This window comes from Panthera pardus, unplaced genomic scaffold (genome assembly GCF_024362965.1).
Source record: "Panthera pardus isolate Hobbes unplaced genomic scaffold, ASM2436296v1 HiC_scaffold_23, whole genome shotgun sequence".
NCBI lineage: Eukaryota > Metazoa > Chordata > Mammalia > Carnivora > Felidae > Panthera > Panthera pardus.
The window spans coordinates 3,715,003-3,928,431 of record NW_026526799.1 but is presented as its reverse complement, the minus strand read 5'-3'; the positions used below and the strand labels follow the sequence as shown (position 1 = coordinate 3,928,431).

At 44.1% G+C, this 213,429-nt stretch overlaps 5 protein-coding genes and 5 long non-coding RNA genes across 20 annotated transcripts; 5 read left to right on the top strand and 5 right to left on the bottom strand.

Annotated features, from left to right (window-relative positions):
- Positions 1-213: 213 nt before the first annotated feature.
- On the top strand, positions 214-5,512 carry RAMAC (RNA guanine-7 methyltransferase activating subunit). The gene is made up of 4 exons (XM_019460394.2): positions 214-328; positions 904-952; positions 3,297-3,467; positions 4,177-5,512. Exons 3-4 carry the CDS (start codon positions 3,298-3,300, stop codon positions 4,361-4,363), a joined length of 357 nt encoding a protein of 118 aa, XP_019315939.1. The 5' UTR covers positions 214-328; positions 904-952; position 3,297; the 3' UTR covers positions 4,364-5,512.
- CUNH15orf40 (chromosome unknown C15orf40 homolog) lies at positions 4,474-17,031 on the bottom strand. Of its 3 annotated transcripts, none has more exons than XM_019460390.2 (4): positions 16,870-17,031; positions 16,013-16,139; positions 13,884-14,011; positions 4,474-7,389 (listed from the first exon to the last, which is right to left on the bottom strand). In XM_019460390.2, exons 1-4 carry the CDS (start codon positions 16,981-16,983, stop codon positions 7,348-7,350), a joined length of 411 nt encoding a protein of 136 aa, XP_019315935.2. In that variant the 5' UTR covers positions 16,984-17,031; the 3' UTR covers positions 4,474-7,347. The 3 variants fall into 3 exon arrangements, with proteins under 3 accessions (XP_019315935.2, XP_019315936.1, XP_019315934.1); XM_019460391.2 differs by lacking the exon at positions 4,474-7,389 and adding an exon at positions 9,823-10,600; XM_019460389.2 differs by lacking the exon at positions 4,474-7,389 and adding an exon at positions 11,696-12,595.
- Positions 17,032-18,140: 1,109 nt separating this feature from the next.
- Positions 18,141-59,776, bottom strand: BTBD1 (BTB domain containing 1). The gene is made up of 8 exons (XM_019460396.2): positions 59,263-59,776; positions 48,141-48,297; positions 43,419-43,524; positions 36,491-36,688; positions 28,680-28,872; positions 22,888-22,975; positions 20,473-20,619; positions 18,141-19,979 (listed from the first exon to the last, which is right to left on the bottom strand). Exons 1-8 carry the CDS (start codon positions 59,676-59,678, stop codon positions 19,821-19,823), a joined length of 1,464 nt encoding a protein of 487 aa, XP_019315941.2. The 5' UTR covers positions 59,679-59,776; the 3' UTR covers positions 18,141-19,820.
- Positions 25,396-27,695, top strand: LOC128772700 (uncharacterized). Its single transcript, XR_008416858.1, has 2 exons — positions 25,396-25,848; positions 27,005-27,695. It is a non-coding gene; the product is annotated as an uncharacterized LOC128772700 (long non-coding RNA).
- Positions 59,777-65,350: 5,574 nt separating the features above from the next.
- Positions 65,351-85,276, bottom strand: LOC109273521 (uncharacterized). The gene is made up of 3 exons (XR_002083100.2): positions 84,220-85,276; positions 81,614-81,789; positions 65,351-66,356 (listed from the first exon to the last, which is right to left on the bottom strand). It is a non-coding gene; the product is annotated as an uncharacterized LOC109273521 (long non-coding RNA).
- On the top strand, positions 73,817-75,517 carry LOC109273523 (uncharacterized). 2 transcript variants are annotated; one of them, XR_002083104.2, is made up of 3 exons: positions 73,817-74,073; positions 74,484-74,695; positions 75,372-75,517. It is a non-coding gene; the product is annotated as an uncharacterized LOC109273523 (long non-coding RNA). The 2 variants fall into 2 exon arrangements; XR_002083103.2 differs by lacking the exon at positions 74,484-74,695.
- Positions 85,277-90,655: 5,379 nt separating the features above from the next.
- LOC109273522 (uncharacterized) lies at positions 90,656-107,564 on the bottom strand. The gene is made up of 5 exons (XR_008416855.1): positions 105,366-107,564; positions 103,169-103,285; positions 99,187-99,372; positions 96,890-96,999; positions 90,656-91,467 (listed from the first exon to the last, which is right to left on the bottom strand). It is a non-coding gene; the product is annotated as an uncharacterized LOC109273522 (long non-coding RNA).
- Positions 93,172-94,267, top strand: LOC128772698 (uncharacterized). The gene is made up of 3 exons (XR_008416856.1): positions 93,172-93,384; positions 93,456-93,534; positions 93,998-94,267. It is a non-coding gene; the product is annotated as an uncharacterized LOC128772698 (long non-coding RNA).
- On the top strand, positions 94,485-151,506 carry TM6SF1 (transmembrane 6 superfamily member 1). 8 transcript variants are annotated; one of them, XM_053888627.1, is made up of 10 exons: positions 94,502-94,794; positions 99,729-99,832; positions 103,884-103,981; positions 108,825-108,928; positions 110,636-110,718; positions 111,363-111,484; positions 113,250-113,354; positions 115,206-115,298; positions 115,943-116,062; positions 150,801-151,506. In XM_053888627.1, exons 1-10 carry the CDS (start codon positions 94,703-94,705, stop codon positions 150,906-150,908), a joined length of 1,029 nt encoding a protein of 342 aa, XP_053744602.1. In that variant the 5' UTR covers positions 94,502-94,702; the 3' UTR covers positions 150,909-151,506. The 8 variants fall into 8 exon arrangements, with proteins under 8 accessions (XP_053744607.1, XP_053744603.1, XP_053744602.1 ...); XM_053888626.1 differs by lacking the exon at positions 150,801-151,506 and adding an exon at positions 123,420-124,306 and having other exon boundaries at positions 94,505-94,794; XM_019460397.2 differs by lacking the exons at positions 94,502-94,794; positions 150,801-151,506 and adding exons at positions 100,933-101,521; positions 123,420-124,306.
- HDGFL3 (HDGF like 3) lies at positions 124,540-197,429 on the bottom strand. The gene is made up of 6 exons (XM_053888633.1): positions 197,022-197,429; positions 149,610-149,686; positions 144,018-144,156; positions 143,534-143,692; positions 139,683-139,829; positions 124,540-126,235 (listed from the first exon to the last, which is right to left on the bottom strand). The coding sequence occupies exons 1-6, from the start codon at positions 197,103-197,105 to the stop codon at positions 126,230-126,232; spliced, it is 612 nt and encodes a 203-aa protein (XP_053744608.1). The 5' UTR covers positions 197,106-197,429; the 3' UTR covers positions 124,540-126,229.
- Positions 197,430-213,429: the final 16,000 nt, after the last annotated feature.

Here is a 213,429-nt window from a genome sequence, read left to right as displayed (position 1 = left end):
CAGCGTCCGTCCCCGCCCGCCACCGGCCCCTCGCTAAGGAGGCCTCACGCACAGCGGTGTCCTGTCCAGGGAGAGCGGGCCGAAAGCGCACGCGGGACACCGCCACCTCCGGCGCGACACCCGCCGCCCTCACCGCGGGGCTCGGGAGATCGAGGAACCAGGACAAACCTGCACGACGGGCCCAAGATCTCGCGAGACTTGGCAGGCCGCCCCCCCCCCCCCCCGCGCTGGCCTGCCGGAAGCGGAAGTCGGCTCGTGGCCCGAGTGGCTCCGTTACCTTGGAGAGCTGAAGTAGTGGGAGATTCCGTGGCCGCGCTGTGGGCCGGAGGTGGGTGCTCCTGCGCGTGTGGCCGGCGGGGTGCGGCCCGAGCTGGGCAGACGCAGCCCTCGGCGGGCGATCGTGGCCGCGGGGAGCAAGGAGCCGGGCGGGCCGCGCCGAGTGGCCTCCCCTCGCCCTCGCGTCTGGGGAGGGAGCAGGCCTGCCAGGGCCGCGGGAGACCAGCCCAGTGCGCTCCGACAGCGGACTGGGAAGCCGGTGCGCGTCCCCCCCGGGCAGCAGAAGCCCCCAGTGGTCATTCGTCCCCAAGGCCGGTCGCCTGCAGCCACTGCGCCGCGCGGTTTTACCTGTGTTCGAGACCGGTCCGAAAGGCTGAGCCCCTGCCTTCCACCGAGGGGCACGTACCTTGTGCCGGCCGTGCCTGAACCGGCTTCTGGGTCCTGAAGGCCCCGCGCTCTCCGCCGCCACTTGGGCGCTCGCGCTGGCTTTCCAGCCAGCGTGGCAAGTCTCCGCAGCGCTTTTAGGACAGCCCCTTCACTCACTGAGGCCCTTGTGTTCCTCGCCCTCCCCACCACCTTTTGCGGGTTTCCTTCCAGGGAATCAAGCGTTTTTCTCCCTTCCCCCAGATCGAAACAACATAAACATTAAACAGTACAACTGCCTCAAAGTGCTGGGGTAAGTAAAGCTCAGATCGATTAAAATTATATTTAAATTTCATCGTCGTAACAATAGAGATTTTTGTTTACTTGTGAGAAGGGGACCGTAGGAGAACATAGAAATAGAGTGGCATTTTTGCCTTGTCTTGTAGTTTCTACTCCCCATCTGGTTGGGTATGGGTCGTCCTTCTGGTGGTTTCTGTGATTCCTATAGAAACCCAGGCATGATGGTCATTGGCTGAACTTATTATTACAAATCATACCTTGGGTTTGAGAATTTGACATCTGAGAAAGTGGAAAGTCTGAGAGCAGCAGCCTAAGAAAGATTAAAACGTCTAGGTATTGCTCCTTGCATCCACACAGTAGTCTTGGTTTAATGTTGCTGGGATGAGGGTAGAATTATAAATATTTGCATATGTTTTGGGGGATTTGGATGAGAAACAAACTAATGAAGAAATTGTCTTCCACTGTCACGTCTTTGTCAAAAAGTTTTATTGTAAGTTGAAGTAATACAGTAAGAAAAATAATTGCAGGATGTCCGATTTGAAAGTTTTCGTATGATGTCACATATATCCCAAGTCAGAAAACAGGTGTTAGGAGTCTTGAGGCAAAGAGTAGAAAGATGAAGTCTGGGTTAGGAAAGACAGCGACGGGAGTCCTGACCGGTATGTGGTCAAGGAAGACTGGGAAGGGGGGAGCTCCCTACAGCACGCTGATTGGCTGGCTTCCAGGTCTTGGATCAAGTTTAAAAGAAGCGAAGTCTTTGTCCCATGGCGTCTGGAGGATGAGGCCTTTTGTCACCTAAGCCAAATCTTTTCTTAGAGGTAGAGGGCTCCCGGAGAATGTGGGTAAGGAAATACTACTTGAACGAATCCAGAATGGGCCTGGGAAACCCAACTAATACAGATTTGTTAGGCAGTGTCTATAGTAGTTTTCATTTTGTCACAGTACAGGAGCGCATTGGATGCCATTATAAAGTACCCTAAACTTGAGTAGCTGTTCATTTAAATGCCTATTTGCCTTTCCATTTTTGTGTCTCTCCTGTATTTTCAGTCTTTCACTTTTTTACTGGTTCTTTTTTCTTTTCCTATAAACCTAACCTCAGGTACTTTGTCCTGGGAAAAATAGGAGATAATTTTCCAGTAACCCTTTAGCTACTGCCTTTTTCTTGTTTTCAGCAAAGCTTCTTGAAAACTTAGTCCGTAGTCAGTGTAGATTTCTACTTCCTTACCTTCCAGTTACTTTTCAATTAACTGCAGTCCTGTTTCAATCCCTAGTACTCTAAAATAATCACCTCCTAATGGCTAAACCCAATTAGTTTTCTCTTCTTGGTTCTATCATTGTAGTGTTCAACATTGAGGACCATTCGCTCTTTATTCTCTTGCCTTCTATGGTAAGCTCACTTTGCTGGTTCTTATCAGTTTTCTTCTTTATCTTCAACTTCCTTATACGTCGGTGTTCTCCAGGATTCTGTTCCTTGATACTCTTCTTATTCCACAATCTTCCTGAGGAATCTCCTCCATTCTGACAGCATTAACCACCATCAAAATTGCTGATGTCTCTCATATTTATCATCAACTTGCTTCTCAGTCCCAAATAGGTAACTGTGAGCTGACTCTCCGTGTGGATGGGCATAACGTAACTAACTTCAAACTCTTGTGTACCCTTGCCCACCCTTCTTCCTGGGGTTCCCATGGCACCATAGGCCATGCGCTCATTTGGCTAGAAGCCTGGAAGTTATCCTTTGTCTCCCCTGCCACCCCACAACATCTAGTGAGTGATTAACTTCTCCTGGAATCTTACCTGTCCTCACGGTTGCTTCCTCAGACTGAGCCCTACAGCAGTGCAGTAAGCTGCCTTTGGTCTGTCCTCGCTAATCTGTGCTCTGCCCGGTTAGAAAAGTGATCCTTCTAAATAGTCGGCTTGCTCTGGAGGCTTCTCTGCTTAAACCACCTAGGACTCCCCATTTCCTACCAGAATAAGTGCACAGTTGTTTGTGTGGAATACACAGTTTTTCATAATTCGATCCCTGCCTGTTTTTCCAGCTTCATTTCTTGACATTCACTGTTCCTCCCTTTATAACACGTCTGTCTTACGCTATAGACCAAGAGTTCTTTGGCGGTAGAGACCACGATATATTGTTCATCTTTGTATCCTGGGTGCCAGTTAGTACATCTATATTACAGAAGTCAAGAAATACTGAATTGAATGTTTAAAACTATCTGAAGTTTAAAAGTACACAAAGACGTTTATGAATACCCTGCCTAAAATTGTTCATCTCTTGGTTTTTCACTATCTGGTAAGATAATGTGACTTTTAAAAAAAATTCTCAGAGAACTGTATTAAAAACAACAGAATTTCAGGATGACAGACGCTTCTGAAGCTGTTCCAAATTTTGAAGAGATGTTCGCCAGTAGATTCACAGAAGATGACCAAGAATACCAGGAATACCTGAAGCGCCCTCCTGAGTCCCCTCCGATCGTCGAGGAGTGGACTAGCAGAGCCGCTGGGAACCAGAGAAATAGAGGCAATCGGTATGTATCATGGGAGGACACCCGCGGATGGCTGACGGGGGAGAGGACGGCTTTAATCCGTTAGCCCCCGAGGCCAGCGAGGGCAGGGACCGATGTTTTTGTTTGGTACTCCTGGTGCCGACCGCCTGCCTGCACAGAGCAAGCGGCCAGTAAACGTGTGCCTTAGTATTTTGTCGGCACCATGTATTTTTCCCTTGCTGTTCAGTTGTGTGTGTCTTAATGTTCTTTTTTAAAACGTTCTTCCTGTGGACTGACATTTGATTTTCTTTGCAAATATACTTGAAAATCCCAGAGTCTTCTATAAAACTCTGTTAGATTCCATAGAGAAGGTACTGTCTTTGGCTTATACTTGAGAAAGAAATTTATACAATAGAAATTATGTCTATGTAATAATTCAAAATAGATGAATAGATTACCATACTGCTTTTGTACAATCGAATAGAATTCAGTTTGAGAACTATTCTGTTGTTTTGGGTTTTGTGTTGTGGTCTGCCTATTTCTCTGCAAAGCGTATCCAGTGTGATACTGGAAGAATGACTTAAATTTGGGGAATGTTTTGACTAACTGGTGCTATAACATTCTGCGGAGAAAAATGTTTTTACCCCCTTGCGGACGGAAGAGTAGACTGAAATAAAATGCACTGGGATAGAGTTGTCATTTGTGTTTTTTAAAAGAGAAGTATAAAAATCTTTTTGTTTTGCTGTTGTAGGTTGCAAGATAACAGACAGTTTAGAGGTAGGGATAGCAGACGGGGGTGGCCCAGTGACAATCGATCAAATCAGTGGCATGGACGATCCTGGGGTAACAATTACCCGCAGCACAGACAAGAACCTTACTACCCCCACCAGTACGGACACTATGGTTACAACCAACGGCCTCCCTATGGTTACTACTGATGGAAACGGCAGCAGCTTTTAGTAAAACCATTACTCTGTTAACATGACAAAAGTTTGTATCTTCTGTTGGTCATAGTTTTATGTTTGATTTCAGAGAGTGGATTATTAACTTTTTGGCACTTCTGACTTTATTTTTTTTTAAATGAGATCTTACCAGAGACATTATGGTTGCTGGGAATAAGTATGCCTCTAAAAAGGTTGTGGATTTATTACCTGACTTCTACCTCAGATTTCTTCTTTGTTTCATGACTTAACAGTCTTTGAACTTGCTGTGTGTTTTCTTTGTTTGACCTCTAGGAGTTCTGTCTTTGTTTTACACAGAAATAAAAATTTTAAAGTAGAAAATGCCTGATTTTACTTTTTTTTTTTTTTTTAATGTTTATGAGAGAGAGACAGAACAGGAGTGGGGGAGGGGCAGAGAAAGAGGGAGAGACAGAATCCGAAGCAGGCTCCAGGCTCTGAGCTGTCAGCACAGAGCCCAATGCGGGGCTTGAACTGACGAACCACGAGATCATGACCTGAGCCAAAGTCGGATGCTTAACCAACTGAGCCACCCACGCACTCCTGCTTGATTTTATTTTGTAAGATAAGGAAGTATCCATTTACTCGGATATGCTCATTCCGAAGTTTTTGCAGAGGTTAGTACAGTCAACTCGTGAATGCACAATTATGCCTACTTGTACTGTGTTGTATGTGACCTCAGCAGTTGAAAGGTAAAACAATTGCAGATACTTCTTTTGGCTTTTGTTATGACCGTGGTACTTTATAATTACTCCAGGTATGAGTCAGCTCCACAATCATTTTGGTCTCTTTTTAGAGGGATGTCAAGAATAAAGCTGTAAAATAAGGAAGGAACTCTTCTCAGTTTCAGTGTCTTGATCTAGTGGTGGGTGAGATTAGGGTACACGATCATTTCATACAAACTCTAAGGCTTTTTGCCAACTTGAACACAGCAGATGAAAACTCATGTTATACAAAAGTTGAACTCTGTAAACCCTTTCTTTTCCAATGGTATGTATATAACGCTGCATCCTGACTACTTTCATGGTATTTAACGTGGGCTGATTGAACAGTGTTCTGTCCACTTCCAAATGTGCACCTTTGCTGCTTCCTCTTGTATAAATAAAGTGACGCTGTAACTTGCTTTTACACTGATCGTTTTGTTTCAGATCATTTTAATGGCCACTACAATGGTGTTATTCAACTAATAAAATACTTAAGATGAAACAATTTCTTCCTCAAGTTTTGGCAGTTGATGTGACGAACCTTCTGGGTTTTTTTTTGCTCTTTCCTTCATATCTGTTGAAAAGTTTATTTGGCTTAAGAGTAATGTTAAGAGGAGAAGTTTCATCATGGGGAAAAGGAATTTAAAGGCAACTTCTTAAATCTGCCTTCTGCTGCCTCCTCTCTTAACACTCCACTCTAGGCCCTTGAGGTTGACTTCTCCATGCTCTGGAGCGAACTCTCCTCTCCCCCCTTCCTGAAGAGCCATCCTTTCAGGTAACTTTTATTGGAAAGGATCTAATAAAACCGGATCTTCACATTCAGATGTGAATGAAATTTTAGCAAGAAGGGTTTTCCCTGTACCCCTCTAATTACATCAACAGGCACAGTGCTGTTACAGCTTTAACTGGATACCACAGATACTTAGCCTAGAGAGTTAAGGATAGCCTCACAGCATCCCAAGATCCTGTCTGAAGGCAGATGGGTTATTAAAAATATCTGTCAACTGATAAAGCACAGGCACTGACTCACCCGGATAGTAACTGGCCACAGCTTTACAACAGGATCTCTGCCGTACCGGCTCCTGGCTCTAATTAGGGAGACCGATGGGCCCACGGGGCAGGGCTGGAGTGAGGGATGGGTCTCAGGAAGCTCAAAGGAAAGGTTATTTTCTAATAGTATTTAAATCTCTTAATCCTAGTACGGCAAGATCACAGATGGCCTGAGACTCAGCCCTGCTTGAAAACAGGAGTCCCTTTAACGCGAGTTATTTCTGCACTCTGCTAGAGTAGCCTATATGGTGGTGGGTTTTTTTCTTTTTTTTAAACAGCAAGTCACCATTAGCCTGTCCCCTATATGCTTAAAACTGAGAGGAAATAATAGACACGGTTTCTGCTTCATGTGGGAGAGACTGAAAGTAACATTTAAAAAAGGATAATTTAAGAGTGAGAAGAATTAAAATCGTGTCAAATGGAATTAATCTCGAATAGACCGTCTGTTGACAGCATCTAGCATTAGCATAAGGAGTCCTGGCTTCCAGTCCTGTTCTCACGAGGTGTGTGACCTTGAGAAAATCACTTACACTTGGAGCTTATTTGCTTCCCTGTCGGGGTAAGGAGAACACTCACCCTGCTACTCTTCACAGGGTGATCGTGAAAAGAAGTGAGCAAACATACAAGGGCTTAAGGTAGAAATGAGAGCTTGTGACCATTACACCCCCAGCGGTACGTGACCGGTGCCGCATAAACGTTCGTTCCGTCAACGGGAGGGAAGGACGCGGTGAGTGGTGAATCAGCACGGCTGTGAAGCATGTGAAGTAACTGACAGAAGATGGGGGAGAGCAGGAGACACTGCGAGTGAAGACTTGTGATTCTTAAGTGAACTAATACACGAACTAGCAAAAGAAGAAATTATATGCTTCAGAAAATAACAAATTTCAAATACCAAATGTATATAAACATTAAGCTAAAAATTAGTAGCATTTGCTATTTGGAAATCCCTGATTTTAAAATGTCGAATGCTGATGATGGAAGCACATCAGGTTAATACTGACTGAGACCAGCTTGCTGGAGACTTGAGATGGAGGGGTTGTTTTTATTTTCTTTCTTGAGTGCTAGAGGGATTTGAGGTTATCCAGAGTACTAATAACCATCGGTCACAGCTCCGAGTACAGTTTGAGTTCTTGAAACCAGAGAGGAAAAAGAGATCTGGTGAGACTTCTAGCATGGTTTTGGATTTCAAAGCTGCCTTCCTTATAATGTTCAACAGACAGGATGTAATTTTTCCCTTTGTAATTGATTCGCCTAAAGGAAAACATAGAACTCCGTGACAGAATTAAGAGTAAGGAAATGTCAGTTTTAAGTTTAGAATACTAAAATGGAAGGAAATGATTTTTGGCCCTGAAGATTATTGATATCATAATTCTGAACTCTAATAAAAGCCCTACACTTTGTTTCTAAAACAAATACAGTTATTTTAACACCTTTAAAATTTTCCCAGACCTATTCCGTTTGATTCATTTAACCCAAACAAGATTTGGCTGTGTATGGAAATCTGTACCCCTGGCCTTTGACTTCTTTTAATTAACACTGTTTATAGTGAAAGGGAATTTTTTTTTTTTTTATTAGGAAATGTGGGAAATATACTCCCAGCTTGAGGCAACTTGTACCACTTAATAACTTCAATCAGTTGGGGAGATTACTTGTGAAAGTGCTTCCTTTGGTAATGTTAGACAAATTGAGTTATCACAAACCATTCACTGAAAACCTTACTTGGGATTTCTTTCAGTATCTTGTATTTTGACCAAAGAAGCATATTTGAGATAGATAAGGATTTTGAAATACTAAATAGGCGTTGGCTAATTCTGTGTGAAAAACCTAATTATATGGGTCCCTCAGTGTCTTTCCTCTATTTATGAATTTAGAAATGTGTGCTTTTACAGTCCTCTGGCTTTTAATTTAGAATGAATTAAGGCCAACAGGAGTAAATACTCTTGACATTGGTAGGAGTTCGTGACGTTAGTTTTTAGATTACTACTTCAGAATTCACATATATTCTCTGTATTCTGAATTACCTAAACCAAGATTTCTCCTGGCTCCTAATTACAGAGCCAAATAAACAACTAGATTCAAATAGATTATACCACTGGACTCCACGGCAGACTTGAGCAAGTACTTCCTCCTTTCCAGAAGTCTAGACCTCTACTAGGACCAGCTTTTGAGGGAAATAGGGACAGTGACAGAGATCCTTGAGCCCGTGGACGTTCTGGGAGAGAACGGCCCCGGGTCAAGCTGGCCGCATGGGTCTCATCAATAAGGCTACATGGTATCAGGAATGTGCCAGAGATGAAGAGGAATTAGCTTCAGCCCCTGGAACACTGTCGAAGCCACAAGGCGCAGTGATCTGGGGAGCTGGTTATCAGTGCCCTCAGTGCAGAAAAGTGGAAAAGAGATGTGGGTAATACCACCCCGGATCTTTAGATTTACGGGACAGTATGGGAGAAGCAGGTTAGTGATGAGGACGTCTTCCATCAAAACGGGTAACATGTCATCGGACTGCCCCCTCGCAGGACTAAGTGAAAGCTATGCATCACGGGGCTGGGCACGTTACAGGTTGTGAGTCCGTGTCGGCCGTGTGCCTCCAGAAGTAGTAGTGGGGTGTGGGGCACCTCTGGGCCGACGTGGGTGCAAGAGGTGTAGCTCGCAGGTCCTTCGCCAACGTCTCCATGGGCTGGCAGGCTAATTCGGTTGGTGTTTTCATTCCCGTCCCTAAGGGCCCACAGAGCCCTATGTATCGATTACCAGCTAGATTTTCTCCGAGTTTCAGCAGCTTCTCTTGAGACAGCTTCAGGGCTGATGTGATGATGATCTCATGGTTTTTTCCACCACCCGTGCCTTGAGCTCCCTAAGGCCCTCCCGCCTTGCTCTGAATTACATAAATGAAGCTGCTCTCATTGCTAAAGGCCGGAGCTTTTTCATTTGAGTCTGTTTTTCTCATTTTAAAATTTCTTTCATTATATATGTTCGGTGTGTATACAAAATAATAAACGTTACAAAAAAGTGAAACACTACACCTAGGAAGGATCTGCGCTCACCCAGCGGTCATGGCCTGTTGTGTACACTTCTCTTTTATCATGCCCACCCAAATATATATAAATTAGATATGTATTTTTCCTTTATTACAGATTATATATGTGTCTGGCATTTTTATGTGTTCTATGAGGCATTCTCAAAAAGTAGGATAATTAGATTAAAACACCTGTATTTTTACTAAGTGCCACATTTTCTAAAACACTGTAGCAATTCACATTCCCATGAGCAATGGGAGTGTACATGTGTGTGTCTCCCCCCTCCCTCCCTAGGCCTTCAACTTTTTGCCTAGATGGCCGTAGGCTTTTTTGTTTTTGAAGTCAGACAACTTTACTAGGTTGTATCTCTTTGTCAACCATTTGTCCGTATTTCCCCTGGGACACTGCACCTTTTATTCCTTAAATTCATATTTTATTTTTTCAATATTTTCTTCATTTTATCTTGAAATCTTTGTTCTGCTCCATTTTGGGGGGGGGGTTCTTTTTCAGGACCCCAGTTATGTCTGTTGACTGCCCCTTCCTGACTTCTAGATCTGACATTTTCCTTTCTTTGCTCACCTCCTTCTATCCTGCCCCCCAAATTCTATGCCGTATTTTCAACCTTTTTTGTGTTTCCAACGTGGCCTTTATTTCCGTGATGCTTTCATTAAAAAAAAAAACAAAACTGATCAGCCACATTTCAAGTGCTCAGTAACCACATGTGCCTAGCAGCCGCCACACTGACAGCACAGCTTTGGAAGAGGGCTAAAGGCTTGGAGTCCCGTTGACGTGACTCCCTCCCTTATTCTCCATGGCTCTCCAACCCACCCAGGTATCTCTAGAGAAACATAAGGCTCTGAAACCATGTGAAAGCCACTGTGACAGTAAAGCCACATCGTGGAGAAGTTTCATGTAGAAATGACCACAGAGTCTATACAAACTGCTGCCAAGTTTGGGGGTTCTCCCCCGCTGACTCTAACAGCAAGGGGGCTAGCTGGATCCTGTGGCACACACCTAGAAAAGGATTAGAAAATGCTGAGAACCGGATCAGTTGAATTCTGAGGATTGTCTGAGGACAGCCCACGTGGGCAGAAGTAGGTAGTCTTCTCAGAGCCTGGAAAAAGGGAGCATCAGTGTCCAGAGTTGTCCCAGGAGAGGGGCTGAGGAGACAGAATGGGTCTATCGCAGATGGTCAGAGCTCCCTGCTCCGCCCTCCTCCCTCCCCTGGTTCTGATCCCAGGCTCTCCAAGCACTCTTCAGATGCTGACCGGCTTCGTCAAGAGACTTCCCAAAGTGACAGAATGTTCTCGCTGGAGAATCCCACTATACAGTCTGTTTGGCAGGTGTGTTCTTCACTCAAATTAATAAATTGGCATCTTGTTTCGAAATGAATTCCTTGCTAATTTTCCAGCCCAATTCCATTTTCAATCACCAACGAAATGGGATTTCTGAAAGCGGCAGAATTAAGGGAGACACTGAAGACCATGCTGACTCCACTAAAGCACTGAGCCAGACTCCTGAGTACCCAGCCGAGTAGAGGGCAGTTCACACACCCTGGCCTGAACTGAACTCAGGGAATGAGGGTATAAGCCTAAGAAATGTCTCCCAGACCAGACAGAAGAGTGTGGGACACTGGCGGGCACTACGGAGACTTCCTACTAGCACTGCTCACTTCAGATTAACGAAGCGGCTTTCTGCCGCTGCATTATGGTGCCACCTCTTGGACGTAAACTGAAAATCCAGCTTCTTAAAATTTTTAGGCCCTAGTCACATGCATTTGAAAATTCTGTAGTGGGGGCCCCGGTGGGTTTTTACATTTATATTCTGCACTACAGTTAAGGAACCACCTATGTGTTTGGAACCTGAAACACCACGAGGGTGCCAACCCATCCTCTGGTTCTCCCCCACCCCAACCACCAAGGAGTGGGGGGAAGCCGAGCGGGAGCCCGCTCTTCCGAGTGGCATTGGCGTCTTTTCCTGCCGGGGGGGGGGGGGGGGGGGGCGGTACGTGCACGTGAGGCCTAGGGCTGCTGCCTTTTTGCCTCCAAGTGGGCACGAGGCTGAAGCGGGCGCTGTCAGCTGCAGTGGGTCCTTTATGATGACACTGAGCTGCCTCTGGACTTGCCAGGTATCAGGCCAGTGAATCTTTATCGCGTAAGCCAGATGGAGTTGGGTTTCTGCTACTTGTTCTTAAGCCAAGACCAGGTCCAAGGGAGAAACATCTGGAGGCAGTATGACATAATGGCTTAGAAAAGAAGGCCGTGGAGTGGGACCCATGCTCTGCCATTAATAGTGACCGTGACCTTCTCCTTGGTTCCTATCCACAGAGTAAGAGTTGACCAGATGACTGTTTCCCAGCCCTTTCACCTTCAACAATTTTTATTATTGTTCCTTCTTTGTGGAATTTGTATTTTTAAAGATTTTTGTTTCCCCGTACATTTTCTCAGGTACTTGGACAAAAGCACACAACTGCTTTGGTTCTGATCGGCAAAGGTAATGAAATTATGTACCTTTACCAAATCACTATAATTTGCATTGGAGACTTAAAAACAAGATCTTTATTACTCGCTTTTGAAGCTTGAATATACATATGATTTCTGACAGGCCTTTACCAATACTGAGAATAGCTGCCAGGTCCTCTCTCTTAAGGCTCTCTGGAGAGTCTTCAGAAATACCAGATTTGAAGACTGCAGCTAGCATCCAAGGAGGACGAAAAGTCAGTGACTTCCCCGAAATCACAAGTCTTAATTGTTCTTGTTTACTTTTTCACAAAATGCTCCACAGAGTTTTAAAAAGACACAGAAAGCATTTTCGTATTTAGATACGCCTTTTAAAATACAAACTAAGAGCACAAAGCAGTGTGACAGGTTTTCTTCTGTCACCTGTGAGCTGGACCTGAAGGCGATCCTCGGAACCCTGAGGTGGCTGCAGAAATGGCACTTTCATTCACAATCACGATGAACTGCATCCAACCAGGAGTCCAGGGATCGGGTTCCAGCTGCCACCCTGTGCCATGAGATCCCGAAGAACTCTCTCAACTTCGGGACATCAGAAGCCCCATCACAGAACGAAACGGACTGAGTGAGGTCATCTTAAGCAACTTTTCCCGCTCTCTTATTTTGTGAGGCCATGAAATCAGAGTAACATACTCCAAGCTGGGGTCAGGGATTTTAGAACCTATATTGAACGTAGAGTACTTTTAAATTCCTATTTCTTGCGTTCTGTTGTTAAACATGTATTTTTTCCATGTTCTTTTGTGCACTGAAATATATTTTCTTATTTAACAGCCTCTCCATTAATAGCAATAAAAAAGCTTTCCAAGGATGTGTTTTTCTCAAAACTGGCTTTTATTTCTTTTCCACTTGCTGCTTTAATTTCTCCAAGATCTCTTCTGGAGTTGTGGAGGCCAAAAGCTTCACCACTTTCTCACGAGATTTACCACCCTGGACCAAAAGGAGAAAATGGTGTCAGGATAACCCCGAGACAGCAGACCTCAGAGGCACCCATCGTGGCAGTGTCCTCATGGGGCCAGCGTGGTGGCCTGGGGCTGTCCTGACAGCTTAGCCATCGCTTTCTCCCGGTCATTTCTGATTTCAACACAGATGAGCTCAGATTCCACTTTCCTACCAATTTTTGCACTCTAGATCTAGGGATTTTACATTCATGTATCAATTTCTGTAATAATAAGAATTGGCATTACAATTTCAAAATGAATAGAGTCCAGATGTAGAATGCTCTGTTTTTAAATAACTTCTATGTCGAAATTAAAAGTTAAAATTATTTTTTAAATTACCAAAACGAATATTGCAATTTTATATATAAACTTTTGTAAAAATAATTCCAAACAAATTGCTGTTCTCTCTGTTCCACATTTCTGAAAACTCCAAACGAAAAGCAAATGCTGTAATACTCGTTTTGAAACATCCTTTAAAGAAGGTAAAATGTGAGCAGGGATTATCTCTAGGGGTAGAAGCTGGACTAGCAGAGGAGTGGGAAGTCCCCTTCAGGCAGATGTCAGGGCACTGGCAGAGAGTCAGGAGTTTCCTGTAACACAAGGGGGATGTATCGAGGGTAGTGGCCTGATGGGAGAATTTTCAGATGCAGCCTATTAACCAAGGACTCTGAATGCCAGCTGGGACCTAGATCTAGAGAGTGTATCACGAGAAAACAAACTGAGCTTTAAGAAACATAAACATGCTTGGGTCTTACTCCTGCCAAGTCTATTTTTAAGTAAGTCTAGAGATGTCCAGGAACCTGTGTTTTAGAAATCAATGCCAGGTGATTTTGGTATCTACCCCTAGAGCAGACCCGTCATGTGAATAACTTCATCTGGCCTCTCTTCCTAATCAGCTTTTCCGGGGAGCAAGGATAACGTGGGGAGACCAGAAATACCTGACAGACTCACTAATGGAGACGATAAGCAACAGGAACCCTTTCAGATTTTTAGAATGATGACGAAAGAAGAGACAAAACCAATCTGCCAGCAGATACAGGAAAACATGTGGGAAGAGGAAAATGCTCGAGATGGTGGCAACTAAGGACTAGACATATAGAGCGTGGTCACTCTGAGTAAGGGCTGAGGCAGCAGGAATGGAGGAAACTAAACAGAATTCACATAGTTTCGTGATGAAATGAATGAGAGTTTTTTCAATGATTTGGAAAAGAAAAATCAGCATTAACATAATAATATCTGACATGTAATAATCAAACTGTTTTGAGGGAGAGACCTACCTTCTCCAGAACCACATCGCTCTTGCGGAGTTCTAAGACCTTGGAAAGATAGCGACAGAGCTCGGCATTAGCCTCTCCTTCCGACGGAGGCGCAGCAATGGCCACACTCACAGCTTCAGGTGTCAAGTCTGGAATGAGATCAGTGTGGACTCGACCCTTAAGGAGTTGTTTTTCTTCAAGAGGTGAAGCTATTTTGTAAAAGAGTTTGCATTCACCTGGCACATAGTAGGTTTCCAATGAATAACTATTGCACAAAGAAATGAACGAGCAAACTACTCAAGCTTTAGGGTACACAAACATGATAAATAAGCCCTCACCACTTCAGGAAAGAAATCCACAGAACGTCTACATCTACCCCCATCCTGCTGATCAAGAGAAGCTCAGAACCCTGGGCAGTGTCCTGGATGTAGGCTACTGGAAACTGCGTGGGGTGGCAGGACGAACCCCAAGGCAAGGTCAGGCTGGGTCAGCAGTGTCACAAAGGAAGCGGGACGGAGGCAGCTCACTGCACTGGACAAGGGTTGTTCGGGGCTCAGGAAAGGAGAGGACTGGCCTGGTTCGGCTCGCGTGAAATGCCTGTTTCATGTCTTTAAGGTGCAACATTTAAACATTTACACAGCACTTGCGCGCGGTAACTTGAGGGCACACGCGTTTTAGGGACTTCACAGATATTAACTTGTTTAATCCTCATAAGAACCTCACGAAGAAGATATTCATACCATTATTATCTCCAGTTTACAAACGAGGAAACCGAAGTCAAGATGTGCCCAAGGTCACCCGGTGATAAAGTGATGCTGTAACTCAAAGTCGTTCGGCTACATGCTTTGAACTCCAGGACCAGTCTGCACAGTGGCCGTGACCCCCATCAGTACAGCCTCTATAAAGAGCGGCCCGCCTGCAGCCCACTCCACTGTCCTTCCGAGAGCGGAGTTCTCACAGTAGTTCTCAAGTGGGCTGAACCTGGTCCCCCACGTAGGGACTCTCAGGCGTTTTCACATGCTTACGCCTTGCCTGTGTCAACCACACAGCCACAGCATCTCGTACAACAGCCCGCCTCCTGGCCTGTCACCAATTCTAATTCCACCGTGCGCTGCGTTAGTACCTTTCAAATCCAGACACGTCTCACAACGGACGGAAAAGAAAGTGTTCGTACGGATTTTGTCTTGCTGGTACACAAAATACCTGTGCACCTTCTAGCTGACGGCATCTCGGACGCGATGAAACATGGTATGCTGACACGAGACAGGGTCCACAACAACTACTCAGAAAAGGCAGACTAACACGGCCACCGGCACAAACCACAGCCTAGTACCCCAATTCTGAGGTCTTGTTTTCAAAGTGTAAAAACAAAACAAAACAAAACAAAAAAACAAAAAAGAAGGAGCTTTAGAGGTAAAAAAGACCTTCAAAATGATTCAGATCAACAGTTTTCAGACTTCTCATTCGGAATACAGCCCTTCCCCGCCTCCCCAGCTCTGCACCCACAGAAGTTCCCCTGGGCTCCCAGCATTTAAAATAAATGTAAACATAGCTGCCTGCTGGCCTCCCCTTGTCCACCTAAAACACCCCCGAGGCACCTTTTGGGCTCCAGGGAATAGCCTGAAAGCTTCCTAGTCCAGTATCGTCTCCCATAGATGAAAAGAACTGGGCCCAGAAAAATTCTTTATTGTTTTAAAACAAGTCCACACAGGAGCTGCTGATCAGGACTCTCAGACACCAGGTTTTCTCTTCCTCCTTGGGCCAATGGTCATTAAACTCGACCAAAATGTCTCTTCTTTCTTTCTCTGGCTAATGTCTCCAGTTTTGAAATAGGACAAACGCAGTAATTCTAGGCTGCACGTGTTTCCGCGTGTCCTTTTCAAAATACCGTATTTAAAAAAAAGAAAATACACGATAGTTCATCTCACTTGGTATGCTGTAATATCATATATTCACTTTTGACACTGGATTTACTTACACTTTTACATTAGAATCTAGAATCTTAAAACGGAGAAGCCTCCAAACACGAATATGAAAACCCTGACTGTACAGACCAACTTTCCGCTCGCTAACCAAGGCAAAGGGAGGATGGAGGAGAACCCCCCCAGCCCCAGCCCCTTCGTGACCCCCACCCCCGGGGCCAGATGTACCTGTTACAGCGTTTTGTTTGGAACCAGGTTTGGCATGGATGGCTACGGTGACACAACCTTTAGGATCAACTGCCACAGGACCTAAGGGAGGAAGTGGTGTCTCTGGCTCCTTGGTCTGGCTTTTACCCTAAAACGACAACAACCACACTGCAACTTTACAAGCTATAAAATACGTTTGCGCACATCTGATCCTTCCTCTGCTCCCTTTCACCCTTAACCAAGACGAATGAGTCGTGCCCAGGGATTTCTGGCCACCCGGAAAGGTTTTCCAAGCATTCCAAATCAATTCTTCCACGAAGCCCTCCAATCAGCCCAGCGGAGTGTTTTGTTGCTGCCTTGGGGGGCCGGGACTCTGGCTTCCACACCTGAGCGCTGGTTCCTACCGTCTCCGCTGTATCCCCCGTTCTTCAGGCGCAGACACCACTTACTACTCATCTCTGCGTCCCCTGCAGCCCGAGGTGAGGACCGTCCGCGAGCAACTAGGCCGGAAGTGTGCGTGTATCGGGGAGAGAAGAAGGGACGACGGAGGTAGCTCTCTAGCAGAGCCTCCCATGCCTGGACCGGGGCAGCAGGTGCGCAGCCGGCGTGCCCGCCAGGAGCTCAGCCCCCGCCGCCCGGGACCCAGAGCGGAGGGCGGTCGGGCCCGGGGCGCCGCCGCGAGCCTCCCACGCCGGGTGGCGCAGGCCGTGCGGGGACCGCGGGGGCGCCTAGCCTGCGTGAGGGGCGGGCCCCCTGGGAGCGCGGGGACCCGGCCTCAGAGCCGGCAGACGGGTCTCGGGGAGCCCTCGCCCACCCGCGGGGCCCGCCTCTCTCCCGCGCGCCGCCCACCCTCCCCTGCCACGGGGCTTGCCACTGGCCTTGTTCGTCGCACCAGCTTTCTTGGGCATCTCCGCACTTAAAGGGAGCCGGCCGGAGTCTCCAGCCCCGCGTCCCGACCCGAGCCGCCTCAGCCCGCGGCCCAGCCGCAGCATCCCCGCGGGGAAGCCGGGCGGAGGCGGAGCGGCGCCGGAAGAGCGCTCCGCGCCTGCGCGCGCGGCCGGCGGGAGCGACCCCACAGGCCCGCGCCTCTGCTCCGGCCCGAGGGCGACCCCTCCCGGCCGGCGGGAGCACGACCCCTCATCCTGGAAAGTAGCCCTGGAGACGGAGACGAGGATCCCGGCCCCCCCACTCCTCCCTGGCTCCGCACACGCAGCACGTGGGTAGGCTGTGTTACCTCTGCTCTTCTCTTTCCTCCTAAGAACAAAGGATCGCGGTGAGAGGCAAGGAGTGCACCGGGGCGGGTGTCTCGTGGCTCCCGCTGCCACCACCATGCGGACGCTGCTTCCCGTGGCCCACAGGTGGACGTGGAGCCTCGTGCGGCCTCAGCCCTGGGGTGTATCCCACGTGCCGATGGAGCACCTGCCTTGTGCCAGGCGCTGAGGATTCCACCGTGTCAGAGGCGAGGAAATCACATTCTGGTGTGGGATGTGCGAGACGAGACTGCAGAAGTGGGCAGAGGCAGGACTGGCGCAGTCCAAGCCGTGGTGTTTGAGAAAGACCGCGGGCTGCAGCGCGGCCCGTGGACGAGGCGCGGGACCTGCCGCTGACATGCCGGACGGCAGTGGGACAGCGAGCTCACGGCGGGTCAGGGCACGGATATTCGGGAGGGAGAGACCTGGCTTTTCATCCTGCCTCCCCCCTTACCGACCTTGTTAAACGTGACATTTCCCCGCCTGTGAAGCGGGTGTTAGTACTTACCGCAGCCTGACGCGAGACGCGAGTGAGAACGTGTGGCAGGTACTCAGCGCAGAGCCTGGCACACGGGCATCACTCTGGTAGCTGCTAGTGGTACTACCCAGTGGGGACTCAGTCCTCACACGACAAGTCTTCCTTCTCCCCCTCCCGAGATTAGAACAGGTGAGAAAACCCTGAGGCCAGTAAAAAAGGTCCAAGAAGCACAGAGGCAACAGCGGTCATCGCTGCGGTTCCGACGCGTTGCTTTAAGGCAGCAGCAAGGCGCCCATATTTTGTGCTGCAATAAATACCTCCATTCCTTACAAATAACGTTAAAACCTCAATCAACTAGAAACCTTGTTCCAGAACGCGGTTACACTCAACTTTCGGAAGAAAAAGACAAATGACCAAAAAATAAATACAAGGATAATATTTATTTTTTAAAAATTCCAGGGGATGTCCCAGATCCGTAAACAGTTCCGTTTCTTGTACGTTCTGTAGCACCTTCAGTTACAATCCTTGTTCAGTGCAACGTACTTGAAAAGCCCTTGAAACGCCTCTAATGTCAAAAACCATGAACTTACTTACCTATTCCACACTTTAAGGTGGAAGTACTTTCCATAACGGTTACTACAGCTGGTTAATCTGCGCCTGCCAGTTAATCTGTAATTAACCAGAACGACACATTCCATAGATATTCCAGTTAACTGACGTTTATGTCCATATGATGTTACCAGAGAAAAATTTCCCTTCTTCAGCGATTTTGAGACCTCTGCCACCGACACACATCACTACCTCCTTGAAAATATAAAATGAAGTACTATTTTAAATGAAATTTTTTGTCCTAGTTACTATTATTTAGAAAAAATTCTTTTTAAGCTGTTACTTAAAGAATTGTGATTTTTTTAACCATCTTCCCAAACTATGTGATAGATCTTAATTACACATAGGGTTTTTTTTTTTTTTACAAGATAATCGTTTTCAAGGGAAAAAGATGATGTTATTTATATAAAAATGTTGCTTTATAAAAAAGTATATAAATGTTATTCTGCCAGGTATACTTCCTATCCCCTCCCAAAACGGCTATAACCTGTGACATGAAGGAGGTACAAACATGAAACATAGCTTACTTCCTGGGTAGAACTGTGGCGGTGACAGAAAGTACACTTTTCAGCAGGAGTGATGCTGTTGGAGATCTTTAAAATTTCAAAGTAGTTGCCAGAAAGGTTAGTATTTTATTCAGTTTCCTGTTGTGTTAGATTATCGCCACAATGTGGAACTGATGCCCGTGTAGCCAGTCACCATCTCAGTCTCGGGCATCCTCAGGACCATCCCCCGGACAGCTACCAGCAAGTGCAGTGGTGCACCTTGGTGATGAAGAATCCAGTCCTAGACTATACCTTTAGATCCTCTGTTTATATCACATTATTGTGAATTTGTACCAACTGCATTTATAGTTTAAAGCTGTACTATGTAACACATGACTATACTATTATAAAATATCCTTTTTTGTAAATGCACTGAAAATGTTCTTGGGCATTTATTAGGCCTGCTTCTGGAAATATTATGAATGCTAACAACCAGGTATCTCAAAACTCCAAATATAAGGTCAGTTTTCTTAATTTTCTGAAATCAGTTATTTGAATTAATAGGAATTCTGTAGGAATACTGACCCGTCTCATCTCATGTAATCTTCAAAACAGATAAGCCTAGAAGTCCATCTCATCTAACCCTCACAACAGTTAAAACAACAACACAACCATCTGTCTAAAACAAGAATCTTTCAATTATAAAACTGTGGAAAGACCATGAGTCAGCTCATCTACGAAATTATACAAGATAAAGCTGAAACAGCTTTTTTAAGGTTACACCCAGTTCTCTTTTTCCCTAAGGTTATAAGAAAAAGGAAAATCTGCTTTTAAACCATGCAGAGATTTAAATCAATATTGTTCATCTCTTCTAAGAAACCAAAATGTTTCTTATCTCACAATTATAAATATTCATGACATTCAGACTATTTTTTGTGGCCAGTTTTATAGGCCTTTGAGACTAGACTGTATGGTACTCTTTAGCCAAGATGTATCAGAATGCTGGATTATGTATAAAATATGATTTCTGGTATCTGTCCATCTTCTATCGAAGTGCCGTTATTATTGCCCGGGGAACTAAAAAAGAAAAAAACAGTCTTGCCAGCAGCAGGTGCCTCATGCACGACTTTCTTCAATCCTTTTGTGCCATAGTGGGAATCTGGGCCCTAAATGAGAACAAAAGGTTCGTTAGTAATTTTCATTTAATAAGCACTCAATTTAATGTGGTGTTTTAATTAGGTTAATGATCTGTTGTATTTCATTACTGTTCTTGTATGAAATTTTATGCTATGTCACTTCATGAAAAATGGAATTTTTGCTACAAAACTAGTTAATGATTAAAAATAATGTAGAACTCTGCTTTTAGAGAACAGGGAAATGGTTTTAAGAAAATAGTTATTTTATCTTCTGTCAAACATTCAATCTCCTACTCAAGCAAAGGGCTACTGCTTATAAAGAACCATGTCAGAGCAGAGCTATGCTGACAGGCACTTCTTTTCTCCAAGCAGTGGAATATTTCAGCTCCCAGCTTCCTTCTTTCCCTTCTTCCTGAAGGCTTTATTGTCTGTGACTCTCCGTTTCTATGGAGAACACACTCTCTGTAACATGGGAGAGGAAACCCACCAGTTCACCATCGAGAACATTCCGGAAGGCTCTTACTTTGAGTGTGGCGCATGCTGTGTAGCACACATTGGGCAGGATCTCTATAGGTTCTTTGAACATGACCCTGAATGTGTTAGCAGTCCCATCACAACTGAATCCAGTATCATTCTGTCCCAGGGTTTGTTTTTTTTCATATTCAATGATCTGTAATTTTTCAAAGACAAGTTACACTTAAGCAAAATCAACTGAAGCAAAGTTTCACAGAAAAGCCCACGGAGCCCTTAGGAACAGGAGAGTGTAAGTCTTGTCTACTTCTCTCTAACCACCAGAGACGGCTGGAACACGGGGGGGGGGGGGTGGAATGCCAGCTAACCTCGACTCGGCTGCAGGACACAGGGGCTTGCCCAGGAGACACCAACCCGGGGAACTGGTCTTTAGAACACCTGGATTTTAGATACCGAGGAAAACAGGCCTCTCCTCCTTGCTAGCCTGTGTCTTGCTGCTAGGAAATTCCCATAGCGTTTCCTATGTCTAAATGTTATTTACTGAAATTAAAATGACCTGAAATGCAGTATTCAGGTATGTAGATATTAAAAATGTGAAAACCCCATTTTTTCAATTTAGTTCCATAATCTGTGCCACGCCCTCAAGGAGCTTCCAGTCACTAGACACGTGTCCAGCGACAGTGCAGTGCAGAACTGGCAGTAAAAGAGCAATGCAGAAGAGGAGAATTTTATTTTGCCAGGAAGGAGTGAGAGTTGGAAGAGCTCCAGCCAGGGCCTCCCGGGTTACAAAGGTACAAAGGTACAAAGGTCCATGCGAGGGAACATCACGTGCAGAGGCAGAGGCTCACAGACCTGCCTGTTCACATACATTAGGTAAAAACAGTAACAGTAAAATAGGCCAAAACAATCAATGCTGTGCCAGGTCCGGGCAGAGATCACCTCCGCAGGGACAGTGACTGGAGAAGACCACAAGGGGGCTCCCGGGGCGCTCTACCGGCCTGTTCCTTGATCTGGCTGCTGGCTACACAATGCACTCCACTTGTGAGAAGCGAGCCTTACGCACCATGTACAAATATCTGCACTTTTCTACATGTATATCACAGTTCAATAAAAAAACTTCAATAAAAAATACAGCACAATGGTGTCCTGGGATAAAGTGGGGAGACCCAGGATTTGGCAAACCGCTACACTTCTGAGCTGCAGTTTTATTGTTTACTTTGGGGGAAACCTTGCTTTTTGCCTTCTTCCTCAGGCTGTTGGAAAAATCAAATTAGAAAATTCCAGCAATGGGGCGCCTGGGGGGCTTAGTCGGTTAAGTGTCCAACTCTTGGTTGTGGCTCAGGTCATGATCTCACGATTGTGAGTTCGAGCTCCGCGCCAGGCACTTATGGTATGGAGCCTGCCTGGGATTTTCTCTCTCCCCCTCTGAGCTGTCAGCACAGAGCCTGATGCGGGGCTTCAACTCAGGAACTGTGAGATCATGACCTAAGCCGAAGTCGGCCACTTAACCGACTGAGCCACCCAGGCACCCCACTAATGATGAAATCTGAACACAAAGTTCACCAAGGTTTTTGCTATTAAAAATAATATGTTAGGGGCGCCTGGGTGGCTCAGTCGGTTGAGCGTCCGACTTCAGCTCAGGTCATGATCTCACAGTCTGTGAGTTCGAGCCCCGTGTCAGGCTCTGCACTGACAGCTCAGAGCCTGGAGCCTGCTTCAGATTCTGTGTCTCCCTCTCTCTCTGCCCCTTCCCCGTTCATGCTCTGTCTCTCTCTGTCTCAAAAATAAATAAAAACATTAAAATAAATAAAATATTAATGTTTTAGAGAAGGCAGTGTTTTTCTATGGATAAAAGTTTGAAACAGTGTTTACTTCCTTTTCTATTCTTTGTGTTTTACTATAGAAGCACAGTATTGTATACGTACAGCTTGTAAATACAAGTCCAGCACAGACATGTTTCAAAAACAATTTTACTAACTGGGGTGGACTGTCAAAATAGTGGGAGAATACTGGTCTACTGAAGGGAATGAGAAAGGTATTTAACGTTCTTCCCGATTAAGAGCTGAGGTGGAACAGATCTAAAGACTAAGGCAGGGTATAGTCAGACAACTGGAAATCAGAAGGTGTTCACAGTAGTTTTGAAAAATTAGACAGCTTCAAGCCCTAGAGTTCAAAGTGCCAGGAAAAACAGCCTGCAGATGTTTTTAGACAGTCAGTGCGCAGCAGAAGGGAGTGACAGAAGGGGTTTCCTGGAGAAGGGAGGCTCCTTGTGTGCTAATGCTTCTGTGAAGGACCCCAGGAGTCCCAATTCTCTGAAAGTGCTTTTCATCGGTTGTAAGACAGAACTCTCTAGGCCTTCTGATGCCTTTGATAACTATATTGAAATCTGACTTTGTCAAAATGAGATCTTACTATAAAATTACATTTGTTGTATTTCAAGACGATAAACAGTGAGGAAGAACTGTACCTGTATATTCACTTGATAATCCGTGGGTCCGTGGATAGATCCATACAAACCAAATCCGACTATAGAGATTCTTCTATTAACTGTGAACCTGAGAGAATGAAGCCAAATATAAAATAATATACATAATTTATTCAATATTCATAGTCTAAAGGCCTATAAAATTTTTAAGTGCTACCTGGAATAAATTTTGCTCATAAAAAGGAAAACTGTCATAAATTTGATATCCTTGGAAGTGTCATCTGCTTACCAAAAAACTCTTTCTAGAAAAAATTTTAACTTAATGGGAACTTAAGTAGAAGTTGTCTTCTGTACTGTACATTTTTGAGAGTCAAAGGAAATTATCTAACCTAAATGCCCACTTTTGTTGTAATGACCATCTTAATGATGTCTTAGTCCAAATGTCTGCACGTCTTCATGATACAAAGGCCCAGAGCCCAGCAAGTCCAATCTGTAACAACTTACCAGTTCTATGAATACTTCCTAGGGGCCTGTCAGAGTTAAATACTGGGCACCACACTGCGCTTAGAGCCCAAAGGAGGACATGAATAATAAAAAAGTAAACAAAGGGATCAGTCAACAACCGGAGGTTGGGGTAAGAGTTGTGAGGGAAGCTGCTGTAACAGAACACTGGTGGTGCAGGGCTGGGGCCAGGCCCTAACTTACACAGATGGATCAGAATGAGGGTTCATACTAGAACAATCAGCAAGACCAGTTTGGTCATAGGAGCTAAGAAACAGACCCATCTTGCTCCACTTTACCAATGTAGGAAAACTGACCGAGAGTACAAACAGCATGAAAGATGTAATCAGAGACAATCCGTCACATCAAGCAGTCACCCTCCACATGTTCAGCAGCAACTTCGATGATCAATATTGTTACCGCCACGCCAAGTACTTCCTGTGCTGGGCGCTGCCCGGCCATCTTTTTACATGAATTATTTCCTTGAATCATTGTAATGGCTGGATAGACTAACACAGTGTTGTTCGTACCCCCGGTCTTTACAGTGGAGGCAACTGAGGTTTAGAGAAATTAACTTGCCTGGGGCAAGAAGTGTGGCGGGCCAAAGGGCCCGCACTCCCCCACCGCGCTATGCTAAAACTCCCAGCACAGGGCGAAGACCACCTTAACATTTTTTAAATATGTCATTTATAATATAGTTTTTCCTTATTTTAAAAAAGCAATATATTCTCTGTGGGGGTAAAAAAAGTAGAAATGCAGCTAATCAAATAAGGAACATTTAAAGCATCTCTAAATCCCACGTAGTAGCTTTTGGTGCTCTTTTTAGACTTAGTTCTATTTTTTAGCGATGGGAAAATAGACTTGTTTTCTATGAACATGTTATTTACAAATCATCTCAGTTGTATGTATGTGTATAAATACTTCTTTTTCATTTAAAAAGGTAAAAGATTACTACTGCTCCACTAGATCAGATTTCTCATTATTGGATAATCCAGGTTATTTGCAGTTTTTATTATGTGACAGTGCCATGAGGAACAATCTTGCAGCTAAATCACTTTGCAGAGCCTTAATTATGTCCTGAGAATAAATTCTTAGAATTGCTGAGGAAAATGAAAGGCGTGTTCTTAAGGCTTTAGATAAACATTATCAAACTGCTTTCCGGTGGAAGTGTTCACCCCACAGGGAACGAAGATCGTTTCTATCTGATGCTCAGCAATTGTGAGTATTTCTATGTCTTTGTGCCACTGACAAACTGATGACTGACAAATTCTATTTTTTTTTCTTGGATTATTAAGGAGTTAAAACATTTGAATATTTACCGTCTACTGGATTTTCTCTTTAATAAAATACTCATGTTCTTTCCCCATTTTTCTCTGCTGCTGAGTGTCTCTTTCATGTGGATTAAGACCACGTTATATAGCTATGCTCTGTCAGTAACTATCCATTATTGCAAGTGTCCTGTTTGTCATTTACTTATTAACTTCATGGTGGCTGTGGACACAAAAACTTTGGATTACCTGTAGTTGTATTATGACCCCTGCCAAGTGGAGAGAGGCCTATCTCCTCTGCATCACAGTCACGTGTTCTTTAATATTAAATAAATGGATACAAATATTGGCAGATGATATCAACAGGGAATCAAACTGTATTTTCCCAGTGGTTGATCCTTTCCTCATCTTCTAAGTTTCTCCCCTCATATTCTATGCTCATTTAGGTCAGTCTGCTTCCTGGACTCTGTAGAGTGTTCCATACGGCACGAACTTACTTTAACTTTACAGTAGTCTTACATTTGATCCATACTGCTCTTTTAAAAAGAGAAAATTTACTCTTCCAGCTTAATTTTAGAGTAACTGGGCCAAGCCAATGCTTCCTGCGAAGAGCACGTCACTCCTGCAGGGAGCCGCAGTCCACGCACTTAGCTTGGCAAGACAATGGCTACAGGCAAGGTTCTCCGGTTCTCCATGAAGGTGCTGTTCTGTCTGTTTCCTACGGAATCTATTCCTGTTCCTTTCTTTATGTTGTCACGATTGTAAGTGAGATCTTTTTTTTTTTACTTAATATTGTAACTGAAAACCTAAACGTGTTTAAATTGGATCTTTTTGTTGTGGCAAAATATGTAACAAAATGTAACATCTTAACCATTTTTAAGTGTGCAATTTAGTGGCACTGAGAACATTCACATCGCTATACAACCCTCACCACCATCCATCCGTCTCTGTAACTGAATTCTGAGGACATACAGGACCGTCACTGGGATTTGTATATACATTTCACAAATGGCCACTATTCTCTTTTTATTGGCTCTAATAGATTTTTACTGATCCTGAGGTCATCGGGATGGATCAACTGTTCTCAAAAAGAGTCCTAGCCCCACGGAGACCATGCTCTGTTTCCCACAAAGGCTCAGGGGTTCCAGTGGCAGCAAGATTTACTGCAATGATCAGGACGGTCTCTGAAAACAAAGAATCCCAGCCAATTTTCAAGTGTCCTGTCGGAATTCATGTAGGTGAAAAACTTGTTTATAACTACAAGAGCTCAACCTAAGTCCACTTTATTGACAAACTACAGCTTTCGGCATTGTTAGAAAGCAAGATTGCTCCTGCAGACAGGGTGTGCCTTCCGTCTGAGCACAGGAAGGAATTAAGGGATTACACTCAACCCCCAGTTCTCCTTGCAGAGCAAGGGTCCCAGGGTCTTCAGCATCGCACAGTGTTTCAGCACAAACCAATAATTTTTATGGCAATTTTAATATTCAGTGACTTTTACAAGATGTTACTACCATATAAATAAAGGAAATATTATACAGCCAATCCTCACTATTTGTAGTAATTATATTCTATAAAGTTGCCACAGATACTAAACCATTGCTCCTACGGGGAACATGTGTACACACGTACCCACACCCCCCTCCCCCCCGACATGGGTTGTAACCTTAAATCCCCCAAACAACTCATCCTCGGAGGTTCCATCTTATTTTACAAAAGAGAAAACAGGAGTTCAGAAGTGTTAAGTGACTTAACAGGTGCAGGGTTAGGGGCCAGCTGCCCAAACGGCCCCGGGGCCAGTGTCTGGCTCTACACTGCGCTGCCCCCTGCTGTCTCCGTTTCCTCAGGAGGGGGTCACCTGTGCGACCTCAAATAGGAACATACCTCCGGGCAACTCAGGTCTGTGGTAAGGAAGCGCTGCAAATATTGATTTGGGAGTACAGAGAAGTTTTAGTGAGCAGGCGAGCTGCAAATCTGGAAACTAAACAAACAGGACTGACCGTACTGTTTTATTTGAAACCTTTAAAAAAAAATGACATCATTGGCAGCAACGCTGCTCACGCTTTTTGACACGTTAACATAATACACCTGCCCCGGCAGCCTGTGTGGCACGCACACGGGTGCTTCCGGCTGCCTCCTGGTGTCCTGCTCAAGCATCTACGTACTGAAGGACGGGTTTTATTTCATCTCCGTTACGTTTACTGCTCCGTTACATTGGAGCTAGGTCATTATGTTGACCAAAAACAATGCGTGAGGTATACAGTCTATGAATTTCACCAGGTTACTAAAGAGGGAGTACAAAATGTTTTATTATAAAAAAGGGAAAAGTGGTACTAATGTAGATAATGTCATCAGCAAATTCTGAAAAAGACTTCTTCCCTTCCAATACTCAGGGTTCTAATTTCTTTATCCTTCGTGACGGCGTCACCCAGAATTCTAAGAATGCTGCTGAAGTACAACGGTGCTGGCCAGCATCCCTATCCTGAGGTTTCAACGGTGAATCGTGTTCAAGATCTTCTAGACCTAGTCTATTAGTAGTTACATCTGGAATGAAGGTGAAATTTTATCAAGTCTTTCTGATATCCACTGCAACAATCAAATCGCTTTTCTTCTTTCATCTGCTGCTGTGGTGAATATATATTAATACATTTTTCAATCTTCAAATAAACCCTGTTTGCTCAGTTATTATTTTTCTGAGGTATTGCTAGATTTAAGACACTGATACCTTACGTAGAAGTTGTTCTTCTCTGTAAATGAGATTGATCTAGAAACTTTCTTGTTTTATCAAACTCCTGTATAAGGGTTATGCTTCTTTCAATAATGAACCAAGAAGTATTTTCTTCTTTTAATGCTCAAGGACCTGTTCCTTGAAGGTTTGATAAAACTCACCTGTAAAAACCACCTTGTGAAGGGACAGTTCTTTGATAACTTTTAATTCCTTCCATTGGTAACTGGTCTATTCAGGCTTTCCTCTTCAGTCAATTTTGATAATTTATATTTGCCTATAAAATGATCCATTCCATCAAGATGTTCAATTTATTAGCACAGAGTAAACTCAGAATTAAAATAAAAACTGCCTTAGTATATGATTATATTCCCATTATTATTTCCAAATGTATGTTTTCTTTCTTTACTATCTCTGCCAGAAGTTTATTTATTTTATTGATCTTTTTAAAGAACCAACTTATGGATTTCTTAATTCTATTTTTAATTCATTAATTACGAGATTTATTTCTCTTCTCTTTTCTATTGTTCTTTTGGCTATTCGTTTTTTAGCTACTTGAGTTGAATGCTTAAATCATTTATTTCTACTCTAGTTTATTTAGTAAAAGTAGATCATTGTTACTGTTTCTTTGTGTGACACTTTGGCCTCATCTCATAAATTTTCATATAGGATATTCTCATTGTGAGTAATTATTAAATAGCCCACAAATGCATTTTAAATTTCCATTTTAACCCAACGTTTCTGAGTTCTCGCCCTCAGAGTTGTTTTTTAACAAGCTTGTTATTAGCTCCTAGCTTTATACTAAAGTGCTATTATAAATAAGTAAAAATCCAAAACGTATTATTTTATGGAAACTGAAACATTCTATTTTGACATCTGGCCTAAAGAAAACAAGGCAGGGCAAAGATAAATTCCTCAACAGGATTATATACACACGTCTCAAGATTCTAGATTTTTCACTCTTTTATAACCGTACATAGAACTATCTCCCGTGCAATATCTTTGCAAACAAAAAGCTCACATTAAACACAGTAGAAGCAAGTGTTTGATTAATGAAGGTGTAGACCCTGCTCTCCAGCAGTAGAGATCCAAACAGAATCCGTGCTGTGGAAAACCCCAGCCGGCCCTCTCTAAGTTCACTTGTTTCCTGAGAGATCCCCTCAGTCCCAGTGCAGCAAAGACACTGCTGTATCTTCCTGACTCTGGACTCCTGTAGTAACTCAGAGATATACTAAACAAAGCAGAAAATAAAACGTGGTCAACTGTCTCCCACGACATGAGGACAAAAGAAAAATGCTAGGTGCGGCCCCACGTCACCCCCGCGCCTGCAACGCGACAGACACCTGATTCGGTCGCTCGTGCCGCTGTAGCCCCAGCGGCTCTCCACTTGCTGGAACCTACGGATACAGCACTCCTTTCCTCGCAGGCAGCACCTTGGCCGGTCGATGTATTCCACTCGGGGCTTAGGATTGACCGTAAAATGGAGAAAGAGATTTACCACCTCCCGATCTGACAAAATTCCGGACTGGGCAGGACCTGCAGAAATAAAAATCTGACCTTAGTAAAACCGACTGGATTTCAATCCCTAACTTTGTAACACTCCAAACGAAGTGAATTCAAATCCGGAAGAGGTAAAGTAACGATGAGGCAGAAAATTTTGAGCATGTATTTAATTGTAAGGATTTCAAAATCCATTTGAAGTTAACCTAATAGGTCCTAAGTGTGAAAACCGTTAGTAAATAAATCAAAGCTTAGATGAAACTCTGAAATCGCAGAAGGATCTCTGGATTTTTCTATCCATCCACCCCCTCTGTGCACCACGGACACCTGTTCACCAGGAAGAAGAGTCATTCCCTACGGGGGCAATGCTCACGTGGTAGCCAGAGCTCTCGCTACCTCTCTACACCCCACCTAGAGGGGGAAACACATGGGATGGTGCTTGCTTCCGGCGTTCAGAAATCAGCAGAGGGCAGAAGCTAAGACTGGATGAGCTGTGCAAGCAGCACGTCACGTATGTTACAGTGTTCCCATTCACTGCTTCTGAAAAAGCCCGTTCAGTTCAAATTTATCCAGGAATAAATGCCACTCCTAATAAAAAGATGCCAGATCCCTTACAAGACTGGTAAAAGCAATCTAAATAAGAGACTGCACAACACCAGAAATTTGGTTTAGAAGTCCTAAATTCAGACAGTACTGTAAAACCCCCTGATTTTAAACATTAGATTAATCTATCAACCTGCCAGACCTGGCCCCAACAGTGATTTGCAGCCTCTGGATGAGGAAAGAGTGTAAAAAAGGAAGAAAAAAAACAAACAAAAAACAACAACTAAAAACTTAAAACCTGCATTTTAGTAAAAAGAACAGAACTGGGAGTGCTAATATCAACAGAGATGGGGATGAACCCATGTGACTTTCTCAGAATGACAAGGACTAACATAACACAAAAGAATTAAAATGTTCCAGGTGAGAAAAAACGATAAAAAGCAGGGACACACATACAGGTCACAAGTGTTCCTGAAGAACTAATAATAAGAAATAGGACGCAGGGGCGCCTGGGTGGCTCACTCGGTTAAACGTCCAACTTGGGCTCGGGTCATGATCTTGTGGTCCGTGGGTTTGAGCCCCGCGTCGGGCTCTGCACTGACAGCTCGGAGCCTGGAGCCTGTTTTGGATTCTGTGTCTCCCTCTCTCTGCCCCTCCCCCACTCACGCTCACTCAAGAATAAACAAACATTAAAAAGAAAATTAAAATTAAAAGATGATGTAATAATTCAAAACTATAATAAAACTTCCTTAGTTGAAAAAAGAAGTCTTCGGATCAGGAAACTGTTCTCAGATATGAGCCATATACCTACTGCAAGAAAGTAATCACATACGACCTAGTATGACCTAGAACCAGGCCCACCACAGTTGTGTCACCGTAACGTGTTGTGTGTGTGTGTGACCAGTCACCAAGTGGTCTGCAAAGGTTGAAAGGAATAACACACCACTGTAACCTTCTTATCTCCAATAGGGGTGAGCAGTAAGTATTGTTTTATTGTGAAATGGAGAATTAAGAAAACTGAGGGGGGAAAAATAAACACAGAATTTCTAATTTCCAAATCTAGACAGGGAAAAAAAAAAGCAAACATACTCAACAGCAAAATAGATAAAGGGAATTCTCCATAAAAACATTTTTAAAAGCACAATACAGAGGCAATATAGGGAAAAGAATATGCCTAACAGCAAAAGAAACATTATTTGACTACATAAAAATACTAAGGAGTGTGGTCTGTAGGATGGAATCATCTACATCACAGAACAACTATGGATGAAATACATAAAATAGCTATTTTTAAGTTGACAACAGCTGAGGCAGTCAGTGTTTGAGAAGGGAAATGTGTTGAGATGAAGCCATATATTTGTCACTATTTCTCCCCCTTGGGATATTTGCTGATCTGCTTCACAGGGCATAAATGCCAAACAGAAACAGGCAACCTAGAAATCATGTAATCCTCACTGGACTGAGGAGACAAACACTGGAATTTAAAGCTACCAAAGCAGCCAGACAACAATGCTGCAGAAAGGGGGTAAGAGAGGTAAGACCAACATTTTCTGCACAATTTCTCCAGGAAGTGTTTGCTGATTCCTAAGCTATGATAAGCAAGGGAAAATTATGAGACCAAGAAACCAAGCAGAAAGAAACTGCTAAGAAACTAAAGATTTAACAGAAATTTCAGGGGTCTTAAAATGCTGGGGGGAGAAGTCCCCAAATATTTGAAAATTTGGCTGATATCATGGGTCATAAAGAAAAATCACCATGAAAACGAGAGAGTATTTTTTATCGAATGATAATGAAAATACATATCAAAACTTGTGAAGTGAAGGGCACCTGGGTGGCCCAGTCGGTAAGCGTCTGATGTCGGCTCAGGTCATGATCTCGCGGTCCGCGATTCGAGCCCTGCACTGGGCTCTGTGCTGACAGCTCAGCTTTGGATTCTGTGTCTCTCTCTCTCTGCCCCTCCCTTGCTTGCACTCTGTCCATCTTTCTCTCTCAAAGATAAAAATAAACATTCAATAAAAAAAAAAAGAAAGAAAGGAAAAAAAACCCCACAAAGACTGACAAAATAATCCCCAGCAAACTAAAATCAAATGAAGGAGATAACAAAAAAGCAGAAGTTAATGGAATGGAAAACATACATACAATAGAAAATATTAATAAAGCCAGAAGTCGGTTCTTAGAAAAAATTAATAAAATGTATAAACCACTAGGCAAGGCTGATCAAAGAAGATACAATCTACCGATATCAGAAATGAGTATGGGAGGGGCGGGTAAGGGCTCAGTCTGTTAAGCATCCAACTCTTGATTTCGCCTCAGGTCATGATCTCACTGTTCCTGAGTTTGAGCCCACTTGGGCTCCAGGCTGCCAGTGTGGAGCCTGCTTGGGATTCTCTCTCTCCCTCTGCCCCTCTGCTGCTTGCTCTTGTGCTTGCTCTAAAATAAATAAACTTAAAAAAAAAAAAAAAAAGGAAAGAAATGAATATAGGGACACAGTTTAGACTCCACAGATGTAGAGACAATAAAAGGATATTGTAACATTCATGTTAAAAAAAATTAAAAGGCTAGAGCCAACGGTTACAAAAAGAAATAGTGCTATGCTATTCTATCTAAGAAATTGAATCTCTAATTAAAAACCTTCCACAGGGGCACCTGGCTCACTCAGTAGTGTGCAACTCTTGGTCTTGGGGTTGTGAGTTTGAGCCCCATGCTGGATGTAGAGATTACTTTAAAAAATTAAAAAACAAAAAAAGATCTATTAAAAATGTTCCATAAAGTAAACTCTGGATCCAGATAACTTCACTGGCAAATTTTCCTAAACATTTAAGAAAAAAAACAACACCAATCTTACACAATCTCTTGAACACTGAAAAAAACAAGCATTTGTTAAGTTTTGGATGAGACCAGCATAAATTTGGTAATCCACATCTGACAATTACAAGAAAGGAAAATTATAGACTAATTTCTCTCATTAAATAGTCATAAAAATATTTTAAAATTTAGCAAATTGGATCTGGTAACATAGGATAAAGCGTGACAACTAAGTCTACCTTACATAAGAAATCCAAAATAGGTTTAATTTGGGAAATCAGTCTAGTTCACCAAGTTAAGAAAATAAAGCAAGGAGCATCTCTCTACTTGCGAGATGGGATGCTGCCCAATTATGAACCGCGTAGTAAGGCCAATTACAAATAAGAAAGAAAAAGAAAATAAAGGGGAAAACTACTGTATCATGACAAGATGAAGAGAAGTATTTGATAAAATTCATCATAAAACTCTTAGCAGACTAGTAACAGAGGGAAACTTGCTTAATCCAATACGAGGCACCTACAAAACATTTACAGCAAGCCTACTCTGGGGAAATAGTAAAGCTTTGTGTGTAACACTGGAATGAGACGAGATGTTCGCTACCAGCACTGCTATTCACTAATATGCCAGAGGTCCTAGACCACATAATAAAGCAAGAAAAAGAAATAAAATGTCTAAGGATTAGACAGGAAGAAGTAGAATTATTACTGTTTGCAGTGGCATGATTGTACATGTAGACTATGTACAGTGACCTACAAATAAATTAGAATCAGTGAATTTATTAGCAAGTTCACTAGATACAAGGTCAATATAGAAAAATCAACTGTATTTCTATCAGTGAACAATTGATTATAACATGGAAATTTTAAAGACAATCATTTACAATAGCATTTAAAAAATGAAATATCGGGGCGCCTGGGTGGCGCAGTCGGTTAAGCGTCCGACTTCGGCTCAGGTCACGATCTCACGGTCCATGAGTTCGAGCCCCGCGTCAGGCTCTGGGCTGATGGCTCGGAGCCTGGAGCCTGCTTCCGATTCTGTGTCTCCCTCTCTCTCTGCCCCTCCCCCGTTCATGCTCTGTCTCAAAAATAAATAAATGTTAAAAAAAAAAAAAAAAAAAAAAGAAATATCTAGGGGCGCCTGGGTGGCTCAGTCGGTTAAATGTCCAACTTCAGCTCAGGTCACAGTCTCACAGTCTGTGAGTTCGAGCTCTGCATTGGGTTCTGTGCTAACAGCTCAGAGCCTGTAGCCTGCTTCGGATTCTGTGTCTCCCTCTCTCTCTGCCCCTGCCCTGCTCATGCTCTGTCTCTCTCTGTAAAAACAAAAAAAAAAAAACAAAACAAAAAAATGAAATATCTAGGGGCGCCTGGCTGGCTCAGTTGGTTAAACGTCTGACTTCAGCTCAGGTCATGATGTCACGGCTTGTGGGTTCGAGCCCCGCATTGGGCTCTGTGCTGACAGCTTGGAGCCTGGAGCCTGCTTCGAATTCTGTGTCTCCCTCTCTCTCTGACCCTCCCCAACTCGTGCTCTCTCTCTCTCAAAAACATTAAAAAAAATAATTAAAAAAAAAAAGTATCTAGGTTAGAATAAACCTCCCAAAAAGCATACAAGACCTCTACCAGAAAACTCAAAATATTACTAAAAGAGATTTTAAAAGACTTAGATAAATGTTGATGGAAAGACTCAATATTACAAAAATGTCATTTATCCCCACACCAATCTAAGTTCCAATCAAAATATGATAATTTGCGGGGTGGGGGGTGCGGGGGAGAGGTAGAAATTGACAAGGTGATTAAAAAATTTACTTATATGTGGGGCACCTGGGTAGCTCAGTCTGTTAAGCATCCGATTCTTGGTTTCAGCTCAGGTCATGATCTCATGGTTTGTGAGTTTGAGCCCCGCGTCAGGCAGGCTCTGTGCTGCCAGTGTGGAGCCTGCCTGGGATTCTCTTTCCTTCTCTCTCAAAAAATAAATAAACTTTAAAAAATACATTAATATGAAAACGCAAAAGACCAAAAATAGCCAAGATAATCTTGAAGAAGAACAAAGCTGGGGAGTTTTCGCTATCAGATTTCAAGATTTGGTGTAAAACTATAGAACTAAAACTATGCAGGATTGGTACAAGAATAAACAAATGTAACAGTGGAACAGAATATAGAAACTCCAGAAACAGATTCATTCACACAAAGTCACCTGATTTACAACAAAGTTGGCCCTGCAATGTATGCGAGGCAAAGATAGTTTTTTAATATATGGCTTGATAGGGAAAAAAATGAACTTTAACCTTAACTTTTTTTTTTTATTTTATTTTTTATTTCTTAAAATTTACATCCAAATTAGTGAGCATATAGTGAAACAATGATTTCAGTAGATTCCTTAGTGCCCCTTCCCCATTTAGCCCATCCCCCCTCCCACATGCCCCCCCTTCAGTAACCTTCAGTTTGTTCTCCATATTTATGAGTCTCTTCTGTTTTGTCCCCCTCCCTGTTTTTATATATATTATTTTTGTTTCCCTTCCCTTATATGTTCATCTATTTTGTCTCTTAAAGTCCTCATATGAGTGCAGTCATATGATATTTGTCTTTTTCTGACTAATTTCACTTAGCATAATACCCTCCAGTTCCATCCACGTAGGTGCAAATGGCAAGATTTGGCATGCAACGGAAATGTTTACATATGTCTCCTAAGTGACATGTACAAGAATGTTCTTAATGGCCACCAAAGAGAAACAACCCAGATGTTCAACAACAGTAAAATGCATAAATAAATCATGGCACATTCCTATGACAGATTATACAACAGTGAAAACACTACCTCAAGGATGAATCTAACAGACATAACGTTAAGAGAAAAAAGCCAGGGGTGCCTGGGTGGCTCAGTCGGTTAAGCATCCAACTCTTGATTTCGGCTCAATTCACGATCTCACAGTGGGTGAGCTGGAGCTCCACATCAGTCAGCACAGAGCCTGCTTGGAATTCTCTCTCCCTCCCTCTCTCTCTGCCCCTCCCCCACTCACTTACACACTCTCTCTTAAAGATAAACTTTAAAAAAAGAAAAAGCCATATACAAAAGAGCACATACTGTATGTATGATTTCCTTTATATTAAGTTTAAAATACAGAAGACATGAACAGACATTTCTCGAAAGAAGACACAGAGATGGCCAAGAGACACATGAAGAGGCTCAACATCACTCATCATCAGGGAAATGCAAATCAAAACCACGAGATATCACCAGAATGGCTAAAATCAACAACACAAGAAATAACAGGTGTTGGCAAAAATGTGGAGAAAAAGGAATCCTCTTGCACTGCTGGTGGGAGTGCAAACTGGGGCGGCCACTATGGAAAACAGTATGGAGGATCCTCAAAAAGTTAAAAATAGAACTACCCTACGATCCAGCAATCACACTATTAGGTATTCACCCAAAGAATACAAAGACACTAAAAAAAAAGAATACAAAGACCCTAATTCAAAGGGATTCATGCACCCCTATGTGTATAGCAGCATTACCTACAATAGCCAAGATATGGAAACAGCCCAAGTGTCCATCAATTGATGAATGGATAAAGAAGATGTGGTGCGTCTGTATGTACGTACGTACGTACGTACGTACGTACACACACACACACCCAATGGAATATTAGTCATAAAAATGAATGCAATCTTACCATTTGCAATAACATGGGTGGAGCGAAAGCGTATAATGCTAAGTGAAGTTTGTCAGTCAGAGAAAGATAAATATATCATTTCACTCCTATGTGGAATTTAGGAAACCAGATGACCATAAGGGTGAGAAGAGAGAGGCAAACCAAGAAACTACAGAGAACACACTGATGGTTACCAGGGGGAAAGGGGTGGGAGGATGGGGTAAACGGCTGAAGGAGAGTTGGAGGCCCAGGCCATCAGTTATGGGATGAACAAATCATGGGAATAAAAAGTAACAGCACAGGGAATATAGTCCATGACACCGTAGTAGTCTTAGGTGGTGACGGGCGGCTACATTTGCGGTGAGCATACAGCCCCGTAGAACAGAATCACCACCTGTACCCCAGAGACTAACGTAACACTTGTGCACACTATAGCCCCCACCCAAAAAAGAAGAACCTAGTGCACATATCAAAATAAATAACTAACTTACAATGTTATCTTGAAGGGCTACCAGAAGTAAAGGAAATTACACACACCTCCATGTGTCATGTGACTAGAGCTCAGTAAGTACCAGCTTCTTTCCCTCTTTTGCACAGGGAGGCTGGCTGACTGCCTGTTGGCATAGTTTCACACAGATTTTGGTCAAGTTATAGCCCTACCTGCTGCAAACTCTTCAATGGTCATCAGTGGAAACCGGATCAAGGACAGTGCTTTTCCTAGAACTTTCTGTTTGTTTCCAAAAGTCACAGGCAATTGTTGTCTTTGACATTCCGCTTCTGCCCATCGTACAACGGCTCCAAAAAGTCGACTCTCTCTAATACTAAGTGTGTCTCTTTCCAGAACGGCACAGAGTGTGTCTACAGGGAAAATACAAGAATAAATCAAATTAGGAATATTTTGATCTTTAACAAAACACCAACAAACAGACTTACATTAAGTTTCAAATCTCAATTAAAAAAGGAGATTAGATACTTAAAACTACAGCCCCTATACTTAAAAATATTAAAGAATGAAAACAATTAAACAGCCAAGTTTTCTTTAAAACAGTGCTATAAAGTGTGGTGCCTGGGTGGCTCATTTGGTTAAGTTTCCGACTCTTGATATCGGCTCAGGTCGTGACCTCACGGTTCATGAGATCAAGTCCCATGTCAGGCTCTGCACTGACAGCACAGAGCCTGCTTGGGATTCTCTTTTTCCCTCCCTCTGCCTCTCCCCTGCTCACACACTTGTCTTTCTCTCTCTCTCTCAAAATAAACATTAAAAAACAAAACAAAACAGAGTTTAGGGGACGTCTGGGTGGCTCAGTCAGGTAAGCATCCGACCTCAGCTCAGGTCATGATCTCACAGTTCGTGAGTTCAAGCCCCACGTTGTGCTCTATGTTGACAGCTCAGAGCCTGGAGCCTGCTTCAGATTCTGTGTCTCCCTCTCTCTTTGGCCCTCCCTCGCTCATGTGCTCTCGCTTCCTCTCAAAAATAAACGTTAAAAATTTTATTAAAAAAAAGAGTTTAAATAATTGCTATGAAGTTAATATTCAACTTTTTCTTTACCATACGTGGAAGCTTAGGTACAGTATCTCCTTGTATATTTGTGCCATTTATTAAGCAAACTCAAATACCCAGAGTAAGATTAATTGTAAGTCTGAGAAAAGGGCTTCAAATTAGTGACATACATAAATCTATAAAGACTACAGATAACCATTCATTCGTTCCCCAAATATTCCTTATTAAGCACTCACTGTGTGTCAGGCACTGTTCTAGACGCTAAGGATACATCACTGAATAAAAAGTTAAAAATAAGTCCCTTGCCTTTATGGAGCTTACATTCTAGTGGGGGTTAACATTAAACATAAATAGATTTAACAAGTTAGATGCTAAGTGTAGGACAGACCGTAGGGTGAGAGGAATCCCAAGTGCAGTTTAAAACAGGATGGCTTTGGGGCACCTGGATGGCTCAGTCGGTTGAGCGTCCAACTTCAGCTCAGGTCATGATCTCACGGCTCATGAGTTCAAGCCCCACGTCAGAATCTGTGCTGACAGCTCAGAGCCTGGAGCCTGCTTCTGCTTCTGTGTCTCCCTCTCTCTCTGCCCCTAACCCACTTGCATTCTGTCTCTGTCCCTCTCAAAAATAAACATTTAAGAAAAAAAAATGTTTTTAAATAAATAAATAAATAAATAAATAAATAAATAAATAAATAAATAAAACAGGGCGGCTTGGGCAGCTCATCTGAGCCAAGACTTGACGGGGGGTATGGGGGAGTCAGCCAGAGGCCTAGCCAGAAGTGTTTGGCATGTCCAGTGTGACGGCTCTCCCATCGAAGTGTGCCTGGCATGTGTGAGGACCAAGCCAGGAGGCCAGTGTGGCTAGACTGCAGTGGGCAAGAGGGAAAAGTGGTAGGCGAGGAGGCCAGAAATGGAGGGAAATGGGGTACAATCTTATAGCACCCTGTCAATCATCTGGCTTTTACTCTGAGTACAAAGGAGAACGAACCCCTGGAGGATTCTGAGCTGTGACATTTTATGTTCTAGAAGGATCACGCTGGCAGCCATGTTGAGAGGAGACTCTAGTGGAGGTCAGAGTGGAAAGGAGATCAGTTAGAAGGCTCCTGCTCTGATCCACATCAGAGGTGATGACGGCCTGGACCAGGAGGAAGTGGTGAAAAACCATCAGATTCAGGATATACCCTGAAGGAGGACTCAGTGTGATGTCCTAACAGACTGAATACTGGGGGTGATAGGAGTCAAGGGCAATTCCCGGGTTTATAGTCTAAGCAACGGACCGACGACAGTGGCATCAACTGAGATGGGAAAGCCTACAGAGGCGGCCTTGGGGGATGGTGAGAAGGGGATCTGGAGTTTCGTTTGGGACATGTGAAGTGTGAAATCCCTATCTGACGTCCAAGCATAAACGTCCTGCCCAGAACTCAGGCCCTCACTCAGAACCTTTCTCCTTTAATCAGAGGCAAAACTCGAATCCGCTCAGCTTTTCTATAGTAGACCAAAAGCAGGAAGTCCAGAGACAGGCCATAGAGGCCAACAGACCAGAACAAAACGACAGGCTGCACCCAAACAGAGACAGAGGAGAGAGGGAATGTGTGACAAGTAGATGGAAGTGCTTGAAAAGCATCACAGTCCAAAGAGTCTTTCTGAAGAGGAAGACTGAAAACCCAAGACAAACAAAAAACACGTCAGAGGCCTGAGGGCTTCGCTAATACAATAACGATACTCATAATAACGACGCTTAATAATCACAGGATTCAAATAAAAATGAGGATGCCGTACTTACATACATTCACTGTGCTTAAATTACCCAGTAATACACATCTAAGAAAAATTTATTTAAAAAAAATTCGATTCGGTAATGATCTACACATTCATACTACATCCAAACATTTGGTCAGTATTGAACCACAGCTATCATTCGAGCCATGTCAGCACAGGGGCTCAACATTATGTTAAAAATGAGTAGGTTATACATAATTTTTTTTTAAATCAAGTTTTTCCTTCTCTGGTAGCTGAGCAGATGAATACAGAGTACAGTTCCATAAAGCTTTTCCACAGGTAAATGAATGTAAACCAATATACCTCAATATTCTGTAGGATTAGGAATATACACTGACCAAAATTAATCATTCAGTGGGAAAACAGACAACTTTGGATCCACATATCTCTACTTTGTATGCTAATAACCTTCAGTAAAGATAAACAAAGAACCTTAACATATCAGCAGGGGAAAAAACACATTATACTGACCTTGGCATAATGTAAATTTGCTTTTTTCTATCAATGTGACACAGAACCTTCTTCCATTAGCAAAAAGCTCTAAGAGAGAAACAGCATCTCTCTGGAGGAAGCACATCACTCCAGAACGTATATTCGAATCCCACAGGAGAAAAAGCTTCTCTAGAATCTAAAACTATAAAAAGAGCTCCTGGGGTGTCTGGGTGGCTCAGTCATTTGAGCATCTGACTCTTGATTTCAGTTCAGGTCATGATCTCATGATTTGTGAGCGCAAGCCCTGTGTCAGGCTCTGTGCTAACAATGTGGAACCTGCTTGGGATTCTCTCTCCCTCTCTCTGACCCTACTGTGAGCTCTCTCTTTAAATAAGCAAACAAACACACATTTTAAAAAAAAAAAAAAAAAAAAAAAAAAGCTCCTGAAGCATGGCCCAACCTTCTTTCTCTCAGCTCCTAGACTTCTCTTTCATCCCAATTTTTCACAAGTACACTTGAAGCAAACTGGACTATGGTGTGGAAACACACAGGTCTTCTATTGGCAGATGTTATAGTAAGAAATTACAGCTGAGAGCCCAGTAAAGATCATAAAAACAGCTAAGATTATGTTTTGTACACGTAATGCAAGACTAGATTTTAATATAAGCAATGGTGAATCAAATCAAATCAACAAATATTTTGAGTATTTACACTGCACAAGGCACCTACTTCAAGACCCCCAGGCTCCAATGGCACGCCTAACATAGGAGCTATTTACAAAACAACTCCCAGGACAAGTCGCTCAGATGCAAGCAATGCTATTTCAAACATAAACTGAATTACAAATGGAGTGACAACCCCCTAGGGGAAGAAAATTAGGATTAAGCAATGTGTCCCAGCAATGTGGGCAGTGCCTGGGGCTCTCAAACATCCAGTCAGTGGATATTATGTATAGTGGGGAGGACCCAATCTAGCCCCTGCCCTTCAGGATAATTAATGCAAGATGATTGTACATCCTTCCCGAGGTACAGTGCAATAGACAGACAAACTCACAATGGGATGTGGTTATAACAGAATATACTAAATGTCATGGAGGAGGGCAGGGTGTCAATTCTTAAGAAAGAAGTCACTGCAGAAGTATAATTTTAGCCAAGACATTAAAAATGAGTGAGAGGTAGGGGCGCCTGGGTGGCTCAATCGGTTAAGTGTCCGGCTCTTGATTTCAGCTCAGGTCATAATCTCACGGTTAGTGAGTTCGAGCCCCATTCGGCTCTGCACTGACAACGCGGAGCCTGCTTAGGATTCTCTCTTCCTGTCTCTCGGTCCCTCCCCTGCTCATGCTCTGTCTCTCTCTCTCTCAAAATAAATAAACATGAAAAAGAAAAAAAAAAAAAAAAAAGGATGAGTGAGAACTAGCCAAGGTGGGAAGGAAAGGAAACATTCTAGACACAGTCCAGTTGGTCAACAAATACTAACTGAACAGGTACTATGTTCTATTGTCTTTAGTGTTACAAATACAGTGGTAACGCAACAAAGTCCCTGCCTTCAAAGAGTTTACAATCAGGGTGCCTGGCTGGTTCAGTCGGTAAAGCACGTGATTCTTGATCTCAGGGTTTTAAATTCAAGCCCCATGCTGGGTGTAGAGATTACTGAGAAATAAAATCTTAAAAGAAAAAAAAAAGCTTACAATCTAGGTGGGGAAGGTAGGTAACCATCATAAACATACACAGACAAATACACAGACACATACAAAAATACCTACTTAAGAATTTCAGATAGTGAAACCTACTGTGAGTAAAATAAATCAGAGTAACAGAAAAGGATTGTTTAGGGGAACATGGTATCTACTTTGACTAAGTAGACAGCCTCTCTCTACAGCCTCTCTCAGGTCTCATCTAACTTGGTATCAGAATGATTAAAAGGAGGAAGCCACATACAGATTCAAGGCAAAAGGATTCCAATTCGTGGGAATAGTAAACACAAAGGCTTAAAATAGAAATAACCCTGGCTAGTGTTTATGAAACACAGTGAATAATGGGGAGAGTGAGAGAAGACAAGGTCAGGTACAGACAGAGACAGGCAGTGAGTACTGGCTGTTTACAAAACATCTGTTTTCTCTTCTTCTTGAGATGTGACTTGTATCTCCTAGCTTCCTCTGAATTTAAGTGGGATAATGTTGCTGAATCCCAGACAATGAAGTAAGAGCCAAAATGAGGGTGCCATACCGAGGCCAAAGCTTTTAAAACGTGGGTGTTTTCCCTGCCCATACTTTTTCCTGTCTACTGGCAAGACAGATAATAACATAATAATACACAACAGATAACTCATATATATTTTATGTTCATCATGATGAAGAGAATATTTAAAGCCATAGGCCTAGATTAGCTGTCTCCTGTCCTGCAATAACAACATTCAGACTCCCCAGCCTCATCAGATGGGATGTGGTTATAACAGGATACACCAAATGTATTTAATGTACAACCTGGTTTACCCTGCCTCGATCTCACACACGCTTCCTCATGGGGCTCCACCTGCTTCGAATGTCGCCCTCTCTTCACTCTCCAAATACTACCCATTCTTTAGGGCCCATGGCAGAATCTCCTGTCAAGACTTTCGTAACACTACTCAATTTGAGGTAATCCCTCCATATTTTGGATTTGAAGAGTAATTACTTTCTGTATGTGTAGCTTAGAAAAGGCAAAAATCACATCTTACTGTATGTTATCCAGATTTTTCTATTAAATCTTAATTTTTACGTGCTTGTTCCTTGATTCTCCAATTAGATCATACTTTCCTTAAGAAAAATCACATCTTACTCCTCTTCGTATTTTTTTTAAATAATTTTTAAAAATGCTTGTTGGTTGGGGCTCTTGGGTGGCTTAGTCGGTTAAATGTCCAATTTCAGCTCAGGTCATGATCTTACAGTTGGTGAGTTCAAGCCCCGCGATGGGCTCTGTGCTCACAGCTCAGAGCCTGGAGCCTGTTTCGGTTTCTGTTGTCTCCCTCTCTCTCTGCCCTCCCCCACTCGTACTCTGTCTCTCTCCCTCTCAAAAATAAATAAACATTTAAAACAATGTTCGTTTACTGATTGACTGACTGACTGACTGACTGATTGGGCGGGGAGCTGGGGGGGAGCAGAGAGAGGGAAAGAGAGGATCCCAAGCAGGCTCCACCGACAGTGTGGAGCCCAAAGTGGGGCTTGAACCACAAACCATGAGAGCATGACCTGAGCTGAAATCAAGAGTCAGATGCTCAACTGACTGAGCCACCCAGGCGCCCCTCTTGTTTTTCTGAAATGATCCTACTATAATGCTGTGCACATGGTGCATTCAGTGAATATTTATTTATTTTTGAATGTTTATTTTTGTTGAGGGGGGAAGGGTCAGAGAGAGAGGGGGACAGAGGATCAGAAGTAGGCTCTGCACCAACAACAGACAGTCCCACTCAACCACTGAGCCAGCCACACAGGCACCCCAGTGAATATTTATTTGATTTGACATTTTGTAAAAGGTGATAACGTAGAATTTATCACCAAAATAAAGAAAGCAAAAATTTTTAAATGTCGACTTATTTAATTTGGAAAAACCACTATTTTAAAAACAGCCCGTTCACCAGAAAGGGTGACTGTTAAGGTGTTACTGTATTTAAACCGTATGATCTGGGGGCACCTGGGGGGGCTCGGTCGGTTGAACATATGCCTTCAGGTCAGGTCATGATCTCACGGTTTGCAAGTTCGAGCCCCACATCAGGCTATCTGCTTCAGATCCTCTGTCCCCACCTCTCTCTCCTCTCCCCTGCTAGCTCTCTCTCTCTCAAAAATAAACATTACAAAAGTAAATTAAATAAACGGCACAGTTGGAATCCTGGAGGACTCACCTATATCGATATCAGTAAAGCCCTCTGCACTTATCGCATCCATCGTGCTTTTGTCTATCGTGTCCAGGCAGAGACTAGCCAGCTGAGGTTCATCAAATAATCGGGCCTAAACATACAGAGAGACAGTTATTTTATTCTCATAGTTATCTTACTTTTAGACAGTACATATTCAGTTAATGCTGTAAAGTTACAATTGGTAATTATGTGAAAACACCAACTTAAAATACCATTATAATGTGTATATATTCTTAAAAGTTTCCCTTCCACAATCAGAAATGAAAAGCTAAGAGCACAAATGCTCTGCTTAGATAACAAATACACACTGATGACCTGTTATTTTCCTTTCCATCTACTCATATACACACACTGCCTGGTTTCTTATACGTTACTTATTTTGATCCTTAACAAACGCTCTAGGTTAGATAAGGCAGACGTGATTATCCCATTTTCCAGATGTGGAAACAGGCTTAGAAAGGTGTGCTGACTTGCCTAATATGATCTGGCTAGTCATGCTGCAGAGTCATTATTAAATCCGAGTTGTAGGATACTGTCACTAAGTTATATCAATTGTCAAGCATACAGTACAAACAGATCAGATTTATTTTCTTCCATTTTCTGTCTTGATGTGGGGAGAGAATGAAGTACAGGAATTTCAGAGCACGAAAGCTCTGGGAACCTAAGCAAACAGCAGGCCAACAACTGAAAGGCAAATAATAGACACACGACAATCTTATACGACAGTGAGGATGATCTACAACTACATACAATAATATGAGTGAAACGCACAAACACAATGACAAACAAAAGAAGCCATAGTATAAACTGAGCAAAAAAATACATACTATATGATTCCAATAAAGCTAATCTCGGCTTTAAGAATTCAGAAGCCAAGCTTATAATACGTGATTAATCAGGATACGTATTATAATTAAAAAAAAAAAACAACCCAAGTTTAAAAGCCAGGCATCGGGGAAGGGGTGGGAGTATCCAAACGCAAATGAGACTTAAAAAATTGTAACACTGAAAACAGATGTGATGATAGGTGTGCCAGTGACCAAGCTTTCATTCTGGCCTAGTATCAGGTCCATTTACATTTAACAGTATGGACAAACACAAGACGCACACAGATATTCATGCTGGCAATAATGCAATTAATTAACCATTATTTGGCATGGCTGATGACTCTTATTTGTAAAGTAAAATTCATTTTCAAAGGATTCAATAACTCAGGTGCTACTGACCTATTACGTTAACAAATATCCCTAAACTAAAGAGTTATCTTGTGTTTTATGGGGGAGAAAAGACAGCAATAAACACATTGGAATGAATTTAAAATAGATACACACATTACAGATGATATGTAACTGTACTTACACGTATAAAATATGCATATATTTTTAAGTCAGTAGAACGTTTCTTAAAATTATGCAATACTCAAACATGTCTGAAAATGCTCTTCTTGAGGCCCTTGGGTGGCTCAAGTCAGTTAAGCATCTGATTCTTGATTTTGGCACCGGTCATAATCTCGTAGTTCATGGGTTCGAGCCCCGTGTTGGGCTCTGCACTGACAGTGCAGAGCCTGCTTGGGATTCTCTCTCTCTTTCTCTCTGTCCCTCCCCCACTCTCTCTCTCTTTCCCAAAATAAACAAATAAACTTAAAAAAAAATGTTTTTAATGTTCTTCTTAGATTATACATTGGGCTTATATTAATTTGCTTAGTCAAAATTTTCCAAAAAAATAATATAAAATCTGTATTTAGTAGAATAAAATTAACTCTATTCCTTGTTATTTTCCCTTAAAATGTTTTTAATTTAGAAATAATTTCAAATTTGCAGAAAAGATGCAAGTAAAAAGAACACCATATACCCTTTACCCAGATGTACCTATCTAAATGTTATTTATCTAATATTTCACCTCTTTATCATTTGTGCTCTCTATACACACACAGGCGTGCGCACACACACACATTATATATGTATATACACATATGTGTATGCATATATATGTATATATAAATGGGAAAATAATGTATAAGAAAACAGACAACGTATAGTGAGTGTGTGTATATTTGAGGTGAACTATTCAAGAATAAATTACAGCACCACAGCCCTTACCCTTAAATACTTGACTATTTCTTATATAACCATAGTAATTGACTTTGATAAATAACCATACAATATTTTTATCTCATCTACTGTATTTCAGTTTTGCCAACTGACCCAATTTTTTATAACACTTTTCCTCCTACAATAGGATCCGGTCTAGGATCACAGTCTGATGAATTTTTAAAATATGAAAAACACATTTTTATCAAATGAAATTCTAGACATTTTAACTGGCAGGTATTTTAACTGGCCAACTCAACTATATTTCCAGTGTTCGTGCAAAAATTGATCTTTCACTCTAAGAAAAACAATTTTTATAAAAATTATTTTATTCAGAACAGCAATGTTTCAGTGACTCTTCAGTTACACAGGCAGTATCAAGTTTCCTAGGGAATCTATTGTTGCTACTTAGAGTAAAATACATCCTTCTCAAAATTTAGTTTGAGTCTGGCATCATCTCTGAAAAAAATATCACTTCCTAACAAGCGTCTCTTCCCGGTCTCACTCATGCTGGTACAGCACACTGGCCTCCTGTTTCAGCGTGAAGCTGGCAAAGGTCCTCTCAAGTAATTGACATGCTCAGTGCAAATGACTCACTTGGCAGGAAGAAGAACTTCACATGACAATTCGTGGGCTAATTCACATGACCCCGCCAGTGAAAAATGTGCAGTAAAATTGGGTTCTCAGACCAACCACACGCTGAAAAGCTCCTTTTCTTTCTCGTAGTGACAGCTGTTAACCCTTACTACTCAAAGTGTGGTCCAGAAGCACTGGCATCATCTGAAAGCTCATGAGAAATGCAGACTCTTAGGTCTCACCTTGGACCTGCGGAACTAGAAACCGTATTTTAATTGTCAGAGTTTAATTCATTGGTTTCTGAATTTTTCCATAAGCTTTTAAAATAAAAGTAATTAAGTGATCCCCTCCACATACCTTAAAACCCTTGGACGATAAAGAATCTTAGGAATATCAACTTCCATAATCGATTTTCATCACAAACTCAAAAGAGGGGGAAATGCAAGGATATGTTGCTTAACAGGTCTATGACCTTGGTCAAATTGATTCATATTTCTGCCTCTGTCTCCTTATCTGTTAAGTGGGGACAATAAGAAAACCTAGAACACCTACCCCTCCCAAAGTTACTGTAGAAGATTAAATGAATTAATGCAGACAAAGTCCTGACACACAATCACCACTCAAGACATTCTGCTATCATCCTTACTCAGGATCACCACACCTTAAGAACGACTGGTTGAAGGTTGGGATCTTAGGTTTACCACCTGCTGTCTAATGTGAAGTAAGATATTTAGCCCTTTACACTTCCATTGCTTCATCTTTAAAATGGGGACAACAGTAAGTAGCACCACAGAGCTGCAACGCGGGCTAACTGTGATACTACACGCAAAGTGACTAGCTTAGTGTCTGGCGCACCATGTCCAGAATGGAGTTCGGCGATTATGTCCACGAGGTGACCTCGGTGTGCTCTTTCTTCCCTAGCCTCAAATATTTGTTGACAGATGACTGAACAAACAACAGCAACAAAAGGTGCCATCATACAACTTCCATATGACAGAACAGACGCAGAGCCGGGCAACCCGAGCTCTGGGCCCCAGCCCCAGCCAGCCTGCTGGGAGCCTTTGGGCAGGTAGTCCATTGGCCCAGGTTTGAGTTTTCCAGCTGGAAAATGAAAGAGGTGAACTAGGGGACATCTGTGACCGGTTCCAGTACTAACAGTCAACAGGATTATGTATTATCAGCTTACAATTGTTTTCTCCTCATTTTAACTTGCTTCCCTCTGTAAAGACCCTATCTCCAAATAAGATCACATTCTGAGGTTCTGGGAACTGGGATTTCAACACATAAATTTTGGAGAAACAATTCAACCCTTAGCACAAGGTATAGGCTGGCTTGGAACTTTTTAAACAATTCATACAAGGGTATTATAACTTGGTCTAAAAAGAAAAACAAGTGATTTATTTATATCTGAAGTAAAGCTCAGATTACAGGCGTTTAACAAATGCTAAATAGTACGATATAGACTGGCTAATAGTTCCACAGATGTGTTCAGTTTGTAAAAATTCATCAGACTGAGTGCTTAAGATAATGTGTACTTTTCTGCATGTATACTATATTTAGTGGAAACTTTTAAATATCAGAGAAAGAACATTTCACATAAACCTGAAATTCTAATTCCTCCAAGCTTTCAGATTAAGTACAAAGACAGTAAACCTTGAAACTTATCTGGACTTAAAAAGTCCAGATCCAACAAAAATCTTTATTCCAGATCCAACAAAAATTGAGACAAAAGACGTCCAGAAAACCCTATGCTATCACATGCTCACTCGCAGCAGGAACAAACTGGATCCCAATTCCAATTCCAATCCTAAACATCCGTGTGACTTTGAGTCACAGTAGCCTGCTTACATAAAGCCTCAGTTTCTTACACGATACTGTATTGACTCTAATTTGCTTTTCTAAAATCATATGAATCTGATATACTTCCCTGAATGGTACCATAAAAATAATTACATATACTTTAAGTTAATCTAGAATTCTCCAGGAAATACTTAATACTCATGTAGTTATGAGGATACCGACCTTCGCTACATTCACTTACCTGAGTAAGTAACATAAAGGCATTATCTGCCCTAAGATGTTTGGTGAGAAATTCCACACAGTGTGCTTCCAAGGCTGGGACTGCATATTTCTTAGCAGTATAAAGAGTGGTCATAACCGTCTCTGGGCCAATTTGAACTTCATCTGAATACAGAAATCTGGAAAGCAAATGGGAAATTACAGAGATGGCCATTAGTATTTTAGAGAAGCAATCCACCAGTGTGAAACCTCTGAGGAATATTTTCAAAGATAATGAGCACACTGAAAAACCACCTGAAATTTACACCCAACTTAGCAGGGCTACAGGGCCTTTGCACGTACATCATCTCATTTTATTCTTACTCAGTCCTCAGTAAGGCAGTGTCTCCATTTTACAGACAAAACTGAAGTGAAGATCACAAGACAGACTCCTCCCTCTTAAGCCAAATTTTCAGAGGTCTTTTAGCAGCTCAGGACAGGAATCGTTCACTTATCTTTCCGTCATCAAAGGACGTTCATTTAAACAAATCTACGGATAGCTGAGGTTCATACCTCTAGAGGTCAAACATTCATGTATTTGCTGATAATGGTGTCTTGTTATTCTGGGCATCTTTTAACCTTTTATTATTATTTCCAAATTAGCAAAATGCCCACAGATGATCACTGGGGCTTTGGAGGAATAAACAATTTAATAATATCTTAAATGACCCCTGTAATGTGCTTTTGGGTATTTAGGTCCAATGTTCTCTCAAAACACTATCAGTCCAATACTGCCTCCTCCCAGTTTGCTGCTGCTAACTGCCAGATTGCTAGATAGATCAGCTTCATAGAACTGCGAATAAAGCATACGATTCTCAGTGAGGGCCTGCGCAGTTCTTGTTGAACTATCCGGGAGCGTCTACACATCAACTCTAGGCCCCTGTTGTGGCTCCTCAGAGACCCTCCACGGACTGTCCAGTTCCCAACCACATGCAGGAAAACCGAGGGGAGAAGTATGGCATTAAGAACAACTGCATTTGAGAGATACTAAAGACGTTACAATGCTTATTACACGTATATTCCTGGGCCCCAAGTCCTAAAACAGGAAAACCTGTTAACATTTTTCAGAACCTTCTATGCCCCGGGAGGCCGCAAAGAAGGGAGGCTCTATTTCATGTCCCTACCCTCTGGCTTTCCAGTTCCTCTCCTTTCGTTCCCATGTCCGTAGTCACCACCCAAGGTGAACCGCTAGCCCCTCACCTCCCCGCAGCCTCTAGCCACAACCAAACACCGGCGCTCCCCTCACAGCATCACCGAGCTTACAACTATCCCAGGTGGAGGCTGCTCGTGCTCATCCTCCTCCATAGCTCAACCTTGACAGTGAAGGCTGCTGTGTTTCAGGATTACACCGTTCCAAAATACCATATTTTTTTTTTCTGGGGCGCCTGGGGGGCTCAGTTGGTTAAGTGTCTGACTCTTGATTTCGGCTCAGGTGGTGATCTCACAGCTCCATGAGTTCGAGCCCCATTGGACTCTGCACTGACAGCACGGAGCCTGCTTGGGATTCTGTTTCTCCCTCTCTCTCCCTGCCCCTCCCCTCCTCTTTCTCTCCCCAAAATAAATAAACTTAAAAAAATATATATATATATATATATTTTTTTCCAAAAACCTCCTTTTAGAGACTCAAGTCAACATTCTGTATTACCCTTATACTATTTAGCTTAAAGTTACATGCCACACTTTGTGAAGAGCACAGGAATTAAAAACCAAGTAAGGCACGATCACTTACAGTCGGGGGGAAAGGGATGAACAAAAGGAAGAGAGAAAATGAACATTTGTTGAGTGCCTGCCATGGGACAGGTGCCAGTTCATGTAATCCTCCCACAAGGAAGGCAGGTGCTGTTACCTGCATTTAGAAGACGAGGAAACACAAAAGCTGTCTAACATCAACACCCCCTTTCTGCACTGTCTGCCTCCAGTGCTAGACTGTCATGCCCACCAGGTGAGCGCCGTTTTATCTGTGTGGCCTCAGGAAGAGATGGCTTGGGTCTGGGCCTGTGCCACCACCTGCCAGCCATGTGACTTTAAACAAACTACCATCAGTGGTGCTCCCTTCTGAAAAGAGAGGAGAGTGACAGTCTCCCCTTCATTACGTGCACATGAGGATTAGTAGAAATCACAATACGTGAAGTGTTTTACATAGTGTCTGACAAATACTTAGCCTCAGCAAACGTTCGCTATTTATTTTTACGTTGCTTCATTATTTTATGTCCGCTATTTTCCTCTGTTTTAGAAGATCTCCTTGCTGTTGTCTTCCGGCCCTTCTGTTTTTCTTCCCAGCAATCACATGCTCACATTTCTAAGAATTCTTGCTTCCTAGTTGTCCTTTTTCACCTCCACAGCATCATGTCTGTTTTATGGATGCAAAAATGTTAAATCTCCAAGATGCTATTAACCAATGTTTTTAAGGTTCCTTTCCATTTCCTGAATGATCTACTTCCTCCAGGATCATCTGTTTCGGTCTTTGTCGTTCATGTTCTCATTTTCCTCACATGTCAAATGCCCAGTGGTTGTCTCCAGTTTGGAATTCTAGAAGCAGGCTTTCTCTGCGTCTGTAGATGGGCCTGTTTTCCAGCTAAAACCATCCCCCAAATGAACAGGCCAGCTGAGAGCTCTGTACGTGGGGGCTTGCCGACCGGCACCTTGCATGGGAGTGGGAAAGGAGCTGGGGCAGGGGCCGCCTCACGCCATCATTCTAGGGTCCCTGAGCTGTCCCAGGCAGTTTGCTCCGTTCATTTAAAGAGGAACCTGTCCCGAGGTCGTCACCGGCAGTTAGTCTGCAAGAGCTGGCCAAGGATGTAGTCTGTAAGCCAGTTTTAAATTTGACTCCCATGTTATAGCTCACCTTCTCATTTCCCCCCATCCTCACTACCCATCCGGGCCTCGAGGGCCTCGAACTGAGCGGGGGCTGAGCCAGGGAAGGCAGCGCCCACCCCCGCAGTCCCCAGGCTCTGGAATCTGGGCTCCAGTCATCTGCTTGCTTTCATTACCAGCACACTTTCAACTGCTCTGTCCCTTTTCCACACTGTTGGCTTCCAATCCATTTCCCTTCCTCTCTTTCCATGAAGGGATTTATTCTCTTTTGTATTTTCTTACAGTCACTTGAACTGGGAGAGAGATAGAAGGCTGACTGCAAGCTCAGTTCCCCTCTTGAATTAGAAACCTATGACGTTTTAATTTTAAGGGCAAGGTAGGAAGAATCTTTACGTCTATCTGCTTTAATTTTTTTTTTCAGGCAAAAATTACTAGAGTTACAAAATAAAGAACTGAAATGTGGGGCCTTTATTACCATTTGCCTCTGTATGTGAGTAGATTCAAACTTCAGGACACAAGCACATGGCTCTGTAAGCATCTACAAGTGGGGGCTTTGACATCTGCAAAAGCCCCCTAGAGAAATTTCTACTTGAGGGACGATCTAAAAGATGACCAGAGGGTAGGAAGAACACGCCAGCAACGAGAGAGAATTGCGGTTTTAGACTATTCTATTTGAGACACACACACACCCCGTTCAATTTGCTTTTATTAAGTTACAATTTGGTATTACACCTTCAGCTTACATCAAGGAATATTTTAAAGAAACATCTATGTCCAAAACCGCGGATTAAGGACACTGTTCATTTCAGTAAAGCCTCCTTTATAAGGAAACCTCGCCAGGAATTCTTTCACTCGTCTGATTATCAGACAGAGCTGTGCATCCCTAAGCAGGTGGTTTGTTTTTAACCTGACAAATAATATGTATGAATTATAACTGACCAGCTAGGTTTCTTGTTTTGCATTAGCTGCTAAAACAATTAAGGTGAAATCTATAGTTTCCCGATAGCATGCATTTTTGTGTTAGCTTCATCTTGGCTTTATTTATCTTTGTGTTTTTTGGTAAGATGTTCTAAATTCTTTCTGTTGTATGTAAACAACAAGAAAAGGAACTCTATGCTTCTTGTATTTTCCCCCAGCATCTTTCCTACAATACCAGGCACAGTGTAGGCACACGGCTAACCCTTAATATTTACCTATTACCTGACTAGACAATTCCATACAAGCTTCTATGTAACAAGCAAAGGAATCATTTTCATTTCTAATGAGGAAATAGGCTATTTAAAAATCCAGGAACTATCTTGGTTCATATTTTACTTACATGTTTTCTTACATTCTATTTAATTATTAAAATTGCTAGAATATGAAAATAAGCCAAGCCTTACAAAATATAATTACAAATTAATGATATTACCACAATTCTTTTTATTTTAAAATGAACATTTCAGCCCTCATTTACTACCTTTAAGGACAAAGCCCTCCCAAAGACTAAAGGTTTTCCCAAAAGATAAAACTCAGTATTTAAGCAAAAATTTTTAAAAGCGATGGGGAAAATAGGATTTTAAATGAGAAAAATTATAAGATTTTTATTATTTGATTATAAATAAGAAAAATTATAAGATCGCGGATACGAAACTTTGTATCACCACCGACTCATTCATTTTACTCAAAAACATTTACTGAGGGACTATAATACCAAGCACTGGGATAGGTCTGAGAAATACAAACCTGGGTAAGACAGCCCTGCCCGCAGAAAGCTTACGGTTTGGTAATGAAATGATTAAAGAGTAGCGTCACAATTACAACAGAATTATTTATCAGGCACAGTGTGATAACTAATCTCTAAAGATAGCCCGAATCAATCATGCCTTCTATTATCCATGGCCTTATATAGATCTGTCCCATAATAAACCTGGGCTGGCCCTGTGTGATTCCCTTTAACCAACAGAATGTGGCAGAAGGGACACCGTCCCCGTCCGCGGCCTCCCCTCGGAGGATGTCTGGCGGCTTCTGCTTCTGTATTCTCAGAAGCCTGGAGCTGCTATCCAAGAAGTCGAGATCCCCGGCTGGAAAGATCAGCTGGAGAAGCCACGCAGGGAGGAGAAAGGCTCAGTCACCCCAGACTCTGCCTCACACCTCCAGGGGACTCCAGCTCCACTGCCATAGGACTATGACTGCAGGGGGACCCAAAGGAGACGTCACAGAACCACACAGCTGACCTCAGTCAACCTGCACAACTGTGAAAGATAATAAAACTAGACTTAAGCCGCTAAATGCTGGAGTGTTTTGCTCTACAGCAACAGATACTAAACTTGCTATGAGAGACATTAGATGAGGCAGTGCTCAATTCTGCCTTCGGGTGGGATTATGTTTTACAGAAGAGGTAAAGCCTATGTGAAGTCCATCTGAAGTGCAGTGATTGTGGAGACCTTCTAGCAGACAGACTGAGAAGTACAAAGGCCTCAGAAGGTAGGCATTAAAGGGGCGCCTGGGGGGCTCAGTCGGCTGAGTGTCCGACTCTCGATCTCGGCTCCGTCATGATCTCACGGTTCATGAGATCGAGCCCTGCGCTGAACTCCGAGATGACAGTGTGGAGCCTGCTTGGGATTCTCTTTCTCTCCCTCTCTCTGTCTCTCTCTCCTTCCCTCCCTCCCTCTCTCTCTTTCCCCCTTGTACTTCCCCTCCCACCCCAAAATAAATGAATAAACATTTAAAAAAGAAAAAAAAGAGGGGCGCCTGGGTGGCTGAGTTGGTTGGGCGTCCAACTTCGGCTTATGTCATGATCTCACTGCTTGTGGGTTCGAGCCCCGCATTGGGTTCTGTGCTGACGGCTCGGAGCCTGGAGCCTGCTTCAGATTCTGTGTCTCCCTCTCTCTCTTCCCTTCCCCCACTCACTCTCTCTCTGTGTCAAAAATAAACATAAAAAAAAAAAAAAAAGAAGGCAGGCATTAAAATAAGAAATGAGAGGCAATTAGAGTCGGGGCACTGAGCAGTGGAAAGAGGAAAGGGAAGATACAGAGACCAAGTCACAAAGGTCTTGTGTGTCCCCTAAGGTGCTGACACTTCATCCTGCAGGCAGAAAGTCAAAGACTCAGGAGAATTACATGAGACTATATGGACATTACAGAGATAACCCTGTTAACAATGTAGAAAGTGAAGCCAGCTTAGGCTAAAGGCATGGTCTGGTTGAAGCAATGCAGGAAAAAAAAATTAGGAGGAGGAAGTGGAACCCTCAGGAATGGTCCAAAAAGGATGAGAAACAGGTGGGGCAGACTGGAACCAAACCACAGCTTGGAGCCAAGCCCATTGAAGTCACTTCCCAACTGACCCACAGAGTGAGAATATTCATGGGCAGGGATGTTTTTCAAGTCCCCCAACACCCTAGGGTGCGTTATAGCATTACTGTGGCAAAAGCTGACTGATAAAAGAGTGCAATAATAGGAGTGTCTGCTCTGGGAGCCTGGCTGGCTCTGTCGGCAGAGCACGTGACTCTCGATCTCGGGGCTGTCAGTTCAAGACCCACTTTGGGTGCAGAGATTACTTAAAAATAAAATCTAAAAAAAATAAAGAGTACCCGCTCAAAGACTGTGGGAATTTAAGTGCACATAAGGTACTCAGCAACAGTAAGTGGCACGGTAAACACTCACTAAATGTCACACTATTCTTATCATTTCCATGTTCACCTGCATGGGTACTAGACATTCATTTGTGAATGTGCGGCTGGAAGTGGGATTCTAAGACCGAGTGGAAGTCTGGCCACATAGCTGGGAGAGTATATAACGCCAGGAGTTAACACAAAGGACAGACAGAATCCGGTCACCACTCCGTTTCTGTTCCTTTCTGCCACACAACTCCTTGAGAGAGCTGTTGAGAGCAGCCATCTCCAGTTCCTCACCTCCTATTTTCTCCCCAACCTATTCTAATCCAGCTGCTAAAACCACTCTTGCCAGGGTTATCAACGGCCTCCGTTTCATCAAAACCAATAATCGATTCAATATCCTCATTTCACCCACATCTCAGCAGCATTTAACATGGCTGACCACTCTCTTTATCGAAAGGCTTTCTGCAACTTGAGTTTCAAGATATCCCGCTCCTTGCTTTCCAGTCTAACTCCACTGGCAGCGGTCCCTTGGCCTCATTTTACTCTCCCCCCGGCTACGTCTCTCTAGGTTGGAGGCTCCCCGGGCTCATCTTCATACCTGTCTTCACAACCCGCATTCCCTCCCTACGTAACCTCATTTGGTTTCATGGTTTAAAGACCAGTCATTCACTCTTAGCTTTCAGATTTATGTTCACCAAGAAGCTCTTCCCCAAACTCCGGGTTCGTATTTCTGGCTGTACTCTTGCCCTCCTTGGATGTCTTAGAAATCTTCCTGGTTCTACCTTCAAAATACAGTTGACCCTTGAACAACACAGGAATCAGGGGCGTGGCCTCCACTCCCCATTCCCCTCCCTCCCTGTAGTCAAAAACCTCCATATAACTTTTGACTCCCCCCAAAACTTTACTAATAGCCTACTGTTGACCTGAAAACTTACTGATAACATATAAACAATTAACACATATTTAGTATATGCATTATATACTATATTCTTACAATTGAGGAAGCTAGAGGAGAGAAAATATTATCAAGGAAACCGTAAGAGAAGAGAAAACACATTTACAGTACCATACTTTACTTGTTTAAAAAAAAAAAAAAATCTGGGGCGCCTGGGTGGCTCAGTCTGTTAAGTGTCTGACTTCGGCTCAGGTCATGATCTCACGGTTGGTGGGTTCAAGCCCCGCATCGGGCTCTGTGCTGAACGCTTACTCAGAGCCTGAAGCCTGCTTTGGATTCTGTGTCTCCTTCTCTCTCTGCCCCTCCTCCACTTGTGCCCTGTTTCGCTGTCTCAAAAATTAATAAACGTAAAAAAAAAAAAAATCTGTGTACAAGTGGGCCCACGTAGTTTAAACTCATATTGTTCAAAAGTCAATCATGTATCTGCAGCCTGACCACTTCTCCCACCTATCCCCACCACCCTGGTATAACCCTCCACCATATGTCTTGCCTGGACTACTGCAAAAGCCTCTTAGTTTAACTCTCTGCTGCCCATTTTACTCCCTCTGCAGTCTAATCCCCGAACAACTGCCAGAATGAGTTTTTAAAAACGTAAATCAGATCACATCACTTCCTACTGAAAACTCTCCAAAGGCTTCCTTCCTAGCACATACCCACGTCCTTCCCTGGCTATACAGCCCTGCACGACCTTGTCCAGCCTATCCTCCTGACCTCATCTTCCACCACTTTCCCCCTTATTCACTCCGTTCAAACAGCACCGGTTGACCTTTGCAGTTCCTGCAACAGGAAAAATCTAGGGCCTTGAACACGCTCTGCCTTGCTTAGAATGCTCCTTCCCTCACGGCTTGATCATTTTTCCTCAGCACACTTATCAGTACTTGACATTACATCTTTGTTTCTCCTTACTAGATTATAAAGTACTTGAGGGCAGAGACTTTTTCTTCTTCACTGCTGCACCCAACATCTAAAACACCAACTGGTGCAGGGAGGCACACAGCATTTCTCAAATGAACAACTGAAGAACATCACTTAAAGGTCAGGCAGATCAAAACAAGTAGTTTCTTATAATGTTAACTGATTCAATTTGTAAACATAATAAAAATAGGCCAAGCTAACCTGTTGTCCCCACTCAGCAAGTACTATGGGACACCTGTTTGTCACACAATAGCAAGCAAGGACGGCATCTATGTTTCACAGGTGGCCAATACCTTCCGGTCCAGATATCATTTCACAATAGAACAAGACTGGAATCGGGGCACCTGGGTGGCTCAGTCGGCTAAGCGTCTGACTTCAGCTCAAGTCATGATCTCACAGTTCGCGGGTCCCAGCCCCATGTCGGGCTCCCGTGCTGACAGCTCGGAGCCTGGAACCTGCTTCAGATTCTATGTCTCCCTCTCTCTCTGACCCTCCCCAGCTCGTGCTCTGTCTCTCTCTCTCTCTCTCAAAAATGAATAAACATTGAAAAAAAAAAAACAAGACTGGAATCTGAAGGACAAATACCATAACCACACTGAAAAGAGGAAAATTTCAAAGACTTCACAGTTAATTCACTTATTTTCTGTTGATAGGAAAGGACTAACGGCTTCAGTAAAAATACGAGCTAAGCATTTTTCCCTCTACATTCTTATTTACCGATCGCTATTTTTTTTAAAGGAAAAAACTCCTCGGCAATATTTTTAGAGCAGGGGCTCTCAGATTTAGCTGGTGTTAGTATGTCGGAGAGTATTAAAAGGGCTCTCAAGGTCCCACCTCCAAACATTACAATATTTTAGAGAGGGAGGAAGGGATCTCGAATTCACAAGTACTCAAGGAGATTATAATGAGGTGGACCAACAAATCACTCTAAGATACTTATAAACGAGCTACAACAATCCTCTCATCAAGTTCAAACCAAAATCCAAAGTGACCCAGATCCTAGGTTTTTAGCTAATTTTTCTCTCTTCGTAACTGTAATTTGCAGAAAACATGGGAAACAAAGGAAAAAAGAAGAAAAAAAAGCATTATCATTTTACCGGTCCAATACAACTTTGGTTAGCATTTTGTTATGCTTCCTTCCATCCATGTCACTAGGTATATGTTTGTTGTTACGTTTCAGTTTTATTCACCGTGCGCGGTTTTCAGGGCTGTTTATTACACATGTTTTTCGTGTTCATATAACCTAGTCTTCATCAGTACCATGCTCAGTGGCATTAATTCCATCTAATGCACCCAACGTTGTTTATCTCACCATTTCCTCCAGCTGACTACTTCCATACTACTATAAATAATCCAGCTGTAAATATTTTTGTACACATTTTTCAGTACTTCAATACTTCCGAGGGGGGGAGAGAATCTGTAGTGCCAAACTGTTTTACCATCTTCGTCACAGAGGGCTTCTCCAATATATATATATATTTAATGTATTTTTGAGAGAGGGGGAGACTCAGAATCCGAAGCAGGTTCCAGCCTCTGAGCGCCCAGCATGGAGCCTCACACGGGGCTCGAACTCACAAATGTGAGAACATCACCTGAGCTGAAGTCAGACGCTTAACAGATTGGGCCACCCAGGCGCCCCTAATATTATCTTTAAAATACTAGCAATTTAGTATTCGCTTTGCATTTAATTTTCACTGCTTTAATTACTGAGGTTAAACATTCTTTGTCAATTAGGTGTTATCTTTTTTTCCCAATATATGAAATTTATTGTCAAATTGGTTTCCATACAACACCCAGTGAGTTGTTATCTTTTCTTTACCTAAGTTATCTATCCTGCCCTTTACCATTTGTTTATGGGATCTTGCTATTTCTTTTCTACTCGTTTTAACTTTGTACTCAGTTTCCTACTGATCTTCCCGGTTGAGCTGTGAGCCTTTTGTGGGCTATTTATCCATTCAATGACCTCTTTTTTTTTTTTTTTTTGCCTCAGTACCACCCAAGACTCTGCTCCTTTCCGAAGAACCCACTGTGGTCAGGCAGCTAAAACCATCCCCACATAATAAAACACACATGGTCTTCCCCTAGGAGTTTGCTGTTACCTCCGCCAGTCACTGGACTTTTCTGGGCCCCGGTCCCATTTGTAAAAGTGTGGAAAACAACACCTCCTTAACTGGACTTCTGCGAATAAAGGCTATTAACGTCAAACGATAACGTTATCCAATATTAACGTTATCCAATATTAATATCCAAAATTAACCAGAAGTCGATGTATTATCGACTGAAATAGGCAAAAAAGTAAACTCCAACACCCGCGGCTGGATTTGGGTTTTGAGCAAATGTGACGTTGTCTGCAGAAACGCCGAGCCAGGTAAAGCCACACCTACTTGTTTTGGCATTCCCTTTCCTGGGTCCCGACAACTAATACACACACAAACGAAAAAGGAGTCAGAATTTAAAACAAAACAACCAACAGGGGGGGGGGGGGAAAAAGCCGTCGGTCCGCCAAGTCTTCTCACCTCTTCCCCTCTCCCCCAACAACAAAAAAAACCCCTAAAACTTTGCAAACGGGCCATCAAGACAACCCGGTCCACACCCGTTCCACGGCCGTTCTCTAGTCCCGAAGGTCGGGTGACAATGCCGGACTGGAAAGGAAAAGCGCTCGCTGAGCGGACGCAGACTGAGACCGTGACCCCGACGACCGGCGGTCGGCCGTGCGGCCGGCAGAGGGGGACGGGGACCCGCCGCGCGTCCCTGACCGGGGGGGGAAACTGAGGCCGCGGGGGAGGCTCGCGCGCAGGGGCAGGCCGGGCGCCCGCCGCTCACCTCAGCAGCGCCAGGAAGGCGGCGGGCTCCACGTCGGGCAGCTCGATCTCGGCCGACGTGGTGGCCATGCCGCCGTTGAACATGGCGTCGAAGACGGCGCTGCCGGCCGCCAGCACGAAGCGGTGCGCGGGGATGCGCTGCGGGCCCCCGGCGGCCGCGCCGCCGCGGCCCTTGCCCAGCACGAAGCGCACATCGCTCAGCAGCTCCGAGTTGAAGAGGAAGGCGAAGCGCTCCTTCAGCGACGCCTTAGTCGCCTGCCAGTTGTACAGTGGCTCCCGCTGCAGCGGGAGCAGGGGCCCCAGAGAGGACGGCGGCGGCGGCGGCGGCGGCGGAGGAGGCGGAGGCCCCGCGGCGCCCGGCTCCGCCTCGGCTCCAGAGACCTGCTCGCCCGCAGCGGCCGGCCCGAGAGAGGCCATCCTCCAGCGGCGCGGCTCCTCGGGCTAGGCAGAGAGCTCCCGCCGCCCAGCCGCCATCGCCGAGGCCGCCCCCGGAGGCCGGCGCCGCCTCGGTGCCTTCCGGGAAAGGCGCTTCCGGCGTCCGGGCGCCTCCCCGGCCCCGCCCCCGCCCTCGCCCTCGCCCCGCTCCGCCCCGCCCGCAGCGGCCCGGAGCGCGTGCCCGCCACGCGGGGTTGCGGGGGCGCGCACGGCCGCCCGAGCGGGGCCGCGCGGATCCGCGTCCTGCGCTGCGGGGTGGGCACCCTGCGCACCTTGTGCGAGCCCCGCGCTTGCAAGCTCCCGCGCCTCCTCCGGCCCGCGGCCGGTCCTTCTCTCGGACCCCTCCTCACCAGCCGCGGCGCTTCCCACGTGTACTAGGGGCAGGTCCCTAGGCTGTCCCTCCTGGAGTTTCCTGCCTGCGTGGTGGGGGACGGGGGCAAGGCCCGGGACAAGGCCAGGGAGCACGTTGGAGGGGACGACAAGATTCCCCAGGGCTGCCTTTCCCCAACAGTGTCCTAGTCACCACTCCGGAGGGGAGCGGAGCTTTCGACCCCTTCTGTGTCCAGCAGCCCACATGCGTCCTGTCTTCTGTCTCTGTTTTTTCCAGTATCACTGTGGACTCATGGAATTCTTTTTGAATATGTTACAATCCGTTGCTAAAAATTAACAATATTTTAAATCTCCAGGGGTGCCTGGGTGGCTCAGTTGGTTAAGCCTCTGACTCTTGGTTGGGGGTCAGGTAATAATCTCACTATTCATAGGATCAAAGCCCTAAGTAGGACTTCACATGGGGGGGGGGGGCTGCTTGGGATTCTCTCTCCCTCTGTCTGTCTGTCTCTCTGCCCCTTCCCCCCCAAAATAAAGAAATAAACCTAGAAAAAAATAGATCTCAAAAAAAACTCTCAAATGTATCAGAGCAAAACTAATAGAGACCACATTATCTGCTACCGAGCAATGATCATAATTTAATAGAAAATATGAGGACGCTGCAGATCAAGACTTATGGAATGCAATCAAACCTGAGTTCAAGGCTAAAGTATAGCCAAAAACACTCCCTTTGCCAAACCGGAAATGATAAAATTAAATGAAGCAGGGGACTCTGGGAAGGTGGCAGAGAAGGAAGCAGGAATCTGTCTCCCCTCCTAGACAGCAGCAGCTGGCAGGATCTGTCTGATGTGGCTATTTTGGAGCTCTGGAGCCTGTTGAAGGCCTGCGACGTCTAGGGAAGACTTGGACAAGAAAACTTGCTGTTAATTTCCACCAATGTCAGCTCTTTGCACGGAAGGAGCTATACCATCCCTCATCCTCAGCCACATGGAAGGCAGATGTACACACGTTCATGGAGCATGTGGGCACCATGGTGGGCCAAAGGAAACTGTCCTCCAAATATCTGGGCCCTAGGCACAGATTCCTGCTAGTAACCAGTGTCCAAAGAGGCGGGTGGCATTGTTGTTGCACTTACCCCTTTGTTGCAAGCATCTCCACCCTCCAGCTGAAATGACTTCCCAGGTATTTAAAGGGCCGGCACCCAATTCACCCTCCTTCATTTTTCTTTTTTTTTTTTTTTTTTTTTTACCTTTTCCCTTTTGGCAGCCAGACGTTAGAGACTAGTACAATTGAAACAAAAACAAACAAAAGTGTGCAATGGGGCAAATTAGAAAATGACCATCCATACCCAAGGAAAGGCTGAGAGATGACCTGGGAAGACATTAAGTTTACACCCCAGGCTGATCCTGGCACAGAGACAATAATCCTACAGCAACCAAAAAACAAAACAACAAAAAACAGCAAACGCTGGGGAAGCGGGAGAATCTGATTTCCAGAGTTATCACATTACTAGATTCAAATATCCAAGTGTTCAACAAAAAGTCACAAGGCATACAAAGAAATAGGAAAGTATGGTCCATTCAAAGGGAAAAAATAAACAGAAACAGTCCTTGAAAAAGACCTAATGGCAGATATACTAGATGAACTTTAAAACAACTGCCTTAACGTTGTTCAGGGAACTTAAGGAAGATGTGGAAGAGACCAAGAAAACTATGTGTGAACATAGTTGGACATGTAAATAGAGAGAAACACAATGGACATGTAAATAAAGAGATAGAAAACTTAAAAAGAAAGAAAGAAACAAACAAGCAAAATTCTGGAGCTGAAAAAAGCATAACAATCAAAGTGAAACATGCACTAGAGGGATTCAAAGGCAGAATTGAGCAGACAGAAGAAAGAGTCTGCAAACTTGAAGATCAGACAATAGAAATTATTGAGGCAGAGAACAGAAAGAAGAAACTTAGAGGAAAAACAAACAGAGTCTAAGGGAGCTACGGGACATCATAAAATAGATCAACCTACACATCATGGGGGGCCTGGAAGACAAGAGGCCGGGGGGAGAGAGAAAGGGCCAGAGAGAATATTTGGAGAAATAACAGTTGAAAACTTAACAAAGCAAAAACTAATAGGATTGAAGGGAGAAACAGATCTACAAATAACAGTTGAAGATTTATTGAAGATCCCACTCACAATAATGGATAGAACAACCAGACAGAAGATAAATAAGGAACTAGAGGGCTTCATACAATAAACCGTCACATTCTTGCCACACATTCTTGCCAAGGGCACATGGGACATTTTCCAGGATAGACCACAGATTAAGTGCCAGTAGATTTAAATAGATGGCATACAAAAGATCTTCATGGGCCACAAAGGGATGAAATTAGGAATCATTAACAAAAGGAGAACTGAAGGGGTGCCTGGGTGGCTCAGTTGGTTAAGGATCTGACTCTTGATCTCAGGTCAGGTCTCCATCTCAGGGTCATGAGTTCAAGGCCCACATTGGGCTTCACGCTGGGTATGGAGCCTACAAAAAAAAAAAAAAAAAAAAAAAAAAAGGAGGGGCGCCTGGGTGGCTCAGTCAGTTGAGTGACCGACTTCGGCTCAGGTCATGATCTCGTGGTTTGTGAGTTGGAGCCCCACGTCGGGCTCTGTGCTGACAGCTCAGAGCCTGGAGCCTGGTTCTGATTCTGTGTCTCCCTTGCTCTCTACCCCTCCCCCACCATGTTCTGTCTCTCTCTGTCTCAGAAATAAATAAACATTAAAAAAAGGAAAACTGGAAAATTCACAAAACTGTGGAAATTAAACAACACCCTTTTAAACAACCAATGGGTCAAAGAAGAAATCACCAGGGAAATTAGAAAATACTCACAGACAAATGAAAATGGAAACACAACATACCAAAACTTATGGGACACAGTAAAAACAGTGCTAAGGGGAAAATTTAAATGTTTACATTAAAAAAAACATGACAGATCCCAAATCAACAACCTAACTTTACAACTTAAGGAACTAGAAGAGGAAGAACAAACCCTAAAGCTAGCAGAAGGAAGGAAGTACTAAATGTTAGAGCACTGATAAATGAAATAGAGAACAAGAAAACAGTACAGAAAACCAGTAAAACCAAAGGTTGGCTCTTTGAAAGATCAACAAAATTGATAAACCTTTAGCTAGATGGACTGGAGACAGAGACAGAGACAGAGACAGAGAGAGAGAGAGAGAGAGAGAGAAGACTCAAATTACTAAAATCAGAAAGGAAAGAATGTTACTACATATGTTACAGAAATAAAAAAGTGTTATAAGAGAGAACTATGAGCAATTGTGTGCCCTTGAAATTGGATTACCTAGAGGAAATGTTCCTAGAAATAGAGAACAAAAACCTTTTTTCAGTACTTGTTAAAGTGGTCAGAAAGACTTTATTCAAGACTGTTGCAGTAGGGGAGAATAATCAGGCTTCACTCTGAGGGTGGCAATAATATCTGGGGATTTGCAGCCAACCAGCAAAGTTGGGGACGGGGGTGTGGGTTTCAGTGGATGGAAAATTATCAAGAGGAAGCATCAAGGGTAGGGGCATTCTTGGTAAACGAATTCAGAATTCTTGCTGAAGGCAAGTCAAGATGATCAGATATCAAGGGTGGGGAATAAGGAACTTGATCAGATACAGAGAATAACCAGATAAAGGGTGAGGGTATTCTCACTAAACTAACTTAGTGGGATTCTTGCCAAGACTGAGTTCGGCAGACCAAAGATAGGCCTGGGGCCAAGGTTGAGGTCCACTTGAGAAAAAAGACCCAGAAGAAAGCTCTGGCTAAAGTTTGGTCAGATGCAGTCTCTGTCAGTGTCAAAGAATAAATAATACAGACAAGACGTGAGGGACTGGGGTCCTTAAGGGAAGAACTGACCTTTACTGCTGCTTTTTCCCTGAGGACATTTTCTGATCCCTCGCTTGTTTCTCAATCAGTAACAACTCAGTTGACAGTTTGAAACTGCCGAAGGAGTTGGGGCAAAGTCCTGGCAAGAAGGGAACTACCGAGAAGTGAAACCCCCAAATCTTCCTACAAGTTCACTTCATGCTCTTGGATAGCTTCTTCTTTTTTTTTTTTTATGTTTATTTATTTTTGTGAGAGAGGGAAAGAGAAATGGATAGAGGGTCTGAAGCAGGGCTCTGCACTGACAGCAGAGAGCCTGATGCGGGGCTGGGACTCACAAACCATGAGATCATGATCTGAGCCCAAGTCAGATGCTTAACCGACTGAGCCGCTCAGGTGTCCCACCTTGAATAGCTTCTAAGTGGCACATGCACAAAGAGAAACAATAGCAGTGGGAGGCTAAGAGCTAACTAGAGACGTCACCCCAGCTGCACAATGCCGGGGAGACCAAGCTTGTAGTTCACGCCCCACCAAGGTGGGTAAACACGAGGTGGGTACAGTAAACACGAGGGACTTTTGGTTGAGATCCCAAAGGGATGTGCCCTAGAAGTAAGGGTTACAAACCAGTAGTAAGAGAAAAATTAATTGGCTAAAACCAATCTTTGAGAGATTTAAGGTGCTCTATATAAGCCACCACAAGGAGACTAAATCATATTAATCAAGATATACCAACCAGAGACTCAACATTTTTTTCTTCTACAATGTTGTCAGGAAAATTTAAAATCATGAGGCATGCTAAAAAGGAGAGAGAGACTGAGAAGGACAGAGAATAGACAACAGAACAGATCTATGGATGGTTCCGTTACCGAATTTATCAGACAAGGACTTTAAAATATCTATGATTCATATGATGAGGAAAATAGAAGAAATATGGAGAATTTCACCAGAGAATTAGAATCCATGAAAAGGGGTCAAATGGAGGCTCTCGATCTGGAAAAATGCTATGACAAATGAATACCTAAATAATTTGTGTTTAGTAGCAAATTAGACGGAGCAGAGTAGATGATTAGGACAACTAGGACACAAGTCAGTAGGCGTCCAAACTGTAACACAGTTAGGAAAAAGGACAGAAAATATGGAAAAGAATAGATGTCTGTTAATCACACAGGAAAGGACCAACAGATGTATAAGGTAGTACTAGAAGGGGAACAGAGAATGAGGTGGAACAGTATTTGAGTAAACCCCAGCTGGATATTTCCCAGAGCAAGTGTCCCGAGAAAACCGGGTAAAGCTGCATAACTTTTTGGGGCATCGCCTAGAAGTCATGCAAGGTCATATCCACTGCGTTTCATTAGTTATAAATAAGTCACTAAGGCCTGTCTGGATTTGAGGGGAGGACGATACCCTACCTCTTAATAGAGGAGTATCAAAGAATTGGTAGACATGTTTTAAAACCCCACACTACTAAAGCTCCAGCCATTAAACTCCTGGGTTATATATCCAACAAAACCCGAGGCTTATGCCCACCAAAAGCAAGTATGTGAATGTGCACAGCAGCTTTACTCATGATAAATGGCCAAACGGGGGCACCTGGGTAGCTCGGTCGCTTAAACATTGGACTCTTGATTTTGGCTCAGGTCATGGTTATGAGTTGGAGCCCTGACAGTGCAGAGCCTGCATGGGATTCTCTCTCTCTGCCCCTCCCCCACCTGTGCTTTTTTCTCTCTCTCTCTCTCTCAAAGTAAGTAAACAAAAAACTTTAAAAATATACAGTATATATAAAATAATAAAAAAATAAATGGCCAAATGATTACCAATAGTAGAAGGGATAAATGGTGGTATATTCGTATAATGGATGAAAAAGAATAAACCCCACTCCTGAAACAACCTGAATTAATTTCATAAACCTATTGAGCTAAAGAAGCTCAATACATAAAACATAAAAACACATCACATTTCCATTTATATGAAGCTTCACAATAGGCAACAGTCGTATGTGTTGCTAGAGGTCAAAGGAGCAATTACCTTTTGCTGGTTGGGGTGGTTGACTGGAAGGGTGCCTGAGGGAAACTTCTGGGCTAACAGAAATTTTCTTTATCTAGAGGTGGTGATAGTTACATGGGTGTTGCTCATGGATAGTTACACAGTAATATACAGCGTAAGAAACCAGCCCCAAACCCAGCTGCTTGAACAATTACTTGTTTTTCTCATGAATCTGGAATGTGGGCAGGACTTGGCAGGAAATGGTCGTGTCTGCTCCTCCCAGAATCATCTGGGGTGGCTTGACTAGGGCTAGAGGATCTCTTTCCAAGAAGGCTCACTCACGTGGCTGGCAAGTTGATGCTGGCTGTTGGCTGGGAGCTCGTTGGACTTGAGGGCCTAGAACCTTGTTTTCTTTCCACGTGAGCCTCTCCATGTGATTGGGCTTCCTCGCAGCATGGTGGCCCCAAGGACACATGGTGGCCTGAGAGAGAGAGAGAGGGAGAGAGAGAAAATCGCAAGCAGACTCCGTGCTGTCAGCACAGAACCCAACGTGGGGCTCGATCTAACCGTGAGACCATGACCTGAGCTGAAATCAAGTCAGATGCTTCACTGACTGAGCCACCAAGGAGCCCCTGTTGCCATCTATTTTTAATCTTGTTTCCTCCACTACCCATATACTTCTAGGGATGGGTCCCAGAGGATCCAATTTCTATTGTAACAGCCCCATGTTGCGTATAGAGATTACTTAAAAATAAAATCTTAAAAAAGAAAGAGTCTGGCCCTGTACTCTTGTGTCGTGATGCTGGGTAGGTTGGCACAATAGGGCAGGGGGAGTATTCCTGGAAGCTATTTCTACAGTGGGCATTGAGCAAAATTGACTGGTAACTATATGAGGAAATCCTTCTAAACCTAACTGAATGTATCCCTGACTCAGCTTCTCCTTAATGCCAGAGGCCACTCCAGTACCCCCCAGTGACATAAGGGGATTGTGATGCAAGACTCATCAGGAACAGCAGTCTTAACCAATTGTGACTGCAATATCTTATTCTCCAAACTTTACAAAAATATAACACTGTGTGAATAGCTTGCTAGAGCCCCTCCCAGGATCTTGGAGGAGGTTTGTGCTATGGAAGGGGTCCTGAAGCTCAAGCTTCCTTAGTTTCAGGATTAAATCTGCCTCCGCATAGACTTGATGTGACCTTTAACTGAATTAATATATGGAAAGCATTTGGAACAGCCTGACAAGGAAGTAAGTGCTCACTATATATTATCTATTGCATACTACTGATATAGAAATAAACAGATAAATACAGAAGGCTCCAGAAGCAGGCTCCAGGCTCTGAGCTGTCAGCATAGGTGGACACTTAGCCAACTGAGTTACCCAGGTGCCCCTAAAGCATAGTACTCCTAAAAGTAAAAAGACGTGGGGCACCTGGGTGGCTCAGTCAGTTGAGCGTCCTACTTCAGCTCAGGTCATGATCTCGCAGTTTGTGGGTTCAGACCCTGCATCTGGTTCTCTGCTGTCAGTGTGGAGCCCGCTTCAGAGCCTCTGTCCCCCCTCTCTGTGCCTCTCCCCCACTATCTCTCTCAAAAATAAATAAAGCATTTTTTTAAGTTAAAAAAAACTAAAAAGACAAAGTAGGAAGAATGTATAATTTATGATTTTATGAAAAGGGAAGTATCCTTTACATATAAAGAGCCCTTATGGATCAAGAAGACAAATAACCACCCATCTCCTTTTTTAACGGACAAAGGACATGAACAGGGAATGCATAGAAATAGAATCTTTCTTTTCTTTCTTTCTTTTTTTTTTGAAGTACAGCCTTTCTAAAGAATAATTTAGAAATGAGTTTCCACAGTTTAAAATCTATGTGTCTTTTGTGCCAGCAATTCTACCTATGGTAATGTATCCGGAGGAAATAAGAGCTGGGTACAAAATTAAAAAACAACAACAACAAGGATATCAAAACATTATACTTTTTAAAAATGAAAGCAACCTAGACAGATGATTGGTTAGGCAAATTATTGAACAATCAACCATATAATGGGGCAATAAATGCCTGTTGAAGAGTGTTTACTGATGTGAGAAGATGTTCTTGACCCATTATGCTGAGTGGAAAAACAGGAACAAGGCCTGGAGCATCCCATTTTGTGCTATGGGCTCACGGGAACACCATCTTGTTTAAATGCCTATATTATATACATAAAAGACCATAAGTTTATAACCACTGCTATAAATGCAGTATATCACAGTGTGATGAGATTCTGAGCGATTTCTCCTTATTTTTTTTTTTTTTTGACAGTAAGGAAGGTTTTTTGTTTTTTGTTTTTTTTTTAAGAAAAAATATTTGAGATTGACTACATATGATTTTTTAGTTAACTAACCGGTAAGCTGTTGCAAGGACAGTAGCGTGCCCACGGCCATAAGATACAATTTCTTTCTTTGACCTTCTCTCAACTGTTAGGTATCGCTTCTCATTTGACTAAGTGCAACTTAATTCAGTTCAAAACACGCACTGCATCACTAGACCTGAGGTTACATGGATGACTAGAACATATTACTTGCCCCAAAGACTCTAATAATTTAGTGGGAGGGGGAACCCCACTGGGACCTGCTCAACTGGAAATAAAACTTCTTTTTTGGATTTAAAAAAAAAAAAAAGGCAGCAGCAAAGGCAATTTGCCATGCCCCAGACTAAATTCAGCTTCTTGCTTATGGAGCTCTTTTTCCTTTGCTTGTCACTGTTTTCTGGAATTCAGCCTAGCAAAGTAATATATGTCACCATGTGTGCTAGTCTATAATTAGAACAAATGCGAGGACTTATGAGAAGAAGACCTATTGGCAAAAAGCGTTTAGTAAAGCTCTAGAAAGGCAGGCGAGGGAAAGAAGGAGGAAGAGATCTATTTTGGAAGTTAATTGAATGCCAAAGGAAGAGAAGACATTTAAAAAATATAAAAGGCAATTATATGTCCTTAGGATTTTTACATTCCAGGAGAGCATGAAAATGTAGCCGCTATTGGATTACCCTCTGATGAGCATTGTAGGTATAAATAGAAGCTAAGGTCAAGAAGCTAAAGGCAGAAAAAGACTCACGTGTCCAGCAGGGCCTGATAAGCATGTGAAATAATACCCTCAGCTCATAAGGCTGCACCTGTGCCCGTGACCCGGGCTTGAGCTCCAGGGAAGGAGGGGAGGGTAAAAATCAGAAGGACCCGAGATTGCCCTTCTCATAAATCTTTTTATTTTGTTTTAGAGAGAGTGTGTGTGAGCAGGGGAGGGGCAGGGAGGGAGAGAAAGAGAGAGAGAGAGAGAGAGAGAGAGAGAGAGAGAGAGAGAGAGAGAGAGAGAGAATCCCAAGCAGGCTCCCCACCCAACACGGACCCCGACATGGGGCTCAGTCTCACAACCGTGAGATCATGACCGGAGCCAAAATCAAGAATCGAAGGCTTCACCGACTGAGCCACAGGCGCCCCAGCCCTTCTCATAAATGTTAAACCAGTCCCAGCCGTCTCCAAACCTCACTGTAGCACGAACACACAGTGGAGAATCAGTTCTAAGATGACAGTAATCTTCTCCCCACGCTTTACCTTTTTCTAGTCGAGCATCAACACATGTCAGAAACGTGTGGTTGGCCTGAGCCCCAAACACCTACTCGAGGCTGCCCTCCCTTTTCAGGATCCATGGTTCCTGAGGGGACTCGGCATCCCCAAGAAGACTTTCCTGGCATGCCCCCAGGAATGAAGAGGCAGACAGGCAGAGGGTCACCCCTAGGCGGGGGCTGCTGGCTTCTCTACCAACTTTCACACCCTGGCCCCTCACCACGCTGACCTCCCCCCTCCCAGGTTTCCCACGTCCCGTTTCCCCCCACGGACAGAACAGGGACGTTCAGCTTTCGTCCGTCCCCACTGTCCTGTCAGCTTTCGTGGATTGACTGTCTCTTCTGGACATCTGACCCCCATCCCTACATGTCCGGCCTTTCTTCAAGAAGAGGAGAGACAGGAGTCTGGTCTCCGAGTCTTTCTTCTGGATTTCAATGAGAATTGAACGACTACTACACATTTTTAGTCTGGGACCCACCTGGGAGAGAGGAGACTTGTCTACCCATCCCCGACAGGTGCCTGGCACCAAGGTACTTGACTCATGGGTGAGAACAGGAGAGAGTGCCTGCCCTTTACCTTTTGGATCTATCCTACCTCGTAGGTCCCCTCAGGCAGTAACACTCCTTTGATCCAGCTTCCTGGGTGATGACCAGGGAAAAGCGAGGTTGTAACTTCAAAGAACCTTGGTTTCTTAACTCAGACACATGTCATATTGGCCGGACCCAAGACACATGGTCCATCTTTACTGCTTCCCCACCATTTTTCTTACGAACCCCAGACCCTACGAAACTCTTGTGGACTCCCTGAATTCTTCGTCTTACGTCAAAACTTCACTTCCTTCGTCTGACCCCGTTGGAGTATGCCATTATCCTGGGCCAGTAGAACAGAACCTAATGTTAGGTTTTTAATTGACTCATGTACAGGGGCTTGCTAAAGAAAGAGGAGTGCACAGGGAAAGCTAGATTTGTTAATCAAGTAGAAATCAAAGTCCAGGCATCTGAGGACTCTTTATTTAGATGCTGCGACAATAGTTCTAATGATGACTTAAAATATGTATTATGAACTAAATTTTTATAACTTTTTTTTTTTTAAACACTGGCCTATTGTTCTTAGATACGTGTCGTCTTTTACCTTTTACACATGTGGACCTCACAGGACACAAAATACTTTCCAGATCTAAATGTGAAAGGCCCCCTCCCAAAAAATCTGAGAGCAAAAAACATACAAGAGCATACTGGAACAGACAAACATGTCACAAAAAGGAAATAAAAAGCATTTCACCCACCAAAGAAAAATTAGTAAATTGGATTATATTAAAATTAAGAACTTCTGGGGGGCGCCTAGGTGGCTCAATCGGTTAAGTGTCCGACTTCGGCTCAGGTCATGATCTCGCAGTCAGTGGGTTCGAGCCCCACGTCGGGCTCTGCGCTGACAGCTTGGAGCCTGAAGCCTGCTTTGGATTCTGTGTGTGTCTCTCTCTCTGCCCCTCCCCCGCTCATGCTCTGTCTCTCTCTGTCTCAGAAATAAACAAACATTAAAAAAAATCTAAAAAAATAAACATGAAAAAATAAACGAAATTAATAACCTCTGTTTATCAAAAGATGCCAAGAAAGAGAATGAAAAGGGGAGCCAAGGTTTAGGAAAAGATATTTGCAGCACGTATATCTGACAAAGGACTAGCATCCTAAGCGTGTACGTGGATAAGAGAAAGGAAGCTAACTGTATAGAAAGTGGGCAAGAGGTTTGGATGGGTACTTTATTGACGAGGTTATGCAAAAGGTCAAAAACACACGAAAAGCTTTTCCACATCACCATGATCATGGAAATGTAAGCTAAAATTACAGTAAGATACCACGACACCAGGACCACAATGGCTACCAATTAAGTGACTGATGACAAGTGTTGACAATCAGAATGCTCCTACTGTCCTGATGGGAATTGCAATCAATTTGGATTTTTTAAATATTTATTTATTTTTGAGAGAGAGAGAGAGACAAAGTGAGAGCGGAGGAGGGGCAGAGAGAGAGGGAGACACAGAATCCGAAGCAGGCTCCAGGCTCTGAGCTGTCCGCACAGAGCCCGACGCGCAGCTCAAACTCACAAGCCACGAGATCATGTCTTGAGCCATAGTCCGACACTCAACTGACTGAGCCAGCCAGGCACCCCTAGATGCAACCATTTAGGAAAACAATCTGGCATTATTTCCCGAAGATGAAAAGACCTATAATCTATGACCTAGACATTCGACTCCTAGGCATAACCCCGACAGAAATACGTACACACGCGTTCACTAAAAGCCATGCCCGAGAATTTCACAGGAGCGCTTTTTGTAGTAAATAAAAATATAGGCTATGCAAGTGTTCCTCGTCAGTAGAACAGAGATATAATTCGTGGCACGTTCACACAATGAAAATCTACACCAAATGAATTAATACATGTAATGGTACGGATGAATTGCACAAACATAACACTGAGTAAAAGGAGCCAGACCCCAAAGAGAATGTGATGTATAATCCTACACATGTAAAGAGCAGAACCAAAAAAAAAAAAAAAAAAAAATTGGTGTGAGAAGCCAAGTGATGGAAATGGCATGAGGTGGGCTTCTGGTGCTGTTGGTGTTCCATTTCCAGACCTGGGCGTTACTAAAGGGGTGTAGACTCACTTTTGAAAATTCACTGAACGGTATACCCTTAAGATTTGTGCAGGTTTCAGTGAAGACTAGACCTCAGAAGAGTTTTCCAAAACACGTTGGAGACTTTTTCTCCAAATTCTTGTATTTCTTTGGGATTTCTTTAGTCAAGACGTTTTCCTTAGGCGCTTGCTTTTACTGTCATTTTCCTTAGATTGGTTTTTGCTTGCCTGAGTACTGGTGACAATGCTCTGAACTCAAGAAATGGTTGTGTTTTATTTCCCTCTTACATAACGTTCCCTCGTAGCTTTCTCTTTCTCACACAGGAGACTTATCTTCCCAGAGCAGGGAAGGGTGAATGTTTGGCCTCTTTATCAAGGTGAATGTTTAAAATTAGGGTGGCTGGGGCACCTGGGGGGCTCAGTCGTTTGAGCATCCGACTTCAGCTCAGGTCATGATCTCAAGGTTCGTGGGTTCGAGCCCCGCGTCTGGCTCTGTGCTGACCGCTCAGAGCCTGGAGCCTGTTTCCGATTCTGTGTCTCCCTCTCTCTCTGTCCTTCCCTTGCCTGAGCTCTCTCTCTCTCTCTCTCAACAATAAACATTAAAAAAAAAAAAAAAAGAAAATTAGGGTGGCTAGGGAGAAGATGTATAGTTTCCTCCTGAACTTCTTTCAGTTCCCAGGAATGCAGGGTCAAGAGCCAGCAGCCCCGCCATGGATCTACTGGGTGGGGGAAAGGTGACCCCACCACCTGGACCTCCTGGTTAGGGGCCAGATGGACAGTGTGGTAGCGATTCAGTGGAGCCCATAGGTCAGTAAAAGCCAAGGTGAGGTGGGGCCAGCTGGACAGCAATGCCCAGGCTCCAACCAAGAAACAACAGAACTGGACTACGGGTTACAGTGACCTCAGGGGTCAGCTGTGGACACCGGAAGCCAGGGCCCAGGCCAGCTGCCCTGCAGTGGTCACCAGCCCACACATACCGAAGGGCCAGCACGAGGCAGCAACAGCTCGAGGTCAGATGTGGCCCCTTCCCTGCACCCAAATGCTACGGTAGAGATAAGCTGCAAAGGGGAGTGGCCGAGTCATTTTGTCTCTGAGGCGGCCTGATGGAGACGGATCGGTCACATTCCTGGCTTGGACTAATTGTACTGGAACAGACTGGAATGTATTTGTTTCCACATCACCTGACCAGTGGGACCTGGTAGGACCAGATCACTTAAAAATAAATAGAGGAGCTATATTTCTTCAGCACTTCTGACAGTAACGTCACTAAATTTGCAGCTTTCTCTTTCTCTTTTAGTTTTCTTTGATTTTTCTTCTCAACGTGTTAAACCTTCATGGCTGCTGAAAATAGCTCGCGTTCGGAATTTTTCTAGGTATTTGAATAGAAGGTGGGAAGAAATCTCCTGGCATGGCAACTCCCCCACAATCATCCTTTTATTGATTAGTAAAGCGATTTAATAGTTTCTCTCACTTTTCCAAGTGACTCGTGATCCGACCCTCTATGTAACCCTCCCAAATAATAAGCCCCTGCCAGGTTTTGAGCTAAGAGATGATCGGCAGTCCTCGCCATCAAGTTTAAGTGCAGAAGATGTGCAAACAGCAGACACTGTTCCACGGTCATCTTTCCAGGCGCCCACGTGGGCTCGTTTCCACTTTTGGCGTCTTGGCATTTACACAGGCAGGCATCGTTCAAAGCCCTGGGCTCCTGGACCGTAGGACACGATGACAGTAGTCTTTGAGAGTGTCCTTGTTTCATAGGATGTCACGATATACATCCGCTGCCCCAGACCTGGAATCAGCCATTTCTCTAAGGAACCTCAGTTCCCTTTACTGAAAAATATATTTAGAAACCAGAATCTGGCCTCAAAGGAAACAGCTCACTTCTTCAGGGCTGGTTGCTATTTCTAGTTCCCTTCCGTGGACAGAGATGAGAGAAAGAACACCAGGAGAGGAACAGATCTTGGAAGGTAAAGGAAAAACTAATTTTTTCTCAGTTAGTTTTCCCTTATCAATCATTGAGTATTTTTTATTATACTGAGAAATACATCTAGGTACTTTCATTTGTAGTTTTTTCCCCCCTTTAAATTCATTTGCTTGGGATAATTTCTTTCTGTAGGTTTATTAGGACAAAGGGCAGGAGTTCTCAGGTGCCTTAATTATCTCTTCAGAGGCTAGTCCTCTTTGCAGGACCAGCTGTACGATTTGTGGCCCCTGCAAAATGAAAATTCAGGCCCTGGTCCAAAAAGCAGGAAAGAAGTACCTTGAAGGTACTCAACTTGAAAACTTTAAAAAAATTTTTCCGCCGTCTCTGCCTCTTATCCCCCCTCCACTTGTGCTGGTGGTGTTTTATTTGCTATTTGATGTCAGGTTCCCCTAGGCACAGGGATACTGGCAGGCTGAGTGCCCACCTCACAGGTGCCCACCGGGCTGTCCCCTGGCACCACATGAGGACCATGCCAGCTGCTGACTTCCTCCCTCCAGCCAGCCACCTGAATGATGCCAGGGATGTTGGCCTCCTGTAGACCTGCTCCCTCAGCCACGGGGATGGGCACCCGAGGGCTCTGCAATCTTCGTGCCAGGACTTGGCAGGTGTCTAGATCTGGGGATGGGTGAGGGATTCACCCTGTGAATTGTCCACTGGACTCCTGGGTCAGCTTCTGCCAGGCCTTCCCCTGAGTGCCCACGGGGTGTATGTGCCCGACTGGGATCCTTCCCGTGCTAAGCCAAGGCCCCCGCCAGGGATGAAGGGGACAGTGGTTTCCGGGCAGGAGCAGGGAGGGGAGGCCATGTAAGGTCCAGGGCACCAGGGGATGAGGAACAGGTGACTTGAGTTGGTCCCAGGGAGACAGGGAGGCAGCAGAAGCGGGGACAGTTCATGGGACAGTGATCTGAGCCTCGGTGCATGCCCCATTGTCCCATCGAACTTCATCTACAGAACACAAATTCAAAGATAAAATTCTTTGGGATTTAAAGACGGCAACTGCGGAGCATAAAACCCCAAACTCAGGGCTCTTGCAAGCACACGGTCCCGTGTGATGGCACTGGTCCTATGCCCATGAAGTTGTCCCTTCCTATACAGTAAACAGCAGCAGGTTTTAAAATATGATCAGGGCCCCTGGGGTTCTTGGACACCCATCCAGGGGTTCTGTGAGACCACAACTATTGTCATGGTAACACAAAGACATAACACCTTCACACTCATTGTCTCAGGAGCACATGTTGAGGTTCTCCTAAAGCGGCCTGACAGTGGGGTATATTTGAACAGGTTGAATGGAGAAGAAAGAATCCAGATGTCTTTCATGAAGCCAGTCATTCAAGAGGTTTTTAAAAACATAAAGCAATACTACTCTTTTCACTAATCTCTGCAGTGGAAAAAACAGTTATTTTTTCATAAAAAGTATTTTGCTCTTATTTGGAGATTTTACATATTTATTTCTATGTGTTTGTTTTTGTTGTTATTTTAAAATGAATGACCGGGGCGCCTGGGTGGCTCAGTTGGTTGAGCGTCCGACTTCAGCTTAGGTCACAATCTCGCGATCTCGCGGTCCGTGAGTTCGAGCCCCGTGTCGGGCTCTGGGCTGATGGCTCAGAGCCTGGAGCCTGCTTCCGATTCTGTGTCTCCCTCTCTCTCTGCTCCTCCCCCGTTCATGCTCTGTCTCTCTCTCTGTCTCAAAAATAAATAAACGTTAAAAAAAAAAAAATTAAAAAAAAAAAAGAATGACCAAAGACATTTTACATTTCCCTGTTTTGATTCCTAACACAACAAAATGGGTAGATATTACCCGCTTAAACAAAAGCCTGTGCGCATCCTTAGAACTTTTTTTAAAAAGTTTATTTATTTTGAGTGAGACAGGAAGCATACACAAGTGGAGCAGGGGCAGAAAGAGAGGGAGAGAGAGAATCCCAAGCAGGCTCCACACGGCCAGCACAGAGCCCAAAGCAGGGCGTAAACCCATGAACCGTGAGATCATGGCCTGAGACAAAACCACAAGTTGGATGCTTAACCGATTGAGCTACCCAGGCACTCCTTATCCTTGGTACTTTTCAAGGTGAATACATTTCAAAAATTGAGGTTAAATTCACATAGCATAAAATTAACCATTCTAAAATGCATAATTTGGGGGCGCCTGGCTGGCTCAGTTGGCGAAGCACGCAACTCTTAATCTCAGGGTCTTGAGGTCAAGCGCCATGTTGGGCACGGAGCCTGGTTAAAAAACAAAGCAATGAAGTGCACAATCCTGTGGCGTTTAGCACAATCACTGTGTTGTGTGACGACCTCTCTCTGTAGTTTCGACATTTTCATCACCGCAAATGGAAACTCCACCGCCACTAAGCAGTCACTCCCCATTCCTCCCTCCCCTGAGCCCCAGTGAACCCACTGTCGTCCTTCTGTCTCCATGGATCTGCCTGTGTTGGATGTTCCGTATCAAGGGAATCACCCAACCCGTGACTCTTCTCTCACTGAGCCCAATGTTTTTGAGGTTCATCCACACGATAGCATGTATCACTATTTCATTTCTGTGTATATTCCATTGTAGGGTACGCCATACTGGTTTACCCATTCATCGGACCATGGATATTTGGGCTGTTCCCACCCGTTAGCTATAGTGAATAGTGCGGCCGTGAACATTCGTGTATAAGCGTTTGTGAGGAAATGTGTTTTCAGTTCTTTGGAGTATGATACCTAGAAGTGAATCATTGGATCATACGATAATTCTACATTACATTTCTTGAGGAACCGACAAACTGTTTTCCAGAGCAGTTGCCTCACCTTACATTCCCACCAGTGATGTAGGAGGGCCCAATTTCTCCATATCCTCCACACTCGTTTTTTTCCTTTAAAAAAAAATTTTTTTTTTATTGTAGCCATCCTAGTGGGTGTGAAGTGGCAGCTCACTTGTGGTTTTGATTTGCATTTCCCTAATGATTAGTGATGAGCATCGTTTCATGTGCTTACTGGCCATTTGTACACCTTCTTTGCAGAAAGGTTTGTTCAAATCCTTCACTCATTTTTAAATTGGGTTGCCTTGTTTTGTTGTAGAATTGGATTGTCTTTTGTAGGGTTGTGACAGTTTTCTAGATTTTAGATATTAAACCTTTATCAGATATACGATTTACAAATATTTTCTCCAATCTTGTAGGTTGTCTTCTTACTTTCTTGGTAGTGTTTTTTGATGCACAAAAGTTTTTCATTTTGACTAACTCCATTTGTTTGGTTTTTCCTTTGTCATTTGTGTTTTTGGTGCCATTTCTGTATCATGCCAAATCCAAATTTATGAAGATTTACCCCTATGTTTTCTCCTAAGAGTTTCGTGGTTTTAGCTTTCACATTTAGGTCTATGATCCATTTGGAGTGACTTCTTTGTTGTTGTTGATGCTTATTTATTTTTGAGAGAGAGACACAGCACAAGTGGGGGAGACACAGGGAGAGAGGGAGACACAGAATCCGAAGCAGACTCCAGGCTCTGAGCTGTCAGCACAGAGCCCAATGCAGGGCTTGAACCCATAAACCTTGAGATCATGACCAGAGCTGAAGTCGGACGCTTAACTGACTGAGCCCACCCAGGTGCCCCAGAGTTACTTTTTGTTTTTTTTTTTTTATTTTTTTTTTTCAACGTTTTTTATTTATTTTTGGGACAGAGAGAGACAGAGCATGAACGGGGGAGGGGCAGAGAGAGAGGGAGACACAGAATCAGAAACAGGCTCCAGGCTCCGAGCCATCAGCCCAGAGCCTGACGCGGGGCTCGAACTCACAGACCGCGAGATCGTGACCTGGCTGAAGTCGGACGCTTAACCGACTGCGCCACCCAGGCGCCCCCAGAGTTACTTTTTGTACAGTGTATGAAGTGGAGGTCTAACTTCATTCTTTTGCATGTGGATATCCAGTTGTCCCAGCATCCTCTATTAAAGAAACAATTCTTTTCTCCATTGACTGGTCTTGGCACTTTTGTTGAAAATCAATTGACCAAAGATTTTTGAACTTATTTCTGGACTCTCAATACTATTCCAGTGGTCTAGTCTATATACCTGTGCTTATCCCAGTACCATAGTGCCTTGGTTCCTGTAGCTTTGTAGTAAGCTTTGAAATTGGGAAATGTGAGTCCTCCAGCTTCGTTTTTCCTTTTCAATTATTTTGGCTATCCAGGGCCCCTTGTAATTCCTTATCAATTTTACCATCACCTTGTCAATTTCTGCAAAAAAAGATCATTGTAATTTTCTTAGAGACTTCATCGAATCTATGGATTATTGCCATCTTAACAGTATTAAGTCTTGAAATCCATGAACACAGAATATCCTGCCATGTATTTAGGTCTTTATTTTCTTTCAGCAACGTTTTGTGGTTTTCAGTGCACAAGTCATATACCAACATAGCTAAATTTATTCCTAAGTATTTTATTCTTTCTGATGCTATTATAACTGGAATTTTTTTAAAATTTTATTTTCCTAATGTTCATCACTAGTATATAGAAATACAACTGATTTCTGAGTCTTGATCTTGTGTCTGCTGACTTTGCTGAATTCATTAACTTGCTCTAACAGTTGTGTGTGTGTGTGTGTGTGTGTGTGTGTGTGTGTGTCTTCTTTGGGATAGTCTACATATGATGTTATCAGCAAAGATACTTTTACTTCCTCTTTTCCAATTTGGATGCCTTGATTTCTTTTTGTTGCATTATTGCTCTGGCTAGTACTTCCTGTCCAGTGTTGTTGACTAGCAGCGGTGAAAGTAGGCATCCTTGTCCTGTTCCTGATCTTACGGGTAGTGTACTTAGTCTGTTATTATTGAGTATATTAGCTTTGTGTTTGTTGAGTGTTTTTACCATGAAAGGCTCAATAATCTTTAAGAATGTAGTGGGGTCCTGCTGGTTAAGAACAAGGGAGTTGAAATCCATCTGCTTGGTTTGAACCACGGCTCGGTCACTTCCTTGCTTCATGACCTTGGACAATTTGTTTAACCATTCTGTGCCCCAGTTTCCTTATTTGGAAAATGGAGATGACAATAGGGACATAATCTACCTCGGAGAGTTAGGCGAAGGTTAGATGGAGGAATACACATTAAAGCAGTGCCTGATGTGGAGTCAGCACTCAGTAAATGTTAGCAATTATTCAAAGAAATGAACCAATTGCAATGTTCACTGGCAATTTCTGTATTACTATTTACCTCAAGTCTACCCCCCACGGATTTGACAATTTGACTTTTGGTTTTGCTTATTTAATAGATGGTAGGTAGCTCATTTTTCAAATGGTATTTACACTCCTGTAATTACTGTGGAGGCTAAACAGCTTTCAAATTTTTGTCACAGTTGTGACTTCTTTCCCTTTTTAATCTGTTTTGACCGTCCTGTTGTACCCTCCTCGTCGGCTGTCTCATATACTATTTTGATGCAATCAAGAACAAGATACGTAGCCAAAATTAGTCCAGTTTATGCCCCATTATCAAAGCTGTTGTCATGTTCATAAAAATAGTATTAGGGCTCCAAGGACATTCAGGAGCTGGAATTATCTGCCCCACTTGTTCTGAGGCTTTGAAAGAAGCCACGGAGACCGAGCAGTTGCTGAGACTGCCACGGCGATCTAAATGTGACCTTCCACAAAAAAGCATGTGAGGGCCAGAAATGAAATTCAAAACAGCAGGCTGGGTTTCAGAGTCCACATCGCTAGAACACACTGCCCCTCTGGTTCCAGGGAGGTAAATATAGAGCAGGCTGATTATGTGAACACATTTCCTTTAACTTTGCCCATCGCTACTCAAGTCCCAGCGACTAGATGAAGCCCGTTACAAGTAGGCTGCCTGTTATCCCCCCATCGGCCTCGGAAGCTGCCCTCCTTTACAGGGCTGATTTCTCCGCCTTTGCTCTCCAGTTCATTCCCTTACTACCTGGCTGTACTCTTTCTCTCTTTCCTTTCTGCTGACTTGAATGTCTCCATTTCTACGGGCTCCATTTCTTCCTGGTAACCACAAATACATAAGTATGCCCCCTAACAGAAAAAAAAATGTCCTCAGCCCTGTGTCAGCCTGGAAGTATCCCCCCTTCTTCCTCCTTTCTATCACAGAATCTTCACTTCTTTATCTCCGGCCACTCCCTAAGCAACAGTGTGGCTTTGGCCAGTGCTCCACTGAGCACCTCGAGGCTATTGACTGGTCATCTCCTCACCGCCAAGCCCAGTGAGTCCTTCCTGTCGTCTCATCTGACCTTGTGGACGTGACAGGTGACCACCCCCTTTGCCTGCGTTTTGTGATGCACTTGCATGTTTTTTTTTTCATACCTTTCCTTTCCAGTTTCTTGCATGATGAGCTCCTTGTCTGTCCTCAGCCGTAAGCGTTGGTTCTACTCAGGGCTTCATCCTTGGTGCTCCCTTCTTTTCTCCCCTCTGAACACACTGTCTTCATGGCCTCATCCGGTCCCATGATTTCTGGGAACCACCGCGCTGGTGATCCCCCCGTCTCTGTCTTCATCCCTGATCGTTCTTCTTAGGGTAACATTTGTTTTGGATATTCAAACGTCTACTAGAAATTGCCTCCCGGACTCCCCCAAGCACATTTAACTGAGCTAAGGACATCTTCCCTGGAACCTCCTTCAAGACCTTATAAGATAAATTGCTGCTACTATCAACAATAGCCAAAGTATGGAAAGAGCCCAAATGTCCATCGATGGATGGATGGATGGATGGATGGATAAAGAAGATATAGTGTGTGTGTGTGTGTGTGTGTGTGTGTGCGTGTGTGTGTGTGTGTATATAATGGAGTATTACGAGGCAATCAAAAAGAATGAAATCTTGCCATTTGCAACTACATGGATGGAACTGGAGGGTATGATGCTAAGTGAAATTAGTCAGAGAAAGACAAAAATCATATGACTTCACTCATATGAGGACTTTACGAGACAAAACAGATGAACATAAGGGAAGGAAAACAGAAATAATATAAAAACAGGGAGGGGGACAAAACAGAAGAGACTCATAAATCTAGAGAACAAACTGAGGGTTACTGGAGGGGTTGTGGGAGGGGGGGATGGGCTAAATGGGGAAGGGGCACTAAGGAATTTACTCCTGAAATCACTGTTGCCCTACAGGCTATCTAATTTGGATGTAAATCTAAAAAAATAAAATTAAAAAAAAAATAAATAAATTGCCGCTACCTGGCTAAAAAAAGAAAAGAAAAAAGAAATCAGCTGCAACCCTGGCATTTGTCAAAGTGGAAAGAATGTCTGGCTGTTGGACTTTAGCCTTTGGCCTCAATAGATCAACTGATATCAGAAAGCAACAGAATTGTGTTCTGTATGTCGTAAAACCGTGTTCGGGAACGAGGGAAGCCGAGGGTTCACACCTGTCTCAGGGAATGGCTCTACCAACCAGTCAGCAGCCTGCTCTGGCAGGAAGTCCCCGAGCCGGGGTCCCTGTCCTGGTCTGCTCATGCCTCACTGGGTGAGTGTGGGCAGCATTTCAGCCGCGCTAAGCTGTCACTTCTTCATCTGTCAAATAAGGATAATAACATAGCAGTTTACCCACCTCAGATAACCCCAAATGCGAGATCCTTCCATCAGGCTCACAAGAAATCAGAGATGTTATCCCGTATTGGCCTTTTCTCGTAACTCAAGAGATATTCGAGGATTTGAGATGGGAGACCTGAAGTCTGGGACGTCCAGCGTAGCTCCAGATCCTTCCTCGTCACGTACGGGTGCACCCTGGCCCAGAACGAACATAAGAGGTCCCTGAGTGCTGCACGTGGGACACCGCTTCCAAAAAGGAGGCAGGAAACAGATTCATTTTATACTCAGGTAATTACACAGCTGATGCTCATGTTTTCCCAGAGTGGGGGGTGGGGGGCGGGTAGGCCCCACGGAATCCTACATTCCAGGAGTGTCTTCCACAAGGAACTTAAACAGACCGGTTAGATCCTGGCAAGTGCCTCGCAGAGATAAGGCCTTTGTGTTTTCTTTCTCATGGTAAATGCCAGCAAGAGGGATTTAGGAGGGAGCTGACCTGGGTCATTTCTTTTTGTCTTTTTGTCCCCCTCCTCCAGGGTCTTGAAGGCAGGAAACTTGACTTAAGGCCACTACCTACCTCTTATCTCCTCTTTCTAGTCTGTAAGAGCTGATTTTATTTGGGCAGCAACACCTGTAGGGGCTGCCCAAATAAAATAGCTCCTTGGAAGGAAGGAGGACTGGTCCCCAGGCCTCAGAGGAAAACTACAACTGGTTCGAGTCTTGCCATTTGCCCTGGTAGCCTGCTTCTGAAGTGAGCGTGCAACCAGTTTGGCCAATGAGATGGGAGAAGCCTGGGAGCGGGCCTTCGGGGAGGATTTTGCCGTCCAGTTCACGATAAAAGCCCAGGGGCGCCTGGGTGACTCAGTCGGTTGAGTGTCCGACTCTTGATTTCAGCTCAGGTCATGATCTCACCGTTTGTGAGTTTGAGCCCCGCATTAGGCTCTGTGCTGACAGTGCAGAGCCTGTGTGGGAATCTCTCTCTCTTTCTCTGCCCCTACCCTGCTTGTGCTGTCTCTCTCTCTCTCTCTCTCTCTCTCTGAAAATAAATAAATAAACTTAAAAAAAAAAAGCCAAGAAAGGGCTGTGTGTCGACCCGCTTAAGGCTGAAAAGCCACTGTGCTCAGGATGGGGATTAGAAAGACAGGGGGTGCCTGGGTGGCTCAATCAGTTAAGTGTCTGACTCTTGGTTTCGGCTCAAGTCATCGATCATGAGCTCAAGCCCCGCATCAGGCTCTGTGCTGACAGCTCGGAGCCTGGGGCCTGCTTCGGATTCTGTGTCTCCCTCTCTCTCTGCCCCTCCCCCGCTTGTGTTCTGTCTCTCTCTCAAAAAGAAATAAATATTTAACAATTTTTTAAAAATTAATTCAACTCAACACAAATATTTACTCATGCGTAATGAGGATGTCAGGTGCCTGGCTTCACTGACCAATGAACAAATCAGGCAAAGACTCCTGTCCTCCTGGAGCTTATAATTTAGCAAGGAGAGACAGGTCATAAATAATAAGCGTAATGGGGTCACCTGGGTGGCTCAGTCGGTTGAGGGTCCGACTCTTGATTTCGGGTCATGATCTTGTGGTTCGTGGGTTGAGCTCCATGTTGGGCTCTGCTCTGACAGCATGGAGCCTGCTTGGGATTCTCTCCCCCACCCCGCCCCACCCCTTCCCTATGCATTCAGTCTCTCTCTCTCTCTCAAAATAAATAAATAAACTTAAAAATAATATGTGTAATGACTAAGAAAGCTGTATAGTAGGGTAGCAGATGGAAAGTGTTCTGGGAAAAGGAAGCAAGCAAATCAAGGTAAGGGAGGTTGGGAGAGTTTGGTGGGGGGAGGTTAGTCTTTTTTCTTTAATTTTGCTCAGTGGGCCTTCTCGGTCTGGAATAGTCATGTATTTCTTGAACTTAAGAAAATATTGTTGTTACTTCTCTGGTTATTTTCTCTCTCTACTTTCTCTAGTCTTTCCTAATTGGACAGACACTGGACCTCTTGGGTCCTTCTCCACGATCTTATATTTTCTGCCTCTTTTTTTTTTTTTCCTTGCTCTACATTCTTTAAGATTCCATGATTCTATATTCACTGACCGGTTTTTACCTGTGTCCAAATTATTACTCAGCCCATTAATTGAATTTTTCCTATTGCAATCCCATTTGTAATTTCCAAGAATATTTTCAGGTCCTTTGTATTTTTCTGATAGCCCCTTCCTCCCTTTTCTCAGCTGCCCCATCTCTAAGGACATTAACTGCACTTTTTATAAAGTTCTCTGTTCCTTCCTAAACCGTCTCTGTTTCCTCCAAGATCATCTTTTCTCTTGGTTCAACTTGAGCCGTCTCTTTCAGGCTATTGGTTTTCCTAACATACCTACAACTTTGCTTTCCTGCTTAGAGATGTGAACGAGAGCTATGTTCCTTACGTGGGAAGCTTTCATGAGCATCTTTGCGTGTTGGTGGGTCCCCGTCCGGCCTCTCCCTTGGCTGACAGAGCCGTCTGAGGCCGATCCAGAACAGAGAAACCTTTTCAGGTATCAGGACAGGAAGCAAGTAGTCAAGTTACGGACCCTCACAGTGGTCCCAGTGGGTTCGGCTTCATTGTCAACCTGCCTCAGACATTCTCTGTGCAGATCGCCCACCTACCTGGGAGAGCAGGCTTCCTGGTTAATGCTGCACAGGGACACCCTTGCTCCTGGCCCTTCCGTGTTCGTGTCCGACTCTCTGCATGGTTCTCGGTGCTGTCCCTGAATGCCCATCCGATGTCTCCTCCGGTTCGCATTTACTTGCTGTGAACTCGGGCCTGCACCTTGTCTCCCTCAGGAGGAATCTGGTGTGTGAGGCTTACATTTCCTCCGTCTCCTTCCCAGGTTTCCATTTTTTGGGTATCTGCTGCTACATGACAAAACACCTCAAACTCCAGTGGCTTAAAACACCAAAAATGTGTTATTATTATTTTTTTAATGTTTATTTATTTCTTTTGAGAGAGAGAGAGAGAGAGAGAGAGAGAGAGAGAGAGAGAGAGAATGCGTGCATGTGTGTGTGCAGGGGAGGGGCAGAGAGAGACAGAGAATCCCAAGCAGGCTCCACACTGTCAGCGCAGAGCTCGTTGTGGGGCTCAGTCTCACGAGCCATGAGATCATGACCTGAGCTGACATCAAGGGCTGGACACTTAACTGACTGAGATGCCCAGGCGCCCCCCCAAAATGTGTTGTTTTTTTTATGATTCTGTGGGTTGACCATGCAGTTGTTTTTTTTTTTGTTTGTTTTTTTGTTGTTTTCTTTTTGTTTTTTTGCTTTGCAGGGTGTTGATGTTGGGATGTCAGGGAAGTCCAAACCAACCTTCTTCCCTGTTGGTGTTGGCTAGAGCCTGGGATCTCAGCTCAGGCTGTCTTCCAGGGCCCTTGGTTCTTTTCCGTGTCAGCCTGTCCATGTGGCTGCTTGGGCCTCCTCACTGCATGGTGGCTGGCTTCCAAGAAAGCATCTCAAGAGCACAAGCTCTAACGTGCAAGCTCTTATAAGGTTCTGTTTCAATGATGCTACCTAAGGTCCCATTGGCCAAAGCAAGCCAGCCACATGCCAGGTCCAGAGTCAGTGTGGCAGGGGTCTACAAAAGGGCCTGAATAAGGGGAAGTGTGGTTCAAGGGGCCCCCAACGTAAAAGCCACCACAATCTTCTTCTCTTTTTTTTTTTTTAACATTTTTTTTTTTAACGTTTATTTATTTTTGAGACAGAGAGAGACAGAGCATGAATGGGGGAGGGTCAGAGAGAGAAGGAGACACAGAATCCGAAACAGGCTCCAGGCTCTGAGCGGTCAGCACAGAGCCCGACGCGGGGCTCGAACTCACGGACCGGACCGCGAGATCGTGACCTGAGCCGAAGTCGGACACTTAACCGACTGAGCCACCCAGGCACCCCAGCATTTTTTAACATTTATTTATTTTTGAGAGACAGAGAGAGAGCATGAGTGGGGAAGGAAGAGAGTGAGAGGGAGACACAGAGGCTCCAAAGCAAGCTCCAGGCTCTGAGCCATCAGCACAGAGCCCGACGTGGGGCTCGAACCCATGAACAGTGAGATCATGACCTGAGCTGAAGCTGAGGCTTAACCAACTAAGCCACCCAGGCACCCCAGCCACCACAATCTTCTATGTTTCTTTCAAATTTCTGGTCAACTAGGAGTACCCTTTCCTGTTTCAGGCACTGTATTATTTATTCTTAAAAAAATTTTTTTAATGTCTATTAATTTCTGAGAGAGAGAGAGAGAGAGAGAGAAGGGAGAGAGTCTGTGAGTGGGGGAGGGGCAGAAAGAGAGAGGGAGACACAGAATCCGAAGCGGGCTCCAGGCTCTGAGCTGTAAGCACAGAGCCTGATGTGGGGCTTGAAGCCACGAACCATAAGATTATGACCTGAGCTGAAGTCGGACGCTCAGTCGACCAAGCAACCCAGGTGCCTCTATTTCTCCTTTTTTAGAAATATAAGTGTGCACTGTTTGGGGTGCCTGGGGGGGCTCAGTCGGTTGAGTATCTGGCTGTTGATTTTGGCTCAGGTCATGACCCCAGGGTTGTGGGATCGGGCCCAGCATTGGGCTCCATGATGAGTGTGGAGCCTGCTTCAGATTCTCTCTCTCTCGGTCACTCTGTCTCTCTCTCTCTGCCCCTTCCCCACCTGTACATACATGTGGTTCCTCATATATATACGACAATTAATTATATTAACTATTCTTACGTTGCCTGTTATGTTGCCTCTTGAATTAGAGGTTCAAGAGGCACCTAGGGGCGCCTGGGTGGCTCAGTCTGTTAAGCGTCTGACCTCGGCTCAGGTCATGATATCACAATTAATGGGTTCAAGCCCTGCGTCAGGCTCTGTGCTGACAGCTGGGAGCCTGGCGCCTGCTTCGGATTCTGTGTCTCCCTCTCTCTCTACCCCTCCCTGGCTCATGTTCTCTATCTCTCTATCTCAAAAATAAATCATAAACATTAAAAAATTTTTTTAAAAAGTAAGAAATCCTTTAAAGAACAAAAGGCATCTAGAGGGAAAGTCAAAAAGTCACTGTTATGGAAATCCCCCAATCTCCCCTCCGGTCAGTTCTCTCTAACCCAAACCCTAACACAAGAGTGAGGTCTGTTTGGTGTCCCTCAGGAACAGTGTGAATACTGCAGCAACCTTGGGTTAGGATTGAGTCTTTGCCCAAGTGCTCAGCCCTTTCATGCAAGAATGTCAAGCCGACCTCCGTTTGTTTGCCCGTCAAACCACAATGTTCTGTCCTTACCAACAGAGAATATGTCTTCTTTCCTGCTAGCCCCTGCAATTTCAAACTCCCTACTGCCTCATTGGACCGAAACATTATTATACGAATTACCATTCCTAGAGCATTGCCTGAAGGATATGCCTGAATACCCTCTGATCAGAGCTGGCGGACAGAGTCAGGCTGGCAGGTGACAAGATCCCTCCGGGGGTGCCCCGTTGAGAAGGGCTGTGAGGCTCATTCCCTCCGGAAGAGAGTTTAGTGACCACTGCTGACCTCTGCCCCGGCCTTGGACTGGAAGCAATGGTGTGCCTGTCGGGAAGGTACTTTCCCTCCTGCCCCCCAATATTGTAGAATTTATCGCTGAACCAAGCCAAAGCTTGGTTGCTGATCTGTGTGAAATTCTTGTGGCTCCTGGAGTGTATTGAGTGGGTCTGGTGCCACGCCAATCACCCGCACCCAGGGTGAGCTGAGACGTAACTGTTCAGGATTTGATTCTATATTTATTGTAGGAGTGTCACCAAGGGCACACCGTGTGACACGGTGTTCCCTTTAGGAGGGGCCATGGGAGCCATTCTTTTTTTTTTTTTTTAATTTTTTTTTTTTAACGTTTATTTATTCTTGAGACAGAGAGAGACAGAGCATGAATGGGGGAGGGCCAGAGAGAGGGAGACACAGAATCTGAAACAGGCTTCAGGCTCTGAGCTGTCAGCACAGAGCCCGACGCAGGGCTCGAACTCACGGACCGCGAGATCATGACCTGAGCCGAAGTCGGCCGCTCCACCGACTGAGCCACCCAGGCGCCCCCAGGGGAGCCATTCTGAACAACGATCTGTTGTTATCCTATGGATCCTGTGAATGTTGTAATAGTATGTTTCCTTCCTTGCTTTGGTTGCTAGGAAACCCAGGGCAATAGTACAGACCTCATCTGGCGACTGCTAGACTTCTGGACCAACGTTTTACACCTTACTTTCTCTCTCCTTTCGTCTTATTTTCTTGCCATTTTCCTACAGATTTCCATCCTACCCTGTCCCTTTACTCTCTCTTCATCTTTTCTTTTTTAAGCCCCACCTTCCCTTCTTCCTCTCCCCATTTTTCTCTTCGGTTAACATTTATCGGGCATCTGCTCCATGGCTGGCACCCTGTTAGGGGCTGGACAGACAGCAATTGTCACCCCAAAATATCTGTGTTACTAACTGCAGCCCTTAACAGGGCGCTCATGGTTACCGAAGAGAAACCTGGTGCTTAATGTAACTTAGTGTTTCTCTGAGTGGACTCATCACTCTCTGGTCCCTGCTCCGGACAGGATTCTAATGATCTACCCACTAAGGCACACCAGTCTTACCCTGGTCACTGTCCGGTCACTGTCCCTATTCACCCCACAGATAGGTCTGTTTGATTACCCCTGGCACATTCGTCTCGAGTGTGCAACTGTGCATAAAAACACAAACACAACTTTTATCGGAAGGATTTAGAAGGGGGGAAACTGCAGCATGTGACAAGGGAAAGCTCTGGGGCTGGGGTTCGAGTGGTCTGCGGGCTGACGTCTACATTGCCCTTGTAGGAGAGTGTTACTCTGTGTCCCCCCAGCCCCTGCCCGCACATTCTCAGTTCCTACCTGCCCAAGTCCCCCCTGTTCTGCTTTCACTTCCCCTCCATGGCAGACACCGGATTGGGGAGGGGGGGCTTCGATTTAATTCCTCATTAGTCAATTATTTTGAATCAATGTGACAAAAACCTGTGTCTTTCTCATCAGAGGACGGTCAGTGGGCTCACCTCCATGTGTCTGTTTTTGCTTGCAGGAAGCTTGGGGTCGGATTTCACAGCTACAGTATTATCTTCATGGCTTGCAAGATGGATGTTCCTAAAACACACACACACACACACACACACACACACACCCCACCACCACCAAATAAAAAACCAAACAACTTTACTGTCTGAATACCTTTTAAGTCATGTCCAACCCTCTTTCAAGATAGGAATTTAATACTTACTGATCGGCATGGAGTAGAACTCCAGACCTCAGCTTCCTGCGCGAGTCAAGTGGCTAAATCATCCGCCATTTCTAAGGCGCCCAACGTGGTGCGTGGTCAGCCGTGGCATCCCGGGTATAGTGACTGAGAGAAAATCTGAATTCAGGTTCACCCTCTCTTTTGACTTTGGGCACGTCATCTCTCCTCTCTGAGCCTCAGTTTCCCCATCCATAAAGGGCTCTATGTTCTTCAGACAGCTGCTGTGAAGATAAGAGAGTTAATGTCCATGCAAATGCACGTGAGCCCTTGAAAAACATGGGTTTGGACTGCATGGGTCCACTTATACGTGGATTTGTTTTTTGATAAATACAGTCCAGTCCTGTGACTGTATTTTCTCTTCCTTATGATTTTCTTAATGTTTTCTTTTCTCTTAGTTTCTTGTAAGCTTTATGGTATAATATATGTAACGTACAAAATACATATTAATCAACCATTTATGTATTAGTCTGCCAGTCAACAGTAGGCTATCAGTATTATGTTTCTAGGGAGTGAAAAGTTACATGCAGAGTTTTTTTTTTTAATGTATTTTTGAGAGAGACAGAGACAGGATGGGGAAGGGGCAGAGAGAGAGGGAAAGAGAGAATCCCAAGCAGGCTCTGCACTGCCAGTGCAGGGCTCAAACACACCAAACGGTGAGATCATGACCTGAGCCAAAACCAAGAGTCAGACGCTTAACCAACTGAGCCACCCAGGCACCCCGACATGCAGAATTTTGACTGCACGGGGGGTCGGCGCCCCTAACCCCTGCCTTGTTCAAGGGTCAACGGCACTTTGGAGTCTACAGAATACTGTAGTGTTGTGGGATGAGATTATATTCCTGGGGGAACCTGTTCACCACTCGTAATTTCGGCATTAAGAGAAATTGTTGTCAACAAAATCCTAATCCCCAATATGGTTATCACAGTGTCCAAAGCTTTGTTGTGGCCCTTGAGTCTCTTACAGATTCTGAGGGAAGAGCTCTCAGGGTTGGGATGATGGATGCTTCTGCCATGGTGTTCAGATGCCCTTGGGCTGCCCTGCTGGTGGCAGGTGCTCACCAACCCCTCTCTGATGGCATCTGTTAGTGTTCTCTTAGACCCTCCCCTCCTCCTGGACAGTGAATTCATTTCCTTGATATTCAGCTACACCTCTAGGCTCAGGTTCCCCAAATCTGAATCTGTGCTTTTGCCTCTCTGGCTGCCATAGACCAGTATCCCCAGTTGCCTATGGGACAGCTCCTCCTGGGAACCCCACGGGCCATGGGCACTGGCAACCCAGCGTGTCCCAAACCAAACCCGTGCTCAGCCCCTGCCTCCCGACTTTCTCCCTTTAGAATTCCTATCCAGATCTTTCTCATCTGCCTTTTCTTCCCTCACATTGGATTGGTTCTGGTCCTTGTCATCTCTTGCTGGGACAATTGTCATTATTCCTAATTAGCCTTCCTGCCTCCTGTCTCTCCTCCTAAACCATGGTCCACACCAGCTGCCAGGCAGGGCTTTAAAGATGCTACTCTTGGGGCGCCCGGGCGGCTCAGTCGATTAAAAGTCCGATTTCAGCTCTGGTCACGATCTCATGGTTTGTGGGTTCGATCCCAGCGTCAGGCTCTGCACTGACAATTTAGAGCCTGGAGCCTGCTTCCGATTCTGTGTCTCCCTCTCTCCGTGCCCCTCTCCAGCTTGCGCTGTCTCTCTCTCCCTCAAACATAAATAAAAACTTTATTTAAAAAAAAGATGCTACTCTTTCTCACTCACAAATCTTTAAAAAAAATTTTTTTTAACGTTTATTTATTTTTGAGAAAAAGAGAGCAAGTGCAAGCGGGGGAGGGCAGAGGGAGAGGGAGACACTGAATCGGAAGCAGGCTGCAGGCTCTGAGCTGTCAGCACAGAGCCTGATTCAGGGCCCGAAACCCCATGAGATCGTGACCTGAGCTGAAGTTGGACCTGAGCCAAAGTCAGACGCTTAACCCACTGAGCCACCCAGGCTCCCCTCCCACTCAAATCTTAAATGCTCCCTGCACTTGAGGTCTTCTGAGATCGAGGCCCTGGTCACCTGTCTTCACTTCCTGCCAGCCCCCTCGTGCATGATATCCCAGTATCTTCAACCAGAGCAAATGGCTTGGAGTTCACCAAGATGCTCCCACACATTTCTGCCTTGAACACGTGCTGTCCTCATTGCCTGGGAAGCCCCACCTATTCCTTGTCTGCTTGGCCAGCTTCTACTGGTTCGTCAAGTCTGGTCTAAAGCCTCATCTCCTCTCTGAAGCTATTCTTGGTTCCTCCAGACGGAACTGTTGGTCCCTACGGCAATCTGTACATAGATCTTTTACGCCTTGTACGGTAACTGTTTACATATCTCGTTCTCATGCCAGACGGTGGTCTTCTCGGGCAAGATGTACTTGTAATTCATCTTCGTGTGACCACGTCTTAGGACGACGCTGGAAACACAGCAGAGTCCCTCAGGACATTTGAACAAGCTTATTAGTGATGTAACTGCCACACCCATTCTTAACAGCAGCCAGCAGAGAGCGCAACTGAATCCGGGTCAGCATGACAGGAGGGGTAAGTCCAATACAGATGCCACTTGTGCTCGTGGCTGCTGAGTCCTTGAAAGGTGGCTGGTCTGAAACGGAATATACTGTAAGCGAAACACATACAATTTCAAAGTATACAAAAAGGTCAAATATTTCGATATCTTTGGACGCCTGTGACCTATTGAAACAATCACCTTCGGACATGGTAGCTTAAATCAAATATATCATTCCACGATGAATTTCACGTATGTCTTTTTACTTTTTAAAAAAATGTTTCTTTATTTCGAGAGAGAGAGAGGCAGGCACAGAGAGCGTGCCCATGCAGGGAGGAGCAGAGACAGAAAGAAGGAATCCCAAGCAGGCTCTGTGCCATCAGTGCAGAGCCCGATATGGGGCTCAAACCCATGAACCACGAGATCACGACCTGAGCCAAATCAAGAGTTGGATGCTCAACCAACTGAGCCACCCAGGCGCCCCTCTATTTGCTTTTGTAATGTGACTACTGGAAGGTTTAAGGTTACAGGGGCCCCTGGCTGGGTCGGTTGGGAGAGGATGCCACTCTTAATCCTGGGGCCACAAACACAAGCCCCATGCTTGGTAGAGTTTACCTAAAAAAAAAAACACCTCCAAAATTAGGTTATACATGTGGCTCACATTCTATTTCCATCAGACAATGATGATCTGAACATTCATCCCCTGAGCAAAGATTTCTTGAGTACCCACCCTGTACCTCCTCTGTTCATCTGAATGATGGGAATAGAACTGTAAGCAAGACAGATAATTTCCTGATTTATCTTTAAGGAGCGTACATCACACTGGAGAGAGGGACACAGAACAGAAGGCAGACATGTAAGCAAGATAATTTTGGAGAGTAAGAGTGCCGTGAAGGAAGCAAAGCTTGACGGAGAGGGTAAGGGAAGCAGGAGGGTGGTCAGATGAGGCCTTCTAGAGCCGGTGGGATCAGAGGCAGAGAGACGAGGGGGTGGGGGGGACATGGGAGACAGAACAGACCTGAACAGACAGTAGGGAGTAGGGGTGCAGATGTGGAGGGGCAAGACAGACCTGACAGGCGTTTGCTGCAACCAGAGGGATTTGGGATTGGCCGGAACTCAGGTGGACTCCCAGGGGTCCGGCTTGGACGACCAGGTTTGTGGCGATGCCACCAGATGAGAGAGAGCTGTGAGGTGCCTGTGGGACGCCTCTGTGGCAGCACTGAGGGGAGGAGTCAGTGTTGGGGATGGTAATTCGGGATCTCTCAGCATAGACAAAGGTATTAAAACCAAGCACGGAGGGGCGCCTGTGTGGCTTAGTCCGTGAAGCCACTGACTTTGGCTCAGGTCGTGATCTTGCAGTTTGTGAGTTTGAGCCCCGCGTCAGGTTCTCTACCCTCAGCGAGGAGCCTGCTTGGGATTCTGTGTCCCCGTCTCTCTGCCCCTCCCCCACTCTCTCTCAAAAATGAGTAAACATTAAAAAAACACAAGTGTAGATGAGAAAGGAGAGAGAGTAGGTGGCAAAGGGGAGGAACCTCTGGCCCAGGGAGCATCCTTGTACATTGGGACATAGTTGTGTATGTGCCTTGGTTGAGGGGAAGGAGCCAGGGCAGCCGGAGGGGTTCAGGGTGTGACAGAGAAGGCAAAACGGACCCAGTCAGGTTTGGGCAGTGATCGAGGGGCTGGACTGGCCTCAGGGGTTGGGTGGGAGGACAGAAGGGGGCTTTAGAGGAGCTATCTGTTGTCCGGAGGAAGTCAGAGGTATTTTGTTTGTTTTTTAATGTTTATTTATTTTTGAGAGAGAGAGAGAAAGAGAGAGCATGAGCATGGGAGGGGCAGAGAGAGAGAGGGAGACACAGAATCCGAAGCAGGCTCCAAGCTCCGAACTGTCAGCACAGAGCCTGACGTGAGGCTCAAACCCACGAACAGTGAGATCATGACCTGAGCTGAAGTCAGACACTCAACCCACTGAGCCACCCGGGCATCCCTGGAGGAAGACAGAGTTTAAGGGGAGTGACATCCAGGTCACAGGTGAGGACATCTCTTGGGAGAACTTTGGGTGCGTCACAATTTGGGCCAAGGTTTTCTCATTCTGTCCTCAGAGTTGGAGAAGCCTCCAGGAAGCGCCAGGATAGGGGATTAGGAGAGCCAGCTTGGGAAAAGTTGAGTGGCCCAGAGCAGGTAGGTCACAGCCTCTCTGTGGCTCATTTTCCTCGTCTCTAAACTGAGCTGAGTGATGTCATCAGGTCGCTGGCAGTGGTACCCTTCCTACACTAAGTACATGCCACCTCTCTAGGTTGTTTGAGCTGCACTCTGTTTGAACCTACTTTCCTTCCCTTTCCGGGACAGTAGACTAATCCAGGCTCAGTCCCGGGGTGGGGGGGCTTTCTGAGACCTGGTCACCAACATGGTCAAGCAGCCAGGGCAATACTCGGCTCCCTTCTCTGTAACCAATGGGCATCTGACAGCCGTCTGAGCAGCTCTGAGCAGCGTCCTTGTCTCCCAGTCCTTGTACCCCATGCAGGGCCCAGCGCAGGCTGTCCGGGGTAACCTGGCCTCCAGGAACGCTACCGGGGATAGAAACGAATGGTGCTCTCGTGTCTTAAATCATAGCATTTCTCCCTGTGTCCGTTTCAACCCCCAGAACGGGAACGGCGGGAGCCGGCCGTGGCCGACGCACACCAGCTCAGTTGCTCCCACAACCACACCGCCCCAGGTTACCCCCATTGTCAGGGAAGGGAAAAGACACAGGACTTGAGTAACTTGGCCAAGGTCAACAGCAAGCTGAGGGAGCAGCCAGGGCTTGAAAGGGATATTCGCATTCTGCCCCCTGTCCGCTGCCGGCCCAGAAGATCCAAGCCTTCGGGATCATCCGTCCCGCCGGTCCCCGGCCCTAGGGCTCCCCACGTGGACACCCCCCACCCCCCACCCCGGGTCTGGCTCCACCCCCCTCCGCTCCGCCGGAGCCTCTCCAGGTCGTCGACGACCAGCCCCCGGCCGTGCCCCCACCCCCCACCCCTCCCGGGCCGCCGCCCTCCCGCAGATCCCCGCCCCCCCCCCCCCCCCCCAGCCACCTGTCCCGGCAGGGGGCTGTCTCCGCCCCCCCCTCGGCGCCGCCCCCCGCCGGCGGCTGAGCCCCCGCGGCCCTCAGCAGCGCCCCCTCCCGGGACTGCAGGGCGGCGCTGCGCTGCGCTCCGGGGCGGCTGCGGGCCGGCTCGCCGAGGGGGCGCTGCTGAGGGCGCGGCGCGGGACGCCCCGAAGGGCACGGACTGGGGGCGCGGGCGCTGCCGGAAGCTGGGGCGGGGCGCCGCGCGGGATGCGCTGAAGGGCGAGCGGCGCGGCGGCGGCGATGAGTGCCTCTGCGGCCACCGGGGTCTTCGTGCTGTCCCTCTCGGCCATCCCGGTCACCTACGTCTTCAACCACCTGGCGGCCCAGCACGAGTGAGTGGGCGCGCGCGGCGGGGGTCGGCGCCGGGGGACGGGGGAGGGGGGCGTCCGAGCGGCAACTTTTCCGAGGGGGCCCGAGCCGCACCCGGCGGGGGCCGGGCAGGGGAGGCGAGGCGCGGGGTGGGGGTGGGGGCGCGCGGCCCTGGGGGGGCTGGTGGGGGTGCGGCTCCGGCGGGCGGGCGTCCGGGACCTGCGGCGCAGCCCTGGAGCCAAGTGCCGGGCGCCCGCGCGGTGCGGGCACCGGGGAGACAGAGGTCAACGAGGCAATGCCCCTGCCCTTGGGGAGCCCAGGGGCAGGGGTCCCGGGCGGTGCAGCAGCGACAACCACGAGCGCGGCCGTGTTCCCCCGGCTCGTGCGGTGAGCGTTTCCACGTACGGACACACACATGCTTCTCATTTCTTATTAATTTTAGAAACTGTTGTGAATGACTAGCAGAAATAGCCCAGGACGAGCGGGCAAAGACCTGGGTTCTAGGCGTGGCTTTGGCACTGTCCCGGGGCGGGGGGGGGGGGGGGGTGGCGGCCTCAGTTTTCCGGTCTGTCAAATGGCCTCTCTTTGTATCCCTGTTGTCAGGATCCGAAGAGACCTGTTCGAGAAGAGGCGCTGTGCAGGACAGACAGCTCAGGGGCGAGAGGCAGGGCCGTCAGAGGCTAAGGAAATGGGTGGAGCCCAAAGCCGGCCTCGGGCTTGTGCGAGGGGTCCCTGGCTGAGCAACTGTGCACCAGGCAGCTGCGGGCCCGGCCGGGCAGTGGGACCGGTGCCAGGCCTCTGTGCCTGCTGATGTCCCCCCCCCGCTGTGTGTGGGGACGAGGAAGTTAACCTGTTATGTTTCCCACAGCAGTTGGTGCTAAGGAAATTGCATCAGTCTGTAGCTGCAACCCCCCTCCAGACCTTCAGGCTGCGGATAAGTGTCTGCCCACAGGGCGGTGACTTCCTTCTCCCCTTCTGTGTCTCCGTCTCTGCCTCTGCCTCTCTCCTGGGGCCACCACTTGCTGACAGCCTCCCCCATCCATACTGAGCACTCCCCAGGCACTGGCATCCACTGCCCTTGGTCTGACCCAGTCTTGGGGTGCAACTCCTGCAAGCAGCAGCTCTGGGCAGCGAATGTCACGAGTCTGTGAATACAGCGCACGGGGGACCCTGCGTTCCTCCAATGGCATTATGCGCAGTTCAGCAAACATTTATTGAGTCCATAGGCTGCGCGTGACTCTGTTCCAAGAACTGGGGATATGGCTATAGACAAGCCAGGAAAGGTGGGGGACACGAGTGTTGAGACAGACATCAGCAAGTAAAATGGGGCAACCCGAGTGCCTGGGAAGGGGACTGGTGGTCAGGGAAGGTTTCCTGGAGGAGGAGACTTGAGGTGCAGGAGGTGGCCACCGGGGGATGTGGGGACAGAGCCTTTCAGGGCGGGGTGGGGGGACGTGGCTGGGTGTGGGGGTATTCTGGAGGGAGGCGGGGCAGCTTACTGAGAGACTGCATGTCCTGGAGAGGATTTGAGGATGACTCTGAGATTTTGGCCTCAGCCACGGGCAGGATGGCGATGGCATTTACTGAGCACACACTGAATTATGTATTGCTGTGTATTATTGAGCACATTGCTAAGCCCTGCAGAGTTCTGAATAATTGCTTCCAGGCATTCTTCCCTTCCCCCTGTAGGTTAAAATTCCAGTGGCCTCTGACTCCTCTCTCTTCTTTCTCTACCACCCACCCCGCCACCGTCCCCTTCCATAGCCACAGTGACCCCAGGGCTGGGTTAACATCTGTTTCCTCCCTGCAGTTCCCCGGGCACTGGCCTGCTGGAGCTCCCCTGGCCCAGCCTTTGCATGATCCTTAACTTCCTGCTTCCTTGCCCTTCCTCATGTAGTTCCCTCTGACTGGAGGCCTTCCTCCCTGACCTGACTTTTGAAGCTGCACCAGGACTCTATGGCCTGGGGTAAAATGCCAAATGCCTCCTCTAACTTTTCCAAACCCTCCCTCCCAGTAGATGTGATCTTTCCCTCCACCCGGCCCCCTTGGATTGCACTTTTCCCACCAGAGTTACTTTCCTGTGGCCAAACTCACCTTCCCAGATCATACATAGCTCACCTGAGTATTGTCTTGCCCAGCACAGGGCCTTGTGCATAGCAGACATTCAGTTAGGTTTGAAATAGTTGGATTAGTTGAAGCTTCCTTCCCACCAAACCTTTTACGAAAGCCTGAAAAACAGAAAAAGCAAGTCAGGTTAAGGAGTCAGGGAAGAGTTGGGATGTCTCTCTCTCTCTGTCTCTCTCTGTCACACACACACACACACACACACACACACACACACACACACGCATGCACACTTTCTCTCTCTGCTCATACTCACCCATACATGTCCCCTTTGAGTAGGTGTCCTTTCGTGGACACCTTGTAATGCCCCCCATTCCAAGACCCATGACTAGCAACTTTTTCTCCTTGGGGTGAGTCTCAGCCCTTACCCCATCTCCCTCTCCCCCTAAGTCCCTGCTGGGTTCTGCACTGGGCTGCGACCGGGATGCACACAGGATCTGCTGCCTCAGTTTCTCTTCATGCTTTGCTCCTCCCCCAGGTGGCGAGTGTGAGGGGACACGTGAACCAGTTTACACAGCTCTCTCATACTGTAGAAGAGCACCAGCTGCGTGATCTTGCCGGCTGTAGGCATAGGTCCTTGGTAGGAGCAGGAATGGGGGTTACTTTCTGGCCACCACCTGACTCAGGCTGTGATGAAAATGCCTGTCAGCTTTTATAGCACATCTAACCTCTTCCCTCTTCATGGGATGCTTCAGTTCAGTATCATGTTCCTGACCCACATCAGCTTCCTCTTCTGTCCTCTCTTCCTTTTGCTCATCCCTACAGGAGGAGCCTGGAACAGCCACTGATGGGCACCCCTAGAAGCTTCCTATTTCAATTTCTTGCCTGGACATTGACAGTCGTCCTCCTTCTTATCATAGAAGTGTGCCATCCATGCATCCATCCACCACCTGTAATCCATCCATCTGACCATCCACCCATCCACCCATCCATACACCATCCACCATCCATTCATCCATCATCCGTTCATCCATCCATGCATTCATTCACCATCCATCATCCACCATCCATCATTCATTCATCCATCCACCCATTCATTCACCATCCACCATCCACCATCCATCCATCCATCCATCCATCCATCATGTCATCTGTCCATTCATTCACTATCTTCCTTCTATCCATCCATCCATCCATCCATCCATCCCTCATGTCATCTGTCCATTCATTCACTATCTTCCTTCTATCCATCCATCCATCCATCCATCCATCCATCATGTCATCTGTCCATTCATTCACTATCTTCCTTCTGTCCATCCATCCATCCATCCATCCATCCATTTATTTCTCTTTCCTGGCTTACTCTCCCCCTCTTTCCCTCCCTCATCTATCTATCAATTCTTGTATACCCTAGCAGAAGTCCCCAGGCAGACTTTGTGTCATATTCTCATGCCCCACTCCAAAGTATTCAGATTCTGCAGGTCAAGGTTGGCCTATGCTGATGCCCAGTGTCCATTCCCTGACTCTTTGTGGGGTCTGGGGCCAGGTGCTGAGGATACCGCTCTCCTGCCCCTGCAACCAGTCTCCTTGGGGCCCATCTACCTGAAGGTTGGATGGATCACTTCCCACTTCCCGACTGACCTCTCTTACATTGGGGGCAGATTTCTGACTGGTGCCTAACACCCATTCCAGCTACAGGAGTGTGGAGTGAACTTCAGCATGAGTTTGTCCTTCAGTTACTGGTAGGTCTTATTGGGTTGTGGAGCCTGTGACTGAGAAAGGTACTTTCCAGAAGTCTCAGGGGCAATGGCAAAGGTTACCCAGCAGTTCTCCTGTTGGGCTGGAGTGGTGTGGACGGATTTCAGCTGAGGAGTGGTGCCTGTGGGAGCTCTCGAGGGCTGTTGAGGGGGCGCTGGTGTAGCAGGCTGTAAGAGAGGGCCAGGCAATACTTTGTCTATAACTGCAAGCCCAGTTGGTGCTGGAGGTGAGAGAGAGCATCTGTGTGTAGGACTAGAGGTGACCTCCTGGGCGAGAGAGCTCAGAGCTCATTCAGACGGGACCCTCCGTGGAGACAGGGACCTCCTCCATGCATCCACCGTGCCTGGTACATAGGGGTGCATAATACATTTTATCCTTAATAGGTTTAAAATTAGTTAATGAACAGGTGATGACACAGCATGGCTTTGGCACAGCTGCACAGTTGGGCAGTGGCCGCGTAGGGGCCAGAGTGCAGGGGCCTTGACCGGTGACTGGGCCCAGCCTCACGCCCTAGTGCTGCCCCATGGGGAAGGCGGCTTGGCTTCTGGCATCCTCGGCGCCGTGCCCTTTCCCTGTGCCCAGCCTCGCCTCACCTTAGCTCCCGGGTGTGGGGTGGACGCCGGCTTGCTGGCCTTGGGTGTGGGGAGCTGGCTTCGCTCTGGCCGCAGGTCGGGCCCCAGCTCTTCCACCCGGCCCTCCTTCCTTGTCCTCCTGAAACGTCCGTGCGGTTGTGACTCCCGTGGCTCCCTGGAGCTCAGTCTGAGGGTTTCCGGCCGGCCCTGAGGGAGGTGGTGGGATTTGGTGGTTAGGCACGTCCGTCCCCGGGGAGCAGGGTTTGGGGAAGCGGGTAGGCAGAGGCCATCTGCAGGGGGGGGGGGGGGGATGGGATAGGATAGGGGGGAGGGTGCTATGCAGGTGGGCAGGATGGGACGAGTGAGAACCTGGTGGCTCTAGTCCCTGAAAGTCACACGGGTGGCCGGGGAGGGGCCAACGTGCTGCAGAAAGACAAAGCCCACGGCACTAGAGCTGTAGGCAGAGGCAGAGGTGGGAGCAAACGCGATCAACAGCCAGGAAATTCCACGCACTCATGTATTTATTTCGATAAGTGACCACCTCCCTGCTCCGGTTGTTGCAGTTCCTGGACAATCGTAGGGGTTGCTGCCCTCATCCTGCTCCTGGTAGCCCTGCTGGCTCGTGTCCTCGTCAAAAGAAAACCACCCCGGGACCCGCTGTTCTATGGTACGTGTCCACGGGCCCGTGGGACAGAAACTGTTGGGGTCCACTCAACAGCACAACACTTGACTTTTGCCTACATTATGTTTCTTCTATGAACAAGAAGTCTGCCTCCAATGCCCTGAGCCCGCTGGTAATGTGGTAGGAAGCGTAGGAGTATTTCAGGGCCACACAGTCCTCCCTCCTCCCCTCCAAACTAACGCCTCCTCCGGGTTGTGGACCCCACCCTTTCCCAGCTGAGATCAGGGTGGAAGGTCACTGCCAGGGCCAGCCAGGCAGGATGCCCCTCTGTTCCTCGCCCCCAACCCCAGCCGTGCTCTGACCTCTGATCTCCACTCTCCTTCCTGCACCTCTGGCCCTCTGGCAAACAGCCTTACCTGGTGTGGAACTTAGCTGTACAAGTACAGTGGCTCGGTCTGCACGTTTGTACAATGAGGAAACTAACAGCCCTTACCACGGAGGGCTGGTGCAAACATTAAACAATATTTGTAAAATACTTATAACAGTGCCTGAAAAATACACACGTGCATTAAATAAATAAAAACACCACTGATTAAGCACTTAAGAGTGTGCCTGGAGGCGCCTGGGTGGCTCAGTCGGTTAAGTGTCCGACTTCGGCTCAGGTCGTGATCTGGTGGTCCGTGAGTTCGAGCCCCGCGTTGGGCTCTGTGCTGACGGCTCAGAGCCTGGAGCCTGTTTCAGATTCTGTGTCTCCCTCTCTCTGACCTTCCCCTGTTCATGCTCTGTCTCTCTCTGTCTCAAAAATAAATAAACATTAAAAAAAAAAAAAAAAGAAAAGAGTGTGCCTGGTCGTGGCCACTGCAGCAGGAGTGTTTTATTTATTTATTAAAAAAAAAAAATTTTTAACATTTATTCATTTTTGAGACAGAGAGAGACAGAGCATGAACGGGGGAGGGTCAGAGAGAGGGAGACACAGAATCTGAAACAGGCTCCAGGCTCGGAGCCATCAGCCCAGAGCCTGACGCGGGGCTCGAACCCACGGACCGTGAGATCATGACCTGAGCTGAAGTCGGACGTCCAACCGACTGAGCCACCCAGGTGCCCCAGGAGTGTTTTATTTAATCCTTACAACAAATACCCTCCAGTTACAGATTAAGAAGCTGAGAAACGAGGTCACGGTCGCATCCTGAGACCGGCATTGACCCCAAAGCTTGTGACCTTTGTGGTCCGAGCCGTTACCGCCTTCAAGCGCTTCCCCTGCCGGGAACTTTGCTGGGCGTTTACTCATTCAGTGTCTGCTGTAGCCAGGCTGCGTGTCAGACACCCCCCAGGCCCGACCTCCCTGTAGCAGCGGCAGGCGCTTTCCATACTACCCGCCCCCTCCTTCGCTGAGATGCAACTGACAGGTAACCTTGTGCGAGTGTGAGACGGAGGCTGCGGTGACGCGATGCGCGCATACGCTGGGAGATGGTGACCACGACCAGGTCGCTTGCCTTCAGTAAGGTCCTTCACCTCCCGTAATCACCCGTCTCTGGTGCGCGGTGGGAACACGAAGTATGCAGCGCGGTGTCGTCGACCACGGTCACCACGCGGCAAATCAGATACCGCAACTCACTCGTCTTACACCCGGAAGTTTGTTTGGCCGACATCTCCCCGTTTCCCCCACTCACCGGCCCCTGGCAACCACCGTTCCAAGCTCTGTTTCTGTGAACTCAGCTTTTCTAGATTCCGCATGTAAGTGAGATCCTACGGTATTTGTCTTTCTCCGGATAACTTATTTCACTTAGGACAATGCCCTTGAAATCCATTTATGTTGTTGCCAATGGCAGGATTTCCTTCTTTTTTTTATGGCCAAGATTCCATTGTGTCTGTGTATCTTCTTTATCCATTCATCCATCAATGGACACGTAGGGTGTTTCCATGTCTTGGCTATAAACATCTATTTCCTTGCTCACAGGTTGGCCAGAATGCTGTGCTTCAGGCTGTGGGTCAGATTCAGGGCTGTGTCATGTGTCTCCTTGCTCTTGGACCAGTAGCTCCCCAAGGCGTGCCCTCCTCCTGGCAGAGGAGACTTGGAGTTGGCCATTGTCAATTCCACTGGCCACACGTTCCACTGGCCACAGCAAGTCATGTGGCTGAGTCTATCACCAATGGCATGGGGCATATTCTCTGCCCGCAGTGGATCTTGGCAAAGGTGGGGAGGCAAAGAAGAATTGGGAGTAAATAATTTCTCCCAGCTTGTGTATAAAAAACCCTAAAGTTGAGGGGCACCTGGGTGGCTCAGTCGGTTAAGCGTCCGACTTCGGCTCGGGTCATGATCTCATGGTTTGTGAGTTCGAGCCCCATGTTGGGCTCTGCACTGACAGCTCGGAGCCTGGAGCCTGCTTTGGATTCTGTGTCTTCCCCACTCGCACTTTGTCTCTCTCTCTTTCTCTCTCCCTAAAATAAACGTTAAATTTTTTTTTGAAAAACTGTGAAGTTTAGGTAAATGATGCAACTTGCCTAAGATTGGATAGCCAGTCAGTAGATTAGCTGGACCTGTCCCAGTTCAAGGCCCACATCTTCTCCTGCCCCACACTACCTGCCTTTGCTCTGGCCCTGGTCCACCTTTCTAGACAGGTCTCCTGCTGCCATCTTCCCCCCGCCGGCCCCCCGCCACTCTGTGGTGCCCATACTTAGCTGACTTGTGTCTGTCCTGACTCCCCAGGGTTGAGCACCCTTGCTCCCACACCCTCGGCCCTCTCTCCTTGTCTCTGTCACAGCCTTGAGCACACGGAAGCCTCAGGGCGGGTGCTTACCCCCTGTGACCCAGCATCTGATGCTCCTGTCAGCTTCAACGAGGGTGGAACTGTCCAGTGATCAGACGCTAAATGCTTCCTTTCCTGGGAGACATATGGTGACTGATCACTGATGGCCGATCCCAGACTACCAGGCCTGGACCACAGGCCTGGGAGGCACAGGGAGGCAGGGTGTGCACGGCAGGGCAGCCGTGGGCCTTCCGCTCCCAGTGAGAACGTGAACCCCGCGGCCCCGGCTGCAGACTCGGCAAGGCCAACTTCCCTTCTCTGTGAATTAACCTCTGCCGCTCTCCTCCCCACTTACTTTTTCATGGCTTTTGTTTTATTTTTTTAATTTTTCAATGTTTGTTTATTTTTGAGAGAGAAAGAGACAGAAGACAAGCAGCAGAAGGGCAGAGAGAGAGAGAGAGAGAGAGAGAGAGAGAGACAGAATCTGAAGCAGGCTCCAGGCTCTGAGCTGTCAGCAAAGCCCGATGTGGGGCTCGAACCCATGAACCATGAGATCATGACCTGAGCTGGAGTCGGACACTTAACTGACTGAGCCACCCAGGCGCCCCTGAGTCATTATTGTAAATATACCCACCTCGTGGTCGCCTCTATTCTTGGCCACTGGTTACTGGTTTTGTTCCCTCTGTGCAGGTGGAGTCCTGGGCAGCCACTTGTAGGGAGCGGAGGACGGATGGGGGGGCCTGGTAGAATCCTGTGGGACAGTTAGCGGGTGAGTTTGTCATTCTGTCCCCCTGGCGGGTGTCTCCTTGGACAGGGCACTTGGGCAGTGACACAGGCAAAGGTACCAATGTGTGTGCAGGAGGGACCTTCTGTTAGCCCATGATGAGTGTCCACAGTCACATTAAAAACAAGTCACTGTTACTGGTGAATGCCAAGCTCTTAGTCATTGTCTCCTGACCTACTGCTTTTTGTTTTTTTAATTTAATGTTTGTTTATTTATTTTTTAGGGGCCGGGGACGGTCAGAGAGCGAGGGAGAGACAGAACCCCAAGCAGGCTCTGCACTGTCAGCAGAGAGCCCGGATGCAGGGCTCGAACCCACAACCATGAGATCATGACCTGAGCCAAGATCAAGAGTCAGATGCTTAACTGACTGAGCCACCCAGGCGCCCCCTCCTGACCTACTGCTTTTTAAACTACTGCTTCCTTGGGGCGCCTGGCCGGCTCAGTCAGTGGAGCGTGCGACTCTTGATCTCAGGGTTGTGGGTTTGAGCCCCAGGTTGGGGTGGAGGTTACTTACAAAAAAACGTTTTCTTCATTAAAAAGGAAACTCTCGCTTTCTTTGCTCTAGTGTATGCAGTGTTCGGATTTACCAGCGTGGTGAACCTCATCATAGCCCTGGAACAGGACGGAATCATTGACGGGTTCGTGACACACTACTTGAGAGAGGTACGGCATCGCTTAGCAACCGTAAGCCTTACGCCAAACGGTCAGCAGCCTCAGCCATGTGGCTCAGAGACGAAATCCCTCCGTTTGGTGTAAGCAGGCACGGTCCGTGGCATCGCTCACTGCCACGGACGCAGCGGGTTTACTCGCGTGCAAAGCGGGGGGCACCTCTCTCCAGAGTTCGGCCGTACACCTGTTCCCTCACACCCGCTCCACTCCCCTTCGCCAGGAATGAGATCCTTCAAGTGAATTCGGTGTTTGGTGTCTGTCACTGTGAAACCATTACTACGGCCAAAAGCTCAAGCTGGTCTTACACGTGGAGAGTGGCGACCCCCACGGCACTTACGGAAGCCGCTTGATTGCGATGACCATCCTTCCCTCCCCGTCGTCATGTGCCAGTGCTGCCCGGCACTTGAGACACCTAATCCTCCTCCCTGTGTTAGGGTGGATGAATCCGGCCCCAGAGAGCTTAGGTCACTTGCTCAAGGTCACACAGGAAATAAGGAAGGAGCAGAGCTGAAAGTTTCGCCTTCGTCTGTGTTTCAAATAATGGAGAGCTTCGTCTGCAAGCTAAGGGAGTTTGGACTTTATCTCACACTCGAGGGAAGATTTTGAGCCAGGGAGCGATGCAGTCAGCTCTAGGAAGGATGGGCTCGAAGGGGAGGCTTTCGCAGGGCCAGTGAGGGCAGGCGGGTGGCCAAGCACAGGAGGTAGGGAGGAGGGACGAACTTCGGAGAACTGGAGTCTTTGGAGTGAGCGGGACCCAAGGATGAGTTGGGGGTGATGGGAAAGTAAGACATCCTGCCTCCTGCTTTTGGAAGTATGCAGGTGTTATTAAGCCCGGAGGGGCGAACCGGAGGAATTTACTTCTAAAGACAGTAGCCGGAGTAGACTGTGGGGTCACGAGACCTGCTTTCTCCCGCCAGGAGCTGTCTCAAGTGGAGACAAGTGCTAGCTGTCCTAGGAGCAGTGATGGAGGCACACAGGGGGCACACCGTATGGGCACACCTCTGAGATATCACGGGTTCGGTCCCAGACTGTTGCGTTAAAGCGAATATCATGACAGAGCACCTCACGTGAATGTTTTGGTTTCCCAGTGCATGTGAAAGTTATGTTTATGGGGCGCCCGGTGGCTCAGTCAGATAAGCATCCGACCTCGGCTCGGGTCACGACCTCACAGCTCGTGGGTCAAGCCCCGCGTCGGGCTCTGTGCTGACGGCTCGGAGCCCGGAGCCTGCTTCGGATTCTATGTTTCCCTCTCTGCCCCTCCCCTGCTTGCGCTCTGTCTCCCAAAAGTAAATAAATAAACATCAGAAAAAAGTTATGTTTACACTACACTGTAGTCTGTTAAGTGTGCAATAGCATTAGGTCCAAAAAGCATACGTACCTTAATATTAAAATGCTTTATTGCAAAAACTGCCTACCACTGTCGAAGGTCTCGGTGAGTCATCTTCTGCTGGTGGAGGGTCTTTGCCTCCATGTTGGTGGCTGCTGACTGATCAGGGCGGTAGTCGCTGAAGGCGGGGGTGGCCGTGGCCGTGGCCGTTTCCTAGGATACGACGACAGTGACGTCTGCCGAGGACAGGAAGATGCTGTGCAGGGAGGTGCAGCGGTCAAACACACCCAGCAGTTGCTAAGTTCACCGTCTTGTGTGGGTGCGGTTCGTGGGGCCCCAGAACAGTCACAATAGTAACAGCAAAGATCACGGGTCACAGATCACCGTAGCAACTCTGCCAGGAATGACAAAGTTTGACATATTGCCGGAATTACTAAAATGTGACACAGACACAAAGCGAGCAACTGCGGTTGGAAAAACGGCCCCAAGAGACTTGCCTGATGGAGGGTGGCCACAGAGCTTTAATTCGTAAAAAAACAAAAAACACAAAACACAACACAAACAACTCAGTGTCTGCGATGCACAATGAAGCAAAAGGCAGTAAAACACGGTGTTACCTGTGCACAGAGGAAGAACTAAGTCCGGAAGCAGTCAGGGGAGTCCCCATCGAATTTGTGATATTGCTCTAGCATTTTTTAAAAAAATTTTAATGTTTATTTTTGAGAGACCAAGCATGAGCGGCGGGAGGGGCAGAGAGAGAGGGAGACACAGGATCCAAAGCAGGCTCCGGGCTCTGATCTCAGCACAGAGCCCGATGGGGGGCCCGAACCCATGGACTGTGAGATCATGACCTGAGCCTAAGTCAGATGCTTAACCGACTGAGCCACCCAGGAGCCCCTAGCATTTTTTTAAATTGCAATGACAGTGGATGACAAACATTTTCCAGATGGACTGGGGTGGGGGTGGGGGTGGAGGGCATTCCGAGGGGAAGGGACAGCTTGAGCGAAAGCTTGGAGGTGAGAAACAGCAGGTGTCTCCCCACGGTCAGCCTGGGGTGCAGGTTTGCAGGGATGATGCTGAGTTCATCTGGGGACGTGTGGAGTTTCGGGTGGTTGAGGGACATCCTGGCAGATGTTCTGGTTGGCAGGGCTTGAGCGCTGAGGAACATTCCTGGCGGAGAGATTTGGGGGCCATCTCAGTAGGAGCCTGCTCGGGGGAAGTGGGGAGAGAGGAGACACCGGAGGGTGGAATGTGGGAGGCCGTAGCCAGAAGAGCCCCCTGAAGCAAACTGCGAAGGGACAGGCCGAGACGCCGAAGGGAAGCCTGGGGAGCCTGGGGCCACTGGGTCCAGAGGGGGCAGGTTTTGGGGAGAAAGTGGCTGCTGAGAGGGCCGGGAGGTCGAGCTGCTGAGGTTGGCCAGCCCTGAGGCAGACGGGGTGTGAGGAGGTGGGCTGGTGTCACTGTGGGAAGGACGGCAGGGCCAGGTTCTGGGCACCCGGCTGCCAGATACAGGAGGCTGGCCTGGTTCCGCAGGCAGAAGCTTGCTCTGGAAGGCTTTGGAACAGAAGAGCAATGTGTCAAGAGCTAATGACTCTTCATTTGGCAGGTGGATCGGAAGGAGAGCAGGCAGCTAGAGGGACCGTTTGGGAATGGCTCAGTGAGGGGCAGGGAGGGTTTGAACCGGAGGGAGGGTGGCCCGCGGTGACCTCATAAACAGAAATGAAAGGACGTGCCCACACACTGCATAGGAGAGAGAGGGGTGGAAACAGGACCCTGCAGCTTTGAGCTGGGCAGGCAGGGTGGTGTCATCCTTAAGATAGAGGCCTCGGGGGCACAGGGACAGGGGTGGGGGCAGGGAGGGGGAGGGGGTGGGCGCTCAATTGAGCATCAGCCTCTTGATCTCCTCTCAGGTCATACCTCACAGTTTGTGAGATCAAGCCCTGCGTCGGGCTTTGTGCCGACAGTGAGGAGCCTGCTTGGGATTCTCACTCTCTCTGCCCCACCCCCTGCTGGCTCGCTCTCTCTGTGTCTCTCAAAATAAACTTAAAAAAAGAAAGAGAAGCCAGCTGAGGCTCAATTGAGGGCAGAAGCTGATGCGTGAAAACTTAGGAGTTCTGAAGGGCCCGTGGGGCATCTAGTTACAAATGTCCTGGGGCGCCTGGGGGCTCAGTCTGTTAAGCGTCTGACCTCGGCTCAGGTCATGATCTCACGGTTTGTGGGTTCGAGACCGCATCAGGCTCTGTGCTGACAGCTGGGAGCCTGGAGCCTGCTTCGGATTCTGTGTCTCCCTCTCTCTCTGCTCCTCCTCCCCTCATGTTCTGTCTCTGTAAAATGAATAAACCTTAAAAAAAATTTTTTTTAATTAAGAAAAAAAAGTGTCCATGAAGCCACCAGGGGAGCCAGCACCGGCTCCGAGAGTCCGATGTGTAGGCATGAACAATTAAAGTCATGAAATCGGATTGGATTGTTCAGTCGAAGCATGTCAGGGAGAAAAGATGTGCGTCAGGCGTGGGCACAGAAGTCCAGCTGCTGTGTTATTTCTGCCTCCTTGCTAGTTCTCATTGCATCTCACTTGTGGGGAGAGAGGACCAGGCAGGCCCTGCCCCGGGCACACCATGCTTCAGAGGGGCCCCTCCTGGCTGGCTGATCTGACTGTTCTGGCCGCAGAAAGGACTGAGGGCATCTTAGGAAGACAGGCCAGAAACAAGGCGGGATGGCATGGACGTGGGAGAGAGAAGAAAGGAACACGAGACTCAGAAGGAAACGAAAAGCCCGTGCAAATCGGACAGTGATCTTGTGGTAGCCTTCCGGAAGCACGACATGTCGCTCGTCATGGGATCTCATGGCTGTAAAATGAAAAAATCCTCAGAAGTATGGCTTTTCTTGACAGTATGCTCTGTGCTAGATGTCAACTGTGTGACCTTAGGCCGGTCTCACAACCCCTTGGCGCTCTGTTTCATCTGTAAAATGGAGTCAATCGTTGTCTGTCCCATAGGGCGGTTGGGTGCCTGTCTGTGTGTGTGTGGGGGGGGGGGGGGGCAGAAGTGCCTTCCTCGTCCTCACTCGTGCAAGCCTGGGGATGAGCACGTAGGTGAATCGGGAAGGTCGGCCGGTGGCTCTGGTGAGCAGGGTCTCCTCTGGCCACCGTCCTCTGGCCAGAGCTAAGCGCCCTGAGTCTCATTTTTGACTTGGCCTCAGTGCGTTAGCAGATTGCCCATGAGGCTGTCTGTCTTGTATCGCCATCCATGGGCATTGGCCCAGCCGGTCAGATGCTGGCTGGGCATTCTTCAGGGCCATCCTGCGGCAGGCTCCAGTTTTGGGGGCTCCAGGGTAAAGCTGTGTTTTCATGTGCCTACTAATTTGTAATCGTACAGGATTCTGCATAGTTTCAAGTTAGCAGACAGACACAAGCTGGTTCTGTTTCATTTGACTTGAAACACAGGTCTGGAGTTCTGTGTGGAGATGTCCGAGTCGTATGTAAAGTAGACTCATTTCTTAATCTCTCCGTAGGGTGAACCGTATCTGAACACGGCGTACGGGCACATGATCTGCTACTGGGATGGCTCTGCTCATTATTTGATGTATCTGGTGATGGTGGCAGCCATAGCATGGGAGTAAGTCGGTCCGTCTGCTGTGTGTGCCTTTGCCTTAGCAACCGGTACGCGGGTACGGAAGGAAAACACAGATGTGGGGGCAAATACACAGACAGGCATACACGGACATGAACATACGCTCCTTGGACACAGGTTAGACGTGGCTTTGTTTTCTTGGCATCGCTGCCTTTTGAACGTGGCCCTCTGGATCGTCCCCTGCCATGGTGACAAGCTTGGGCAGACCGCTCAAGTTACTGTGTTCTAAGGACCGTCTCATTTGCTGGAGTGAAAGCCCAGTCCGTTCTGGTTTTAAACTTCCATCTCATTCCGGTTCGAAGCTCTGTCTTTCCTCCACCTCCGGTTCCCGTGTGGCCCTGAGGCGTGGGGGTCTGCACTGAGGTCAGGGCGTATGGCCTCTCGTTTTGTTCTTTCTCGAGTCGCCGTGCAGCTGGCCTCTCCGGGAATGTGTGTGTACGTACACGTGGAGATAAAGGAAGAGGGGCAGGGTCTTACGTGACACTTAGTCTTCTGGGGATCGATGCCCTCTGTTAGGATACGCTAGGTCTGTCACGTGGAGCACACGTGTGGGCTCTCGGGAGACCCTTCCACAGGAACGTGGGCGTTGCAAATCCAAGCGAGCAGAGCTCTCTCTGGCTGAATGCGTGGGACTCCTCTGCCATTGCTGGTACACCCGCAGCTTCTTTCCGTTGGGGTCCCTGTAACCTAGATTGCATACCCTTTGGGGTAGGATCTCTTCAAGCCCAGCTAGGTTCCTGGGCCTCCCCTTGGCTCCAGGTTAGAGAAAATGGTGCATTCTTGCCCCATGCCCCTGCTGCCTCAGCTGCCTCAGTCATGAACTCAGGGACAGCTCCCGCTAAGTTTTGGACTTTTCTGGGCACTGACTTCTCTCATCATGAAAGGTACCCAAGTTCCAGGGACCACGTCACGTATTTCAGAGAATGCCTGGGCTCTGCTCGGAGGCTGCCGGGAGTGGGCGAGTTTCTGTGGCTCAGTTAGCATCCTGCTGGGGAAGAAGATTCTCCTGCTGACAATCCCAGTCATCGTGAATCTGCTGCACTTGGCTTGGGAGGTGGGGCAGGCGGAAAACACAGTATCGGCCACCTGTTTCCCTTCAGATAATCTCCTTTTGATTCCTCATAGCCCCTTGTGGAGGTGGGCTGTCAGGGTTATCGGCTGAAAGAGCTTTTTGTCCACACTGCCTGGTAAGGTCAGGGGTGTCTGGTGGCTCCTTTTGAACACGGGGGAGGGGTTACATATTATCTTTGTCTCTAGAGCTTTGGCCAAAATTCTGACACCATGAAAAGTCCACTTACCATCCTATTACTCATACTTACAGTGATTTAAAATATGGGTCCAATTTCCTTTCTTTTTGTGAACTTTCTTTTTTCCTTTCCTGCTGGGAACTTCTTACAAAACCGTCAAAAATGAGGCACTTCCTTTGACAGTGATTGTGCTGTAGATTAACAGACGACCAGTGTTGCAAGCGAAATTCCTATTCAAAAGGACACAAAGAGGGTTCTATGGTATAGATCACAGGTGGAAATGAAGTTTGATCACCAGGGTCCCCGAGGGTTGATTTTTAACTATCGATTCAGTAAGTTTTGGTTCATAGACTTTACTAGTTAGGATACCGCTAATAATATGGATCATCTTTTGCTAATGGGTGTTCTAAGACAAGTGCACTAAGCCAAGATTTTTTCATTACAGGGAAAGCTATAGAACCATTGGCCTCTACTGGGTTGGATCTATTATCATGAGCATTGTTGTTTTTGTGCCAGGAAACATTGTGGGTAAGAAACTTTATCTTAAAATTCACTTTCCTTTTTCTGAAACAATGGGGAGTGTTCTTAAATAGAGGAGGTATCTTGGTTGTAACAGAATCAAGAAATTCCAAGCTTATCACAACGCTGTTTGGCAGAATTCTTCCTTTTCCCCTCCTTAATCTCACTTTTTAAGAAATGGCTTTTGAGCAATTTTTGGAAGTAGACACTGAACAATTAGACAATGGTGTATCAGGGCTTCCTGACATACAGGATCTAGAGGGGGTGAGTATTGTGTTTGCGGCTATAGGCAGTGTGCAAATGTTTCCTACAGCTTTGTGTATTATATGTAACTCGATACATTTGATAAATACATTTAAAAATGAAGACTCTCAAAAGCTAATGTAAAAGGTAATTTACATGTGCAAGAAATCAGGGCATTATATTAAATATACTTTAAAAATACAGTGGATAGAATGTGCCTGTTAAAAAGCACCTGATAGTTTTAATTTGACCTGTTTTTTTGTTTTTTTTGTGTGTGTCTCATTTAAGAATATTACCTGGTCCCCAGCACAATTTTAGACGGCTTGAGGTGGGGCGGTATCCTAAATGTTGCTTGTGTTTACACGTGCTTGTGGCAAACTTTTGACTTTTTCTTTCTTTCTTTTAAATAGGGAAGTATGGAACACGCATTTGCCCTGCTTTCTTCTTAAGCATACCATACACTTGTCTTCCTGTCTGGGCTGGTTTCAGAATCTATAATCAGCCGTCAGAAAATTATAATTATCCCTCAAAGGTGATTTTATTACGTTAACTGTAACCTGTTCCCAAGCGCACAGGGCTCTCACATCTCCTGGTGATCGCACTGAACCACGCCTCCGTGGACGGGAGCATCTGGGGCAGCTGGTTTGACTGTGTCGATTCTGTGCATTGGTCACGCCTTAGTTACAGTGGCAGGGAGGGTGTTTCTGTCTGCTTCAGACATCTGCTTCAGTGGGCCAGGCCGTGCTGTTGGTCCGTACTGGCTGTTCCCATCAGATTCTGCATTAGTGCATGGCGTGCGTGGTTTGTCTGAGGCTGTTTATGGCCTGGCATTTGAGCATCCGGGCCCCTCTTTCAGAGATGCCAGTGCATATACTGTCCCAAGGGGAGGCTGGAGAGATGCTGCTATTCAAGGTAGCACACACAGCCACAGGGTGTGATTTACCAAGAGATCCAGGCACATGGAGACTGGCTCCAGGACGTCTTCTGAGACCCCTCCCTTCCATTCACAGCCAAGGTCGTCGGAGTGAAACAGTACTGGCTGGGGGGGGGGGGGGGGTACTCTGTTAAGGTCTTCATTTCTAAGGTAGTAACGTCTTTCTAAGTTTCTCTTCCTTTTTATAGGTATTAGATCCTCAGGCAAGATTCTTTAAGCAAAATGATATATGAAAATATGAATTACCAGAGATAATCAGACCGTGATTACTCATACTCATTTTACTGTAAGATTTCCATAGAATTCATTAACATCCGTTGTAATTTGCAAACACTTCATTTGTAAAAAAGTAGACACCTGCTGAGTAAACTCAGGTTGGGGCACTGCTGGCTTCTGCTCCCTTACATCCTTTTGAGGAACCAGGGGGTAGCCAAAAAGAAAAAGCAAGCAGTAACCATAGCCTTGGGCTCTGCTGCTTTTAAAGTCTCCATGTCAGTGCCTCAATGGAGTGTTCATGTCGTAAGACACATACAACTGTTCATGATCATTTTTTAAATGTTAAAACGCAGTGGTGGCCAGGGAGAAATGGACACGGTCACACAGTGCTGAGAGGAATAAATTCAGAATCGCTCTGCAGAGCAATTTGGCAGTGTTTATCAGCCTTGAAATAGTTAACCCCTTAAATTCCGCGTCTAAGGCCCTACCCTCAGAAAATCATCAGAGAGATGCTAAGACTTATGTACAGAATTGTTCAACATCACATTAACGGTGAAAATGCATAAATATCCACTCGTGAGAGAATGGCTACAGTATGTTGTTTCCACATGATTTTAAAAGCTTTAGGAGAGTTTTTAATAATGTGGCAAAGTGCTTATAATATAGGTAGATGTTGAGTGTCAAAACACTCAAATTTATACGTAAAGTCATAATTTTGTAAAATATAAATGTGGTGTATGTATGTATATCTGTATATATATATGTGTATATTTACATAAATTTACATATATGTATACGTATATAGGGAAAAATATAGTGACTCTATAGTGTGATGGGTTTATGGTTTACCTTACTTTTAAAATGAGCGTATCTCATATAATGATAATCACAAAACTGCTATCTCAAGAAAACTTTAAGGACTCCTAGAGTTCGAAGGAAACTTCAGGGTGACCTGGCCCAATCTCCTCATTTCACAGATGAGTAATCTGGAAGCTGAGAGGAGGAACGTGATTTTCCTAACTTACGTGCCTAGTGGTTTAGGACATGAATCCCTCCCTGTCCAGCATCTCAGCCCTCCTGCTTCAGTAGACCTCAGACTCTTTCTTGGCGCTTTGGGCCTGCTCATGGGTTACAAACTCTATTTTAGGTCGTTCAAGAAGTGCAAGCAAAGGACCTGCTGAGAAGACCATTTGATTTAATGTTGGTCGTGGGTCTCCTCCTGGCAACTGGATTCTGTCTGTTTAGAGGCTTGGTAAGTGTAACAGATCAAAGTAACATTAAAAAAAAAAGAGAGAAATACATATTTAACCAGACTTTCTAGAGCCTGGAGGCCTGGCCCTGCTTGCTGCCACTCCCACCTGTGGGGGTCACCCCCAGGCCTTCCTCCCTCCAGGGTGGCCCCTGCCTCATCCCTGGACACCACCTCCTTCGGGTCCCTGGATTAAGCCCCACCCAGGGGTCTCTTCCTTCCCCCCGTTTTAGGGTGCCTGAAAAATTAGCCATTAGAGTTTCATTCTTTTGGTTTCTTTGAATGTTTCTGATTCTGATGTAAATGTCTTTGGGAAGGGTGATACCTGAAGAGTCCGGTAAGGCTGTGTTCTCAGGGATTGAGGAAGGTCCCTAGAAGAAGGAGTTAGAATCTTGGCTATTTACCTGCTGTATGGCCTTCGGAAAATGACTTAGGGTCTTTGACCTCAGTTCCTTTCGCTATAAAATAACAGTACCTACCTAATGGTATTGGGTTGAAGATTAAGATAATAGACATCAAAACACGTACAGAGGGCCCTATACGTAGTAAGTGTTCAGGAAACGGTTGGCGTTACTCTTTTTATCAATAGATGATCCTTGGCGATGCCCCAGTTTCGTGATTTGTTTTTAGCAGAAAGAAAGAAAAGTGGCCGGAATGATACGGATAATTATACGCATCGTCAATGGCAGTTACTGTCCTAAGGCTGCTGGCATTGCACAACAGTTGGGGAGCCGAGTGTGAGCTGCTGTAGCTGATTCACTGTCTTGGGGTCCTGTGCCGCTGGCTGGGATCAGCGCGAGAGGCTGTCTTAAGAGCTGTCTATCAGGAGAGCAGAAATTTCCTGCAGTAGCGTCGGCTGACGGGAGGAGTGGCCCAGGGAAGAAATGCAAAGAAGCAAGGCTTTACTCAGACCACAGAGCAGTTAAACTTTTGTTTTTTTTCCGCAGTAATCTCCATGCCCAATGTGGGGCGTGAACTCACGACCCCAAGATCAACAGTCGCAAACTCTACCGACTGAGCCAGCCAGGCACCCCCAAAACTGTTCTTTAGTTAGTTTGCTGTCGTTCCCAAAGTTAAAAGAAACACAGGAACAACAAAATGAGCCCCAGCTGTTCTCACACAGGAGAAAAATGTGTGCATGTGGGTGTTTGCACACTCGGTGGGCGGGGCTTAGGCAGACGGGCTTTTAAATTGGGGTCCATTTTTACCAACTCTGCCACTGGTCTGTGTCCATGGATGTGATCTAGGTGGGACGACATTTATGGCTGTGGACGGGAGGGGTGATGCATGAGGGCAGTGACTCAGAGGGGACCCCGTAATGTGCCAGAGACACTTTGTTCTGTGTTTCCTTTCAAAGCGGACACACGATGTGGCTTCACACAGGACTCTGCTTTCAAATCCTTATCCTTTACTGCCCCTAAAGGCCATATACTCTGAGGCACTCGCTGCAGAGAGGAGGATGCTATTTTTGGAATATTGCAAAGCACAGTAAGATGAATTTGGTGTGAACACGAACGGGCTTTTCTTAAGAGTGGGCTAGTGATTTCCAGGAAGTGAAACTGGTAATCCAGCATGAGCTGTGCTTTGGCTGCTGAAGTCTAGATCCTTAAGCCGAGTCCTCAGAAGGTAGCAAGAACAGAGCATTAGCCATTTCCTGCTCCTCTCCTAACTCTCCTTCACGTCCTTAGAGTAGATCTGTAGACTTTCTTTTCTTTCCCTTTTACTGATGACCTTCTACAACACACAGTTTTTGTTGAACAGCTTGTGGCTGTACTTGGAACGTTTAGCCTTATCAGCAAACCATAAGAATCAGATGTGAGTATGACTTTATAATTAATTCGTTTTTCTTCTCAGATTGCTTTGGATTGCCCGGCTGAGCTCTGCCGATTTTATACACAATTTCAAGAGCCCTATCTAAAGGATCCTGCTGCTTATCCTAAAATCCAGGTCAAGTAGTTATGAAGCCTCAGATTTTTCTTTTTCTTTTTAAAATAAAATTTTTTTTTAAGTTTTTATTTATTTTTGAGACAGGGAGAGACAGAGCACGAGCAGGGGAGGGGCAGAGAGAGAGGGAGACACAGAATCGGAAGCAGGCTCCAGGCTCTGAGCTGTCAGCACAGAGCCCGACGTGGGGCTCAAACTCACGGACTGTGAGATCATGACCTGAGCTGAAGCTGGATGCTTTAACCGACTGAGCCACCCAGGCGCCCCAAGCCTCAGATTTTTCTAATGTTAATTTTCTTTCTTGAAGAATGGGGACATGTGGGGGCACCTGAGTGGCTCAGTTGGTTAAATATCCGACTTGGGTTCAGGTCATGATCTCACAGTTCATGGGTTCAAGCCCCGCACTGGGCTCTGTGCTGACAGCTCAGAGCCTGGAGCCTGCTTCGGACTCTGTGTCTCCTCTCTCTGCCCCTCCTCCGCTCTCTCTCTTCCTCTCAAAAATGAACAAACATTAAAAAAAAAAAAAGAATGGGAGCGTGTGGATCCACGTAGGAGATGGGAATTAGAAATGTTCAATCTTTTGTGCTTTTCGTCGTGTGCGGTTAACTGTTACTTTGCTGACGGTGTTCTTTCTCTGTTCAATACAGATGCTGGCATACCTGTTCTATTCTGTCCCTTACTTTGTGATTGCGCTTTACGGCTTAGTGGTTCCTGGATGCTCCTGGATGCCTGACGTGACACTGATACATGCTGGAGGTCTAGCCCAGGTACCCAAAATATGCTCTGTTAAGAAAGTTCGCTGGGGATTTGGCTGTCATTGTTGAGTATCTGCAAAACATCTCTGCTTGGTGTTTAAGGAGTAGGAAATAGTTACTAGACACATCCCCTTTCGTTTTACGGTTCTTTGGAAGACGTTTCTGCACATGCATTTTATTTAAATCTCACAGTAACTAGATATGTGATGGTTGCTGTGCCATCCAGTTATACAGATGAGGAAACTGAGGCCCAGTGAGGTTACATGATTTGTCCAAGGTCACATACCCAGCAGGTGCCACCACAGCCTTCCAGGACCCTTCCCCAGGCTCTGAACAAAAATACTTGAGAGCTGTTATCTTTAAGATGCCTATCTAAAGTTAAGATTTCAGAATTCTGTTACGTGACAGTACCCCGAGCCAGGGAAGTGGGTTTGGAGAAAGTTCCATTCTTTCCTCTTGCAACTTAGCCAAGTCCCTGCCCTAGAGTGAATGCTTATTTCATTGAACTGGAATAAATTTATCTAGGAAATTGTATTATTATACAAAGCACATTTTTACAAGATAACTAGCAAAACAAACCGATCTTAGGAACAAGGAAGAAAATTATTAAATGATTTTATCTTTTCCCCCCCTCTTACTATAAATAAAAACAATAACAAATGAATTCATCTTTTTAAAATCATTCTCTGCATCTTGCTCTTTTCAAGCCGGCCTAAGAATGAGGTTCATCTGGAAACTGTCAGCATGTATGGTTAATTATGCTCCTGGTTATAGTAACTGGGATGGCAAAAAAACACTTTAGAATTTACAGGGTGGAAAAACAGCTACAGTATTTATGGGTTAATCCTTTGGCCTAAATCCTTCCAGTCTGAGGTCTTTAAAAAAATTTTCTTAAAACCCACGAATCAACTGCGAGATCATGACCTGAGCTGAAGTTGGACACTTAACTGACTGAGCCACCCAGACACCCCTGAGGTAATTCTTAATTACAGAATTAGAATATTAGTATCAAAAAAGCTGATGCAGCATCCAGAGCAAGGGTTCCTGTTCTTTCCTGGGAGGACTGAAGGGGAAGAGAACCAAGATTTACCCTCTTAGCAGACCTCTGAAGAGGTCTTCATTTCCGTATCTTTCATACTAACTATAAGCTGACTTCCAATTTTCTGTCTGTAGCTCCAGCTGTCCCCAGACTCCTATCCCTAATCCCAAACTCCGTGTTTTCACGCGGCTATCTCCGAGTTAGTGTCTAAATAAAACAGGACTCCTGACCCTCCTACACCCTCTCTCTCCCCACCGCGGCCTGCAAACAGATCCTCCCCCGCTTTCAGCAGCTCCTTCCCATTCCCTCACCCCTACCATCTAGCCCATCACTAGGTCATTAGTCCTGTCTCCAGAGTAACCCTCAAACCCCAGTGAGTTCCAGCCCACTGCCCTGCACTGGTCTGAGCTCTCCTCTAACTTGGGTGAGGCAAAGCAGGCTGTGCTCTACTTACCTACTTGGGTAGGGACAGGCTGTGCGCTCTGCCGGGGTAGCAAATACTCAGTGGCTTAACACACTAAAGTTTTATTTCTTGCTTGTGCAAAGATGATCATGTGGGAGAGTTTCCACAGCCAGGTCTGGCACCACCTCGGCTGCAATGGAAGCAGACAGAGGTGGTCTTCCTGTGTGCCCGTGCCCTGGAACCGTGCAGTGAACCCACAGCACTCCCGTGTGCCCGTGCCCTGGAACAGTGCAGTGAACACACAGCATCCTCCCTGCAGATTTCTTAAAAGCTAAGAGAGCGGAGGCTGAGGACAGCTTGTTACTCGCCTGGGTCACAGTTACTAAACGGCAGGCAGAATAGGGGAATAGGGGCACGGAATCCTGCCTGACCCCAAAGCCCATCTTCTTCTGTACTGTTCTCTCTCTTCTCCTGTAAGCAGCGAGCCATGGTAGTGGCATGGCTCAAGCAGTGAGCACAAGGCAAGACTTCATATGGGCACGGAGGAGCCGGAGAGCCTCGGGGGGGGGGGGGGGGGGGTGGGAGGCGGTCACACGTGAGCGGGCTCTGTGGGCTGTCAGGCTGGGGAAGGGTGCAGCAGGCTAGAGGGCAGAGTGAGCCCTGGCCTGGATTTTCTTGGCTGCGTTCTCCTGAGCTCTCCCGGAGAGGGCTCCCGCTCAGCTCACTCTTACCGGCCCCCTCTCTTCGAGGATCATCAGCTTGCTCAGGGTTGGACACGATCGGATTTCCTCTGTGTGTCCTGTGCCTTGCTTGGTCTGCCCCCCGCCGCAGGAACACAGGGTGTCATCATCTAGGAGGCTGACAAGAGGGAGGCCAGGTGTAGGACCCAGTCAAGTCTCGGGAGACAAGTGGAGGAAGAGGCAGGAAAAGTAGGTCAAGGCCCAGTCACGTGGGCAGTCAGCAGTCAAGAGGCTTGGGAAGGTCATACCTTGGGGGCAAGTGGGTGCTTGAACCTGGGGCACTAGGGCTAACCCTGGGTTGTACCTGCTGGGGAGGGCTAAGCTTGCAGACAGGCACCCACGACTCCAGCCAGGTGGTTCTGGGAAGGGCAGTGTGGATGGCAGAGCCCCGGGCCGCAGTCAGCAGCTTCAGCCAGACCCCCAGGCCTCGCAGGAGCCCTTGGGCTCATCTGTCACTGCCCACTTGGACAAGGCAGCTGGAAGCTACAGACTAGATCCTGTCAATGTCAGAAGGATGTTTCTCCCGACCCAGTAGAATGCTGTCATCCGAGAACTGTTGTGTCTGACATTTCCATGACTCTTGGCTTGGCTTTAGTATTTACATATTCAGAGAGCTCAGCCTAAGGAAAAGTTACAAATCATAACACAACAGCGCACGCAATGAGAACGCTGAATTTGTTACGTGATTTGTTTCCTACCTAGCCAGTACTTGCTCATGAAATGAATTCTCACTTTGGGAGGGTGACACATTCATCACAGAAAACACCCTCCATAACCCCGACTAACATCCCTAGCTTGCTAAAACGGCCATTCCTCATTTAGGGGTTTTGTGCATTCCCAACCCCCTAACTTGATCAAAACCTGCATTTCTTGAAAGGCCTAGTGAACTCCCAGGAGTCAATGTGATTTAATAAGGAAAACAAATTTTTGAAAAATTCCTAGGTCAGTACAAGTCAGTGGAAATGTTAGTTATTGAGCCCCTGCCTTCAGATCATGGAGGAATCTGCCAAATCTCCTGCCTTCAGAAATTGAAATTTCAATCAGAAAGTAAAAGAAAACAAAATCAAATCAAACCACAACACATTTTTTACACCAAAGAGTTCCAGTGGGGACTTATTCAGAACCCAAGTGTCTCTTCATATAAAATTCTTACGTAGGATTAAAGTTGCAAATCTAGTTTGAAATAGGCTGCTCAGACCCACTTATATATCAGTACTTTCTAGCAACTGAACAATTGTTCTCTGCTAAAATATCACTGGAAATTAAAAGAAAACAACCAGAGCCAATATAGTCAAGATGGTTAAGAGCATGAGCTCTGGAGACAGACTGGCTATTGCTCAGCCTGTCACTGATGGGCTCGTGACCTTGGCTACCTCGGTTTCCTCTTCTGTAAAGTTAGGATCATACAGGACCTTTGTCATAGAGCTGCTGAGGATCACGTGAGGTAATAATACATGTAAGAGGCTCAGAACGGTGCCTGGCACGGAATGAGCTGCAGATTTTTGGTGCTCCTCCTCTTATTGGTAGAAGATTCCCAGTGGGAGTCTAGAAATGCCTTGTGCTGCTCAGAAGATTCATTCATTAATCTGTGGCCACGTGTGGATGTTAGTACCTAAACGGTAATGTGCGGACATTATTACCTAAGCATCAAGGATGCTGGGAGGAAGCCCTGGGACAGACTCACGGCAGGCCTGGCAGGGAGCCTGTCACGCACCCAGCAACACCCATGGAAACACAACAGCCCTGCTTCGGTCAGCCAGGCCCTTCCCGCTTGTTGCGCAGACTCCCTGGCCGTGCGGGTGCCACGGACCTCCTCACACGAGGGTCTGGAAGCTTATCTGTGGATAATGTGGTTGTAGAGTTGACTCTGCTGGAGGCGAATTTTGTCCCCCCCCCCCCCCCCCCCCCCGCCTTTATGGAAACCTTTAGGAAATATCTAAAAGATTTAGGAAGCATGTGGATAGCTGGGATACTAATGCAAGTCCTATTTAATAATTTGCTTCCAGTGTAATTCATCACGATACACCTTTAATTAGTATCGAGGTTAGACTTTGGGTTTAAAGTCTTCACATGATTATCCTTTGGTGGAGACAGTCTTAAAATTGTCAGAAGGTCAGCAAGGGGATCTGAAAACGAAGAGCCCACCTGAGTTCTCAGCCAAGCAGAATCCCAGGTCATGGGCAGGGAATTCACCTGCCACTCTCCTAAGCACTTCACAAAGATCAACTCATTGCACCGGCACAGCAATGTGCCCTTATTATCCTACTTTTACAGATGAGGAAGCCAGAGAGTTACATACCTAACCCAGGGTCATACTGCTGGCTTGTGGTACAGCTGGGACTGGGCACTCTGTATGGTTCCAGATTCAGAATTCTTAACCACTGGACTGTGCTGCTCAGAAAACCCTAAAAAATAACATAGTTCTGGATTAGCTACTTCTGCTGTATCGGCCAAACAGCCTGGCTGTTGCCCCAATGTTCACATTAGTTTTGGCCTGTGATACTCATGTGGACACATAATACTTTCAGCTCTTCCTTCTGGAACCGAGATTGTGATTTTTTTAGTCATCCTTTCCAGGCTGTCTCTATAAATATAAGAAAAGAGAGCTATTAAAATGTAACCGTTCTTTGCCTTTATTGCCTCATTTTCCATCCCAATCATCCAGTTCTTTAAAAAAAAAAAAAAAGTCAAAGCAGACCTTTTAAATTCGTTCAAGGTGAAAACAGATTTAGAATAAGAAAGATGATGAGAGACTCCACCTCACAGCACTGAATTCTGCAGACATTTCTGGGCTCTACAGGTTGTACCTGTCACCCTGGGTGACAGTCGGTTCAGCAGCCCCAGGCCAACTGAGCCACCGACCCAGCACCAGGTGCCCGGCTGGGCTCTGAGCCCTGCCGTCAGGAGGCCTTGTGTGCCGGCGGGAACAGGACCCACGAGACACCGTGCAGGCCCTTAGCAGCCCCGTGCTTAGGCAGGAAACTGTCCTCAGGGGAGGCTGAGGTTTCTCTGAAACTTCAGAAGCCGGGCACTGGACACCGCGTGCGTAGGGAGGAAGCTGTGGCTGGGTGCTCACTCAGCAGGAAGGCGTGGCCACCAGCAACACACCCATTAGAAACTGCACGACGCTGGGCTCTGGGCTCAGGCCCTCGTTAGAGGATTCTGGAGAAAGGAGGCCTACGGAAATAGGTATAAAAATAGAGAAATGCTTTGCGGAAGCTGTTTGTATTTTGACAGTCACAAGACCATTATTGATTAACGTTTATTGAGCTCTAACAATGCGAGAGGCGCCACACAAAACATTAGACACAGTACCTGCCCGGTGGGCTTACAGTCTACTCTAAGGACATGACCATTTTGGAATGCTGCCAATGATTTTTGCTGATTTTGAAAATGAGGTATTAACTGCACTGGTCAGTGCAGGAAGAGAGCCTACGGAATCACTGACTTGGTGCAGGTTCCCCTGTGCAAGTAGGCACGACTGCTCGTATCACTCAGTCTCTCAAAGAACGGTCGGCATTTCCCCGAACGTGGTGACTTTTGTGACGTAGTACGTGTGTCTATAGAGACAGCAAACCCACATTTTTGAAAATCAAGGTTCAAACCTGGCCCCTAGTCCAGAAGTTTGGTTATATTAATTCAGAAAATCACTGCTGTTCAGAAGAGGCTCTAGGGAAAAATAGGGTTAACGACAGGGGCCACGCTCCTGCTCCGTGTTCCCAGGACTGTACAAGAGCAGCCCCCCAGGGCAGCCTCTCGAAGGCCCCGGACTCTCCGGGTCTTGTCTTCAGAGCCCAGCAGATGGGACGCTTCCCATCTGCTGGGCTCTGCTCGGCACCTGCTCTGGGGGACGCGTGCTTGAGGGCAGAGCCCTTGCCGAGCCTCGTGGAGCACGAGGCGGAGGGCGTCCACAGGCCATTTCTGTGGTCCTCGCGACACATCACACTGACCGCTTATCTCCAGAGAGTAGCGAGACTGTACCAGAGGTCCCAGGACGTAGCAGCAATCTGTTAAAATACCTGCGATGGACACAAATCCATACCAGTGCCACTTGTGAAAGCTCATCCTTTATTTGTCATGGAAAAGCCGAATTTTGTCTGTTAACCACTTCGCAGAATAAACTGATTTCATACGGAAGGAAATGTAAGATAGCTTGTATGTATTTAAAGCGAATTATTTAGTTTTTCATTCTTGTGATTCTGTGACTTCTTTCCACTTTGATCCTGATGAACTAATAATTCATCACTTCTTATATTTAGACTTCCAGTCCTTTATTCACGTACAGCGTGGATTTCAGTAAGATATGAAAACACACACTGCAGGGCTGTGTTCTGTAAGGACATGAGAATGCTGAGGAAATCCTCACACAGAAGCCTTTTCTAATAGTTTTTCCCTGTGCTTATGAAAAGTATCAAACAAGATACATTCTGAATGTATGTTATGAACAAGTACTTAAGTACAAATGGGAAACTGGTCTCAGGTTATGGTGACAAGCTGTACTAAATAAAGGAGAACTTGATATGAAGAGGTCGCCTGCATGTACACATGCCATTTTATAAAGAGCAACCATAATCCTACCCTCACCCACGTTGGTAACAACCTTACCGACGAAACAACCCTTAGTAGTTTTTAAAGTCGCATAAGCAACAAAAACGTGAAGAAGTAAACAAAAAACATGTAATGAAGGGCTTTGGGCTCTTGTTCCAAGGAATAGGTGAAAAGACTGATTAGTGAAGCTGAGGTCCCCATTGCTTCTCTTTAAACGGCTATATAAAAATATTTTTGCTTTCTAAGCTCTGTACTTCCTTCATTTTTGCCGAACACACTTAGTAAGCCACAACTGAGTGCCTGAGTGTTTAGGATCTCCAGAATGCAAATCAGGGGGAAAAAAACCAAAAACCAAAACGGAGATTTTGTTCAGTTTTTCTTTTAAATTGAGCCACTAGTGTTTGGGAAGGGGCACTGCATGGCATGATAAAGCCAAGCGAAGGAAGGTATACTTTCCTTGAGTCGTTACATTAAGACTGGTCCTGAATTCAGTGAAGTCCTGAAGGTTGTGGATTGTTTGAAAGTACTGGTTTTGAGGGCACAGGAAACATGGTCTGAATGAATCGTCCAGAACACGTTGTGAACCCGACTGAACACAGAGCTCATGCTGACCTCCCCCCTTTTCTTTAAATGCAACAGGCTCAGTTTTCTCACATCGGTGCTTCTCTTCATGCTAGAACCGCTTATGTCTACAGAGTCCCTGAAGAAGCGAAAAGCCTCTTTCTAGCATTAAACATAGCATATGGAGTTCTTCCTCAGCTCTTGGCCTATCGTTGTATCTACAAACCAGAGTTCTTTATAAAAACAAAGGCAGATGAAAAAGTTGAATAAAAGTATTATTTCTTCCTCTCTAGATGACTGGCTTTTATTCCTGGTACTGATCTTCTGTCCCATTTTACTCCCTTCCCAAACAGCGATACTTAAAAATATGTAAATTCGGGCTCCGCACTGTATGTGTGAGCTCTCACATGGTATTGTGTGGGTAAATTTTCTTCTCTTGAAGGATAAGTGAAGTTGAGAAACAGTTTAAAGAAATCTATTCAAAATTATTTGTGAGTAACCTGACCATCTATTTCAATATTCTGTCTGCACATATTAAATATAACTGTAAACATATACAATTTAGCTCCTACAATAGTGAGCACGAAAATGAAACTATTCAGAAGTGAATATGGCCTGTGCATATTAAGGAATTTAGAACAGCAGATACATACAGGAGAAATACTTTTTGCATATAAGATATATATGCATCATTATCAACCTCAATATAAAAAGCAAATTATCACATTATTTTAAAATGTTATTTGACAAATGTTTTCCCAAGGAAAGTATATTATTCACTGCTGTTATAAACACTGCTTTTAATAAAAAAATTTTTGTGAGTCTAAATGGCTAAGGAGGGATCGGTGACTTTATCAGTACCCTTAATGAATACCTGTTTTATTGGTGACTGGAAATATTTCTATTGTATTTCTGTGTATATTTTTAATAAATTATTTTTGGCCTTTTATGAAAACAAATCTTAATGAATTGGAACCATTTTGTACTTTTTTTCCAAAAGCAGTTTTGTAGTCTTTAGGATTTTTATTCTAAAAATCTGTCAGTTACACGTTCCAATTCAAAATGTCAGCTACATTCTCTTTATGCTTCAGTGTGAGCAATGGACAGGACTTTCGAGGAACCGATTAAATTTCACTAATTTACAATTAAAGTAAAATATTCAAAGTTAAAAAGTACTCTTCGAGGAAACAGAACTGGATTGGCATCCCTAGTGTCTTTTAATGAACTTTTCATATGTGGAATGATGAGTATAGAGAAAAATTACAATTTGCTACACGAGAGAAACAAACCAGAAATACTAGCCGCCTTCTCAGAGCCTTAGAGGGGTAGGTAGACTGGTGCTTTCATACCCTTGGCTGCCATAATCGTAATCCCATCACCACCACCATCGTCAATGGCCCTGGGCTCTTAGAACTTCTCGCATTTTCTCTTCATGTTATTTATTTAGCTCTTCACCAAAATAAGAAAACAAAAAGAAAACAGAGTCCAAGTCAACGCATGGATAATGTCAAGTGTGCGCATTTAGGGTCCACTGAGCTGGTAAATAGTATCTGAGACGTGCAAGCCATCATGTAGCCATTCCTCTCCCTCCCCCATGATTACAAAAAACCTAAAACCCCGAGTGTTCAAAAAAAAGAAAAAAAAAAGGAAAAAAAGAAAAAGAAAACCCTCACCTGCACTTGATTCTCTTGTCAACTTGCTGTTAACAATTTTTGCTTTAATATACGAATTACATTAATACCTCACATTACATATAGAAAGCCAAATTACACTAACTTAGTTGTTTACAACCTCAAATCTTACTCCCAGTACACATTCCAATAAATTTATTCTGTAAAAACAATACATTTTTTTGTTTTTGATTTTTTTTTTTTACAGTAAACTTTTCAACTACAAACCTCGAATACGCGAAAGATGGTCCAAGGACAAGCATAACAGGATTGATAAAACCCAAATTGACTAAATGAGCTCTCACAATATAAGCTGGCATAAAAATAAATAAAATTCTCTATTATCACAATAGCAACAATAATGTACACATAATAATGGTTTGTGGATGAGTATCAACTATTCTAATTCTAGCTCCAAAAGAAAACAATGGTTCATTTAAAAGTCAATGCTTTGTCTGGTTTCCCATAGGGCTACTGCTGATTCCAGCTTTAAAATGTAAAGTATCCACCTTGAGTGATTAGCTCAAATTGTATTGGCATTGGGAAAAAATAAATCATTGCCTTTATTTTGGAATAACACAAAAGGACTCACTAACTTCACATATAAAAACTGAGTTTGTGTACATAACAGGATGAGTTTTGAGAAGTATAAGCTGTTGACTAGCTATTTCTAATACGGAATAGATATTTTACAATATGGTTAAACTTTACACATGGCCTCAAAACTGAAGGACAATTTCAATTTTATCTTCAATATGCCAACGTTATGTGTTTAGGAACTGGTTCCTGGGTTCTGTCACAGAGAAGAAATCCCTTAAGCATTATGTGGAGTGGTCATTTTAAGAAAATGCTAATTTATCTTTAACTGAGCCTCTGGTGATAGTGGAGTCAAGGCAGGAGAATGATGAACACAGCCGCCTTGAGAAAAGGATCCTAGACATGTAGAAGTTTGTGCAAAAATCTTGATAATCCTTAGTGGTTAAGGGCAACTTCATGCAACCAAATAACATGAAATTAAATAACCTTAAAAAAGGCTAAAATGTCTTTTTTTTCCCCCAAACACAACAGAGAGGAGTGTGAATAATGTACATACAAACTGGGGTTCTGTCAATGACAACAAGGAGTATGTGTTGGTTCATATCAAATCCAAGATTATTAGACAACCAAATGTATAACCTTCTTGTGGTTTCTCTTAATATGCAGCATTCATTATGGTAGTTAGGTCTGTAAAAAAAAAAAAAGAAAGAAAACAAGCCTTTAGATGACTTAGGATATTAACAATAAAAGCGATCCATACCTATAAAGTATATAGCTGGGATTTTCTGAGATTTTAATCTGTACTGCAGTGGAAATAATACTTAGCAAGAATAGCCCGTGAGGCTTTGCTTCCTACTACCTGTCAGTTCAATAACCTGGAGGAAGTGCTGGGGCATGTTTAGTGTCCCGCTAAAAAAAAACAAAAAAACCCAAAAAAACCAAAAGGAAACAATACACGTTGTCTACTGTTTGGCAGGGCCCAGAGTAGTGTGCACTCTATACAAGTCAGGACAATGTGTATTGCTGGGGTAAAGTCCATGGAGAAATTGAGATAACCCATCTTTGTGAGGACTGGAGTGTTAGAAAGGTAAGCTGCTTAAAATTTAAAAAGCACTTGGAATGTATGCAAATTATCATGTATTATAACTTAATTACTTGGGACACGCGGCTGGAAGAAATAACGAGTGTTAACAAAATCAAGACGTATGAAGAGAAAGGAAGTCGAGATTTCTTTTAAAATTTAGATGGCACATCTGTGTGACAAAATATTTCCACTTCCTAAAAGAATGATGTTTCAATCTGGGTCCTACTTTAAATTGTGTCAGGTTACATTTCCTCATAGGGAGGCTATTTTTGTTTTCTTCATCATTAACCCAAATACATTAACCCCCTCGTAATGCTCTCAAGGGATGAATGAAAGAGGGAACTCAGGCCCCAATATTTTTTCCTAAAACACCTTGCTTCCATTCTTTTTCCTTCACTGAGTGAACAAACTTGCTTGGGAGCAAGGAGTGCGCTCACTCATGGGTATGTTCTCAAGTATACAGCCGAAATCTATAGTGTTCGTTATATACCACATATCAGTAAAGAGGAAAAGGTACTAAACCTCAAGATGCCAGACATATATTTCTCTTGGCCTGCTCTGCTCCTACCAGAATGAGACAGCCAACTTTAAAAAAATAATAAAAACCTACTTAAAATCTGTGAACTTGCAAAATACAGGGACTAGTGACTCCTAATTATTTATTGACAAAAATACTAGATACATTACACTTACAGCCTTTGGAGGATTTTCCTCCTTTGTGAAGGAGGAAGACACCCATTTTAAGCAATGAAAACTTGTTAACCAAGGACATTTATTTAACAGTGTCTTTTTATTAATGTCAATGTGAAAAGCAATAAAATCTATGTTTACATTGGTAGAGAATTCATAGTAACAACTACTCAATGCACATTGAAAAACATTTTTGGAACAGATGGTCCCACAGCAGCATCAGAATAGAATTCATGCCCGAAACAAAGTAGCAGTGGTACCAGAATATAACCACAACTTTAAGGACCTGGGGAATTTTTTGGTCTTTAAACAAGGTGCTGTCAATAGGTGCTTAAAAGCAAATTATGAATCCATGTTTAAAAATTTCTCATACCATAATCACTCTATTTGCATCTGTGCATCAAAAAAGTATCTTGCTAGCGCACCTGGGTGGTGGCTCAGTGGGCTTAAGTGTCCAATTCTTGATTCCAGCTCAGTTCATGATCTCAGGGTCCTAGGATCAAGCCCCATGTCTGGCTCTGTGCTGGGCATGGAGCCTGCTTAAGATTCTCTCTCTCCCTCTCCCCATTACCCACCCCTCCCCACTGGTGCACGCTCACTCTCTCGCTCTCTCTCAAAAAAAAAAAAAATCTTGCTAATCATAATGGTATACGTTCTGGGCATGGAGCTCGGGGTGTTGACTAGACAGGAAGTCTCCTCTGAGGAAGCAGCCGGAAGTGGTTCCTTATGTGCTGGCTGCCGTGCTCTGTGCCAAGCCACCCTCAGCAGACAATGGCTGACTACTCCAATCAGATTCTCTCTCGAGGCATCTGAATTCGAGGCACATTAAGAGGCTGCAGGGTGGAGGCACAGCTGAAGGACAGCCCAAACACAGCAGAAGTCAGGAGACAGTATAAGTCATAGGATCTTTCCCTGGAGCACCATTTTCACTTGAAAAAATGACGGCAGATAAACTATGGTTATTCAGACACTCTGTCAGAAATAAATGAAATGAGCCTATTACATCAAGGAAGACAAGTGGCAGTATTTGTTGCCAACAATAACATTCAAGCTTTCAAGTGAAACTTAGAATTCTGGAAAACTTACATCCTCCATGATCAAAATTTCCCAGTGAAGGTTTTTCTGACAAGATATACTTGATATTTAAAAACGTGATTGTGGGCGCCTGGGTAGCTTAGTCAGTTGAGCCTCTGACTCTTGATTTCGGCTCAGGTCATGATCTCACGGGCTGTGAGTTCGAGCCCTGAGTAGGGCTCTGAGATGACAGTGTGGAGACCGCTTGGGAATCTCTCTCTCCCTCCCTCTCTGCCCCTCCCCAGTTCGTGCGCACGCTCACTCTCTCTCTCAACATTAATAAATATTAAAAAATGTGATTAAAAATACTTCATGATGAAATATTTGGAAGACCCAAATAATGCAGGAAACCAGCATTTTCCAAATGGGTAAAAGTCATTCAAAGTGCCAGACTGTCCAATGGATTTTAAACTAACAGAATACAGAAAAGTTCAGATTCCACACTGCAACTAACCTTTAAGAAACTACCACTTACAGAGCTGGTCTAATACCAAAGAATGTTCGCAATGATCTGGAGAAACTATTAAGACACTCACTCGTATCTCCGCTTTCAACTACATGTCTGTGTGAGGCCACAGCTCCTTCACATACCTCAACTGAAACAACGTATTGCAAGAGACTGAGTACAGAGACAGATGTAAGAGCCCTTTCTATTAAGCCAAACAAAGAAATTTTTAAAAATGTAAAACAACGTGGGGGGCACACTCGGTAGAGTGTGCAACTGTTGATCTCAGGGCCATGAGTCTGAGCCCCATGGGTTTAGAGATTACTAAAAATTAAATAAAAACTAAAAAAGAAAATGTAAAACGATGTCATTTTTCTCAAAACAAAACTTTCTGAAACATGTTCTTTTTCATAAAAATGTGTTATTTATGTTAAACAATGAATATTTTTTATAATGAATAAATTTTTTAAATTAACATTTTAAAATTTGTTTTTATTCCTGATTCAATAAATATCCATGGTTGTAACAAAAACTCTTGGGGCCCTCAATTGCTTACAAGAGTATTAAGGGGGTCCTGAGACCAAAAAGTTTGGCGAACCCCTGGCTTTGAAGAAATGAGAGTAACTGGTGAGAGATGAAGCCGGAAAGATACACTGGGGCCAGAGTGCGAAGGCCACTGCGTGCTGCAGTAAGGAGTCTGGACTCGATCTCGAGGGCAAGAGTAGCTGGCCCTCTGCTGGCCCTCTGCTAAGGAAAGCGGGTCCAGAGCCCGAAGAAGAAAAGCATGGACATGGTGGTTATGGTGACCGTGGCAGGTGTCCTCCCGATATTTACTCTATCCTCTGCCCTTCCCTGCTACTCTGTGTGGCCTTGTGATTCGAGGACCTGACTCTAGCTCCAGCGGGGGGGGGGGGAAGGGGGGTAGAGCCTGACTGGTCCAAGACAGTTTCAATCTCTTTGTTATCTGTGGTTAGTTTGGGGATGGGCAACTTTCTGGCACTGCAATGAGTCCTGCTTCCTGGTCCTCATACCCTTGTGTGACCCCCTCCCCTGCTTCTGTCTTGCAAGCTCGCTCTCTCTCTCGCTGATGAAGCTACCTGTCACGTAGGAGCTGCCCTATAGAGAGGCAAATGTGTCAGGGAACCTAGAGGGCCTCTGGCCAAAGTTAGTGAGGACCTAAGTCCTGCCAACAACTACTTGAGTGAACTTGGAAGGGGACCAACCCCCAACTGAGCCTCAAAAGGATTTGAGCGGCTGCTAACACCTTAATCGCAGCCTTGCAGAGACCCTGAGACGAGGGACTCAACACGTTGCGCCTGCCTGGAGTCCTCATCCAGGGGAAAATGCCAGACAATAAATGCTACGTGAAGCCCTGAGTTTTGAGGTAATTTGTTACGTGGAGAGAAACAATACGGCAGCCCCGAGCCAATCAGTGCACGGGACCCGGGTCGCGAAGATTAGTAGCCTCTCCGTCGTGCCCCACGAATCGACAAGGGACGCTCCACGTGAGCCCTTTTCTGCCTTGTGCTTCCCCTGGCAGCAGTGAGGACGGAGCCCGAAGGGGGGCCCCGGAACTCTGCGGGTTCCTGGTAAGAACCCTTACCAATACGTGTGACCTCGACACCCCCACGCCTCGAGACTATCAAGCCTTTTATCCTTCTGTCCTTAGGCTTATCTCAGTGACCACAGATGGGCTCCTGAGCATGTCACTTCCTAGACTCTCATCCGGTCAGGTTAGTACATGTTAGTCTATGACCTCATCTCTCTCTCTCTCTTTTTAATGTTTTTATTTACTTCTGAGAGACAGAGCGAGAGCATGAGTGAGGGAGGGGCAGAGAAAGCGGGACACAGGATCTGAAGGACACACGCGGGGCTCGAACCCACGAACCGTGAGATCGTGACCTGAGCCGAAGTCGGAAGCTTCACCGACTGAGCCACCCAGGCGCCCCTATGACTTCGTCCCTTACACTCTCCTGCTTCCACCCAGGTTCCGCAGTCTCTTCCACTAGCCCCTCGGACATCACAGCCACCAGCAGATCTCCATATTCCCCACAAGCGTTTCGCAGGTGTTCTGCCCCCCAACTTGTTCACAAGAAAGGTTCTCCCTGGGGATCGTGCTGCTGCTCCTCCTGTGACCTCTTTTCTCAGCCACAGCTCTTGCACTGCTGGCCCGGCGGTGGAGGCGGTGTTCACCCAACCCTCCTCACCTTGAACGTCCATGCTGTGAACCACCCCCTCTCCTGCCTGCAGTCACCTCCGGACCCCTGGGGTCACTCGCTACAGATTTCGGCTCTGCCTCACCATCATTCGATATTATAATCACTGGGGATGTCTCTCCACGTAGACGGTCTTTCCAAAACTCTGACCCCTCAGTTCCTCGGCTCTCCCCTCCAGAGAGCTCGTTCTCCGCCCTACCTCACTCACCCCCACGGCTATTTCTCAGGCAGGCGGTTCTCAACCACTGGGAGTGCAGCAGCCCCCCTGCCCCCCCCCCCCGCCCCCGCCCCCGCTGGGCGGTTTTGCCTTCTTTGGTCAAGTGTGGTCAGGAAGCAGTAGCCTTCACTTTATCGCATCCTTCATCGAGCAGGAAGGGTGAGTGCCGCCCAGGAAGATATTTTGAGGGGGATCACGTTCACTTAACTTTTATTACAGTATATTGTTACAACTGTTCTATTTTATTCTGAGTTACCGTTATTAACCTCTCACTATGCCTAACTGATACGTTAAGCTGTATCTTAGGTGCGTGCACGTAGGAAAAAACAGCATACGCCGGGTTCGTGTCATCCACAGTTTCAGGCATCCATGGGGGGTCTTGGAAATTGTCTCCTGCAGATAAGGGGGGACACTGTATCTGCAAATATGGTTTGAAGTCACCGTTCTGGGGGGCAAAATTATGGAGGCATTTTAGGTTGTCAGAAGAACTTGGGGCTTCTTTGGCCTCTTACAGGCAGGAGTCAAGGGGACTGTGTTGTGAACGGTGCTCACAGGATGAACTGTCTGTGCAAACACCAGCACCAGCTGCCTGTCAGCGGCAACCCCTGGTGTCTCCAGCTCTCTTTGCAGCTGGACTCCACCCCTTGCGAGTGCCTACTCGGTCCCATTTCCTGCCTCTCGAAATTCCAACACTTCTTCCCGTCACCTCTCTCAGCTGCCGACCTTGCTTCCTAAGAAAACGGACGCGGTCAGGTGAGGACTCTTCCAAGCTCTCACCCCGAGTGCCCGCTTACCTGCCTCCCCCCTGCAGCGGGGGAAGCAGGGCAGCCCCCCCGCACGTGCACTAGGCCCTGTGCCTTGTCTTCCGAGGAGCACTGCTTGCGCAGCTCTTTCCTACGTGATCGTTGTGCGATCATTCCTCATTTGGCTCATTCTTACCAGAACGTGTGCTGTAAATTCTCCCATCGAGAAAAAAAACCCTTTTTGCTTTTCTATCTTGGACTGTGACTATTACATATTTGAAAAGAAGTTTAAGATTAGTCTGCTGGCCCCACGAGACATCAGCACTCATTATGAAGCTGCTATCACTATGAAAAGCATGGTACTGACCAAAGGAACTGAACAGAGAACCCAGACATAGAGCCATGCCTATATGACAGAGGACACTGAGACCAGAGAGGAAAGGAGGGACAACTTTGGTTCAAATGGTGACGCTGTGGGAAAAAGGCAACAGGACCCTACCTCGCACTGTGCCCAAATCAATTCCAGATGGACTAAACAGTAGCATGTTAAAAATAAAACTTTATGATTTAAAAAAGGAAATATAGGAGCATACCTTTCTGATCTTGGGAAAGGGACAGGCTTCGTAAACAAGAGAAGAATGCTAACCACGAAAAGAGAAGTTTGAGACATTTGACTACAACAGAGAGTCTGTTCAACTAAAGGTATATAAGAAATCAGACAAGCCACAGATGTGGAGAAGGCACCTACAATGCACATACCAACCCCATTAGTTAGAGTCCAGAATATGTGAAGGAGCGAGTCCTACCGATCAGTAACGCAAAAAATCCCACAGGAAAATGGGCAAAAATGCAAAATCCAGCACCGCACGGCAGAAGAAACATGGGTGGTAGGTAAATCTGAAAAGAAACTCAACCTCACTACTAGTCAAAGAACTGCGTGGAGACTATCATTTATACTCACTGTACGAGCAAAACTTTCAAGTTTGACAGTGACACGTTCATCACAGGGAACTTGTGCATTGAAGGTGGGTGCGGAAACTGGTCCAAACACTTAAGAACGTAACTTGGCATTATCTTGTAGAGTTAAAGACCCGAACTCACGAGCTGCCGTGTCCGGTTTGGGTTTATCTACCCTCAGGGACCTCTTGCCTATGTGCGCCAGGAGGCAAGCAGGAGGCTGAGCCCAGCAACACATGAAAGTCACAAAACCGAGTATTATGCTGCCTTGAAAGATGAATAAACCTTTCTATACATGACCACGTGAAGGACTCTTGGAAGCATGGTAGTACGTAAACGTCACCATTTTTCTTAAAAATCTCAAATGACTGGCAGTATGGCACAGGGATTAAGAGCATGGACTCTTGACTCAGTCCATTTGGCTCTGAATGCCAGCACTGCCATCCATCAGCGGCATGATGGGGAAACTGCTTAACTTCTCTGTACCTCATTTCCACAAATGTAAAATAGTGATAATAAAAGCATCTGTCCCAAAGGGAAAAAAAATCTCAAAAATGAGAGAAACTAAGGAATATATTATTTAAATATATACCTGTATGTTAGATAGGAGTTAAAATTCTGAAAACGAAAGGAAATAATAAATACAACACTAGTGGTTATCTCTGAGTAGGAAGAAGATGGGGCAAGGGAAGAATATGTAATTAGATATAAGTTATGATTCTGTTTTAGTTTTGGGGTTGAGTGGGAGGGTCACTGGTATTCATTGGAATACTATGTTTCTTACTTTACATATATTACATATATATTCTTTTGTACAAAACAAATATATTATTAAAAATGGGTGAAAAGTAAAAGGATCTGACTTTTAACAGAGTGGGTATGAAGGGAAGATAACTCAACAAAATAAAGGCCATCTATGAAAAACCCACAGCTAACATCATACTCAATGGTGAAAAACTGAGAGCTTTCCTCCTAAGATCAGGAATAAGTCAAGGATGTCCGTTCTTGCCATTTTTCTTTAACATACTAGTGACATCCTAGCCATAGCAAGAAAAAAACCCCAAACACATCCAAATTGAAGTAAATCTGTCATTATATGCAGATGACATGATATAACAGATAGAAAACCCTAAAGACTCCACCAAGAAACTATTAGAATAAATGAATTCAGTAAAGTTGTAAGATACAAGTTTAACAGAGAAATTTGTTGTTTCTACATACTAATAACAAAGTAGCAGAAAGAGAGATTAAGGAAATAATTCCATTTATGGTTGCACCAGAAAGAATAAGACCTAGAAATAAACTTAACCACAGAGGTGATAGACCTATACTCTGAAGATAATAAAACACCGATGAAAAAAACTGAAGAAGACACAAACAAATGGGAAGATATCCCATGCTCACTGACTAGAAGAACAAATACTGTCAAAATGTCCACACTACCCAGGGGTGCCTGGGTAGCTCAGTCGGTTGGGCATCCAACCTCAGCCCAGGTCATGATCCTGCGCTTTGTGGGTTCGAGCTCCGCGTCGGGCTCTGTGCTGACAGCTCGGCACCTGGAAGCCTGCTTCGGATTCTGTGTCTCCCTCTCGCTCTGCCCCTCCCCCGCTTGCGCTCTGTCTCTCTGTCTCCCCAAAATAAACATTAAAAAAAATTTTTTTTAAATGTCCACACTACCCAGAGCAATCCACAGATTCAATGCAATCCCTATTCAAATACCAAAGCATTTTTTTTAGAGAACTAGAACAAATAAATACTAAAATTTGTATGGAACCACAAAAGACCCCAAAGAGCCAAAGCAATCTTAAGAAACAACAAAGCTGGAGGTACCACAATCCCAGACTTCCAAGATATACTACAAAGCTACGTTAATCAAAGCGTATGGTACCGGCACAAAACCAGATACGTATATCAATGGAACAGAACAGATAGCCCAGAAATAAACCCATAGTTATATGGTCAATTAATCTTTGACAAAGGAGGCAAGAATATACAATAGGGAAAAGACAGTCTCAATAAAGGTTGCTGGGAAAACTGAACAGCTACATTCAAAAGAATGAAACTGGACCACTTTCTTATAGCATACACAAAAATAAACCCAAAGGCGATTAAAGACCTAAATGTGAGACAGGAAGCCATGAAACTCCTAAAGGAAAACACAGGCAGTCACCTCTTGGACATCAGGTGTAGCAACATTTTTCTAGATGTGTCTCCTCAGGCAAAGGAAACAAAAGGAAAAATAAACTATTGAGACTAGACCAAAATAAAAAGCTTTTGTTCAACAAAATGAAAAGGCAGCCTACAGAATGGGAGAAGATATCTGCAAATGACACATCTGATAAGGGGTTAATATCATATATATCTATATATCTCATATATAATATCTATCTATCTATCTATCTATCTATCTATCTATCTATCTTTCTCATACAACTCGAAACCAAAAAAATAGCTCCTATGAAAAAATGGACAGAGGACCTGAATAGACATTTTTCCAAAGAAGACATCCAGCCAGATGGATAACAGACACATGAAAAAAGGTTCAACATCACCAGTCATCAGAGAAATGCAAACAAACCAAAATGAGATCACGTGACACTAGTTAGAATGACTAATAGCAAAAGAACAAGAACGAGAACAAGAAGCGTTGGTGTGGTTGTGGAGAAAAAGGAGCCTTTGCGCACTGTTGGTGGGAATGTAAATTGGTGCAGCCACTGTGGAAAACAGCATGGAGGTTCCTCAAAAAATTAAAAGTAGAAAAACTGTATGATGCAATAATTCCACTAGCAAAGAAAATGAAAACACTAATTCAAAAAGACATATGCACTCTTGTCTATATTGCAGCATTATTTATAATAGCCAAGTTATGGAAGCAAACCAAGTGTCTACCGACAGATGGATGGACACAGGTGGTGTACATATACAATGGGGTATTACGCAGCCATAAAAAGAGATCTTGCCATTTGCGACAATGTGGATGGAACTAGGATGTATTGTACTGAATGCAGTAAGTCAAAGAAAGACAAATATCGTGATTTCACTTACATGTGGAATCTAAAACACAGAACCAGACCCATAAATACAGAGAACAAACTGAAGGTTGCCAGGGAGGAGGGTCAGGGGAGGGGCAAAATGAGTGAAGGGGAGTGGGAGACACAGGCCTCCAGTTACGGAGTAAGTCATGGGACATGGTACAGGACAGGGAACAGTCGATGACACTGTGACAGCATTGTGTGGAGAGCACAGCATAAGGGAGCCTTGTCAAATCACTATGTCGTGCACCTGAAACGAGGGTAATATTGTGTGTCAACTGCACTTCAATTTAAATGAACGAAGGAAAAAATGAATGGATCGCAGGCTCTTGTTCTACATTCAGGCTCTTACCAGCTATGGGACCCTGGGCCGATCTTTCCAGCCTCAGTTTCCCCAGGTACACAACGGATAAGACCTCCACCTACATCCTGGGATTCGTGTGGGGATTAAGTGAGACAATGCATAGATAGCATTTAGCACAATCTGTGGCACGGAGTAAACCGTGAGCCATTACGACTCTGACTCCGCCGCTGTTGCTACTGCTAATGGCAAGTGTTTCCAGAAGTGCTTTCAAGATGTTCAAGTAGAAATGGGTTTCATAAATGGTTAGAAGAATGGATCTACAATGCAGGAGGTACAGTGGGAAGTCATCAGTAATATATCGAAAACAGCTGAAACCACGAGAGTGGGTAAGATGGACGCGGGGAAGCTTTCAGAAGAGTAGCGTGCCAAGGAAGGAGCTCTGCAGAGGGACTGAGAAGAGCTGGTTGTGGAAGCAGGAGGTGGCCTGGAAGCAAAGTCCGGAGGAGAAAGGGGTAACGGCACTAAATGCTGCAGAGGTAAAATAAAGACGAAAAAAGACCCTGGACCTGGCAGGGAGAGGATCGGCATGGACCTCGACAAGGGCAGTTGCGCTGAAATGGTGAAGAAGCACCTCGAGTGTAATGGAGTAAGGCGGGTGTGTGCAGGTGAGGAAGTGGATGCTGGGAGGAAGGAGAACTCCTTTAGGAAGTTCAGAGATGAAGAGAAAAGTGAAAAGAACAGGGTATGTGGGGAAAGGGAGGTACGTTTGAGGTTAAGGGAGGCCTGATACTGTTTCTAGGCAGGAGAAAGAAGAGAAAGGTACAGGACGACTGGGTTGGCCTTGGAGGAAGGACGAGGAGACGACGCTCTGGAGCCTGGTAACAGAAAGGTGCAGATTAATGCCTCTCAGACTTTAATGTGCATATAAATGACCTGGGGGATTGGTTAAAACAGATTCTGACTCAGAAGGCCTGGGCGTGGGCCTGGGCTTCTGCATTTCCAACAAGCTGCCGGGTGCTGTTGATGCGATCTGTCCATAGACCGCAGTCTGAGTGGTAAGGTGTAAACCATCTTTACCTCTGTCACGGGAAGGGCAGCCAGAAGTGAGTTTGGTCATGGGAGAGACAAGTTGTGGGGGGTTTGCTGTAGGCATACTGAAGCCACCTGGGGTGGGGACGGCAAGTGGGATAAAAAGAAAATCAAGAGTCAGGTACTCAGGCCCTCGGCGACTGTTAGGGATGGTTCCCAGGAGGGCTGCTGGCAAAAGTGATGACAGAGGACTCTCTACTGAAGAGGTGAAAAGAAGAAAGATCCTCAGAGGCAGGAGTAAAGCTGAGTGGCTAAGAGGGATAAGGGAGCCGTTAGAATCGTAACTGGGGAGTAATTTTGGAAAACTGGATGGAGGAGGACTTGAGAGGTAAACAGTACTGACAAGAATAGTCGAGAACTCGGCTGAAACCAGAATCTAACAGAAGAACAATCAGAATGTATTTTGTGGATTATTGTTTCAAAGTGATTTGCCGCTGTCCAATTAGTCTTGAAAGAGAAAAGACTAACAGAAGAGGACCAGGGGCAGAATGTGCCTTTGCTAATAACACTTTTACGAAGGCGGACTTGCCCGCCACCTAACAGGTTAACGGAAATTAGGACAGAAGACACGCAGACGGCCAACAGTCACGTGAAGAGATGCTCAGCACCAGTCGTCGTCAGGCAAATGCCAATCAGAACCACAACGAGCAACCACCTCACACCTGTCCGAAGCGGCTAGAATCAAAAAGGTAAGAAGTAACCAGTGTTGCAAGATGTGGAAAAAAGGGAACCCTCGTGCACGGTTGGTGGGAAAGTAAACTGGTGCGGCCGCTCTGAAAAACAGTATGGAGGTTCTTCAAAAAGTCAGATTTACCAGTAATTCCACTTCTGGGTATTTATCCGAAGAAAATGAAAGCAGCACTTTAAAGAGAAACATGCAACCTTATGTTAACTGAAGCATTATTGACAATAGCCAAGATATGGAAACAACCCAAGTGTCCACTGACAGATGAACGGACAAAGATATGGTGCGTACGTGGACACACACACACACACACACACACACACACACACGAATATTACGCAGGCATACAAAAGAATGAAAGCTTGCCACCGGTGACATCATGGATGGACCTAGAGTATATTACGCTAAGTGAGATACGTCAGAAAGAGAAAGACAAATGCCGTATGATGTCACTTACGTGGAATCTGAAAAAACAAAACAAACGAACCAACATAACAAAACAGAGTCCCAGATACAGGAGGCACACTTCGTCTACCACCAGGCGGAGGGGCTGAGGAGTGGGTGAAACGGGGGACACAGGTGAAGGGGACTAAGATGTACAAACTCCCGGTTGTAACACAAGTAAGTCACGAGGGTATCAAGTACAGCACAGGGAAGAGAGTCAGGAATGTGGTAGCAACTTTGTCTGGTGACAGACAGTAACCAGGCCCATCACAGCGAACACTCAGTAACGCCTACACATGTGGACTCACTGTTGTGCCCCTGGAACGAACACAATATTCTGTGGCGACTATACTTTAAAAAAGAGTTAACAAAAATCCAAAGTGGACAAGTCTTCCCCTTCAGTACTTCAAATACCAATGTTCACGTGTTGTTTGAATCCTTAAATACTTAAAGCCCTGTGGGTATATGAAAGTCCAGACAAACTGCTTTTAGGAAAGAAACGGCGGCATGAAATCTCCTATTTTGGACATGCCATTCATCTTATAATAAAATAAATCTAACTGTAAAGTTCTGAGATGGCATTTCATAATTTCAGTGTTTCACATCTTACTTTTTAAAAGACTCCCAAGTTGGGACACCTGGGTGGCTCAGTCGGTTAAGTGCCTGGCTCTTGATTTTGGCTCAGGTCATGATCTCACAGTCATGAGATCAAGCCCCAGGTCGGGCTCTGCGCTGACAGTGGCAGGACCTGCTTGGGATTCTCTCTCTGCCCCTCCTCTGCTTGTGCACAAGTGTTCTCTCTCCCTCTCTCTCTGCCCCTCCCCTGCTTGTGCACAAGTGTTCTCTCTCTCTCCCCCAAAGTAAGTCAATAAACGCTAAAAAGAAAAGACTCAAGCTGCTCAAGTTAGTTTAAAAAAGAATGAACTGTTCACAGAGTTCCACACTGACAGGCAGGTGCACTTCCCACCTGGCTCTCTTTTGTTCTCAGACTCTGGGCAGCTAATCATTCATCCAGGAGCTGCGTGCACATCCACGTATCAGGCTGAGAATCTTTCTCCATCTACTAGGACAGTGTTTACCAGTGACTGCGAAGCACTGCTGATCTCTAGCATCTTCTAGGTTAGAAGGGCAGGGAGGTTACACGCCGTCCTTACCCCTTCACTGGTTTTCTGCAAGTCTGAAGTTGTGTTTCTTGTGTCGTTGCCGGCGTCTCCGCCCTCGGAGCTGCTTTTGTTCTCCTCTTCTTTGCAGTCCTTGTCATCTTCATCTCCTGGAGACTTCCGGGACTGTTTAGAGGATTTCTAAACGTTTGGACAAGTTAGAAGTTAGAGTCAAAGGGACAAATCCTGACGCACAAGGGCAAGTAAGAGCTGCCGAAGCGGCTGACCCACGGCCAGTCTCTGTGGCCCCGCCACCGGATATACGAGTGCAACCAGGCGGCGTGCCAAGGCTGGGCGAGGTGGCCCGGGCGAATCGTTTCGCCTCGCTGGGCCTCAGGGTAACAAGCTGGAGAGGGAAGTAGAGGTGAACTACATGACCTGTTAGTCCTTTCCAGCGGTGCCATGTTAAAAGCAGTACAAAAAGGTTCGTGTACCCAGGACACTATTCGTGAATAAACAGTAGCTGGATGGACACCACCTTAGGAGGCTAAGAGTGAGAAGGCACCATAAGGCCGTCCTGTCCTTCCTCGTCGTTTTACAGTAGAAACTCAGGTCCACAGAGTGAGGTGGACTATCTCACATGATATAGGAGTATTCATGTTAAGAAATCTGCTGAAGCTGTTTGGTTGACAGGATCCACGTAATATAAACTACTTTACTCTTTTAAATTGCAGACAGTTATTTAAGAACCCAAGGGAACTAGCCCCGCCCCCCTGCTTTTTTATCACCATGCATTTGAAATCAAGATGAGCTTAAGGAAAACGAAAATACAATTAGTTTATAGCCAAAGCTGCTTTGCAGAACAGCATTAAAAGGATCAAAAGCTGGCCCCACTGTGCATCTTTAAGAAAGTAAAATGTAGCATTTCACTAACATGTCCTTTTTGAGGACTTTTAAGAGTCTTTAAGCACCTGGCAAATAAGAGCTGAGGCAAAACCGGTTTGGCCAAGTCACCTTTGGTCTTCCAGAAATGAATTAGCAAATTGGAGATTCCTTAGACAATCAATATTTTAAATACAACTCCCAAAGAGAAAGTATCTCCTAGCTCTGTGATAGAGCACATAATTACATTGCTCCTGTTTTACTTAACTGAAACTACCAACCAAGCCCGAAATGTCAGCTTAAAATGAGGTCATCTTTACTTTTCACACGAAGGAAAAGCAGAGATTTAATAATCCAAACATGGAGTGTCTACCGTTAAAGCTAAGATCAAGTAGGACAACATAAAAAGCAGAATATTTTTTGTTTTCCTAGTAAATACAGTATAACTATCGAAATAGAGTAATTGCTTTATGTAGTAATTCTCAAATAATAACCTCTGACCTACAGTTCTTAGAGGTAATCATTCACAACTCCCTAAAATTTCTAATGCTTACAAAGGATACTTATGAGTAACCCCACGAGTGAATTTATACGCCTTATAATTTGGCATTACACAGACCAGAATCAGGCCTTTCCTCAAGTTTTGCTGTCGAGCCACAGTCAGCATTCTAAGAAACCTGGCCCCCAGGCTGTATTTGGGAACCCTGAAAAGCTCTTACTGTGCTACAAATTCAGATCAGGGCAATTCCTGCAATTGTGGGGAGGGACCCTTTATCTGTTTCATCACTGTGCTCCTGAATTGGTTGTGTCCAACTGTTGCCACCTTTGGTTTTTTAACTTAAGATTACTAGTAGTTTAGCACCATCATCAGTTTACTCTGCTGTGAGGCTCTCTGATTTGCCCTACTTTATGCAGTAATGTGCATGCAAAATATTTTGACCTATAATTTTCCAGGATCTGTGATGGCTCATATATGAATCATCCATATACTTACTGCCAAAGAGATACACATAAATCTTCAATTATGTTCAGATCTGCTTTTCACTGTGAACCACTGCTTTTCAGTGGCAAAGGAAGATTATTCAACTTTAAGAAATAGGGGGGGTAGGAAAAGATCACCATATTCGGAAAAAAGGAAACATCTGGGAAGTCAAGGACAACAAGCAGGTTACGTCAGGTAAGCGCTTCTCTAAATGTGGTTCCCAGATCAGAGCCATCAGCCTTACCTAAAACTTTAATTCTCAGACCCCACACCCAAGACCTACTGAAACAGAAATTCAGGGGGTGAGGCTGGGCAGTGTGTGCTTTAACAAGCCCTCCACATGGTTCTGACGCAGGTGGAAGTTTGAGAACCACTGTGCTAGGTTCTCAGTTAATACTGAAAATGAAAAACCATTTATGTTCTTCCAAAGTCTTTGTGTTTGTGCATAATTCTTTTGACAATAAATAAAACAGTAAAAAGTGGAAAAGAAAGTCACGGTTCTTAAGTGCTTGTGAAAGTTGTGATCTGGAAGGAAAAGCAAAAAAAGATGATCCCTTAACTGAACACAGAGAAACCTCAGTAAGTAAAGTTATGTCTTTACCCCTTCACTGCTTTAAATCACCTACCCGCACTAGGTATGAGCCCCATTACTTCTGGGCACCACAACAAGCAATAAAATAATGACACTCAAAAGCCCCAAATCCACACTATTAAACGCTGCTACTACGTCAGGTAGCTTAGATAACGGAGGGTGGTACAATACGCTGCACAGCTCAGCAGGCAATCATAAATTAAAAAAAATTAATTCGATTGGGTGTTTAAGTGAAATTCAAAATGCTAAAAAAAAACTCAGCTTAAAAATGCAATGGAAGGTACAGCCTGACAAGGAAAATTCTAATTATTTTTTTGTGATTTGCAAACCGTATCCCCATCCAAGGCAAATACCATGTTTTTCATTAGGTGCAAAGTAATATGTATTCATACATTTTTACCTATATGCCTGTGGGGTAGACTTTACAGATTGTAAAAGAAAATGCTGATCATCGAATAAAGTCTTGGGACTTGGTTCTTAAGGAGTTTCCCAAGTCTGGTGTCCAGCTACTAAATACCAGAATCTAAATGGAAGTAATTTATTCAATCGTGTGACAGACCAGTTATAGTGAAACTTGTACCAATCTCTGGTTTTCAAAGATCTATCTATCTTACTTCCCGTTTCTAAAGGTGAACAGTTTTTACAATGCCATAGTTTGTTCAACTGTATGTCTGGATTACTGTGAAAAACCTAGACTTTCATTTGTAAATCTAGGATCACGTCACTCCTATTACCGTCACAATGGGAATAAATCCAAATTCCTTAAGGTGGCGCACAAGTCTCCATGACTGAGCCTTTGCCTGCCTCTCCCTCTGGGTCATGACCCCCAACCACGCTGGTCTTCTTCAAATTCAGGCCAGGCCAGACTCTTCCTGCGTCACATCTGGGCTGCTCTGTCACACACGCCCCCTTCCCCCACCCCCAGCTCTTTCTTCGGGCCTCAGTATGAACTCTGCCTCTTCTCTTCAGAAAGGCCTCGCCCTCTATCTAAAGAACGTTCTCCTACCACTTGTTTCCTTCAGAGTCCTCTCTTCATTTATATGTATTATGTGTACATTCCTTAGAGCAGAAAGACAGATTAAGGGTGTATCTTTATATTTACCTAGACTTGTCCTCAATCGTGCTGGGTCTCCTATATTCCTAAAGTCTTCAGAGCTCATTTGGAGGTGACCGTAGGAGGCACACCTGCTCTTGTCCCCTTGGCTGAAGAACAGACCTTCTCCAACTACTGAGCGGCAGTATTTTCAGTGCCACGTCGGCCTTGAAGGGTCCACAGCCAGCTGCCCTCACGTGTAAGGTCACCTGTCCTATCCCCTTGGCTGTATCACTGTCCCTAGAGGCAGAGGCTCCACAGAGCTAGTATATTTCTATGTGCCCAATGGAGGAATTAAAGGTCATCTAATGAATGTGCATATAACATTAATAACAATGGAAATGGTTCTCAGGCACCTTCGAAGTGTAGGACTTTTTCCGTTTAGAGCCTGCTTTTTCATTCTTTCTTTTGCCTTTTCCATCCTCTTCCACTCTATCCCCTTCCTCCTCACTGCTCGCATCTGCAGTATTTCCACCTTCTCCCTCCGTTTCCGAGGAGCTCTGTTGCTGAATTGCCTACGAAATAACAAGATATTGGCTAATTACATTTTTGAAAAATTGTCACGGACACTGTGAAAAAAACATTCTATTTTAATCTAAAAGGGTTCAGCTTACTCTTAAGATTGCAAAATAAAGGACTGTCAACCTCAATCTTCCAGTGACCACTTGACTTGAACCCCCTTGAGTAACAGAATTACATTTAATCCAAAATATTACCGGAGCTAAATTCTGATTTCAAATAGATGGGAGAGTAACTACTAGTATAAGAGGACATATAACAAAGACCCCAAAGAGAGTTAAAACCGAAGAAATGAGATCTAACAACGAAGCAAACCATTACCTGGTATCCAGTGAACTTCACTCCTGGGTTATTCTCTATTTCCCACAATCCTTCATTAAATCCTTTCCGTTTGTTTGACTTTCCAAACTTGTCTTTGTATTCCTTATATGGAAAAAGGTCTTTGGGACCTAAAAATGCACTGCAGAGATATTTTAGAAATAGGATACATTTGACCTTCAAAGGTACAATATTTTTAATATCAATATCAACAAAGGTGTCAGAGCCTATTTTAGTAAACAAGTTAAAAGTATAATAAACCCTCTGAGTTAGGCACGTAGCACAAAATGTTTTACACATACACTTCAAAGCAGAAAAAATAGATAGCTGGCTACATAAACCAGCAACTCTAGACTGTGCTTTGATCTTACTTTAAAAAAATTTTTTTTTACATTTATTTATTTTTGAGAGACAGAGAGAGAGCACAAGTGGGGGAGGGGGAGAGAGAAGGAGACACAGAATCAGAATCAGGTTCCGGGCTCTGAACTGTCAGCACAGGGCCTGACGTGGGGCTCAAACTCACAAGCCGTGATAATATGACCTGAGCTGAAGCTGGAAGCTCAACCCACTGGGCCCCCAGATGCCCCTGATCTTACTTTTAAATTACCAAATTATTTTTGTTTTAAAACTGGCTTTTAGTTACAAAGATAGTTTTAAACCTTTAAAGTTTATTTATTTTTGAGAGACAGAGCATGAGCAGGGGAGGTACAGAGAGAGGGAGACACAGAATCCGAAACAGGCTCCGGGCTCCGAGCTGTCAGCACAGAGCCCGACGCGGGGCTCAAACTCACAAACCGTGAGATCACCACCTGAGCCCAAGTCCGAAGCTTAACTGACTGAGCCACCCAGGCGCCCCACAAAGGTAGTTTTAAAGATGTCCCCTTTGACCACTTAAATCATCATCTTAAACTAAGCCTTATTTATGCTAATCTATATACCACATTAGCAAATTATTCACTGTTCTTTCTGTAAATTAAAAAATCACATTGGTGTTTAACGAGGCACTAAACAAGAAAAAAATCAGAAGTACAAATAGATACAATGTTACACAATTTCAACCCTACCTTAGACGAATCACAGCCATAAAAAGAAAGTCAGTTAGAATAAATCCCGCCGTTGGCTAACAGATCGGAGCGTTCACGCTAGCGTCTGCGGCATGACCACCCGTGACATCAACCTGGCGAATGAGACAGCGGAGGCCCGCATCCCGGCTGACACCCAAGAATCTTCCATTCCAAACTAAGGCTCACGTGTCCAGCCGTGAGACAGACTTGAGCGGACGCCTCGAACCAGTCAGGCACCACCGCGGTGTTGCGGCTTCCGGGGGAAACAGACGAACGCCCCTAGCTCAGGGAGCACGCGGTCTAGGAGCGCAAGCGGGGGTTCGGACAAAATCGGAAGGAAAAACCATGGTACCGCGTGCTGAAAGAAACCAAGCAGGGAAGGGGGTGGCGAGTCCAGGGGTGGACTTTACAACCCCGGACACTGAGGTCACGGGCGGCCTCGCGGACAAGGCAGCGATCGACGTGAGGACACAGATCAGGTGGGCCTCGAAGGCCGCTATGGAGGCTCAGGGTCAGACGAGAAACCACGAAAGGTTTGAGAAGAGAAGTGACAGCTTGTGTTCTAACAGGATCCCTTTGGCCACTGTGCTGAGAACAGACCGAAGGAGAGGGCACTGGGGCAGAAGCAGGGAGACAGATCAGGCCACTGAGGTAATGCCGGTGACTTGGGCCAGGGTGTAAGCCGTGCGGTCGGTGGGAAGGCGCAGGATTCTGAATTCACTCTCAGGAAAGGGCTAACATGATTTGTTAAGGGGCTGGAGATGGCACGTGAGAGGGATGGAGAACTGAGGTTATCTCCAAGGTTGTAGACTGAGAAATGAGAAGAACAGATTTGGTGTTTACTGAAATGAAAGATTCTTTTTTATATAAAAAAAATTTTTTTATGTTTATTTTTGAGAGAGAGAGAGAGAGAGAGAGAGAGAGAGAGAGAGAGAGAGACAAGAGAGTGAGCAGGGGTGGGGCAGAGAGAGAGGGAGAGACAGAATCTCCCAGCTGTCAGCAGAGCCCAACGAGGGGCTTGAACCCAAAGACCGCGAGATCATGACCTGAGCCGAAGTCGGATGCTCAACCGACTAAGCCGCCCAGGTACCCCTGGAATGAAAGATTTTTGAGAGAACAAGATTTGAGGGTGAAAAGCTGAGATTTCGATGTTAAGTTTGAAACCTGGTCTGACATCCAAGTGAGGAGGTCAAGTAGGGAGCAGGAGAGGCGATTCTGGCACTCAGGGGAAAGGTCTGAGCCGGAGGTATATATTTGGAAATTATCTGCAGAGATGTTGGAAACTTTGAGACTATTATTTAATAGGTTACTGTTGAGTGTTATAAATTCCACTTTCTGACTGGGGCTTCGTACTAATTCCTCACTGCCTAGCTGATCGAAATTTTCAAGTTGATGAAAACACCCAAGGAAGCTTTCTGCCCCCGACCACCAAAACTTCCTTGACCTTTGACAGCTTGGTCAACATGACTCTATCTCACTGAATCCAGACATAATTTTGCAGGTTACTGGACATTTTAATCAAAGGATATGTGTCTTGCTTGACAAACTGAACATGAGAAAGAAATGGACTTTGTCGATATTCCTTTTAGAGAAATGTGTCCTGCATTGTTAGACCATGGCTTTTGACTTTTCTCCGGCCTCTGACGCCACGTATAGGAGCTAACTGCGGGCTAAGCTGCCCGAGGTTCGCGTCAGCTACTGATGCTCGCCAGGGCCTGCCTGTATTTCTGTGCTGCCACGGGAGGCAGGGTTAATATGCAACTGGCCACGCCAGCTGTTGCCAGAAAGAAGAACGCCGAATGAACTGTTCTGAAACAACTACTTATTTGTTGATACACAATGTTTTTTCCTAGAATATAGACAGATAATTCCACAAATCAAATCTCCTCCCCATTGGTTAATTTTCCTGCATGTTTTACAAACCTTAAAGGGTAGGCCAGAAAACAAAATTGTCCAAAGTTCCATGCTCTAAGGATGTTATTTTTTTTTTCTCCTGGCCAAGGCTGTCTTGAAAATTGTCCAGACGAAAACTACTGGGGTTAAGTTATATGGAACAGAAGAATTTGGGGGTCCAATTACCTAACTGTCTGGGCGTTAGAATAAATTCCAGGCCATGTTCTGAGGAAAATTCTAGTCTGCTCAGGGGTGCTTGGCTGGCCTGCACACAGCTTTCTTGTGAAGTTCCTCACCTTTATTTCATTTAGTGAATTTTATTCATCCAACAGCTATTATTTTAAGCACTTCCCACTGGCCAGGCGCTGTGCTAAGCACCATGTCTACAGGAGCGAGCAACACCCACGTGTACTCTGCCTCCACAGACGGGCTGAACATTAGGTACTTGCCAGGGCGTATAATCTCAGGTTCAGGGACACCCGATCCCTAATAAATGCTCTGCTGAAACAAAGTCCTGGCAGGTTTTTTTGAAGTTAGTTTTCCTCTAAATGTTTCGAAACCTACCTCTGTATAATCTAACCAGTAAAAAACGAACATATGAACTATATTATATTGCTCCTTGGTAGAACTACTTTTACTAAACAGAGCCTCGGAAGGATGCCGTTGACTTAGATTAGTAATGCGTTAAGAATCGGTTCCGGGAAACCCTTCACACTGTTCACTGGGATGACTGTTACCCTCACCAGCTGCACACCAGGTGGTAAGCTCTTTATTTATAGTGCTTTAAAGAATGCCCAGAAAATGTTTACTAAGAGAAGTGACCACACAATGTTAGTAAATGGTTGATTTGTCCTATATAACGAAGAGGGATAATCTTGTTTCTTAAATCCTGCCAGGTCCCAGAAATACGATCAAATCATTTGGAAACAGGTCTCAGAGAAAAAGCAAAGTAATGGTATAGATGCAAAATGGAGAAAGGAATGAGGCGAATGTAAAAATACGTAGCACGAAGCCCTCTGCGCTTATTATAGATAAAACATTTACTTCTAAGCTTTCTAGCAACCTCTCTAAGGAGGAAATCATGGCAAGCTGGATATTGCACAGTGACTACTAGATAAAAACAAAAAAAGGATAAAACTAACTTCTTGAAAGAAACGCAACTATTTCTCACACGAAGACAAGAAATAAATACGTCTTAAGGGCCCCCTCTCCCCTGGCTAGCTCTCTTTCGAGGCGAGCATGAACAAGGTACCAGAGTGGCAGAAGCAGCAAGCTAAGAAAAAGTTCCCGCCTGGCCCTACTGCATTCAAATGAACACAAGCACAAGGGATGACCCTGAATTTGGAGATTTGTAAGATTTCATGACAGGTATTCTTTTCTAGAAAACATTTTTAAGTTTTATTTATTTATTTTGACAGAGACAGAGCAAGCAGGGGAGGGGCAGAGAGAGGCAGAGAGAGAGAGAGAGAGAGAGAGAGAGAGAGAGAGAGACAGAGACAGAGAGAGAGAGAGACAGAGAGATCCCAAGCAGGCTCTACACTGGCAGCGCAGAGCTAGACAGGGGGCTCGAACCCATGAACTGTGAGATCATGACCTGAGCCGAAACCAAGAGTCGGATGCTCAACCAACCGAGCCACCCGGGTGCCCCTCATGACAGTTTTTAGCTTCCTCCACACATACAATCCCTATTCCATTTGTGTCCTTGTGTGACGGACCACACACGTTTTTAGTGTGTCGAGACTGACCATCATCTCCTGGTATCTAGTAACCAGCTTCCTTCTTTCAATGATGAATTATTCCTTCCAATTTTCTTCCCTATTACAGTTGCCTAAGCTAGATACTATGCTTCCCATTTCCCGATGGCAACACGTGGTCACAGGACCAGGTTTTTGCCACAGCTGTGCGTGCAAGTGTAAGTGACATATGCAACTTCCTTACACACAAGTGTCCTGTTCTTCATGTTTTCTAACCACCCTCCACTCCCCTCTACCTGGAAGATGTACAGGTGCTGCTGAGCCAGTTTTCATTTGTTTTTAAGTAGCAGACAAGGCAACACCCCAGGCGATGGCAGGACAAAGTGACAGAAGGAACCTGGGTCCCCAGAGCAGAGCAGTCTACACACCCTGAGCTACCTGCCTACCTCTGGATTGTTTCAAAGCAAAGAAAGAAATTTCTGCTATCTAAGACGCTGTATTTTCAGCTCCCTTTATCCAGCAGTTTAGTCTGTACTCTAACCAACACAATTTAAAAACCTTATTAAGTTGGTATGTTTGCTTCAGGGTTCAACAAATTGAAAGGGCCTGAGAGAACCTAAGTTTGTTGTATGAAATATGAATGAAGGAAGTCTCTCCAGAAGGGAAATATACAAGAGCAACAAAAGAAATTACTGGGAGTGGGAAGGAGACCACCCAAGGACTCACAGGTGTCCTAAAGGAGATTCTGGGTAATGTCCGACATTTACACAGAAGTAACATTCGTAAGTAAAATGAATGAAAAATCTTCACATTAAGAAAAATACATTATTAAGCTTGCCGATTTTATATAATTGTGCTCATTTTAATAAGACCAGGTATAAACAACGTAGTCTCGTAGAGCCAAATTAGAGGTGCTGAAATTTCAGGTTGTTTTGTTGACTTACGTTTCATGGGTGCCAAAAAAGAAGATAGGATATTTGTTTGCTGGAGGCTTCACAGCTCCCTCTGGGAGTTCATCAATCTGTTAAAGATAAATTTAGTTTTTAAATATTCAGTTAAATCATGTAAAATAGCATAAACAAAATATTGTTCTGATAATTTTCTTGCTAATTTCAAAATAAAATTATTCTAATCAAAATCCCAATAATTTTTCTTCTTTTGAACCTTATAAGTGATTCTAAAGTTCGTATTTGGCCCACCACACGGACAGTAACACTGTAAATTGATTATAACCATTATGGTAATACATCGCCAGGAGCCAAAACTACTCATTTCTTCTGACTCAATAGCATTACTTCTGGGAATCTGTCCTAGCAAAATAGTTAAAAAGAATAACAACAACAACAAACAAAAAGATGGCACTTTTTGGAGAGGACGGTGAATTTACACACACGCACACACTACACCTAGAAACATACATGCTGTAAGGCAGAGAATTATTATGGAAAATTAACTCAGTGAAATATTATACAGTCATTAACAATTACCATCTCTTTCCTGGACTATTCCAAGTCTCTCTCCACTCGTTTAAGCTGGAATTACATTTAAAATGCACATCTGATTATCTCACATCCCTGCTTCAAATCCTTCTATGGTTTCGCATTGCTTAAAGCATCCTTAACTGTGCACATGAAACCTTTGGAACTTTAAAAAACTGATACTTAGGGTGCCTGGGTGGCTGAGTTGGTTAAGTGTCTGACTTTGGCTCAGGTCATGATCTCACAGTTCGTGGGTCCGAGCCCCATGTCGAGCTCTGTGCTGACAGCTTAGGGTCTGGAGCCTGCTTCAGATTCTGTGTCTCCCTCTCTCTCCGCCCTCCCCCACCCGCACTCTGTCTGTCTCTCTCTCAAAAATAAACAAACATAAAAAAAGAATAATGTTACTTTAGTCCCCCCCCCCCCCAGACCTACTGATTCTTATGTACGGTTGAGAACCTCTAATAAGATAAAGTCCAAATTCTTTAGGCTATTATATAGTTACATATTCATAATTCCTTACAATGTTTCAAGAAACAGAAATTTGCAAATCTCCATCTGTAGCCCCAACCTTTCCTTTGAATTCCCATAATTCTGACAGGATTATGTTGAACTGCAGGCATGAAATTACCAATGTCTACAAACCATTTCTATTTCCAGGTCCTACAAGCAGCTCAAACTAAAGAAAAGGCTACAAAGAGGAGAGGCACACTGGAGTTCAGAGAGCAAGAGACCAGGCCTGATACCCCATGTCTGGAAGAGATCTGAGGGCCTCCTTCACTCACATGTGGCAGCAGCCTGGGGGTCACCCCACAAGTTCGTCGCTGAACTGAACGAACCATGTGTCAGAGCAGACACTCTGTGTACTGGGGAAAGATGAACTTTGAGTCTAGAACTTGTAAAGTCCTGCTTCTGATTTTAAACTGTGCCATCGAAGGCATCATTTCCTCTCCTGGGGCCTTGACTTTCACATCTGTAAAATGGGATGGTTGTACTTGGTGACCTCTAGGTCTCCTTCAATCTTGAAATCCCATGGCTTGTCTAAAACTGAACTAATTTCCCTTGAATCTAGTTTTGTTTTCTAACTTAATTATTGGTATTGTCTGTTACCAGGAAAGAAACCTAGATAATCTTTTTATTATTTCCTCAAGCCCCATATTCAGTTTTTTACCAAATACTCCCAATTCAGCTCCAGGAATGTCTCTCAAATTGATCACTATTCCCATTAGTAAGTGTTGTTCCCTAAACAAGTTCTCATGATCTTTTAATAAGGCCATTACAGGTCTTTCAAAGTACTTCCTTGTCTCCAGGCTTTCCTGTTACATTCAATACTACCCTCCAAAGACAGTTTAAAATGAATAACTTCATTTGAATAAATTCACTAAACGTTCAATAATGTGTGTCTGCGTGCGTATATACGGTAAAAAACACGACATAAAATTTTCCATCTTAACCATTTTCAAATATACAGTTCAGTAGTGTTAACGATATTCACACCGTTGTGAAACAGACCGCCAGAAAATGAGTAACTGTACTTTAAGTGGACCAAGGATAGAACTTAAAATGGAAACGTATGGTGACCAGGTGACAAAACACTGTCACGTCATGTTGGTTTTTTTTTTCACACTTAGAAAAAAACTGCAAGTAAACAGTTTAAAAAGAAATCTTTTAAAACTTTCCGTCAATACAGCTTTTGGATGAACTTTTTCTTTGCTATAATGTTACATGAGTAACATCTATTGCAGAGGCTGCACAGCGACGGCCCTCAGGCCATCTCTGGCCTGAAGATATATTTTGTTTGGCTCCAACGGTGTTGTTGTTTTTTTTTTTTTTTTTCAACTGAATTAGTTACCAACACTTTAAAACAGGAAGATTCACATTAAAATCCAGAACAGCTTGTGTGAAAAAAAATATTACAGATAGGGATGAGCAAGCATTCCTACAAGGAAACCATTAGCCAAGACGTTCAACAGATGCCACCTTGAGACCAAGTATGTTACACTTCCGCCACACTCTAGAGAGCGTCAATGCCTGCTTTCCTCATTCATACCTTTTAGCCGGCCCCTCTGGAGTACTTGAATGTGGCCCCTGTAATAAATATTGTCAACGATATAGTAACTGGCCTGACAACCATGTTGGTTCCCCTATAAAGGTGTTAAGTAGGTTGACTTGTACTGAGAGTCTTGTTTTTTTTTTTTCTGCCTGTTTATTTTTGAGAGGGAGCGCAAGAGAGTGTGCACACAAGCGGGGGAAGGGGAGGGAGCTAGAACCTCCAGCAGGATCCACGCTGCCTGTCAGCCCAGAGTCCCACGGGGGGCTCGAGCTCATGACCCTGATATCATGACCTGAGCCAAAACCAAGATCGAACACAACCGACTGAGTCCCCCAGGTGCCCCGAGGGTCTTGTTTTTAACTTTTTTGAAAATTGTACTTTGGCATTTTTGGAATAACAAGTTGTTCAAGTAGATACACCTTCGTGAACCAATTAAAAAGTGCACCTCCCAGGCACTGTTTTTTGGCTCCTACTGTGAATACCAAGTGGCAACAGAATTTTACTTTCAGTTTCTGTTTGGTTTTGTTTTACTGTTTGTTTTCCTGACTTTGTATTTTTACTTTTGCTCCCAGTTCTCAGCTATGTTTGTTAGGATTCTGGTTTGCGCACAGCCAATGTGTTATTCCCCATTACAGGACGAGGGTGACCTACCGTCTTTTGGGTGTGACGTGGCAAAGAATCTGGTATGTTAGTCTTTTAGTCTGTAGAATGTCTTGCTTCCTTTGGACAGAAGAAGAGTCCTTTTGAGACCTAGATCAGTGAATGTGTGTATTTTATGTTACCTTTAACCTGTAGCTGAAGTTTCAGACCTGAAGCCATAAGCTCTCTGTGTTCGTACTTGACAGAGTGTTTACTCCTTCTGTGATTTTGAAACATTTTTCTACTTCTGGGAAGGGTCTTAAGAAATTGGTATAATTTTCTTAAAAGATCTGTTTCTATTGGTTTACAGATAGTAATATGACTTACAAAAATATAAAGGTACATAAGAATCCTCAGGAATTAAAACAGTGAATGTACAATACTTTCAATATGGTAGCCTTTTTGTTAATGTTCTTTATTGATTTGTCTGCTTTGCTCATTGCAGAGACACTCAGGGGATGTCAGTTAGAAACCAAGCCTGTAATCCCTTGAAGTTTAAAATCCACAGCCCTATGGACTCGGGGCAGGAGGGAGGCAACCTCATATTTCCTAGAAAACGTGTCCTCAGAGTTTCATCCCTGCACCACCACCATCAGCCGTTACATGGGACTCATCAGAAATACTAGTTCTGAGTCCAGAATTCTGACCAATTGACTTAGATACTTTGGGAGTTAAACCCAAGAGTCAATGTTTTAAGAAACCTCCAGCTGATTCTGAAATACATTATAAGACATTCCCCCTCTTGCTGTGGTTCCTGTGGATGGACTGCCTTCATTTCTTGTGCTTAACAGGAGTCTCATTATGTCTGCAGGATTTTTGCAATGTGATTGCAAAAATGTACCAATGCATGATTGCTTTCTTAATGCTTTAAAATGTACGAAATAGCAAAATTCCTACTTTTTATTAAAGGAATACCATATTATATTAAATGTGGTGGCCTTCTAAGAAAAAAAAAATCCTTCTCACAGAAACTGACAGGTCAGAGGCAGTTATACATAAAAAACCATGGGGCGCCTGGGTGACTCAGTCAGTTAAGCATCTGACTTTGGCTCAGGTCATGATCTCATGGCTTGTGAGTTTGAGCCCCACATCAGGCTCTGTGCTAACAGCCTTGAGTCTGGAGCCTGCTTCAGATTCTGTGTCTCCCTGTCTCTCTGCCCCTTCCCTGCTCACGTTCTGTCTCTCTCTCAAAAATAAACAGAAACATTAAAAACAAAACAAAACAAAAACAAACCAAATTTAGGGGTGCCTGGGTGGCTCAGTTGGTTAGGTGTCCAACTCTTGATTCTGGCTCAGGTCATGATCTCATGGCTATGAGATCAGGCCCTGCATCAGGCTCCCTGCTGGGCACGGAGTCTGCTTAAGATTCTCTCTCCCTCTCCCCAGCTCTCTCTCTCAAAAAAAAAAAAAAAAAAATCCAAATTTAAGCAATCAAAGTGAATCCTTGAACAAACCAGACTGGTTGATAATTCTGGTATAAAAACAATTCTGTCTGAATTTAATCCTTATAGAATGTAATATAAGTATATGTTTTATTTCTTAAGTAAAATTTGGGTTTGTTTCCTCATGAAGACACTAACTACACTGGGACTTCTTAAACAGGTCTACTGATAAGCTAATGTTGCTTCCATATAATGTTAATGGTTAAGGAAAATGTAAATATAAACGAATTATATTTCTGACAAACTTTTCTAAACCAACAGCTATTATATTCTGTGGTATATTAGATTAAACATAATTTCCAATACTTAACTTTAAGATGCTGGGCTAGTATTAAATTGAATTAAAGGATAATCTTTGCATCCTTGAATAATTTCCACATAGAACAGAATACTGAAGCACTGGGAGCCGTGTGTGGTTTTGTGTCATATACAAATAGGGATTACAAGTAGGGATTAAGTCTGCTACTCTAAGATCTAAGACAAAGGAAGGATATGTGCATTATGATTGTCCATGAGCTTTGATCGTTTTCTAAAACACTTGTATGGGACAGTAATTCCTCAAGTATCTGGCTCTCTATAAAACAGATGTCACTCTGGGTAAATTATAATTAATATGGAGATTGAGACTCTACAGAGAACAACACTGGCACAGAAGTATAACCAGGCAGGTGAGGTAACAGGAGGTGTTTTCGTTTACTAATGGGAAAAGATTAATTTTGTACTTGAACTCAAGTATTTAGGTTGTTCCCACATGTGGGAGAAGATTAAGGACAAGGCCCAGATGAATGCTGAAAGTTATAGGTTTGTGGAAAGGGAAATTTACTTGCCTTGGACTGTGTAACTGCAGACGGTCTAAAAGTTTACACAATGAAATATGAAAATGTTGCCAAAGCTGGATGTTTGGTTCTTATCAACTGAATTATAACTGACATACAATATCCTGTTAGTTTCATGTGTACATCACAACCATTCAACATTTTTATACATTATAAGATGGTCCCCACGGTGAGTAGTCATCATCTGTCATCATACGAAGTGACCATGACATTGGCGACTGTATTCCCTATGCTGCACTCTACATCCTGTGACGGTCACTAAGTTTGTGCCTCTCAATCCTCCTCACCTACTTTGCCTGTCCCATCTCCAACTCCTGCCCGTTCTCGTAGCCAACAGTTCCCTATATCTATGCGTCTGTTTGGTTCATTTTACAAGTTTCCGGTTTTGTGTTTTTTAGGTCCCACATACAAGTGAAATCATACAGTATTTGCCTTTCTCTGACTTACTTCACTTATAATAATACCCTCTAGATCCAGCCATGTTATCACAAATGGCAAGGTTTCATCCTTTTTTCTTAGGTGATATTCCACTGCATACAGATCCCACATCTTCTTTATCCATTCATCTATCGATGAACACTTGGGTTACTTCCATATGTTGGCTATTATAAATAATGCTGTAATATATAGGGGTGCATATATCTCTCCAAATTGGCATTTTCATTTTCTTTGGATAAATACCCAGAAGTGGAACTGCCTGTTTGCATAGTATTTCTATTTTTAATTTTTTGAGGAAACTCCTTACTGTTTTCCATAGAGACTGCACCAGTTTACATGCTCAGAATGGGGTGTGAGTGTTCCCCTTTTTCTACATCCTTGCCCACACTTGTTATTTTTTGTCTTTTTGGTACAGCTGGCTCAGTTTTGATTATTTATTCATAAGATTAAAAAGGGTGAGCTTACAAATCCATTAAGGTCAGATATTTATTAATACAATACCAGAATTTGGTTTTCTCTGTTAAAATAACAAATTGGTCTTGGAGTATCCTGTCTGTTCCTAACAAGATGTGGTAAAAAAGGTTATTCCCTAGCCTCAGAATAATCTGCCACACTTCATTAGAATAACTCCCAAGACTTTGTGCTGTCATATCCTTAAATTTGTTTTTGAACAAACAAAAGTTCCTTGCTGAATGAAGAGTTTTGGTCCTTAAAAAAAGCGGGCTACCATGTTCTATGTGATTTTGAGACATTATATTATTACTTGAAGCCATTATTCATTATTCTCAGATGTCTAAGTTCCTCTCCTAATCAAGTGGTCACATCTCTGAGAAGTCTCATGACGTTGCTGAGATTGAAGTGTTCACTGGGAAACAAATTCTTTTGGCTCCGACTGTGGTAGGAGATCAGAAGCTCAGTATTGCCAGTGCTCTGAATGATTCGAACAAGCCAACCACATCCTTCTGTGGGGGCCCCACGCTCTCAATGCTACAAAGCCCACCTCTCTCGGCCCCCTGGCTGTCCACTCTGTTCCTCAATGCAAACCCCAAGTGGCTCTGGGTGGCATGTGGTATCACCTCTTCCTCTGGGCCACGCGGGTGTGAGTTTATGTAACTCATAAGCGGGGGTCTATCTCATCTGTCCAGTGTTGAGTGTCGAGCCATTCCCATAACCACTCCCTCTCAGCAACAGGGCGAATAGAGGATGAAAACACAGGCACCAACATCAGGGGAATCTGATCGGAACACTGGGGGCCAGGGGTCCCACATGGTGGCAGCTTCATGGTTTCACTGCAGTCCACCTGGTGGTTGGGGGTGCAGAGGAGTGGAGGGTGAGAAGTGCTGAGAGCCAGAGGGTAGGCACAGACACCCAAGCGCCCTCCTTCGGCAATGCCCTTGCTCTTAGAAATGCTCGTGGCCCATTCCCGTACTTTGTTCAAATCTCTGCTCAGATGGTACCTCATCAGAGAGCCTTCCCTTACAACCCAGTTAAAAATAGCACCTCTTCCCCTGTCCTCCTCTGTTCCCTTATTCTGCTTTATTTTTATTCTTAGCACTTTCCTGACACTGAGTATTTTGTTGGCCTCTTCACATTAGAATATAATGTCCGTCCTGGGGAAACCTGCGTCTTCACCACAGCAGCCCTACTGCCTAAAGCAGTGCCCGACACACGGCAGGTGCATAACAGATATCCCTTGAGTTCCAAGGTTTCCTTACTGACTTAGGACCTGAAGAAGCCTACACTTGCTCATGGAGGAAATCAGTGACCTCAACTACGACACGGAAGACAAAGTACACCATGGAACGCTTTCGATAACAGATTACTAAGGAAAATTATTTCAAGGTTATGGTATAAAGGAGTCTCTACGCTTAAGAAAAAAAATGTGACAAGCAAACTTGTCTATTCGACTATACCAACAAGAACAATTTGGGGGGCTAGGAGCACCTGGGTGGCTCAGTTGGTTGAGCATCTGACTCTTAGTTTTGGCTCAGGTCATGATCTCTTGGTTTCGTGAGTTGGAACCCCGTGTCAGGCTCTGTTCTGTCAGCACAGAACCTGCCTGGCATTCTCTCTCTCTCTCCCTCTCTCTGCCTCTCCCCTGCTCATGCGTGCTCTCTCTCTCTCTCAAAATAATAAACTTAAAAAGAAATACAGAAACAGGGGCGCCTGGGTGACTTAGTCAGTTAAGCATCTGACTCAAAAAATTAAAAAAAAAAGATAATAAAAAAATTAAAAAAAGAAAGATTTGGGGGGCTAGCTGAAAAGTACAGGGAGAGAAAAAAAGACTATTTGGGGTATAAAAGTGTATAAAGTGTAGTTAAATTACACAGGAAAAAAAAAGCTTGCATGATGATGTTACAAAAATGGCTTTAGATAGAGAGGTCTACAAATGAGTCAACAAATTTACTGCAGGCTAAGAAAAGGGAAGCACATTATGAAACAAGGAAATGTGCACAAGATAAAGGGGAAAGAATTTTCTAAATGTGACTATATTTGGCTTAATAAATAGGTTACTCATCAACTTAATATTTGGAAATGACACTTTGTTAAAAGAACCACAAACACGACTATATGGACATAGCTTCCAAAATAACAATTTGAAAAATCTGTAGGGGCTCTTGGGTGGCTCGGTCTGTTGGGTGTCTGGCTTTTGGTTGCAGCTCCAGTCACGATCTCACAGTTCATGAGTTTGAGCCCCGCGTCATATCCCATGCTGACGGTGCAGAGCCTGCTAGGAATTCTTGCGCTCTCCACTCCTCCCCTTCTTGTCTCGCTCATTCTCTCTCAAAATAAATACACAGGGGCGCCTGGGTGGCTCAGTCGTTTAAACGTCCGACTTCAGCTCAGGTCATGATCTCGCGGTTCGTGAGTTCAAGTCCCGCGTCAGGCTCTGTGCTGATGGCTCAGAGCCTGGAGCCTGTTTCAGATTCTGTGTCTTCTCTCTCTGACCCTCCCCCGTTCATGCTCTGTCTCTCTCTGTCTCAAAAATAAATAAACGTTAAAAAAAATTTTTTTTAAATAAAAAAAAAATACACAAACTTAAAAAAAAAAAGAATGAAAAATCTCTAGGAAATCGGTCCCTAATATCTTTAAATACATAAAAATCATCACCTATTACTTGATAGAGCTATTTCATAAAGACATTATGTTTTCCACGCGATGAAACTTTCAGAAACCTTGACAGTTTTATCTTTAAAAGAATTATAAATAATTCTGAGAAGATACACTTAGAACGCAGTGTTTTTATCTGTGATGGGCTCTCTGTAGGGGACAGGCCAGATGACTTCTTGAGGGCCCTCGTTAGTGTTTTCTGTTATGGCTTCTGGAGAAGGAGCACGTGTGGGCAGTCATCCACCCTCTGCCCTCACGGGGCACGTTAGGGAGAGCCAGTCTCTGACAAGTGGAAAAGCTCAGGTTGAAGGGTAAAAAGCAAGGGATTTGGTTTGTGACTGTCATGGAAGATCTCCACTTAAACGTCCATGTCCTCTTTTTTCAATTTCAGAAATCATGTTTACAAAAAACTTTTTTTAATGTTTATATTTATTTTTGAGATAGAGAGAGAGCATGAGCAGGGGAGGGGCCGAGAGGGAGACACAGAATCCGAAGCGGGCTCCAGGCCCTGAGCTGTCAGCACAGAGCCCGACACGGGGCTCGAACTCCTCAACCGTGAGATCATGACCTGAGCCGAAGTGGGCCGCTCAACCGACTGAGCCACCCAGGCACCCCCAGAAATCATGTTTTAAATGGAAATGCCTAAAATTCTGGCATGTTCCCTCAACTCTCGTTTAGTCCCCATGGTCTTCTAAGCAACTGTCCACACAGCTTCAATTTTGAAGAGGTACAAAATACACTTGCTTTTAGGGTTTATTTTCACTTTTCACGAGAAGTTGAACATCATATACCCATATAACTAACCTAATCAAGTATATAACATTTAAGTCATCTCAGAAAGTTCCTTCACCCTCCCTACCAGTTACTTCCCACCCACCACAGGCAACCACTATCCTGATTTACGTCCCCATAGATCAGCTCTGCTGGTTCCTGAATTCAAAATTTAAAAAAAAAAAAAAAAAAAGGTAAGAAGTCTGGGTATTGGCTTCTATTGCTCAGTGTTTTTGAAATGAATTGAATTCATATTATAGAAGTAGTTCAGTCTTACATATGGCCAAGTAATATTCCACTGCACCCATTCTCCTACAGATGTACTGATGGACATTTGTTGTTGTTTTTGTTTTTGGACATTTGTATTGTTTCCAGTTTTGGTTACCGTGAATAAAACTGCTATAAATATTCTTGCATTTTTTTTTTTGATCTATGGTTTTACTTCTCTTGGATAATCCCAGGAACAGGATTACAGGGTAATAGCACAGGTAAATGTTTAACCTTGTAAGAAACTGCCAGACTATTTTCCAAAGTGGTTATCATCATTTTATATTCCCTCACACAACATAAGAGAGCTCAGATGTTCTACACCCTAGCCATCGTTGGTACAGCCAGCCTTTCTAGTAGGTATGAAGGGGTATCTATCGTGATTGTCTTTTAACATACGCAACTGTCACATCCTCTCTGCACGGACTCAAAAGACATGAAAGCATATGTCCACAGAAAGATCTATATAAAGATGCACACAGAGCTTTATTCATAGTAGCCCAAGTGTGAAAGCAGCCCCGGTGCTCATCAGCATGAGAGCAGCTGAGCGGGCTGTGTGTGGTGTATTCAAGGTTCACACAAGGGAATACTCTCCAACAACGGGAAGGAATGAAGTTCTAGTCAGACAACAACATGGACTAATCTCAAAAACATGCTAAGTGACAGAATCTCACATAAAAGAGTAATACTGGGATCCTGTATGATTCCATTTATATGAAGTTCTAGAAAAGGAAAAGCTAATTTACAGTGAAAAGATGTCTAAACAGTGGTAACTTCTGGGGGAAGGTGGGTGTGGTGAGTGAATGGGAAGACGCAAAGACGCAGGAGAAAATTTTCTGGGGTGATGGTAATATTTCATATATTGATGGGGGTTGTGTTACACAGATGTATATGTTTGTCAGAACTCATCCTGTGAAACACAAGATTTATGCATTCACTGGATGCAAACTTTACCTCAAAAATGTAAATAAATTTTAAATTCTAGTTAAGTATACATATGCTGAAGTGCTTAGGATGAAATAACATATGCAAATTAACTTAAAATACATGAGAAATAAGATGAATGGATGGACGGATGGATGGATGGATGGATGGATGGAGAGGGACTGTTGGAAGGACAGAAGTGTGGTAAACAAACCCAGCAAAATGTTAATTGTAGGGTCCCAGAAGTGGGTATATGGGATTCACTTTACATTCCAACTTCTTCTGTATGTTTCAAAATTTTCATAATAACATTTTGGTAAAAATAGTAGGGGAAGGGAGGGAATATGAGGGTAATATAACAAGTTGGTTACATCCTTGTCTCTTAAGCTAGAAAGTCAGTGGACTGTGTCTAGTCAATAAGCAAAGAGGAGACAGGAGACTTGTATTCCGCTGTAAGTAAAAGTTTTTTGTTAAAACTATGTACGTACTTTAGCTAAAAACAATTCAGAAAGAATTTTTAAAACCACCAAACTGCCAATTACAGAGATTGTACCAGTCACACTCCCACCAATAATATGTGAGTTTCTATATCCCCGTAACTTCACTATTCATGGGTATATATATATATATATATATATATTGCCTCAATTTGCTATGTGAAAAATGATGTTTTGTTTTAATTTGCACTTTTTTTTTTAACGTTTATTTATTTTGGGGACAGAGAGAGACACAGCATGAACGGGGGAGGGGCAGAGAGAGAGGGAGACACAGAATCGGAAGCAGGCTCCAGGCTCTGAGCCGTCAGCCCAGAGCCCAACGCGGGGCTCGAACTCGCGGACCGTGAGATCGTGACCTGAGCTGAAGTCGGACACTTAACCGACTGAACCACCCAGGCGCCCCTGCACTTCTTAATTAGAGATGATGTTGGACATCTTTTCATACATACTATATTTTCTACACACTGCTTTTTCACGCCCAGTACTCATTTTTCCACTGGGTTATGGGCTTTTGTTATCGATCTACAAAAGCTCATTTTGTCTATATCTCTCTATATGTCTCATCTCTTTTTCTATCATATGCTACAAATGTTTTCACCCATTTGTCATTTGTCTTAATTTCATTTGCAATGGCTTTTTGGCCACGAGAAATTTCTTCATTTTTATATCACAAGAGCTATTCATCTTTTTCTTTGTGGCTTATGGTTTTGTATCTTGCTTTTAAAGTACTTTCCTATTCTAAGACTACAAAAAAATTTTCTCCTGTTTTCCCTTGTTATTACTTTTGCGGTTTTAATGAATTATTTTCTTAGGCTAGAAATGTGCTTAACAGTGAGTGTAGGGAAACCAGCACCCACATACACGATTACATAAATGAAATGTAAATTGCTACAAACATTTAAGAAGTAGATATGATTGCATACATTATAAAATTAAAAACATACATACCACACAGCCTAACAATTCTACTTTTAGGAACCAATCTATTCTATAGAAATAAGAGCACGAGCATGTAAAGATAAACAAACCAAGATGTTCACTGAAGTTCTCCTGCCAAAAGAAGAAACGACTAACGGGCCATCAGCGAAGAAACGATTAACTGAATTATGGCGCAGCTATACTATGGCATATCCATAGCCAACATCTATATGTATTGACTTGGAAAGCCAGCAGTATGTCAAGGGCAAGTGAAAAGAGCAAGCTGCAAATTAAAAAATGTTAACTGCATCAAACTCTGAGCGTGTGTGTGTATATGCATGTGTGTGTGTGTGTGCCCGCGCGTGTGTGTCTGTATGCGCATGTGCTTATATAAGCCTAAGAAAATGTTAGGAAGGGTACAATGCTACATCAGGGTAGGAGGAATGGTAGTGTCACAAAACTGTATTTCTCCTGAAATTGAAAAGAAAAACGTTAACTATTTTTAAAAAGTAAATCAATGAAAATACTAATGCTTAGGGCCTGTCCCAGAATGTCTGATTAAAAAAACAACAACTGCAGAATGGAATCTGTATTAGGTAAAGAACACGTGGACAGTTAAACTTACTGGACTCTTCTACATCCGTAGAGGATGACTTCTCCTTTAAACTCAACCATGGGGACCTTGTCTGATTGGATACAAAGAGCACCTTTTCCCACCAGTCTCCAGCTCCACAACTGGTTTGAATTCCTAGGAAACTACATTTGCATAACTTTGGCCTTGCCTTTCCCATTTCCTTAGCAAGGAGTCTTAGCTGGTCCTCCACCAGCAAAACTTCTTTAATTATACACAAAATTTATAAAGTACATTTTAATAGAAAGAGAATTTACTGCTTTATGCAGATCTTCCAAACCCTGCTTCCTCCACCAAAAAACTCAGAAAGATGATCATGTGGAACTAAATTTGGATACTTGTGAATCCAATTCACAAGGCTTACGCCAATTTGGGCACATCTTTTATTTTTGATGTCAATTTCATTGGCCTTTATGTTGTCAATATAAAATGATATGCGCTATGCTTTTTTTCCCCTTAAATTCTATTTTGTCTGATATAAATTACTGCCATCTCTCCATCTGTTTTATTCAGTCTGATAAATAGATCTTTCCAATTTTGGAGTAATTTTTACCTCCCACTATTTTGTGTTAGGTCAGCCTCTTACAAACATTATTATTGTTGGATTTTATTTATGGATCTAAATGGAGAACATTTATGCTTCCAGTATGTCTGGCTTTTTATATGCCTCTTTTCTCTCTTCATGTTTACCTTTATTCTATGAATTAAACTCAAATTTCATAATTTTAATTCTACAAGTGCCTCAAACATTTCAAGAACACCATTAAAACAATAATAATTACACAATAACATGAAGACAATATTTATCTATTTATTACAATCTGAAACAAAATAAGGTATTTAGTGCTTTCCCCCATCTTCCTCCCTTCCCTTTCTCATTATTTATTCATCTTTCTCCCATCTCTTCTCTATTATGTTCCACTGTTTGATTTAATAAGTTGGTAATTATTTTTCTTGTTGCAATGACTGTAGGCAACCACCCAAGGCAAATGCCTTCAAAGGATTAGGAAAAAGGCAAACAGCAGATGAAACAGGATGTCAATAGGAAACTACCTGAGTGTCAGTTTCAGCTGAGGATCCAAGAATGTTGTCAAAATGGCTCGTAAACCTCAGCTCTAGCAAAAAAAAGGTTAGAGATAAGGAGAGTTCAGAAAAGGACCTCCTTTCCCCACCTTGACCTAGGAAAAGAAGCTTCAACAAGACCACATGGAGAGCGTGGGACATGTCTTCTAGACCTAGGGAGTCCTAGAAGACCAGTGATTGACTCAAAACTGAGAAATCTTGAGAAAGTACAGGTTTTCTGGTTAGTTGCTCTGGTGGCAGACTGAAATGGGTGGTGACTATGCTGCGACTGGCCTGCACTCCCAAGTTTCTGGTGGTAAAGGGTGCATGTTTTCCATGGACCATTAGCTAGAGATGGAGGTTGTCTTAAATCCTGTTCAAGAGGGCCACCTGGAGGTGAGGGGACGTCCAAGGGGGAGTTATAAGTGACTACTCAGAAGAGAGATACATTTGCCTTTATCAAGAGAAGTGAAGATGAGATAATCCCAAGAATACTGGTGACGGGGTGGCAGACTGCTTCTAAAATGGCTCCCAACGATCCTGATTTCCTGGTATTCATGGTCCATGTACCGCCCTCTTCTTGAGCGTGGGCTATATCTAGTTACTTACTTCCAATGAATGGAATATGGCAGAAATGGTAGGGTGTCATTTTCAAGATTGGGTTACAAAGGACTGTCACTTCCACCTCTTTGACTCTTGCCCTTTTGCTCTGGAAGCCAGCCGCTATTATTATGAGTGGCTCTATGGAGAGGTCCATGTGGCAAGGTACTAAGGGAGGGCTCTAGCCAACAGCTCATGAAGAAATGAGGCCATTAGGTCATTAATGCTTGAGACACTGAATCCTGCCAACAACTACTGGAGTGAGTTTGGAAGCGGATCTATCCCTTAGACACGCCTTAGGACGGCTGTGATCTTGTGAGAGACACAGACGTAGAGGGTCCAGGTAAGCCTTGCCTAGATTCCTGATCCACGGAAATTGTGATAATAAGTGTGTGTTGTTTTAAGCTGTTAAGTATGAAGAAATTTGTTATGTGGCTAAAGGTAACTGATACTGGGTGGCTCTGAAGGAGCTACAAAAGCGCTCATGAGCCAAACAATCAGCTCTAACAGGTGCAAAATCCAGCTGGCAATCAGCACCAGCTCAAACAGTTATAGGAAGTTCCACTAAAATCTTTCTTGCCACCTTCTTCCCCACCTCATCACTAGAGGGTTGAAGAATGCTAGAAGAGCAGTCAGTGTGGTAGTAAAGTCAGAAAAATGAGTTGACCTTTCCTTCCCACTGTAGTAGGCCAACCTACTTCAGGAGTTATAAGCTTCTTTCGAAGGGAGAAATTTTGGCTTCAAAGACAGTCTGGACTTTTAAATTATTAACTGACCATATTAATTATTGAACTTGGTCTGCTTTTATGACTAGAACTGATTTGGGGGCTTCTCATTAGCAGAGAATGACCAGAACAGATACAGGATCTTATCCAGAGGGACAGGAACAATCTAGCATCACATAATGGCTTTGAACACAGAGTAGAAGCAAAACAAAGCTTCAAACAAGTAAAATGAGGAATGAAGACACAGCAGCTAAATCACAGAGAAAGAACAAAGGTGGGCGACAGGTCGAGATGAACACCAAGTAACACGCGAAACAAAGACAAGAGAAAATCAGCCAGGCTAGATCCCACCTTCTGTAAATGGCAGTTTCCTAACCCAGAGGCTCCCATGGATGCTGAGAAGTTCACACAGTTAATGGCAATCATGATGTCTGTGTTGATTTCAATTTAAAAATCAATAAATACACTTACACCTGTCAGAATGGCCAGAATAACAAGTGTCAGCAAGGATGTCAGGAAAAAAGAACCCTGTTCATTGTTGGTGGGAATGTAAGTTGGTACAATCGCTGTGAAAAACGGTATGGAGATTCTTCAAAAAATTAAAAATAGAACTACCGAATGATTTAGTAATTCCACTACTGAGTATCTACCCCCAAAAATGAAAACCTTAATTCAATAAGATATATGCGCCCATGTTTACTGCAGCATTATTTACAACAGCCAAGATACAGAAGCAAGCCAAGTGTCCACCAATAGATGAATGGATAAAGAAGATACTGTATGTATACAATGGAATATTATTAAGCCGTAAAAAGGATGAGATCTTGTCATCTGAGACAACATGGATGGACTTAGAGGGTATTATGCTAAGTGAAATAAGTCAGAGAAAGACAAATACCATATGATTTCACTTACTTGTGAAATCTAAAAAACAAATGAATAAATAGCAAAATCAGACTGATAAATACAGAGAACAAACAGATGGCCGCCAGAGGGGAGGGAAATTAGGGGATGGGCAAAACAGGTTCAGGGGAGCAGGAGGTCCAAGCTTACAGTTATGAAATGAGTAAGTCATGGGAATAAAAGGGAATATAGTCAATGCTATTGTAATGGTGCTGTACGGTGATAGATATAGCTATACTTGTGGTGGGCACAGCATAACATACAGAGTTGTCAAATCACTGTGTCATGTACCTGAAACTAATGTAACATTGTGTGTCAACTATACTCAAATAATAATTTAAAAAAAGCATACAATACATATTAAAAAAATCAATACTAAAAAAATCAATAAATATATTTTCTAAAATTGAACGGTATAAGACCCTCTGTACCTCCTGAGCAAATATGTACACGATAGTAAATATTAGATCGCTCTGTTCATGGTTCAGATATGCAGTCAGGTTCATCACTCAACTGAATACAGCTAGCTAGCTACTTGTGGGTTTGCCTGCTAATCTGTTCTAATTTTTATTTCTACTTTATACCCAGAACAAACTGCTGGTTAAAGACTGAAAGCTAAGAAAGCAAAAGGAAAATGGATACTGAAATAGAAGTTAACAAAGAGCATAAAATGGTAATAATCTTGTACACTTAAAAATTATTCTTTAGAGGGGTGCCTGGGTGGTTCAGCCAGCTAAGCATCCAACTTTGGCTCAGGTCGTGATCTCACGGTTCATGGGTTTGAGTCCTGTGTTGGGCTCTGTGCTGACGGCTCAGAGCCTGGAGCCTGCTTCAGATTCTGTGTCTCCCTCTCTGTTCCTCTCCTGCTCATGTTGTCTCTCTCAAAAATAAACATTAAAAAAAATTAAAAAATTATTCTTTTGAAAATGGAATTTATCTTGTCAATTTCAAGATTCTCCATTTAAACCAGCACTGAAAGGAGAAAAAAACAATAGTGACAAGTATATCCCAATCTAGCATTTTATTTTAAAAAGTTAAATTATACCTTAAAAAGTTAATTATACCTTAGGATTCTAATTTTAGTGATGATCTTCTCATGTCTTTTATATATAGGCACAAATATTTTACATAAATGGGAAATATCACAGAAGCTGTTTTATCTTGGGATCCTTTTTCTTTTCTTTTTTTTTTTTTTTTTAAATTTTTTTTTTTTAACATTTATTCATTTTTGAGACAGAGAGAGACAGAGCATGAACGGGGGAAGGTCAGAGAGAGAGGGAGACACAGAATCCGAAACAGGCTCCAGGCTCTGAGCTGTCAGCACAGAGCCCGACGCGGGGCTCGAACTCACAGACCGCGAGATCATGACCTGAGCCGAAGTCGGATGTTCAACCGACCGAGCCACCCAGGCGCCCCCGGGATCCTTTTTCTTTTAAACAGAGATGTATGTTTGTTTATTGACTGAGTGAGTAGAGGCTTACCTCCAACAACTTCCCTCAGATTTACTTATTCTCAGGCAATGGTTATTTAAGAACTATGCTTTTCTCGGGGTGCCTAGGTGGTTCAGTCAGTTAAGCGTCCGACTTTGGCTCAGGTCATGATCTCATGGTTTCACGAGTTCGAGTCCCACATCAGGTTCTCTGCTGTCAGCACAGAGCCTGCTTCAGATCTTCTGTCCCCCCACACCACTCTTCCCCTACTCTCTCCCTCTAAAAAAAAAAAAAAAACCAAAACCACAAAAACTTACCTTTATATGTATAATCATCTACAAAAGTTTTATATACACAGGCAGAATGACGGGGACTATGGTGTTTCACACAGCACACACATGCACAATTGTATTTTATAAAATTCTCTGCATCATGAAAGGTCCTTGACGTCAACTGGCTGCATAACAATCCAATAATTAGACAACCTATAATTTAATCAAGTTTTCCATGAAAGATGGGTATTGACTCTACTTTTAGTGTTTTTGACCTTTATTTTTATTAAAAAATTTTTTTTAATGTTTATTTATTTTTGAGAGAGAGAGAGAAACAGAGTGTGAGTGGGGGAGGGGCAGAGAGCGAGAGAGGGAGACACAGAATCCAAAGCAGGCTCCAGGCTCTGAGCTGTCAGCACAGAGCCCGACGCGGGGCTCGAACTCACAGACCGTGAGATCATGACCTGAGCTGAAGTCGGATGCTTAACCGACTGAGCCACCCAGGCGCCCCTGCCCTTTATTTTTTTTTTTAAATGTTTATTTATTGTGTGAGAGAGAGATAGAAAGTTCTTCAACAATCAGTTCTTCAGACCCCTCTCGCTCTCCCTCTCTCTCAGGGGGAGGGCAGAGAGAATCCCAAGCAGGCTCCATGCCCAGCACAGAGCCCGATGTGATGCGGGGCAATCCTACAACCTTGAGATCATGACCTGAGCTGAAATCAAGAGTCAGATGCACACAGATGCCCTGTTTTTTCCCTTTTAAAAAGGCTATAATAAACATACTTAGATTTTTATGCACTGGTGCTCCTATTTCCAGGAGACAGATTTCTAGGAGTGAGAGTGTTAGATCATAGATTTTTCATTTTAATAGAGATTGCCAGACTGCTTTCAAAAAAGGCTGTAATCATTCACATTTCCACTAAGGTATGAAAATGACCTCCCTTCCAATATTTGACAGCATCAGGTATTACCGCTCTTTTAAATTGGCATTTCCCTGATTAATGGTGAGGTTAAGCATGTTTTCATAGGTGTACGGGCCATTAGGATCTACCCTTCACTGAAGTGCCTCTTCATCTGATTTCTGCATTTCTCTACAGAAGTCTTCTTACTGTTCTCCCAAAATACACTGACCTGGGATCTGTAATCTCTACCGCAAATGTATGTTTCCATTACATAACATGCCTACTGAAACATCTTCTAGAGTTCCCGAAAGCACAGCACAGCCCCTGGCACTTCCCCCCTCACCGCCTCCCTCCACAGCCTCCCTTCTCTGCTACACTCACTCCCTCGGTGCTCCCTTCCAAGCTTTTGAATGCCATGTACACGTGCACGTGGATGAGTCTCCTATTTCTACCCCTGAACTCCACACCTCCCTTCTGAGAGCGTCAGGGTCACGTGCCTGAGCGGCTCACAGGCATTCCGAATTCAAGAGGTCTGAGAACAAACTCTTAGTCTCAGGGCCCCACCGCTCCTGTTTCATTCCCCATGTAAATGGCATCACCGCCCACCCAGCTGCTCCCAGTGGAGACTCCCTCTTCACACAGATCTACCCCATCTACCGCTAAGTCCTTTCAATTACCCCCCCCCCCCCAAACATATCACTGAACTAACTAACCACCTCCTTCTGGATTCGCCACTGTCCCCTTGTCCACCCCACCCTCACTGAATGCCTGCACTTCCACAAAAGCCTCCTAACTGGGCCTTCTGCATCCTTCCCCCAAGCCCTCCACCTCTGCCCCCAACGATCAGTTCTTCAGACCCTAAACATAAGTCAGATTATGTCATTCTGCTCAAAATTCTCCAATGACTTGCCATATTTTTAAAAAGCCTATACTTATTACTAAAACTGAGACCCTACACAGTATGAATTTTGTCTACCCCCTGGAACTCTCTCTCCTGCCCACTCCCCCTTGTCCCAGCTCATTCCCTATCAGAACTCATCTACCTTCTTGCTCTTCCTTGTAAATGCCAAGCTCCTTCCTACTTTCCCCTCCAGAAAGTTGTAACACTCTCTTCCACAGGATGTTCAACACTTCCCAAATGTTACATTTTGAAAAAACCCTCCCTTGAGCCGCAAAGACACACACACACACACACACACACACACACACACACACACACACCATCAAATCATATGCTATCCTTTTACTTTGCTTCAACTTTTTCCACAGCTCTTACGATTACATTAAATTACATATTGTTTTGCTTATTTACCCATCTGTCGCCCTTAAACTAAAATGTAAGCTTCATGAGGACAGAAAACTTGTCCACCTCTTTCACTGCTAAGTCCTTAGCACCCAGAGTGCTGTCTGGCACAAAACAGGAATGCAGCAATTTTTTCTTAAAAAAAGAATGAGCAAAATATTGTTTTATTATCTACTTTTTGACACGAATCATTGTAAAGCTAGCCTGTCTGCCCTGAAAATGACCAATGTATAGCTGTAGTTCATTAGGTTTTAATGTTGTATATTTTTATGTCAACATACCCTAACTTCACATTCCATTCTTTGTTAAAGGACATTTGGGTTTTTTCCACGTTTCTTTTTGCCATTACAAATCGTGTTAGTGTGAATATTACTGTCCACGTCTGCTGGTATACATGGTTAAGTTTCTCCAGGGTACACAACTAGGATTAGAAATGCTGAGTCAAAAAATACACGAAATTCAACTTCACATCATAAAGTTGAATTGTTTTTCAAAGTGGTTGGACCAATTTATATTCTCTCGGTGGTATACAAGAATTCCTGTTGATTCACATCCTCTCCAATATATGATCTGGCAAATCTCTTAATTTTTGGTAATCTCAGTATGATCTTAATTTGCATTTCCCTAATTACTAATAAAGTTGAACATCTTTTCATAAATTTGTAGGCCTTAGGTATTTCTTCTGTGAAATGGCTATTCATGTCGTTTTGCCCATTCTTCTATCAGGCTGTTTGTCTTTTTCTGACTGATTCATTCTGTATACTAAAGCTTTATTGGTTCTGTGTGTAGCAAGGATCTTCTCCCAGTGTGTGACTTACATTTTCAAGTTCATCAGAGGGTTATTTTGTTGTTGTTGAACAGAGCACTTGACTTTAATATACTCAAAGTTATTAATCTTTACTTTCATGGACAGCCCCTTCTGTGTCTTCACGGGAAATTCTTCCCATTCCAGGGACATAATATGCCCTAAAAGCTTTTCACTCTTTCATCTATGTAGAAATGATTTTGTATACTGTGTGAAATACAGATCTAATATTTAAATCATAATAGTCTCTCCACATCCCCTTCCTCTATCTGCAATGCCACCCTCGTCACATATCATGGTTCCATAATCTGTGGACCAGTTTCTAAGTAACCTTTCTGTTCTACTGTTTAATGCATCTCTCCCTGAGACAAACTTTGTCTACTACTAACTAACTACTTTTTGAAGAATTCTACATTTCGATATTTGGTAGGCTAAATCCATCATGTTATTCCGATTCAGAAACACCTTGTCTTGGCTTTCCACCCTTCTATATACATTTTAAAGAAGAGCAACAAAAAGAAAACATTATTTACAAACAAACACACACATTTATAACAGCAGTAGAAAGTATAAGATACTTAAGGATATATTTAAAAAGATGTGCATAGAAAATTATAAAGGGGTGCTTGGGTGGCTCGGTTGGTTAAGCATCTGACTTCGGCTCAGGTCATGATCTCAGTTTGTGAGTTCAAGCCCCGCATCAGCTCTGTGCTGACAGCTCAGAGCCTGGAACCTGCTTCAGACTCTGTGTCTCCCTTTCTCTCTGCCCCTCATCTGCTCGTGCTCTTTTTCTGTCTCTCAAATATAAATAGATGTTGAAAACAAAAATTAAAAAAAAAAAATTATAAAACAATTTAAAAACATTTAAGCAAGCCCAAATATGGAAAAATAGACCACATTCATGTTTTAGAAACCTCAATATTATTAGATACCAATTCTCCCCATATTAATCCATAGATATAATCCAAATCCAATCAAAATCTCAATATAGTTTATTGTGAATCTCAACTGTTTGCCCCCATTCCTTGATTGGAAGCATACAGAATTTTAATACAAGATGTAAGACTTTGATCAATGTATGTCTTGGAACCCAAAACGTGGCAAGCCTTATCTATTTCTAGTGTTAGAAGTTTTTTTTTCCCTATTAAAGTCTAGAACATTTCATTATAATTCTGATAATCAGTTTTGAACTGTCCGTCCTATCTTCTTCTAGAGTTCATGTTATTTGCAAACTGATTTTTTCTGAAATAGATTTGATGCTTAATTATCATCTCTTTCCTTACATTTATCTCTAACCGCTTCTTTTGCTTTTTAGGTATGTTCCACGAAGTCTGTTTTCTGTTTGGCTATTTTTTGTAACACTGATTCTGCTTGCTGGTTGGGAGTGTCTATGTACTCTCTACTCTGGCCTTACTTAATACCCATTATTTACATACATTTTTCTTTAATGGAAAAAACATTTGAGGAACGCAGATGTGGTAGACTACCAGAAAAAAGGGCTTTGGACAATCATAAGGCACAGCACAAAGGACTTTTAAAAAGCCTGGGAGAGGGGCACTTGGGTGGCTCAGGCAGTTAAGCATCCAACTCTTTTCAAGTGCACATGGAACATTCTCCAGGAGAGATCATGTGTTAGACCACAAAACAAGTCTCAATAAATTTCAGAACATACTGAAATCCTATCAAGCATCTTTCTTAACCACAATGGTATAAAACTAGAAATCAATTACAAGGAAAAAAAAAAAAACCCAAACATGTGGAGGCTAAACAATATGCTACTAAACGACCGATGGGTAAGTGAAGAAATCAAAGGTGAAATAAAAAAATACAGGGAAACAGATGAAAACACAACAATCCAAAATCTTTGGGATGTAGCAAAAGCAGTTCTAAGAGGGATATTATAGTGATGAAAGCCTACCTGAAGAAACAAGAAAAATCTCAAACAATCTAACCACACACCTAAAGAACTAGAAAAAGAAGAATAACCAGAGCCCGCAGTAGAAGGAAGGAAATAATAAAGATCAGAGCAGAAATAAACTATATAGAGATTAACAACAAGAACAGATCAATGAAACCAAGAACCGGTTCTTTGAAAAGATAAACAAAATCAACAAACTTTTAGCCACCAGACCCCTCAAGAAAAAGAGAGGACTCAAATAAAATCCGAAATGAAAGAGAAGCAACAATCTACTAAAATACAAAGGATTATAAGAGACTACAATGAAAATTATATGCCAACGAACTGAATAATCTAGAAGAAATGGGTAACTTCCTAGAAACGCACCATCTGCCAAACCTGAATCAGGAAGACAGACAATCTTAATAGACCAATTACTAGTAACCAAATTGAATTGGTAATCAAAAAAAACTCCCAACAAACACCAAGTCCAGGACCAGATGGCTTCCACAGCTTAATTCTACCAAACATTTAAAGAAGAACTAATATTTTTTCTTCTCAAACTATTCTGAAAAATAGAAGAGAAAGGAAAGCTTCCAAATTCATTCCACGAAGCCAGTATTACCATGATATTAAAACCAGACAAAGTCATTACAAAAACACAAACAACAAAAAACCTCACTATAGGCCAACATCCTTGATGAATACAGATATAAAAATCCCCAACAAGATATTAGCAAACTGAATCCAATAGTATTTTAAAAGGATCATTCACCACAATCAAGTGGGATTTATCCCAGGAATGCCAGGATGGTTCAGTAACTGCAATGTGATACATTACATTAACAAAATGAAGGATAGGGGTGCCCGGGTGGCTCAGTCGGTTGTGTCTGACTTCTGCTAAGGTCATGATCTCATGGTTCATGAGTTCAAGCCCCGCGTCGGGCTCTGTGCTGACAGCTCAGAGCCTGGAGCCTGCTTCGGATTCTGTGTCTCCCTCTCTCTCTGCCCCTCCCCAACCTGCACTCTGTCTCTCTCTCAAAAAGAAATAAACAGTAAAAAAAAAATTTTTTTTAAATGGAGGATAAAAACTATATCATCTCAATACAGAAAAAGCATTTGACAAAATCAAACATTTTATTCATGCTAAAACGTCAACAAAGTGGCTTTAGAGGGAACATACCTCAACATAAAGGTCATGTGACAAACCCACAACTAACAGAATACCTAATGGTGAAAAACAGAGCTTTCCTCTTAAGATCAGGAATGAGTCCAGGATGCCCATGCTCACCACTTCTAGTCACACAGTACTAGATGTCCTAGCTGCAGCAATCAGACAAGAAAAAGAATAAAAGGTATCCAAATTGGTTAAGGAATAAGTAAAATTGTCATTATCTGCAGATGACATGGTATCATATATAGAAAACCCTAAAGACTCCATCAAAAAACTAGTAGAATAGGGGCGCTTGGGTGGCCCAGTTGGTTAAGCATCTGGCTCTTGGTTTCAGCTCAGGTCACGATCTCAGTGTGTGAATTCGAGCCTCCTATGTTGGGCTCTGTGCTGACAGTGTGGAGCCTGCTTGAGATTCTCTCTCCCTCCTTCTCTGCCCCTCCCCTGCTTGCTCATTCTGTCTCTTTAAAAAGTAAATAAAACTTAAAACAAAAATTAAAGAAACTACTAGAATAAATGAATTCAGTAAAGTTGTAGGATACAAAATATACTGAAATCTGTTGCGTTTCCATATACTAATAATGATGTAGCAGAAAGAAAGATTAACAGTCTTATTTACAATTGCACTAAAAAGAATACCTGGAAATAAATTTAACCAAGGAAGTGAAAAGACCTGTATACTCTGAAAACTATAAAACACTGATAAAAAAATTGAAGACAACACAAATGGGAAGATATACTGTGTTCACAGACGGAAATAATTAATATTGTTAAAATGTCCATACCACCCAAGCAATTTACAGATTCAATGAATCCTGACCAAAATTATCAGTGGCATTTCACAGAACTAGAATAATCCTAAAATTTGTATGGAACAAGAGACCCCAAATAGCCAAAGCAATCTTGAAAAAGAACAAAGCTGGAGATATCACAATTCCGGATTTCAAGATATATTATAAAGCTACAGTAAGCAAAACAGTATGGTACTGGCACTAAAACAGACACACAGATCAGTGAAACAGAATAGGGAGCCCAGAAATAAACCCATGCTTATATGGGTTTTAATCTATGATAAAGGAAGCAAGAGTTTACAATGGATAAAAGACAGTCTCTTCAGTAAATGGTGCTGGGAAAACTGGACAGTTACATGAAACTGGACCACTTTCTCATACCAGACACAAAAATAAACTCAAAATGGATTAAAGACCTAAATGTGAGACTGACACCATGAAACTCCTAAAAGAAAACACAGGCAGTCATCTCTTGAACATTGACCTTAGCAACATTTCCCTAGATATGTCTCCTTAGTCAAGGGAAACAAAAGCAAAAATAAACCACTGGGACCACACCAAAATAAAAAGCTTTCACACAGAGAAGGAAACCATCAACAAAATAAAAAGGCAACCTACTAAATGGGAATAGATATTTGGAAATGATATATACAATAAAACATCAATACCCAAAAATACATAAAGAGATTCTACAACTATATATATATATTTATTTATTATATATACATATATTTATTTATTATATATACATATATATATATACATATATATATATATATTTTTTTTTCCCCAATTAAAAAGTCATCAGGGGACATGAATAGACCTCTTTCCAAAGAAGACATACAGATGGCCAACAAACACATGAAAAGATGCTTAACATCACTAATCATTAGGGAAATGCAAATCAAAAGCACAATGAATTATGACCTCATACCTGCTAGAATGGCTAGTGTCAAAAAGGCAAGAAATAACAGGTGTTGGTAAGGATGTTGAGAAAAGGGAGCCCTTGTACACTGTTGGTGGGAATGCAAATTGGTATAATCACTGTGAGAAAACAGTATGGAGGTTCCTCAAAAAATTAAAAATAGAAAGACCCAGGGTGCCTGGGTAGCCCAGTCGGTTGAGCGTTCGACTCTTTTTTTTTTTTTTTTTAATTTTTTTTTTAATGTTTATTTATTTTTGAGACAGAGAGAGACAGAGCATGAACGGGGGAGGGTCAGAGAGGGAGACACAGATTCCGAAACAGGCTCCAGGCTCTGAGCGGTCAGTCAGCACAGAGCCCGACGCGGGGCTCGAACTCATGGACCGCGAGATCATGACCTGAGCCGAAGTCAGCCGCTTAACCGACTGAGCCACCCAGGCGCCCCGAGCGTTCGACTCTTGATTTGGGCTCAGGTCACGATCCCAGGGTTGAGCCCCATGTTAGGCTCTGTGCTGAGCATGCAGCCTGCTTAAGATTCTCTCTCCCTCTGTCCCTCTCCCCACTCACTCTCTCTTCTCTTAAAAAAAAAAAAAAAGTAGACATACCCTATGATTCCAGTAATTATACTATGGAGAATTTACCCAAATAAAATGAAAACGCTAATTCAATAAGATATATGCACCCTTGTGTTTACTGAAGCATTACTTACTATATAATAGCCAAGTTACTGAAGCAACCTAAGTGTCCACTGATAGGTGGATGGATGAAGAGGATGTGGTATACATATACGATTATTACTCAGCCATGAAAATGAAATCTTGCTATTTGCAACAACACAGATGGACCTAGAGGGTATTATGTTAAGTAAAATAAGTCAGAGAAAGACAAATGCAGTATTTCACTTACACGTGGAATCTAAAAAACAAAACAAACAAAACAGAAACCATCTTAAATACAGAGAACTGGTGGTTGCATGAGGGGAAGGATCTGGGGGATAGATGAAGGGAATTAAGAGATACAAATTTCCAATTATCAAATAAATACATCACAGAGATGAAAGTACAGGGGAATAGAGTCAATAATATTGTAATAACGTTGTATGGTGACAGATGGTAACTACATTTTTTTTCAACTTTTTAAAATGTTTATTTAATTGGGGCATTCACTTTTGAATGCCCCCTCTCTGTAAAGAGAGCTTTCATACTATTCTTCCTTTCTGATCTTATATTCTAATAAACTTGTGCCTGCTGCTCAATAAATAAATAAACAAACAGACAAATAAATAAATGTTTATTTATTTTTGAGAGAGCAAGAGTGGGGAGGGACAGAGGATCTGAAGCAGGCTCTGTGTCGACAGCATAATGTATAAGATTGGCGAATCGCTGCCATACACCTGAAACTAATATAACACCGAATGCTAACTATACTTCAGAAACCAAAAAAACCCCCAAACACCCAAAGGACTTGGATGCCATTTATGGAAAGAATTTCAGAATACAAGGAAAAAAGTGAAAGTAAGGAAAATAATCATATTGGCTAAAACTAGAACCTGCTCCAACATAATAGAACACTATAAAACAAAGAAGCCAAATCACTAAAGAAGTGAAGGAAATAAATAAGGAGACCAAAATGGAAGACAATTTGCAAAGACATTATTTGCAAAAGGGAAAGCATATTGAACTGAGGGGAACAAGGTAGACACTGATTCACTGACAAGGAGAGGCAACTAATAAACGAGGACACTTTTGAGATTAATAGGTTTAGGCTATTATTGGGTTTTGCATTCACAAAACAACCTGTGAAAAAGGTTAATCTGTATTCAGCTTCATGTGTACCACCATGCGTGCTGGCAGATTGGGAAAGCTGGAATAGGGAAGGAAATGACCTTAAAATTATTTACTAAAACTAGTTTGGTTTTTAAAAAAAATGTGCACCATGACCAAGAGACTATTTTGGGAATGCAAGGTAGATTCCACATATCAAAATCAATCAATATAATATACCATATTAATAGAACAAAAGACAAAGACCACATGACAATCACATTAGACACAGGAAAAACATCTGAAAAACTCCCGACATCCTTTCATGATAAAAACATTCAACCAAGTGGGAATAGAAGGAAACAACCTCAAGCTGATAAAGGGCATCAATAAAACAAACAAACAAACAAACAAACAAACAAACGCCAAAAAACCTCAGCTAACATCATACTTAATGGTGAAAGACTGAAAAATTTCCGCGTAAGATCAGGAACACGACCAGGATGTTCACCCGCCATCGCTTCTAGTCAACGTTGTACTAGAGGTTCTAGACAGAGCATTTAGACTGTGGGAATGTAAAGTAGTAAAGCGGCATTAGAAAAGAGTCCGGCAGTTTTTCAAAGGGTTAAACACAGAGTAATGATATGACCCAGCAATTCCATTCCTAGGTGTATACCCAAGAGATTGAAAACACGAAGTCCACATAAAAAATTGTACACAAATGTTCACTGTGGCATTATTCATAACAGCCAGAAGCGGAAACAATCCAAATACCCATCAACTGATGAGCGATTTTAAAAAATGTGAAACACCCACCCAGTGGAATGTTATTCAGCTATAAAAAGGGATGAAGTGCTGACACTTGTTATACACAGATGAAATACGAATAAACATAATGCTAGGTGAAAGGCCAGACACAAAAGGCCACACAGTCTAGGATTCCATTTACTTATTTATGTATTTATTTAAGTTTAATTTATTTTGGGGGAGACGGAGAGAGAGAGGCAGAAAGAGGCGAGAAAGAGAGTCCCACCAGGCTTGGTACTGTCATTGCAGAGCCCGACGTGGGGCTCAATCCCGTGAATCGTGAGGTCATGACCTGAGCTGAAATCAAGAGCTGGACACTTAACCAAAACTAAGCCGTCCATGTGCCCCTATGATTCCATTTCAATAAAATGTCCAGAATGAACACATTCATAGAGACAAAGTAGATTTGTGATTGTCGGGGTCTGGGTGGGTGGGGAGTGACTGCTTGATGAATACAGGGTTTCCTTTTGGGGTGATGAAATGTTCTGGAATTAATGTTAACGGCTGTACCAAAACTTGTGAATATAATAAAAACCACTGAATTGCACAATTTAAAAGGATGAATTTTATGGCACCTGAATTACATCTTAACACACACACACACACACACACACACACACACAGATATGTTTATATACTGAGACAAAGTAAGGCATATTCCAAGTATGCAAGTATAATTTAATATTTAATCTACTTATATAATTAATACAAAGGCTAAAAAAGAAAACTTATATGATTATTACAATGGATGGTAAAAAGACGGTTGGCAAAATTTAACTTAAAAAAAAAAGTTTATTCTCAAGCAGGCTCTGTGCTATCAGCATAGAGCCTGACGTAGGGCTCGAACTCATGAACCACGAGATCATGACCTGAGTTGAAATCAAGAGCTGGAGGCTTAACACTTTGAGCCACTCAGGCACCCCAAAATTTAACTTCTTAATAAAAATTATTTAAAAAACAAGAATAAAAGAATATTTCAACATAATGAAGACAGCCAAATCCAAATAGAGTAATAAAACAAGATATATTCCTAAAAATCAGGAAGGAGGCAAGGATGTCAATTACCTCCAGTGCTTAACACTGTTCTGGAAGTTCTAGTTAATATATTAAGATAATTCCTACCCCACTTTCCAACAAACAAATATTGCAACAGAAGAGACAAAAGAATCATAATTTGCATATGATTTATGAAAAAGTATATCACTAGAAAAACAGAATTAAAGTATAGCAGGATGACAAATAAGTGAAAAAAAAGCCTTGGCATGTTATCACCAGAGACCAGATTTGAAAATATAAAAGAAAAAGACTGAATTCAGTCCTTCTACAAATATTTACTGAATGTTTTTTGTGAGCCAGTCACTGTTCTAAGTGTTAAGGATACACCAACAAATGAGGCAAAAATCCCTGCCCTCAAGGGGGAAAATAAAACAGCAAATAACTCGAATAAATAAGTAAATTATTTAGTATGTAAGAATACGAAAAAAGAGCTGTACAAAATGAGTCAAGCACAGGGTTGTAATTGTCAACAGGACGGTGTAAAATCTCTCATTGGAAGAGGCAGGCCCGAACAGACTGGAGGGGGTCTGGGCGATGCCCGGAGGAGGGAGCCGGGACAGAGCCCCTGAGGCAGCACTGTGACCCGGGTGTAAGGAACCGGGAGGAGGCTGGGGCTGGGCTGTATCAAGGAAGGGAGGAGGCTGGTCGACCCTCTATGTTAACGGGATGACTGTTGCCCTTGCGGCACCGCTGAAAAGAGACTTTCAGAGGGCAGGGGTGGCGAGGGAGAGCAGCTAGAAATCTACTAGAACAGTAAAGGGACGATAGCGGTATAGACAAGGATGGTGGCGGTGGAAGGGTTTGCAATCTGCTTGTAACTCTGAGGTTGGAATGAACGGGGTTTGCCAGCACACTAGGTATGGGGAGTAAAAAAAACTGTTAAGTCAAGGATGATGCCAAGGTTCTTATTCTGAGCAACTAAAATTCAGTTTATAAAAGCATCAGCAACAGCAAATGACACCCAGTAATTTTTTTAAGAAGTGTGGTTCCTTTAGGAAGAAAACCTCAAAACTCTACTAGACAGAAAAAAAAATAGAAACATTCCATATTTCTGGCTGGAATGTTTCAATATTGGTAAAAGTGTCATTCCTCCTCGTATTAATTTACAATTTAATTCACTTCAAACTAAAATTCCATTGAGATTTCTCTTGAAATTCATTCAACGTATTGCTAAAGTCAATCTAGAAAAACAACTAAGTGAAAATGGTTAAGAATACTTATTCTTTATTTTTTATTAAAAATTTTTTAATGTTTATTTATTTTTGAGAGAGACAGAGAGAGAGCATGAGAGGCAGAGGGGCAGAGAGAGAAGAAGACACAGAATCCGAAGCAGGCTCCAGGCTCTGAGCTGGCAGCACAGAGCCCGACGCGGGGCTCGAACTCATGAGTGCATGGCCTGAGTCAAAGTCAGTGGCCCAACCGAATGAACCACCCAGGCGCCCCCAAAATACTTATTCTTAATAAAAAGATTACTTCTGAGAAACTTGCTCTTCTCTGCCTAAAATGCTTTCCCCCCAATATCCACAGGGCTCCCTCTCCTTCAGATCTCTGAGTTCAAATGCTGTCCTACGAGAGAGGCTTTCCCCGAACACTTGCTATACGACACAGCAAGACCCTTGCTTCCTCTGTACCACTGCCAGCACTCCCTATCCCCTTCGACCTCTGGGTCACGTTCTGCACTATAAACTCCGCCTGGTGTAGAGGATGTGTCCGATAAATAGCTGTTCAATGAATGGATGAATAAACATCCATTACCAGAGATAAACCACACAATGTACTGGAATGGTTTAGAATACAGGCTGTGGAGCCCAATATCAGGTTTATCATTTACTGTAATTGGGCAATTTTTAAGATATTTAAAATCTTTCTCAAGTTCAGAAAGTTTTTTCACATGTAAAGACAGGGGGCAGGGGTTATGAACATCAACAGCACAGGGTTATTGTCATGGTATATAAGAAGAAATGGCATACAAGCTCTCAACAATTAATGCTAAGACTTTCATTTAATTCTTCTTCCTTAAAATAAGCCCACTTAAATCAGTTCCCTCAAAATTTCTGTCCCCTACCCTCTTGCACTGTTGGTGGGAATGCAAACTGGTGCAGCCACTCTGGAAAAGTGTGGATGTTCCTCAAAAAATTAAAAATAGAATTACCCTATGACCCAACAATAGCTGGGTCCCCAGCACTAGTAGGAATTTATCCAAAGGATACAGGAGTGCTGATTCGTAAGGGCACATGCACCCCAATGTTTATAGCAGCGCTATCAACAATAGCCAAATTATGGAGACAGCCCAAATGTCCACCAACTGATGAATGAATAAAGAAGACGTATATATACACAACGGAATACTACTTGGCAATGAGAAAGAATGAAATTCTGCCATTTGCAACAACGTGGATGGAACTGGAAGGTATTATGCTAAGTGAAATAAGCCAGTCAGAAAAAGGTATCCTATGTTTTCACTCTTACGTGGAATTCAAGAAACTTGACAGAATACCATAGTGGAAGGGAAGGAAAAAATAAGTTACAAACAGAGAGGGAGGCAAACCATAAGAGACTCTTAGATACAAACTGAGGATTGATGGGGGTCGGGGGCTGAGGGGGCGTGGAAAATGGGTGATGGGCATTGAGGAGGGCACTTGTTGGGATGAGCACTGGACGTTGTATGTAAGTGATGAATCATGGGAATCTACTCCTGAAGCCAAGACTACCCTGTATACACTCTATGTTAGCTAACATGACAATAAATTATTTAAAAAAAATTTGTCCCCTAACTCTAGTTATAAAAACTATCAGAGGACAGAAGAAAGTAGTATTTGTTTAGGTTCAACCATGTGTTAGGTACCTGTAAATAAGTTCTCTCAATAACTTTGTGGGGGTAGATAACACTAATTCCACTTTAGAGAAGAAGAGGCTAAGGGAGATTAGGTAATTTGCCCAAGGTCACACAGATAAGTGGCAGAGCATCATTTGAACCCCTATGTCCTTAGCTCCAGAGCACATGCTCTTCCTGCTCTCCTATACTTCCTATTTCTTCTTTCGTAGGAGTCCCTTAAATATTTGAAAATTACTATCGCTATGTACATCTTTCCTTCTTTTACAAAACATTCACATCTCTTATTATTTCCTTATATGTCTTTATTTCTAGATCCCTCATGGTCAAGAATTCATTCTAGTTTGTGAGGCCCCTTAACCTATGGCATCTTAAGTTTGAACTGCACGGGACCACATATACCTGAATTTTTTCCAAAAAAACATAGTACCGTAAATATATTTTTTCTTCCTTATGATTTTCCTAACAATATTGTCTTTCTCTAGCTTACTTTATTATAATAAACATATATATGTGCTAATCAACTATTTATGTTATTCATAAGGCCTGTGGTCCACAGTAGGCTATTTGTAGTTAGGTTTTTAGAAAGTCAAAAGTTATACCTGGGGGTGCCTGGGTGGCTGAGTCAGTTGAACATCCGACTCCAGGTTTCGGCTCAGGTCACAATCTCACCATTTGTGGGTTTAAGTCCCATGTGGGGCTCCGTGCTGACAGTGCAAAGACTGCTTGGGATATTCTCTCTCTCTCTCTCTCTCTCTCTCTCTCTCTCCCTCTCCCTCTCCCTGTCCCTCCTGTGCTCACCCTCTTTCTTTGTCGAAATAAATAAACTTAAAAAAAATTTTTATACTTGGATTTTTGACTGTGGGGGTTGGTGCCCCTAGTCCCTGTCCCCTTGTTGTTCAAGGGTCAACTATAATTATTTTTGAAGGGAACAAAATCTTGCAGACCCCCATAAAATTTTATGATAATGTTCTGAAACATGCACAAAGATAACAATTGTACTCATAACCATATACTATAAAACCAAGATTAATTTGTGTATCAAGCAGAAATAAAAGGACCTCAATAAAATCCAAATTAATAATATTAATTTAATGTCCTATTGCTTTGTTGAAATTACATCCTGTTTATTACAACACGAGTACGTCTCAGGTTCTAAGGCACGCAGCACCCCCACTTTGCCTTGCGCCGTGTGAGGAGTCCAATTTCACAGCACTCCTCTCTACTTGAACCTTAGTCCGTCTTGACATCATTAGGTGACCAAGTAAGATGTGGGAATTAAAGAAAAAAGAGCACCTGGGATAATCTGAGGTCTTTGTTTTGGGGGGTGCCTGGCCGGATAGTAATTTTTTACTAAAACAGGAAAACTTGAGGGGCGCCTGGGTGGCTCAGTTGGTTGAGCATCTGACTTTGGCTCAAGACACGATCTCGCGGTTGGTGAGTCTGAGGCCCACGTCCGGCTCACTGCTGTCAGTGCAGAGTCCACTTCAGATCCTCTGTCCCCCTCTCTCTGCCCTCCCCTGCTCGTTCTCTCTCTCTCACGGTCTCCCTCCCTTCCTCAAAAATAAATAAACATTAAAAGAAAAAGAAATACTTAGGCCGGGAGGGGTGACTAGATTAGTTCTGACCATGAACTTGTGGTACTGGGGCTATTAGTCAGAAAACGGAGGTGTGGATTTGAGTCAGGGCCTGAAACAGAGGTCTAGAAGATATTATTCTGAAGATGGTGGCTTGAAGTCGAAAAAGACCCTACAAAGGCACAGAGAAATAGAAGAACCTTTCAAGAAAAGCAATACATGAGGGAAGCCAAACAAAGGAAGAGCATTTTTTATTTTTATTTTTTTTTAATGTTTATTTATTTTTGAGGCAGAGAGAGACAGAGCATGAACGGGGGAGGGTCAGAGAGAGGGAGACACGGAATCTGAAACAGGCTCCAGGCTCTGAGCCGTCAGCACAGAGCCCGATGCGGGGCTTGAACTCACGAACCGCGAGATCATGACCTGAGCCAAAGTCGGACGCTTAACCGACTGAGCCACCCAGGTGCCTCTCGGAAGAGTATTTTTTAAAAGGCAGTATTAAATTCCACCGAGGCAAAGTAAGGATGGAGTGCTCTCTGGATCAGCACATCGGGGTGACCTTTGGGGGAGGGGGAAGAATGAGACAGTAAGAGGACCATTTCTGGTCTGAGGAGAAAGAATTCGTCAAGGGGAAGAGGCCGTTTAGGTCAACCCTAGCACCTGTTAGAGCCCTTGGGATACAGCAAAGATTCAAAAAATATTTACTGAATGTTGATGAAAGAAGGAAAAGGGAGGAGCCAAGCAAGAGGAGGGTCTTAATAAGCAGCACAGGGAAGAGGTGAAGGGGAGGGAAACGATTTTTTAATCATGTTAAACTCCAGGCTGTTTATGTTCAGAATCCTCGAAACGATAAGAAAAAGTTGTTATTGTGCCCATTTTACAGATGGGTCCATCGAGGCCGAAGGGATTAGGTAACCTACGCGAGGTTACTCATCTACTCAGACGTGGCTTCATCTGCCCACAAGACTCTTGCTCTTCTACTTCACCCTGAAAAGGAACACGTGAAACCTGAAAGTAAGAGAATTTGCTGAAAATGAGGGGAAAGAATCTGAGCTGGAAGAGGACAATGAAAGTATCTCGCCACCAGCGAGAAGAACCATGAGCAGCACTGGGGGCCCGGATGAAAGCAATCGGGGGCGGGGGGGCAGGCCCAGGCTGCAAGTCTTTGTGATTACGGCCAGTTGCTTGCAGGAGACCATTTGCTGGAGCAGAAAAGGCAGGCGAGAAGAATGGCCAGGAAGGGGCTTCTAGAATGAATGTATCAGAGTAAAAAGGGGGAGAGCAGTTCAAGTGATCATGTGGGTTCCTTCATGTAAGAAGGAAGGGAAGCCCAGAGGCAGTGGACAGACCAAGAGGAAATGGGGAGGTCAAAGGCTTCCAGAGTTTACAGTAACACTGAATGAGAAGCAATTTTCACGGACAAAGGAGGAATCCTCGGTCACCGTCACCTCCATTTCACTTCGGCAAACTTCTCCAACTGCCCACTCCTGGTAAACTGCTCTACTTCTGTAATTTGCTCTTGTGACAACAGAAAAACAAGGGACACGTTTGTTCTGGGTTACCTGATCCCTGGGAGTCAAATAATCTTTGCCCCAGACAAGGAACTTATTAAAAACAAACAGTGGAAACCATCATACTTCATAACTCTAGCAAAGGCTCTGTCTCTTCCCTCCACCTGGCCTCCCACAAGGTAGAGCCAGCAGACCACAGCAGTGACGGAGGACTGAGCTGGACAACAACCAGAGCTCTTGAATACCTGGCATAACATGAAGATTAACCCAATCGTACCCTTTCTGTTCCAAGATAAGTTCCATTTAGTACAGTGGGTACTCCTTTCTTGTGTACTCATAGAAGTGTACTCCTTTTGTGTGAGTCAATCAGCCAGATGTGAGATCTAAAACTGTGCTTACTGTATCTTTTCAGAAAGGTACCTTTTACAGAAACTGAAGAATGCTTTACTATCCTCAATACTAGGTTCTCTCTCTACTGAGGCTGCCGTATCTAGTAATAGCAAGAAGTCTCTTTTTGATTAGACAAAGTGATTTAAAAAGGAAATATAGGGGCGCCTGGGTGGCTCAGTAGGTGGGTCGGGTCACGATCTCACGGTTTGTGAGTTCAAGCCCCACATCGGGCTTTGTGCTGACAGTTCAGAGCCTGGAGCCTGCTTCAGATTGTGTCTCCCTCTTTCTGCCCCTCCTCGCTCAAGCTGTCTCTCTCAAAAATAAACATACATTTAAAAAAATTAAAGAAAAAGAAATATAGAACCATTAGAAACGTGTTAGTCCCATGACTTTACACCCACTTCAGAAACTACCACCCCCGCCCCCGCCAAGTACAAGTCTTCTGGACTTAACAAAAGCCCTTCATCCTCAGTCCTGGATAGCCTGATACCTCCAGGCTAGCCTCACAAACTCAAGAAACCCCCAGAGCTTCAATACTATCATCCAGGGAACACTATGTAGTCAAACACTGTTCTGTAGCTGGATAGTTAAGAAATACATGGAGCTTAATATCCTTAAGAAGGCATATATATGAAGCTATAATTAGCTTCAACAAAGTTGTAGATCCATGTGCAGTTTAAAGATTAGAAGGATGATGAGAGTAGAAATACTATATTTATATACCAAGCCTTTTGAGATCAAGGGAAAAACTGGCCTGGATGGTTAAATGACCTAAAATAACGTAACTTTCTTTTCTTACGTCCATGTGATTTTCATGTAAGACTGTGGCTACAGCAGAATAAAAAGCTCAGGACTGCTAACTCGTCTCCAAAATCCATACACACAAGCAAAACTCACACAGATCAATTTCCTTTTGGCCTAACAGACCAGATCAGTGCTTTTTTTTCAAACTATAGGTAGTGAAAGTGATTTAGTGAGTTACAACCTGATTTTACACAAAATAAAAATATAAAAATATCAGAATGCATCACATATAACATGATTTGGTGAAAACTTTTTTCTGGTGTGTGTGTGTACGTATATATATGTGTGTGTATGAAATTAGTATATATGGGCTATAGTAAAAAAAAAGGGGGGGGCCTGAAAGCCATCAGACTAGACTGCATCAGAATCAAGCAACAACGATGACTCACTGCTAAGATCTAAATATTTTCGAAATTATTGACTTAATCCTCACATCACAGTTCGAGGAAGGAAATAAGAACAGTTATATGCCTTGTTTGAAAATAGTTGGTCTCATTTTGAAAGTCAAACAGAGGTCTAGAGGGAATTAATTTTCAATTCACTCAACATATGCTAATTCTAAAAAAAAAAATGAACCAAGAATCTGTCATACCGCTCCCTGTGAATAAGCATTTTCCTCCTAAGTTAAAGATGCCCTTAGCATAAAAGTTCTATTTCAGTGATAAAGAAAAAGGAAGAAGAGATCTAAAGCGATGAATTTATTTTTTGACATTTTTTCCTACATAAAAATTTTCGAATCTTCTGTGACACTCTTTTTTACATTGCTTACCACCTCTGAACCTAACATACCCAGCACTTCTAACAGCTCTCATCTTAAATACATTTTGCAATAAAAACCTAGAAGTTAATGCTATGCTATCAAGAATTTTCCAGTCCCCATGGAGGTAACTTTGTTGTTACCATGGACTCTCCTATACTTTGAAAACCAGATAACCTCCACTTCTGGGTGGCCTTACAGACTATAATCAGACTTAGAGAATCCACTCAGAGCTCGCATTTCAGTGATCTAGCGGACTGAGTAGTTTATTCAGAGGCCTTGTTTGTATGCCACATAGTCCGACTTAGTTTGCCCCCAAATACTGAAACTATTTGGAACCTCTAGAAATGGCCATCATACTCAGGAATCTGAATAAGGGGTAACAATGACAAGTCCCTACAATGACTAGAGCCTAGAGCTAACTCAAAATTATGAAGCCACGAGGAAACTACTGGAAGACACCCACCCACCCACAAAAGCATCTGCTGAGACTTTACTAGGTTTCTAGCATTGTACAGTAAGGAGTTTGTGGTGCTCCTGGTAGGTGATTGTTGGGTACTACACTAGCAAACACTTCTTTCACGTACATTTTAACACATGATTACTACGGAAAAAGAAGGGAAAGTGAGTAAGAATTTGATAAACACAAATATTTCACTGAATTTCTTTGGTTACAAGTTCGGCAGAACAGATATATCATCTATGATCCTTAACTAGCAAACACTATTTCATGCACATTTCAATATCTGATTCCAAGGAAAAAAGGGAAAGAGAGTAAGAATTATCATCCTCCCCATTTTACAACGAGGTTGTAATGAAAGATGCCCAAACCTGACAAATCAAGACAGTGGTGGAATGAACTATGCTGTCTTTTAACTCTTGGCTTCATTGTTCTTCCCACTATCGTAGGAAATCTTGTTCAGATATCTGGAGGATCCTTCTAAAGGCTTGAGCTCACCAATTTTAGATTACTTCATTCTTTTTACCTCTATGTAGCTCTCTGTGACCATACAGCTATTTACCTAACTGCAGCAAATTCCTAGTGGTAAAAAGATATAATAGAAAAATTCACTCACTACCATAGCTGAGAAGCAATTACATATATGAACGGCAGTGAAATAACACAGGAAAATGCTGTTATAGGGATTAAGAATGCAGTAAACTGGCAAAAAGCTACACAGGCTAGTAGTAGTCCTTATGATTTAGCTTCTAGGCTCTACTGAACCAGTAACTCTTGCTATACCTGCTCTTCAAAGTCTATGTGTTTCACCACACATAAAGGTATTAGAACCTAAAACTAAAGTCAACACTATGCTATTCATTCAGAATGGATTTTAATGGGCTCTGCTTTCTTTATATGCATAACGGATATCTTATTTACTTTCATACTGCCTTGTGTCAAAGGGCTTTCAAAGACACAAACCAGAGAAAAATAATAACAAATGTCACAATAAACGTTTTCTGACTTGAGAGTGCTGGCCTCCCAGTAGCTTATAATACATACACATACATACATACATATATATATATATGTATATATATATGTATATATATATATATACACACACATACGTATACATATACACATATGTAATATATATAATATACATACAGTCTTCTTACACAGTGCCAAATGCTTCTTCAGTTCCTTCACCTCATCTGTTTCCACATTTTTTTAAAGTTTATTTTTATTTATTTTCAGAGAGAGCGTGTGTGTGGGAGGGGTAGAGACAGAAGGGACACAGAGAATCCCAAGCAGGTTCTGTGCTGTCAGCACAGAGCCCGATGTGGGGCTGGATCACAGGACGCTGGGATCATGACCTAAGCCAAAACCAAGAGCCAGACACCTAACTGAATGAGCCACCCAGGAGCCCCTGTTATCACATTTCTTATGTTCCTGTGGCATTCTTAATGGTCTAGGATTAACACACTTCACTCAGTGTATAACCTTAGGTGAATTTCTTAAGTCTTGGTTTTCTTATGGGACTATCTACCTTAGAGTAGTGTTATCATATATTCATCCTAATTTGTAATCAAGACATATAAGATACGTGATTTGATATATGACATATATGACACATATATTCTGCCTAAATTGTCAACGAGGAAATTAATTCTATTAAATATCTGTATTTATTAGGTTGACAAACATTTTTAAAATTTTAAATCATCTCCTTTTAATGAATATGTGAGAAAACAGGTATTTTCTTATTCTGCTACTGGTTAAGATGGTTAAAACTTTTCTGGAGGGCAATGTGACAATATAAATCCAAAGTTTTAAAACATGCACGTGCCCTTTGACTAAGAAATGTGATTCCCAGATACCAATCCTGAAGAAGTAACTAACGGTTTAGCTAAAAGCATGTGTCTCAGAGTATTATTTTACAGTATAAAAAACTGGAAATAACCTAAATATCAGTATAATAGGAAGTTATATACGGTTATATGGTAAATATGGTTATAATTTATAACAAATAGGTCTGTACCATAAATTACCAGATGGCTATTACAGATAATGTTATAGAAATGCATTCACTGCCACTGAAAGACATCTAAGATATAGTGTTTAAGTGGGGATAAAAGGCTGCAGAACTGAATGTATTATAAAAATTATGTACTTACACATGTAGGTGCATATTCATGATGCTTGTTACTAGGTAGAGGGATATTAATCTTTCTACAATGAACATTATTACTTATGTAATAAAATTTTTTTACAGACATGAGGTATTTATAACATAAAGGTTAATCCATTCTCTTTTAAATAGTTAAAGATAGGTTAAATAATTTACAGTATAAGCAGGGGTGCCTGGCTGGCTCAGTCAGGAGAATGGGACTCCTGATCCTGGGGTTGTGAGTTCAAGTGCCTCATTGGGTAGAGATTACTTAAATATAAAACCTTAAAAAAAACAGTTCACAGTATGAGCAGATAGTTTTAGATGCAAGGAACTCTACTGACCTTTAAGGGTCCTCTATAGTCAGTACTCCATTTGTGGTGGAAAAAACAGCATTTTTTTGTTTGTTTTTAATTTCTAATTTGTTACAGATGGGCATTTTTATAAAATACATGAAAGAGTAATTATTAGAAAAATAAAATTAAAGGCATGTAAAATACAAGCCTCATTTTAAAAATAAGATTCACAAGGGGTGCCTGGGTGGCTCAGTCACTTAAGCGTCCGACTCTTGGTTTTGGTTCAGGTCATGATCTCACAGCTGGTAGGTTTAAGTCCTACGTCGGGCTCTGAGCTGACAGTGTAGCGCCTGCTTGGGATTCTCTCTCCCTCTCCCCCACTCACATGCGCGCTCTCTCTCTCTCTCTCAAAATAAATAAATAAACTTAAAAATAATAAAATTAGATTCACTAGCATAAAGTTACTCTATCAGATTGCTTTACAAAGTTTCTCGGGGTGCCTGGGTGGCTTAGTCAGTTAAGAGTCCAACTCTTGATCTCAGCTCAGGTCTGATCTCTTGGTTTGTGAGTTCAAGTCCTACAATGGGCTTGCGCTGACAGCACAGAGCCTGCTTGGGATTCTGTCTCTCCCTCTCTCTGCCCCTTCCCCGCTTGCACTCTCTCTCTCTCAAAACTAAACTTAAAAAAAAAAGTTTCTAAACTCTTACTCTCAATTTCTGCACCTATCTTGTCACCGTCACCTATCCTGGCCACAGACCATACTTCCAGTAGCACGGCTCTAAAGGATAAAAAGCCATTTTGCAATGGACTGACTAATAACTATCAAGTAGACTAGCTTCTGACTATCTGGGCAATCTTCTGCAATCGAAGGTAACTTTTTCCAATAAAAAGGAGCATTTGGGCTCTTCCCCTATTATGTTTACCCTATTTACAAGCCTACAATGTTCTTCTTATGCTAATAGACATTTTCAATGGTCATATATAATTTTAAACCATCAATCCTTTTCCAAAAGAATCAAATACAATCTCATATAGTAGAAACCTGACTTCAGAGAATTAACATTTTACAAATGATGGGGAAAACAGTAGTCATTAGGGCATTCCAAAGGGGATGTGCCAGAAATAGAGATTCACCTGGGTGAAATGGGAGCGATGGAAAAGGTACACGTTCGTACTGAGAGTTTAAGCTGCCTATTTGCTCCCAGAGTTAAGCAGAAGAACAGGAGACAATCTGCCAGGTCCTTGCAACACGAACACAGTCTCTGGGGAAAGGGCTGACTGAATCTGTGTCACTCTACCTGAGGAATGAAACAATGACGGACTCGTTTGGACTCACGCCAAAGAAATGGAAAGTGTAAACATCTTACTTTATGTTGAGATTAAAAAAAGTTTAAGTCTCAAGTGATTCCCTGAAGTGATGTAGCCTGGTCTCCAAAGATAAAGGTTCGCAGTTTATTGTCAAAGATAAAAAAACTGAAAGTGCAACGGATCAGAAACTAAGGATTCTCAGCCTTTGTATTAATACAAGGCATAGAAACACTAATTATTTAATTATATTATTTTTAAGTTGCTGCAAATTTAATCTGTTGGTAGAAAAATGAAAAACTATACCTAGGCACAGTGTCTTACACACAGTAGGTGCTCAATAAAAGCTCACTAAGCATTTAGCTCTTCAGGATGTCATAGAATGGTAGGTCAAATGCTGTATTCTTAAGTTTTATCAAGTGAGAGGTTGAGAGCTAGATGAGAAATAAGAGGAGCAATGATTTAATATGAAAGGAACAGAAAGACTCTAATATGTAAACAAAAGACAGAGGCAGAAACCAGAACTAAAAAGAAATGTAAAGAAAAAGCTGTGAAGTAGTAAATGAAGTTTCTAAAATAGTCAAAAGGGAACAGGAAGATGCAAATCGGTAGCACTGAAGTCTTAAAGGGAAAAAACTTCTCACTGAAAGCCAAGAATGGTGAAATCCAATCCGTGAAGAAGTTTGTAGTATTAGATTCTTTCTCCCCACTTCATACAAAGTATGCATTTTTAAACTGAGGTATAACATATACAGTCTGGTGCACCAATCTTAAATGGACAGCTTGATATATTTTTACACATGTATACTTCTGGGTACCCACCAGCCAGATCAAGATACAGAACACCTTCAGGGCTTCCTCCTCCACCCACCATGAACTAATCACCACTGATCAATTGTGCCCGTTTTGATCGTCATGGTTAGCATACAGAATGTGCGCTCTGGTGTTGGCTTTCTTCACTCGACCTCAAAATCTTGAAATACGTCCATATTTTTGTGGGCATCAGTAGTTTGTTCCTTTTTACTGCTGAGTAGTACTCCACTGCACGAATATACTATAATTCTGCTGATCCGTTCTCCTGTTGATGGACACCTGGGTTGTTCTCAATCTCCTGCTATTATGGATAAAGCTGCCATGTATGAGCATTCTTGTACAAATCTTTTGGTGGACACACACACTCATTTTTCCTGGATATATGCCTAGACCAGACTGCTAAATTACAAGCTAGGCGTGTGTTTAACTACAGACGACCAGGCCAGCTTTCTAAAGTGATCATATCAATTTACTCTCTGATTAGCAATGCCAGAGAGTACTCCTATAAAGTTTTTAAATTGAAAAAAGTTCTTTCGTTGAAACACAAGAGTTTTGAGACCTTTTTGTTTTGTTTTGTTTTGTATTTCTATTTTTTAGAGCAGGGGTAACATAGGCAGAGTGCTCATATCTCAGGGAATGTACAAGATGATGGGGGCTGGGGAAGTGTGAGAAGAAAATAGTGCAACTTCTATTTTAGTTTCTTATTCTTTTCCCTAAAAAGTAAGTTTTACTAATATTTCATACATAAGTTGACACTGGTGTCCTTTTTCAGATGGTTGTATTTATTCACTTTGGGCCTACTGTGGTTTCCTGCCATTTGAGAGTGCCTGGTTGAGCAAAATTATGGAATATTCACTTCTAACTGAACTCTTGCCAAATGAACAAGTGGCTAAAAGGAGTCCTATAAGAGAGTACTAATAACGTAAGCACAAGCAAACAAGGAAATGGCCAAGCTGACAGTTCTGTTATAGAAAATCTCTTTAGGTGATAAAAACTGTGACTAGCTAGTCAGATCTCCCATGAAACAGGCAAAAAATAACATTAATATTTTTAAAAATATAAACAATCTATTACTCTTAATATTTTGCTAATAAGAATTTACAAATTTTTAACGTTTATTTATTTTTGAGACAGAGAGAGACAGAGCATGAACGGGGAGGGTCAGAGACAGAGGGAGACACAGAATCTGAAACAGGCTCCAGGCTCTGAGCTGTCAGCACAGAAACTGACGCGGGGCCCGAACTCACGGACCCCGAGATCATGACCTGAGCCGAAGTCGGACGCTTAACCGACTGGGCCACCCAGGCACCCCCGCTAATAAGAATTTTAAAACATAAATTATATCATTTGTCACTCCCTTCAGATTCTCTTGTATTTGTTTCATAATGTACAGAATAGTACAAAGTACATGTATACATAATTTTTTAAAATGTTTATTTATTCATCTTTATTTTTGAGACAGAGACAGAGCATGAGCGGGGGAGAGGCAGAGAGGGAGTCACAGAATCAGAAGCAGGCTCCAGGCTCCGGAGCGGTCTGACGCGGGACGCGAACTTGTCAACTGCGAGATCATGACCTGAGGTGAAGTTGGACGCTCAACCGACTGGGCCACCCAGGAGCCCCTATAATTTAAAGTAAGTTTACACAAATTTTTTTTTACCAACAGGGTACACAATCAAAAGGGTTCAGAGACTCGTTTTAGTGTATTTTTAATATTAAGCTAGTTAATCCTTGGGTACAAATGAACTTGTAATTTTTAAGTCATATTTAATCAAGTATACTCCATTAGAAACAGCTAGCTGGCTACTGAATGTTAACACATCTGAACTGGGAGGAAGACAGGAATTAACTGGGAAGAGGAAATGAGGGAACTTTCATCGGTACTGATACTATGCTGTATCTTGCAAGAGGTTTGGACTATACCAGTGTACATATTTGTCAAACTCACTGGTACATTTAAGTATGTTTCAGTTTATGTAAATTTTACCTCAAAAGGCAAAAAAAAAAAAAAAAAAGGATCTAAAAAAATATTGACCTCTAGTTAACGATAATGCATGCTGAAGTGTCTAGGAGTAAATTATACTGACGTTGGCAACTTACTTTAAAGTGCATTAAAATAAGATGGACTGCTATATGGATAGAGGCATGGATATATGAATAACATGATAAAGCAAGTACAGTAAATGCTGCTTAGAGAATTTGGGTGACGGATAGAAGGGTGTACGATTCTTTTAACTTTTCTGTGTGTTTGAAATTACTCATGATAAAATGTTGGAAAAAAGAATCAATCTACTCCTAGGTTGAAAATTAAAAACAGTATAGTGATACAGGTTAGAAATTCAAGCTAGAAATTCAAAAAGGAAAAAAAGGCAGGAACATTCAACCACCACTGCTTGATGCTTTTACATACGTTAAATCCGTGAGGGCTGAATTATGTCTATTTCGCAAACTGAAACTTAGATTACAGAACATGCCTAAGGTCAGAGAGTATGAAACCCAGCCCCAAACTGAATCTAACCTGACCATTTTCCTAGATGCCTGAGTCCTCTTGGCCCACATTCTTCACAAGGGGCTGCCTAGAACCAAACGTCTTCACTGCAGCACACAAGCTGGTTCTCCATCCAAGCGTGGACCACCTCCGATAGAAAACTCCCTACAGTCTGAACCGAAATCTGTCTCCCCCACATTTTGCCTCCTACGCCTGATCGTCTGATCGCTTGGGGCCATATAGACTCTAATCCCCACATGACTGGTCTTCATAGCAAGCGACAGAATTCAAATAAGTAGAGTTTTTTTCCAGTGAGTACTTTATAACATCATCTACAAGCTATGACTGGGTGTAAGTGGGGATAATGCCTCACAGAACTGGAGAAGAAATAAAATGAGAACATATGTGAAGCATACAGCACAGTAACGAACAGATTAGGGACTCAAATATCTTTTTCTAACCCTTACCTTCCCTTGGAAATGATAACATGCCACTCACTGTAAAATAATACTTTTTTAATTAAAAAAAAGAAAGACTTAGGTCCTTTCCTTAAGTTTATGTTAAATGTGAAGAGACTTAGATTTTTCTTTCCTGTATTTACTACACCTAACAACCCAACTGACTTTGTTTCCTCATTTCACTTTTCATTTTGCCTTGTTCTGGAATTACAAATTCTAGGAATTTTATGTGGATTAGATATACAACTACGACCACTTCTGCAGCACGTTTCTGTTTCAAAATTACTACAGGTGGCCAACCTATGAAAGCAACTTGTTAAGGAAACTTTAAGTATTTTCTTTTTGACTCTCAGAAGTTATTTATCAAAGGTAAGATTAAAGGAAGCCACTGGATTACAAGGAACCGACCAACTGGTGATGATAATCTTTAATTCACTTTTGACCACGTGTATACCAATGAACCCTATAGCTGTTTATTTCTTGATAAATATACTCAGAGATTCCCTAAAGGATGCCTGAAGTCACAAATCTTGCCCCTTTAAGCAGGATGGCACTTCGGTATGAAAAGTAACCAGTTATCCTACCGTGAGGTTGAGGCCAACCTACAGTTCACATGTGGAGAAGAGTGATTTTCACAGCCTAATGGAACCTGAACCTCATTTGAGATCTGAGGTTGTCAGTATTGGAAGGAATCCTACAGATGATCATTTTAGAGTTGCAGAAATGGATATTCAGTTGAAATGATTAGCCCACAAAGACCAAATACCAAGGCCCCCAATTCCTGGCACAGTGTTCTCTCCATTTCACAATCATGTCAAACTAAATACAAAAAAAAGTGATTATAACCATCCATTACTTCAACTTCACTAATTTCAGCCTGGCCACCCGTGATGTCACTTCCTTTTGTGAATGGGTGGGTTTTTTTTTTTTTCTTTCTTGGTCTAGCTATCTGCACTTTACTGTAATACAACATTTTAGAGCTCACACTCTTATTTATGCCAGTATTTCCCCACATCTACCTCTGTTCCCCAAAGATACCAACAAGCCTCCAAGATGCCTTGACCCTCCTTTCCACTGTATTTATTTCAAACAACTAACTGCCAAGTATGATCAGAATTAGAAGTAAAAGCGATTTATTTTTAAAACACAAAGCACACACGGTGGTGTTGATCTCTTCCCCAAAAGGCCTGCTTAAGAAAAAAAAAAAAAAAATCGAATGCTGTGCATTACACGCAGATGCTTTCTAGAGACAAGAGCCCGGCGACAGCCTTGCTAGATAGGAAAGAGAGAGCTATTGTGGACTGTAGTGGAAGGCCAAGGAGAAGGTCTGGGATCCGACCTAAAACAAATATGGAGGTGAAAAGGCACGAGGAGCTTCCCGGACCCAGCCGCCGGGGCCAAGCGGCGAGCCCCCCTCCCCCCCAGCTCCTCCGGGTGGGCTCGGGAGAACGATGGGCAGCGGGGATGCACGTACCCCAGGACAATGATGGGGCCCGCGGGGAACCCGGAATCGCGCGCAGGGAAGACTCAACAAGTCTGGATGGCGAAGGATGCGCCGAGGGATGGATGAACGGCTGCCAAGAGGCTCCCGCTGGCCTCGGGACGGCCACGGCCCCTTTCCAGGATCCCCGGCCGCGCGGCCCCCGCCGGCCCGCCGCCAGCCATTTGCATTACGCTCCCCTACGTGCCCCGACGTTCGCCCGGGACCCGGCTTCCCACCCGCGACCCTGCCCGCAGCGATGCCTGCCGCCCAGGCCCGCCGCCCGGCGGCGCGGGCTCCCAAGCCCCGGCGGCGGGCCTGCCCGGGCCGGAGCCGCCTTCGAAAGTGGGCGGAAGGATGGCCGCCCTCGCGGGGAGCGGGCGCGGCCCGGAACCCTCGCCTCCGGCCCGGGCACGTCCTCCGTGCGCAGTGCCGCCCGCGCCTCCGGCCCCGGCCGCGGCCGGCTCGGGGCGCCGGGCTCCCTCCGGGCGCCGGGCGCCGGGCTCCGGGCTCCGGGCCGAGGCGGATGGGGACGGGGACGGGAGGAGGGGGGGCGGGCGCGCCATCATGAAGGGGAAAATGGTGGGCGGGCGGGCCCGCCCGCGGCCGCCGTACTCACCCGGGCCGGCCAGTGCGGGTAGCCCTTCATCTTGGCGAAGACCAGGTCGCCCGCCTTGTACTCGCGGGGCCGCGGACGCGCCATCCCGGCCGCTTCCTCCCCCGGTCGTCCTTGGTCGCCGCGAAGATGCCGGGAGGCCGCCCCCCCGCGGGCCGACGGACTGCGCCGCGCTCCCCGCGGGCCTCGAGCGGGCGGGCGGACGAGCGGCCGCTCCGACGAGGGGAAGCGGCGAGGCGGCGGCTGAGGCGAGGGGTGGGCGGGGGGCGCAGCAGGCCCGGCAAATCACGGCCCGGCAGCGGGGGAGGGGAGCCCCCGGCCGCTCGGCTCTCGCCCGCGCCGAGGTCCCCGCCGCCGCCGCGCGCTGCTCACAGGCGCCGCGTCGCCTGCCTCATGCCGCCACCGCCGCCGCCGCCGCCGCCGCCGCCGCCGGCCTCCCTCCCGGGCTCCCGGGCGCGGCGCGAGCGCCGGGCCTCGCGCCTCCTCCGAATTCCTCCTCGGGCAGCGACCGCAAACACGATCTTATTATTGTTCTCGCGCGCGCTCAGCATCCCCCCCGCCCCGCTTCCCGCTCCCCTCCCCTCCCGCGCCGGCCGGTTAATTCCTAGGTACACGGCCGGCTTTCGCCCAGAAACCGAGCGCGCCAGCCCGGCTGCTCGGCGGGCGGGCGGGCGGGCGGTGGGCGCGTCCTCCCCCAGCACCGAAGCCCGCGCGGGGCGGGCGGGAGCGCCTACTCCGGAGGACGCCCGCCGCCCGCTCTCTTTTGTTCTGGGCCCGGAGCTGCCTGGCGCAGCCCAGCCAATCACCACCTGGCCGCCCCCCTCCCCGCCGGCCAGCGCCACCCTGGGGGGCGCTCCCCCCCCCCTCCCCGCCCCCGCCCGGCCGCCCCCCGCGGCCACTGCTGCGGATGCTCTCCGGTGAGTGGGGCACAAAGGCGCTCCAGGCCTGGGGGACGACTGCGGAGGGGACCCGCTGCCCCGAGCATCAACCAGGCTGCTTGGAAAGAGCACCGCTCCGGAGTCGGCGATCTTGTCCGGTTCTCGCCCCACGTCTGCCCTTGACAGTGGGTTGGGACCCACCTAGGGCAGGCTCTGGAGCCGGGGTCGCGGGAGGTGCCGTCCTGGGCCGAGCGGCACAGTCGGGATTCGAACGCGGACCCGCGCGCCTCCAAAGTCCACAAAAGCTTATGCTTCTCCTTGCGTGGATCCTTACAGGCCTGCAGTTTTGTGGAAGGGACTGAACTCTGGCAGGTCACTCGTTTCCAGTCCTGCCAACGTTTTGGACAACGTGTGTTGAATCTGTCCAATGATGACCGCTACTTCTTTACAGCATCCTGAAGCCCACCTTTGGGAAGTCAGCGGGCGCAGCTCCTGAGTGGAACAGACTTTCTGTGGCCTTCATTTTGTCACAAGAACAGTTCTTGTGTGCGTCTGTCCCCTCTTCTAAGCTCTCCTGCCCTCCCCCCTTTGATAGCAGCTATTTCTTTCTATCAGCATCTGCCTCCCTCACTTGCCTTGTAGAACTGTGTGTGTGTGTGTGTGTGTGTGTGTGTGTGTGTGTGTGTGTGGAATACCAACCCTTGCTCCTGTTCCTAGTGCTGGGCTTCCAATAATGGAGCTCTAAAGTCTCTAGACTTTCTGATGATTATGTTGTTACTAGTGCTTGACATGACCCCCTAATGCATTTCCTTACCACTTGCATCTGGTGATTTTCCTTTTCAGATATGACCCCTTCCTCATAGCTCCTACAGGCTCACCTGTCTTGTTTTCTCACTGTGCAAAACTAGTCTAGGTCCTTTGGCCTCCGTTATGATAGCCAGCATCAGCCGGTTCAGGCTTCTATAACAAAATACCATAGACGGGGTGACTTAAAAACAACGGAAAGTTTATTTCTCACCGTTCTGGAGGCTGGGAGGTCCAAGAACAAGGCAGTTCTGTTTTTTTGGTGAGGACCGGCTTCCTGGTTCATAGAGGACAGTGTTTTCAGTAGTGTTTACCCTGTGTCCTTCTACAGGTACGAGTGGGAAGAGGGCATGGGGGCTCCCTGGGGTCCCTTTTGTAAGGACACTAATCCCATTCATGAGGCCTCCACCCCATGACCTCATCCCCTCCCAAAGCCTTCACTTCCAAATACATTTGACATTAGGATTTCGCATACGAATTTAGGGAGGACACAAACATTCAGTCCATAGCAGTCTGCTAATGTGTCTCCCACTTGTACCACCTGTCATGTGTATCTGTCATCATGCCATCATGCGCCGTCCATGAACCTGTGAATGGTTCCTATGTCATCTTATGTCAAAACTCAATCCCTCCGACTAGCTTCAAAGCCCTGGCTGTTGGCTGCCTGCCCCCTATGGTCCAGCCTCCCTGTGGGCATAGGGTGGAAACAGGGGAGAGGAAAGGAATGAGAACGGAAGGTTGTCAGTTGGAAACCACAGGGAGACTTTCAGCAGAGAAGGGACATGATCCTGGTTTGGGTCCAGACGAATTACTCTGGTGGCCAGCGCGGAGGTGGATTTGAGGCTAAGAGTCTGGAGGCAGGAGCTTAGCTGTGGTGGTGGGTGCTGTCACCAGGAGACAGAGGGGCTGTGACAGGGCTTGCTGACTCACTGGATGGTAACTAGGGAGGAAGAACCAAGTCAGAAACCCTTCCCTGGTTTCTGGGTTAAGCAACAGGATGATTAGTTTTGGCACTCAGATGAGGAAATCCATGAAGAAAGGGCAATCTGGGGATGAGATTATAAGTGGTTTTGTGTGTTGAAATTTCCGTGGGGCGTCTGGAAAGGGATGCTTAGTGAACAGCTGAATATACAGCTTAGAGAAGGTGGTCAAGACAGAATATAGAGATTTCAATGATACCATTATACCAGTGGTGGTTGAAACCCTGAAGAAGGTTCCCAGGAGACTGTATCCAATCAGAAAAGCAGTGGCCAAGGATGGAGCCCGGTAACACTGACCTTTAAGGATCAGACAGGAAAAAAAAGAAAGAGGAGTAGAGTGCTGGGGGAACCAAAAAAATCAAAGAATGTCCAAAAGGAGGGATCCTTCCAGACAGATGCCCACAGGAAGGTCAAGTGGAATAAGAAACGAGATCGACGCATCGAATCTGGTGACCGAGAAGTCTTTGGTGACCTTGGTGGGAACTGTTTCACTGACATGGTGGAGGGGAAGAAACCAGGGAGCAGCAGCGGCCCAAGATGCAAGTGAGATGCGCGCATGTGGAGGCAGCCAGTGTAGACACCTCTTTCCAGGCAATGGAGGAGGACGAGCAAGAACGCAGGAAGGGTGAGCTGTCCTGTCGTGACTGGCTGCTTTTTAAAAGATTGGAGAAACAGAGGAGTTTACAACGTGGAGAAGCAGTCAACGGAAAGGTTGAAGACAGAGTCCGAGGGGGGCGCGTCACTCGTGGGGCCAGGAGATGTCTCCCAGCTGGGCGTTGGTTTCAGGGTTTCGTCTGAGCCTGGTCTCACCGCTCAGCACACGTCACGTGCCTCTGCCTCCCATGCCCTAACCAAGTCAGCCTTAATAACAGACGCACAGGGCATTCCCCGTGATCCCCTGGCTGGTCCTCAGGAACCTCCTAATGTGCCTGGCTGAGAGCCCGTCCGTCTCCACGTCCAGGCTGAATGCAGACCACCTTGTCAACACAGTGCTGCTGGGGTTGATGCACTGCCCTGTGGCTTTCACTGCAGACAGGGCTTTCAGACTGGTTCCTCTGCTTTTATGCAAAGGACTGTTCCTGTGGCGATACCAGAACAATGCTGTATTCAAATATTTAACAGATAATAAGTAACCCTTTAGAGACACCAGGAAGGCCATTAAGAGTCTGATGTATTTTATTTTAGTTTGGCCCCAAGAGCTGGTCTCTTCGTTATGTCAAAATAGAACGCATTAATTTTACTTATGAAACTTGGAAAGAACTCCGTTCACAAATGGTTATAATAACTTCCTTTGATCACTTTTGATTTTATTATCCTAAAATCCCTCCGGGTTCCTACTTCGCCCTGCCCTTGGCGCTCTGGCCTTTTTGCCACTCCTCTTCCCTCTCACACACATCCACATGTTTGGCTGACCCTGTCCGGTTTTCTTTTCTTTAAAATTTTTTTAAAGCTTATTTATTTATTTTGAGGCAGAGAGAGAGAGAGAATAAGCGTGGGAGGGGCAGAGAGGAGGAGAGACAGAATCCCAGGCAGGCTTCACCACCATCAGCGCAGAGCCCAATGTGGGGCTGGGACACACCAACTGTAAGATCATGATCTGAGCCTAGATAAGTGTCGGACGCCTCACTGGCTGCGCCTCCCACTACGCTGACCAGTTTTCACCTTCTCCTTTCATATCTTTACTCAGGTTCTTTACAAAATTCTAATAGTTCCTTCAAATGGCCTCCCCTCCCCCCATTCACCCACTCTATGATGCTTCATTTGCCTAAAATCAATCCCTCCTCCCCAAATTAGGTATGCGATGATACATATAAAACACCTAGCACAATCAATCCCTGGCAAATAGTAAGTACTCATTCAACATTAGTCGATAGTCTCACCTTTGTTTTTGTTGTTAACATGGTGCAGTGGCAAGATTTGTGGAAAGGGAGTCAGGAAAATTTGGTATTCTCACACACACACACATACACACACACGCACACACACATCAGTTTGTCCCCGGGAGCTCCCTGAACTTTGCATCAGAGTTCATTTCTATTACTTTTGCCACTAGAGGCACCTTTCAAATGTCCTCTGACCTGGGCCCAGAGGAACTGGTCTCGCCAGTCCTTGAAAGAGAAGGGGCTGTAAGACATTGACACCTTCTTGAGAGTCAGGGAAAGGACTGTAATGTACTACTTGTGGTGAGAGAGAGAACACCCACCTCGGCGTGAGCATCGGGCAATTCTAGGTTGGCAGAAGGAACCATAAAGTCAACATGGGCCATGATAGGACAGGGTATGGGTCAACGGTTGGGGGCAGTCATCACGGCTGGGTATAACAGCAACAAATGTACTCAGATCACCAAAGAGGGGAGAAGAGAGCACCCCGATAATGATCCCAGAAGCATGGTGATGGTCTCTGAAGACACTACATGAGCCACCTGGGATCTTATCTGCAGAAAGAAAGGAAGATTGTTTCCGGTCCTGGGAATTCTCCCTGATACTCAGAGCCCAAAGGCTGTTTCCACTGAGATTTCTCTCATTCTCACCCCTTCACTGTCCTGTTCTGGGTCGAGGAGCAAACTGGAGCATGTTAATGAATTACTAGGTTTTTGTAGGGGAAGGGGTTCAGGATGTAGAAGCCCTTAAAGACTTTTACCTTAACTTTGCAGATTTGGCTACCATTTCGGCTAGTGCAGTTCCAATATGAGCACAGATGCTGCTGAAGAAAACACTGGATCAGCAGCTTGCATTCATTTCTTCATTTATTGAAAAAAAACATTTGCTGGGGAGCGCTATGCGCCCACCACTGTCTGAGGTCTAGGGGCCATGGAGAACAGGGACGATGGTGAAGGAGTCAATACCATGCCAGATGAAGTGATGTTGCAGGAGTTTGGGGAGAGTACGGCAGCTAAGTTCAACCATCTGACGGGCTACTTTGTGGACTGAAGGATGTGGGAGAAACGATGCCTCGCTAGTTCTAGGCCTAGGCATCAAGACATACAGCACCTTCCATTTTCACCCTGTTGGCGTTCCGACCTACCGTGCAATAATTACAGATACCCTGCTGGTATGGAAGGGGAGGAGCACGTGGAGAGAGACAGGCCCTAGAGAATGGAAAAAATGGAGAGAGAGAGAGAGATCCAACCAGCCCCCAACTCTTCTGGTCCCCCTCACTGAAGTGCCAGACATGTGAGCGAAGTCATTGTGGATCCCCAAGCCCCAATTAAGCTAGCCTAGTCCACGTCACATGGCCCAGGGACATACTGTCCCTATTGAACCTTGCCTAAATTGCAGAATTATGTGCAAATAAATGGCAGCAGTGGTTTTAAGACACAAAACTTTGGGGTAGGTTGTTACGTAGCAACAGATAACTAAAGTGGAGAGTAATAGTAGATTAGATACAGCTGAAGAGAGCTAGTGATCTGGAAGATAGATCAAAAGGAAAAATATGCAGACTGAAGCCCAGAGAGAGAAAAGGGAAAAACAGAAAATACCATAGTATAGTCACACGAGCTTTCTGTTGGTTCGTATTTGTAAGGTGTTTCCTATCTGTGTGTTACAATTGGAAAGTGTAATATGGAGTCCCAGAGGGTGAGATAATAAAGAGAATGGGGTAAAGGCAATATTTGGAGCCACAATGGCCAAGAATTTTCTAAAACTAATGAAAACTATTATGCCATGGGTTAAAAAGTATTTTGAGTGCCAATGCTGATAAACAAAACCTCACCCAAGAACATCGTAGTAAAATTGTTGAAACCCATAGACAAAGAGAAGCGGAAAAACACATTCTCTTCGAAGGTGTAGCCAAAAGACTGATGACTGATTTACCAACAGAAAGAAAAGAACCACAACCTGAAGTCCCACGCCAAGCCAACGGCCTTTAAATAAAGAGAAAGATCATTGTTAGGCAGGTATAAACCGAGAGAACTCAACAATTGTAGATCTCACTAAATGAAGGACCAAAGGGAGTCGGTCAGGCAGTAAGAAAATAATCCCAGATGGAGGCGGGAGAGGCAGAAAGAAATGAAGAACAATGAAAAACATGAATATTCAAGTCTAAATAAACATTGACTATATAAAGTTAAGAAATGATGAATTGCTTTGGTCCTGTTTATGGAGAAGTAAAAATTCACACGATGTGAGATTGGGGTAAATGGAATAGAAAGGTCTACAGTCCTCATACAGAAGGGTTTAATGGAACGACACAGAAATTGGTACACGTCCGCACATTACATTTTCATAGGTTAGAGACACATGTTGTGACCTCTAAACAACTAAAAGAAAAATAACAAAAGGATGCTCAACTAATGGGATGAATAAGAAAATAATAAAATAGTACAGAACCCAAGAAAGTAAGAAAGGGGAGAAAAAAAAAAGAACATGGAAATAACAGAACACAGACATAACAAAAAACATAGAACATGGACTAAATATGAAATAAATCACATAGCATATTTATTTTTAAATGTTTTATTTATTTTTGAGAGAGAGAGCACGAGCAGGGGGGTGCAGAGAGAGGGAGACAGAGGATCCAAAGCAGGCTCCACACTGACAGTAGCAAGCCTGAAGTGGGATTCGAACTCATGAACAACAAGATCATGACCTGAGCCAAAGGAGGATGCTCAACTGACTGAGCTACACGGCTGCCCCCATATAGCATATTTAAACCCAAACATATCTGTGATCATATTAAAGGTAAAAGTGACAAATAACTCCAATTACAATTAAAAGATTGTCAGACTGGATTAAAAAGACAGTCAACCTAATGCTGCTTATGAGAGACACATCGTTTTCTTTTTCTTTTTTCTTTTTTTTATTTTTATTTTTTAATGTTTTTGTAATTTATTTTTGAGACAGAGAGAGACAGAGCATGAGCAGGGGAGGGGCAGAGAGAGAGGGAGACACAGAATCCGAAGCAGGCTCCAGGCTCCGAGCTATCAGCACAGAGCCTGACGTGGGGCTCCAACTCACGGACCGTGAGATCGTGACCCGAGCCGAAGCCGGACGCCTAACCAACTGAGCCACCCAGGCGCCCCAATCGTTTTCTTTTTAAATAAAGTTATTTTATTATTTTGAGAGAGCGAGTGAGCACAAGGGGGTAGGAGCAGGAAAAGAGGGAAAGAGAATCCCAAGCAGACTCTGTGCTGACAGCACAGAGCCCTACACGGGGCTCGAACTCACGAACTGTGAGGTTGTGACCTGAGCCGAGGTCAAGAGTCAGGCGCTTAACCGACTGAGCCACCCGGGCACCTCAAGAGGTGCCTCTTAACTAGGGATATTGAAAGGCTGGACGTAAAAGATTTTCTATTGCAAATACCAATAGAAACTGTCTTTACTAACAATCAGACAAAATAGACTTTAAGGCACAAAGCATTGCTGTAGATCAGTGGTTCTCAACAAGGAGCGATTTTGCCCCCCAGTGGACATTTGGCAATGTCTAGAGATGGTTTTGATTGTCACAGCTTGGGGTGGGGCTGCTACTTGGGGTGGGGCTGCTACAGAACAAGGATGCTGAAATATCCTCCAAGACATAGAATGGCACACCATCCCCCTAACAAAGAACTATTTTGCCCAAAATGCCAATGGTGCCACAACTGAAAAATACTGCCATAAAGAGACATTACATTAAAATAAAAAGGTCGGGGCACCTGGGTGGCTCATTGGTTAAGCATCCAACTCTTAATCTCAGCTCAGGTCTTGATCTCAGGGTCGTGAGTTCAAGCCCCGTGTTGGGCTCTGGGCCGGGGCATAAAGCCTACTTTAAAAAATATAAAATTAAAAGGGCAACTCACCAGAAAGAAATAAAATGCTTAATTTATAACACTAATAACACAAAAATATATAAAGCCAAAAGCTGACAGAATTAAAAGAATAGACAAATCCACAATTATGGTGGGAGATTTCAACACAGTTTTCTTGGAAGCCAATAGAACTAGTAGACAAAAAAAAAAAAATCAGTAAGAAGATAGATGGTTTGAATAACAGAAGTAACAAACATAATCTTGTTGTAACACGGCACCAAATATCTGTAGAATCACAGCATTTTTTTTTAAATTTTTTTAACGTTTATTTATTTTTGAGACAGAGAGAGACAGAGCATGAGCAGGGGAGGGTCAGAGAGAGGGAGACACAGAATCCGAAACAGGCTCCAGGCTCCAAGCTGTCAGCACAGAGCCCGACGCGGGGCTCGAACTCACGGACCGCGAGATCGTGACCTGAGCCGAAGTCGGCCGCTCGACCGACTGAGCCACCCAGGCGCCCCAAATCACAGCATTTTTAAACACACATGGAACATTTACCAAAGTCGACCATATGTTGGCTCATAGAGTTAGCCCCAATAGCTTTCAAAGGATTAAAATTAGGCATGGTTTATTCTCTGACCACAGTAGAATTAAGCAAGAAATCAGCAGCAAAGAAGAAACTAGGAAATTCCCCAAATGTTTGGAAATTAGACAATAGTTTTGTTGCCTAATTTTAAATAACCTATGAGTCAAGGAAGAACTCACAATGGAAACAAAAATATATTTTGAATTGAATAATACCAGAAACACAATGTATCTAAGATTGTAAGATGAAGTGAAAGCTGTTTAGAAAGTCTTAAATCCATGTATTAAGAAAAAAGGATAAAAAGCAATGTTTATGCATCTATCTCAAGAACTTAGAAAAATAACAGAAAGGTACCCTTCCCTAAAAAAAGAGAGAAGGAAGAGAATAACAGAGAGCAGAAATTAATAAGCTATAAAAATAAATCATAGAGGAGATCCTCATAGCCAAAGGCTGGTTTTCTAAAAGGACTAATAAAATGAATAAGCCTCTGTCAAGACTGATCAAAAGAAATAGGGAAAGCACAAAAAAACAAATACGAGGAATGAAAAAGGGGACACTGTTTCAAATTCTACAGATATCAAAATCAGAAGAAGTACACGGTGGACAATTTTATGCCAATACATTTGACAATTTAGATGAAACTGACAACGTCCTAGGAAGACACAAGAAGAAAGAGAAATGTGAATAGTCCTAAATCTACCAAAGAGAGAAATTTCATCTGTAAGTAAAATCTTCCCCCAAAGAAAATTATAAGCCCGGATGTCTTCACTGGTATATCATACCAAACATTTTAGGAAGAAAGAGTGCCAATCTCACACAAACTCAGAGAACAGAAAAAGAGAGAAGCCTTCCCAACTTGTCTTATGAGGCCAACACAATCTTCTTTTCTTCTTCAATATTTTATTTTTAAGTAAAATCTACACCCAACGTGGGGCTCAGACTTACAACCTTGAGATCAAGAGTCACATGTTGTACTGCCTGAGCCAGCCAGGCACCCCCCGACACAATCTCAATACTAAAACCTGACAAGTACAATACAAAAGAGGAAAAACACATACCAGTCTCTTTTATAGATGAAAAAAATCTCAACCAAAATATCAGCAAATCAAATCCTGGTATATACAAAAAGAATAATATATCACGACAAATTTGAATCTAGTCCAGAATACAGATTGTTTAACACCTGAGAATCAATGTCATTCACAACATTAATACATGCAAGGAAAAAAATCGCATGATCCTTTAAAGAATTTTTTTAAATGTTTATTTATTTTTGAGAGAGAGACAAAGTTTGAGCAGGGGAGGGGTAGAGAGAGAGGGAGACAGAATCTGAAGCAGGCTCCAGGCTCTGCACAGAACCCAACAAGGGGCTCGAATTCATGGACCTCGAGGTCATGACCTGAGCCGAAGTTGGACCTTTAACTGACTGAGACACCCAGGCACCCCACACGATCCTTTAAAGAGATGCCGGAAAACTGATAAAATTCAACATGCATTTTTTTAAATAGCAAACTAGAAATAGATATGAATCTTCTTAAGGGAATAAAGGGTATCTATCAAAAACTTACAACAAACTTCCTACTTAATAGTGAAATATTGAAAAATTTCCCTAGGATTGTGAGCAAGGCAAGGATATTTGTTATTACTTCTTTTCAAGATTCTTATCCTATGGAATAAGGAAAGATGAAAATGCAAAAAAATATGTGGCGTCTGGGTGTCTCAGTTGGCTGAGTGTCTGACTTCAGCTCAGGCCATGATCTCACGGTCTGAGAGTTCGAGCCCTGTGTCAGGCTCTGTGCTGACAGCCCGGAGCGTGGAGCCTGCTTCTGATTATGTGTCTCCCTCTCTCTGCCCCTCTTCACTCACACTCTGTCTCTCTTTCTCTCAAAATAAATAAATGTTAAAAAAGTTAATAAAAGAAAACAATGCAAAAACTAAAAGTATTATTTGCAGATGACATAATTATGTACGTAGAAAGTCTAAATGAATCTCATCAATATACTATTAGACTAAGGGAATTGAGCAATGTCACTGCATGAAAGGTCAATATAGAAAAAAACATCACTGTATTTCTGTATACCAGCAATAAACAATTAGCAAATAAAGTTTTAGGGGCACCTGGGTGGCTCAGTCGGTGGAGGGTCTGACTCTTGATTTCGCCTCAGGTCATGATTCCAGGGTTGTAGGATCAAGTCCCGCATCGGGCTCCGTGCTGAGTATGGAGCCTGGTTGAGATTCTGTCTCCCTCTGCCCCTCTCCTCTGCTCGTGTGTGCTCTCTCTTTCAAAAATAAAAAAATAAATCAATAAACAATAGAAAATGAAATTTTAGAAATGATACCATTGGCAATAGCATGAAGAAAACATCAACTATGTGGAATAAATCTAATGATTTACACAGAAAACTATAAAATATTATTTAGAGAAATTAAAGAAGACTAAATAAATGGAGAGAGATATTATTTTCTTAGATTGGAAGACTCAATGTTATAAATGTGTTGATCCTCCCCAAACTGATCTATGGGTCTCAAGTAAACCAAATTAAAATCCCAACAACATCTTTTGTGTATGTGTGGAAAATGACAAGCTGATTTCAAAACATATGAAATGCAAAGAGGCAAAAATAGCCACACGACACTAAAAAAGAACAAAGTTGGAGGACTTACTTTACCAGATATGAATATTTATCAAGGTAAAGTGTTTAAGGCAGTAAACTTATAGCACCAAGACAGAAAAATAAACAATGAGACAAAAACACGAGAGAAACCAACCCACATATATATATGGATATTTGACTTATGAAAAAGATACACTTTGGGGAAAGTTCTGCCTTTTACATAAAGAGTGCTGAGTCAATAAAATATATTGACTTTTATCTTAAGATATATGCAAAAATCAATTCCAGGTATATTGTGGTTTTAAATGTGAAAAGCAGAAGAATAAAGTAATGAATGTGGGGAAGGCAAAACTTTTTAAAATAGGATACCCCCTTCCAAATCCCTGAATAAACATAAAGAATTGATTAATTGAAGTACACTAAAATTAGAAATTGAGACTCCATTAAGCCAGTAAAAAGACAAACTATAGAGTGTGAGAAAATATTTACAAGACATGTAATCATCAAGCGGCTTATATCTAGAATATAAAAAGATCTGTTAATCAGTAAGAAAAAGCAACGATCCAAACGAAAGACAGTTAAAAAACTTGAACAGGCACTTTCCAAAAGGTTTTGGACATACGGCGAAGAAACTAATGAAAAGCTTCTCAAATCCTTACTTATCAGGGAAATGCAAATTACAGTAAGAATGAACTAACACAACCCTGCCACAAGGCTAAAATTAAGAGTACTAACAATACCAAGCGTTACCAAGGATGTGGAGTAACTGAAGCTTCCAAACACTGCCAGCAGAAGTACTAATTGGTGCAACCCATTTGGAAAACAATTTATCTTACTAAAGTCGAAGATATGATCCACTCAAGTTTAAGAGAAAAAAAAGACTCCTTCTCTAAATATATAAATGCGAACATATGTGCAACAAAAGTCACGCACAAGAATTTTCTTAGAAGCATTCTTCAAAATTGTCAAAACCTAGAAACAGTCCAGTTGTCCATCAGCACTAGAACGGATAAACTGTAGAATGGTCATATAATGGAATACTTCATAAGAATGAAGAAACTACTCTCACGTGCAGAAACATGGAATGAATTAATCTTACCGCGTAGAACAAAAGAAGCCAGACCCACGGAAGAATCGATACTGTGTGATTTCATTTACAAAAAATTCAGAATGTATCTTTGCTGTTAGAATTTGGGACAAGCGATTACCTTTAGGAAGAAAGATGCAAATAATTGTTGGAAAGGGGCACAGGCGATTTTTGGGCGCTGGTTATGTTCTTTTTCTCCATCCAGGGAAGCGTTCGCACAACTCTGTTCACCTTATGACAATCACGCTGTACGCATGTTTTTTTTTTTTCTACATCTTTATAATTTCTGTATTTGGATAAAGTTAATTTCAAAATAAAAATGAGGCTTGGGTTTTTGGGCCATGGCTAAAAATTCTGCAATCAACTCCATTTAAGAGCTTTTATGTCCAATGCTGCTTTCTTCGAACAAATTCCTAAAGGATGAAGGGGATTTCTAGCTTTCAAAGAGACTTCAAGAACTGAAGGTAATTCTTGGAAGGTATATAGATTTCCAAATCATTAAGGGCCACTTACCAATAAGTGGGTAAAATTCTGTAAATTCTCCCCCTTGAACTTCTCAAGGGGAGAAATGATTTCATTCACTTCTGGATGCCCGAGACCTATCATATGAGCTGACTCAGCTCTATACCAGGTGTGGCTGACAGGTTTCACTAACTGTGTCAACTCTAAATGGTGCAACTCTAATGGCTTCCTAGAACACTGTGTAGGAGAGAATGCATTCTGAAACTTCACCCAGGATCAAGATTCTGTGATCAGTTAGCAATGTCTGCCATGGGTACCAAAACCAAAACGGTGATCTATGCAACTTGTACAATTCCCGTGGGGCTGAAAGGTGCCACAACCACGGAATCTTGGCTGATGGTGCAGAACACTGAATTAAGAGCATCATTTGTCCAGGAACTCACCATAGGACCAAAAGGCTTTGAGGCTAATGATGGCCATTAGGAAAGAAAAGTCAGTGAATCAGGCAGGAAAACTAATGACTGTGGAGGAAGCAATGTTTGATGGAGAGAAAAATAATAGTAAAGGAAGTTGGCAGTGAAAGAGAGTGACACGGAAAGAATTCAGAAATAGTACTTAGGACCTCCAATGTCGACACATCAACTCGTCCCCAACGAATGTTCTGCAGAAATCTGCCCTTTAGGACATTCCTAAGCAGGTTTGCTCCTAGCATTGTGAGACCCCAGACAAGAACATAAACTGAGGCCACGTATCAAATGAAAATATTTAAAACTTATAAATCATGCTAACATACTATTAGATAAAATGTGTTCTGCTCATCTACTTTGGCAAATAAATGTACCTTCGAAATGATAATACTGAAAAATGTGTAAGTCTGTATCGTCTTCATGTGATTAAAAGATGACAAAAAACAAAGATGATGAACATAATTATTACTAATGTCTGTGATATATAACTGTAGTTCTTGGGTGCTTTTGAAAAGTTATTTCCATCGGGAGAAATGCAGGTCTGCCGCAAAACTGTAATTGGCAATAACATTCTCAAAGCAATATCTAGATTTGGAAATAAACCGAGAATTTCACATGCCATGTATATCATAATAAGCAGCAATGGGGCTGCATATATAAAACGGTCATTATTACAGAATAAAAAAAAGTTTTTTAAATGTTTACTTACAGAAAGACAGAGTGGGGTGGGGGAGAGGCAGACAGAGAGGGAGACACAGACGCAGAGAGGGAGACACACACAGAGAGGGAGCTGTCAGCACAGAGCCTGATGCAGGGCTTGAGCCCATAAACCATGAGATCATGACCTAAGCTGGAGTCAGACGCTTAACTGAGCCACCCAGATGCCCCAGTTACAGAATTTTTATTAAAATATTTTAATTTCAGAGTGCCTGGGTGGCTCAGTCAGTTAAGCATCTGACTCTTTTTTTTTTTTATTAAAAAAAATTTTTTTTAAACGTTTATTTATTTTTGAGACAGAGAGAGACAGAGCATGAACAGGGGAGGGGCAGAGAGAGAGGGAGACACAGAATCTGAAACAGGCTCTAGGCTCTGAGCTGTCAGTGCAGAGCCCGACGCGGGGCTCGAACTCACAGACCGTGAGATTGTGACCTGAGCCGAAGTCAGACACTTAACCGACCAAGCCACCCAGGCGCCCCAAGCATCTGACTCTTGATGTTGGCTCAGGTCATGATCTCATGGTTCATGAGGGCAAGCTCCGCATTGGGTTCTGCGTTGACAGTGTGGAGCCTGCTTGGGATTGTCTGTCTCCCTCTCTCTCTGTCCCTCCCCTGCTTTCAAAATAAATAAAATAAACATTTAAAAATATTTTAATTTCCTCATATGTTATTAATATTTATATCATGATGTTTATTATCTCCTAAAGGAACATCTGGATACTCATGGTACTTCTTTTTTTTTCTTTAAAAAAAATTTTTTTTTTACATTTTATTTATTTTTGATAGAGAGAGAGAGAGAGAGAGAGAGACAGAGCACAAGGCGGGGGAGGGGCAGAGAGAGGGAGACACAGAATCCAAAGCAGGTTCCAGGCTCCCCCCCAGCTGTCAGCACAGAGCCCGAGGCAGGGGTTGAACCCATGAACCGTGAGATCGTGACCTGAGCCTAAGTCAGTTGCTTAACCGACTGAGCCACCCAGGCACCCCACTCACGGTATTTCTTAAATTCTTTCAAAATATTTTTCAATGTTGAGATATTCCAGAGAAAACAAAAAATAGCAGTATCTGGCTTGATTGTTTCAAATTTCTCTTTAATTGACATACTTTTATCAGAAAGTGGCCTCCATAGAAATTACTATTAGAATCATTTTGTAAGTAAACCTTCTCCTTCAGAATCATGCACACTCTTGTTTCTATATTCTTTTTTTTTTAATTTTTTAAATATTAATTTATTTTTGAGAGAGAGAGACAAAGTGTGACCAGGGGAGGATCAGAGAGAGGGAAACACAGAATCCGAAGCAGGCTCCAGTCTCCAAGCTGTCAGCACAGAGACCAACGCGGGGCCCGAACTCATAAACTGAGAGATCACGACCTGAGCTGAAGTTGGGCGCCCAACTGACTAAGCCATCCAGGTGCCCCTATTGTTTCCCTGTTCTGATACTCTAATATTTTATTGGACTTGTACCCATTGTTGTGTATTTCATCTGCAATTCTCAAAAATATTTTCTCTAAAATTAAATGATTCTAATCCCTTTTAAAAGTGAAATCGGGGGCGCCTGGGTGGCTCAGCCGGTTAAGCGTCCGACTTCAGCTCAGGTCATGATCTCACGGTTTGAGCCCCACATCGGGCTCTGGGCTGATGGCTCAGAGCCTGGAGCCTGCTTCCGATTCTGTGTCTCCCTCTCTCTCTGCCCCTCCCCCGTTCATGCTCTGTCTCTGTCTCAAAAATAAATAAATGTTAAAAAAAAGTGAAATCGTTTTTTTTCCGATTAAACTTTTGCTAACGATTTTAGTAGCTAGCAACAGTTAATGCCAAATAACGGTAGATAGCTCAAATTCAAAATTATTTTTAATGCCCAATGAATACCATGACTCATTTTTTCATTTGAGAATTTTCATTTATTTCATTGAACTCTTTTTGGGCATTTCATATCTCATCTCTATTAAATCTAATTGCCTTAACAACATTCATTTGGATTACTAGTTAGCGTCCCAGAATGGCTTTAAGGTCAAATTTGGTATATTTTCATCAAGATTGTCTTATCTTTGTCTTATCTGTTACTGGGGCCTCAAAACGAAGCTAATAAAGGCACA

Excerpts from the sequence above, each read along its gene's own strand:
- TM6SF1 (XM_053888626.1), top strand. The coding sequence starts at position 94,703 with ATGAGTGCCTCTGCGGCCACCGGGGTCTTCGTGCTGTCCCTCTCGGCC. Across the intron at positions 99,833-103,883 it reads CCGGGACCCGCTGTTCTATG|TGTATGCAGTGTTCGGATTT; the intron begins GTACGTGTCCAC and ends TCTTTGCTCTAG. Across the intron at positions 103,982-108,824 it reads TGACACACTACTTGAGAGAG|GGTGAACCGTATCTGAACAC; the intron begins GTACGGCATCGC and ends ATCTCTCCGTAG.
- CUNH15orf40 (XM_019460389.2), bottom strand. The coding sequence starts at position 16,983 with ATGCTGCGGCTGGGCCGCGGGCTGAGGCGGCTCGGGTCGGGACGCGGG. Across the intron at positions 16,140-16,869 it reads AAGCTGGTGCGACGAACAAG|GGTAAAAGCCAGACCAAGGA; the intron begins GCCAGTGGCAAG and ends TTGTCGTTTTAG. Across the intron at positions 12,596-13,883 it reads GCGATGTGGTTCTGGAGAAG|GGTGGTAAATCTCGTGAGAA; the intron begins GTAGGTCTCTCC and ends CTTTTGGTCCAG.
- RAMAC (XM_019460394.2), top strand. The coding sequence starts at position 3,298 with ATGACAGACGCTTCTGAAGCTGTTCCAAATTTTGAAGAGATGTTCGCC. Across the intron at positions 3,468-4,176 it reads CAGAGAAATAGAGGCAATCG|GTTGCAAGATAACAGACAGT; the intron begins GTATGTATCATG and ends TTGCTGTTGTAG.
- HDGFL3 (XM_053888633.1), bottom strand. The coding sequence starts at position 197,105 with ATGGCGCGTCCGCGGCCCCGCGAGTACAAGGCGGGCGACCTGGTCTTC. Across the intron at positions 149,687-197,021 it reads ACCCGCACTGGCCGGCCCGG|ATTGATGAACTCCCAGAGGG; the intron begins GTGAGTACGGCG and ends TATCTTTAACAG. Across the intron at positions 143,693-144,017 it reads TGAAGTTCACTGGATACCAG|GCAATTCAGCAACAGAGCTC; the intron begins GTAATGGTTTGC and ends GTTATTTCGTAG.
- BTBD1 (XM_019460396.2), bottom strand. The coding sequence starts at position 59,678 with ATGGCCTCTCTCGGGCCGGCCGCTGCGGGCGAGCAGGTCTCTGGAGCC. Across the intron at positions 48,298-59,262 it reads GCCTTCCTGGCGCTGCTGAG|ATTTCTGTATTCAGATGAAG; the intron begins GTGAGCGGCGGG and ends TTTGCTTTCCAG. Across the intron at positions 28,873-36,490 it reads CATTGAAGAGTTTGCAGCAG|GTCCTGCCCAGTCCGGAATT; the intron begins GTAGGGCTATAA and ends TTATTTCTGCAG.